Raw genomic sequence first — 288,358 nt, 5'->3', positions numbered from 1 at the left:
TTCTCTACCTGTGGCATGTAACAGTCTAGTGTCCTGTGGGCTGCAATATTTTGGTCTTCTTTTGGTTGTTGGGTTTGTGTACACATGTTGGATAGTGTTGGTGGTCTGCAATATGTAAGATGCTAAACTAGATGATCTACTGGTTCCTTCTGGTCTTAAAGACAGGTTTCAGAATAGCAGCCCTGTTAGTCTGTATTTGCAAAAAGAAAAAGGAGTACTTGTGGCACTTAGAGACTAACAAATTTATTAGAGCATAAGCTTTCATGAGCTACAGCTCACTTCATCGGATGCATATGCACAAGTACTCCTTTTTCTTTTTTCTGGTCTTAAGACTCTGAGTTACTGCTAAAGATTGCTGTGTCTGGGCAAGGAAACTTCAAGGGAGAGCCCAGGACTTCGAGACACCCTGAATATCCTTCCCACCATGGCAAGACTGATTCCTGATTGGAAGAGTGTCTAAGGTACTCCAAAACTTAGATCCACTGAGGAGGTGGGGGGGGTAGTATTGCTGAAGAGTAGGTGGTACAGTAATAGAGGATCCAGATTAGAGACCAGCTGGGGCCAGATCCCACTCTGTTGTTTCTTGTGTGTTAATTTAGTGCACTACTGTGTCATGCATTTTAAAACAGTTAAGCAATGTGAACAGCTCAGACACAAGAAGCAGTAAATGGCAAGAGAGTAGCATGTGCAGCTGTCTGGCCAAGCACTGAGGCACTTAGACCAACCAGAGAATCTGATTTTGATGCAATGGAAGCAGTGTGCCAAAATCCTATCTGAAGGAAAAGGAGACTAACCAAGTTGGCTAAGGGTACGTCTACAGTACGAAATTATTTCGAAATTATTCTATTTGAATTTTTGGAAGTGGTTTTATACATTCGGTCTTGTGTGTCCCCACTAAAGCGTGTGAATTCAGTGGTGTGCGTCCACAGTACCGAGGCTAGCATTGAAAGTCGGAACGGTGCACTCTGGGTAGCTATCCCACAGTTCCTGCAGTCCCCGCCACCCATTGGAATTCTGGTATAACCTCCCAGTGCATGATGGGGCAAAAACATTCTCGCGGGTGTTTGAGTGTAAATTGTAGTTGCTCCTCCCTCCATGAAAGCTAAGGCAGACAATCATTTCACACCTTTTTGGCATGCAGATGCCATACTGCTTTCAGCAGACTGTGCAGTACTGTACACCGCTTCTCTCCTGGTACTATGAATCCACCTCTCCTGGTATTATGAATTTCCTCTCGTCTTTCTATGTAATCTCTATAAGTATCTACTCTTTCTCTTCCTCATTGACCGCTTCCGCTGCCAACTCTGCTCCGCTGCCAACTCTGCTCGGCCATCGTGAACCAAGCAGCACAGCTTCCACCACCAACTCTGCTCTCCCACTCTTGCCGTGCTACCGAGCTTCTCCATGTTGTCTGTCCTGAGCTCCCACCTCCGTGAAAGCTACAGAAGACAATCAACCGAACAGCACTCTTGCACTGCCACTCTACTCTCCTATGTTTTGTGCCCTTTTTCCAGGATTACCTGTGCAGGCGCCATAGCGCGGCAAGCATGGAGTCCACTCAGATCTCTGCTACAGTTTACACCATTGTAAATACCTCGCACATTATCCAGCAGTATGTACAGTACTCGCAAAAGCAGGAGAGGAAGCGACAACAGCGCTATTACTATACTGATGAGGACATGGACACAGACGTTCCTAGAAGCACGTCATGTGGTGATTGGGAGACCTTGCTGGTGTTTGGGCAGGTTCATGCCATGGACCGCCAATTCTGGGCTCGGGAAACAAGCACAGACTGGTGGGACCGCATAGTGTTGCAGGTATGGGATGATTCCCAGTGGCTGCAAAACTTTCGTATGCGTATGGCCACTTTCATGGAACTTTGTGACTTGCTGTCCCTTGCCCTGAAGGGCAAAGACACCAAAATGAGAGCAGCCCTCACAGTTGAAAAGTGAGTGGCCATAGCCCTGTGGAATCTTGCAATGCCTGACAGCTATCGGTCAGTTGGGAAACAGTTTGGGGTGGGCAAATCTACTGTGGGGGCTGCTGTGCTGCAAGTAGCCAACGCAATCATTGACCGGCTGCTATCAAGGGTAGTGACTATGGGAAATGTGCAGACCACTGTGGATGGCTTTAATGCGCTGGGGTTCCCTAACTGTGGCAGGGTGATAGATGGAATGCATATCCCTATCTTGGCCCTGGCACACCGGGGCGGCCAGTACGTAAACCGCAAGGGGTACTTTTCCATGATGCTGCAAGCACTGGTGGATCACAAGGGACGTTTCACCGACATCAACGTGGGATGGCCAGGGAAGATGCATGACGCTTGCATCTTCAGGAACTCTAGTCTGTTTGAACAGCAGTAGGAAAGGACTTACTTCTCGGACCAGAAAATTACTGTTGGGGATGTTGAAATGCCTATAGTTATCCTCGGGGACCCAGCCTACCCCTTAATGCCATGGCTCATGAAGCCGTACACAGGCACCTGGACAGTAGTAAGGAGAAGTTCAACTATAGGCTGAGCAAGTGCAGAATGGTGGTAGAATGTGCTTTTGGATGTTTGAAAGCGCGCACAGTTTACTGACTCGGTTAGATCTCAGCACAACCAATATTCCAATTGTAATTGCTGCTTGTTGTGTGCTCCACAATATCTGTGAGAGTAAGGGGGAGACGTTTATTGCGGGGTGGGAGATTGAGGCAACTCCTCTGACATTCAGTTTCGCACAGCCAGACAACAAGACAATTAGAAGAGCGCAGCAGGGCGTGCTGCGCATCAGAGAAGCTTTGAAAGCCAGTTTCATGACTGGCCAGGGTATGGTGTGACAGTTGTGTTTGTTTCTCTTGACGTTCCCCCCGCCCATATATATATGAAAGGAAATAAAGGCACAATTGTTTAAAAACCGTTCTTTACTATTTGTTGCACAACACATTGAGAGAAATCAGAAGGTAGACCGGAGGGGGGCAGATATTGGGTTTGGGGGGTGGAGGAGGAGGGAAGGACAAGTACAGAAACCAAACCAAAATTTCGGATATGCCAGCTTTCAGCTGCTTGTGCAATCCTCTGGGGTTGAGTGTGTAGCCTCCCTCACTGTATTCTTGGGCATCTGGGTGAGGAGGCTATGGAACTTGGGGAGGAGGGAGGGAGGGCAGTTATACAGGGGCTGCAGCGGCAGTCTGTGGTCTTGCTGCCTTTCCCGCATTAGATCCACTATACAGTGGAGCATGTCAGTTTGCTTCCCCATGAGCTTGAGCACAGCATCCTGCCTGCTCTCATCGCATGTGTCTCTCCGCTCTTCGTGTTCATTTAACGCTTTATGGGACTCTGCAATTGTTTGCCTCCACACATTCAGCTGGGCCCTATCAGTGCGGGAGCACTGCATGAGCTCAGAGAACATGTCGTCCCGAGTTCTTTTTTTCCACCTTCTAATCTGGACCAGCCTCTGGGATGGAGTCGATAGGGGCCACGTTGAAACATTTACACCTGTGGGAGGAGAAAAAGGGAGGGTAGTATTTTAAAAGATACATTTTAGAGAACAAAGGGGACATTCTTTCTCAGTGAAACAGGCAATTCATAGTACACAGAACATGTTCTTTCTGTACAAGGTCGCATTTTGCCTCTTATACTGAAGTGCCTGCCACTTTGGTGTGAGTAAGCCATCACATGTGGCAAGGCAACAGAATTCAGCTTGCAGGCAGCCATGGTAAGCCCTAGGAGCACATGGGGTTCTGCTTCTTCTGCATTCATTTCAATGCTTTCAAACTGCCGGGCCCCCTTTCCCATAGCAAGCAATGCCTGGTGGGTTTGCCATATAAAAGGAGGGCCTGTGGGCTCTCTGGGATGATCGCATCACACAACAACTGTCCCCCACCGCACCCACCATGTAGCTCTGATGAGGCTCTGAGCAGGGATGAGCTCTTTAAACTAAACAGGAACAGCCCAGTGTGGCTGGGTTCCCCTCCACCCCCCACCGTGTGGCTCCGATCAGGCTCTCACTCACCAGAAGTGCCTTCTCTGGCGTCATGCTTTGGGAGCCCGCCTTGGGATGGGGGGAGGCTATTGGCGCCAGTGTTAAGAGCAGTTCATGGCTAGGGGGAAAAATGGATTCCCCACTTGCCGCCTGAGCACTGTCCTCCTCCAATAACTCATCCTCCTCACTCTGTGAAACTCCCCCCTTGCAGGTGTCCATGGACAGTGGTGGGGTTATGGTGGCATCACCCCCCCATAATTGCATGCAGCTCACGGTAGAAACGACATGTGTGGGGCTGTGACTCAGAGCACCCATTCACCTCCCTGGCTTTTTGGTACACTTGCCTGACACTGCTCTGTGTCCCTGGAGTAGCCTCTTTCTGTCATGGCCCTGGAGACTTTAGCATATGTATTTGCATTTCTTTTTTTGGAACATAGTTCTGCCATAACAGATTCGTCTCCCCAGCATACAACGAGATCCAGTACCTCCCGTTTGGACCATGCTGGAGCTGTCTGTGAATCCAGGACTGCGTGGTCTCTTGTGATGGTGGACTCTGCATGGTTGCCTGTGATGGTGTACTGTGCTGATGGTTACCAGTGCTGCTGGTGATCAAACAGGAAATGAAATTCAAAAGTTCCCGGGGCTTTTACTGCGTACCTTGCTAGTGCATTGGAGTTGAGAGTGTTGTCCAGAGTGGTCACAAGGGAGCATTCTGGGATAGCTCCCAGAGGCCAATAATGTCAAATTGTGTCCACAGTACCTGTAACCCAGAACTTTGACCTTGATTTTAGGGCTACTCCACTTGCTGAAGTGGAGTACAGAAATCTGATTAAAGAGCCCTTTATATCAAAAAAACTAGTTTGGTCATGTGGACGGAATTAGTTTTATTTCAAATTAACTGGGCTAATTCTGAAATAACCGCATACCATAGACCAGGCCTAAGTCATCTCTCCTTTCTGTGCTTCAATTTTCTATTTTTAAAGTGGAGGTAATAATGCTTGCAAAGCAAGTTGCAGTTTACAGCGGAAAAGCCCACTGCAAGTGCTAAGTAAGATCTGCAAACACTATCAGTCAGAATTCTAAATACTATAGTCAAATTTTGCCATATTTTTTTATGAAAATGTTTGAGACTTTTTTGTATTTTCTTTATTTCCTAACTCTTGACTAATAATCAAGCATGAGCTCATATTAGACAGCACAGTATACAGGTCAGTAGCTAATGTGTAGTGGGTATGTTGGATATCTCTCTTGTCTTTCTAAGAATGTTTTTGTTTTAAATGCTCTTTGCTGCTGTAATTGTACAGTTCTGGGAACATGTAGTGACAAGGCACGGTACTAAGAAACTTCAACAAGACTTTATTTTTTAAAGTGGAAACCTCTTTTCCAAGCTGCCGCTGCACCCTCAGTAGCTCTCCCTCAGCCTCTTCAACTCCTCCCCCCATCCTTCCTGTTTCCTGTCCTGTCAGACTCCTAACAGCCAGTGCTCCCAATTCTAATAATTACAAGCAACATCTAAGCACCACATTCCCTCCTCTCTTAAGAAACTCTCCCAAATACAATAAACATTGTTGTTCTAACCACAGGAACAAATAGGAAACAAGGCACTATATTGTTGACAGAATTATTACACTAAAAATACTATAGATACTACATAACATAGTCTCTAGTCCAGACAGGTGGTCGCCTGGGTCCGACAGGCCGTCTCTCAAGCCCCAGTTCCAGTGCAATGTCTTGTTGTGTTGATACTATAGTGAAGTCATCCAATACAGACTGGGTGTTGCCATAATCTCCTCTTGGTGCATAGGCAGGTACAAGATAAGAAGCATTCGATACCCGCCCATCAGAAAGTCGATAGGTGTAAGGTCCCTTCTTCTCTATGATTTTAAGAGGAGCTGTGAATTTATGGTCCCCTTTGCGTAAAATTCCAGGTTTTCATATTCTAATGAAGGAACCACACTGAAATTTTGGTTCCTTAGCACCCTGCCGCTTCTCAGTGAAAGTCTTATACTTTGCATGGTTCTGTTCAACTGTTTTTCTCGCATCATCCTTGGTTGGAGTCTCAGGTCATGCCTTTAACAATACAGCAATTTTCAGTTTAGTATTCATCTGTTTCCCATGCAGTAACTTTGCGGGTGATCTTTGTTTTGTGGGATGTCGTGTATCCCGGTATGCTTGCAAGAAATCAGTAGTAAAGGTTATCCAGTCACCCTTCCAGTTTAGCCATTTGTGAACTCTCTTTCAAACTTCTGTTAAACAGTTTGATTTCCCCATTGGCGTGAGGGTAGTATAGGGATGACCTTCTGTGTAAAATGTTCCTCTCTGATAGAAAAGTTTCAAACTCCTGGGAAGTAAATTGACTATCATTATCTGAAACCAGTTCTTTGGGGTTACCTTCCCTGCTAAAAACTGAAGAGAGGAACTTAATTACTGTAGCAAAAGAGATTTGTGAAGTAAACGCTACCTCAGGCCATTTACTGAAGTAGTCTATTAAGGTGATGGCATAATGGCAGTCAATTGGAGCAGTATCAAAGGGTCGTACAATGTCAATTGCCACTTTTTCCCATGCAGATTCAGGAAGAGGAACAGGCTGTAATGGAGGGGTACATGTCACTGCTGTCTTATCATGCATTTGGCAATGACACAGGATTTTATGAGTGCTTCAGTTTGAGAGTCCATCCCTGGCCACCAATGCAGATCCCATAGTTGTTGTTTTGGTTCTGACAATTCCTTGATGAGTATCATGTGCCAGGTGTATGAGTTTTGACTGTAATTCTTCTGGCACAAGTAGCCAGTATGTACCTCGTAGCACACAGCCATCGAGCAAAGAAAGTTCATCCCAAACTCTAAAATAAGGCAGCAAAACTGGGTCAAGGTTTTTAGGGTGACTGGGCCATCTTTTTGTCAGAAATTCCCATAGTTTTTGTTGAATTGGACACGCTGAACAAGCAGCTTGAAATTGTTCTCATGTAACTGCAGTAAGAGCGCTTGTAATAAGCGCAACTACTACATCCTCATCCTCCAGTGGACCATCTGGTGAAGGCAAAGGCAGGTGAGAAAGGCAATCAGCTACCACATTTTGGTTTCCAGGCTTATATTCCAGTTCATAATTGAAAGAGAGTAGTCTTGCAGACCATCTAGCAATATGATATTCTGCTCTTCCCAGTCCTTTTGTGGTGAGTAATGTCGTCAAAGGGATATGGTCTGTGCGCAACTTGAACGTGCAGCCCCATAGGCAAGTTCTCCATTTTTCAGTAGCCCAGACACAAGCAAGTGCTTGTTTTTTGACTGTAGAATATTTTCTTTCAGCAATACTTAGTGTCCTTGAAGCAAATGCAGCAGTCCTCTCTGTGTTTTCTTCATAAAGTTGTGTGAGGACAGCCCCAAGTCCATAATCAGAAGCGTCAGTAGTTACAATTGTGGGCAATGCAGGACTGAATAGTGCAAGTACTGGACTATGTACAATCAAGTCTTTTGCCGTTTTGAAACTAGCTTGTGCATCCGTTGTCCACACTAAGGTTGAATTTCCCCATCATAATTCTCATTATTGTTCAATGACAGAAGCATAATTGGGAATGAATTTTGCATACCAGGAGGTAAAGACCCAAGAATGAATGTAAGGTTTGCAAATCTGTTGGAGGAGGAGCACTTGAAATTGCCAAGATATGAACCGGATCAGGTTTTAGTTCAGCCTGTGAAATTGTATGCCCCAGAAAGGAGAGTTCAGTTTGTCTAAATTTGCATTTGGACCTATTGAGCTTGAAGCCTGCTTTGCTGATGCAGTTTAGTACAGACTGCGGGTTACTGTCATGCTCCACCAAAGTATTTCCAAACACAATAATATCATCCAAATAGCACTGAACTCCATGTTGATTCTTCAAAATCAATGACATCATTTTTGGAAGGCACTTGGGGCTGATGCAAGACCGTATGGAACACGTTTAAAACGGAATAGTCCCTCATATGTAATAAATGCTGTGAGGTCTCTGCTATCTTCATGCAACGTAACCTGGTGGTATGCGCTCTGCAAATCAAGAGTAGAAAACATCTTTGCTCCACGGAGTTCTGCAAATACTTCTTCTATGTGAGGAAGAGGATGGCTGTCAATCACAATAGCTTTATTTGGCTCCCTTAAATCCATACAAAGGTGAATACCTCCACCCTTCTTCTGCGTCACTACTATAAGTGAAACCCATTCCGAGGAGTTAATCTCTTCAATAATGTCCTCTTGAACAAGTTTTCTAAGTTCCTCTGAAACAGCTTTCCTGACTGAAAATGGTAAGTGCCAAAACTTTTGTCGTACAGGCATCACATTATGCCACATTTTAACTTTATGCAGAAACCCATAAGCACAGCCGAGTTTCTCCTCAACCTGGTGTTGGGTCTGAGCGGAAATTGGTGTGTGTACTGCAAGAGTGCTTTGCTGAGGAAGATCAATTCGTCCATTAACTACCCTGAGATTTAAAACAGCCAATAAATCTCTGCCAAGAATAGGAGTGCCTTTGTGGACAATGTAGAACTCTGCAGTTACACAACAATCACCAAAAGTAAATATTGCTGGCAGGCAGCTACATACTGGAATATGGTTTTCCAAATAGCACACCAAGTGAAGCTTGGGTTCAGTAATGACAGGTTTCAGAGTAGCAGCCGTGTTAGTCTGTATTCGCAAAAAGAAAAGGAGTACTTGTGGCACCTTAGAGACTAACAAATTTATTTGAGCATAAGCTTTTGTGAGTTACAGAGCCGTAGCTCACGAAAGCTTATGCTCAAATAAATTTGTTAGTCTCTAAGGTGCCACAAGTACTCCTTTTCTTTTTGGGTTCAGTAAGAGGCACATCTTTAAAGTAATGCAAATAGATGGAATTAGGTAGTATAGATACTGCTGAGCCAGTGTCCAACATTAGCTGAATAGAGTGTGATTTGCCTGAGGGTATGGAGGAAACATTTACCATGCACTTTATTTGTTCTGGAATATGTGAAGTAGTGATTTTGCCCACGCTCAGCACAGTAGCATCTGGTATTGTAACTGCATGCACCTATTGATTGAACTGGCTGCTGTGAAATACTTTAGCAAAATGCCCAATCTTTTTGCAATGATTGTACTGAGCTACTTTTGCTGGACATCCTGTGTAGCTTGCAAGGTGTTGTGGGGATCCACTGCGAAAGCATGCTTTTACTGTATTTTGAATTTGCTCGATTTGGTGGTTTTTCATTAGTTTTCCTCTTGTAATTGTTTGTCTGCAGCGATAGTGAACTTTTCTGCAAAGGAGTCACAGCCTGGACTGTGCCTCCTGTATCCATGCTCATTATTTTGGCTTCAGCTGTAGCTGACTCAATCTAGGTAGCAATGGTTATTGCTTTTTCTAGTGTAAGTTGTGGTTCTGGAAGTAAACATTCTCTTACACAAAGCATGGTTGTTTTCTCAATGAGCTGGTCTCTAATCATCTCATCTGCCGTATTCCCAAAGTCACAAGTTACAATTAGACTCCTCAGGAAAGCAATATACTGCATTATAGTCTCCCCTGGTTTATGCTCACGCTGGCGAAATCTGTAGCAATTAGCTACAACATCCACTTTTGGTACAAAAAAGTTCTTTAATGCAGTGAGTGCAGTCTCATATTTATCATCTGCAAGGGGAAAAGTGTAAAATATATACTGCCCTTCTGCTCCAAGGCATTAAGTACATTAACACTTGTTTAGTTTAAGGATTATTAAATTTAAACACTGATTCTTGTAGCAAGTGGCTTTTCAACATCTTGAGTCTTCCTTAGAGGTGTGCTATACAGTCAATTTATTTCTTAATTAAATTAATGGGCAGGTCAAAATTTTTGAACATAGTTTTTATTGAAAAATGTAGTTTAATCAAAAATGAATTTCTTCAGACAAACTGTTTTCAACAAAAAGATTCCAGTTGACATTGAATACCAAATGTATTTATTTTTGTTCACAAGTTTGGATGAAAACTATCTTGTGAATGCCTTCAACTGGGAAATATACAATATCTCAACCAGCATTAATGGCAAGACAGTTTTCCAAGAATAGAAACTCGTGGGGCCAAATTCTCTGCTAAAGTAAAATAGTACCACTCCAGTGACTTCAATGGTGATGCACTGATTTATACCAGCAGAGAAATTTGCCTTAGGGCTCGGAGACCATCCGAGGAGGGGAGAAAGGAGCAGGAGAGAAAGGAGGAGGTCCATTACATCAGTATCTTCCAATGGTTAGGAGGAAGCAAGGATGGTTGGGTTTTACCACTGACTCGGTCACCAGCCAGCTGTGTGACCATGGCCAACTCACTTTTCTTCTCTTTGTTTGTTTCACTGACTGTGTTTTACGGGGATAATTATATTTATACACCTTTTGTGAGCTGCTTTGAGATGTATGGAAGAAAACTATGTAAGTATTAAATGATTTGATTATACATGCCAGTTTATTTTATTTCCTTGCTAGGGTATTTTTGGCATCCATGAACATGGTATGTCTGAATATAGCCCTAAGGCTGATAGGTATCATGGGGAATATTCCCATGAGATAAATTTCTGGTTTAAAAAAAACAGAAGAAATGTCTTTAAACATAACTGGCACTCTTGAGTCATTGAACTGTGTACAACACTATATCAGTTCAAACTTAGTCATTAATCAACAATGAAGAAATTAGGGGGATTTTTTCAAAAATTCCAAAACACTTAATTTGATTCCTGTATTTCTTTTAATCAAAGATGCATGATCTCCTCATATCTTCCTTCTCTCTGCTCAAAATCTCACTGCTAAAGTTATTTTCCCCTCCAACTGCTTTCTAACCACATAACACCACCTCCTTGAATCATTTCACTAGCTTCCTGTTTTTTACCACATCGAGCTCCTTTCACCCAGTTTCATGACTCTGCATAAGTTCTCTCTGCCTATTCTTGTACTTTTATGTCATCCTCTACCCATCCCCTTTTGTGCATTTACAGCAAGACAACACCACAATATGGCCAGTGCTAGCCAATGCAAATATAGATTCATAGATACTAAGGTCAGAAGGGACCATTCTGATCATCTAGTCCGACCTCCTGCACAGGGCAGGCCACAGAACGTCACCCACCCACTCCTATGAAAAACCTCACCCATGTCTGAGCTATTGAAGTCCTTAAATCATGGTTCAAAACTTCAAGGAGCAGAGAAGCCTCCCTCCAGTCAACCATGCCCCATGCTACAGAGGAAGGCAAAAAAACCTCCAGGGCCTCTCCAATCTGCCCTGGAGGAAAATTCCTTCCCGACCCCAAATATGGCAATCAGCTAAACCCTGAGCACATGGGCAAGATTCACCAGCCAGATACCAAGGAAAGAATTTTCTATAGTAACTCAGATCCCATCCATCTAATATCCCATCTCAGGGGATTTGGCCTATTTACCCTGAATATTTAAAGATCAATTACTTACCAAAATCCCATTATCCCATCATACCATCTCCTCCATAAACTTATCGAGTAGAATCTTAAAACCAGATAGATCTTTTGCCCCCACTGCTTCCCTTGGAAGGTTATTCCAAAACTTCACTCCTCTGATGGTTAAAAACCTTCGTCTGATTTCAAGTCTAAACTTCCTGGTGGCCAGTTTATACCCATTTGTTCTTGTGTCCACATTGGTGCTGAGCTTAAATAATTCCTCTCCCTCTCCTGTATTTATCCCTCTGATATATTTATAGAGAGCAATCCTATCTCCCCTCATCCTTCTTTTAGTTAGGCTAAACAAGCCAAGCTCCTTAAGTCTCCTTTCATAAGACAAGTTTTCCATTCCTCGGATCATCCTAGTAGCCCTTCTCTGTACCTGCTCCAGTTTGAATTCATCCTTTTTAAACATGGGAGACCAGAACTGCACACAGTATTCTAGGTGAGGTCTCACCAGTGCCTTGTATAACGGTACTAAAACCTCTTTATCCCTACTGGAAATGCCTCTCCTGATGCATCCCAAAACCGCATTAGCTTTTTTCACAGCCATATCACATTGGCAGCTCATAGTCATCCTATGATCAACCAATACTCCAAGGTCCTTCTCCTCTTCCGTTACTTCTAATTGATGCGTCCCCAACTTATAACTAAAATTCTTGTTATTAATCCCTAAATGCATAACCTTACACTTCTCATTATTAAATTTCATCTTATTACTATTACTCCAGTTTACAAGGTCATCCAGATCCTCCTGTATAATATCCCGATCCTTCTCCGAATTGGCAATACCTCCCAGCTTTGTATCATCTGCAAACTTTATTAGCACACTCCCATTTTTTGTGCCAAGGTCAGTAATAAAAAGATTAAATAAGATTGGTCCCAAAACCGATCCCTGAGGAACTCCACTGGTAACCTCCCTCCAACCTGACAGTTCACCTTTCAGTAGGACCCGTTGCAGTCTCCCCTTTAACCAATTCCTTATCCACCTTTTGATGTTCATATTGATCCCCATCTTCTCCAATTTAACTAATAATTCCCCATGTGGCACGGTATCAAATGCCTTACTGAAATCTAGGTAAATTAGATCCACTGCATTTCCTTTATCTAAAAAATCTGTTACTTTTTCAAAAAAGGAGATTAGGTTGGTTTGGCACGATCTACCTTTTGTAAAACCATGTTGTATTTTGTCCCATTTACGATTGACTTCAATGTCCTTAACTAATTTCTCCTTCAAAATTTTTTCCAGGACCTTGCATACTACAGATGTCAAACTAACTGGCCTGTAGTTACCCGGATCACTTTTTTTTCCTTTCTTAAAATAGGAACTATATTAGCAATTCTCCAATCATTCGGTACTATTCCTGAGTTTACAGATTCATTAAAAATTCTTGCTAATGGGCTTGCAATTTCAGGTGCCAATTCCTTTAATATTCTTGGATGAAGATTATCTGGGCCCCCCGATTTAGTCCCATTAAGCTGTTTCAGTTTCGCTTCTACCTCTGATATGGTAATATCTACCTCTATATCCTCCTTCCCATTTGTCATGCTACCATTATCCCCAAGATCCTCTTTAGCCTTATTAAAGACTGAGGCAAAGTATTTGTTTAGATATTGGGCCATGCCTAGATTATCTTTAACCTCCGCTCCATCCTCAGTGTTAAGCGGCCCCACTTCTTCCTTCTTAGTTTTCTTCTTATTTATATGGCTATAGAACCTTTTACTATTGGTTTTAATTCCCTTTGCAAGGTCCAACTCTACTTGACTTTTAGCCTCTCTCACTTTATCCCTACATCTTCTGACCTCAATTAGGTAGCTTTCCTTGCTGATCCCTCCCATCTTCCACTCCCTGTATGCTTTCTGCTTCTTCATAATCACCTCTCTCTAAGATGCTTGCTCATCCAGCTTGGTCTACAACTCCTTCCTATGAATTTTTTCCCCTTTCTTGGGATACAGGCTTCCGATAGCTTCTGCAGTTTTGATTTAAAGTAATCCCAGGCCTCCTCTACCTTTAGATCCATAAGTTCTTCAGTCCAATCCACTTCCCTAACTAATTTCCTTAATTTTTGAAAGTCAGCCCTTTTGAAATCAAAAACCCTAGTTGCAGATTTATTTTTGTTAATCCTTCCATTTAGTTTGAACTGAATTAGCTCATGATCACTTGAGCCAAGATTGTCCCCTACAACCATTTCTTCTATGAGGTCCTCGCTACTCACCAAAATTAAATCTAAAATGGCATCCCCTCTAGTCGGTTCAGCAACTACTTGATGAAGGAATCTATCAGCTATCGCATCTAGGAAAATCTGAGCCCTATTATTATTACTAGCACTGGTTCTCCAGTCTATATCTGGGAAGTTAAAGTCTCCCATGATCACGCAGTTTCCATTAGTATTTACTTGATTAAAGACATTAAAAGGGCTCTATCCATATCCAAATTAGATCCCGGAGGTCTATAGCACACCCCAAGCACTATCGTAGGAGAGGCTTTACTAGTTTTCTTCCCCAATGTAATTTTTGCCCAGATGGACTCTGTCTTATCCATTGCATCGCTTCTTATTTCTTTACATTCTACCTCATCATTGATATACAATGCTACTCCACCCCCTTTACCTTTGTTTCTGTCTTTTCTAAACAGCACATACCCTTCAATATCTGTAGTCCAGTCATGACTACTATTCCACCATGTTTCTGTTATCCCTATAATATCTGGTTTCACTTCCTGCACCAGTAGCTCTAGTTCCTCCATTTTGTTACCTAGACTCCTCGCATTAGTGTACAAACATGTTAATTTTTGCTGTTTGGACTCGCTCACATTTTGTACCCTATTAGGCACAGTCATTCTACAGCCAGTATAACCTATTAGACTAGTATCCACACCGCCCTCGCTCCTTATATACATTCTCCTACCCACGGCTGTATCCTTTCTTACTTCATCTTCTTCCCTCTCAATGCTAAAATCTGGCGTGGAGATTTTCTGGACATCTCCCATCCATCTCCCCCCAATTCCTAGTTTAAAGCTCTCTTTATCAGTTGTGCCAGCCTCGATCCTAGAAGTCTATTTCCTTCCCTACTCAGATGAAGTCCATCCTGAGAGAACTGACCTCTGTCCGTGAATGCCTCCCAGTGGCCATACATCCCAAAGCCCTCCTTATAGCACCACTGCCTAAGCCATCTGTTGACATTCATAATCTTATCAGACCTTTGTTGCCCTTCTCTAGGAACAGAAAGGATCCCGCTAAAGATCACCTGAGCCTCAATTTCCTTAAGTGTCTTCCCCAGCCTAGCATAGTCTCCCTTGATACTTTCCAGCGAGAATCTGGCTGTATCATTTGTTCCCACATGAAGGATAATTAGGGGATTCTTTCCCGCTCCCTTTAGGATCCTTTTCAACCTCAGGTCTACATCCCGTATCTTAGCACCCGGAAGACAGCACACCCTTCTAATCTCAGGATCAGCTCTAGTTACAGGCCTGTCTATTCTTCTCAATAAAGAGTCGCCGATCACATAGACCTGCCTTTTCCTGGTGACAGTGCTATTCTCCAGTCTCTCCCCTGTTCCCTCTGGCTGCAAGTTCATCTGCAATATATAATAGATGAGGTGACATTAACAAAATTCCTCCAAACCACCTTGGAGATAGGAATTACAGTAGACCTGGGATCAGATGGAGTTGTACTCAAGGCTACTCCAGGCTGCTGTCCATGCCACAATGTCTACACTGCTATTTTTAGCATGCTAATATGAGCAGAGCTAGCATGTGTCTGTCTATCCAGGCTGGGAAGCACACTCCCAGCTGCTGTGTAGATGTACCCTGTCTATCTTAGAGAAAGCAAACTCCAGAGGTGAATTTCCTCTGGGGAGAATACTCTGCCTAACTCCATCCCCTAACATACAAATCTTGGGACTGCCAAACCAAACTTCCCAGGCATCTCCAAAGTGAGGCACTGAAGAAAAATGGTTGGTCTCTGCAATCCACAGGTTACACACACACACACGTTACTCAATCATTGCTCTTTAGAAATGGAACCATCACTTAAGAGGATACTATTTGAAAGAGAAATTAAAATAGGATGGACAAGCAATTTAAAAGCAACATCTATTAAATACAAACAAATTGATTTGTCAGTTTAGGTCCGATTCTTAATGTTCAGATACACCTGACCAAATTCAGATATTGGACTCCACTGATGAAAATGGAACGTCACCGGCTTTCACCAGGACTAAATTTGGTACTGGAAGTCCTTAGTGTACCTTGCTGCATGTGGGAATAGCACAGATGTCTCTGAGAACTGCAAGCTCTTAAGTAATACAGTTTCTTATATCTACAATTAAATATTTGGAGGAGATTTTGTGCATCTACTATATCATCAGATTGGTTGGGATTTTTTTATTCAGTGTTCTCCTCCTCCTGTACAGGAGTTATATACAATACAATTGCAAAATGCTGTTTTGTTTTGTTTTTTAAATCATAGTTTTTGTTTGCACCACATCTACAAAGCCTTCCTTAGCTTTAGCTGACTAATTTAGCCTATTTAACCTTTGGTTTGGCTCAATTTGATAACTTTACATCATGAGGACAACATCAAGGAAATTAAGTTATTTTGTTATTTCATTTATATAATTGGATTTGTCTGAACTACATCTGAACCTTAATCCAAACTTGAAGTAATAAATGTTTGCAGATTTAGCGGGAGAAAAAATTGTTTCTGGATTTGAGACTAAATTATTTGTGTCAGGACTATGGGACAAAATGGATTGCTGGAAAAGAAAAGGCCATTGACTTAATGGGAGTCACACAGCCACGTCCCTGCATATTTAGGGGGAAGGGCTTCAACCACAAAAGGCTCAAACGCTGCCCCATGACATCCTGCCTAGCAAATGACTTGAACTCTTACTGTGCTGTCCATAGTACAAATCGGGGTGACATTGTCAATAGCCTCACAATAAGCAATGCTTGCAGCATGCAGTTATCTTCATGGTAGTTCCATGCTAGAAGCTGTTGCCTGTGATGGCAGACTTCTGCTACCAGAGCACAGTCTTGCAGCTCATGGGCTACCAGAGCTGTTTGCTCTCAACCCACAGTCCTTTCCAGGTTTAAAGAGGAGAGGCACCTGCCAGTTTTTCCCATGCTCTAGTGCTGCCTTCTTTTTCTCTCTTTCCATACTCCTGAAAGAACAAACCTCCAACTTATTCCCTGGCTCTAAAATGAAAAATAAACATGCCTAGTAGGTTTCAAGTCCAGAATGTATGGATTTAGCACATACTACAGGGCCGCCTGCTGCTGCAGCTTGTCCACTGAGGATACATGGAGGGGCAGAAAGTTTGGTGTACACAGAAGCAAGGTGGGAGTGGAAGTACAGGCTGGCAGACTGGCTTTAGTGTTTACATGAGAGTTCTGGGCTAGAAGCAAACAGCCCATTGCACTAGAAGTAGTGACCTCTGTAATGACTTCCACTCTTGAATTCACTGGGTTATGAGAGAGAAGGATAACAAGACCTTTCAAGGTCGGTATGTTTTATCTTGGACTGTTTTGTTACTCCTTCATTACCAAATCTATTGGCCATTTGTTTAGGAAGTATCTTTGCTTAGGTAACAGAGATGCACTGTGTAATTTTAGGTTTCAGAGTAGCAGCCGTGTTAGTCTGTATTCTCAAAAAGAAAAGGAGTACTTGTGGCACCTTAGAGACTAACAAATTTATTAGAGCATAAGCTTTCGTGAGCTACAGCTCACTTCATCGGATGCATTTGGTGGAAAAAACAGAGTAGAGATTTAAACTGGACAGTCTCTACGTAAAAGAATGAATGGACACAAATCAGACGTCAAGAATTATAACATTCAAAAACCAGTTGGAGAACACTTCAATCTCTCTGGTCACTCGATCACAGACCTAAGAGTGGCTATACTTCAACAAAAAAGCTTCAAAAACAGACTCCAACGAGAGACTGCTGAATTGGAATTAATTTGCAAACTGGATACAATTAACTTAGGCTTGAATAGAGACTGGGAATGGATGAGTCATTACACAAAGTAAAACTATTTCCCCATGGTATTTCTCCCTCCCACCCCACCCCCCACTGTTCCTCTGATATTCTTGTTAACTGCTGGAATTAGCCTACCTGCTTGTCACCATGAAAGGTTTTCCTCCTTCCCCCCCCTGCTGTTGGTGATGGCTTATCTTAAGTGATCACTCTCCTTACAGTGTGTATGATAAACCCATTGTTTCATGTTCTCTGTGTGTGTGTATATAAATCTCTACTCTGTTTTTTCCACCAAATGCATCCGATGAAGTGAGCTGTAGCTCACGAAAGCTTATGCTCTAATAAATTTGTTAGTCTCTAAGGTGCCACAAGTACTCCTTTTCTTTTTGTGTAATTTTAGTTAACAATTAAATAGTATCGTGTGCAGTGCAGTGTCTCCATCCAGGCGGCTAAGTGTTCTCCAAAATTAATTCCCTCCCCCCTGAAATTCTGTCCTTTTTGAGGATAACTCAGCACAAATGCAACAATGTCTGCTGTCTATAAGGTAAAAAAGAAATTTAGGGACATAGGTCAGATCATTGATCCAGGTAGTCCACTATCCTATCTCTAACAGTGACAAATATAAACTGTTTCAGAGGAAGGTGCATGAAACCTGGAACTAGGAAGTTATGGAATAGTCTACATTCCATTCAAGTTTCTCACTAACCCCATTAATTAGAGGTTGGCTTATATCCCATCCAAAATTCTTGGTTTATTTTACACGTCCGTGAGAAAACTCAGGATTGGCTGAAAGTTTGTATTTGCAGACCATACTGCAAAAGACAGTTGAATGAAAAGTTTGCTATACTATATAGCGATAGCAGAATAAACTAATAATTCTTCTTGTTTGTATTCCAGCAATCTGTTGATGTATTCTGTGGTCTTGTTTGTCCATTTTGCTTTTGTTTTGTTTTTACTGTAGACCTACTCTAAGCTGATAGACTGCTGTTCAGTCTCTTTTTCCTGTTGTGCTATATAAGTGGTTTGTTTACACATATTTGTTCGTTTGGTTCCTCGCTCTCCAAACCTATAGCTTAATTATACTGATTTACCATCACCTAGATGCAGAATTTGAATTGAGGGGAACTAGAGAGAATGCTGTCCTTTTTCTTAATATACAGCAGTTGACTGTAAAGTGGACAAATGGACATGAGAATTTGTTTGTTTAAACATGTATCATTCCAGTTGTACCAAAAGAATGTAAATATGAGCCTTTGCAGCTCCCAATGACCCACAAAATGTGAAACCACATGTGACCTGACCATGAGACCATGACACACATTGAGACATGCTCAAACTTGATCAGTTCTGAACACTCTTGAACTTTGGAGATGTTTGGATCTGGATTGGACTTTAAGATGGATCTGAACAAGAACTCAAGATCTGTATGATATGACTCTTGGGAGTGTGGGGTGGGGGATTTTGTCTCCAGATATGAATTTCACACCATGGTTTCCTGCCATACAACATGGACACATCACTTCCCAATTCCACATTCCTGCTCTGCCCTTGTCTCTTCCTCCTCTTGTCCTCATCCTACTCCCCTTCAACTTTCAGTCCATCACATAGAATCATAGAATATCAGGGTTGGAAGGGACCTCAGGAGGTCATCTAGTCCAACCCCCTGCTCAAAGCAGGACCAATCCCCAACTAAATCATCCCAGCCAGGGCTTTGTCAAGCCTGACCTTGAAAACCTCTAAGGAAGGAGATTCCACCACCTCCCTAGGTAACCCATTCCAGTGCTTCACTACCCTCCTAGTGAAAAAGGTTTTCCTAATATCCAACCTAAACCTCCCCCACTGCAACTTGAGACCATTGCTCCTCGTTCTGTCATCTGCTACCACTGAGACCAGTCTAGATCCATCCTCTTTGGAACCCCCTTTCAGGTAGTTGAAAACAGCTATCAAATCCCCCCCTTATTCTTCTCTTCCACAGACTAAACAATCCCAGTCCCCTCAGCCTCTCTTCATAAATCATGTGCTCCAGCCCCCTAATCATTTTTGTTGCCCTCCGCTGGACTCTTTCCAATTTTTCCACATCCTTCTTGTAGCGTGGGGCCCAAAACTGCACACAGTATTCCGATGAGGCCTCACCAATGTTGAATAGAGGGGAACAATCACGTCCCTCAATCTGCTGGTAATACTCCTACTTATACAGCCCAAAATGCCGTTAGCCTTCTTGGCAACAAGGGCACATTGTTGACTCATATCCAGCTTCTCATCCACTGTAACCCCTAGGTCCTTTTCTGCAGAACTGCTGCCTAGCCATTCGGTCCCTAGTCTGTAGCGGTGCATGGGATTCTTCTGTCCTAAGTGCCAGGACTGTGCACTTTTCTCCTTGTTAACCTCATCAGATTTGTTTTGGCCCAATTCTCTAATTTGTCTAGGTCCCTCTGTATCCTATCCCTACCCTCCAGCGTATCTACCTCTCCTCCCCGTTTAGTGTCACCTGCAAACTTGCTGAGGGTGCAATGATCCTCCAGATCATTAATGAAGATATTGAACAAAACTGGCCCCAGGACCAACCCTTGGGGCACTCCACTTGATACCAGCTGCCAATTAGACATGGAGCCATTGATCACTACCCACTGAGCCCCATGATCTAGCCAGCTTTCTGTTCACCTTATAGTCTACTTATCCAGTCCATACTTCTTTAACTTGCTGGCAAGAATACTGTGGGAGACCATGTCAAAAGCTTTGCTAAAGTCAAGGAATAACACATCTATTGCTTTCCCCTCATCCACAGAGCCACTTATCTCATCATAGATGGCAATTAAGTTGGTCAGGCATGACTTGCCCTCTAAAGAAGTTTTCATAACAGTAGGTCTGGCTTTCCCTTATGTCCATTCTACTCTGCCTGTAATGAGGCAGATATGAGGGCAAACTGGTCAGAACACCCATCAGAGCAGAGCTTGTGCTGTGGAAATAGTGCTCCATTGCCATAGATGGGGTAGAGATTTTATATTAGAATCCATTGCTTTTATGAGATTTAGTGTTACAGATGAGTAAGTGAAACCTCACGGTAAGCGTAGCTGGATGAGACACTACCATACTTTGTTATATGCAATTCAACATCCAGTTTGGTGTAATAGTTTTCCTAGCTGCTTCCTGTTGTGATGCCAAAGTGGAAAATGGGGCCCTTAAGGCCTTCTGAGTCTAGTTATATTGTTCTTCAGTGTAGAAAAGCATAAACGTCCAATGTTTTGTCTCTCCACACACACGTACGCAATTGGCATTCTGTAGGGACAGAGAGAACATTGTTCAGCTATTGTAAATTAATATAGACTAAATAAATGGAATTTAATGCTGGATTTTCATGAAGCACAATGACCAAATAGCTGCCTTTCTCACAAATATTGTGGCAATAAGTGAGAAAGCATCTAGTCCCTTTCCCACAGAATTCCCACAAGGAATTGGGAAATGAAGTGGAGATGATTTATTGCTCTTTGTTCTTGTATTCAAAGCATAATCTTGGGGTTGGGGGTGGGAGTCAACAATTGCTCAAAATGCTGAGTGAGCCACTATTTTAGAGATAGTTAACTCAATACACACATTCCATAAGCAGTTGATTGAATGAAAAGCAACACTAAATAACACTCTATCTATAGTACATATTTCATTCTTTGTGCAGACCTGGCCTGAGGCTTCTTTTTAAAAAGCACCAGATGTTTCTTTGAGAAATGTATTTGCCTTTGTGTGATGACAGATGCTCTTTGAAATCACAAAGTATGTAATAGCAGAGTTTGCCATTTGAAATCAGGAAATTCAATTTGTTTTCTCAGAGGCATGACTGAAGGGCAAAATCTAGCAAGGATTGCTATATAAACTAATGCTTTTTAATATTATATACTAGACCTGCCACTCTGATCCTCATCTCCAATGCTGTTCCCAGACACAAATAGGAAAATCAATTTCCAAATGCAAGAGGCCACTGCCAATGGGAACTTTCCTCTGTTCCTGCCTAGTATGTTGTTTTTTCTTAAATGTAAGTTTACCTTTCATATTAGTCACTTCACATGGCCTGGTAGAGCTAGTCCTTTTTTTATAAGCCTATCACGTTGCTCATGGGAAGAAAATACACTCACCATGAGGTAATCTAATTTGACAAACATACTACATTAAATATACTCTTAATATCTTTAGAGTAGTGACTTAAGTTGCTGTACAGCTGAAGACAATATCAAATAAAGGGTATTTGCTTAACTCAGACAGAATGGATTTGTCTTAAATTGTTTGAAAAATCAATCACCATTAGTCTGAACTCAATATGTGAAGTTATAGTTGCCTCTGCCCAGTTAAAGTGCATGATCAGAAACAGGGGTTTTGATTGATTGGGGGGTTGTTGGTAGTTGTGCCAAACTCCTTCCAACAAACAAGGCAAAATGAACCATGTTTCAGCTTCTGTTACAAGCCCAAAACTTGTACCAGCTTCATAGCAAAGCTTGTTGAGGTTCAAAAACTGGCAGATTTTCATGCAAACTGGGCTAATTAGTGGTTTGGGATAGAAACCATGTAAAACTCAGTGGCTTTGGCAGAAGCCTAAGTATAATTCTAGGGGTATGAGCCCTTCAGAGGGGAAACCAGAGTTTTGAAAAATCTAATATACTTTAGAGATGGTAAATATGTCTGAATGTGCAGGATGTAATCTGCTTTTTATTCGATCAATGGAGTTGATTCAGCTGATAGCTATTAACAGATAAATCTACAGATTTTCAAGGACTATATGAAGGTTCTATTTTAATATAGTGAAGGACTTCATGTTCAGTTTGTTTGGAATCAGCACTGAACAAATCTGATCCTTATCTGAAATTTTATCCAAACTTATCTAACCCACTTTTGTTTGGAAATTACTTTCTTGCAAGATCTCTGGCACCTCCTTGTCCTACATAGAAATATCGTGAGAAAGGCATTTCCTGTAGTATTTCAGCATGTCTCCTTCTAGAGTGTCAGAAACAAGTTAGTGCTGAGGGACACACTCATTTAGAACTAGGGTTGTTGTTTTTTTCTGAACTTCTAAACTATTTTTTAAAGGGTTGAAAAGGTTGAGCAAAGTTCCAGCCCAATTCTTTTTATATTCATTACAATTTACAATGTTCAGACCAAGAACTCAGTCTTGGACTTTTCTGTTGGTTTGAATGGACATAGACAAAAAACTGTTAACCTACTTCCCACTTATACCAGTGGAAATATCCCTGCTTTACATTGTTGTGAGGGGAAGCTCTGGCCTAGTCAGCACAAATACAAAAGGCATCATTTTAATCTCACACCTGTAGAGTGGGAGCAATTGCTATTAAGTCCATTGAGTTTACATTAATGCAAAGCTAGTATAAAGGAGCTAGTAGTGAGGCCAATGAGATTGTTTTACCCCAAAACGGTGCTCATTGTGCTGGAAGTTCCTCAACACAATTTCCCAATGATTCTTCTGATGCTTTAAGTAATTTTCAGTAGGTATGCAGAAACATAATGACCATTACTGACAGAGCATACATCTAGCTAGATTGTTTTAGGAAGAGGTTACAGTTTTCTTAGTTCTGCATAAATAGTACACAGAGAACCTGTTGCTGTCACTGCTGAACTCTGTGCAAACTTCAGACCTGCATTACTTCCATTAAGACATCACTGTTTAAACTTTATTTTTACATCATTAATAGTGTTCATAAAACTTTCATTCCCTTCACCACATAGAAATTATCCATTCTACAATTTTAGGTGGCCTGTTGACTACTGACATCTTCCATGTTTTTTTAAAAAAACAGTTGGAGAGATATAAGGATTTTTTTTCCACCCACACACCCAGATACACCCCTTCATTTCTGGCTTTTAGATCACCAGGCCTCTTCTCTCATCGTAGGGGAATTTGTTCCCTCTGTCTAGAAGTGCTGTGCCAAATCACCCCCTTTTGTCTTCCTTCATTTCAAAACACACCGTCTTCCAAAGGACACAGGCAAATCCATTAAAAATGATGAAACATGCTTTTACCATGGTTTAAAAGTGGCACTAAGTCATTGGAAAGACTACTTTAGAAATATTTATTGAGTCTCCACCATGGGTATGCTGTTAAGAGTGACCTGATGGAAGACTGGATAGAAAATGTTAGCTTTGTTGATACATTTTTGCAGGATTGGGGTCTTAGTCACCTGTTTGTTTTCCAGGTGTGCTGAGTTCCCTTCATTTTTCTCTGAGAAACACTAAATGCAAAAAAGGTCAGGTATCTAACTATCTACTTCTCAGTTTAGGCCTCAATTCAGCAAGTACTTAATGTGCCTAATTTTAAGCACCTGGGAGGCAATTTTCAAAGGTACAATGGGGAATTAGGCACCCAATTCCCACTAATTTCTAATATTAGCTAGGTGCTAATTCTTCTTTGTGTCTGAGAATTCCCCTGTAAATATTCCCATTGAAGTCTATAAGGGAAATCTTGACTCCACTGGAGTCAGTGGGAGATCTACCGTTGACTTTGCCTGATATGCGTAGCTTTAAGCACACAAGTAGTCATTTGTTCAAGTATCTTGCTGAACTGGGGCCAGCATAAAGCCCCCACCTCACTCCCAGGCCTTTAGATCATTCTGACACCAAGACAGACTTGTGCAAATAACTGACTTTTCTGGTTTGCTGACCAAACTGAAAATGTTTTTGTTTAAAATTTGTTTCAGATCAACTCAAAACAAATTTTCTTTAATCTTTCTGTGACCCCAAAAAGTTGAAAAATTGTTTTAAACATTCCGGGTTTTAAACCTCATTTGAGGTTTTAAATATTTATTTAACTGAAATGTTGTTTTGAATTGAAACACTTATTTTGAAAATGTCCAAAAAGATTAGGTATTTTTTTCTGAATCTTTTTCTTCTGTCGAAACAATTCAGAGAATTCAACACGAATATGCAAAATGTTTCCGTCCCAAATCTGCATTTATCAGCCACAAAAAAATTTCTTCTGAAAAATTTCACCATTCTCTTCACCTAGGCCTCATGTCTTCATATTGCCAGGTCAGCTTCAATAAATTTTTGTTTTATACTTGGAGCTTTCAAACTGTCTGGTGTCTGTTTTTTATCTTTTGATATTATGTTTAAAAAAAAACAAAAAACTATTGTCTCACAGTAGCCATCATGTAGATGGCTATGAAGCATCAGCATAGAACAGATATGCATAAATTGTTGTCAAATGCTCTTAGTATCTTTTTTAAAAGATAAACACAAACTGTACATAGTATGACTTTGACTTTAATTACATACTTAACAAACATCAAGTAATACAATGCAAATGGATTCTTGTAAAATTCTGAGTTCCTTTCAATGCCAGGTATAGAGGATTCATAGAGAGTGGGTGGTCTAAGCTAATTGTCTCTTGTTCTGCCTAATGTCTTGAAATGTGAATAGATCTGTGTTTACCAATTGAGTCAGTGCGACCATGATATATCATCAAATAATTCACAAGGCAAATTGAGGGTGATATGGGATGTAACATGAATGAACATATTTTTGTGCAAGGCTGACTGATGAATCTAGTGACTACTTATAGTGAGTGCTACACATATTGCTCTTGGGGTGGTCAGAACAGGAAATGCTTTGAGCTACATTCTGAAAAAATAGCCCTTTTGAAACACAGCATGGCAGGCCTGTCTTTGGCAGCATAGCTGCTGAAAGAATTATATTAAATGACTGTTATAGATGACTTGGTGGCCCGGTCCTGATTCCAGATGCTACTCCCGTTGATGTCCTAATTTGAGGAGCATGACATGAGAGATTTAACTGAATGGCAGACTCCTTCAGCAGGTACTCAGAAGGTGTTGTATAGTCTTCTCAATAGCCCACTGTTGTAAACATTATGCAAAAATTTAAGAATGCCAGTTTGGTCTCAGCTCGTGGTGATTTTTAATTTGTGGCATTTATTAGGGCTTACAGACGAATTGGCTTTGTGTTTGGGTTTTTTTATGTTAAAGGTTTTGGGATTTAAAGTAAATGAAAGTAAGAAAATTGCAATTCTACCAAATTCAATGGAGTGTCTTGATTTTGTAGTGTATTTAGAAAATCAGTACTCTTCAGTCATCAAAGGAGAATCAATTCTGACAAAATCTGGGAAAGCGTTGGTATTCAAACAAATGTCTAGATCCAAATTAAACAGTTGTTGTAACTTTTGTAGGCTCACTATTGCCCGTTTATTCAACAGCATTTTTTTTTATATTCTCATTCTAATGTTTGGGAAGACATTGAAAATTAAAATTGGAGTATTTTGCTACTTCTTTCTCTTGTGTCTGAGAATGTCAGACTCAAAACTCTATAGTTGTCCATCATTTATTGTTTTCCATTCTCCTCTGTGGAGTTTTTCAGGCCATCCTTAATGGGGAAACTTGATGTGGGATAGAAATTAGCTGGACTGTAGACAAATTGTAATCTTCATGGAGGCCTTTTCAGTCCAATTTCCCAATACCACTGTCATTCCAGGGTCAACATATGCAGGTGCTGTTGAGCAACAGAACAGTAGTAGCTTATTATTATTATTTTTTAAAAAAAGGTACTGTACAATCTAGATCTAAGGATTTTGCTATCATCAGATCAGAATCAATGCTTTCAGTTAGCAGTCCGCAAGTCAGGCACAGAAAATTCATAGCAGATGTTCTTTTTAAAGGCTTAAATCTCTGGAAGTAGATGTCTTTTGGACATATGATTCCAAAAGATAACCATTAGCTGTTTTTTCAAGTAATTTGTTTGAACAAAGGTACAAGAGTATTATTTCTCCAGACATTCCTCATCTGTTCTTGTACTTGGGTGCACTATTTCTAGACTAGAGGGGAAAGTAACTCTTATTGACAAAACATGGAATCATGTTTAGTCAGAATTGTACAAATTGATCAGGGAGTCATTGAAAAAGAATCTACTTATATAAACTTTATTGCCAGCATTAGCCAAGCCTGTTTTCAGGCACGAATCCCAAAAGGTTACATTTCTCAGTTGTTCTGGAGGAGGTTATCAAGTACTCCGAATGAAGACCTGTTTTCAGTAGCCTCTTCAGTTCTGATGATGTACAGGACTTGGTTTATGAAACTGGTAATGGAACATGGAGTCTTATCTTTGGGCTATAGATCTGAATGCAGTACAGATTAATAGAGACACATAGTCCATTTATCAGACGGTAGAAACTATGTGAAATGATTTTTTGGTGGCCTAAGTGTGCAGAACCTAGAAACCTCCATCAGTTGATAAAGAGAAGTCTTGCTGGCAAGTCTCAGCAGAAGCACCACAGACTGAAAGGGCATGAAGATCTACTGTCACTTGTATAGCTGAGATGAGCAAGGGACAGAGAAGGGATATGGCTGGAGCACACTGTGCTTAGGGCTATTCTCCACTTCCCAGATCTCCCAGAGGGATTCATGGGAAGCTGAATGTAGATTAGAGTAGAGCACCTCTAACTGACATCAAGGATCAGGTAGATTCTAGCTGCCCCAAAACTGGAATCCCAAAGATGGCTTAAAGCCATCATTAATCCTCTCCGCAGGCCTGTTCCAGCACCAAGCCCAAGAACTGAATAAGCAATAATTGAGTGCTATGGCCCAGATTTTTAAAGGGATTTTGCCACTGTTGCGCTCAGTGTCACAACACCTAACTCTCATTTTCAAAAGGAATTTGGGCACCTAGGAGTCTAAATCCCAAATGAGACTTAGGCTCCTAAATCATTTAGGTGTTATGACACTGAGCACAGCAGTGCCTAAACATCTTTAAAAATCTGGGCCTGTGCATTTAATAACTTTTGTAATTGACCATACCAGGCTTTCTTACTGTAGTTTTTTTAATTCATCAGGTATCATTGTGATGCTGATAGCTTGAAGTCTGTAGGGAAGATAAAAGATCAGACATTTTTGGCAACAGGAGTTAATGACTAACCTCTCGGTATTACAACCCAACAAACTATTTTCAGTTTCTCAGATAGAGGCATGATCCTGCAGCCCTTACACTTATGAATAAACCTTATCTGTATATCAATGCATTGTAGGATCAAACTTAGCATCTCCAAGCCAGGCTTGGGTTTTTATACATATTTTTCAGTCTTACAGAATAAAAAATGGATAAAATAAATATGTTTGGTGATCTAAAATTAGCATGAGGTTATAAATCAGCTGGGGCTTTGATCCTCCAAGTTTCACCATTGTTGAGGCCTCTTAATCTTCAGCTGGAAGTGCTCAGTACCTGGCAGTATCAGGCCATGTCAAAGCCACAATCAGCTAGCTGACTCCAAGATATTTTAATGTGTTGGGAAGAGTCTAAGGAACCTTCCTGTTCAACTAAAACCACCAATGGAACAGAATATGAAACACAGTTTCCAGATTGCTGGAAATCCATTTTGTGCTCAAATGTTGGTTGAAAGACTTTTAGTTAACACAAATCAGAAGCAAATCAGCTTTGACTTGTTTTATAGTCAAAAATCTATCTGCCTGATGGAAACTGTGCTTACTCAGGTCCTCAGTTAGTTCCATGAATCAGAAAATAGACTTCACAGCTTTGCTGCTAGTTAGTAAAGCACACGCCATAAAATTTGTTGCATGTTAATGTTCTTTAAAAACCAGAACCTTTCAATGGAAGTTGATGCCTAGCTCTCTGGCTCCTTTGAAAAATCCAGTCACGGTATTTAATACATTAGAAAGCAGTTAGTCGGTAATTGTTACCGGCTAATTACACTAATTTGAAGAGGCAGATGAGTAGAAAACCTCACGACTGGCTAATTACAGTAAATTATGTGTTATATATTCTTAAATGATGGAATAGGATAACCTCAGCAAGAAACTGAAAATGGACAAGAAATCAGTTTTAACTCTGACTTCTGAGAAAACATGTGAACATTAAAAGATCTTTTTATCTTTCATACAGTTCTGCTTCTGTTTTGTTTATGGCAATTCATTCATTCCCAAAGTTCAAGCCAGTCCCAGAACATTTACAGCATGGCCCCTCAGTTCCTTAGTGGTCCTGAGTTTGTCACACTGACCAGAAACATTTAAATATCACATTTATGCTCAAAGTTGGCAAGTGCAGCTTGAAACAATAATGCTCACATGAAACTGACTTCTATCTGGGGAAATGCTTTTTCTCTCTAGAGAAAAATATAATAGATTATAACCCCAAACATCTGAGCCTTGGCAAATGGGTCAGACCCAATCAGAAGATCCTGAAATGACCCTAAAAAAGGTCACCAAGTCTCAGAAAACACAGCTGTGTGTGTGTTTGTGACACACCCTCTGAATATGCTTTAATGTTTTTACTCTAAATGCCTGCTCAGATTTTGTTCTGATTGTTTTTTGGCACTTTCCCTTGGCATGAGACTATAGTCTATGTCTGTAATCAAAGCAGTCATTGTTTTAGTGGAGTCAGTGATTTTAAATCACTCATCCCTTGCATATTTGTTTGTTTCTATCTTTTGCTGATAGCCCACTAAAACCCAGGATGCGTTCTCCTGTGTATTTTCTGCATTTAGGTATTTCTTATGCTCTGCAGTAAGTATATTCTTGCAGGGAAGAGCTCTCCCCAATGTTATCTTTTGAGTAATGGATATGGCATTTTAGGGCACTGTAAGGATCTGCATTATTGTGTAGATTAATTAAGTTTGACCATGGCTGTGCAGTAGTCAATTACTGCGTCTTTTCTATCTTTTTGAATAACATGATGGTCAAGAAACTCTCTGATACTGATGAGGGGATATGATTGTGCTTTATAAATACATCAGGACGGGACACCAGGGAGAGAGAACAATTTAAGCTAAAGGACAATGTTGGCACAAGACCAAGTGGGTATAAACTGACCATAAATGAACTTAAACTGGAAATTAGAAGGTTGCTAACCATCAGAGGAGTAAGGTTCTGGAGCAGTCTCCCAATAGTAATTGTGGGGCTAAACTTATTTAGTGTTATAATAGAGCTTGATAAATTTTTGAGTGAGATTGTATGATGGGGTTGTCTATGGTCGGGGGCTGGATCTCTTCCAGTTCATATTTTATGTTCCTAAAATCTCATACTTCAACCAGTCACCAATAGGGGTCAGATTGGGATTGGATTCCAAACTGCAGGTATTAGCTTGCAGATGGCACCCAACATCTGAACACCACCATAAGTCAGCTCTTTCAATTTGGGGTACCAGTTTGGGTCGATCTCTAGTTCCTTTTCACTCACTCACTTTCAACCAACTCTGGAAGAGTTAGTACCACCATAGACAAAATTCTGAGCTCTTGCTGCTGCTTCCTTTATTCTAGCCACTAGATAATCATGCCTCTAAAAATGCAGTCATTGATCCAGTTTCACTGTGTTAAAACTGAAGTATGCGGTGGTGAGTCAAGCCCTGTGTAATTAGGTTACTTAGAATGTGTGCTCCTCAAAATGCACACGCTCACCTTTCTACTGCTTAAACCCTTGTTCAACCATCAGGTTGATGTCAAGATCATTAACAATTAAGAATATTCCTCTACTCCCACAAGGTCAGCATTTTCCCCATTCCAGGGAATAAAACTCAAGTTGTGGATTTGGATGTGGGTGGAAGCACCAGGTCTCTTGTTGCCACACTGACTCTCACTTGTTGCCACATGGAGGTGCGGTAAACTAAGATGCAAAAGATTTCACAGCTCCAGAGGGGTCCAGCACCACTGAGCAAACAGTGTATATTATTATTTTATTTAAGAAAAATTTCTCCTAGGATATGAGAGAACAGAATTTCTTCCTGCCAGGAAATTGTTTGAAAACATGTTCATCCATCCTGTGGTTCTATAGAATGTTGAAGGGTCTAACAAACAGGGATGGAGAGATGGTGGGGTTAGCACGCCGGAAGTGGGAATATTGCGGGGACTGATGTATGTTTATCACAACATCTCATGGAGGTGAGAGCAGAAGCTGGAAAAGGGGCTAGAGTAGCTGCCAAAGTATCCAGGATCAGGATGCCTGCCAGGGGACCGGTAGGAACAGCTCCCCAGTCCTCTTTCTATATTTTCACTTGGCCCTGTGACTAGCAGCATTGCTCAGGTTTGCCATCCCCTTCTCCCCCCCCCCCCCCCGTCATGATAAGGGAACAGCTGGTCAAATATGAGTGGGTGGTGTTGCGATGAGGAGGGCATGGCACTAGACAGTTGAGGTGAGGGTAGTATGCAGGGACAAGGAAAACCTTTCTCCTGAGAGGAAACACATGCAGCCTGTGTGAGTGCTACAGTGGGGAGGCACCAACGATTATGGGTCAATTAATGAGGAGTGTTAAAGGCAGAAATCCTCTTTTGTTGTAACAAATGTTGTACAATAAACAGAGTTGGATGACTGGTTTGGTGGGTGCAGGTTTGAGGAGTGCACAGTTCAGTGTGGGATGCACTGTATGTAGAAAGACATGGGTCTTGAGGACATACACGCACAGTATCTTGGTATAAAGAATGAGGAGTACTTGTGGCACCTTAGAGACTAACAAATTTATTTGAGCATAAGCTTTCTTGGGCTAAAACCCACTTCATTGGATGCATGCAGTGGAAAATACACGCATAATATTATTATGTATGTAGGAAGATACACACACACACACACACACACACACACATTCTATTATCAGCAGGAGAAAAAGTTTTCTCCCCTACTGTTACTCACACCTTCTTGTCAACTGTTGGAAATGGGCCATCCTGATTATCACTACTAAAGGTTTTTTTTCTCCTGCTGATAATAGCTCACCTTAACTGATCACTCTCATTATAGTGGGTATGGTAACACCCATTTTTTCATGTTCTCTCTGTGTGTGTATATCTATATCTATCTTCCTACTGTATTTTCCACTGCATGCATCCGATGAAGTGGGTTTTAGCCCAAGAAAGCTTATGCTCAAATAAATTTGTTTAGTCTTTAAGGTGCCACAAGTACTCCTCATACTTTTTGCTGCTACAGACTAACATGGCTGCTACTCTGAAACCTATCTTGGTATAGTGCTTAGTACATTTAGGTTTCAGCATGCATCTCAGAACCCCCATTCCCTTTCAAACTGAGCCATCCTTTCATTCTACAACCCACCGGATTTAAGTCTTGTTCTAGTCTACAAACCTATTTATGTAAATGTTTAATTGGGGCTTACAGACTGCAGCACATAAGTCTTTGTATAGCATGCCAGAGTGGTCCTGGAACCAACTCCCTGAAGCTACTTCTTTCTCATGGCATGATAATATACCAGCTCTCCTACTTTATTTCTAATGAACTATTTCTTCCTGGCCTAAAATATATGTTATTTAGGGCTTGATCTGACTCAGTGATGTCAAGGATGGGCTTCCAATTGACTTCAATGAGATCTGGATCAAATCCTGATTCAGCAAGGTTTCTAGGAAAGTGTGTACCTTGAAACATTTGAATAGTCCCATTGATTTCATGTAATGCACTTATTTCACTTGCACAAGTTTTGCTGAATCAGGGCCCTAACAAGATAAGTGTCAGTGCTTTGCTGTACTGGGGCCACTATGGTTAAAGTAAATTCAATTTTGCTTATTTGTCAAATCAATGAATAAAACAGAATTTTCTACAGGCTTAACAGATTATTTTCTAGCAATATTTCATAGTGTTAATGTACCCCCGGTACTTAACAAAATCGGTGAAACCCCGTATGTTCCAGAGAAAAATTCTAAATTCATTTTCTGTAAATAGGAACTCACCTGTACTATTGAGATGTCAGGCGAGAGCCAAAGAGTCCCTTGAGCTCTTGTACGTCCTGTAACGTGATTATTTCACTTGGTGTTTGAATTCTATTGGGTTCAAAATTGATGGACCACATTCTGTCCCCTGCTGAATTCTTCTGGGTTTCCACCAAAACAAGTGAAAACAGAATTCAGACTATATTGTTGTACAGCTGCTTTAGTCTTATTTCCTGTGGTTAAAAGTTACTTACCACTATAGGTAAATGCCTTATATAGGGAAAAGGAATCCAAAAGGTTGGATTGAGTTATCTCTCAAGTCTCATTATTTTAAAGGTGCAGGCAAATATACATTTGTACAAATCGCTCATGATTCCTCCCAATTTGACTGATCAAAATCAAATCTGTTTTTTCTACCAGCCTTTTCTCTCATTTTACATGCATGTAAGTGAATTTGAAGTCTATGGAAATACATGTGTGTCACTGACAGCAGAATGTGGTCTCCTCTCTTTTTCTGCAGCGCCTTCTCTCATAAAAATATTTTTTTCTTTGATGAATTATTTATGTGTGCAGATAAGTTCTTGTCAAACACAAATCTGATCATCAGCATTTGTATTATGAAATAGACTCTGGATCAGTCCGTTTGATATGAGGATTTAAACAGATGTCTCTATAAAACCTGTTTTGTTTTAAGACCAACACAGATGTACAACTATTCATTTTGTTGTTCGAAGTTTTGGTATTGAAATGTTGTTGCCATTTTCCCTTCCACATCTCATAATCTTCATCCTGTACCTCCCTATTAAATATTACTTCCAGCCCATGATACTCAACTTGCTGTTTCAATTTCCTTCATCTAACCTTAGAGGGGCTTCTCTTTCTCACCACGGCTCTCTTTAGAGCCAAATTCATACCTTGTAGTCAGGAAGAAACTCTGACAAAACTCCCCTTGACTTCAAAAGGGTCAGCATTTCACTCTCCATTTTCATTCAGGCAAATTCCCTTTGCTGGTAGATGGCATGTCACCATGTATACTATATGTAACCTTTTACATCAATGGCAGTCTGATGGAGTAAAATCTAAGAGAGGAACTCAAGACTTGTCTCTGATATGCCTCAGGCTCTGATTTTTGGTTAATTGATTGATGGTATGAGTCACAATCAATGTAAATCTTTCTCAAAATAATATATTTCCAAGTACTGCTTGCTGTGCTTCATAATTGTAGACCATTTAATTGGATTATTTTCTTGAGCACAGAGAATGTCTGTAAAATATTGTGTTGCTATGAATTTCATAAAGCAAGGGTAAATCTCTGGCAATCTTCAGCTACTGCTTGTGGAACTTGTACTTCCTGGTGAACCAAGAACAATCCTTGTTATGTCAGAGGAACTGACTTGAGCTGCTAAGTGAGGACATTAATAATTTCCAAGCCAGTAAAGATCATTAGTAACTTTGGTTTCATGAGGATGATTCTTGGATTTTGTGGGTATGAGGAAAGAAAAAAAACACATGTGAACTAAGAACAATTTAAATTTAAATTCACTGCTGGCATCTCTAGTTTGCTCATGTGTTTGGCAAACATGAAATACCTGAAACCTAGCAGCAGCATGGTATTGCACATTTACCATTAAAATTCTTCCAAATTACTAAATGCTGCTTTGAAGTTGTTGGAAAATCAGACCAGTTCCAATGACGAAATGTAATCTTTAGGCTGAATGTATACATGCATAACACCCATTAACAATAAAAGAAGTTACTGAATGGGTACATATTGAGGAGAAAGTAGACCCCTCCAAATACTAGCAATGGAAGTTCTTCAGTTCTCAGTCACTGGTAATTTGACTTTACTAAACCGTTTTTCCCCATCCACAGTAACAGCATATAGGCAATTTCTCAAAAGGTTGGTACCCACAAAGGCATTCTCAACAAGTACTCTGTGCTTTCTCCTGCCAATGTTTGCTTCCCCATTAATCCTAAAACAGAAAGTGAATGGGGTCAGCATTAATTTAATTCCCATAATCTTATCAGGTTCTAAACACAGATAAATAAGCAACTCATTTTGTTTCATTAAGCTAATTCTTCTAATTTAATTTCATATTCAGCTGATGTCTGCTCATACAGAATAAGTGTCCCCATCCACTATGTAGTGATTACACGAAATGCTGAAGGTCACTTAGAGGTAAACTTTGAGTTTTGTACTGGATTTTAGCCACCCTGCCCTATTGGACTTTTGATGAACATTGTACAATCTAAGGTTTCTTTAGATCTAGATGGCCTGTGTGAGTGCCTAGATTTGGTGCATTTCAGGGACAATGTGACTGTGAGGAATTCTACAGCAGTGAAAAGCCATAAGACCCCAAAGTACCAGTAGCCCCCCTCCAGATCTTAAGCTTCAAAAGAAGACATTAAAGCAGAGATTTTGAAATTGTGGGGCACACACCCCTAGGGGGACATGGAAGAATGTTTGGAGAGGGGTCAAGAGGCAACGCCAGATGGCTTTTACCAGCCCTGCATGGTGGGGCCCAGGCCAGCTCCCACAGGGGACAGGGAAGCAATACCACCTCTACCTCCTCACTCACCTCATAGGCAATGAAGCCTGTAGGTCAGTGTCATAGAATCATAGAATCATAGAATATCAGGGTTGGAAGGGACCCCAGAAGGTCATCTAGTCCAACCCCCTGCTCAAAGCAGGACCAAGTCCCAGTTAAATCATCCCAGCTAGGGCTTTGTCAAGCCTGACCTTAAAAACCTCTAAGGAAGGAGATTCTACCACCTCCCTAGGTAACGCATTCCAGTGTTTCACCACCCTCTTAGTGAAAAAGTTTTTCCTAATATCCAATCTAAACCTCCCCCATTGCAACTTGAGACCATTACTCCTCGTTCTGTCATCTGCTACCATTGAGAACAGTCTAGAGCCATCCTCTTTGAAACCCCCTTTCAGGTAGTTGAAAGCAGCTATCAAATCCCCCCTCATTCTTCTCTTCTGCAGACTAAACAATCCCAGCTCCCTCAGCCTCTCCTCATAAGTCATGTGCTCTAGACCCCTAATCATTTTCGTTGCCCTTCGTTGTACTCTTTCCAATTTATCCACATCCTTCCTGTAGTGTGGGGCCCAAAACTGGACACAGTACTCCAGATGAGGCCTCACCAGTGTCGAATAGAGGGGAACGATCACGTCCCTCGATCTGCTCGCTATGCCCCTACTTATACAACCCAAAATGCCATTGGCCTTCTTGGCAACAAGGGCACACTGCTGACTCATATCCAGCTTCTCGTCCACTGTCACCCCTAGGTCCTTTTCCGCAGAACTGCTGCCGAGCCATTCGGTCCCTAGTCTGTAGCGGTGCATTGGATTCTTCCATCCTAAGTGCAGGACCCTGCATTTATCCTTATTGAACCTCATTAGATTTCTTTTGGCCCAATCCTCCAATTTGTCTAGGTCCTTCTGTATCCTATCCCTCCCCTCCAGCGTATCTACCACTCCTCCCAGTTTAGTATCATCCGCAAATTTGCTGAGAGTGCAATCCACACCATCCTCCAGATCATTTATGAAGATATTGAACAAAACGGGCCCCAGGACCGACCCCTGGGGCACTCCACTTGACACCGGCTGCCAACTAGACATGGAGCCATTGATCACTACCCGTTGAGCCCGACAATCTAGCCAGCTTTCTACCCACCTTATAGTGCATTCATCCAGCCCATACTTCCTTAACTTGCTGACAAGAATGCTGTGGGAGACCGTGTCAAAAGCTTTGCTAAAGTCAAGAAACAATACATCCACTGCTTTCCCTTCATCCACAGAACCAGTAATCTCATCATAAAAGGCGATTAGATTAGTCAGGCATGACCTTCCCTTGGTGAATCCATGCTGACTGTTCCTGATCACTTTCCTCTCCTCTAAGTGCTTCAGGATTGATTCTTTGAGGACCTGCTCCATGATTTTTCCAGGGACTGAGGTGAGGCTGACCGGCCTGTAGTTCCCAGGATCCTCCTTCTTCCCTTTTTTAAAGATGGGCACTACATTAGCCTTTTTCCAGTCATCCGGGACTTCCCCCGTTCGCCACGAGTTTTCAAAGATAATGGCCAAGGGCTCTGCAATCACAGCCGCCAATTCCTTCAGCACTCTCGGATGCAATTCGTCCGGCCCCATGGACTTGTGCACGTCCAGCTTTTCTAAATAGTCCCTAACCACCTCTATCTCTACAGAGGGCTGGCCATCTCTTCCCCATTTTGTGTTGCCCAGCACAGCAGTCTGTCAACATCTGCTGTGGCCACGATTTCTGCTCCTGGTAGCTTCTGCAGCCAGTGCTGGCTCCACCCCCAGAGACTGTCGCATGCGCCTTCCCCCACCTTGAAAACCTGAGGGTGAGGGGAAGGTAGAGGTGCAAGTGTTGGCCCTACCCTAGCAGTGTATAGCCTGGCTGCAAGGTAGAAGCAGCCCTCTGCTGAGGAAGCCTTGGCTGTGCCATTGATAAGTATCTGTGCATTTGAAACTTACAGGTGTAGGTGATTTAATTAGTTATGCTAAGGTCTCTGTTAAGTTTATGAGTAGGCTATCATATCAAGCATACTTTCCCATGTGTCTAGTTTTGTCTGGGTTCGGAGAGCGCAACCAAAAATTGTAACTCAAAGGGGTGGCTCAGCTCAAAGTTAAAAAACTGCTGCATTAAAGATTCAATGACACTTTTCACAAGAGCAGGGTGGCTGATTCTGCTAGTGACTGGCCTAAAACTTTAGGCGGAGTGCTGTAACCCTTCTGAGTTGCTCCTTAACAGCACACATGATCATGAAGGGTGCTTTAAAAATTGCCTCTTTGTCTTTTGCTCTGGCTGCTGAGCTGTTCAAAGAGTCCATATTGTGGCTTCAGCTGCCTTGGCACACCCTACTAGAATGAGAAGGACCAAGTACTTCCAATGGATTCTTAAAACTACCACCAAATCCCTATACCTTTAACAGTTGTGAATGGTGTATACAATTAGGATGCCAGTACGCTTATTGTACTCTCTGTCTTCTGCACAGCGTGGTACCTCACTAACAGAACTGTTGTGAATTAATTACAATCTCCTGACCAAGTTCCAATTAAGTAAAAGATTCCATCTATCTTTAAAATTCCCATACTTTTGATTAGGTATTTATCACTTCTTGAGTCATACGGCTGTGTGCTAGTACATAGTAGCCATGGCCCATTGCAGATGTGAGTAGTGACTACTATATATGTAATCCTTTATAAAGTGCTGTGGGATCCTGGTGTTTTGAATGCAATTATAAAGATATCTCTATAATTACATGGGAAGCAAAAAATGTTACTGACAGTTGCCATGCAGTGTTTCAGTTTTGTGTTGCAATGTCTGAAGTTAAATTATTGTACCAGATACGCTGGTGATCAAAGTGAAATCTTCATGGTCTGAAGGATAGGATTAGCACCAAGTTAACAAAAAACATCTCTCAGGCTATCTTAAACCAAGCCAGCTGATACAGCAGCAGGATATGAAATAGACAGACAGATGTCATGGATCTCTGTTATAAAAGCAATTTAATACTTTATTTTTATTTTTTATGGTCCTCTAACAGTTGCCACCCTCTCCCACCCCCACTCCATTCTCTGGCTTCTATGCTGTGCTTTACAGGCATTGCTAACTGTAAAGGAGCAGACCCTCATCTGGTGTCAATTGTCATAGCTCTATTGACTTCAATAGTCCTATGACAATTGGCACCAGATGAGGCTCTTCCCCCTCCCCTCCCAAACAGGGAGAGGACTAACTGTTGTGATGCTACCAGGCATAGACCTCTCTTACTCTCTGTATTTATAATTCTATGGTAATATTGTGCTTGAGTCAATGATTTTTAGTAGTTTTTTTATGTATCTCCCCTTGTCTAGACAGCACAAAATGGAAGGGCTATTTAAACCCGCATGCTTAAGTCAAACTCTCTAGCTATTGAGGGCAGGGGGATGTTTTTCTAAGAGTAGGTAATCCTATAACTACTTACAGCAGGATCTCTTGAATCTCTTCAGAAGCACAGAGTACTCGGCACCATTGGTGATAGGGTACTGGAGTAGATGTACCATTGGTCTGATCCAGTATGGCAATTCTGATGTTTCTAGATATATTTGGAAGATTATCTTGAAAATCAGCCTGTTTGTCTAACCAGGTTCTTATAATGTACCTGTTATGGCAGATGTCACCAGCTGGCACTGTTTATATATAATCATTGGAGATCTGTTTCACAGTATGTAAGCAAATCTTCGGTCTTGAGAAGACATGCCATGTTGTTGCACGAGGTCCTAAGTGGAAGCAGTGGTCTTTTGTGTAGCTGCTGTGTAAGCAGCAGGAGAGATTGTTCTCAGCTTTGAGTTTTAATTAGTCAATTCTTGAGACAGAGTTTCTCTCTGAGAACTGGGTGTGACGGGTTTGGTCACAGAGACCCCCTTGGGACTGTCACCTGGCGTGCTGGAATTACCTCTGAGCCCGTTTTCCACTGCCATCCTGGGACTTCAAAATCCTGCCTTGTTGAGCCAGACACGCAACTCCGCTGCAACACAGACCCAGGGTTTGAACCATACCACCAAAGCTGCAGACTTCAACTAAAACTGCTCAGCAGATTTCCTATCTCAAGCACCAAGACACCTAGCTCCCAATGGGATTCAAACCCCAAATAAATCTGTTTTACTCTGTATAAATTTTATACAGGGTAAACTCATAAATTGTCCACCCTCTACAACACTGATAGAGAGAGAGAGACGCACAGCTGTTTGCCCACTTCCCCCCCCCCCACAGGTATTAATCACTTACTCTGGGTTTAATAATAAACAAAAGTGATGTTATTAAGTATAAAAAGTAGGATTTAAGTGGTTTAAAGAAATAAGAGAGAACAAAGTAAGTTACCAAGCAAAATAAAACAGAACACACAAGTCTAAGGGTATGTCTACACTACCTGCCAGATTGGCAGGCAGCAATAGATCCAGCAGGGGTCGATTATCGCATCTAGTCTAAATGTGATAAATCGACCCCTGAGCACTCACCTGTCAACTGCTGTACTCCAGCGCTGCAAGAAACTCAGGCAAAGTCAACGGGGGAGTGGCAGCCATCAACTCACAGTAATGAAGACACCGTGGTGAGTAGGTCTAAGTACGTCGACTTCAGCTACGTTATTCATGTAGCTGAAGTTGCTTAACTTAGATCAATTCCTCTCCCCCAATGTAGACCAGGGCTAAGCCTAATACATTTATAAAACTGAATACAGATAAATCTCACCCTCAGAGATGTTCCAATAAGCTTCTTTCACAGACTAGACTCCTTACTAGTCTGGGCCTAATCCTTTCCCTGGTAAAGTCCTTGTTCCAGCTCAGGTGGTAACTAGGGGATTTCTCATGAATGGCCTCCTTTGTTCTGTTCCTCCCCTTTTGTAGATTTGACCCAAGGCGGGAATCCTTTGTCTCTCTGGGTTCCCACCCTCCTAAATTGAAAAGCACCAGGTTAAGATGGATTCCAGTATCAGGTGACATGGTCACATGTCGCTGTAAGACCTCATTCTTCATTACCCACTGCTGGCCCCCACATCCACAAGAAGGTTTGCAGGTAAATAAATCATCTACAGCCAATTGTCCTAGTCAATGGGTGCCATCAAGATTCTAAACCACCATTAATGGCCCACACTTTGCATAATTACAATAGAACCTCAGAGTTAACTTCATATTTCTTGTTTTAGATACAAGAATGATACGTACATACAAATAGGATGAACACACTCAGATTATAAGCTTTGTAATGATACCTTACAAGAGACCTGTTGCATAAAGCATATTCCAGTTACATTATATTCACATTCCAAGCATATTTTCATAAAGCATATGACATGCAACATCACACTGGGTATTGGTGCTAGCTTAAGATTCCCAGAAGAAGGGATTTCCTGCATTCTTTTTGACCATCTCTGTTCCAGAACTGGTATTTTATTTACTCAGACTCAAGTTACTCCTGAATATACCCAGACTCCATGGAATCTAACCTGCAAGGCCCGAGATATCTGCCACTATTCTGCAGAGGGATAGGACATTGGTGTCAGAACAAGGAACAGTAGAATCAATCACTATTTACCTGAGCATCTAAGCAGCCCTTACATTTATTTATGCAAATTATCTAATTTTAAAGGAAAGTGCCTTTGATAAGAAAGTAGACCTAATTCACAGGTGATATGTAGTGATAAGTTTCACATTGAGTGGATATAATGAAATTAACAGTCTGTTATGCAGGAGTCTAAGATAGTGTTAATTTCTTTGGCAAGAAGCCAGAAGAAAGTGCAAGTTAAAGTAGTTGTATTTTCGTACATCCTCCTTTTAGTTGCTTTTCCTGTTACACCAAGTAGCTTGGAGAGAGAAGTGTGAGATGCACCAATCTAACTAATTTTAAACTTTAGTGGGACACATTCAGCGGATAACGGTAGGAGCAGAAATTACATATCAGAAATTGGAATTGAGGCTAGTTTGATGTATGCTCAGAGGTTAGAAGAAAGTGTAAATTACACAAACTTGGAGTCCTTCAGACTCACCTAAGAACTTGGCTCAGTCTTCAGAGTGCAAGCACTAAACAAAGAAATCATGAGCTACATACAGTGCTTCCTCGTAATGCAATTACAGTCTCTCAGGCTATGTGGAAATTGTTAGTTTGTAAAGATCAGTCTGCATTTAATTAGGCCAACTTTGCAGGCCTATCTATCTATTAGAGAAAACATTGTTGCCATTGTTTCTAATATAATGTTTTTAATTTACTTAAAGGACAGACAAAGAGTTAAAGCAATTGTTCTCCAAGCAGGGTTTAGATTGAGATGAAAAATAAGTGCTAAATCTGCCAGTGGCTAAGAATGGATTTTCACTAGCCTCTCCCTCCCCCCCCTTTTTTTGGGGGGGGTGCAGGGCCCAAGTTACAACAACAAAAACTAGCAACATAAATAACTTATACTAACGGTATGGGGCACATTCCCATGTGCATGTTATAGCCATTGGGCCCCTTAAAGTTCAGGGCTGTAGTTGCAGGTCACACAACTAAGAGTAAACATGCAACATACTGGAAGCCAGATATAATGCTTCCTGCCTCTGGGGCAGGAGTTGTAGATAAGAGAGACCCAGGGTCAAGGAAGCCCTATTGTGGGCCTCTCCATATTAGCCAGGGAGGGCTATCAAAGGGGAATGGTGTGTTCCCTCCCTTCCCAGCAGGTGGAATCTGGGGAAGCCTCAGGGGATTAGTACCAGGATTTTGAGTTCATTTGCTTTTTGTTTTGACATTCCTGTTTGAAAGAAAAGACAGCCCTGAGGAAAGGGTCTTGGACTGAATGGCTGTTGGGAGCTTTATTCTAACTTCCCCAGCTGGTGAGCTGGAGCACTGACTTTCAAGTTAAAAGAAAAGGAGTACTTGTGGCACCTTAGAGACTAACAAATTTATTTGAGCATAAGCTTTCGTGAGCTACAGCTCACTTCATCGGATGCATCCGATGAAGTGAGCTGTAGCTCACGAAAGCTTATGCTCAAATAAATTTGTTAGTCTCTAAGGTGCCACAAGTACTCCTTTTCTTTTTGCGAATACAGACTAACATGGCTGCTACTCTGAAGACTTTCAAGTTGTGACTTTCCTTGTCTCTTTTTGAGTCACTCAGACTTCCCTTTTATATCACCCTAAGATTTCCTTTTCCCTCTCTCCCTTGCATTATCTTTTTTCCTTATTCTCTCTCTCTTGCTCTCTCCTTTTCTCTCATTGAAAAATAGCATATTCTTTCCTTTCATTTCTCTCTTGTTATTCCTCCCTATATTCCCCCATACTCAATCCTCTCTGATAATCTTTTATCCATTAGCTGTATCCATCCCTTTAAGCCTCTCCTTCTCTTCCACCTTCTCTTCTTTCATGGCTCTTCTGGCCTGAACTCTTGAAATAGGCCTCTAAATCCCAGAGTCCGTCAGGCTGCCTACCTCACCATGTAATCCCTACTTACTGTTTATGATCCATAGGGTTGGGGATCGGGAGAGAGGTTACTTGAATTGCATCAGAATGTCCTTGAGCTTTCTCTGCCTTCAAAAAGAACCACAGCATATTCAATTGTGCTTCTAAGGCCTGATCCAAAGCCCTCTAAAGTCAGTGAGAGCCTTTCCATTGATTTCAATGTGCTTGGATCAGACCCTTAAATCTGGTCGGTTGCAAAGAACATAACTTTTTTTCAAGTTGATCTACAATATTAAAAATCTGTTACTGCATAACAATCTTAAGATTTTGCCATTTAAAAAAGTGTGAACAATATATTGTTCCCATATGTCCTCCAACCTGACTGCATTGTGCAGTAATTAACGCATATTGCCCAACAGCTTGCAAATGGTCTTTCTGAGGATGGAGTCTGTAGCTAAGTATGTTTCATTAAAGCTTCAGAAAAGATAATGTTACTGAAGGGAACCTCTTGAAAGTTGAGTCTTTTGGAAGCTTATTCTATTTGACACTGGTAAAAGGCAAAAGCCCCTACTTAAAATAAAATGACAGCTGTTTATATAAGCAGATCCTAGTTACTTTAATTATTGCTTTTGGCAGGATACTAAAAGCTTAATCTTTCCTAAATCCTACAGTGATGTCTGCTGTCTAGAGGATTCAGTTACCCTGGAAAAAAAAATCAACCACTACCTATATTAAATGCAACTATGCACTGGGGCAATGTTGCCCAAAATAATTTCACTCGGATGAGATGGTAAGATTGTCTCATTTACTAATTCAGCTGCATCCTAGGGAATATGAGGTACATACAAATTTAATTTCTACAGCATAGTGGTTTCTTCTTAAAGGGAATTTAGCTCTTTTAACATCAAGGTATGTATTTATATGTCTTGGTGTATGTCAATTATTTCAGCATCACTTGCTCAGCCAACCTCTTTAGAAGCCAGCTATACAAGAACAAAAATAATATATATTTATAATATGGGCAAAATTAAATGCGTGATTTGATTGGCTAACAGTGAAGTATACCAACATGTATATCGAGGATTTTAGTTCAACTGTATTGCCATGTTATCAGTATCCCCTTGAAGAGGTGACACAGCATAACAATAAGCCACAACAGGCTATGCATTAGTGGCCTTTTAGTTTACATTGTGATTTCATCTTGAGGCTTGAAGCTGCAAGCTTAGGTCTGCTCCAACTCCTGCTGAAGTCTGTAGGCGTCCTTGACTTCAGGTTTGTTAGTTGTTTACCTTGGAGTTGGAAAGTGTGTTAAAAGCACACAAACTTCTCTGGGAATGTCTGCTGGCACTTTTTGGGGGGGGGATGGTTTAAAACTGTCATTTTCCCTTTTATCTCCTCCACCTTTACCTCCAATGCCTTTCATAACCCTCTGCCCAAACAAGGTGCCTTAATATATGTCCTCTCTTGTTCACTCTCCAACACTAATTAAACTAATTAATTGTAAATAGATGGATAATTTGGGTGTTTCAGTGAGGTGGTCTCATTTTGGCGCTGTTGGCACTTGGAATTAGAGTTGGTGGTTAGAATTATTTTTTACCCATAAAAACTTTCAAATCTTTAAAAAAACAAAAGCTTTGAATAATGGAAAATGCTGAAATAAAACAAGTTGAAAATATTGGGGTTTGTTTCAATTAAAAATGTATGAGGTTATTTTGTCTGTCTGTTTGTTTGTTGTTTGTTTGTTTGTTTGCTTTTTGGTCTTTTTGGTCTGATCCTCAAAAATCAAATTGAAATAAAAAAAATGCAATTCACACCAAAATGAAATGAACATGTCTGATTAATTTTGAACTTCCCTCAAAATGGCTTTTTGTTTTATTTTGAAATTTCCAATTAAAATAAAAATGTTGTTAAACCCACAATTTTTTCCAGCAGAAACTTTCACTATTGACAAAGCCCAGTTTTTTTAGTGGGAAATTTTAAGTCAAAAATTATGGTTACATGGCTTGTGCATGGCTATGCTTTGCTCCTTCTGTTGCACCATGCATCCTCACCAGGAGAGTTTGTAATTATTGCACAGTCAGCGTGGGGAATTGTGGGATGGCTTCTGAAAGCCAGTAATAGGTTGACACAGTGTCAGTGCAGACACTGCATTGCTTATGTCGACTAACTCCATTGACCTTGACTCTATGCCACTCGTGGAGGTAGAGTTATTAAGTTGGCATCGTAGGGCAGTTACATAGATGGCAGTGAAATTATGCGTAGACACTTCTGTGACCAGTGTCTAGAATGGACCACACTGAGAAAGCCATACTCAGGGCAGACTGAAAGAAACAGGGCAGATAAACTGGTGATTTATTCTAAATTAGATTCACCAAACCAGTAACAAAAGAGCTTATGTACCACCACATTGGTTAACAAGAAGCTAAAATACAGTCCCCTTTAGGCATTCCAGACCCTGGTTCCAATCCAGACAAACTGATTTTATATGATGAGAGGTTACTGAAAACCCAATTCACCATACATGAGGTTGTACCAATCCCAAAGGATCAGACACTTACCCAAGGTCAATATATATTTCAGGTTTCAGAGTAGCAGCCGTGTTAGTCTGTATTCGCAAAAAGAAAAGGAGTACTTGTGGCACCTTAGAGATTAACAGATTTATTTGAGCATAAGCTTTCGTGAGCTACAGCTCACTTCATCGGATGCATTTGGTGGAAAATACAGAGAGCTGAGATTGATATACACACACAGAGAACATGAAACAATGGGTTTTATCATACATGCTGTAAAGAGTGATCACTAAGTGATCACTCTCCTTACAGTGTGTATGATAAAACCCATTGTTTCATGTTCTCTGTGTGTGTATATCAATCTCCCCTCTGTATTTTTCACCAAATGCATCCAATGAAGTGAGCTGTAGCTCACGAAAGCTTATGCTCAAATAAATCTGTTAATCTCTAAGGTGCCACAAGTACTCCTTTTCATTTTGCGAATATATATTTCAGATCTCACTCAAATATCACACTGTCAGCCAATCCTTATTTTACTAACTAAAGACTTGGTAATAAAAGCAAAGAAGAGTTATTGAATGGTTAAAAATCATATTCATTACAAATGATGGCCGAGTCCTCCGATTAGAACTGTAACATTGATAGTGAATTTGCTGGCTTGCACGAAAGTCTCTGTGGAATCATTCCAACAGGGCAGAATCCAAAGGCAGCTTAGATGTAGGGTCTGTTAGTCTTTCCATGCATTTTCCAGGGTATTCCAAGTTAAATTACGTGGCTATCTCAGTCCCATGGCTTAAAATTTCCCTATTTTGAAGTTTAGAAGACTAGAGATGCAGAACTGGGCCCAAAGATTCTCTTTTAGAGCTGAAACAAGCTGTCAAGTGTTTTGAGCACAGCATGTGACTGTATCCTTCTTTAAGCACACACCAATCCATCACTTTGATGTTAACATTCCATTTCCTATGTATACACACATAATCTAATTACACTGATTTACATAAGGGAACTGCTGGTCATTCATTATAATAGGGATAGGTAAGCTGGAGACAATATAGATAATATTAGTTTCCTGCAGTATTACACATCTTTGATATTAAGATTAACTGAACACTGTTGCGTACATAATATAAAGGCAACCAAGACATGAGGGGTACTTAGCATCTACAAGCTAATTTGGTTACATTGGTAAACTTCTAACAGTATATAGGTACACAGACAAACACATTTAGAATCTCCCTTGATTCCTATTACTACTAATTAATGGGTTAGTTATTGATCGTCTACTTATATCTATTCAAGGGACACCATCATAGGGCCTAATCACATCAGCCACACTATCAGAGGCTCATTCACCTGCACATCTACCATTGTGATATATGCCATCGTGTGCCAGCAATGCTCCTCTGCAATGTACATTGGCCAAACCGGACAGTCTCTGCGTAAAAGAATAAATGGACACAAATCAGACATCAAGAATTATAACATTCAAAAACCAGTTGGAGAACACTTCAATCTCTGTGGTCACTTGATTACAGACCTAAAAGTTGCAATTCATGGCCCTCTGCCTCTTCAAAAATGGATGGGCCTGGCTTGTCCACTTTTTCCAACCCCGTCCCACAGCCAGATCAGCATGAAGCCCTGCATGTGGACTCTCCACCTGCCCATGGTGCAGGGGACCTGAGAGCAGCCCCGACCCGTGTCACCACCCGGTCCAGGGATGGTGGAGATGGAAGGTCTGGGACTCAATGTCAGCTCTCCCTAGCTGCCCCGAGGCTCTCCCCAACCCAGTACCAGCCAGGGCGGAGGCCCTCAGAGCTATAGCCCAACCATGGTAGGAGCTGTGGGGAGCCACAGACCCTCCACCGGCGCTGGGCAGGAGGCCTAGGGGCAGGGACATGGCTGGGGGCTGCTCTTGGTGCCCTCCCCTGTCCAGGGTAGGTGGAGGATCCACCATGGCTCCCCACAGCCGTCTGGCCCTGCGCACCTCTTATCCTGGTCAACCTGCAGCTCCGAGACACACACCTCCCTCCCCCCAGCCAGAGCTGGGTCACGGAGAGCTGCGCAGGTGGCTGTTGGGAGCCTTGGTCCTTCCACCTGCCAGAGGTCCAGGACACACAGACAGAGGGCTGCTTTTGGCCCAACCCCACCCTAGGTGTGTGTGGGGGGGGGGTGCACAGGCTGCTTTTGGCCCAACCCCACCCTAGGTGTGTGTGTGTTGGGGAGGGTTGTGCACAGGCTGCCTGGCCCTGCTCCAGCTTGGCTGGGGGTAGGGCCTCCGGGGGGAGAAGAGGGGCAGGGACTTAGGGGGGGAGGCCCAACTTTTGGGAAGGCTCCGGCACCCCTGTCCTGCTTACAATTGCAATGTCTTCTATTAAGTTGTTATGGGTCACACACAGGTTAGCTGGTTTGCCAGTGTAACAACTTCCATAGTTAGGTTGGTGTAAAGTGCCTTGTGTTGACGTAACTCTGTACTGTAGACCAGATCTATATCTAAACTATAACTGTAAATGAAAACAATGGCAAGATTTGAAACAAACCAACTTGGGTTGTGAGATAAGAAAGCATCACAGCACAAGAAGCATTAAGTTGGGTAAATGTATGGAAGGGCACCTTCATAGGAAAAAATAAGATGTTGCCGGAAGGTGGTAGTGATGCTTTAGTGGATAGGCCTTTTACTGAATCAATGCCAAAGAGCCACTGTGTCCTTGAGGTGTCATCTTTCTGAAAAGGCATAAAACCAATGCCCTGATGACTTGTGATGATCTGCCCCCATGATATGTTTTCCCATAAACAAATAGCAATCATACACATTATTTTTGAGAACTGAAAATAATAAGAAAAAAAAGTAAGATTTCTATGAAAGAGAACACAATGCATATCTCTTCAGAAATATGAACACACAATGGTAGCTGCCTACAACTGGGATCAGGCTTCTAGAAGTTAAAGTGCAGTACACAAAAAACAATATATACACCACACATGATAGATTTGATAAGAGTAGGGATGTCAAACCCACTGTCCTGGCAAAATTCCATCTTGGATTAAAACAGAATGGTGTGTGGCTACTGTTCTACCTCAGAGGTGGTTCTATTTAGGTGGTGGGCATAGTGGTCCCTAAATATATCCCTTATATATTTCACGGGGACGCAGATTTAATGGGGGACTTCTGATGTAGATGCTATAGAAGCTTTAAAATGTATTCCATGCGCTCACCTGAGATACTTCTGAAAAAACAGAATCTAAATACAATTTTAGAAGCCAGATTAGTGTCAGTAGTTAATAGATTCTTTGACTAAATAAAGAGATAAATGGAAAATGAAAATTTTAGAAATAAAAAATAAGATGGATTGAGTTATTTTTAATCAAAACTGACAGTCATTAAAAATTGAATGTTTCTCTCTTCAAAATGTCTTTGGGGCTATTGGAGATAGATCTTTTGACATCTGTAGATGTAGTCATAGCAGTATTTAGAAAAATGCCACTTTCCCCTAAGGTTCAAGACCTAAGCACTTCCTAAAAAGAGAGACATATCTTTCAGCATTGAACTTATAACATTTGCCAGGCTTTAATGCATACCAACACTTGGAGTTTAAAGCATGGCTCTACTATCCAAAGTTACAAAAGGAAAAATGCATTCTGATGATATAACAATACACTATACAGTATAACCCTTAGGCTAGGAGCCCTGCAAACAGCCTGGTTTGTTTTTGGTTTTTTTACCTGAAGTTTTTCCTTTGAAGTTGTTTGAAAGTAGCAAACATTCATGATATAGGGGTAAAGGCAGAGGTTCATAGTTGTTAAAAGGTTCCATCAGTTACATCATGGATAAATTCAACTACTGCAAATATGTAATGTATATTTTGAAATGGAGAGCTATAATCTCCCTGTCAAGTTGAGCTATGCTCAGTGAAAAGACAGTATGTGAGGGGGTATTAAGGTAACTTGTTATGCCATCATTGTGTTTCTCTGGTCCTGGGGCTGCCTGGGTGCTAGTTTGACCCTCAGCAAAACGTAGGCCAGCCTTTAGTCAGTTCTAAGTTGTGCCTAGCTGCCTATGGCCCCAAGACGCTGTTCCCATAGCCAGAGATGTGCCAGGGTACAGAGACAACCTGGACATGCCCGTTTTTTACAAGGGCCTGGTCAGTGTAGCATAGAGATGATAAACTGGCTGTAATCTACCCCAAGGTTTTTCTTGCACAGTCCTCAGGAGGCCAATTAAGACCCTCTTACTACCCCTTTGAGCTGCTAGAATGGAGGCACCATTTTAATCTTCCCAAGCAGTGGTGGATTAATTATTTTGCCACCCCTAGGCCCTGAAATAATTGCCCCCCCCAGCAGCTCCCCACCCCAGTTCACCTCCGCTCTGCCTCTGCCTCCTCCCCTGAGCACGCCGCCAGGTCCTGCTTCTCCCTGCTCCCTGCCAGCGCTTGTGCGCAAAACAGCTTCGCGAAGGAGGGGGGAAGAGGTGCGCTCAGAAGAGGAGGCAGGGCCGGGGCGGGGATTTGGGGAAGGGGACCAATAAGGGTAGGGAGGGGGCGGAGAATGGGGGTGGGGAATGGGTGGAGTTGGGGCAGGGGCGGAGGGCGCGAACCGGCACCCGGGGAAACAGCCTTTGGCTGCTAGTATAAATTTGCCGCCCCTGCAAATTTGCCACCCTAGGCCTAGGCCTTGTTGGCCTAGGTGTTAATATGCCGTTGTTCCCAAGACAGTGTATCTATTGAATGGAGTAATGTCCACAGAAGGCGTCACAAAGTATTACAATGGGATAAACATTCAAGTTGTAATGTCACCTAAGAACTGCAGGAACATAACACCTTTATGTCGCATCACTGATCTTGAATCATTCTGTAAAATGTTCTCTCTTTCAATTAGAATTCTGTAACAAGGAAACTTACTAGCTTATCAAAAATTTTCATCAAAAAAGTTCATTGGCTCTGTTCTTAGGTGTGTTTCTAAGAAAGATAGTTTTGCTCCTTTAACAGTAAAGTGAAATGTAACCATCCAAACAATTATTTTCAACTGGAGACATTCTGAAATCAAGGTTTTAAAAAGCAAAATGCTTTGAAGCCAGAAACATGATTACATCCTAGCCTGGAGTGACACACAATTCTTCAAAAGGCGAGTGTGTTCTCCAGCTCCCCCTGCTGGGCAGCCCACTAGGGACGTGAAGGAAATTAGTAATGAAGAAGAAGGGAAAGAGTTCAGGCTGGTGTCCAAGGTGCCTTCCACAAGTACTCCTGAGACAGGATTGGATCCAATCCTACCATTGGTTATATAGGTGCAACTTCCTATTTCAGCAAGGTGCCAATGAGAGAAGTAGCCAAAGGCAAAAGTGAGCCTATTGTCCAGTGTAAAAATTTTTCTCAAATCTTAGACCAGGGCCTGGTCCCATTGATGTCAGTGGAAGTTTCGCAATTGATTTCAATTTAACTAGTGCTCAGCTTAATGTCATTTATCTGTGCTTAAAACTGTAATAGTACATTTTAGGTAGTAACCTTTTCTTAACATTAAACTTCAGGGAGGTACAAACAGCTTGACTAGGACTGAGGCACGCTGAGTTCTATTTCCAGCTGTCCCAGAGACCACTGGGGCTGATTCTCATTATGCTAAGGTGCCTTTTGGTTGCTCCGGCCATGTAACTGGCTCCTAAAGTAGGTGAAAACAGCCCTTCCCTAGCCAGTGTAAAGTTGACAGAAGGGCTCTATGCCAGCATTGCTCCCAGATCCTAGAGTAGGGATGTAGCTGAAGTGCACTGAACTATGGGTATTCTCTGCTTCTAAAGGCCCATAGGGAAGCAAAGCATGGTAATAGCAGGGCCCTGCATAGCTCCAAAATATGGCAGGAAAAATATGGTTTGAAGCCACTACTTTCCCTTCCCTGTCCTTGTGCCATGTGCAGGAACAGAGTAACTGAGAGAATAAGGCCTACTGTTTGGCATTAGGCAAACAACTTAACCTCTCTTTTTCTCAATTTCCTTATCTGCAAAATGGACATAGCAATCCTATACAATGTGCCTTGAGATCTATAGGTGAAAAACACTATATGTCAATATAGTGTCAAATAAATATGTCAAATAAATCTCCCCACTGTATTTTCCACCGAATGCATCCGATGAAGTGAGCTGTAGCTCACGAAAGCTTATGCTCAAATAAATTTGTTAGTCTCTAAGGTGCCACAAGTACTCCTTTTCTTTTTTACTATATGTCAAGAAGTGCCAAATATGTTATCTTGTATCCTTTGTCCATATGCACCTGGCCAGTTGTGCAATCCACTGCTCTGTCCTCAGATGGAGATTATATTATGCCCTGAAGAATGAAGCCTGATATTCCTATAACTTTTAATCTTTCTCTGGTTAGTCTACATGCAAATGCTTTTATTTTCAAAAGTTGTTTGGCGGTGTTTTTTTTTGTTTGTTTGGTTTTTTACCTACAGTGGAATTTACAATCAATTAACAACAGGAGCTGCAACTTTCTCCTAAGTAGAAAAATTCATGAAATACAAATTCATGTACTGAATTCTAAAAATACATATTAACAATTATACACACCGTATGTTTCTACAATTTTGGCAGGGTAGAAATAAATATCCTCTTGACTTTCAACATATAGCCCAATTCATGTCATATTTATATTATTTCTTTGTATGTTTCAAGCTATTCAAAGCACTATTCAATTATTATTGGTTTTCCCCAATTTCTGTGCACATTTACCTAGTAAATTTTAGAAATTCAGTTGTTCATGATGTAGTGCATGAGGATATAGAATTTCTTTGCATGAAACTGTAAGAAAAATACTGTCTAACTTCAGGTGCCCCAGAAGTAGCCTTTCAATAATCAGTAAGCCTGCAGAGATACATTTGTATGATATATTAGGGAACTTATTAATTCCTGAAATATCAGAGAAGATACAAACAAGATTCCACAACAGTTTTTCCAGTTATTTTTTTCAATTGCTTTTGACACTTGAGACCAAAACAATTTATGAATTACTAGAATATGAATTACTAATATGTTCTTATTCAAAATAAGGCCTGAACAGTTTTGAACCTTACTACACTGTGTCTGCCTCAGCAGTATGACAGAATACCCCCACCTTAGTTGCAGAAGGAAATGGATATGTTGTTTGTTACAAGCTGATGTTTAAGGATAAGATGTTGCATAACTTGAGGGTTGGAGCATGAACCTAGGAGATCTAAGTCCTTTGTTGAAAGTTAAAAATGCGTTAAGTGCTTTCCTGGACTGGGACCAGGCCATTCAGCAGCTTGCAAGACTGAGCACCCAGTGAGAATAGGACCTATAATAGTGACATACACAGAACCCCTTTGACTACTCAGGTGCCATGGAGATTGACATGGAGTAAACCTAAGTAGTTAGATTACTGAGACATTGCTTTTCTTCACCCCCTTTTCTCTCCTTTCCCTACTTTGTCACCAGGATCAAATAAAGGGCAGAGACCCTTGTCTGAGGAAAGCAGTAGAAATCACTGAATGATCCTGCAGGCCAGTACAGAGTGGGGACATTTTCTAAATGGCTTTGAAATCAAAGCAAGACCTATTTTAAAACCATAGACCCAACTGGAGGTTGCCCGGCTTGGTATTTTTCTTCTTCTTCTTCTTCTTCTTTTACTGAACTGGTTTCAACAGTCTTGTTTTTCACAAGATACTGGTATTTAGCTTCTGTGTGGTCAATAGCAGAGTAACAATTGTGGCTTGTCACCGTTTTGTACGGGAATGTGCAGCTGGAAGTGGGCCATAAGTTCCTTTAGCAACAAAGGCTGGATAAATGACACACACTGAGTCACCATTGAATCATTAAGAGATTTCTGTTTATAGATTCTAGAATAATAATAGGCAGGGCCCCAGGTGAGCACTTTAAAGCATTCACAGCATTTGCTGTGGTATTCAAATTGTTATTAGAGCTTTAAACACCATGATCACAAAGACTGGTAGTGAGCAGGGGCGCTGGAACAATTTGTATAGTGGGGGTGTTGAGAGCCATTGAACCAAACTGTACACTCTGTATATGATGGAAACCACTTCAAGCCAGGGGATACTGCAGTCCCCTTAGTTCCAGCACCTATGTTAGTAAGGTTTTTCTATTGCTTGCTCTGAAATATAGGGCTTTAAAGCTTCTATAACACTGACTTCAGTGACAATGTAATAAATGTGAGTAAAACAAAATCAGTCATGTAGATTTATGGTGTTGTTGGTTCTAAGACCATTCTCCATTTTGACCTCCAGTGATGGTAGCAGCATACATCTGTATAACAAAAGCATACTGCTTGTTTCATCGTCTAAGCCTAAGGAACTGCTTTATGATATCTTTAACCCTGGTTAAAAGAGAATGAAAGAGTGCAAAATTAGTTTTGGCTATCGTCCCAGGGCACAAACAAGATTTGGTTTCAGTTAGTATATTGGCTCTTATCTAGGGAAGAACAGTATTGACTTCTGACTTCTTTTGAATCATAGAAGCATATCCACATGTGAAAGATATGTTTGGGTCATTATATACCCTTTCTTTTCTGAATTGAGCTCAGGCATAACAGTTTGCTTCTGACTGAAATTGAATATAGAAGCTTCAAAGCAGGGACAAATTGTTATTAACATATTCTCTTTCTCACAAAAACACACACACTCTGCCCCTTAGCATTCCTCATTACAGAGCAGATTTGATACCCTTCTTCATGGTGACTAACACCTTACTTCACAATTGATTTTAATGAGACTTCTTGAGGTGTAAGACTCCTATTAATAATTAATAGTACATCACAGTCTGGCCCTAAGCCTCCATCTTTACTAGGAAAATTTGGACCCATAAGTTTCCACTGGTGCAGCTCCACCCCTGGACTCAGGCCATCTCTATGCTTGGAATGCTGCAACTGGTGGCCAGCAGCATGTAGAAATGCACAAGAGTGAACTCCAAGAGTACGCAAGGAAGACTGTGATTTGCACCAGTTGAGCTTACCCTGGTTTCAAGCAGACACGTTTTCAGTCTTTGTACCGTGTTTAAAATAGTATGTGTTTTTCTAGACATTTTAATTTCATAAGTACAAAGTTCTGGCTTTTATGGACCAATCCTCTACATCTCTGAATGTAGTCATACTATTTCCTTTATGACATTGTGCAATTTTTTTGGTTGCTTCTGCTTATTTTGTTAAAGAGAAAAATAAAGCGGAATAAAAACCACTACTTTGGAAGTTTAGGATGTTATTCAGAAAATGGAACTTCTTGTTTCTCATAGATGTCAAACTCAGACAGAAGACATAGTTTATTTTAAACTCCCCACATCACAGCAATTGAGAAATGCTTTTCTCTAGTGCATTTTATTCCATCAACAGAGATTGTAATTGAAGGTTATCCTTTTGTTTATGCTCTTGGACCTAAGTACTACATCTAAATCCATAGACTCTTTTTTCCAGCCCGCTGTTTTTATTTTAACCTTGTAATTTTACCTGCTCCATCTCAGTGTTTCATCAGTTGCACGGGGAGGATCATTTGTTAAGGCTTCAGTATTTTTACCATCTGTGTTTGCAGATGGGAGATAACGGATAAACCATTATTTTCTCTGAAAGGAAACTAATTTCTCTTGTACTAGAATTGAAACAGCAACAGATTATAATGAAGGAGATGTTCTCAATGCATGACATTTTATACAGATGTGTCCAGGGTGTTAACCTATTACTGATATTATTTGCTGTACATTATTGGCTTCTTATTTAAAGCAATTGTTTCATGCTGAGGATCCTTCAGTAACATACATGAAAAAACTAATTTATGCTACATAAAATAGCATTTATGGACATGAGGCAGCTAGGTGGTCCACCTAGTTCATCCACCCATCTCTAAAGCTTTTGTCTATGGTAATGTCTTTGTAATGGAGCCTTTTAGGGAGAAGAGGAATTGGGCTGAGAGAGGGGGACTGGGTCTAAGCCACCTCATTCCAACTAGTCCAACCAAACAAATATCTGAGGAACAGGAAGGGTAGTCATGGGGATGAAGGAAATAGTCCCTTGGAAAGTCTCAGGGAGAAGAGATGACACCTATTTCTTTAAGGAGGCTTGTCGTGTAGGGTGGAATGAGGCTCCCTGGTTTCCCAAGTGATCATTCAACCAATCATGACAAAAATTCTGAGTGGAAAGCAGTGCGAAAAGCTCCCTGTTATGACTGTGAGGGGAAAAGGGAAACAGTAGAGAGGGACTGTTTGCCAGTGGATAGTCCACTCCAAGAGGGAAAGAGGTAACCTGGAGTCTCATTCCCATCCCTTAAAGGAACACTCGAAGAAAGGACTTTTGCTATCAAGGTTTTGTGTTTACGGTAATTTTATTTTGGAAAACTTCTGTGGCCATCCCAGGTAAACCTGGATCAGGGAGATTTAAAGGGCCCAGTGGGAGAGAGAGGAAGATTGGCTCAGAATGGCAAGCCTGCCACAATCTTTGTCTTCTAAGTATTTGAGATTTGTTTGTAAATATAGCAGTCGCTTCCACTATTCCTCTTTTTGCTATTTTATTTATTATAGTTTTGATCCATGAAAACAACCCTTTTAGGAGAGCCTTGTAAGCACATGCTTAAATCCCATGGAAGTTTATCAACTGCTTTCCTGAAGTGGGGCCTATATAAGTGCTTGCTTCTTATAATTGAATAGTTTTAGAATTATGGAGATAAATGGCACTTTTTTGTTTTAAAAGATTATGAACCTTTTGGAATATGTAAAAATTGTGCTTATCTTACTACTTTGTCTTACATGGTTGATGTGGTGATTCAACATCACTTTCACAGTGCATGTTGGAATGCCTGAAGGGTGATTCACTGCAGGCCTAGAAGTTGAGACCTCAAAAAGGAACGTGTGGTGGGGGAAAGTTGAGGTGAGCTAATTATATGTTGACTGTCTTTTGTAGACTGGCTCTTTACTGACTTTGGACATCACTTTTTCTAACATTGATGGAGTTTTATTTAATTTTCTTGGGGCTCATTTAAAAAATCCTAGATTTAAACTAGATTGTAGCTTGATTCCAGTAGGCTCAAATGCCACAGGAGTTCTCTTTTTCTTTGGATCATCCAAGTAAAAAGCAGGACCCAGCTGCCTTAGCTTCTTTTTTTAACCACTTTCACGACAGCTGGAATGCAAATATGTTTGGTCAATGCTTTCCTATGCACGTTTGTGTTCAAGTGCCTGGAAGGACAGGAACATAAGTCAAGCCAGGCACTCGAGACAAGCACATTTCCTGGATGCACCTGTTACAGGGTTCAGCAGTGAAGCAGTTAACGCACTTAACATTTATATGGTTATAATTAGCATCTGAAGTTTACTTAATGTCACAGTAGTAGTGCATACATTGTGTCTTTAAAGAAATGTAATGCAGGCTGGTAGCAGATGGAAGAGGCAGGAGGCAAGAACAGGAAGAAGTGACCAGAATGGGAGTTATGGATTTTGGAGAAGACTCATAATCAGAGAAAATTAATTTGTTGGTGTATGGTGCTGATATATAGCCTGAGCCAATGGAATTAACTGTAGTTACAAAATATATGAAATTTAGTTTGCATTAATTCAGTGGAACAAAAATCAGTGAAGTTGTATAGGCCACATTCTGATCTCAGGTATTTCAGTGTAAATTGACATTTATTTAACTGATTTTGGTGGAATCACTACTGATTTGTTCTGGGGTAAGCAAGATCAAATGAAGCAGAGCAGGTTACAGGATCTGGCCTAACATTCATACTCAGATACAGATATTGTACAACTAATTTTAGCTTAAGTCAATTAAGAAACTAACTGAGAATCACACATCATTTTGCATGTGCTAGCCTTTGGATTGTAACTTTCAATCACATCTGCCCCAGGCTGGATTTAAAGCAACAATCTAGAGGGGAAAGTCTGGCTCTCATTACCCTACCCTCTGAGCCGCCCCGGAGAAACAGGTGTCATCTCTTCTCCCTGAGACTTTCCAAGGGACTATTTCCTTCATCCCCATGACTACCCTTCCTGTTCCTCAGATATTTGTTTGGTTGGACTAGTTGGAATGAGGTGGCCTAAATTATGCAAAAGAGAAGATAGGAATTTGAAAGATTTTTATCAAATCAAATTAGTCATTACTTAGTTTTCCCTTTAAATATTTGGCTTAAGTTTTTTCACCTACTAAAATTCTGCCATGATGGCAGGTTACAGAAGTTATTTGAAAATAGGTTAATAAATTATTCATTTCCCTATGAAGAATCGTGCTTTGTGTAACAAACGTACATTGTTTGTTGCATTGTGTTGTCAGTTCTCATTCTTTATCTATTCAAGAAAGAAAACCTCTTCCGAAGGGAACATTCAACCCTAAAACATTGAACAGAAAAGCCTAGCATTTCACAGTAGGAAAATCATTTATTTACATGAAAGAATAGTCCATTAACAGGACTGGCTTTCTCTGTCTGTTTCTGGTTGCTCACATTGAGGCCTATTGTACTATATCTTCAAGAGTGAATTTCACCTTTTTGCTAGAATTTTATTCGAGGACATAAGGTAGGAACATAGTTGTGTTTATTATGATCCACATTACATATTTGTGTTTTAAAAGAGCCTTGAATGTTTTGACTAATTCAGTATTCTAAAGGTAGATTTTTATTTGTATGAGAACAAATTATTCAAAATTTTAACTTTAATTGTGCAAAGAACGTATTCATTCATACACTGACTGATAAACAATCATAGCTGTAAAAAACAAAACAAAAAAACCCTCTGGAATGGGTTTAGTGATTCATGTTCTGGTATATTATAAGGATCAATTTGCAGCTTCTGACATCTCATTAAAAGTTTGCTTTTCAAGTATACCAAAAACTGCACTGCCAACGGGTCTTATTGGTTCAAAAGAAAATCACTCACATTCATACCTTATCAATGCTACCTTAAATATGTGGTGATCCAATCAATGAATGGTTATACTCTATTGGTATCCAGGAGGAAATATAAATAAAGTTCCTGGAAACATTCTAATGCAGCTTTCCTCTAATAATTTGGTCATAGAACTTCACACTTTCAGTCTTTACACATTATGTGGTTATGACGCATCTTGAATGGCAATCTTGATAGCTTCATACATTATTAGAGGATAGTTATGCAGAGAAATCACACCATCCTTCAATTTCTTCACATGATAGAAGATAAAAAAAATTACCAAAAATATGTTCTTTCTAGTTGATCATTTGGCACTGATCAGTGTTAAAGTATTCTCCCTTCAGATTTCCTGTTCAACTCATACATAAATTACATCCTGTCTTATCCCCTCATTTAAAAGTGATCCTTTTGCTGCTGAAGGTAAATCCTACTTCCTGTCCCTTGGATGAGGCATTGTTCAGATGCAGTGGTCCCAGTGGATATGTCTACATTGCAGCTGGAAGCGAACCTCCCAGCCTGGCAAGAGAACAAGAGTGATGTATTTATTTTACAGGTTTATTTTTAGAGCACAAATTGCTGTGCTAATAAAACCTTATCCAGCAAAGCACTTAAGTACATTTTACTTTAAGCATATGACTTAAATGGAACTAGTCACAAGCTTAAAGTTATAAGTGCTTCTTGTATATAAATGATAAGGCCTCTAAAATAATGAACTGATCCAAAGTTATAGCGTTCTATCAACTGTCCTTTAGTTAGGGATAAGGATCAACAGAAAATTAAAAAAAAAAAAGAGACAAACCAGAAACAAAGAATGTTTTGAGGGTGGGACTGGACAAATGTGGGGGGTGGAGGGGAAGGAGTGGGGGAGACAGAAGAAGAGGAAGAGAGCAATTGAATAAAAGAATTGACAGAAAAATAAAGAAAATGACATGAAGATAAAAGGAGAAAATGAAAAAGGAAGATGACAAAGAAGGTCATATAGCTGTAGGGGAAACCAGGCAAGGAAATCAAGAAGAAGTACACAACCTTAATGTTCTTTCATTTTTATTTATTATGTAAAATTTGGATGGGGCAGGGCTGGATATCCAATTAGGGACATTAGGCATGTGCCTAGAGGTGTTGGCATTCTAGGGGCGCCTTACCTCTCTAAAACTGCAACATGAAGATCAGTTGTAGGCGGGGGGGCACTGATGATGCTGTGCCATGGGGCACATAAGGTGTAAATCCGGTCCTGAAACTGGGGCAAGGGGAAAAATCTTAAAGCCAGTTGTATCCTGCTGGGGGATAGGGAGTGGAGCATATCAACCAGTTTTTCCCCTCCAGTTCAAACCCTGTATGAAGTAATGTTCAAGTAAATTAAGGAAGTGTGAACACATGGAATATGATCCAGTTCCCCTTCCTTGACACATTTACCCTATTATTATCAGAGATGACACCAAATGCATCCGATGAAGTGAGCTGTAGCTCACGAAAGCTTATGCTCTAATAAATTTGTTAGTCTCTAAGGTGCCACCGGTACTCCTTTTCTTTTTAAGACAAAGGAGTTTCACAGAAAACAAGTTACAAGCTTTAATAATTTTGTTCTATGGCTTCTTACATATGAATGTTAAAAAGTTTTTTTAAAAACTCAGTAATTCTCCAATCAATTGCGCCTACTGAACCTTTCAAAGCTCACTGAATGAAACAGGAAAAATACTACTTTCTCTCTCTGCTTGATACATTCAGTGAATGCCAAAGTCTTTTGACAGTACCAGTCCCAAGAAATCAGTGGTATGCTTAGATTTCTGAATGCTATTGCTTACCTCTCTATTATTTAGCCATACTTTGTGTTTTAATAGCCACACTCCTTGCTTTCTGGCTTCTATGGCTCATTTTCATTTATGTTCTCTGTATATATACATTTTCCTGTATTTTCCACTCCATGCATCTGATGAAGTGGGTTTTAGCCCACGAAAGCTTTAGCCCAAATAAATTTGTTAGTCTCTAAGGTGCCACAAATACTCCTTGGTTTGTTTTTTGTTTTGTTTTTAAAGAAAATGGTAGTTTTGTTCTTATTTTTCCTTGCTCCCCAAATATTAAAACATGTTGGGTGAACTCCTAGTCTGATTAATTCAAGATTAAATAAACATTTCACCCCTAGATTTTCCAAATTCTCTTGCCTCGAACTATATAGCCTGAAGTATTTTCTCAGTGAATGAGACACCACTCAATAATAACGAAGGATGTTCACTTAGTCACTGTACATCACAACTGAAAATGTACCTGTTCTCTCTCCATAGCCTGAAGAAAATATAATTGCCAAAGCACTTTCTGTAACATTGATCTTCTATTAGTAGTATGTCTTGCAGTCTTTTCATGATTAGTTATTTTAAACCTGTCTAAGGATATTTCACATATTTAGGCAGCTCTAATTTCACTTCCAATAAATAGCATATTGCACTGGAAGCACAGTGGTAGGTATGTAGGGTGAAATCCTGATCCTGTTAAAGTCCATGGCAAAACTCCCATTGGCTTTAACAGGGCCAGGATTTCTCTCTCTCTCTCTCTCTCTCTCTCTCTCACACACACCCACACACCCACACACACACCCTCTCTCTTTCTTTCTCTTTGTAAGAGGGTAGTTGTGGATATGGAGAATTTTTTTTTAAAAAAATTCTGTTCTTCACTTAGCCAATCAGAATGATGCTAGATTCTGATGATTAGCCAATCAGAATAAATCAGATTATAGCTGCCCTGCCCTGATCAGCTGCACCCATGGACCCATTTTCAATATTGTAAATCAGTGTCGGAAGTCAATTGGGAATACTTAACGTGTTAGGTTCACATACATTCTCCAGCTAGCATGAAGGTCATGTCTTAAGAGAAGTTTTCTGTTTGTACAGTAATGCAAGTGCAACAGTTTATATTCCCCATCATCGTGGCAAACCGGCCAGCAGAAATCTGCACTTGTTTTGTGAGGCAAACTTTCCCCGCATTCCAAATTGAGCATTTCTGTTATTTTCAGATACAAACAGATGTGTTCTGTACCTAAGGAAAGCGTTCAAAATATGGAAGTAAAACAGAAGAAGTTGATGTGAAACCACAACAGTACTTGACCTGTCTGCATGCATCAATAATCCAAACTTTAGCTGCTGCTGGCAGAATTCTGTTGAATTTCATTTTATTTGTTTGCTTTGCTTTTTGACCTCAAATATGTAAAAGCAATGAAGGGTATAAATATTAAATTAAAAAAGTGAAGCTAATTGGGTTTTTTATTAAACAAATTCATGTTTGTTATCTTCTGAGTCCTAATTGTTATATGCACTGTAATTCAGCTTTGTTAAAGAAAACCTGGTGTCTTGAGACAAGAAATCTACATATTTAGCCTTCCCAAGTCATCTTGTGTTCTACAGTTCAAATCCTCTAGACTAGAGACAAGTCAGAGTGTTTGGATCCAGAATTGAATTTTTCCAAAATTCAAAGGTGTTTGCATCCATGTTTTTTGGTTTAGGTTCATATCTACTCAGTACCTGCATAAAAATTGTTCTCTTACAACATTCATCAATGTTTCCTTGATTGTCTGTCCTGTTGTGGCTATGCACCGATTCCCTTTACCTGCACATCAAGCTTTCTCAGGTCTACAGAAGAGTTCTGAAGGCAAATTTTCAAATTCAGATGTCCATGAGAGTCAGAATGATATGGTAATAATAAATCAGAATTGCTATTCTGTCTTTAAGGTAGTGCCTGGATGCCCCTGTAATGGAGTCGCTGGGCAGGAGCCATCTCCCAAATAATCCTTTGTCCCCAATCCCCTCTCCCCATGTTTATAATTTAAACTATATGTTGACAGTATCTTTACAAATAATAATAATGAAAAGCTTTGGGTGGTGAGTCAGACTGGGAGAAGGGTAAGAGAGACGGGCAGCAGAAGAAGGCTACGGGAGAAGTGAAAAAGGGCAGCACTGAACAGGTAGTGAGGGGAAGAAGAATCACAGTGGCAAAATTGGTCTGGCGCTTAGCAGGGACTTCCCTGCAAAGCTTCCATGGCCCTCTGTGACTGTCAGTGCTGCAGCTGGGCCCTGGTGAAGGACTCCATGTCCCACCATTAGTTAAAGGTGAAACTGCCTCAGCAATGAGGAAGCCACAGACCTAGAGTGCAGTTCTTGTAAAATGAACCTGAAAAGATTTATACTTTTCAACAGACATCACCAGTGACCTGCATGTTAGCACTCAAAAATGATTTGCTGTACTGAGAAGGAGATCCTGGCAAACCTCTGATAGGAGTAGAGTTCAGGGGCATGGGGGTGGGGGGAAGAAGGGCTTGTAGTACAAGACTTTTGAATTTTCAGGGGGAAAAGAACTCTAGTTGATTTTTTTCTTTAAACAAACAAACAAACTAACAAACAAATCCCTACTTTTTATTTCCATCCTATTCTGGGTCTCTTTATCTCACTCAGAGACATTTGCCGTTCTCTTTCTCACCTACACACCTGTACCTATCCTTTTATTGCTGCCAGGCTTGAGGGGCCAACACACACAGAAAGATCTTGATTGGCCTGAGGAGTTAACCATGGGAGGGTTGAGGGGTCTTCACATAGCACCCCTTTGGCCTGGGGGGGAGATGTCATACACTGAGGCCTGGCCTGGATGTGTGGCAGCTGCTGTAGGGAGAAAGCTTCCACTAAAGGTCTTCATTCTCCCCAATCTCCACAGAAGCGGAGCACCTGCTCAGCAATGTGCCCTGTTACATCCAGCCCTGGTTCCCCAAGGAAGCCAGGACCTTTTGTTCAGAATTTATAGAAGAAAGACATGGAATAGTAAAAGTGTCTTTCCTCTTAAATATAATAAATAAATGGTAATATGTTGCTCATTTGATCCCTTTTTCTTATGTTTTCAGATGATTCTAAGGAACTTTTGTAACTGCCCGTAAGTTGTACTCAGTTCTGTTAAGAATGTACAATACCCTGGTATGAAGGGACTAAGCAAGGCCCTCTATACCACTTATGCTGTGGTGGGATTGCTTGAGGAAAGGGGTGAAAGGTTTTGATTACCCTCAGCATAGGCTACAAGTGGACCAGGGGAGGAGGCCATAGGATTTATGATCACATTGATCTCATGGCCCTTAATTCTCACGTAAGCCCATAGGTAATTGCAATGCGAAGCTGCACTTCAGTCCCTAACCCTGACCTTGGTTCAGGGGATAGATTTTTTTGGCTCCCTAGCATTTCACCCATCTACAGCTCACTTATCTGGACTTTATTTGTGTGAAACAAATTTCACCCTGAAGGAATAAAAATGTTAATGAAAGTCCACAGAAAAGAGTCCCATCCTTGTATTCTGTACTATCACTTAGAAACCTGTTTTTGGCTCCCCGATGCTGAGGCAAGTGATGTTGCAAAGACAGGTAGGGAGATAGAGTTATGAAGGATCTTGATGGTGAGGACAAGAAGCTTGAATGTGATGCCGTGAAACAAGAGGAGATGGTGGAGGAGTTCAAAGAGGGATGTGAATAGAAAGTGGAAATGAGCATAAAAATGCACATTATTGTATATAAAGACTGTAAATCCATAATCAGAGAGTGGTAGTATTAGAACATAAACATGTAAAAGAACAGTTCCATGCCACCAAAAAGACATGCAGTACAATTTTAAATACCATTTTATGAATACATTCAACATACAGTCTAGATTGACTCTTCAAAAAGACAAGTGGTGGTTAACATACTCTTACAGGAAAAACTTCATTTATCTGGTTAACAAGCAGCCTGTAACATTTAGTTTGTCCACAGAGTAACCAAAACTTACTATAGAATTTCTCAAAAACTGTAGTTAGAAAGACAGACTTTACTATCTTTGTTCTTTGTTATTTCTGAACATGCATCATCTTAAACCTTTTGGTTTCCTTGCTAACATGATATGATTCATATCTTGTGGTTAAAAAGTCTGGCTTTTATTTCTGAAATTTCTGCTATGTCTGAAAGAATGATATGTGCTGAAATATAGATAGATTGTGGTGCTCAGCTGAAAAGAAAATACTTTTTTGTGACTACCATTTGGTTATAATAAGAGTCATCTTAAGTCCTGGGACAATTGTATTCACATAATTGCAGTAGAGTATTGGTACATCAAAAACATAATGGCTGTGCAATTGCAAACATTTGATATTTAAAGAGAAAATCAGCACTAATGTGACACATATATATGTGAATAGTTTGTTAATGTAATTTTTAATTAGCGTAAGTACACTTTAAACTTATTGAAAGATTATTTCTTGCACATCAAAAGGGGTAACACTGCATTACACAGAGCAATCACCTCCTGAAATAGCAGTTAAATAGTAATTAAATCATAGTTAAACTAGAAATCAGATACCAAATCTGAATATTTTTCTAATTAGGATGCAATTTGTTGGTTTGTAATGGGAAAGATGTGGCTCAAGGTATTTTGACATAAAATATGGCAGTAAAATTGCTTTTGTAACAAGTTAATACACAGCTGTTTCTAAGCAAGCACAGTTTTTATTCTTAAGGTTTAATCACTATGGAGAAAACATACTATAAACAATACCAGGACCTATATGCATGCTAATAAGCTTACCAGAGATCAGCCAACTCCAACAGGGGCTCTGGATGGTTACTGGTCTTTCAACACCCCCCCCCCCGAGGGTTTTTTTCCTGTGGTCACAAGTTCCTCACAGTCTCAGCTCTGAACAGGCACCCTTATGACTCTGTGGATCACTCAATCAGTTTGAGCCTTTGAAGAGACTGTGAATTGGAAGGCCCGCTGATAGGGGCAAAGGGAGCAATTGCCTAGGGGCCCGGGGCTCCCGACCACTGCTACCGCAGCAGCGATGGTGGAGGCCAGGAGCCCCGGGCCCTTTTAAATCACCTGGGTGGGCTTCAGGGCTCCTAGGCGCATGCGGGGTGGTACCGGCAGCAGCAAAGCCAGCCAGGCGGGAATGTGGAAGCCCTGGCTGTGCCGGAAGAGTGCCCATTGACTGTTCTTTCCGGAATTGCTGTCGGTGGGCCTGTGAATAGGTAATCAGCCAGACTTTTCTGCCCAAAGCAAAGCCTCAAAAATGGGGGTTGGGTCATTTGCATTCCCCTCACCCCAAGTATTTCCTAGGAAATTCACTTGTCTTGTATTGTCCCCAGAAGTCCCTTGCAGTTCCTAACACTTCCTGGAGTTGGCATTAATCATGTCTCATCTAACAGTTACATACAATTCCACAATAAAACATAAACAATTGTATTTTTAATACAATGGACTCCTAAAATACTTAATTCAATAAGGTTTAACTTCTTTCCATAATGATAGTGTCATTTGTCACAAACTGTTTTAACTAACTGTGCCAAGGATGAAAACTAGAAACACATCATGAAAAGTGAATACACAGAGATAATCAGCTTAATCTCAAGACTGTGTAGGTATAGTCATTGGGCCATACAGTACATTTATAGCAAAATTAGTTTGCTACTTCATTTCTAGCATCACTATGATGACACAAGTTAACTGCATGATTATCAGGTGGGAGTATAATAACTGTAATGGGAGTTGCTGTGTAATTACCATTTGATCCAATGGAACTGTTTTTTTGTTGTCTTTATGGGATGCCCTATGCCCTAATCACAGTAGGGGAAGCACTAGGAGTACAGGCTGGCAGTGGAGGCCTGTTTTGTACCACTGAAGTAGTCGCAGTCTCTGAAAATCAGACATGAACATTTCCTTGTGTTGGGTGATTTTAATGTGGCAGAGGAGACGTTTGATTACTGTGAAATAGTTTTTAAATAGTAGTTGCTCTATCCCTTTCATCCAGTGTTTAGAACAGAAAATACAGAAGAGGCAAGCAATAGCATTCTTTATTGAAATGGAAAGCGCTGGAAAGGAGGAGAGAGAGAGAAACCCCAAACCTATCTTTTTTAGAACATTAACACCTTACTACAAATCCTTCTTCTGTTCATGAATAGAACAAGTTGACAGTTAACAAGCTGTTGAGTAGCAATCTCCAAAAATCAAAGACTTTCTGCAGCATGGAACAGACAAAAAATAACCAGTGTGAGCTATCTAAAGGAAGAGATAGTAGTACCAATCAATTATGCGTCAGTGTCCATGCATTATCCACTCCAGGAAAAAAAGTATCCACTCGTAATCTAAGAGACACAAAGGCAAATCCATATGTATACATGCATTTTAAATGGGGCTTTTAGTATTTTTAAAATATGGTTATTTATTTGATCTACAATGTTATTTCACAGTCAAAAAGCTTTTAGTTCAGCTTGTGTTACCAGTGCCCTAATAGCTTCAATTTCAATGATACCTTTCATTTCAAATAATTCATAATGAATAGTGATTGTAATGTTTGTCTCTATTTTTTCTTTGCAATAATCAGTGAGTAGTTCAAGATTTTCTCAAATTTACTTATTCAAATTTGCTGAAAACTTTCTGCCAATAATTCTTGGGATTGCAGATCACTGTGAGCAAACAAATTCCAAGCTGGGTTGGTTAAATCTAAATCTGGAATACATGTGCTGTGCTGTTCATAGAAATGTAGTACTGAAAGGGACATCGAGAGGTCATCTAGTCCAGTCCCCTGCACTCAAGGCAGGACTACATAATACCTAGACCATCCCTGACAGATGTTTTGTGTAACTTGTTCTTAAAAACCTCCAGTGATGGAGATTGCACAATCTCCGAAGGCAATTTGTTCCAATGCTTAACTACGCTAACAAGAAGTTTTTCGTAAAGTCTAACCTAAACCTCCCTTGCTGCAATTTAAGCCCATTACTTCTTGTTCTGTTCTCCTTCCTCCTTGTAACAACCATTTATGTACTTGGAAACTTTTATTGTGTCCTCCCTCAGTCTTCGCTTCTCCAGAATAAACAAACCCATTTTTTCCAATCTTTCCTCAAAGGTCATGTTTTCTAGGCCTTTAATCATTTTTGTTTTTCTCCTCTGGACTTTCTTCAATGAGTCCACATCTTTCCTGAAATGTACACCCAGAACTGGACACAGTAATGCAGTTCAGACTTTATCAGCAGTGAGTAGAGCAAAAGAATTAGTTCTCATGTCCTGCTGACACATCCCAGAATGTTTGCTTCTTTTGCAACATTGTTACACTGTTGACTTACATTTAGCTTGTAAAAAGAAAAGGAGTATTTGTGCACCTTAGAGACTAACAAAGGTCTCTAAGGTGCCACAAGTACTCCTTTTCTTTTTGCGAATACAGACTAACACGGCTGCTACTCTGAAACCTGTCATTTAGCTTGTAATCCACTATGGTCCCCAGACCCCTTTCCTCAGTACTCCTTCCTAGGCAGTCATTTCCCATTTTGTATGTGTGCAATTGATTGTTCCTTCCTAAGTGGAGTACTTTGCATTTTTCCTTATTGAATTTCATCCTATTTACTTCAGACCATTTCTCCATTTTGTCCAGATCAATTTGAATTTTAATTCTAGCCTCCAAAGCACTTAAAACCCCTCCCAGCTTGGTATCGTCCATAAACTTTATAAGGGTACTCCCTATGCCATTAGCTAAATCGTTGATGAAGATTTTGAACAGAACCAGACCTGATGCCTGCGGGACCCCACTCGATATGACCTTCCAACCTGACTGTGAACTACTGATACTAGTCTCTGGGAACAATTTTCCAACCAGTTATACACCCCCCTTATAATAGCTCCATCTAGGTTGTATTTCCTTAGTTTGTTTATGAGACGATCATGTGAGATAGCGTAACACTGACAGACCCTGGTCATCCGTGGGCAGGATTGAACCTGGGACCTCTGTAGCTAAATGCATGAGCCTCTACTGTATGAGCTAAAAGAAATATTACTGTTAGCTCAGGCTATAGCGCAGACTCATTAATCTCTCTCTACGTGGTCTTGGTGCCACTAGCTGGGACAGAGCACCATACCCAGGAAGTGTGTGGGTTACAACAGCATCAAAAGCCTTACTAAAGTCAAGATTTACCACATCTACTGCTACTCCCCTATCCACAAGGCTTGTTACCCTGTTGAAGGAAGCTATTAGGCTGGTTTGACATGATTTGTTTTGACAAATCCATGCTTACTGTTACTTATCACCTTATTATCTTCTAGGTGTTTGCAAACTGATTGCTTATTTGCTGTATTATCTTTCCAGGTACTGAAGTTAAGATGACTGGTCTGTAATTCCCCATAATTCATTGCAACTTTTTGAATCCCATTTCCAGTACTCACATTTTCTAATTCAAAATTTACTTTGTGTGTGAATATCACCCTATACAGAGGGCCAGCACAAGGCTTATACAACACTGAAGTCTCCCATCAGACCTCAAAATAAAGCTTAAGTGGGACTTCAGAGGGGCATAGCTATTGTGCTGACGGTATGCACAGCTGTGAATTTCACTCTCAATGGATATTCTCCAATAGTCACTTAAAATTTACTATTTCCACAAACATTCCTGCTGGTTAATTTGTTTGCTGAAATATTCATGTAAAGTGAACATGAAAGAGAGGAGCAACATAATTAAAATGATTTTGTTTAAACAAATTAAATGAATATTCCTCTAAATCCATTAATGACCTTTGGGGGGAAAAATTAATTGCCCATTGAAAGTTTCTTATCCTACTGATGTAAGTCATTGGCTTGATACCAATATCACGGAGGCCTGATCTACACAACAGAGTTAGGTCAAAGGAAACCAACTTAAGTCAACCTGTTAATGTATGTGTCTAGACTACCGGGTCCTTTACATTGACCTAAGTCACCTCTGATGTAATCTACCTCTGCAAGAGGCATAGCACTTAGTTCGATTTTCATGGGCTGACTGCGAGGTATTGCAGACACAGCGTTGTGTAATTTGACTTAATTGGCCTCCAGGTGATGTCCCACAAAGTTAATCTGTGACCACTCTGGAGATCATTCCAACTGTGCTGCACTGCAGCCAGGTACACAGGAAACAGCCCCTCCCCTGCTAAAGCCCCAGGGACTTTTGAATTTCCATTTCCTGTTCGATCAGCATGGGGAGCATGCCAGCTTGAGCACAGTTGATCCTGGAGACTACACGCCCCAAACGCGCTCCAGCCTAGTCTGCACAGAAATAGTGGATCTCATTGCTGTGTGAGGAGAAGAGTCTGTGCAGGCAGAGCTCCGATCCAGCAGTAGAAATACTGACATCTATGCAAATATCACTCGCTGAATGGGGGAGAAGGGCTACATGAGGGACACACAGCAGTGCCGTGTGAAAATAAAAACTTCGCCAGGTGTACCAGAAGGCAAGGGAGGTGAACAGTCATTCTGGTGCTGAACTCCACACATATCGGTTCTACAATGAGCTGCATGTGATTCTCGGGGATTGTATGGTGGATGAGGAAAAGGAGGAGGAGAATAATGGGAGACAGGCAAGCAGTAGATCCATTCTCCTCGAGAGCCAGGAAATATTTTAAACCCTGGAGCCCTGTGGGTCCCAGGACAGCACGGTGTCTGACCATGATGCTGGGGAAGGCAGCTCTGGTGAGTATACAATTAAAATGAAAGTCCAGTTAAACGTTAGTGGGCACATGCATTCGGTGGTATTACATGTTTGCTGTGAAGAAAAAGCGAGGTGCTCTGGTTCTCTGTTTATAAGAGGCCGCTCCAGCTATGGAGAGATTGGCCCCCGGAAAAGTCTGTTTATGTGGACTGGGATAGCCCAGGAATCCTCCATGGATATCTCTAGGAAACTTTCATGAAGGTACTCTGCAATCTTTTGCAGAAGCTTTCTGGGCAGGGCAGTTTTATTTCTTCCCCCATGGTAGGACATTTTACCACGCAGCTCCTGAATTAATTCTGCTGGCATCATTGCAGTACACAGTATAGCAGCCTAAGGACTGGGTCTATTCACAGATGCTTGCAGCATCTCCTTCCTTTCTGCCTCTGTTACCCTCAGGAAACTGATATCACAGAGGGCAGCCTAGGGGAAATGGGGGAAGTTCTCATTAAAAGTGCTCTTACATGGAAAAAAGGGCATGTAGACCCCCCACACACATGCATTCCAGATTGCCAAACCATGTGGCCACTAATGTTCCTTTACTGTGCTTGGCTTGGGTCGGCAAGTAATTTAAAGTGGCTGATAGGGAACTGGGGTCACACATGAGAGATTCCCCAATTTGGGAGTGAAAACATTCCCCCCTCCCTGTTCGAAACAGCTTCCGATGGTGCTATGGGGAAGGGCCATTGTTCAACTAGCTACCTGTGCTCCCAACATGAGCCTGCCATAAACTTCATTAAAAGTGCGGTCACCCATGTCGGGGGGAGGAGGGTGGGGCTACTCACCATGGCTGGAGCAGCAAAGTGGCACAGAGAACGGTTACGGATTCTGATTATGTTATGGCATGCACCTACTGTAATAAGGGGTTTTTCTTTTTGAAAACGGCCTTGTTATGGTAACATTTTATTCATGTACAATGGCTCCTTTATTGTTTTCCCCGACTGAGCTGGAAATGTATCCTTCGGCGGCTCATCAACACCTGAAAGCAGACTTTCGCTAATTAGGAGGAGGAGAAAGAGAATGTGGGAGGACATGTTCACTGAGATAATGAATGTCTCCGGGACAGCTGACACAGAACTGAGAGCATGGAGCATTTCATTGTCCGAGAAGTTAGACATGGACAAGGAGAGCAGGAAAGCTTCCAATGAGCAAGAGCATGCGGTGCAGGATGAGGTGCTTCGGATTATAAGGGACCAAGCAGACACATTGAGGCATCTGGTTGAACTGCAGGAACAGAAGCAGGAGGGTAGAGTCCCTCTGCAGACCCTGGTGGACAGCCAGCCAGCATCGCCTGGCGCAGAATCACCCGCCCTTAAGCGTTCAATGAGGCATGGGCGAAAAGTCCATTTTCCCTTTCACTTAACTCAAGGGGAGGGTAAAAGGAACAAAGGAGCCCATTCACAGACCTTTGATGGTCTGGAATGCAGTGTTATGTTACACAGCTGAAAACATTTCTCCCATTCCAACTTTACAACCCCTTTTCCCCAAGGTTACCTTTTCTTTCTGCTCTTCCTCTTTACTTATGTTTGTTAAATAAAGTAAATGGATTCAAGAAATAAATGTTCTTTATTGAGTAGAAGCAGTGGGCTTAGATGGAGAGTTGGCTTTACAGGAGCAGTTTTACAAGCCAGGTGAAGGTTTGGGAAAGCACAATGCAGATGAGCATCTCACATTACTGTGATTCATTATTGAAATGGCTTTTCAAAGCGTTGCAGATACTCAGCGCCCCTTGCTGTGCTCTTCTTATTGCCTTGGTGTCTGGCTGCTCAAAAATGACTGACATGTGATCTGTCTCAACTGCCCACCCCTGCGGAAAATTTCCCCCTTTTTCACAGATATTATGGATCACACAGTAGGCAGCTATAACCATGGGATGTTCTCCTCACTAAGATCCAACCTTGTTAGTAGACTTCTCCAGACTTCTTTCAAATGACCAAAGGCTTATTCAACCATCATTCTGCACTTGCTGAGCTTATAATTGAATGGTTCCTTACTGCTGATCAGACGGCCAGTGTATGGCTTCATGAGCCAGGGGAGCTAGGAGTAAGCTGGGTCCCCCAGGGTAATTATAGGCATCTCAACGTCATCAATGTTAATTTTGTGGTCTGGAAAGAAATTCCCGGATTGCAGCTGTGACATTGCACTCCATATGTTTATGGAAATATGCTTATGAGTGTAAATATAATATAATTGAAATATGCTTTACGCAAAAGGTATCTTGTAAGGTATCATTACAAAGCTTATAATCTACTGAGTGTGTTCATCCTATTTGTATGACTGTATCATTCTTGTATCTGAAGCTAGAAATATGAAGTATTACTCTGAAGTTCTATTGTGGATAAATTGGAAAGAGTACAGCGAAGGGCAACAAAAATGATTAGGGGTCTAGAGCACATGACTTATGAGGAGAGGCTGAGGGAGCTGGGATTGTTTAGTCTGCAGAAGAGAAGAATGAGGGGGGATTTGATAGCTGCTTTCAACTACCTGAAAGGGGGTTTCAAAGAGGATGGCTCTAGACTGTTCTCAATGGTAGCAGATGACAGAACGAGGAGTAATGGTCTCAAGTTGCAATGGGGGAGGTTTAGATTGGATATTAGGAAAAACTTTTTCACTAAGAGGGTGGTGAAACACTGGAATGCGTTACCTAGGGAGGTGGTAGAATCTCCTTCCTTAGAGGTTTTTAAGGTCAGGCTTGACAAAGCCCTGGCTGGGATGATTTAACTGGGACTTGGTCCTGCTTTGAGCAGGGGGTTGGACTAGATGACCTTCTGGGGTCCCTTCCAACCCTGATATTCTATGATTCTATGATTCTAACTATGCAAAGTGTGAGCCATTAATGGTGGCTTGGAATCTTGATGGACCATTAACTAGGACAATTGGTGGTAAATGGCTCTCTTTACTTGTAAGCTTTCCTGTATATGTGGGTGCAGTGAGTGATTAATGAAGTCTCACAGGACATGTGAACATGTCACATGATACTGGAATTTATCTTAAACCTGGTGCTTTTCTATTTAGAAGGAAGGGTGGGAACCCAGAGAGGGACAAAGGATTCCCACCTTGTGCCAAAGATATAAAAGGGGGTGGACAGAACAAAGGGGGCTGCCAATCATGAGAAATCCTGTAGTTACCGCCTGAGCTGGAACTAACAAGAACTGTACCTGGGGAAAGGATTGGGCCCAGACTAAGAAGGAGTCTCGTCTGTGAAAGAAACTTATTGGAACATTTCTGTATTCAGTTTCTTAAATGTATTAGGCTTAGACTTACATGTTTTTTTTATTTTGCTTGGTAACTTACTTTGTTCTGTTTGTTATTACTTGAAACCACTTAAATCCTACTTTTTATACTTAATAAAATCACTTTTGTTTATTAATGAGTAAGTGATTAATTCCTGGGGGAGCAAACAGCTGTGCATATCTCTCTATCAGTGTTATAGAGGGCAGACAATTTATGAGTTTACCCTGTGTAAGCTTTATTCAGAGTAAAATGGTTTTATCTGGAATTTGGATCCCATTGGGACCTGGGTGTCTTGGTGCTGGAGAAAGGTGACTTGCTGAGCAGTTTTTAGTTAAAGTCTGCAGCTTTGGGGGCGTGGACCAGGCCTGGGTCTGTGTTGCAGCAGACTAGCGTGTCAGGCTAAACAAGGCAGGGTTCTGGAGTTCCACACTGGCAATGAAAAATGGGCTCAGAGGTTATTCCAGCACGCCAGGTGACAGTCCCAAGGGGGTATCTGTGAGCAAAACCATCACAGAAGCTTTTTGAAGAGACCTGAGTTCCTAAAGATGTGCGTGTCATGAACTTTTCCCGACCATCCTACATTGATGTCGGTGAAACGCCCCCTGTGATCTGCCAGTGCTCGCAACATCACTGAAAAGTATCACTTTCGGTTTATGTACTCTTTGGCAAGGTGGTCTGGTGCCAAGATGGGGATATGTGTGCCATCTATTGCCCCACTGCAATTAGGGAATCCCATCATGGCAAAACCATTCACTATATCCTGCACATTTCCCAGACTCACTACCCTTCGTAGCAGAAGTCGCTTAATGGCCCTGCACGCTTGGAGCAGAGCAGCTCCCGCAATTGATTCACCTACTCCAAATTGATTCCCCACTGACCGGTAACTATCTGGTGTTTCAAGCTTCCAAATAGTGATTGCCACTCAGTTCTCCGCTGTCAGAGCAGCTCTCATTTTTGTGTTGCTGAACTCATAGACTCATATATATTAAGATCAGAAGGGACCATTATGATCATCTAGTCTGACCTCCTGCACAATGCAGGCCACAGAATCTCACCCACCCACTCCTGCAATAAACCTCTCACCTATGTCTGAGCTATTGAAGTCCTCAAATCATGGTTTAAAGATTTCAAGGTGCAGAGAATCCTCCAGCAAGTGACCTGTGCCCCATGCTCCAGAGGAAGGTGAAAACCCCCCAGTGCCTCTTCCAATCTGCCCTTGAGTAAAATTCCTTCCCGACCCCAAATATGGTGATCAGCTGAACCCTGAGCATGTGGGCAAGATTCACCAGCCAGATACCCAGGAAAGAATTCTCTGTAGTAACTCGGATCCCACCCCATCTAACATCCCATCACAGGCCATTGGGACCTATTTACCATGAAGAGTTAAAGATCAATTAATTGCCAAAATCATGTTATCCCATCATACCATCTCCTCCATAAACTTATTGAGTTTAATCTTGAAGCCAGATAGGTCTTTTGCCCCCACTGCTTCCCTTGGAAGGCTATTCCAGAACTTCACTCCTCTGATGGTTAGAAACTGCAGGGTAGGAGAAAGGTCTGCACAAAGTTCATGGAAGGTGGCCTTCCGCATTCGAAAGTTCTGCAGCCACGGCTCATGTCAGGATTCCCTCCCCACTCTGAACTCTCGGGTACAGATGTGGGGACCCACATGAAAGACCCCCTAAGCTTATTTCTACCAGCTTAGGTTAAAAACTTCCCCAAGGCACAAATCCTTCCTTGTCCTTGGATGGGTACTGCTGCCAAGTGAGTTAGACAAAGATTCAGGAAAAGGAACACTTGGAGTTCCTGTTTCTCTAAAATATTCCCCCAAGTCCCTTCACCCCCTTTCCTGGGGAGTCTTGAGAACATTATACCAACCACATAGGTAAACCAGATTCTTAAAAAAACAGAACTTTATTATAAAGAGAAAAAAAAGTAAAAGAAGCACCTCTGTAAAATCAGGATGGAAGATAACTGTACAGGGTAATCAGATTCAAAACAGAGGATTCCCCTCTAGACAAAACTTTAAAGTTACAACAAACAGGGATAAACCTCCCTCTTAGCACAGGGAAAATTCACAAGATAAAACAAAAGATAATCTAACGCCTTTCCTTGCTTTACTTACAATATTTGTAATCTTAGATCTTATTTCAGACAGGGTTTTAAGAGGTGGTTTTTCCTGCCCCTTGTCCCTCTCTGGCTCCAAGAGAACCCACACAAAGAGACAAAGCAAAAACCTTCCCTCATAGATTTGAATGCATCTTCTCCCCTTATTGGTCCTTTTGGTCAGGTGCCAACCAGGTTATTTGAGCTTCTTAACCCTTTACAGTCAGAGGAGGGATTTTATGCTACCCTTTGCTGAATGTTTATGACAGCTCATCATCCCATACCCGCAAAACATGTGGCCCCACTAGTCAGTGCTTGTTTAACGGGACCAGAAATGGTGCTCAGAGTGAAGCTGCTCTGTGACTGCCATCAGTAACTGTGAATTGTTTTTTTCAATGGCTTGCAGCAGGCTGCTTGCAGGACATCGCTATGTTTCATGTGGCAGAGCCTACTTCGGCTCTGGAAATACTGCAGGAGAAGGCACGAGGTGTTTGAGATGCTTACAGCTAGTGAGGACACACTCCATCGACACAATGAGCATGGTGTGGCCATGCACAATCGATTCCAATAATTCGAGGGCTTGAGGTTGAATTAGATAAAGTCAATTTAATTTTGTAGTGTAGACAAGCCCTGAAATAATCAAACTGAGGCTTCATTTAACTGAAACAGCATTGAGGATAAAGATAGATCTATGCATTTTGGGGACTACTGCTTAAATATGAGAGATTTTGTATTTATTTACAGTATTTGTTTTGGAAATTGGGTGTCCTTCAAGAATTTACAAGGAAGAAGCAAAGGAGTGAAAACTGGACAGTTTCTACATAAATAAAGCTGAATGCATAACAGTTTTGGAGGAAAAAACCCTTCACAACTACACAACACATACTACAGCAAAGCATTCAGAACCAGAAATAATAATTTATGTAAGGAGAGAAAAAATGAAATGACAGAATATGGCACAGTATTAAAGACCTTTTAAAGAATGACTATATTTCATTATTAGTGTTATTTACTGAGGTATTGCATAGTATGCAAACTTGCCAATAATAAAATCCAACTCCTTTACTCATTTCTTAAAATTTTAACTTCAATTGCACTTCAAGATGTCTTTGCAGCCTTAAATATTCAAGCTCGTGTTGTGAAATGGTGATAATCTGTACGGTTCTGTTAAATGTGTTCCCTAACCTGGTATGTTTGTTGGTATGGTGGCTATTGATATGTTTGACCTGATCTATAACAAACCAGAGCAGTACAGCACAGTATAGAGGGATTTTTTTGTTCACTTGAAAAACAGTACTGAGAACCCTATTTGACGTGTAGCATGGAGAAGACTGATGCTCTGTATACCTATTCAGGATACAAGACTTCATCACTTTCTACTACCCTCCTCTTCATTTTTGCTCTGTACCTGCTCTTTCATGTTTTTTCTGACTTTTTTCTTTTATGTGCTTGTATCTTGCACTGGCAAACACTTTCCTTTCCAAGAATAATTCAAGAGGATGTTAAATAGCACATATTAAAGTTAGACATTTTTAAATCAGCAGGTCCAGATAACTTGCATCCAAGAGTTTTAAAAGAGCTGGACAAAGAGGTCGCTGGACCATTAATGTTGATTTCTCAATAAGTTTGGAACACGGGAATTTCCAGAAGACTGGAAGAAAGCTAATGTTGTGTCTATATTTAAATAGGGTAATCAGGACAACCCGGGTAAGATCTGACATTGATTCTGAGCAAAATAATGGAACAGCCGATGTGTGAGAATCAATTAATAAAGAAGGAAAGAATAGTAATATCATTCAGTGTTTCCAAAATGGTGGGTTGAACATGCCTTAAAAATTTTCCCCCTACCAGCATTCTCACTTCCTCATGACAGCAGGCATCAGCATGGAGAATGGGATATGAGCAGCAGCAGCAGTGTGGAGCCAGCGACTAGACAGTCAGCAGCCTGGTAGTGATCACAGCCCTGCCCTGGGGATAGAAGGGCTGGCTGAGAACTCCAGGATGGAGCAGGGCTTGCAGAACAAGAGCAAGGAGGCTGGTGGGAGCTGAGCAGGGCGCTTGGGAGCTGAGCTGGGGAGGGGAGAGCAAGGGGCTGGGGAGATGTGGGATCAGGAGGCTGACGGGCTGAAAAGGGAAGAGGAAGGAGGAGGAATGGGGCTGGGGACAAGGACCAGGAAGTCTGGGATGGAGAGGATGGGAGAGGATGGAGAGCTAGGGCTGGAGCGGGAAGGGTCAAGCAGGAATAATGGTGGCTTCCCAAAAATTACAAAATGCAGTGGGGTGAACCACTGATATAGTTCATGCCAATTAACTTGGGTTTATGGAAAATAGATCCTGTCAAACTACTAGAGGTCTTTTTCTGATGAGATTACAGGTTTGATTGGTAAAGGTAATAGTGTTGATGTAATATAATTAGACTTCTATAAGGCATTTGACTTGGTGTCACACGATGTGGCATTCCAATAACTTGAAGACCATTCAAGTTTAAATGTGAACAACAACTAACTTTTATGCTAGGCATTTTATGGGCACCCTCTCTCTAGGACTTTCTCCATGACCTGCTGGGGCTCCTCCTCTTCCCTTTCCAGACTCTGTGTTTCTTAAAGGAGCCATGCCTCATAAGCAGCCATTCCCAAATACTACACTCCCCTCCAACCACTTAACTTCTCCCTCTAAACATTTTTTTTTTGGTATAACCATACAATAGTAAATTACATAATTTAAATTCACAATTCCAGTAATTCCTTTGGATGTTACACTACAACGTTCTTCAGCCAACATGGGGACCTACAGGAGCATAAAGGTAGAACTACTTATTTGGAACTTCAAATGTATAAGTCCAGAAAGACATGATTGGGTTTATTTCTGTTTATTTCTTATGGCTAGTGGACTCCTCTGTGCTAATGCCATGTTTTTTGTTTTGCTTGTAACCTTTAAATTGGACCTCAAGAAGGTTATTCTTGATATTTAAATTTTGTAAGTGGGTTTTTTAAACCTAACAAAAACCTAAATTCCAGATGGATTTTCTTTCTTTTTGTTTTTAATAAAATTTACCTTTTGTTAAGAACAGGATTGGATTTTTGGTGTCCTAAGAGGTTTGTGCATATGTTGTTAAATTAGCTGGGGGAACAGCTGATTTCCTTTCTCAGCTCTTCCCTGGGGGGTTGGGGTGGGTGGGTGAAAGGACTTCAGGGTACCCCACAGGAAGGAATTCCCAAGTGCGCCTTTCTGGTTTCAAAGGGGTTTTTTGCATTTGGGTGGTGGCAGCATCTACCTATCCAAAGTCAGAGAGAAACTGTAACCTTGGGAGTTTAATACAAGCCTGGAGTGGCCAATATTAATTTTTAGAATTCTTGCAGGCCTCACCTTCTGCACTCGAAATGCCAGATTGGGGAATCAACCTTGACATATGTGATTTATAAGTCTACATAAGAATTTTTACATAGCATACTACCTATGATAAAATATTATCTTGCATGTTCCAAACCCACCAAGCAGAAAATCCCCATCTTTTTTCTAGGCAGACATCTCTCTTTGCATTCACTTCTCTCTCCTCTGTCTCCCCCAGGACCATTAATTAATCTCGAGTAAACATCTCGGACCCAAAGAGTGACAACAAACTAGATGCGTGAAAGAAAAATAAAGAATTTATCAGAAAAAAGACTGGTAATCTGTAAACAGGCATTGAGAAAGTTAGAAAAACTAGCCTATATTCAAGCAAATATAATGAATATTTAATAGCCTATAAATCATACATGCACATAGTTTGAAATAACTTGTTCACCAAGTACTCAGAATATTTTGATATATATGTATATCTTCCTTCATTTTTCACAAAGCCCTCTTTTTATCCTTTCGTCAGCACTCACTGACATTTACTGTGAAGATTCCTGAAACTGATGGAGGGAAGCCAACACAAGTTTGTCCTCCTCACGATCCACTCGACCCAAGTCTATAAGACGATCACCTGCAAACTCAATCATGTGAAGCATGGATAGCGCATGGAGCAGAAAGCGGCGTGTGCACTAAAATACATACGTATCAGATCAAAAGAAGAAAGAACACACTAACACTTAAGAAATCAAAGAAAAACGGGCGAAGGCACTATATGACTGAGAGTGCTGGACCGTAAACCAAAGATGGCAGCCTTCCGGCTATTACCAGCCAAGGGGGACGCTATAGATGACATCACTCCTAGGACGAGTCCCATACGAGTATGAGCTTGGCAGGATTGCTTCACAACACTGCCTTCTCCAACCTCACATTTTTCCCCAATTTTATCGGCCGTGAGCTGATTTATTGAAATAAATTATGAAGGCAGTGTCAGAATTTTACCAGTAGCAGCTGGCCAACGAAACGCTGCCTTAGGAGATTGATCGCAGACTTACTTGTAGAAATACTAATTTTACAAGTGCAATTATGTTTTCTCAGCCCTGGTCTCCTGCCCGCCTCTTCACCATGCTGTGGCTTGCCGCTCACTTCCTTACTCCCCCACCAGACCACCAGCAAGAGTTGGTGGCCACATTCTGAGGCCACCAAAAACAATGTTGCGAGAACCCCTGCCCTAAATTGTAGCTTAGTTAGTTTATGTGTTAATCTGGCACTGGTAACATTCTGAGAAGTCTTACTTCTTTAGCTGCATCTTTCTATTTCATTTTGCCCTGTGACTGGTAATATTCTTTCTGACATGCAATGTAAAAAAAAATCTGTTTTTAAATCTTGTAGACATAGGGGAACTCATGGTGAGGAAAGTGATTCATTTAGTTGGTGTGTGTGGGTGTGGGAGTCTATGGATTTAAAAAGCCACAAGGGTCCAGAGAGATAAGGGGGAGAATGAATTGCACTGCAGCAGGAGTTTGTTAGTTTCAAAAGTAGTGCGCCCAGTTTCAGCTCTAGGTAACTCTAGCCAGCTATGCCAGTGAGAACTAGTATTAGAATGACAGCTAGAGGTTTCAGTCTTGGTAGGATTTCCATCAGCTTCTTATCAGATTAACAAATATAGTAACTTCTCCCCTATCAAGTGGTTAAACATTTCTGTGGTGTAAATGTCAAGAAATGCCAGGACAACGACAGCTTTTAGTTCTGAGGTGTGATATTTGTGGATACCCACATGACTCATTCTGTTGAAAATACGAAGAATATAAATTCTAGTGATAAACTGATTGTCTGGATAACAAACCTTAGTGGAAGACTGGGTAGGAACAGTGTATAGGTGTGTAACGATGCTGCCTTTGGTGGGACACTTCTGAGAGTACCAATTCAGGACAAATTTCTTAGAGCAGGGCAGTCACAGCCCAAGGCTGAGGTTCTTTTGCACACCAAGGCAAACCAAACCAGCCAAACAGAGAAGACTTCGGTTTTATCCCACTGACTAACCATAAGTCATATAAGCAATTCCCTTAGATATTCCAGTTTCCCAGTATCACCACCAGTGCCACTCGTTATGAGGATGAATGATTATGAAAACCAATACCCCAGCAAAAGAAAAAGGGTTCTCCTGATCCCAAAGGACCAAGCGCCAGACCCAGGTCAATATACAAATTAGATCTTACCCACAAATCACGCTGTTGCCAATCCCTTAGAATCTAAAGTCTAAAGGTTTATTTCTAGAAAGAAAGAAATATAAACAAGAGCTAAAATCGGTTAAATTGAATCAATTACATACAGTAATGGCAAAGTTCTTGGTTCAGGCTTGTAGAAGTGATGGAATAAACTGCAGGTTCAACTCAAGTCTCTGGAGTATATCCACAGCTGGGATGGGTCATTCAGTCCTTTGTTCAGAGCTTCAGTTTGCAGCAAGGTTCCTCCAGAAGTAAGAAGCAGGATTGAAGACAAAATGGAGATGAGGCAGCTGCCTTTTATAGTCTCTTCCAGGTCGAAGGATGCCTCTTTGTTCTTACTGTGGAAAAGTATAGCAGCAAGATGAGGCTTGGAGTCACATGGGCAAGTCACATGTCCATGCATGACTCAGTTTGCAGGTCGAGTCATTGTTTACATGTTCATTTGAATGTTCCCAGGAAGGCTTAGATGTGAATTGGGGTCTCCCAAAGTCCATTGTCAGTTAAGTGTTTCTTGATTGGGCACTTACTGAGAATAGTCCCTTCTCAAGAAGCTGACCAAATGCGTCACTGAGGCTACTTAGAATCAAAACACACTGATATACAAGTACATCGCCAATATTCATAACTTCAAATATTAACTTCATAATATTCACAACTTCAAAATTGATACACCCATACAAATAGCATAATCATAATCAACAAATCATAACCTTTCCATAGACACCTTACACGACAACCTTTGTACAATATTTGCTGCAAATTTATAACAGTGGTTGCAACAATTATCTATACGGTCCCAGTTTATGTCAATAATGTCACAAGGCATGAAATATTTCCAGGTAAATGCATGCAGTGGTCTGTAAAGCTAACCAGTTCTGTAAAATCAGCAGCTATGTTTTTAAGAATAAATTAGTTTGAAATTAATATTTCTGAAAGGCACTATGTTGACAGCTCTGTGGGATGAATCCTTTAGTTATCTACATGTAGCAGCAATGCAAGCTTTCCCACATTGCATTGTTAATATGCCTGACTCTGATTGTGACAGCTTGGGGGGAGCTGCACCTGTGATCTCTCTCTCTACTGTGGCACTGTTTCCAAGTGACAGGTCCCTCCCAGAGTGGCATTCCATAGTTCACACTACTTGAGATGGGATTACCAGGCTGCCACACCCCCTATTCCTACCACAGTTCCTCCTTACAGTTCCTCACAAGTGCACACTCTCAGGTGACAACTTTTTCTGTTTTCACCTCTCTGCAGGTGGAACCCTGCACTCATAGACTGGATCTTGGGGTGGCAGTGTCCCTGTTTCCAGCTGTGCTAACAGTACAGGCCAAACTGCAGCTGGTACCTGCAAGACTTCTCTTCAAGTGCTTATCCCCAGCAGCTGATAAACATGACTCAGAACAGCTCCTTCCAAATATGCGTATTGTCCATTTGTGCAAAGGTATACAGCAAGCAGGGAGAAAGCCACAACTGGCCTGAACATCTGGGGCTTGCCGGCAGCTCACCACCTCTCTCAAAGCTTAGGTGAGCTCAGCTGCCTAAGGCACATCCTGAAGAGCCCATGCCTGAGTTCTATAGCCTTGCTGCAACTCTGACAGATTCATTGTCTTTCTCCAAGAAGCTGCTGCCATCCGCTCCCTCCTCCTTTTCCTCTAGGCTGGGGGTTTTAGCAGCTTTGTGGCTGGCCTTGGAAAAATAGGTCTGGTGACAGGCAGGTAGGTATTTCCTATTGACTAGTTCACCCATTTTTCTTTTAAGGACCCCCGATGGTCTCTCAGCAGATACCCTATCTCTGTCATTGTTTCATTTCCTGCTTGCTCCACCCTAACAGCCTCTTTTGATTTAACGCCATGCAATCAAACAGAATAATATCAAGCAGGTAAACCGAGGCATGTATATCTCCCTCATTATCCACATGGATGTTGAGGGAAGGGAACATATACCAGTATACAACTGATAGGATAGAACAGTCTTTTGCCTTCTTGCTGAAATAGCAAACAGGAGTGCTGATAAGGCCACATCTGGAGTATTGCGCCAGTTTTGGGACCCCCATTACGGAAAGGATGTGGTCAAATTGGAGATAGTCCAGCAGAGGGCTCTGAAAATGATTAGGGGGCTGGGGCACATGATTTATGAGGAGAGGCTGAGGGAACTTGGATTATTTAGTCTGCAGAAGAGAAGAGGGGGGATTTGATAGCAGCTTTCAACTACCTGAAGGGAGGTTCCAAAGAGGATGGAGCTAGGCTGTTCTCAGTGGTGGTAGATGACAGAACAAGGAGCAATGGTCTCAAGCTGCAGTGGGGAAGGTCTAGGTTAGATATTAGGAAAAACTATTTCACTAGGAGGGTGGTGAAGCACTAGAATGGGTTACCTAGGGAGGTGGAAGAATTTGCATCCTTAGAGGCTTTTAAGGCCTGGCTTGACGAAGCCCTGGCTGGGATGATTTAGTTGGTGTTGGTCCTGCTTAGAGCTGGGGTTGGACTAGATGACCTCCTGAGGTCTCTTCCAATCCTAGCCTTCTATGATTCTATGATTCTAAATTAAGATGGAGAGTTTTAAGATGTCCACACCTGTCAAATAGGAACTAGACTGACCGCAGAAAAGACTTGGTAACAAGTTTTTGTCCCTATGAGCCAATTCTAGATTTGACCCAAAGATGAAAAGGTCTCTTGCTCCTGAGCCATCCAGCCTCCCAAATAGCAGTATTACAGACTTCATCAAACCCTATAGTATCATTCCTGTTGTTTCCCAGTTACTACAGTAAACAATACAATTCAATTTAAGAGTATATGCCAATTGTTGCTCTTCAGAAAACCAAGGAGTGATTTTTCTACAACAGAGAACTTGAGGGCTGAATTAGAGGGACACAGGTCATATATTGTGTTTTGCTGAAGTAATCAGCAATATCAAGGCAACACTGTAGAGAAGATGACAGATCTGGCTTGGGAGGCTAATCTCAGCTCAGTGTTTGTGCAATTATGTACACATTTTAAAATAGACAAAACAGGAAATAAATAATTTCTCAATCATACTGCACAAAATATTTCATTTATCTCATACTGCACATGTGCTTTTTAAGTAACATTAACTTGTTTTAGGGCCAAATGCTGTTTTCCCATGCAAAATAGTTAGGGTAGACAAAAATATGGGGCCACATTGGGGCCAATTCTGGCCCTCCACTCAGGTCCCTAAACATGCATGGCCACTATAAAAGGGGACGCTATAGACTGAGAGAGAATTCCCCCTATGCTGCATCAATGTAGGGCTGATGGAAGTGGCATTATATTGCCATCCCTCACATATAATCCCCAGCTGGAAGGGCTGCCAAGGCAGAATGAGGCAACTGATCACTGCATGCACCTGGTTCTCTTTGGCTGCAAAACAGCTCACTAGTGGCTGGGTGAGTCTGCCATTAGTAAAAGCAGCTCCTGAGTTGGCCTAACTTACGCTATACTCTTGGTGTCAGCCAAATCCAAGCAGCACAAAGTAGCAAAGAAGCACTGTATTGTGAAGTTAATGCTGAAGTTTTACAATCAAGTGGGTTAGAGGGTACGTTGCTCATACTGAAAACTGTGGTTAGAGGATAGGCATAGAGCACACTGTGTCTTTAAGTAGGTGGAGGGAAAAAGAAAGCTGGAGGACTGCCTCTGACATTGGTGCTTTTCAAAGTTTCTGGTGCATGTGTGGCTAATGCCATTTTTGGTAAATAAAAATGGAAATCTTGTCTTATCCTATTGCCATTTTTTTGCAACAAGCCCGGCCCTTTTGAGATCTTGGAATCAAATGGCTGTATTTACTTGTTTTGTTTGATTCCAAATTCCAGACACTTTTAAATTCAATCATTCTGAAATTAATGGGGATGGGTTAACCTCAAATACTTGCATAAGCCCCAAACATTCAAATGCTTATAGAAATATTTGGAGTGTTACCTTCTTTTTGTTATCTTCCATTTTTAGTCCTCTCTTCTGCCCACTAAACCTGATCCTTCTCCCACCACAACTGCTCATTCTTCTGACACATAGTTACATCCTCCTGTATCCCAACTATCTCTCCGGCTTTCTCAGTGTCTTCTCAGTGTCTTGATTCCCGACTCCCGGCTATCACATTAGGAGGAGCTTGAAGGCTTGCCATTCCCTCTGCCAGGCTTGGTTTTGCTGTTCGGTTTAATTGCAGCACTCTCCATGCTGGAGTCTTGCCCCTGAACTAATTGAAAATCCAAGAACTTGAAAAAAGGGTGTAATTTGCCTGCGAGAGATTATCATACTTACCCAAGAGCTAAGATTGATTCCAGCAAAGGAATGAGATAGGGGATAATTATCCATATGACTTCAAAATTTAAAAGCCAAAGGGATGAATTTATTATGTTTGAGATTTGGCCTGAGGTTTGGAATTATTTATTCTGAATTAGCTCTTCATGATTATATTTTCTTGACCTTTACAGTCTGTATAATTTTGTAATTGTAGGCACAACCAAACCCTTTTGGAAGGCCTGTATTTCAAACCAGTTATTTATTTCAGCCTTATAACAAAGCTTATAGTTCTGGTCTGTCATGCCCATTAACCCAGGTGATATCCAGAAATTACAGGAAGTGGTAATGTGAGTGAATTATAAGTACTATAGGAATTATGGACTTGCCAAATATATCACATAGCAACTTCCCCAATAAAGGAAAGTGCCAATATAAATGTTGGATGCTCAACCCTTTGGTGATAGCTGGGCGCATGTGCCAAAGAATGCTATTATGGTCACATACCAGTTGCCCATGATGAACATTCTGGAAGTTTTCATCAGAAGAAAAGTCAGTTGAAGCAATAAGGATGGAGACTTCACGTGGAATGTAAAGGCTTATCTGACGAGAGTATTGAAAGGCTGAGTGCTTAGCTTAGAGGTTCCTTTGTCCCTCCTGGAAGCTAATAGCCGGTCAGGCTGTGGTTCTACACACTGATGCTACGTCACAAAGGGCTGGTCTACGCTACCGCGATAAATTGATCTAAACTATGCTACTTCAGTTATGTGAATAACATAACTGAAGTTGATGTTTCTAGATCCACTTATTGTGCTGTGTTGATGGGAGACGCTCTCCTGCTGACTTATCTTATGCTTCTCGGGGAGGTGGAGTACATAAATCGAAGGAGGAGCATCCTCCCAGCAATTTAGCTTGTTTTCACCAGACCAGCTAAATCCATGCTGCTGCTCCATAGTGTAGCTTTGGATTTAACTCCATAGTGTAGACATGGCCTATATCTCCAATGATGGCGAGTAATAAAAACCTACTTTATAATTTGATAGAGACATGTTTGCAATCACCATTCAATAATTTTAGTTTGGTATTTCTAGATCTATATATGTGTTGGTTCTTATGGCAATTTCATCATTATATTCTCTCGGGCCTGGTTCAATATTCTTTTTGTATTTCTGTACATTTGTATATACCGTACAGTGTATAGTGTTAAACAGTTAATTTGATCCTTTTTATCTGTTTTTCTCTGAACTGCAGAGACTGCTTTTATTTAGAATGCAGTAGTAATATAAAAACAGAAGTAATATGTAATAGAACAGGGGAAAGACCTTCAAAGCCTTCTACTGAATGTTAAAATAAGAACCCGTAAGATGACACTTACTCAAAATGTAAACAATTTACAAAAGGGTGATTTTGGCAGTCGTGAGAATATAATGTGTTCAGCTCTCTGTTGACTAGGTTAATCAAATTGCATTTTGTTGCTGACAAGGGAAAGGCTGGCTAGGGATTAAGTAACTGTGGTTTATTCACAAGTGTCTTTTATCTAACACCAGTGGACAGAGCCATTCACCCTACATTAAAATAATTATTAAGTTCCCTTCAATATCGCAGATCCCAAATTAATGCTTCTGACTGCTGTTGTAAATGGGTCCAATATTTCTAGTAAGTTAGATATGTGACAGAGTTATGTCCATATTCTCTTGGAACTAAATAATATAAATCTTAGTGTATTCATCACTGACAATGTTATCTTGCTTAATTGAGATGCTTTTTTAATCTCAGCTTGATACAAAGTTGGGTTTTAGAAAATTATAATGTTTCTCATCACTGATACTTCTGGCGTCGTCTTTTATCACTTTCTTGTGGCACAATGTGGTTTGCCATTGCTTCCAGGCACATCACAACAATCATATGTTCTAGCTTTTCCATACATTTATCCATACAAAGTCACCTCCAGTCCTGCAAAATTCTAGTTTTAAGTCTGATGCCCAGTTTATTTCAAGTCTTTACCAAAGGTACCACTCTTCTCTACACAGAACGGTGATTCACCAGCTGCCAGATCCAGAGAACACTTCCCAAATGGTTTCTTTTCTCAAAATGACTAACTTCTATACCAAATTCATTCTTAATTTTGTGGAATTCATCACTGCCAATTGTACTTTCTCCTCCAGGCAGTTGTTTCTTGCCAATTGTCCCAGAAGCCAGTGTCATTGCCTTTGAAGAATACTTGGTATATTCTCTGTTTCTCACATATTTCTCCTGGAATATTTATCACTCCTAGCCAAGTTTCAGTATAACTACAGAATTGAGGAACTACAGAATTGTGAGTTTATGCATAGTTGAAGTGGCCACCTCCATAATCTGCCAAGACTATATTGCCAACAGCAGTTGGATTAGGTTGGTAAACTTTATTGGTATGATGGGGCATAAGCTTAAAACCTATAAATAACAAGAGTGCCCACTGCAGGATTCTGTACTGCATGCTGTTAAGGCTCAGGGCTACAGGCTGGCATCTACAGGGCTCAGAAAAAGGCATAGAAGGCATTCTGCTCCTTTGTGCATATGCATTACAATACCATCTTTAACCACATGGTTGCATACCATTTTTGACCCAGGAGAGCTTGCCTCATTTAGAGCACAGAATGGACACATGAATTAAGGTTGTGCAGGGAATTGTAAATCTGGTTATATCGAGTGCTTGACTTTACAACCTAAAACATTCTTTTGACACTCTCCAAGAGCACAATACTGTTCCTTTTAAAATTATAATTTAAGCTGCTCCTTGGAAGTTTTTTGACAGGATGTTACAGGAATGCTGTTCATGCAGCATCTACATGGTCGTCCTGATTCTAACTTGCAGTGATCTCCTTTCTCTTCACACGTATAAAGGCTAATTACAGGCTGAAAAACAGTTGACCTGCATGATCTTGGAACAGGGAGAGAGATAGGGAGTGCGAGGAATCCTCAACTGTAGAAACCAAAGTAGGGAGAGAAATGGCAGAATTCACATATTTAAGACCATAGCATACCACTACCAAAAATTTACTTACAGACACCTACACAAATATATTGAGTCTGATCCTTGCCTAGAATGAGGAGTGCAGAACCACTGATTATCAAATGTAATTTTTTTTTAATAATCAGTTTTCCCTTGCTATACACTGCTTTTTTCTTCTTTATATCAAGTTAATGAAGTTGCACTGTATTTATTTTGCAACAACCCATCATTCTACCATGGTTCAGTTGTGTTTTTATAAACTGCCTGTATAAGAAAGTCATCTGAGAACATGTCACAGCCAGTTACATGGTTTATTGCATAAACAAGATCAGGTGACAACCCTGGGCAGTTTGAAACAGCGTGGTCTATCACAACAGGGGCCCATTTTCAGAGGACGTGTCAGAAGGACTCCTATTACCTTAATGGGATCTGTGTGGCTATATATGAAAATGTATTTCTTGGTTTTACTTCTTAAAATCCTTGTAAGAGGTATATATTCTTTCTTTGGTTTCAGAGTAGCAGCTGTGTTAGTCTGTATTCGCAAAAAGAAAAGGAGTACTTGTGGCACCTTAGAGACTAACAAATTTATTAGAGCATAAGCTTTCGTGAGCTACAGCTCACTTCATCGGATGCATCCGATGAAGTGAGCTGTAGCTCACGAAAGCTTATGCTCTAATAAATTTGTTAGTCTCTAAGGTGCCACAAGTACTCCTTTTCTCTCTGGGGACTGTCCCTTGTCTTGGCAGAGGACTGGACTCTCAGATCTCTAGTCAGTCTTTCTGAGCTCTAACTACTGTGATTAAATAAATTTGCACTGCTTATATGTCAGTTATTCTTCTTAAGGTCTAGCCCAAGAGATGCTGAGGTGGCAATTACAGGTATTGAGCACCTCTCAGTTAAGAGACTGACCATACCCAGTCTTTCCTGTAAATGGAAGAAAGAAGGGGAGAGTTTGGCAAAAAAATAATTTTACTAATTTTGTCCTTGTCTTAGAAAACAGTGATATCTTTTCTAATCCAGAGATAGAGATGACTCTTGTAATGCAGTTGAAAAGGTATGTTTGTAAGAACTCATGGCCTAGAACCCAGATCCCTCAAGTCTGGGGTGGCTGATAGTCTCACAAGGCTACTGGAAGATCATACAGAGGTACAGCAAGGGAGCACTTTAAAGAGTAGGCATCACAGGAAGTATCTCTCATGAGATACAGAGTAACAGTACCCTGCAGCCTTCTGATTGGCCAAGTGCCCATACTTAACCCCAGGTGTTGGTCCAGGAAATTGTCTGGGCAACTTTTCAGACCTTGGCCTGCTCTAATGCTAGACTTTACCTTGTGTCCTGATCTCTGGTCGCTGACCCTGATTCCTGCCTCTTGATTCTAACCTGGTACCGCCCCGATAGTCTTCCACCCGGCCTGACTCTGACCCTGACTTTTGTTTATGGGACCTGCGCTGTGATTCGTCCAACTGTTTCCTGGTGACTCCTGTCCCTGGTGGACAGACCTCAGCCCAGCTGTGACTGCTAGGCCAGACTGCCTATGCCATGGTCCCTTTCAGTATAGTATGTTCATTTTGACAATTCACAAATTAATTGGAACACTATCCAATATATTGCAAACTTTAGATCTAAGTCAAGAAACACTCAAGCATGTTCTTCAGTCCATCCCTGTTCAGGAAAGCATGTTCCTAAGTACCATATTCTTCAACAGGGCCAAAGTATGCACTTAGAGATAAGCGCATGTTTAAGCATCTTTTCTGAATAGGGATGATTTCCTGAATCAAGGCTTTGAGAGGTGGGGTTGTGGAATCTATTGTTATTAAGTGACAATGCTAAGATATTAGAGTTCAAATAACCATTAGATTTATATTTTACTAGAAATGGGCCTAAATCACAAAATTCAGATCCAATTTTCCCCTAAGCATGAGCATGGTTGGAGCCAATGTTTTTGGTTAAGTATATTAGATGTATAGGCCCAGCATTCATTGTTCAGATCTGGATTTGAATTTCTCCAAAGTTTGGGTATGTTTGGATCCAAGGTTTTCATCTGAGCCTTTTCTAGCTGCTATGTCTTGCTGAATGTTGTGTCTGTTTATCATCTTACTGTAACATTATATCTTTTTGGACCATTTTTTTGAGACACCAAGTCAGATGCCTTCAATGAATTTACTGTAACCTGAAAGATTGAACATTTTCTTGGAACTTTTATGAATTAAGAATCTGTAAAATCATAACACAGTAACTACTGGCATTGTTGCTGAAGAAAGAATGGATGTGGATCTGAACTGCTAACTTGGCTTGCCAGTCTTGTCAATGGCCATAAGAGTTATCTTGGATGGACTCTGACAGAGTAGAACAAGGAAGGATGGAAAAAGAAGAAACCTGACAAACTCCCAGAAACAGAGCTTGTTTAATTATTTTTTCTCATTCTTTTCCTTTCATGTTTGTTTGTTTCCCCTGGTTTTGTCATAATAATAATAATAAAAAATAATTGAATACTATCACATTGTTTACACCTTAAAAGGTAGGCTTTATTTTTTTTAATGTAACAGAATTTAATACAAATAAAATAGTATATTTTTTCCACACAGTGTCACTGATGAACACAATAGACAGACTAAGACAGGGTCATGCTAATAACTGAGACCCGGAAATGTCAACTCACGTGCACTAGCACCATATTTTTTCCATTGTACAGACTCGCTGAAATCTGAAAAAAGTAGAGAGACTATAAATGATGGAAAGTAAATTAGACTTTAAATATGTACTTTCACTTCTAATAATCAAACATCTTATTGCTAACACATGTAGCAAATTTTGTTTTTAATGGCTTAATCTTTCTCTTGGAACTGTCCCATTTGGAACATGTTACATAATTTACCTGCACAGGAAAAGAGACTGTTTTTACAATCTATTTAAGATAATTAATCCAAAATTAAGTGAGACTTTGCAAGTTTGTTACTAGAATGCAAGAGGTCATAGAACATTCACTGATTTGTTTAATGTATTCCACTAATGTAAACATTTATTGTTATGATTATATTTGTTTAAAAAATCAGGACTTTCTTTTCAGTTAGATAGTGCACAACTCTAAATTGTTTTAATGCACTGTAGCTTTGATCAACATGTTTATGAATTACCATAGGTAAAGAAATGTAAGTAGAGTCATTCATACCTTATCTTGCTATTTACTGCATAATAGCTGCATATGCTTCTTAAGGCATCATATGCAAACTCATTTTATGAACTCTTTTTGTTTAGAAAGCATGCTTAGCTGTGCAGGCTTCCATTTCACTATTAAATTTTTTCTTATTTGCAACATTTTCTAATACTAATTCTGAATTTTATATTCAGAATGTAAAAAACCCTATAATATTATGATAAAAACCCAAAATATTAAGTCCACTTTTGGGCAGGAGTGTATTACAGTAGCTTTTTGCAAAGGGAGAACTTCACATCTGTGTTTGAAATTGTATTTTAAGTGATTGTAAAGGTTACTGAGACAATTCTTGTTGCCTCTTGGCATACTGGTACCTTTGAAATATACTTAAAGAACAGAAGTTACCACCATCATAAAAATGAGGATATTTACACATCATGGTTTATACGAGGAAGAATTAATCTTCACATTTATAGGACTACGTATAGTAGTTACGCCTAGCCGTGCTATATCAAGCATTCAGCTCATTAAGCCCAAGGGAATTACATATTATGCCAAGGCATTAGATATAGCCAAAGGACAGCAGAGACCCAATAAGCTAAGAGCTTGAAGTGAACATTTTGTTAACTGTAATGGAGCTTAATTAGAGAAAAATGCTTTTTAGGATACTTCTTTTCTTCTTTAAATATTTTTTTAAACATTTTGATGTCTATCTGCTCTTGTACTGGTTTCAGAGTAGCAGCCGTGTTAGTCTGTATTCACAAAAAGAAAAGGAGTACTTGTGGCACCTTAGAGACTAACAAATTTATTAGAGCATAAGCTTTCGAATGCATCCGATGAAGTGAGCTGTAGCTCACGAAAGCTTATGCTCTAATAAATTGGTTAGTCTCTAAGGTGCCACAAGTACTCCTTTTCTTTTTGCTCTTGTATTGTGAGACTTTTCTACCAGTTAAGTCAAAAGTATGAAAGGTGAATAAACTTTCCAGGCCAAGTTGAATATTCAGATACTTCATTTTATACTTAATATTTAGTTTATGGTCTCTACCAGAAATTGTGTTTCCTGGGTTATATGCAAAATGTTTAGTTAAACTGAAGCCATCTGAAATTTAAATGGTTTGGGACAATTGGCTTTAAGGCTATGTATGAATTGCTATATGACAATAACATCTACTCACTGCAGTCTGGCATCCTGCTGTAGCACAAACTATGAACAGAAGCTGGCTCTGATTTCCTAAACATAATCTAAACTTGAAGCAAGTGCAAAACCTACAAGTCTACTGCAGGTCTGCTGCACATTGAGGAGACAACAGACGTGACAATTCCTTACAATGAGTTGTAGAAGCATCACTGAAATAATAAGTAGGCACATGAAACAAACCAATGAATCCCACAGTGGGAGCTAGGTGAATTGGAATCAGCACCTTGAATTCACACAGAACTAGAAGAGCAGTGTGGTCCAGTGGATAGAGCATCACACTAGCTACAGTACATTCACTTTCAGTGTCCTTGCTTTTAAAAAAAGTAGATAAACATTTCATCCCAACCCTCTATGCCATATTTATTCCTCCATAGGGTTTAATATTTCCTGAAAAGAACATTTCTGCCAAGACTAAGGATCATCATAATTACAGCATTACACACCCTCTTTTCTTGTCCACTCTGCCCTTCATGCCTTGTTCTACATGGATCTTCTCTGCAAGATTTTGCAAATAGTGTGCATATACTCATTTTGAGACTAAATTTTACCTTCCTTTCCATTTTAATGGCATCCTGCTATGTATATTAAGTGATCTCTTTCCCCCCTCCTCCTATTTTATGGCCCAATTCTGCTTCTATTAAAGTGAATGACCTGGGTCTCATTGACTTTAATGGTATCAGGATGTTACCTTCAATATTGAGTGGAACATTCCCATCTCATTTTTATCACTTTCCATAATGTTCTAACTGTACAGTAGAATATAGGTTTACATTAATCGTCATTAAGTTAATCATATTCTTTGCTTCATTGGGAGGTTGTTCTAAGGCTTCTTCGGACATCCCCCTCCCAACACTAATATTAGAAGTTAGTTATATTTAATGTTGTCAGTCTTCCTTCTGACTCCTAATTCCTATCATTACTTCGCTATTGTGTATTTTTCACTTTACAATAAAATTGTATAATATTTGTAGTTGTTTGTTATATTTAGCTTTTTATTTCATCTAAAGGACTTTGCAGGGACTTCAGTTGGTAAGGATGCATGTACTTTGTATTAAAATTTGACAGAACATCTTTTAGACATTGTTCTCCAAGTCAAAATCACTTCACCATGAGGTTTGGATGTTTACTTCACAAGATGTTTACCCTGTGTTACTGTATGATGGTATTGTTGGTGATGCAAGCCTCATTATGACTACATTGCATCATTTTTGAAGATATTTTGGGACTGTGGTAAATGTCTTGTGTGCTAGGCTTGTAAGACATGGGACGACCCTGACAGAATTGTAACATCCCTAGGTTTCCATTCACATATGAACACATCTGTTCACTTTCTCTGATGTGTACTCTTCTCTTTCTGCATGTAAGAGCTCACAGAGATGCCTTGGAGCAGATCCTACACTGTGGGAAGCATTGGATCTTACACTCTGATTCAGTGGCAGGTTGGCAGGAAAGAGAGAGGAAAGACTAGTAGTTCAAATGAACACAGGACACTTGAAAGGTATGATGAGAAACCACTGGTGTAAAATCAGCTTCTGGACAAAGCCCATTCAGTATAGACATGCAATGGAAATGTGTGTATTGAAAATATAAGAGGTTTTTAAAAATAAAAATACAGCTGTCATATGATTTGAGCTCACTATCACTAAACTATAAAGCAAACACATCCCCTACTTTCCCTCCTCATCCACACACTAGATTAACTAACCATTGATTAAATTCAGTGAATGTGAACCTAAAACCCATTTAACTTAGGGTACATCTACACTTGCAAAGTTACAATGCGGGCAGTTACAGAGCCGCTCAGAGAGCGCCGAAGGAAAAACGCTGTTGTGTGTTCACACGGACAGCTGCCTGCACAATAGCGTGTTCACTGTTTTGGACTTGTAGACTTGTGGGACTTGTGGCGCTATTCAGAGTGCTGCACTCTGGGCAGCTGTCCCACAGAGCACCTCTTTCTCTTTTGTCGCTAAACTTGCGGGAAGGCAAAAGGGGTTGCAGGGCATCCTGGGTCCTGTCCCAATGCCCCGTGATGCATTGCTTCGCATCCCAGCAATCCCTGAGCTTCTGTTCGTATTTGGCAACATCTTTCAATGGTCTGTGTACTGCGCGCCCTGCCCTGCCTCTTTCGGGCTGCAGGAATGGATACCAAACTGTTGACTAGTATACTGCTCACTCTGATCAACACGTCGTGAGTGGCCGTGGAGTTATTCCTTAAAATACAAAGGCAAGAGGAGTGCGATATTCATCTCACCAAGAATATCTGCTACAATACAAGATTGCTTGTGGCATTCACGGAGGTGCTGACCACAGTGGAACACTACTTTTGGGCTCGGGAAACAAGCACTGAGTGGTGGGATCACATTGTGATGCACGTCTGGGATGACGAGCAGTAGCTGCAGAACTTTCGCATGAAGAAGCTACATTCATGGGACTGTGTGATGAACTCACCCCAGCCCTGCCGCACAAGGACACGAGAATGAGACCTGCCCTGTCACTGGAGAAGCACGAGGCGATTGCACTGTGAAAGCTGGCAACTCCCGACTGCTACCAATCAGTTGCTAACCAGTTCGGAGTGTTGATGGAAGTTGCAGAACCATTAATCGCATCCTGCTCTGAAAGACCGTGACTATGGGTAACATGCGTGACATTGTAGATGGCTTTGCACAAATGGGTTCTCTAACTGCAGAGGGGTGATTGATGGCATGCACATTTCAATTCTGGCACCAGACCACCTAGTCACCGAGTACATTAATCACAAGGAGTATTTCTTAATGGTTCTCCAGGTGCTTGTGGATCACCGTGGGTGTTTCACAGACATGAACACAGGCTGGTCCAGAAAGGTGCACTGGCCTGTTCAAGAAGCTGCAAGCAGGGATTCCCAGACCAGAAGATCACTGTAGAGGAAGTCAAAACGCCCATTGTGATTCTGGGAGACCCCACCTATCCCTTAATGCCATGACTCATGAAGCCATACAGGAGCAACTTGACAGCAGCAAGGAGCAGTTCAACAACAGGCTGAGCAAGGGCAGAATGACTCTGGAGAGTGCATTTGACCATTTAAAAGCCCACTGGCGATGCCTGTATGGGAAGCTGGATGACAATATTCCTATGCTTATAGCCATGTGCTGTACGCTCCATAATATTTGTGAAGGGAAGGTTGAAAGCTTCACTCAGGGCAGAGGTTCAGCACCTGGAGGCTGAGTTTGAACAGCCAGAGACCAGGGCTATTAGAGGGGCACAGCGCAGGGCCATAAGTATCAGGGATGCTTTGAGGCAGCAATCTGAAGCTGAAAGTGACTAATATTTGTTGCTATGTTCAGGACTGCAGTGCTTGTAATGCTAGGAGGTGATTGGTGCACATGATGCAAGAAGGGGCCTTAACATAATTGTATGTTGCTTTGCAGTGCTCTTTTTGCTTTCACTTAATAGAATAAAGATTGCTTTCAAACAAACACAATTCTTTTATTGAAAGAACAATTTATTGAACAACCAGAGGAGAGAATCAAATGAAAAAAATCATCAGCAGGGGGGCGGGGCAGGCGGGAAGAGGTCTCAAGAGGAGGAGGGGTCCTGGGGCAGCTACAGATTTGTGTATGTCCAGGGATCATACCCAACCTTCTCCTTTGGAGTATGATGTAGCGGGTGCTGTACTTCAACAGGGCCAAACTGCAGATGTAAGGGTGTTGAGTGCAGTGGGTAGTGGGTGTCCACACTGCTGGACTGTGAGGAGGGAGGAGTGGAATGCTGCAGGTAGAGAGTGGAGCCAGGAGGTTGATAAGAGTGTGTTGGCAGTGTGTGTGTATGGGGGAGGCGCATGGTAAAGAGTTTTGCGACAGCGGCTGCAGGGGAGGGCGGGCGTGGAGCTGCTCAGTTTGAAGAGCTAGTATCACCTGGAGCGTGTCTGCTTGGTGATCCCTAACTGTTAAGAGCTGCTCTCTGGCTTCTTTCTGGTGTGCCATGTTCTTTCGATCCCTCTTCTCGGTCCCACCACTCCTTCAATTCTTTTTTTTCCACGGTGGAGTGCATCATAACCTCACGGAGAAAGTCCTCCTTAGTTCTTCTTGGCTGCTTTCTAATTCTGCGCAGCTATTCTGCTGCCGATAACAAAGAGGGAGGCTGTGCTCCCAAGGTCATCTCTGTGAAGTTTAAATGCAACATTTTACAGAAGCAGTATTGTTTGCAACACAGACAACACTGTTTCAGTGCTTTAAACCACAGCCAGTACTCACACACCTGTCACTAACTGGCTGATCCCAGACAAGCACACGTGAGCCACAAGACCCCCAAAATGGTGAGTAGCCACAGAGGCAGGATAAATCACTGTTCCTGGACCCTGCTGTACATTGGGCACGACTGTTGGGGAGAGACAGCAGTGTAGGGTGGGCCTGATAATCATTCCTGTCCCCACACTTTCCACAGGAGGTGATCATTATAGAAGATATCTTGCTGCTGAGGGTGAGCAGGGAATCAAGAGAGGGTCTTCTCCAAGCCTGCAGCTTCCACCCTGGCCTGTGTGCAGCACTTTCCCCCAACCTGTCATGGCAAAGTGGTGTGGGAAAGTTACTATTAATGGGACAAGAAACAAAGAAGCTCTGTTGAGGAACCTGCAGCAGCAGATTGCCAAGTATCTCCACTAGAATTTCCTGGAGGTCTCTGAGGGAGATTCCCATGAAGTGAGGGAGTGTATCAACAGCCTGTTCTGCTGCTCAGATTAGGCATGAGGTGGGAGATAAGCCTGCTTTCTGCAACCCTCCTGCCCCCAACAACTCACTTCAGCAATTCCCAAAATCAGATCCACTTACCGGGGCCTCCTCTCCTGTTTGTGCTTCTCCAAGATCCACCTGCTGTGACTGACTAGGCTCCTCCGGGGTAGAAAAGAGCTCCTGACTGCATGCATCTCTGGCCTCCAAGTCATCCTCTGCCTCTTCATCCAAGATTGCCTCCTCTGGGCTCGGTCCACTCTTGACTGGCACATGAGCCAACAAAGTATCCACAGAGTCCTTTGCAGTGAAGGTGGGATCGCCTCCGAGTATCGCATCCAGCTGTTTGTAGAACCGGCAGCTTGTGGGCGCAGCACCGGAGTGGAGGTTTGCCTTCCGTGTTTTGTGATAGGTGTTCTGCAGCTCCTTCATTTTGACCCTGCACTGCAATGTGTCCCTGGGTCATGGCCCCTTTCTATCATGCATTTAGAAATCTGTCCATAGCTATTATAATTCCAATGGCTGGAGCGCAGCTGTGACTATGCTGCCTCCTCTTCCCAAATGCTGATGAGGTCCAGCAGCTTGGCATTGCTCCAAGCAGGGGATCACCTGGTGCGTGGAGCAGGCATGGCCACCTTGAAAGATGCCCTGAGACCACTGCATGCGTTACTGAGCAAACAGGAAGAGGACTTCCAAATTTGCAAAGGAATTTAGGGGGTGGGGCTGACAGTTGGTCACCTGAGGGCAGGGCAGTAGAGTTCAAACTGATGGCCAGAGAGACGAGAACAGGCATTGTGGGACACCTCCCAGAGGCCAATCGCAGCGCTGTAATCACCCTGGTGTCTGCACTGGCACCGCAGCGCTGTAGCCCCGGCGCAGAAAGCTCTACGCCTCTTGGCAGGGTGGCTTTTTTAAAGCGCTGCATCTGCAAAGTTTCTGCGCATGAAGTGGCTTGACCGCGTGTACACCTTGAGAGCTACAGCACTCAAAGCTGCTTTACTCCACAGAAACTTGTCAGTGTAGACGGGGCCTTAGAGAGCTCTTCTCCAGTCAGAGCTTGTACAATATGTTTCTCTATCTGGATTTGATGATTATTTTATTACTGTTGATGTTATTATTATTTGTATTGTGGTAGCAGGAGCCACCTCGGACTAGGTTCCCATTGTGCAAGGCACTGTACAAACACAACAAAAAAGTTGATCCATGTTAAAGCTGGGTGAAATTTTTTGTCTGAAGCTTTTTGGGAGGGAGAGGCAAAAATGCAATTACAGCAACACTGAAACTTTTTGCAAATTCAGGTCAGTTTCACCAATATGTTTATGTCTTTTAAAATATTCTGAAAACTCGAGCCGATTCATTTTGACATTTTTGACATGACATATTTCAAATTGTCAATGTGAAATGACTTTTTGTTTAGAAATTTCCTTCAAATATATTTTTAAATCATTAAAAAGTTCAATGCTCTAAATCTAAATAAAATGTTTAATTTCGAACAAAACTTTCGTTCAACACTGAAACAAAAAAAATCAATTTTTTGATTAACTGAACATTTCAAAAAAATAATTTTTGGTTTGACCCTAAATGCATTTTTTTTTCAATTTTTCAGATTTTCCAGTAAACCAGAAAATATTTAATTTGCACAGCCCTATTCCTTGTCCTAATGAACTTACAGTCTAAGTAACTGATAGCGTCTACACATTTCATGTGCTTTCCCAAGTTCATTAGTCTTGAGTCCTGACCTTTGTTGAGGTTTTCCGTGGCCTGGTGGAACTTTCCCTGACAGTTTCTGAGTGCCTGTGATTTCCACAAGCAGCACTGCTAACAGAGATCTTTAATTAGGCATCTTTGCTGCATGCTTCCTTGTAAGTTACTTAATATTCAGCCTGAAGAGCATGACAGTTTCACTAGTTGAACATATAAGTTGTTTGCATGGTTGAGATTCAGCTTGTAGAGCTTACACAATCTGCTGGCTTTGCCAGTGTATTGTAATATCACATCCATAGCAAATATTTCAGGAAAACAAGTTTTTTAATAAAGAAAGAGGAGTTCTAGTGTGTATTCATGAAATTACCAGCATTTAACATTCCTTCCTTTAGAACTGCTAAATAATGCACAACAAAATGCTGGAAAGAAGGATTTTCAGGTCTTACTCATGCCCACTTCTCATCCGATCTCTCATTCACACAAAACATATCACCCAGTCTCCCTTTCCAACCACATCAGATTTAAATAGCTTGTCCTCCCCTTCAAGGCACTTCATATCTCTGACATTTCCTACTTATCTGATCGTGTTTCCTATTGCATCATTATTTCCCCTTCTGCTCTGCCAGCCTCATCTACAGCTTTTCACGCTTGTCTCTGTACCTTCTTTCATGCCACTCTTTATGTACAGATTGCTCTCCCTGAACTGATCCATAAGGCTGCACTTTTTACTCCTCCCACATGAAACAATGTTAAGCAGGTTCAGGGTTTGGTGTACAGAGAACTTAGACCAGAGCAAACACATTATGATATTCATGCCAAAGATTAGCAATCTATTAATTGAAACACACAAGTGGAAAAGAAACAAAATAAGGCACAAAGCATTGAAACTGGAATTGAGTGATTATGCAAAACAAGCTTAATCAAAACCCTTGGAAGTCTCTTGTTATAGAAGGAATATTGGGTAAAATCTCTTATTCTGACAAACTTATTTTGGGTTGGAAATGATAGCCACTTTCCTGCTTTAGACCAAACAGACAGACAAAGAATGGGGAGAAGAGATAGGATAGTAAAGATGGGGGAAATGCAGCATTTTGTCGATGTTCTCATGATACAGTGTGGCTCGTCAGTCGTGGGTGGATGCTTTAGGCTGGTAGGTCAGCCACAACAGTTACTGCTGGGACCTTGGCTAACCTTCCATTCAGGGATATCATCTGGTTGGTCCTTCTTTGGTCCTTCTAAGGACAGGCTGTCTCATCTCCACCATGCTGGTGCCATACAGTGCAGTTGATTTCTGGATGAGGTGAAAAGTGGAGAGAGATAGGGCAGGAGGAAGATCGTGTAGGGAACGGAAAGGAATACATGAGAGAGGTGAATACCGAGCAGGAGCTGACATTTATCAAGCTGGTGCAGCGGAAGTACCCTAAAAGTGTGTGTGTGTGTGGGAGGGGGGCATAGGCACCCGAAACATGGCCCCTCACCTCTCTGTGCTGCACTGTGCTGTGCAGCCCTCAAGGTCCACCCCCACACCACCCCTTCTCCCCAAGCCCCCGCCCTCACACCACCCATTCCCCTTGAGACCCTGCCTTTGCATTACCCCTTCCCTTGAGGCCCTGCTCCTGTGCATCCTCTCCGTTCGCCCCCCTCCCACATTGCTCGCCCTTACAGCTGGTAAAAAGTGGGGAGCATGGCCTCCTGGCCCTCCCTGTTCTGGCGCCACTGGTCAAGCATTCCCATTGGAGTATCGAAATCTGATGTCACAGAAACCATACTTCCACTGCAGCTGCAGTGAAGGTAAAAAGTTCCCCTTTTCTCCTCCACAGCTTCGTTTCAAGGGCCCCCAGAAGGGCAATGGCTTCTTATTTTGTCTCCAATAAGGCCTAATTTCTGAAGCACCAATTTTGATCCATTGACTTCCAATCCTCTTGTTTACTAGTCCTAATCTTATCAGAGTCTTTAAGTGATGTCAGTAAAACCCATTCTGTTTAAGTTAGTTCAGTCTTTGCCTCCTTCTTATATCTTTTCTTAAATAATTTTATATAACAGGTCATTGTGACAATTATTACAACATCACATCAACTAACTTGTCACAATTAAGTATTTCACTCAGATTACTACTAGAGAACAGTATATAATGGCAATGTGGTGACTGGCAAGAGAAGAGTTTTTGGACATATTTAAAAGTTAGCACTGAAGCATTGAACTAAAATGTTTTGAGATTAACAAATCTTAAAATCTCATTTGATGCAAACTCACATGGATCTGGGGGCTGTTCTTCCGCAAAAGGATTGTCCAGTTCCCAAAACACTGCCTAAAACACTGCAAAACACTTCAGATCACTAGGGCCTGATGAAATGCATCCTAGAATACTCAAGGAGCTGACTGAGGAGATATCTGAGCCATTAGCAATTATCTTTGAGAAGTCATGGAAGACAGGAGACATTCCAGAAGACTGGAAAAGGACAAATATAGTGCCCAGCTATAAAACGGGAAAAAAGGACAACCTGGGGAATTACAGACCAGTCAGCTTAACTTCTGTACCTGGAAAGATAATGGAGCAAATAATTAAGCTATCAATTTACAAACACCTAGAAGATAATAAGGTTATAAATAACATTCAGCATGGATTTGTCAAGAACAAATCATGTCAAACCAACCTGACAGCTTTCTTTGATAGGGTAACAAGCCTTGTGGATAGTGGGGAAGCAGTAGACATAGTATATTTTGATTTTAGTAAGGTTTCTGATACTGGCTTGCATGACCTTCTCATAAACAAACTAGGGAAATACAACCTAGATGGAGCTACTAGAAAGTGGGTGCATAACTGGTTGGAAAATCGTTCCCAGAGATAGTGGGGAAGCAGTAGACATGGTATATTTTGATTTTAGTAAGGCTTCTGATACTGGCTTGCATGACCTTCTCATAAACAAACTAGGGAAATACAACCTAGATGGAGCTACTAGAAAGTGGGCGCATAACTGGTTGGAAAATCGTTCCCAGAGAGTAGTTATTGGTGGCTGACAGTCATGCTGGAAGGGCATAATGTGTGGGGTCCCGCAGGGATCGGTTCTAGGTCCAGTTCTGTTCAATATCTTCATCAGTGATTTAGATAATGGCATACAGAGTACACTTATAAAGTTTGCAGATGATACCAAGCTGGGAGGGTTTGCAAGTGCTTTGGAGGATAGGATTAAAATTCAAAATGCCTGGAAAAATGGTCTGAAGTAAATAGGATGAAATTCAGTAAGGACAACTGCAAAGTACTCCACTTAGGAAGGAACAATCAGTTGCACACATACAAAATGGGAAATGACTGCCTAGGAAGGAGTACTGCGGAAAGAGATCTGGAGGTCATAGTGGATCACAAGCTAAATATGAGTCAACAGTGTAACACAGTTGCAAAAAAAAGCAAACATCATTCTGGGATGTATTAGTAGGAGTATTGTAAGCAAGACATGAGAAGTAATTCTTCTGCTCTACTCCGCATGGATTAGGCCTCAACTGGAGTATTTTGTCCAATTCTGGTCACCATATTTCAGGAAAGATGTGGACAAATTGTAGAAAGTCCAGAGAAGAGCAACAAAAATTATTAAAGGTCTAGAAAGCATGACTTATGAGGGAAGATTGAAAAAACAGGGTTTGTTTAGTCTGGAGAAGAGAAGACTGAGAAGGGACAAGTTTCAAGTACATAAAAGGTTGTTACGAGGAGGAGGGAGAAAAATTCTTGTTCTTAACCTCTGAGGATTGTACAAGAAGCAATGGGCTTAAATTGCAGCAAGGGAGGTTTAGGTTGGACATTAGAAAAACTTCCTAACTGTCAGAGTAGTTAAGCACTGGAATAAATTGCCTAGGGAGGTTGTGGATTTTTCTCCATCATTGGGGATTTTTAAGAGCAGGTTAGACAAATCCCTGTCGGGAATGGTCTAGATAATTAGTCCTGCCACGAGTGCAAGGGACTGGACTTGATGACCTATTGAGGTCCCTTCCAGTTCTATGATTCTATGATTCTAAAACACAACAGTACTATGCTCAGATTGAAGAAAAAAGAAAGCCAGCAGTTGTTTTTGGTTGTGAGTGTTTTCACAAATGTTTATGGGCAGAAATCAGTAAAGGAAGAGACAGCTGATGAAACTGTTTCAGAAACCCTTAAGCAAAGCGCCAACTAATGTAATTAAACTCCAAAAGTACTCATTAAGCACTAGATCCTGCCACCTTTACATTGAGTAGTATCCTACTCCTTGAGTAGTCTCATTAACTTCAGTAGGACTATTGGCAAAGTAAGATACTACTACTCATTGTGAGCAGGAGGAGCAGAATCTGGCCTTAAATAAATTATTTCTGGGAATGAGGGGAATTAGAAGTAAAATACCATAGGTTTCTGCAGAGGGATAATAGCTATGCTTTTTCACCACATGTCACCTATGAAATGATCTGTTACAAGAAAATACATGCGTAGGGCCACCCACTTGACCTAATTATTTTTTTTAAGCAACAAGCTTTAAAAGGAGAGATTTGTTTGCATCTGTGTGCCTCTGTACTTATGTTGGGCTACACAGATTGAAGGGATTGAGAAATACTACTGGACTAAACACAAATAATTTCTATGCTTTTTATAGATGCATGTGATCTAGCTACTCAGAGTGGAATTCTTTTGCATGCAGATCAGGGGGATGTGGTGTGGGTTATAATAAGGAATACAGATCCAAGACCATTTTATCATTTCTCTCATTTTCATATGTGAGTTTTATAAATATTATGCACATGCATCTGTGTGTGTTTCTGTTTGTATGCGTATGTCATGTCCTCAGTGTGGAAGAAATGAAATTGAAGTTGTACAACATACTAAATACTAGTAATACTGCCTGCTCTTAGGATATCTGAATACCAAGGAAGTCAATTAAATGCATACAAGTAATAATATCGTTAATGGCTACAGAAATATTACATTTACTTTTTCTAAAAATTTTGGACATAAATCAGGAATGCATTGGCAATGAGGGGATGTCCATTTGTTGAAAAGTCTGCTGTAAGTCACATTTCTATACAGAATGCTGGTTGACATTAGAAAGAGTTCAGATAATTTTTTCTTTTCCGTTTGAATGTCAGCACGTATTAATCAGTGAAGTATGGCTTGTTACATATACATCATGCAGCTTATACAGATTACAGTCAGCAGTTACAATAAAGCTGGAATGGACCAGAAGAAGTTATATGACTACCATTAATTTAAATAATCAACAGTTTCAGAATCAAGATTAATGTCACTAATCACTTGTGTAAAAAATGTTGTTATTGTAACAACTACTGGTTAGGCCATAGAAGGATATCTGCTAGTCACAGCCAGACCTTTATTTAGGCCAGGGCTATACTAGGAAACTAGGTCTGTATAACAATGTTGCAAAGAGTGTGAAAAATCCACAGCCCAACACGACACAGTTAAACCAAACCAACCCTTGGCGTAGACAGCACTAGGTCAATGGGAGAATTCTCCCTTCAACATAGCTACTGCTTCAGGGGAAGTGGAGTACCTATGCTGATGGGAGAACCTGTCACCTGTCGGCTTTGGTAGTGTCTCCACTGAAATGCGACAGTCGCACAGCTGCAGTGATACACAGTATATGCAGAAAATACCCCACTCTTTTAGTTTGTTCTCAAGTTTCCTTTAAAACGAAGCCATTGTTTTTAGCTGGTTGCAGGGGGATTCACACCTGGGGAGTGGCAGATATTTTTCCATGCGTGCCTTCCCCTGAAGGTTCTACTGAAAGAGGGCAGTTTTTAAGTTTCACCAGATGATTGCCATTAAAGGGCCAATGATGGGTGCTACCAAGGGAGATCGTCCCCTGACCACCAAATTATTGTCCCTCCACCCCCAGCCTTCATTTTTTCTGGACTGCACTGACTGGCTGTGGAGATTGGAACCGCTTGTGTTGCTACTAACCACCCTACTGCAGACTTTCTCTTACTGGGAGTCTCTATCAGGTCCTGTGCAGGCTTTCCTATTTGAATCTAGCTCTGTGAGTGAAATAATAGCCTCCATTAGTCTGTATGCTTCTACTGAAACTATGTTATATTTTCTTTTCTTTAGTGTTTGTTTGGTTTTTCTTCCTTTTCAGCCTCCTAAGGAGACAAATTTCTCTAAATCCTCAACTACTGTCATTCCCCATCCTCTCTTTCCCAATCACCCTTCACTCTGACTCGATGATCACTTCATCTTTCCCCTGTCCTCCATGCTTGTTTTTTTTACGCGATGTCTAACCTATACTCTAAGGTCACAGGATGCAATTCCAAACCTATACTGACTTCCTGCACTGGAAGTTTGTTCTTTCATTCTTTCTTCATCTGTGCTCTGTTCCTGGCTAGGCAGTTCCACTTCTAATCCCTTATCCATCCCCAGGCTTCCACCCTTCTCCATTTGGGTTTCCATCTTTACCTGTCCTTATTTATCTATTTAGACTTTACACACACAAAAACAAAAAAAAAACAGTGCCCAACACAAAGGTATCTATATTGTCATTTGCACCATGCCACTAATACTTCTTGTGACAGAATGGAAATTTTCTGTAACATTTTGTTTGAATACTGTATATGACCCAGTTTCCACTATATGCTGTTTTAACTAGGTGGTAGGAAAAGGTTGTTTACTCTCTGCAGAGATCAGAGATACAGGTGTGACTGATGCCTAGCTGACTGCAGCCTAGGCCCCATGTCCATAGAGCGTCAGAAGGCCACTCCAATTGCCTGGACATTTGGTACCTAGCAACTGATGATACTGGATGGCTCACCCCTCTACAGGAAGCCAGCCATGTTTGCCCATGAAGAAAAAAGGACTGTGGCGCAGCAAGGTGGGGGATTGTTAAGTGTGGGCTGCTGGAAGGTTGAGTCTCTCCTGAACTGGGACAAAAGAGTGGCCAGAGGGCTCTTGGTTGACCAAGGTAGACCACAGTGTAACTTTCTGCTCTCAGTGCTAACCAAGGACTTTTTACGCTCTGTTCCAGACATCTAATAAACCCTACTGCTTTTACAACACTGGCTGAAAGTCACTACAGATGCTGAAGGTAGGGTGCATTGCTCTCTGTGGGTGTACAAGTCTCTCTCAAGTGCCCAACTCAGGAGGACTTGCTGAAGGGAGCTCATAGTGTGAAGCAGGGGTGCTGAAGACACTTAGGTTCAGACCAAGGAGGATGCGAAGCCAAGTGACTAACCCTAGTGAAAGAGTGATACCCTAAGGGCGGCCTGAAACACTAAAGAGTCCTCCCAGGGACTGTCCCAGAGTACCAGACCTGTGGATCCATGACTGTTCCAAATGCTGTTTTCCAATAATTAAGCAGTTGAGACAATCCTAAAATATATGAGTTAAACATATAGCATATTAATCAATTCTGAAATATTAGATCCATTTGTTTTAGTCTAGTATTTGTGTAATACAGATCATGTCCTGACCTGTGTTTAGTTGGTATGAAAATCTTTCTAGTTAAGAGAAAAGATAACACACTTATTTGGGGAATACTGATTGGGAAAGCAGTTCCCTGTGTGGCACAGACATATCAGCTTTTGAGATACATTCTTGAAGAATTGGGTGTGCTGTTGCAGCATTCTAAATCAAAGAGGTTCTGATTATCAGGAAAGTCTTAATGGGTCATATTCCTATGCATGAAGAGAAAAGCGGCCATACAATTTTTAATTTTTAAGTGCTGAAAAAGCTGTTTATCCAGCAACATTAATCTTTCAATCATTTGATCAAAACATTTATCTTGAGAAGTATATCTTGAAGGAATGTGTGATGGGTTCCTGGGTCTTGGTTCAAAGAATCCAGGACACAAGATGACAGGTTTCAGAGTAGCAGCAGTGTTAAATGTTTAGCCAACAAACACAGACACTTTATTGTTGTTACCAATAGCACAGACATAGAGATAATACTACTGTTATACATGAGAGTGTAATCAGTGGTGGATTAGCCACTGGGCCAATGGGGCCCATGCCCAGGGCCTGAGCCAATTGGAAGGCCCCAGAAAAATAGGTGCTCCAGTGCTCCGACCTGCTCCGTCCTCCCAGTGCTCTTGCCGGCGAGCAGGGTTGTGGCACAGGGGCTTGCCTTGCTCCAGCTGCCTGCTTGCCCAGTGCTCCTGCCATGGAGTGGGGTCAGGGCATGGGAGCACTGGGAGGGGACGGGGAGGGGGGCTGCAGGTGGAAGGGATGGGAGGGGCCCCACAAAACCTTAATCCACCCTTGAGTGTAATTTATCCTGGCTTTATGGGGTCCAGCTCTTGGTCACTATTTTCTTCCATCAGGGTCCCACTTTGCCACAGCTACAGCAGATAGGAACTCTTTTCCTTCTGGCAGACTCCCCAGCTTTTTATCAGCCTCTCCCGGACAAGCTTCCATAGCCATATGAAAAGGTCATCTGTCTTTCAGTCAGCTAGTCAAAAGGTAGATCCCTCCCTAAAGGTGCTCCTGGTTTCTCTTTTCCAGTTGCTTTCTCTCCCTCACAGGAGAATCCTAAGAGTGAATCCATAATAAAAGCAGATATGATACATTTAAATGCTGATAAAGTTCCTTACTACTAAGTGTTTTTGAGCAATTTCTCATGATTGTGTTTTTACATGAATTTATGAGCATCCTTGGGAAAAATTATCAGGATTAATATATTGCAGTAACTGAATGACAGTGCCTTTTTGAGAAAAGATGAAAGAGGTCTCAGTCTACGGGTCAAAAGCAGCCACGAAGGTGCCCAACTACTTCCTTGTCTGCGTATGCTGCCAAATTGTCACAAAAGATCACAATAGAAAATAATGCTATATATTGTATATAAGTTATAGACTCGCATAAAGGCAACCATTGGGGCAACATATTCACTTTACCACACTGATACATCCTAAGAAGGGAAAGTTGAAGGTGGGCCTATCTAGTGAGATCTTTGATTATTGAATATATTAACTATTTTGTAAGTCATAATGTTGAGATAGAAGTGATCACAGATCTATGCCCAATTATCTGAAATGAGATTGTCACTTATAGCAGGAATACAGTGGCATCCACCCGAACCGTTAAAATAATCTGTTTTCTTCAGTTTGTCTTTGAACTAAAGATCTTTATGAATATGTTGTCTGTGGCTAAAATTTCAGGACGGAAGATACTGAATTAATAGAGCTCTATCAGCAGCATAAAGAAAAATATGATGAACAGACTCATTATTTCTAGTTCCACATATTTATAAGGCCATTGGGTAAAATGGGCTACAGTGTTGTCAATATAGCTATGACTCCTAGATCTACATCATCTTCTCATTTAGCATGGATAATATTGTCTTCTTGATTTTCTAGTCTAGAAGGAATTAGGAGACCAGATGAAAAATAGGAGGCGCAGACTCAATCTTCAGAAAACAGCATTGACCTTGAATAGAGAGAGGAAGTATGATAATCTCACAGAAGCGGTGATCTCCCTGCTCAGAGTACCTGGCCTCTAGTCAGAGTACCTGGCCTCTGAAAGAGGAGCGTAACCTCAGGGTTCTTTTAGACTCATTCTCAAAGATACCCAGTGACAAAAAAAAAAAAAAAAAGAAAAAAGAAAAAAGAAAAGAAAAGAAAAGAAAACAAACAACCTCCCCCACTTTTTTCCCCATCTTTCTTCCTACGCTATAATTTAATTGTTAGCAAAAACACTGCATGGAGTCTGAGAATGAGGTAGAGTAAGACTGAATGATACAATATAGTAATTAATTACAGAACAGACTGACTCTCTTAACTGTTCATTTCCAGACATTTTAATATTTGAATTTTTTTTAAAAAGAAGTGTAGAAATTGCGTTGGTGTATTAGCTGGATGCTAGCACATTTTCAATCTTAAGTCTCTTTTAGTTATTCCACCCCACACCCCACAATATATAAATACTTTGATTATGGAACAAAAGCTTTAATAAACAGATGGTTCTCACAGTGTGTTTTCAATTTTTCTTTATATATCATATAGAAATTTTTCAACATTTCTTTTCCTTTTTTCGGTCAACTTTAGAGGCCTGGAATGTGATTAGTTCATTATGGAGTTTATGGTCTACTTTACGATATACATTACTATACTTTGGAAATTTCACTACTGGTGAAATTATATGGATTAATAAATGATAGACTGGACTCTTTATTTTATTTTGAATACACAGACTGCTGCGGAAACCTTCAGAAAATGATAGAAAAGGAGACACTAACTTCACTAATTGATTAGTACACGTTAGTCTGGACATTGACTCTGAGATTAAAGATAATTTGAATTAGCAAGCAACAAAATAGTCTGGTTATCTGCTTCACTATATATTAAATCCTCTCTTAAATGTTAGTGTCTAATTTCTACTGTACAGCTAATTCTTGAAATCACGCTTTTCAAATAAACATTGAGAGTCCATATTGAAACCAGTACAACTCATTGTCCAGTGGTGCAAAGAATCAGGAAAACCATTTTAGCTGCAGCTGGGCAGTTGAAAATTCCTCTGCTGTAGAGATATGTGGATTAGAAGGTGGCCAGTGACTGATTACATGGGAGAGAGTCAAAGGACATGATGGGTAATGAACAAACTAACCTCAAACTACACTATCTGAACAGAGAGTGTGGTATTATAAAGATACACCCATCTGGGATAAAAGTATAAACCCATCTGTAATAAAAATTTTGGTATTAATGTTAAGTTTTGTGGATAAGAATTTTGACATGGATGTTTAACCTTATGGTAATGCTACTTTTCAATTAATATCTGTAAACAGGTTTAAAGATTATCACAGCAGAGAAACCATAAAAAAACCTGGTTTGCCGTGTGTGAATGGGGAAACAGAGGCACACTGCCTCATGACCTTAATGGCTGGATGCCAAGAGAACTACAACACAAACCGCCTTTGAGCTAGCCAGTGACTGACTCTCTTGCAGTAAACTAATGGGGGAGGTGTGACGTTCTGTACCTCGTGGGAACACCCTATATCCCCATGTTCATCCTTATAATATGATTGTGTGGGATCTAATGCAAAGTTTGCATGTCAGGTATTTTCAGAAGGCTCATGATGTACTGAGCATTGTTTTTATGGTAATGTTATAGTAATCATTGTCATAGTAATATTATAGGTTGTAATTTCATGTGTGTAGTTATGAGGCTGAAAATGTGTCCTCATGGATTAAAGCAAACCCAGACAAAAGCTCCCCAAGAGCAGAGGGGCAGTTCACATCTCATCAGGGCATGTATGTGACAAACCCAGCCCAGCCTGATAGGAACAAAGGACACTGGCCTAGGCAACAACAAAGGATCTGTTGGACTCTTGAGTGAGTCACCCCCCTTCTTTTGGTCAGTTTGGGACTGAGATGAGGTAATGCTCACCTGACTCTGAGGGGGGGGGCAAAGCCAAGAGGGAAGAAAGAACATAAAAGGGAGAGACGTTTACCATGCTCTTCCTCTCTCTTCCACCTCCATCTACAGGCATCACCACAAGCAACTGAAGTCCTGATCAAAGGGGAGAGCGTGGCTGAAGGGCAACCAGCCAGCCTGTGGTTGCATCTAAGAAGAAGAATCTAAGAATTCTGTGGATGCATCTAAGAAGCATCTAAGTTTGTAAGGGCATTGAAAGCGTTAAGATCATCTTAGAATGCGTTTTGCTTTTATTTGACCAAATCTGACTTGTTATGGTTTGACTTATAATCACTTAAAATCTATCTTTGTAGTTAATAAATCTGTTTGTTTATTCTAACTGAAGCAGTGCATTTGGTTTGAAGCATGTCAGGGACTCCCCTTGGAATAACAAGCCTGGTACATATCAATTTCTTTGTTAAATTGACGAACTCATATAAGCTTGCAGCGTCCAATGGGCATAACTGGACATTGCAAGACGGAGGTTCCTAGGGTTGTGTCTGAGACCGGAGATATTGGCTAGTGTCATTCAATTGCACAATCCAAGCAGCTTACATGCCAGATGCTGTGCATGAACAGCACAGGAGGGGGGTTCTCACAGCAGAGCAGGGTAAGGCTGGCTCCCAGAGTCAAGGATTGGAGTGACCTAGCAGATCACTGGTCCAGATAACACCACAGGGAAACATCACTAAAGGGCAGCTGCATCACCTCCATTTTGTCTTCAATCCTGCTCCCCAACTCTGAAATAACTTCTTTGCAAACTGAAGCTCTGAACAAAGGACTGAATGACCCATCCATGCTTTGGATGTGTTCCAGAGGGACTGTCAAGCTAGCATACTCACCAACATTGCTAAGAACCTGATATATGCTCTGTGAAGTCTTTTATGCATGTATCTGATTGCTTTACCATTGAACAACTCTCTCCTTACTCTTTTCTTTTCTAATAAACCTTTATTTTTAAATACTAAAGGATTGGCTGGCTGCATGCTATTTTGGATAAGATCCAAACTAATATTGTTCTGGTAATGTGGCTGGCCCTTTGGAGTCAGAAGAATATTTTGTATAGTGAGCAGAATTTTTAAATAACTTCTTACTGTATTGGACCTATGTTCTGACTAGGAGCCAGAGAACTGGAATGCAATAGAAGGGGTGTGTGATTCCTTTTTTAGCTTCTTAATAACCAGTGTGGGAAATCAGGAGCATAGTTTGTGATTGATTGGTGAGTCTAACTTCAGTGCTAACCACCACTTTTGGGAGAATCTGCTCTTCCTTTTTCAGCCTGCCCTGACCTTGGCATTTTCAGTGAGGGCTGTTCCAGGCACCCTGGATCACAGTACCCACCATCCATGCCAGAGAGTAGCCCTATTGTATAAGGCACTACATATACACAAAAGAAGGTCCCCACCCCAAAAAGTTTACTATCTAAAAGGTATCTTCTATTCTAGAGTCCCAGTTATCATCTTCAAAAGTTCCAATCACACCTGTCTTTAAACAAAATAGTTATTCAGAACTGAAGGATCCATGGACTTGACTCCATGGTGACTCTGATACCTAAGAATTGTTTTTCTCTGTTCCTAAGCAGGCTGTTTCCTCAATTCATCTTCTTCAAGTCACTCTTTCTTGGCAATCCTCTCAGGTAACACACTGAGTACACTTACCATATTATAAAATACCAATGTTTGTAACTGTTTAGTTAGATTTTAGGGCTGGTCCTTATGGATTACATCTTTATATCTATACAGTATGCAGTGTTGTAGCCATGTTTTCCCCAGGATATCAGACAGACAAGGTAGGTGAGGTAATATCTTTTACTGGACCATCTTCTGTTGGTGAGAGAGACAAGCTTTCAAGCTTATTATTTAAAGCTTGTTTCTCTCACCAACAGAATTTGGTCCAATCAGAGATATTAGCTCATCTGACTTGTGTCTCTATGTCTATATTGTCATTTTCCCCATATTCTCACTTTGGATATTTACTTGTTTGGCTTCATATGAACTCCAGTAGAAAACAGACAATGTTTGTCATTCATACATTACCTGCAGTTTGTGATACTTCAATTAACAAAATTTTACTATAATGGTAATCACGGTCAGGTCAAAATTCATGAACCTATAGCTATAATTAGTTAAATTAGCTCAGGTTTGTTGTTACAGAAATGAAATACCAGCATATTAATTACTTTGTCATTTCTAATTTAGATAATTATTTTTATATAAATAATCTTGCTGTGTGTTATACCCTTGCCTCTTAATGAGAGCAGAAAGGAAACTGCAGCCCACTAGTTGGACATCATAAATGTATGCTTGTGTTAAACTCTCTAAGACACATTTTGTCAAAGTTAGAAGCAGTATTTTTAAAGCACAAAGAAAAAATAATTGCCATTACTGATGTATCTTGTTTTACAGGTTTTTGGTACAGCAGTGCCTGAATCATATGTTGCTCATTATTTATTGATAGGCCTAATGATTTTACTGTTGTGATCAAATGCTTCTGGTTTCCACACACAACTAACAGGTTTCAGAGTAGCAGCCGTGTTAGTCTGTATTCGCAAAAAGAAAAGGAGTACTTGTGGCACCTTAGAGACTAACAAATTTATTTGAGCATAAGCTTTCGTAAGCTACCGATGAGCTACCGATGCATCCGATGAAGTGAGCTGTAGCTCACGAAAGCTTATGCTCAAATAAATTTGTTAGTCTCTAAGGTGCCACAAGTACTCCTTTTCTTAACACACAACTAAGACAGTTTTCTTCCTCCCAATAAGGTGTCTTCAGCCCCCTTGTTCAGGAGTCCTCAGGACAGATCTGTCTTCCTCGCCTTCTAATTGAGTTGCTCATTTTTAAGGTTCCTCTCCAATTGACACATGCTCTGCGCATCTGCAGGGGCGGGGTTATCTGGGCCCAGTATTTAATTCCTTCAGCACTACTGAGGGGTTTATACATCCCGTCGTGCTCTCCCATCCTCTTACCCCATACCTCTCCTCTCCATAAGTATGCTACTTAGGGCTTGTCTTCACTACTGGTGAGATCCATGCTGTTGCATTCGATGCAGCACGGGTCGATTTAGCGGGTCTAGTGAAGACATGCTAAATCGATGGCAGAGCGCTCTCCAGTCAACCCTGGTACTCCAGCTCTCCGAGAAGAGTAAGGGAAGCCAACCTGAGAGCATCTCCCGTTGACGCAGCACAGTGAAGACACCGGGGTAAGTCGACCTAAGCCATATTGACTCCAGCTACATTATTCCTGTAGCTGGAATCACGTAATTTAGGTTGACTTACTGCGGTAATGAAGACAAGCCCTTAGATTTGAAAACAACAGATATTATTTTAAATATTGGCATATGGGAACTGTTTTTCTCCTGTGCCCACAGAAGTGTGATTATCTTAAAAATTAGTGACTATATAACTTACACAAAAGTTGCTTATTTTGCAATCTACCTAATAACTATTATAAGAGATTCTATAAGGGAAATAGTCATAGAGCAACACAGTACAGTGTAGTAGACACATCAGTAAACTTGTTTGTTCCTTCACTTAGAGAAATCTTTCTATCTTTAGATACACATCTTTTTCCTTTTTAATTTTTAAAATTAAAGGTTCTTTCCACATCCTAGATGCCTCAATAAGCTTAGGACTTCTGGGCCTGGTTCTCGGTTACATTAAGGCCCTTTTACAGTGTTTGGGAGCACAAAAAGGAAATAAAAGTGTTTGTAAATGGCTCTTGAGAATTCTCCTTGAAAAAAGGACCTCCCTGGCTAGTGCAGAAGTGGCATAAAGGTTCTGGCCTGGCTCTGCTCCCAGCCCATATCCCTGCTCCTTGAGTTGCGTGTGCGTCAAGGGAGTGACCAGAGCACACTATAGAAATTCTCTGCTTCTCAGGTTCCATGGAAAATAGAACATAAGTCAGATATGTCCCAAGATAGCCCCAGCATACAGGGAGCACAAAGGTGGCTTAAATTCACCTTGGACCTCTTTCCCCTACCCCTTTCCTATGTGCTTAGTTCTCCCCATCATGGCTAAAATGGATTAATTTCTGTAGCTTGCATTATGCTAGGTGGAAGAAACAGATATTTGAATAAAGAAAAGGAGTACTTGTGGCACCTTGGAGACTAACAAATTTATTTGAGCATAAGCTTTCGTGAGCTACAGCTCACTTCATCGGATGCATTCAGTGGAAAATACAGTGGGGAATCAAATAAATTTGTTAGTCTCTAAGGTGCCACAAGTACTCCTTTTCTTTTTGTGAATACAGACTAACACAGCTGCTACTCTGAAACCAGATATTTGAATGTGGCTTGAATAAGTAGGACAAGGGTTACAGATGAGTCAGTTGCAGGTTTGAGTAACATGGAGAATGGTGGTGATAATGATGGTGACAGAGAAAGGACAGTAGACAGGATTTTGGAGGGATGATAAGGAGTTTGACGTTGGACATTTTAAGCTTAAATTGATTGTGAAACACCCAGGCAATGTCAGAGACAGGCTGAGATGCCAGATTGGATGGAAAGAGGCACGAGTATACAGGTAGATTTGAGAGTTGTCTACACCGACATGGCAGCTGATACCATATGAGTACATGAGATCACCCAAAAAGAAAAAAATGAAGAATGATAAAAGTAGGGGTGCAGGGCACAGCTCTGTGATACCGTTACTAACAGTGGGAGAGGAGGATTCACTCAAAGAGGTGAAGAAGGAACGGTCAGATGCAGGTGAACCAGGAGAAAACAGAATTGCAGATAGGGTGGAGGATAACAAGGAGGGGATGATTGACTGTGTCAAAGGTAGCGAAGAGGTCAAGAAGGGTATGGATGGAGTACAGACCTTGAGACCTAGCTGAGAAGCGGTTGTTAGAGACTTTTTGGTGAAAGCAATTTAAATGAAGTGGGTGTAGAAAACAGATTGGAAGAGATCAAGGGAAGAGTTGGAGGAAGGGAGTTCAAAGCAGTGATTGTAACTACAGCTTAACGCTGAAGAGGAGAATGAAGACAAGTGGTAGTTTGAGAGGTAGGTTGTGTCCAGGAATTTATTTTGTGGATGGGGGAGATCACAGCATGCTTGTATTTAGAGGGGAGGGAGTTAGATAATAATGAAAGGCTAAGGAGGGAGAAGGCTCTAAGGGGGATATGGGAGTTTAGTATGCTGAAAGGAATGGGAAGCTCATGACAGATAGAGGGTTTATAGGACAACAACAGGCAAGAAACCTCAGTTTTAGTCACGAGGTGAAAGAGGAAAGGGTATAAGAGGTGGGAGACGAGGAAAGAAGGAGATTATAGTGCATCTCGTTGATCTTTTCATTGAAAAATCTTGGGAAGATCTTGTGTGGAGAGAGACTTGGGTGAATGGTCTGAGGAGGAAGTAGAAGGTGGTAAATAGGAAACAGCTATCATGGACATGGCAGTCAATTTGAGTTGAGAAATAGGTCTGTTTGGCCAGGAATATGACAAAACTAATGGAGAAGAGAACAAATTTATGCTCAGGAAACACTTTTTCTTCTGTTATACTTCATTTAAAGTAAGTTTCTGCAAGCTTTATTTGCCATATATATATTTTTCTAAACATAATTTTATAACTTACTTTGGAACTTGCTGCCTCTTTTTCATTTTATTTTAGCAGTCAAATCAATATAGTGGCTTCACTACATTTTGCCTCAGACGTAGATTGAGAGGTAAACAATTGACCCACCAAAAAAGACTGATAATTGCCTCGTGTGTTTTGTGCTATTTAGATCGCAATTTCATCAGTACAAGGTCTATATCTTCTCCTCTGTTTTGTACAGTACTAAGCATACTGTCAATACGGAACAAATATTGTACCAACAATCAGCTACAGGGAGGCTGTAGGATTACAGAAACTGTACATTTTTGCAGTTATGGAATTCCATGCATTGATTGGTTCTGGCTGTCTGATTAGCATAATCATTGTATCATTATTTCTGAGTAATTACACAGCATATTAATACCTGTACTATAGCTAATTACATCTATCAGCAAATCCAAACACAAGGATTTGCAAAAAGAAAAGGAGTACTTGTGGCACCTTAGAGACTAACAAATTTATTAGAGCATAAGCTTTCGTGAGCTACAGCTCACTTCATCGGATGCATTTGGTGGGAAAAACAGAGGAGAGATTTATATACACACACACAGAGAACATGAAACAATGGGTTTATCATACACACTGTAAGGAGAGGTTTCAGAGTAGCAGCCGTGTTAGTCTGTATTCGCAAAAAGAAAAGGAGTACCCGTGGCACCTTAGAGACTAACAAATTTATTAGAGCATAAGCTTTCGTGAGCTACAGCTCACTTCATCGGATGCATTAATCCGATGAAGTGAGCTGTAGCTCACGAAAGCTTATGCTCTAATAAATTTGTTAGTCTCTAAGGTGCCACGGGTACTCCTTTTCTTACTGTAAGGAGAGTGATCACTTAAGATAAGCCATCACTAGCAGCAGGGGGGTGGGGGGGGGGAAGGAGGAAAACCTTTCATGGTGACAAGCAAGGTAGGCTGAAACAAGGATTTGCATAATCTTGTATTGTTTTTAATAACTATTGAGTGAATATGCAGATGTTGTTACTGGCTGTTTTTGCCCCTTACACTCTGGCTGGCTCTTGTAGTCAGATTTAAGCCATTTATCCAGCACAAAAAAAAAAAAAAAGACATTGCCTCAACTTCTCACTCCTTGCAGCTGAAGTTGAGAACTCCAAGATGAATAGTGCTGGGGAAATCCAAAGGCAAAGAAAATTTCCCTCCAAGCTGCTAAAAGGGAAAACGTGTTTCTCTGACTCATTTTCCTGCTTGGGGCCCAGTCATACTTCCACTGAAACTACTGAGAAATTTGCAGGTGATTTCAATGGGAGCAGGACTGGACTCCTCTTCTCTCTCCCTTCAGGTCAGCAGGGCTTTTGTTTCAGCAAAGACTTGTATATATTTTACTTTACATTGGGAAATTTCTGCCCCTGCCTCAGAGTTCTGACACAAACTGTATTGTTACCTGGGGAGAAGAACCTTGCTGAGCTGTAGCGAATGAAAAGATGAAAATGAGGCGGAGAGAAGAAAAAATGATCAAAGTTAGGGCTCTCAATTAATTGCAGTTAATTCAAGTGATTAACTGAAAAGAAATTAACTTGATTAAAAAATTATTGCAGTTAATCAGTTTTAAACACACTATTAAATAATAATACAATACCAATTGAAATTTATAAATATTTTGGATGCTTTTCTATATTTTCAAATGTTAATTTCAATTACAACATAGAATACAAAGTGTATAGTGCTCACTTTATATTATTTTTATTACAAATATTTGCAAGTAAAAAAAGATAAACAAAAGAAATAGTATTTTTTCAATTCACTTCATACAAGTACTATAGTAATCTAGTAGTAATCTCTTTATCATGAAAGTGGAATTTACAAATGTAGATTTTTTTCTTACATAACTACACTTAAAAACAAAACAATGTAAAACTTTACAGCTTACAAGTCCACTCAGTCCTACTTCTTGTTCAGCCAATCGCTAAGATAAAGAAATTTGTTCAAATTTACAGGAGATAATGCTGCAATTTATGCACTTCTTATTTACAATGTCAGCTGAAAGGGAGAACAGGCATTTGCATGGCACTTTTGTAGCCAGAATTGCAAGGTATTTACATGCCACGTATGCTAAACATTTGTATATCTCTTCATGCTTCAGCCACCATTTCAGAGGACATGCTTCCATGCTGACACTTGTTAAAAAAAATGTGATAATTAAATTTGTGACTGAACTCCTTGGGGCAGGATTGTATATCTCTGTGGTTTTACCCACATTCTGCCATACATTTTGTGCTATGGCAGTCTCTGACGACGACTCAGCATATGTTGTTCAATTTAAGAACACTTTCATTGCAGATGTGACAAAATGCAAAGAAGGTGAATGTGAGATTTCTAAAGATAGGTACAGTACTTGACTCAAGGTTTAAGAATCTGAAGTGCCTTCCAAAATCTGAGAGGGACGAGGTGTGGAACATGCTGTCAGACGTCTTAAAAGAGCAACACACCAATGCAGAAACTACAGAACCCTAACCCCCCAAAAAGGAAAATCAACCTTCTGTTGGTGGAATCTAATTCAGATGATGAAAATGAATGTGCATCAGTCCCACACTGCTTTTACACGTTACTGAACAGAACCTGTCATCAGCATGGAAGCATGTCCTCTGGAATGGTGGCTGAAGCATGAAAGGGAATACGAATGTTTAGCATTTTTGGCATGTAAATACCGTCCATGCTGGATACAAAAGTGCCATGGGAACGCCTGTTCTCATTTTCAAATGACATTATAAATAAGAAGCGGGCAGCATTCTCTCTCATAAATATAAACAAACATGTTTGTCTTAGTGACTGGCTGAAGAAGAAGTAGGAGTGAGTGGACTTGTAGGCTCTAAAGTTTTACATTGTTTTATTTTTGAGTGCAGTTATGTAAAAATAATAGTGCAACTTATAAATGTAGAATTATTTTCACGCTAGAGACTGCACTACAGTACTTGTATGAGGTGAATTGAAAAATACTATTTCTTTTATCTTTTTACAGTGCAAATACTTGTAACAAAATAATAATATAAAGTGAGCACTGTACGCTTTGTATTACTGTGCTGCCATTGAAATTAATCCATTTGAAAATGTAAAAAACATCCAAAATATGTAAATAAATTGCATTCTATTATTAACAGTGAGGCCAAAACGGCAATTAATCATGATATTTTTAATCTCACAATCATGATTTTTTTTTTTTTTTAAATTGGTTGACTGCCCTAGTCAAAATGCACGATGGTGCTGACTGAACAGCGGGACTTAGCAGCACTTTAGCAGCCCATGTCGCTTGTAATTTTGTTTTTCCTTTAAAATGTAGACCGATAACGGCTCTCCCCCTGAGCAAGACCTTAACCATATCCTGGGCTCTTATCTTTCAGACTTTCATAGGTGCAGTCACGGGTTGGTTGTAGGGAAGGGCATGAGCCGCCGCCCTCCTCCTCCTCCCAGGACAGGTCCTGGCCTCACCAGCACCCTACTGCTTCCTCCCCGCGGTGGGCTCACACCTGCTGCCGGCCCCCGAGTTAATGCAGGCGGGGGTGAGGAGCACAGCTCTCCCCTTACAGCCAGGCAGGGCCGGGGCCTGTCTGGACGGGAAATGCCCTGACTGCTGTGCCTTCCCTTGTGCTTCTCATCGACGGCGGGAGCGACTCCGCTGGGCGTCGGGGCCCGCATCTCCCACCTCCCCCGGCTCGGCGGGGCCGGGGTACGTGGGGCTGCCGGCGGGCCTCAGCAGCCTCCGTGCCGGGAGCCTGTCGCCGGGCGTGACTTACCCAACATGGCGGCGCACGCCGCCCCCTCCCGTAGGCAGGCGGCGGAGCCTCCCCCGCGGGGCGGGGAGAGCAGGGGAAGGCGGGCTCTGAGACCGCGGCGGCCGGGGGCGGTGAACTGTGACAGACGTTTGCCCGGCCCGCGGCGGTCGCGCTGGGACAGAGGGATCGTCGCACGTAGCAGCGGCGGCAGCCTCGGGGTGCGCTGGCCAGGCCCCGACCTTCCCAGGCAGGAGAAGCCGCCGCTGCCGGGAGCCGGGCAGCGGGAGCTGGAAAGCCCCGGCTGCCCCAGCCCCTGTCTCCCGGGGCCCAGAGGCGTTGGTGGGTGTCGCCGGCGCTGATCACCTGGGCTCCCCGCCCTCCGTCCCTCGGCCCGGGGAGCCGCGCTGCAGACGGGCAGGGTCGGGCAGCTGCGGGCTGCGGTGCCGAGCGGGCTCGCCGGGGACTCAGGGCGGCAGCAGCAGCCACAGCAAGCGCCGCAGCAAGATGAACCCCAATATCACCTACGCCAATCGCAAGCGGCGGAAACCCGTGCAGAAAATGTAAGAGTCGAGCTGGGGCGCGGGGTGGGGGATGGGAGCGAGCTGCCGGGCCGGCTTCGCTACTGGTCGTTGCGGCGCTGTCAGCGGCTCACCCAAACCGGCCCCCGGCTGCGCTCTGCGCCCCGCCGCCGCCGCCGCCTCCTCTCTCTCTCGCCCCAGCGTCCGCTCTGCAGCGGCTCCCCGCTTCCCCCGCGCCGGGTGGGTGTCTGCAGCCCCCGCCTCTGCTTCCTGCCGCAGCCCCGGGGCTCCGCGCTTCGCTCCACGTGGGCCTCGGCAGCTACGCGTTTGCCTTGTTTGTCCAGGGCGCCGTTTGGGTTTCGCCCGGGGACGCGGCCCCAGAGGCAGGGGGCTGTTAGCCGCAGTGCCTGGTGCCCTTTCGCGGGGGCTTTTCTTGTCCGTCGGCGGCTTTGGGTTGGGACCCCCGGCAACAGCGCTGGGCGTGCGCGCGACTTGTGGGGATCCAGGAGGTCCCTTTTCAGACCCTCCCCCTCCCCCCACAGGGAAGTCTGTAGTTAGCTGCGTTCGGAGTCCTGCTGTGAACAAAAAGAACGAGGAGCACTTGTGGCACCATAGCGACTAACACATTTATTTGGGCACAAGTTTTCGTGGGCTAAAGCCCACTTCATCAGATGCATGCTGTGGAAAATACAGTAGGAAGATGTGTGTGTGTGTGTATATATATATAATCTTCCTCCTGTATTTTCCACTGCATGCATCTGATGAAGTGGGCTTTAGCCCATGAAAGCTTTTGCCCAGATAAATGTGTTAGCCGCGTTACTCTGTATCAACAAAAAGAACGAGGAGGACTTGTGGCACCTTGGCGACTATCACTCTGAAACCTGTTGTTAACAGGCACTGATGACCCAGTTGTATAAGGATGGTGATTAAAAGGCAGAATGAGGGCTTGGAGGCGGAAGACGGCAGGGAGGAAGGAAGGAAGGAAGGAAGAAAGAAGAAATAACTTTAGGTTTTATTGTGGCTGGTTTACTTGATCTAGACTAGGAGGCATTTAAGGTGGCAGTTCCCTAGCGATGGCTACAAAGCCCCCCACCAGTTAAAATAATTGTTAAAAGTAGTTAAATGACAAATGCAGCTTTTTAAATGTCTTGTTGGTCATAGTGCAGTGCTTAGCTGTGCTGCTTAGGACTTGTGGTGGGAGGTCTGTGCAGAAAGGCACATTGTGCTGGGTAAACTGTCCCTGACTGGTTGTTCTCATTTAGATGGGCTTGTAGGTTACTATTCACTCCCTGCAGTAGAGTATTTCACACTCGGTACTGTGATTTTTAATTAATGAAGCACATTTTATTACTTCAACTCTGAATGAAGTCTTACACATCAGATCCTGGACCCCCCTAAAATGTAAGGTTCCTGGAATGGTGTGTCTCAATGTGGATGTCTCTGACAAGGTGCCTAGGGCATTTCAACAAAGGACATGACAGTAGATTATGTATAATCGTATCATCCTGTTCAGGAATATTTAAAAAACAATTTTTCTTAATATTTTTATTATGTCAAAAGTTTGATATTTTATGGTACTTATTCGTTTAACTCCAAACAAACACAAAAGTCAGAAATTACTGCCACATCTTAAAAAGAAAAAAATTACCTCTTAAAATAGGGCCTAATTCTGAAAACCCTTAGTTGCCCCAGTGAAGCTAATTATATTACTCAAGTATAGATAGGATTGGGCCCAAGGCTGTACCTGCTTCACTAAAAGATTACTTTAAACTGAAATGACTTTCAGCCTAGAGGAAATCATTAACTTTTACATTTATCTATTACATAAAGATGCATACATTAGCTACTTTTATAAGTGGTCTTATTAGCTGCTTTTTCCCCTCAGCAGCTTATTTCTTATTGACCCATGGACAAAACAAAATTTTTATTCTTTTTTTAATTGCACTTGTTTTCATGTAACATTACTGGGAAAAAAACTGTATTTAAAAAGTAAAATCATACACTAAGTTTGAAAGAGTTGTTCCTTGTAACATACTAGTAAAAGAGAAAAACATTTTGGGACACTGCGTATAAGCAAGTTCCTTTTTTTTCATCAGCTCCCTGTTTTGGATCAGTTAATTGAATGCATATTCAATCACAGCTGTTGCTATTAAAGCATTTGTACAAATGGGTATTTAGCTTTAAATGAAATTTTACTATGTTTGTGAAGTGAATACATCAGTGAAAAGCAATATATATAGATGATGATTTCTACCAACGCTCTGCAGAAGCTGCAGTAAATGTGAATATAACTTAATATAACTGTGGCTAGCCTCTTCCATGCTAAAATATAGAAGTGTTAAAACAGTTCAAGAATATAAATCTATGTTTTAGAAAGAAATAGTTGCCTTATTTCAAGATATACAAGTATATAGGAAATGCTTATTTTTCCTACAGCTATGCGCAAGTGCAGATAACTTCCCCACTCTGTTTACATACTTTCTTAGACTAATCCTTTTAAAGTACACAAAAATCTTCATTTTAAGGAACTGTTGTATAGCTATTCACTCTTTCTGATCAGAGTAGTCTTAATGCTTTGTTTCCTAATAAATTCTGGTCAGATCTGAAAACTGTTTCTGTTTTTGTACCTTTATATAAAAATGTCTGACTTTCAAGCTGCCTAGTCTTTAATAGTCTTTATTTTAATTTGCCACACTTACCTATTTGAATCTGAATATATATTTTTTTTTATGTATATCAACATCTGGGTGGAAACTAAATTTAAAAGTTTAATATTGGTCTTGAGGTGTCCTTGTCATAAAATAACTTCTCTTTTTAGGACTGAAAGGGAAAAATAAACCTTTCTTAATTTAAGGTAAATATTTTTGTTTTTAATCTAGCTGTAATTTGGGCTTCACCTATAACAGATTTAAAAAAAAAAAAAACCCTCCTTTTAATTATATTATTTGCCACCCAGCTGGATTGACAAATAATTTGTGCAATATTAATTTCTATTTGTTCAGTGTACCATACTTATTTCCTTCTCTTTATGCTTAGTTTTATATTGAGTTTGCATTTATACTCTGATAGCAGTCTTGGGAGACGCATTATCTGCAGTCCTTAGAGTTCTGATTTCCCCAGTTAAAAACCGATCTTAGTTCATACTCTTGGCCAAAGAGAGAGAAAATGCTAGAGTAACAGCAGATTATCAGATCTGACTTTTATTGTAAAACATCTAGCTTGCCTCTGATTCTGCTCAAATTAATATATAGGTCACTTGTGGGATAACTGCCTTGAAGTTAGCTTTTTTCCAGGCAAATTTCAAACCTCTTGAAAAAATAGTTTAAAATAGAAGAGCTGACATACTGTTATGTTTAGTGAAGTAATGTCGGGTTTTTTACTTTTTTTCATAAAGGAAGGGATTAAATTTGTGTTGAATTGTGTATTTGTGCTTCACTTGCCGTATCCAAAATTCTGAGTGGAGCATGAGTGATATATTGTCTGTAATACAGACAACCCATTTGTGTGAACAACTTTTTTTCTCATCTATATAATGATGTAATGTTCACAAGAAAGTCTAAATGGGGAAAAACTCTGATTTTTGTATGGAAAATAACTAATTGAAAATCATGGTAATAATTTGAAGCCAGTTCAGAAAAAAAACACTCCTATTATCTACAGTGCATAGGACAGAAGCCCACAGGAAATCTTGGGCTATTACCCTGACGGTATAAAGTATAAATATAATCCTTTCTGTAGAGAGCTATCCTATCACTTTAATGTGTATCAAAGGAAAAGATACTGACTGCATTTTGGAGAAATACAATAGCTAGTTTAAATGTAGGAATATCTGCGTCTTTTGTTAAAGAAGAAAAATGCATGGTAAACAAAGTGTGATTTCACCACCTACACCCAACTAAATCTTGCTATGTGTTAGGGCACACACAGTTTCTTAGAACCTTTTCTACTTTTATGTTTGTTTTTCCTCCATGTAATTCTTTCTCTTTTATTGATTGAATGATGTGGACTCCCCCCTGTGGTCATTTTCCTATGGGTGTTAACAAAGGTTTACCAAGGCTTGTATCTTTTTTATTTTTCATATATGTTGAATTCAAATTTCCTGGGTTTTATTAATTATTGGAATCTCATTAATACATAACAAGCCATAGAGTTCATTTAATGCCAAACAGGATGGAATGCAAGATCCACAAAAGTTAGATTTGTTGTAAATAGATCATTATGTGCATTTAATGCCCTTCCCCTGATGATATGAATTTATATATATTTAATCCTTATGATGTCTTTAGCTAAAATATTTTGTATTTAATATACTTTAACATTTTTCTTAGTGCTTATTGTGTATTTTATTTGAACAAGTGGGAAAATGGTATGTGGGTGTGGGGGCGCTTTAAGAAGTTTAATTGCCATATATACACAAACTAGAATGCCAGTTAAAGCTAATTACATGTTGGATAATGAAAAATGAACAAGAAATATAAGTGATTGGCTTTGTCCAATGCTTATTTGCATGGATTCTCCATATACAATGTACCCAAAAAATGTTTGCTTTATTTGGTTGTCTGGGTGACCCTTCAGGCTAGCATTAATATACAGTGGTTCAAGAGGCAGTATAGAGATCATTTCCCTGTCATTGCTTTTTCTTCATTTGTAGATAGGTGTTCACTTTCCAGGCTCATTCTGGTACCTTTCTTTCTCTCTCATTGCACTTAATACAAAGAGTTAGTATACAGCAGGTGTGGCCAAACTTACTGGCCCTCCACGTATGACAATCTTCAGAAGTTCGAGAGCCAGAGCATGCCTGCTGGGAGCCCGAAGTTTCAGCCCCACTCCTGCTGAAGCCCTGAGCCCCAGCAGGTGCCCTCCCGCAGGGCTGAAGCTCCGAAACCCTCCTCCCAAATGGACAGAAGCTCCTACCCCACCACCCCACTGCAAGGCAGAGGTCCCGAGCTCTTCCCCCCAGACTGGTAGGTGGAGAATGGGGGGGGGCGGCAGAGGGGGCTTGCAAGCAGCACTTCAATGATAAAAGAGTGGCATGTGGATCGCGAACCACAGTTTGGCCACCCCGGGGATGCAATCTTTCTATTTAGAAAGAATCTACTTTCATTTACAGTTTCAGTACTTTAGATGGATGGTTTGTAGCAGATAGCATTTTAAGATGCTTCATATTTTTAATTTCAGATATATTATGCACTCTGCTTCTTTCAGAGATACATTAAAAAGAAACTGTACATAGCATATTAAGAATGTTTTCTAAATATAGCAAAAGACACTATGTTGGGAAGCAAAGAAAATTCTTTCCTTCGTGCGCAACCATGGTATATGATTTTAAAAGCTATATATTGCAATCTGTTGAACTTGGCACAAAACTTCCATTGTCAGTAGTCTCTCCTCTTGCTCTGTCTGTTGCAGGCAGTCTTTAAATCAAAATGAACTGTTAAGATGAAGCCAACAGAGTGGGTTGGTGTTGAGACATAGCGGAGGACAAAAGGTTACAGCCTTGGTTCTCAAACTTTTGCATTCGTAACCCCTTTCACACAGCAAGCCTTTGAGTGCAACCCTTCTAGCTTATACATTAAAAACACTTAAAAATATATTTAACGCTATTATAAATGCTGGAGTTGAAGTGGAGCTTGTGGTGGAGGCTGACAGCTCACGACCCCCACCCATAATAACCTCTTGATGCACTGAGGGTCCTACCACACCATTGACAGAAGAGTTAGAACAGCCTGATCCTTTAAAGCTACTTGGAAGCTTGGTTCTGTCACCCCCTGAGGGAAAACCACAAAACAGGTTTGTTGCACCATTGAGACAGGTGTATCCCAATTTCAAATCAAAGGGGTCAACAGTCTACAGAGATAACGTCCATCCTATCATTCTTTACTCCGACCCTGCACATCAGAACCAATGTATTACTTTCAGAGAGCAGACGTGTTAATGTTGAATATGGTGGTAGGGAGAATAAAAGAAGTAAATCGTGCTTAGTTTTTAGTTCCTCTGAGTGAAGTTGTATTGTATGAGAATGGTGAACATGCCTCACTTTTGGTAATAGACAGATGTGGTGTGAATAACAATTTTTGGGGGAAAAAAACCATATCTTTGAATATGTGGTTGAGACTATAGGGAGACGACATCCTATTTTAATTTTGAAGGGCTTTTTTGTTTTATTTAAATATAGATTTTTTTCAATGACCTTGCATTTTATGTCCATTTCAATGCTGTTTATTCATGGTCCTTAAGTCTTGCTTGGTTTCATTTCTAAAATAAAATAATGATGTATGTACATGACACATTTCTCACACATCCTGAATTGTCTGAGCTAAATAATAATGCACAGAAATAACGCCTCCATTTTTGTAACATTAAGGATGGGTTGAAAAACATCTGCAGCACATACTACCCCAAGGATTAAGTCTGTCAGCTATATGACAGATGCCTGTGCTGCCAATCTCCTACAAGGCCCTCTCTCTCTCTTTTTTTTTTTGAGGGGTAAAACAGTTGTGCATTATATTCAGGGATCCCTTTTTTCATGACAAAAAAACCCAAATGAACAAAATTCTCAGATTAAAAATCCGTGGTTTTTTTGCTATTTAAAATGAAACACTGAACGTTAGGTTCCCTAGCCACAATATACATAAGTATCCTTTGAATACAGTGTTTTATTGATATACAGTAGAACCCCATTTATTCGAGCCTCCATTATCCAGCTCTTCGGCCCCGGGCTAACAGCAGCTGGGGATCCAGTGGTCAGCCGTGGGCAGCTGAAGCTCCGAGTCCCCCCACCTCGGATAAAATAAGGGATAGAAAGATCTTTGCCAATTCTCCCGATTATCCCAATTTTTGATTATTCAATCTGGCATCGGTCCCAATTAGAACGAATAAACTCATTCCACTGTAAATTTAAAATGCACTCAAAAATAGATCACAAGAGGGGGAGGTTGTGTGCATTCAATAAGTAAAATGTAATTAATGGTTGTTTTTTTCACAAAGTGAAAAAGTAAAGATTCTCTGTAAAAATGCAGTTTCTGCGTTTTTCTGTGTAAAACAGATTTTTAGGATCCCTGTTAATATTCACTTATCTTTAGGTGCTCAGCAACTGATTTTATTAAAAATTGTATTTTAATTTGCTTTTATTTTTAAATCAGGAAGTATACCAGAACTGCTTTGGCCTCATAGTAAAAATTAAGGCTACAGCCCTTTGGTTTTAGAGTGTGTGTGTGTGTGTGTGTGTGTGTGTGTGTGTATTAAAAAAATAAATAGTGTGAACTCGCACATAGTAAGGTATGTGATTAAAGACTCTGCGACATAGAAGAACAGTGAAAATACAGTTCAAATAATACTTTGACAACTCTGTTTTTATTTTGACTTTCTGTGACCGCACTTTAGTCTGTCTCTCAAGTATTGAAATATTGAAAGGTTTCAGTTCAGCTGTAATAGATATTAACTAAACAAGGACCTCTGGCCATTTGCTTTATTCAGATCTACAGTTTTACCTAAACAGTAGAGCAGCAGGACTGGAAGGGCAGTCTACTGTTAAAATAGTTGTAACCATCTTAAAATCTGCCCCCGCTTTCTGGACTGTTTTTGTAAAAAGCACATATACAAGGATTAATTTTGACATAGCATTCAATTTCACTCAGGTAACTTGTTATGCATAGAGTGCTGCACCCTCTATCTAAACCAGGGGTTCGCAAACTTAATTTTGCACTGTGACCCCCTTCTGACAACAAAAATTACGAAATGACCTCGGGAGTGCGGACTGAAGCCTCTGCCCACCTGAACCATGCTGTGGTGCTGCCCCAGCAGGGGGGCTAAAAGTGACAAAGTGCTGTTCACACAGATTTTTTTTTTCAACCCCCCCCCCCGCCGCCAACCCCCCTCCCCCCGAATGACAGAAGTTTTACCAACAAAAGTCCAATGTAGACAAAGCCTGACTACCAGGAATTGGAGGCTACAAACTATTATGTAGGAATAGTAGACCTGGTTGACTGACTTAAAAGTGTACAAGTGTATGAGTGGGGTAGTTCAGTCCTGCTGTAGGTGCAATGATTGTACTTCAAGCAATAGGTTTTTTAATCTGGCTCTGTGTTAAATGATAGTAGTGCACGTTAACAACTCACACTCAGTGAGGTTTAGTTTTACTAATAGGGATTGTTAAGGAAATGTTGCCTGACTTATAGTCTGTTGTTTGGCCAGTATTGAAATCCAAGCTTTTTGTTGTGTAGTCTGTTGTTTGTGGGTTGTTTTTTTTTTTTTTTTTAAAGAATTATGCCAGTTGTCATGATTTGGGAACACAAATGCTTCCCTAGAATAAGTAAACCTTATTTTTGGTTTCTTTTATCTGAACAAAAGCTTTTCAGAATGACTTCTAAACTAATATTATCTGGGGTTGTGGTGAGCTGCAGGTATCTTGACATCGAATGGCCTTAGAGAGATGTCGGGCTCAGAATGGCCCTCAGAAAGTCAAGGCTCATAATTGAGGTAGTTCTAATACTGCCCTTAACCAGATTTATTTCACGGTATATTTTAATTGATGACACACCCATATATGGTGTGGGCTGTTTTTGCTTTGGATATAGTCTCTATGTAATATGACATAATTTTCATAACTGTTTTTATTTTTCCATCACTTCCCTCTTGCCCATTTCTGTACCATTAACCTCCATCAGAACAGTGGGGAAACTGACCCTTTACGTCTGCAACAAATTTAGCTTTAATGGCAGTGAAATTATAAGTGTGATGATGTTGTTGTTATTCCTGGGGCTTTCATTCGGACTGTAGCCCCATCAGATTACAAACTCTGAGTAAGAAAAGGGGGGAGTATTTACACCCCTTCAGTGTATAACGGCAACAAAGCATCATTTTTTATAGTAAGAGTGAACAGTTAAGGAGACAAATTCAAGTTTTCCCCAATTAAGAGGTAGTGGACAAGTGATACGGGTATAAGAAGACATGATCCTTAAAAGAAGATTTGGAAGGTTTAGATTTAAATAAATATTGACAATTTTTTTTCCCATCTATTAAAAAAAAAAACCCCCCTCCCCCCCCCCCCCCCCTCCAGCGGATACTTAGTAGTTGGAACTGGAAGAAAGAGAAGTCTAAAAACACATGATGTATTTCACTATTTGATGTCAGTTCTGTCTGTCATGCATTTAACTGGAAGTAATGAAATCGTTTTACATAGTGGTATCTAAATTTCATTATGGGAAGTTTTTTAAATTTCTAGCCAGTGCAGAATATGAATTTGATTGAATGCAATACTTGGAAATAAATACTGCCAAGACTACTTGGACTAAATGAAGCAAGTAGTCATGAACAGAGTTTGCAGACAGCATATCCCACACAACCAACGTTCATGTAAAGGTAATCTAAGTAGTAGCAAACGGACTTTATGGATTTATTACACAAAAATGAATCAATGATTGATACCTCTGTAATTAGAAAAGGTTTTTTTTTAAGCATACAAGGCATGTGAGGAAAGCTAATCTGTTGAAAGACTCAGAATTTATTTGTTTCTAATGATCAAGCATGATTTCGGGTAAGATTAATGTTCCCTATTCACAGCCTTGCATATAGGAAATTTTGGAGTGAGCACTGGGAATTTATGGTGGATGTTTGTAATCTTGCTTCTAGTTTCCATTAACACTAATATCATTCATAGAATAAAGTTATTGCTTTGTTTTGGATAGTATATTTCACCAATTTGTCATGCCATACTTACTGTAAATGTTGTGATTAGTTAAGAGTTGAAGAGTATTTTAGTGCTCAGTATGTTGTGAACTGTAAGTGGATTTAATGAGTTGATTTACGTATTCCCACCCTCAATCTCATTACAAGCATTCATAGTGACTCCTTCCTCAGGAACTCCCAACATACCTTGGACCTGTCTCTCTCCCAGATTGGAAGATATCTGGGGCAGGGGCCATCTTAATGTTGGTGTCCAGCAAATTGTTAGAACTCTTGCAGTGTTAAGCAGAAAATAAAACTCTGTACAAAAATTAAACATACATTGAGAAATGTTGCACTAAAAGTAAATAAGTGTAAATGTGAGAGTACAATTTTACACAGAATATTAATACCGAAATACCAGTATTAATGTATACTATAAAGTATTTGGCACATTCCGAGTGACATTTGAATTATTTTTTCTGAACAATAGAACAGATTATTATTAAGTATCTCTAAACTTTCAAACACTTTTAACTAAATGCTCTGGTGCGCGAATAGGGCTCTTAGTTGCCCACCTGATGTATGTTTTTCCTAGCTTCAATCTAAGTTAATTTTTGCTGAGGAATGTGCAAGTCCTTTTGGGGAAGCATATTACATGTTAAAATGTAAAAGATTTGTGCTGGTGGGCATCAGTTTAATGGCAAAGCTTTACTACCTTTCTGTTTTAAAAAAATTATAATTATTAAGACAATATGATCATTTTGAGAAAAAATGTACATTTATACTGTGTTTTGTCTTTGCCACAGAGTAAAGCCATCCCCATCTGAAGGAGCCAAGTCCAATCCATCCAAGAGACACAGAGACAGATTGAATGCAGAATTAGATCGCTTGGCTAGCCTCTTGCCTTTCCCACAAGATGTTATCGCCAAACTGGATAAACTGTCTGTGCTTAGGCTTAGCGTGAGTTACCTGAGAGCCAAAAGTTTCTTTGATGGTAAGAGATTAAGATTTAATTTCTCTTGGACTTCTTTTAAAATACTGTTTGATGCTGTATATTACTTTCACCTGTTTTCATATTTAAAATTGTTGAATGTATCTATACTTTAATGACATGTCAAGTTGTGCAGCGAGGTACAGTGTAACTGTACAAAATCAGTTGTCCAGTTTCTTGAGAACGAGTGTATCTATTTACATTTCACTTAACTCATCAGCTTGTGTTTGGAAGCAATATTACCTTTAATGAGTCTTCCAGACCTTTTCCTCACTTAACACTTTTTCAGACGGATTTCCCATCAGTTGGATGTTTTCCTTGATGCTGCAAAGATAATTTTGTTATGAATAAAATGATTGAACCCCTGCAACCCTATCACAGAATTAGCTTCCTCAAGCATGTTAGATGATAAAACAAATTTCTGAAACTGATGGAGGCATATTCTCTCCTGTGCTCAAGCTGTGCTTGGCAAAGGAAAATGGAGGGGAGAGGGAAACATAAGGAACTAGTTAAGGTTCCCTAGTTCTGTGGGCTGGTCTGCACTGACCCTGCCTCTGGTTTGAGTTATAGCATTCTTGGAGCTATTCTGTGTTGGGCCAACAACATACAATTCCCCACACCAGCTGAGAACCGGTGGAACAAAGCTCTGTGCTGCCCCTTCATTCCCTGACCTACCCCCTTGGCTGAAATGGGGTGGTTGGCTTAATGCCAGCTGAGAGCTTCCCCTACTGTGGAAATTCTTATCTGTCCAGTTGTGGCCAGAATCTGGCTCTCTTGCGGCAGTGCAAAAGAACCATTCCTCCCCTCCCCCCCCAAAAATGGTTGATTGTTATATCACTTGCTGTGATGGTATTGAAGTTCTAATTGAATGTAAAATTAAAGTTTATCATCCATATTAATATAGGAATTGAGCTTAAAATGGCGCTAATCTTTTAGTTGAAAGCCTTTTCAGCAAAATTGTGTGACATCATTTTAACCTCTGTCTTTAACACCACACTACAAGTGTAATGTGGTCAGATATGATTGCTCACTACCTTTGCAGTGCTTTTTGTGGTAAATCAGGACAATACAGCATATGACATTTGTTCAGCGCTACAAGTTGTCGAAAAGTTTGGTGGAACAATTTCTTGTCCTATCACGGGGGGCTGGCCCCTTTAAGGGGAAATGGTGCCTCAACCCACCTGTATTAAGATCAGTTCAGCTTTCCAGGTAGGCACGAATGAGGTCATGTGGTTAACTCAGGTGAGGGCTGGGGAGATAAAGGAGGAACAGACAGACTCCAGGAGGAGTCTTTGTGGAAGGGAGCTCAAGTGGAAGTTGGTAGCACTCCAGCTAGGAGGCCCAAGCGTAACAGAAGCCTGGAAAGCTGTAGCTGGCTTGAGGAAGCAGCTGCAGGTGCGTGCTTCAAGGAATGAGACTGACTCTAGTGGAGAGTAAAGGAAGTTGGATTGGGTCCTGGAAGACCAAACTCCTGACTCGGAAGGAGACGCACTGAACTGAGAGACAGAATTGAATTGAACCCAGCTCTGTGAAGGAGGGCTGTGGACTTTTGATTCAAGGAGAGACACACTGAACTGGGGTGGAGGCCTAGACGGTCAGTGTTTTAGGACTAAATAAATTGGAAACCAGAAGGGGAGTGTGTATTACCTTTGGACTGTGGTGGTTAGCTATTGAGGAGCCCTGCGAGAGAAGCGAAACTGAGGCACCATGTGTCTGAAGAAATTGATTTTTTACCCACAAAAGCTTATGCCCAAATAAATTTGTTAGTCTTTAAGGTGCCCCCGTCTCCTTGTTGTTTTTGTGGATACAGACTAATATGGCCACTCCTCGGATACTTGAGGCATTATGCCACCCTTGGCCATGAGAGAGTGCTTGGGGGGCAGCTGGTCTATGACATATCAGAAAATGCTGTTTAGATTAAATAAAGATCTTATAGGACATACCAATTTTCACTGAAACTTTCACAGCAGTTTTTTTTTAAATGCTTCATTTTGATAAGGTAGAAATGCTTTGTTTTGACTTTTGTTATAATTTATAATATAGAAGTTGAAACAAAACACTTCAGCCTCATCAAAACAAAATGTTTCTGAATATTTTTTCACCCAAAATTCCAGGATTTTGGCTTTGTCCTGATTTGGGACAAAACCAGATTTCAGAATTTCCCATTGCAGTTTTTGCAGTTTTCAGCCTGCTCAAGAACATTATGTGGTCTTTCAAGGTCGAGATGAATGCTGAGGTTGCTGCTGTTATTGCCCAGGATTTTTATGAATCCTGCACAGACTTCAGGGTCTTAAGCCAAGTTCACACTGTATAGTAGTATGCCAAAAGCCTCATATTCAGCCCCCTACTTTTGTCTCGTATATGTTGGTTGTATCTGACTAGCTTCGATATAGAAGTAGTTTCCATCCATTTAAGTGATTAATTGGAAATAGTTTTCTTGGCACCAAAAAAAGCCTGCATGCACTTTTGGATGTAACATGTCTATAAATAGATCCAGATTTGTAGCAGGGTTGTATAGCACTGAACAGAAAATCCCATCTTTTGGGATGAAAACCATTTCGCACAACAATATATATTCAGCACATTGTACTACATTTAGAGATGAATAGTTGCAGGTATATGCTTTGTATTTAATCTTGTTGCATAGTAGTGGGCTCTTTAGCAGAGTTTTGATTGATTTGCCTGTCTGTGGTGAATATGAATTGTTTATTTTCAAGCTACAAGAAACATATGCATGTACTGCAAGTTACAGCAGTAACTTTGAATTAGTTTGTTCATATTCGGAACTAGAATTATCTGAGACTTGAAAAATTTGTGCGTGTTGTACAACATTAAGGTGTCCTGAAAGAAGTCTTGAAAAAATTGATAATGGGAGATAAATTTGAAAATAGAGGAATCATTTTTGGATATAGATTGGCTTTATTAAGAACAAATTTAAGGATATCTGACTATACTATAAGGACGGTAACATTGAAAAATGGTATCTTCCATGAAATCCAGGTAACTCCTATTATTTCTTATGCTGGTGATTTACTGTTGCAAAAATTTATTTTTACGCAATCTTACCCCTCTTCCTGCTCACCTTAGCTTAACGTGTGTTTTATCACTGAATATCATGCAGCTTCCCGATAAAGGAGTAGAGTTCACACTATTAGGATTTTAAAGCTTTAAAAGGCTAGTGTGGCTGCTATTTGTTGCATTTGATATGTTTTTAAAAAAGTTTTCAAACTCCTTTCACGTATTGTGAGACAGACTTTAGGTAAACTCCTCTGGCTCAACTAGTTGGGTATTTAACTCATTGTCCTAATTGAGGAGAATGGAGGGGAGGAGGAAGTGTCATCTGAACAGTGTCTGGTCTATTTTCTACTGAAGTGTGTAAATCTCTGCTCATTTGGAATGTTCATGACTATCTCTGGTGACGAAAATAAGTTGTAGTTTCACTTAAATTTCTCTTTGTTAGAGAAGACTATAGAGATATGTACATGGCTAATAATACATTCTTTAATCAATCTGAATAATAAACACTTACTATTTTTTGTTGTTGTTGTTTTTTTTTTTTTTTTTTGCAGAGTCCTACAACAGGGCAATTAGTGTTACTTTTATAACTGATTTCAGAGTAGCAGCCGTGTTAGTCTGTATTCGCAAAAAGAAAAGGAGTACTTGTGGCACCTTAGAGACTAACAAATTTATTAGAGCATAAGCTTTCGTGAGCTACAGCTCACTTCATCGGATGCATTTGGTGGAAAAAACAGAGGAGAGATTTATATACACACACACACAGAGAACATGAAACAATGGGTTTATCATACACACTGTAAGGAGAGTGATCACTTAAGATAAGTCATCACCAACAGCAGGGGGGGGGAAGGAGGAAAACCTCCGATAGCTGTAGCTCACGAAAGCTTATGATCAAATAAATTTGTTAGTCTCTAAGGTGCCACAAGTACTCCTTTTCTTTTTGCGAATACAGACTAACACGGCTGCTACTCTGAAACCTGTTTTAAGAATATTGCTCATCTTTTATGGTGGTTCATCTTAAATTGCGACAAGTGTCTTCATTTATCGCTTCGGGTGGAATTGTGAGCATAGGGCTTTTTGTACCATATTTGTTAAGACTCACTTACCGACTCACTGAATATATCTTTAAGACATTCTAAGAGCATTGTGTGACTGGTAACTCGGAATCTGTCTCAAAATATTTAAAGGTTTACACCTATAGTGTTACTAATAAAAGTGAAGAGTACAAATAAATCTAACTGTCTAAGATTCAGAGAAATGCAATATTAGGAGTAGGGAATAACCCTAATCTTTTCACTGTTTAAAAGACTTTGTGTGTATTAATTATAGAAGTTGCAACTAGGGTGACCCAGGTGTCCCGATTTTATAGGGACAGTCCCGATTTTAGGGACTTTTTCTTATATAGGCACCTATTACCCCCCCCCCCCGTCCCGATTTTTTACATTTGCTATCTGGTCACCCTAGTTGCAACAGAGATTGATCTACCAAAGGAAAAGGTCAAGATTTCTGTACCACATGAGTTTTTTCCTGATGTAAAGTGCAGTTTAAAACAATGGCGCCCTTTATAGTGTCTCATAGAATATGAAGAAGAACCAATCTTTGTGAGTGAGCTGAAATACTTTGTATATAAAACAAACCTGTTAAATGCAAAAGTTAGCATTGTGATTGTCATGTTATTAACACAGCATGCTGAAGTGAAGGGAAACGTTAAATGAATAACAGGATGCAAATAGGGGTGTATGTGAATTCCTGCGGAAAGTAAAATATAAACGTGTAATCATATGATCTTGCTTGAAAGGAAACCCAAGTTTTTTGCTGTAACAATAGATATTTTTTCAAAGAAAACACTTGCATTTTTCCAAGTTTAAATAATCCAGAGTGGATGTCTGTTTTCTGAAGACGGAAGTCTGTGAAAGACGGAACTATTTTTATACTTTTTAAAAAAGTCATCTTAAGTAGAAATAAAGTATAAAATAGAAGATCATCTTATTTAACTTTGACTGTTCAGCCATGGCTTTGAGAAAGATTGGGTACAAGAAGCTTTTAATGTACTTGTTTGCTTCTCGGATATTAAGGAGATGAACTAGTACTTCCATAATTAAAGTTGCGGGAGTCATTCCAATAGTCCTGAAATTAAGAAACCATTGAACTTGGCAGATTTACGTAAAAAGTTACTCTATTACAGAACTAATTGAGAAGATGCACTTAATTTTTACAGTATTATAATTAGAGGGTAGCCTTCCGTGCCTGCCTCAGTGATGATTATTATATTTCATCTAAACAAGTGGCACTGCAGCTTTGTAAATGATAATATAATTAAGTCTGATGATATTCAGCTGTTGATCATATTCACATAACAAGCTGCCAGCAATCTGAATGGAGAACAAGTAACCCACTAGTCATAACCAAAAATATCCAAAGGCAATTGTTGACTGCATTATCTATAATTAAATTCATTATAATGGTGAGACAGTTGCATAATTTGGAACAAGCTGCCTATGTTGCCATCATAATACAAAAGCAATGTGCTATTGGTTGAATTGTAATTTTAGATATGTATATCAAAAGATCTTAGAAACATTTAGCATGTTGCTTATATGACATTTTCCTATAAATTCCTGTGGTTTTTAATAGGCACTCTTTTTTGTTGCTCATTGGACAGTATTCTGCTGTCACTGAAGAAAGTTTCTGTTGAAAATTAGTTTCTTATGCAAGTCATATGCATAAGAATTAGTTTCTTATGCAAGTGATTTTGGCAAGCCCAGCACAACATAAAGTAATTACTTTGTTTTTTTTTCATTAAAGTTGCACTTCCTAATTTTACTCTGAAATGTAATAATTAACACACATTCTTTAGTGTAGGATGACTTCATTGTGCCTCATCAGCAAGAGGGCTTTCAATCTAAGATAAGAGACAATAGAGATGTACAACAGATGGGGACACAAGGTAACAATGAAACTATTAAGAGCATCCTGATGAGCGGCGATCTCACCACTTTAGCTGCTTAACTGGTAGATGTAACACTTTTGTCAAGTGTTAGACTGTATAAAGGGCTGATTTCAATATGATGTCTCGGGTTACAGGGGTCCTAGGGGTCCTTTTGAAAATATATAAAACAATTGGTTCAGGTCTCCACCTTTCCCCCACATTCAGAGGGTTTAAGGCCAGAAAGGTACATAGATCTTGTCTGACCTTATGTATATCACAGGCCATTAAATTTTACAGTTATCCCTGTATTGAGGTTCATAACTTGTGATTGATTAAAGCATAACTTGTACTTGGCTAAAGCATATCTTCCAGAAAGACATCCAGTCTTGATTTTGAGACAGAGGGAGAGAATCCACCACTTCCCTTGTTAGCTTGTTCTTGTGGCTGATCGCTTTAACTGTTTTAAAAATGTGTGCCTTATTTCTAATTTGAATGTATTTGGTTTCAGCTTCTAGCCATTGGTTTTTTGTTATGCCGTTCTATCCTCAATTAAGGAGCCCTTTAGTACCCAGTATTATCTCATGTGAGGGTACTTGCACACTGTAATCAAGCCACCACTCAGTCGTCTCTTTGATAAACAGATTGAGCTTGTTAAATCTGTCACTAAATCATTTTTTCTAGCCCTCAAATATTTTTCGTGGATCTTTTCTGTACCCAATTTTTCAAAATCCTTTTACAATGTGGACACTAGAACTTGGTGCAGTATTCCAGTATTGGTTTCACCAATGCCATATACAGAGGTAAAGTCATCTTGCTGACTACATGAGTTTATACATCAAGGATTGCCTTAGTCCTTTTTGACACAGCATGGCATTAGGAGCTCATGTTAAGTTGCTCGTTTACTATAACCTCTAGGTCCTCTTCAGAGTCGCTGCATTCCAGGATGCAGCCCTGAAGTCTGTAGGCTTGGCTTGCATTCCTTGTTCCTAGATGGATAACTTGGCATTTGTCTGTACTAAAACACATTTTGTATGAATGGGCCCAGGTTATGAAATGATCATATTGCTCAGTATGACTGCCCTGCCCTCATCATTATTTACCTCTCCACCAATCTTTGTGTCATCGACAAATTTTATCAACAGTGTTTTTACATTTACTTCCAGATCATTGATGAAAATGTTGAATAGTATCGGGCTTGGTACCAATCTCTGCAGAACCCCACTAGCTATGCCCCCGATTTGATGATTTCCCACGCTTCTGCACTTCAGGTTCAGGAAATCAAAAGCTAAAACTTTGGCCACCTTTAACAGTGTATCATTTTCGCTCTTACAAGCGCACACAAGTCTTATGGGAACCTGAAACACAACTACTTATATTGGGTTAAAAAATCTGAATTTTAAAATGAAATTAAGCAACACCAAACACTTCTGAGAGCGAGGAGCTTCTCCAGTTCCATTTGTTATTTATTAGTAAGGCTAAGATTTTGTCATGGAATCCATAACTTCCAGAGACCTCCATGACTTCAGCCTGTAGCGGTGTGGAGCTGCGAAGTGCCATGAAGCTTCCAACTGGGACCTGCAGCTGCCCAGCCTCTGGAGCTATGGGGCGACCCCAGAGCCCCAGCAGCAGCCATGGGTGCTGGAGCCTTCTCCCTCCCCATTTTGTCAGGGATATTTTTAGTAAAAATCATGTACAGGTCATGGACGTCCATGAATTTTTCTTTATTGCTCATGATCTGTCTTGACTTTTACTAAAATATCTGAGACAAAATCTTAGCCTTATGTATTAGCTATTTGTTAAGGCACTTACTCAAAGCACACCCATCACAAATCTAAACCACATTTTCAAATATAATTTAACTTTATAGTAGTCAAAGAGGTGCAATATGAACAGTTTCCCTCTAGTCCACCTCTACCAAGTACAGCCTAGCGTACTGGTCAGACTTTCTCAAGCCTACAGCAATCAGCCACCATCCTCTACTGCCAGCTCTTGTCCAGTCTGCAGCTGCCATTTCACCAGGTTGGCTCCAATCCAGATAGCTTTAATATGATGCTGGAGTTGAATAGAACCGCTCTCACCGGAACAAAAGCCTCCAGAAGAAGTGTCTCCTCTATCCGCATTGTGCCTCACTTCCAGATCAGGGTGATCATATTCCCCATTGAGTAATATTCATGAATTCATATATTCATTATATCATGCCACATATATGCAGTTACATAACACTTTTAATACTATTTCTAAGAATGAAACATAAATTCCAAATAAAAGAACTTTAAGCACTTCATAAACTCCTTAGGTAAGTAGTCCCTCGATTTCCTCCTTTTTACCTAGACGGGAGCCAGAGAGTCTAATGAGCAAACTAAGCTGGTAGCGAGTAGGAGGTTCACACTCTGTTTTTTTCCTTCCTCACTGTAGAGGAAGCCCAAAGAGCTGTTCCTAGCAAGCAGTCCTGGGACTTATATTAGCATCTGTTCATCTTCCTTTCTTAGTTACAGCTTTGGATTTTATTTGCAATTCTGAAAATGTTTTAAAAATAAACACTTCATTTACAGACACTGTTCAGGTTGTTAGGCCTAAAGTCCCATGACTGTATTCCCCTTTTTGAAAGTTAATTTCCTGGGTCCATCGATTCAATTTAAAGTTGCATCCTAAATTCAAGTTGATTTGTTTCTTCTTATGAGTTTGACATTTTACTGCCTCTGACATCAGCACTAGCATATACTGATGCCCTCTTAAATCCAACGCTGTAAAAACTAGACCTTCCAATTTGTTCCACAACACTCCTTATGCTCTCCTTTCCTCACTAGTGACAAATTAAGTATTCTCCCTTTCACCTAAGCTTACAACCTGTTTTCTTTCCTCCCTCAAACATCCATCCTCTCTCCAGCTCCGTTGCTTCTTCCAAAGTATCTCTTCAGGCACAAACAGCCTTGTCTGTTTCTAAGTCATCTTCTGTATCAAGTATGTAGTCCCCTTTCTTGCTCCTCACTTCTCATCTTGCCTCAGTCCAATATTACCAAAATGCTGCTACCAAAATCTTCTGCTTCCATGGCATTGATGTTTATAGTAGCACCTAAAAAATACAACCAGGTTAGCTCCCCTTCTGCTTGTTGGTCAAACCATAATTGACAGCCCCTACTCTAAAGACGTGTAAAATCTAAAATGTCATGGTACACAAATATCCTTGGTGAAATCCTGGTCCTATTGAATTCCATGTCAAAGCTCCCCATTGACGTTGTGCCAGGATATCCCACCTTGAACTTTTCGTTGAATACTGTTTTAAAAATAATTCTTTGTAATTCTAAAGATCACTCTTTGCGGAGAGGGAGAGAAGGCAGGAAAAACACTTAATAGTGTTAAAAATGCTAGTATCTTATGTAATTTTAAAGATATAATAAGCAGTTAAGGCTGAAACACCTTTTCATGCTTTGTGTTTCTGTTATGACTCAGCATTTTCCTGTCACATATACTTGTTAACTGAAATGTCTGAGTTTTCCTGTTTAATTTTTATCTATACTCTGGCAAGGAAATAAGATATTTGCTTGTATGGTTGAGCTTTGTAGATGTTTATAACTCTGGCCATTTATAACATAATCTATTTCCCTATGAAACAAAAACTTCAACCCTTAAAACAGTTGCTACTCAGTAAATGTTTTAATGAAGCTGTTATTGGTTAAAAAGTGGTTGCTTTCTGAAAAATTTTAAAAATTTAGAGCAATCGCAGACAAGTACTTCATTAATTAAGATGATCAAAAACATTAATAAACACTTTTAGATCAATTTATTTGTATAGATTTTTAGAAGTATTAGTTTAGCTAAGTAGTAAATAGTTATGGGTTCGTTCATAACACGTATCTTATCAGCAAACCTCAAGGTAAAAGATTTCAGCCATCCAAGACATCTAAAATAGTAAAATAAATAAATAAATAAATTTTAAAAAAATGTTCTTCCAGTATTTCTAGGCTAAATTTTGTTGATTAGCCTGGGTTCATTTGTTTCCTACTGCAGAGATTATAAAAGGAAGTCTTCCTTCCTTGTGAGATGATGGATGTCAGAATAACTGCAACTTTTTTCCACAAGACATTTTGTTCAAAACAAAAATTTACCATTAAGACTAAAATGAGATGAAGCAATCTTTTTAAATTTGGACAAAAAGGGTTATCTGAAACTGCTCTAGGAAATTGCAACTAGCTTACTTTGTAAATTAACAATTTAATCATTTTCAGTCATATTTGCTGGATTCCACCTCTGATTGGGCTAAGAGGTATAGTTCATGTTTCTAAAACTCAAATACCATAAATGACCTTCCTTTCAAAGGTGAGTATTTGTACGCTGTGGTGACTGTATAGATGTTCAGCACTTCTGAAAATCAGACCAGTAATAATTACATATTGAGTTTCTGTAGCCCCTTCAATTCAAGGATTTCAACAGGCTTTACAACAGCAAATGGTTTATGTCTCACAAAACCTTTGTATGCTACAGTAAATATCTTTATTTTACTGGAAAAGAAACTGAGTCACAGAAAGGTAAAATGATTTATTTGTTCAAGGTAATACATGGTATATTGTAATACACATCCTCATTCAATAATGAATTTATATTGCAGCAGCATATAGAAATCCTAGTTTCTTTCCCTTCATGGAAAGCTTTTTTTTAAAACAAAAAAACCCTCAAAGGAATTGAGTAGTTCTGCCTGCCCTAATGTCTATTCTTGTTTGTAGTATTAGTTTATATCTGAAATTTTGTAATAGATTTGAAAAAAAATCTAGTGACTGCAAACTTGATCAGATACCAGATATAAACTAATACTACACTTAGCAGTACTACACACTCATTGATTAAATGATTAAAAAATGAACACTACTGTTACCAAATGGTATCCAAAATATTAGTTTCCTATTTTAATTACAAAAACACTGCAGTATTTTAAATACCATATTGTGATAAATGTTCTCCTTTTAATGGAGACTGTTCCTTAAATAAGCATTAATTGTAGCGTTCGATAGTTATTAATACTAGCTACATAAAAAAACCCCACACTTAAACAAGTGTCCATAATGTTCATTTTAAATGAAAGTCTCCTCTGTGTGCAAGAGTTATGCACCAGTCAAGTTCAATGTAAGCCATATTGCAAGGGCTTCAGTTGTATATGGGCCTTGTGCGGTCCTCAACACACAGGTGATTTTCACAAGTTTTACATTTAAAAAAAATAAATATATTTAAAATACTAATCTGCTTTGACAATCTTTGACTCAAGATTTGCGTCCTTCTAGGAGTGAGTCAAAGGAAAGAGTATTCTGCAGACAAACATATTTATAGCACCTGCTGTAGTTTCAGGTTTTTATAAAGTCCTTTGAATTTTCACAATATTTGCATTAGTAAAGCTTGCAAAATCCCAAAATACACTCCATGGGGAAAAAAAAAAGTCAAAAGTTAATTCTTCAGTCATGTCTTGTCAGTGGTTTTACATGACAGAGGAATTTAATAGCTGCTGCATTTTTTTTTTCTCTCTCTGTAAAAATAAGGTTCTAGTTACTGGTGGTGATATAAAGAAAGTGATTCACTTCCCCTGCCATTTATTATAATATTAGTGCAGCATGTTACTAAAACTTCAGTATGCATTACTCTATAAACCATCAATGACCGTTGCAGTTACTTGTGGTATAAATTATAAATCGGGAGTGGAACTATGAGATTCTAGTTGGATAGATCTGCCCTTTGCCTTACAGACCTGACTCAGTGATATTTAAAATAGAGGAAAAAGATATAGTATGAGAAATGCACTATAAATATGATTATTCAAAATCACTTATCACCAAAAAATTTGTATTATACAAACATAGTAGGAAGCATTTCCTACTGAGGGTGAAACTGGCACAAAATGCCAAACTCATCTACAACCTGGTGGTGCTAAATTCAATTACAAGTGTGGTGTGACTCAAATAATCTCAGCACTGGGGATATGGTCATAACAATTCTTTTCAGTTCTGATGGCAGAAAAAGATTCTCAGGTTTGTAACGATGTGGAAACCCAAGTCTGGTATTCTTGGCCATTCTTCTCCATCTTAACCGATCCAGACAGTCTCGGAACCTTCCATCAGACTCACAATAAATCCAGTGCCTGATTTAAATGTCTGTTTTTTAGGCTAAAAATCTGACTCTGTTGTAGGTAGTTACACAAAAACAAGTATACAACTTTTTACTGAACTGTGTCTTACAAGTGTATTCAGTCTGATTTGTGTATTTTTGTGGTTTAACTAAAAGCAAAACTTTGAAGCACCTTTAACTCACTCTTTCATCCAGGAAAAACTGGATGTCTGCTTTGCAGGTGCCGAATGTTTTTTTTCTTGTAATAAGATTTAAATAGTTTCAGTTCATAATAAGCTGTTATGTTGCATTGCTGTTGAAATTCCTATCTCAGTGATCTAGAAAGAAACACTCATTTAGGAGAAGATTGTGGCTGATTGGACTTCTGAGCACTGTGGTAGACAAGTGGTTTCCTTCTCAGACACTCTCCTTTTGCTTTGTTAAACGAAAGTGTTTGTGAAAGTGTAGATGCAGAAAAATCTCGTAGGAGGGTCTTTTTTGTTTGGTTTTTTTTAGACATTGAATTGGCTTGAGGAGCAAAACAAGGACTTCAAGTCTAATGCTTTGCTTTGCCTACACTTTGCAGCTTTTAGCAAGGTGGCTATGTCGTTACAGCTGTGCCGCTAAAAGGTGCGCAGTGTAGCCACTGTTTGTCAGCTCTCCTGCCGACAAAAACCTTCAACCCCCAATGAGTGGCAGTAGCTTTGCTGGTAAAGCGAGGTTCACACTGGCTCTTTTTGTCTATAAACTTTGTCTGTCTTGGTGTTTTTCTGGTTTTTTTTTTTTTTTTGTTGTTGTTTTTAAACCACCTCGGAATGACAAAACTTTTATCGTTCAGTTGCTAGTATAGACAAAGCCTAAGTGTGGTTGATAAGATGGTATAAATTAAAAAGGGAGATTAAGTTTATTAGGCAGTAGGGAACAATTGGGGAAGAAGGAGCCTACTCAGTCTCCATCAAAACAGAATCAGACTGCTGGAACAAAAAACAAATATATTTTGGGTGAGTGTTTAAACTAAGAGCTGGGGAGACATCCACAGAAGCTGAGAAGTACACAAGTTAGTTTTATTACTAACAACAGATGTAGAGCTTACTGGGAATTTTTTACTGAAATGGTTTGTCAGAAAATACTAACTCATCAAAACATACTCTTTTTGGGAATGTACCAATTTTGACCAAAAAAAAACAAATAAAAATTTAAAAAAAACACCTGTTGGGAAGGGTGTCTTAAGTATAGGATGAATTTTCTAGTCAAAATGATAAATACACATCCACTCCACGTAACACTTCACACACCTTGGTGGCTAAGGCATTCACCTGGGTTGCGGGAGACCCAGGTTCAAGTTCCAGGTCTGAATCGGGTAGAGCAGAAACTTGAACCTGGATCTCCCAACTCCAGATGTATGCTTAGATAGCAGTCTATTAGCTATTCTTGGGACAGGTGTTGTCTCTCTTATTTTGACTAGATATTCCAGGCTGGACAGGAGAAACCATTTCCTGACTAAAAGTTTATCAAAACTAGTACAGTCTAGTGAAAAAGTTTTATATCAAAGAAAAACCATTTAATCGAAAAATTCCCGATCAGTTTTGATTAGATGGAGGTGTTTGGGAGGGGTGAGGGGGAAGCGAGACTGGTAGCTATGCTTATGTTTTCTGACAATTCTCATCATAAGCCCCTTTTTAAAGGGTTTTTGCCCCTTTCTCTGAAACTTCTGGTGCTTGCCACTGATGTAGGCAGGACTGAACTAGATAGATTTCTGCGTGATCTTGGTGCATTGCTCTAGTCTTCACACCTCAGGTTGAAAATGAAAAAGTTTCTTGCCTTTAATTTTCCTCTTGAGCATATGACATCTTAAAAAGGAATCCAACTGTGCTAATCTTGCCCCTCACCACTACAAACACAATAATTTATTACTGGGAAAGGATCATTTGATTAAGGATTATAAATGGACGTAGGGAGGAAAGAAAAAGTGTGCACGGGTGAGGACTGGAACTTTTTATAGGTAATAAATTAACAGGTTTTTTCAAGAATTGACCCATATTTGTTCACAAATAACTTACTTTTCCTCCTTCAAATCTGTCAAATAACCTCTGCAAAGCTTTTCAACAATATCTGTAAGATTCCTGCTCTATCTCCAACTTTTATTAGAATCTGATCTGTTCCTCTAAGCCAGTGGTGGGCAACCTGCTGCCCATGGGCCACACACGGCCCATCAGGATAATCCGCTGGTGGGCCACGAGACAGTGTTTACATTTACCATCCACTGGCATGGCCGCCTGCAGCTCCCAGTGGCCGCATTTCGCCGTTCCTGTTCCAATTTCTTGGAGAAATTCTCAATCTTCATTCCCCTGCTTCTCTAAAGGTTTGTCTGCTGTCTCATTTTTGGTTTACAAGCTCCTTTGGGCTGCTAGCTACAGTAGGTACAGCCGCTTGCAGCTCCCAGTGGCCGCGGTTGACCGTTCCCAGCCAATGGGAGCTGTGGGAAACGGCGCGGGCTGGGCCACTGCTTCCCTCAGCTCCCATTAGCTGGAATGGCGAACCGCGGCCACTGGGAGCTGTGAGCAGCTGTACCTGAAGATGCTCAGGTAACAAAGCATCTTGCAGCCGACTAGGGGCTTACCCTGAACAAGCCATGAACCAAGTTTGGGAACCCCTGCTCTAAGGTCATCTGCTCTGACAAGTGTGGAGAGCTCCCCTTCCAGGTCTTTGGCTTTTTGCTTCCTTACCTATGAGGCAGAAAGTCTTATATCCAATATCCTGTAGTACACATGACTAAGAACATGTGGCTTTTAACTACAGTTCCCAGTTTTAAAGGGTCAAAGGGCTGTAACAGGTATACTGGGACATGCACACGTGCCTGTGGCCCAGCGCCCCATCACAGTAGCATTAGGTGCTAGTAACAGTTCGTGAAAGAAACAAAGCTAACTATGATTGCATTATATGGACCAAACAAGAAGTCTCTGTATTGGGCAGAATGCAAATTATAACATTAATAGTAGTATCTCAAGTTGTGGCAATGCTTCCTTTGCCTTCAAAAGTACACTTTTTATAGCAATAGAGAGATATAGATATTCCTCTGGGAAGATAAACAGCAAAGATGATCACTTACAGTGCTAAAAGTACCTTGTAAAACAGGAGGATTATTCCTCCTTTATTTAGTAAGTTAATGCTTGGCATATCATGTGGCTCATTTGACAGCCTTAATATGTAAGAATGTACCAGTTAGCTGGGGAGCAAAGGTGACCGGGAGAGCCCAATTTGTACCACCATTTGTGATGAAATTATCATTGCAGTCATAAGCCTATTATTGTACAGCCATAATAAAACTTTGATAGGTGCCACTCTTTTTTACCAATAACCATCCAAGTAAATTAAATTCCTCCTCTTGTGGAAATCCATACCTAAATTATAAACTTGCATAGTTTCCAGCAATTCAAGAAAAATAATGAACTTTTATCAAGAAAAACAGAGATAAAACTATCTAATCTACAATGATCACATCTTTCAGTGTACTTTTTCTAAAAGTAACCATTGCCATCTTACCTATATATAACTAAAAGTAATCAGTTCAGTGACTGGTAAGTCTAAAAGATGAAAAAGACATTCAACACAGTGAAGTTATCCAAATGTATAAAGTTGTATCCATAAATGTTGAATGGCAAGATGAACCATGTAACTAATTAGACTTACAAATGAAAACCAGCCAACAAATCTGCCTTTGTATTTTGACACATGACAAATTATTCTTGTAGAAAATTCATAAAGTAATTTAATGTGATTCTGAAAGGTAGATTTTGTTTGGTTGACTGTTTTTCCTTGTTATTACTGAAGTGGTTTAATGAAAATTGTTACATTTGTCCACAGGATCAGTTTTGTTTGAAAGCCTGCTAAGAAAATAAGTTGAATGTCAACACACTGTATATGGTATTTGTGTTTGGTCAGTTGCACTGGTTCCAGAAAGGTACCATGTATGGTTTTTATACCTTTTTTATATAAAGGTTTGGAGTGAAATAAATGGGTGTTCTGGCACCAGGTTCTGAGGGAGAAAAAGCAATCGGGTACATAAATGTAAGAGTAAATTATTACTGAATTTTCCAGACATCCAAGCATATTTTTTGTGATTCCAGACACATCCTCCTCAGCTAAGCTGGGAAGGGATGAGATGGGGAGTGTGTGGGTCCCAGGCTAGGGATGGGGTCATGTGGTGGGGGTAACTCCCCTGGCCCCCAGCTTCTACCCCCCCCCCAAATTTCCCCATCAGTTGCTGTCCCAGCCTGTCATGGTAAGCAGCTGGTGCGCTGGGACACTTTGTTTACTTAGGTTTACGTCTGTGCCTGTGGACTCTCGAGGTAAACAAACTATCTCTTCCCGCCAGCGGCTTATCCTGATGGTCTGGGAGCCAAAGTTTGCTGACCCCTGAATTATAGGATCGGCTTATGAATGGGTCATAAAAAATTTTTCATTTTTACTTATCCACCTGGGGGGGAGGTGTCGGATTATAAACTAACCGGCTTATGATCGATATTTACGGTCTGAAAGAAAAATATACGGTATTTTTCTTCAGCCACAAAATAGAGACAGTGATCGTATGATAGCTAATGTTTTCAACAGGATGAGTTGACAACTCTTTCAGTCGACTAGGGAAAGGTTACGTTTGTAGAAAAACTAGAGTCCATGCAGGGACCTCCCCCTGGTAAGCCTGAGTTACCCAGGGTGGCAACATATTGAAGTACTTTTTCTGGGATACAGCTCCCACAGCCTAGTTTTCTGTTAAAGATATCTGGGACTTCTGTTTTAGCCGCAGAAAAACAGAGCTTTTTGCCTTTGTCTACAACATTACTTTGGCATACACTGCATGCCCTAACACAGATGTAAATAGCAGTACCTCCCATCTAAACTGCTGTTTTTAGCTGTGAAGTGTCCTGTTCTGGGAGCCTTTCACCACTACAGGGACCTGCTGGAGTCTTTCTCCCATTGTGAGGAAAGGCTCTGGCATCTCCTTACTCCCTCCCTCTCTGCGGAGCCTTTTGCTGACATATGTAACTACACCCACAATGTGGATATAGTCTGCTTTTCACTGCGGCATGTAGCTATGGGAATTCTGTGCACTGCCACAAGGGGAGTGCAGTGTAGACATACCCCTTTACTCCTTCCCAGTGGCTATTAGCCTATGACTGAAGCTATAAATATGGTTCTACAAGACTTAATAGTCTTTTAAGTGATTGAACATACTTTTTTTTGCACCTATTATATGGTTTTGGTGGCCATATTTTGTCACAAGAATTAGTTGTAGATAATTGATTTCTGCATTAAAAATCCATTTATGCGGCTCAATTGTGATAGTCTTTCAGAATTTTAGTAGGCTGTCCATATAAGGACTAGTCATGCTTCCATTCGAAGCAAGAAATAGTTTTATTTTACATTAACACAAGGAATATAACATTTTAAAATAGCCCATTCCTTTGAAAAGATGCAAGTTTTTCCTGTTTTTCTGTGTTGATGTCAAGTAAGAGGGACAAATGAATTGACTAAAATGTAAGAAAAGGACTAATATAAAAAGTATAGTATAGTATGTTTGCTAAAATTACTAAAATGTAATAGTGAGAATAGATTTTTATGAAAAATTCTTTACAATGTTTTAGGAACCTTACTGTAGTTTTGTTTCACCATTTATATAGATATTTAGAGGCAAATTAGAAGAATTTTCAGCTGCTAGTATAGTACTGGGTAATTACTTCATCAAATGCAGTATGTCTCCTACAGGTCAAGAGGGCATATCAGTGTAACTTATTAAAATTACATGACTCTTTTCTTATTTGCAAGCTAATGAAATCCAGACTCTCACCTCCCCCTCCCCCCACCACCACCACATACGGCAATAGCTGATCAGTTTTCTTTTCCATTAAATCTGTTCTAGTCAAGTTGTGATACCTGGCAGGCAGGGAGGGGGACCAAGCTAGTTGCTGGCATCCCCTGTAGCTGGTTGAGAGAATAAAATTAACAGTTCCAGAGGTAAAAGACTTGGGGTTTTCTTGATGGGCCTTTGGCTGATGTGATGGGGTAAGCCCTTGTGGCTTTTGTGGGCTGAGGTCAGACCTCGGGGGCAAGAGGGGGCAGGGAGGGAGCATGCTAGGATGCAGAGAGAGTTGAGTCCTAGTGGATAGGTTAAGGAGATCCTGCCTTGCTTTATGGGTTATACGACAAGGAGCCCCGTAACCCTGGTGCAGTTACGGGTTATATGGTATGGAGCCTTATAATCCCCACACTGGAACCAATTAAATGCCTGATATAGGAGAGTATGGGTGATGGGCTTATAGTGCTTCTCGTGCTAAAAGTTTTTAACAGAAGTGATGACTTGCTGCTTAATTCCATGCATGTGTTTTGTCCGCATCAAAAGCTCTTACACTTACTGGACTAACTAGGGAACTCCTGCCATTAACTGGTATAACTTTAGCTGACACACTAACCGTAATGGCAACATCCGGTCTTTAAATTCCTATCAAAAACTTTCTTACAGAAACAGCAGTTTGAGAGCCAGGAATGCAATTAAAAGTTTCTGCCCCTTAACATGGTTTAAGTGCATTAAAAGTACAAACACTGTAAACATTGTAGTGCTCAGGCTCTCAGTTAAGGGTCCACTTTTCTCTGCAAACAAAACTAGATTTATATTTGGAGAATAAACACAGGGTTTTGTAGAAAGGGCTCGTTCCTTCCATGGTCTGATTTGCTCTGCTAGATCAGCATTGCTGTTGACCTCTAGTTCAGCTCTCCCTCAAACCACACTTAGATTTTTACAGTACATATGTCACCATTAGAAAATCTTCATTTGCCAGTACTGTTGTGAGACACTGCAATCGTTTCCTGTTTTAAGCTTGGGGGAAAACTGTAGATGCCAAGTGTGCTAAAAGTTGGGAAATGTTGACTTAATTGTGTCTACTGGTGCTTTAGTCCATCCTGAAGTGTTGTGTCTAATGCACAATGTTCAGTAAGGCTTCGGACTGGGAAACAAGTGTTATTTTATACCCATGAGTAAGTCAGAGAGCAATTTATAATTCTATACAGGAAGTAGTGTTAGGAGCTATTATCTTTAAAAGGTACATCTACATTGTAAAAAAGAAAAACCCCCATGATAGCAGGTCTTTCAGCCTGGGTTGGAGCCTGTGCTCTGAAACGTACCACCACCTTGCAGGACTTCAGAGCCCTTGCTCCAGCCCAGGTAGGAAGGTCTGCACTTCTATATTTAGCCCTGTGTCGTGAGTCTGAGTCAATTGACCCAGACTTCGAGACTTGCTGATGGAGGGTGGTTTGTTTGTTTTTTTGGTTTTGGTTTTTGGCTTTTTCCAGTGTAGATATAGCCGCAGACACTCATTGAAAGAGATTCTTGGACATGGGAGTGAGGGAAGGAAGTAATCCAAATTTTCCTATTATAATATTCACTTTCTGATTTTTCCTATTTGTATGCAATTTTCCTGACTGTCTTGTATGTACTTATGCCGTCTTTTTTCTTTGTACTATAACAAATTTTAGTGTTCTAAGAACACCATTGTTTTTTAATTTTTTTTAATTCATACCTCTAAATGTATTGACAGTCAGTTTGAGAGTACAAAAACCCTAAATGTTAAACCTAATTTCCATTAGCTAATTATAAGTAGTGAATGAATAAGTGTAATTAAACATTCCGGTTGGATTGTTTCACTGTCAATGAAAAAATAGTGGAATAGAATGCATTGTTAATGTTTTTAAAGGTGTTTGTAGGACTATAGAACCAACAAAGTGAAATTGACAGTGAAATATTTAGAAGCATTATGTATAGCCTTATTTGTGCTAGTATTGTTTTAAATAGCAGTTGTGGGTTAAAACTAGGTGTAGTTTCTTTGAAAATGTACCTCTTGCATGTTAACCACATTCCTATTCACTTCTGAAATGGATTTTTATACATTAATTTATGGCTTGTCTACACTTGCAGCACAGTGGTGCAGCTGCAGCGCTTAGTGATGATGCTAGCTGCACCAGCTGGAGAGCTTCTCTTGTTGGCATAGGTACTACACCTCTCCAAGAGGTTGTAACTATGTTGACAGAAGAAGCCCTTCCATCGACATTGTGCTGTCTACACCAGGCGTTCAGTTGGTATAACTGTATCAGTCGGGGTGTTCTACACCCTTGAGCAACATAGTTATACCAATATAAGTTTGCAGTGTAGACAAGAGCTCAGTATCCAGCAGAAATGTTAAATAGACACTTTAAAGAACAGTCATCTAAAGATAACTTTATACATACTTTGTGACAAAGTGCTTGACTACCCCTATTACTTTTATTTTTCTTCTTGGTTGAGTCCCACATATTCTTAGCATTTGGAACGAGTTACTAAAATATATAATTATTGAACAGATCTGTCTGTCCCCTTGAGTGTTGTTAGTTGTGGCAGGTGAAATGAAATCTCATGTTTGGATTGTTTCATTTGCTTTGCTTTTGTGTACTATGAGCAAGATTACAAAAAGAATGGCAGCTCCCTTAAAATTCAAATTGATTTGCAGTTACTCAAATAGTAATCTGAGTGCAGTTGATATGGACATTGACCAGATTTTAAAAGTGAAATATAAAGCAAAGAGGCCAAAATAAAACTTTCTGACTCCAATCCTTAGGAATACAAAATAATGATTTTGATATATAAAATGATGCTTTTGACACAGTGTACTTGTATAAATTCATATATACTACCATATTGATTACAACTAAAACTGCAGTTGAATTTTGACTGTAAACTTAGTTTGTCATCTTTTTTCTCCTATAAAAGCCAAAATCTTTGATGAATGCTGTTCCTCAGATGATGCACATATTGCATATTTACATTCCTAATACGTCATTAATTACATTTCTTTACAAAGTGAGAAAACGGAGAAATCTTCAGTGAGCTTAAACACAAAAAGGAATCTTTCAAGAAGTGGAAACTTGGACAGATGTCTAGGGAGGGATATAAAAATATTGCTCGAGCATGCAGGTGTGAAATCAGGAAGGCCAAATCAAAACTGGAGTTGCAGCTAGCAAGGAATGTGAAAGGTAACAAGGTATACAGGTAAGTTAGCAACAAGAAGGTGGTCAGGGAAAATGTAGGACCCTTATTGAATGGGGGAGGCAACCTAGTGACAGATGTGGAAAAAGCTGAACTACTTTAATGCTTTTTTTTGTCTCGGTCTTCACAGACAAGGTCAGCTCCAGTGCAGCAGTCTGGGGCAGCACAGTATGGGGAGGAGGGGAGCAGCCGTCAGTGGTAAAAGAACATGTTAAGGACTATTTAGAAAAGCTGGAAATGCACAAGTCCATGGGGCCAGATGCAGTACATCTGAGGGTACTGAGGGGGTGTGCTGATGTGATTGCAGAGCCATTGGCCATTATCTTTGAAAACTCAGGGCGATCGGGGGAGGTCCTGGACGACTGGAAAAAGGCAAAAAGTGCCCAACTTTAAAGGAAAGAGAGAATCTGGGGAACTACAGCCTCACCTCAGGCCCTGGAAAGATCATGGAGCAGGTCCTCAAGGAATCAATTTTGAAGCACTTGGAGAAGAGGAAGGTGATCAGGAAGAGTGAGCATGTATTCACCAAGGGCAAGTCATGCCTGACCAACCTGATAGCCTTCTATGCGGAGATAACTGGCTCTGTGGATATGGGGAAAGTGGTGGGTGTGATATATCTTGACTTTAGCAAAGCTTTTGATACAGTCTCCCACAGTATTCTTGCCAGCAAGTTAAAAAAGTATGGATTGGAAGAATGGACTATAAGGTGGCTAGAAAGCTGGCTAGGTCGTCAGGCTCAACGGGTAGTGATCAACGGCTCAGTGTCTAGTTGGCAGCCATTATCAAGCGGAGTGCCCAAGAGGTTGGTCCTGGGGCCGATTTTGTTCAACATCTTCATTAATGATCTGGATGATGGGATGGATTGCACCCTCAGCAAGTTCGCGGATGACACTAAGCAGCAAGGAGAGGTTAGATATGCTGGAGGGTAGGGATAGGATACAGAGGGACCTAGACAAATTAGAGGATTGGTCCAAAAGAAATCTGGTGAGGTTCAACAGGGACAAGTGCAGAGTCCTGCACTTAGGATGGAAGAATTCCATGCACTGAAACGGGCTCAGGACTGACAGGCTAAATGGCGGTTCTTCAGAAAAGGACCTGGGGGATTACAGAAGCTGGATATGAGTCAACAGTGTGTCCTTGTTACCCAGAAGGCTAATGGCATATTGGGCTGCGTTAGTAGGAGCATTGCCAGGAGATCGAGGGAAGTGATTATTCCCCTCTGTTCAGCATTGTTGAGGCCACATCTGGAGTATTGTGACCAGTTTTGGGCCCCTCACTACAGAAAGGATGTTGAGAGAGCTCCGTGGAGGGCAATGAAAGGGCTGGTGCGCATGGCCTATGAGGAGAAGCTGAGGGAAATGGGCTTATTTAGTCTGCAGAAAAGAAGGGCGGGGGGTTTGATAGCAGCCTTCAACTACCTGAAGGGGGGTTTCAAAGAGGATGGAGCTAGGCTGTTCTCAGTTGTGGCAGATGACAGAACAAGGAGCAATAGTCTCAAGTGGCAGTGGGGGAGGTTTAGGTTGGATATTAGGAAAAACTATTTCACTAGGAGGGTGGTGAAGCCCTGGAATGCATTACCTAGGGAAGGGTTGGAATCTCCATCCTTAAAGGTTTTTAAGGCCTGGCTTGACCAAGCCCTGGCTGCGATGATTTAGTTGGTGTTGGCCCTGCTTTGAGCAGAGGTTTGGACTAGATGACCTCCTGAGTTCTCTTCCAACTCGATTCTTCTATGATTCTATGAAAATGGTAAATGTTAAGATCAACTTTCCATGAAGTGACTTGCTAAATTATATATGTTCTGTATTTTAAAAGAAGCTTCCTTAGTCTACAGTCCATAAATATTGTTTTTTAAAAAAGAGAACAAACATGAAAGAAATGCTAAGCTTTCACTAAGATGATAGATGTATAGACCTTTTGTTGTTTTAATCCTTGTCTCTAGGATTTCTGTGTTCTTATGGGTAAATAAATACTTCGTTTTAGAGAAGCTTTTTGGAGTGTTTACCTGCTGATCGCAAACTTGAAAGGCCAGTCTTTGGTAGGCACCAAATCCAGTTTGGCCTGCTAAGGAAACACAGTTGGTAAATAGGAGTTTGGTAACCTAAAATTGAAAAGTGGACTGAATTATGGGGATTCCACTCACAGAGAAGTCTCTTGGAAAGGGTGCCCACAGAGAGCCTGATAGGAGAGGTCAAAGGCACAGCTAGCCGTGGACCCATAACAAATGGTAAATACTTTACATTAAACTTGGAATGCTAGATAAAAGCATCTTAAAGGCAGAGTATTTAGAATCCACACTAATGTGCCAAACGCTATATATTTTGTTGTTGAATTATGCAATCCTTTATTATGCTGTGGCTTGCAGCCACAGCACACTCCCGTATTATAACAGTATTCCCTGTTTTGTGTTTGCTTTTTAGGGATGAGAACCACATTAACTATTTATGTTCATAGTGTATGTGAAACCTTTTAAGAATGCCTTTCATTTTCAAAAAAATCAAAAGCCCCGGAGGGATCATTTATGTTCATACATTTAAGTGAAATGCATTTCTATAATTGTCTCAACTTTTATGATGTCGAACTACTAAAAATGTACTAGGTGGGAAAGGATTACACATCAACTTGGACCAGATTTCTCTTGTTTATTCCTTCGTGTGCACAGAATAACTGTTGGGAGTGTCCACACGTGTAGTTGGAACTTCTGTTGCAGACTGAGTTGGGTGCAACGTTAGATGGCGCTGCTTCTGTGTAACCCGAAATAATTGTATACTTCTGGCTTTAAAGTTAGTGTTTTCAAAACAATTCTCTGTGTAGATTATTTTGAAAACACTTAAACTTTAAAGCCAATGTTGTACATTCACAAATACTTAGGTCTTGTCTACCCTGCAGAATTTAGTTCAAAATAGGTAAGGTGTGAGTTTAAAGTAGACTAGCCATTCTGCCCTAACTTCCCATGCTATTATTCCATACTAAGGCCTGATTTACATTTAAAAAATTAGATTGGCCTAGCTATTTCAATCAGGGATGTGAAAAATTCATATCTTTGAGTACTGAGAATTAAGATTAGGATCATCATCCATAGCGCTACGTATCCATGAGAACGTAAGTGTGTACATGGCCTCAAAACAGTGAATCACGCCTTGGTCGAGAGGTTGGAGGATGGAGGTGATATTGGAGGGAGAAAGACGACTTCAGCGTTATGTGCAAACCGGAGAGCCTCAGGGTGGCCAGGAGCATTGTCTACGATCAGCAACACTTTAAAGTCAAGTCCTTTCTCTTCGAGGTACCGCTTGACCTCCGGAATGAAACACTTCTGGAACCAGTCCAGAAATAATGCTGCCATCACCCAAGCCTTTTTATTTGATTGCCAGAACACAGGCAGGAGATTTTTGTTCTTGCCTTTTAGGGCATGGGGATTTTCAGCCCTGTAGAGCAAGCCCTGCTTTATTAAATGTCCAGCCGCATTGCCACAAAACAACACAGAGACACAGTCTTTAGCTGCTTTGAAGCCAGGGGTTTGTCTTTCTGATTTTGAAGTGTAAGTGCGGTGGGCATTTTTTTTTCCAGAAGAGCCCAGTCTCGTCAGTATTAAGAACTTGTTCCAGAAGATAGCCCCTTTCTTCTGTGATTTTCTTTAATTGTTCGGGATAGGCTTTTGCTGCCTCTTCATTGGCAGATGCAGCTTCACCAGTGGTCTGCACGTTTTTGAGGTTGAAGTGGTTCCTAAAACTGTTAAGCCAACCATGACTGGCTTTGAATTCCTTCTCATCAGAAGGCTGTCCCTCTTAGAGGTTAAGAGCAATGTGTTGCCATCAATAGGCACACGTTTACGGTTCATGTCTTCCAGCCATAAGTTTAATGCCTTTTCAGTCTTCACTAAAGTTTTATCATGCACATGGCTTGTCACCTTAGCAGTTATTGGAACACTTGATGCCACGGCTTGACAAATTTCTCTCTCGTGAATCTTGATGGCACGGATGCTAGATTCGTTGTGGCCATATTTACACGCCACATATTGAGAGACGGTATGTCTGTCTCCAAAGTCCAACGCAGCCAGTTTTTCCTCCAGCATTGGAACAGATCGCTGTTTGTTCGGCTGAGCACCAGATGAAGTAGTTGACTTGTGTTTAGGGGCCATGTTATACGAAAAATACGTACAGTATTTTTAAACACTAGAATCACACTCAACGCAGTGAGATGCTCACACTATGAGAGGCACGTGGGAACTGAGACCGACTGAGGAAACAGCAGATTCACGTCTCCCATCTCATGCTCACTCTGTAGCATATGCTCATTCAGTGGAATAGTGGGTGGAATCGCCGGCACTATTTACAGGTGTCTTTTTGTTGTTCTTTGTTTTTTTCAAAAAAAGAAAAGGAGTACTTGTGGCGCCTTAGAGACTAACAAATTTATTTGAGCATAAGCTTTTGTGAGCTACAGCTCACTTCATCGGATGAAGTGAGCTGTAGCTCACAAAAGTTTATGCTCAAATAAATTTGTTAGTCTCTAAGGTGCCACAAGTACTCCTTTTCTTTTTGCAAATACAGACTAATACGGCTGCTACTCTGAAACCTGTTTGGTTTTTTGTTGTTTTTTTTTGTTTTTGGCCGAGCACGTATAGTTGAATTTGTGTAAGTTAAATGCGCGTATGATGCGACTCACCTGTATAGCAAAATATACTCTTGCTGTGTCCTGCACTCTAGACTCTCAACATTCATAACTGTTGCAGGTTCTCTAGTCTTGGTAGCATTGTATTCTCCTCTTAAGCCACGATCAGTTTGGTACCTAATACAGAAAGATCCTTTTGTAAATATGCTGCTCCTAAACCTAATGCATTGTTCAGCCATAACTGTCATGTCAATATCTTTTTATTTGTAATTGTTTAATTCTGGTGGGAAAGAAGGAAAAGGTTGTTCAGAAAATAGGCCAATTTCTTTTTGAACTCCAATGTTGAAAATGGGGATTAATATTTTTTCTTTAATCAAAATCTTAATCTATTTTTTCAAAATTTTAGAATCTATCACATTTGACTTGGTTGATAGCTATATAGTAATAAATAAATGTCACCTCTTATTTTTTAACTTTGTCCTACAATTATCAGTGTATAGTGTAAAGCTGGAAAACACTGAACTTATTATGAAATAGTTTTCCAACCTCATCTACCACTTATTTAAATTAAAACATGAACATGCATGTTATCAACAAATTGCTCTACTATATTGAAAACGCAAAGATTATTTTTCAATTCTCCCCTCCCCACCCACCCCAAAAAAAGGGCACAGCAAATTTACAGCTGGGTGAATTTGAAGTGCATGAGGGTCAGAAAAGGCCATTTACAGTCTATCTTTTAAGAAATACTCTTTAGTATTCTCAGTTCATGTGTATAAATCAAAGGTACAGATTAACACACAGCTGAAGACAAATACTGAATGATATTCAGTGTATAACAGACCAGAAAATACATCAGAGATAGACGTTTAACTTACAAAAATTACAGTGGCTCTTACCACATATAATTGCATGTATTGTTGACAATTTTGCTTTAGCGCTCTTTGGAAAGAAACTGGCCCATCTAGCTTAGCTTTCTACCAACTACTTGAAATGGTATTCTAAAACGGTAATTCTTTCAAAAGAAAACTACTTGTGTTCATGCTTTCCAATATCTAACAACTTCCTTAGAGGTACAAATGCCAATCATTTCTAGGCATCATGCACAAGCAGATTAAAAATTCTCATAGAAAACGCTGTGGCAGATTTGAGAGACTATATGAGAATCTTTGTGTAGAGTGGTATAGAATGTGTAGTCCTTTAGTCATAACTTAGTGGGTTTCTGTACAATCTGGTGATGTGAAGGTGTGGGTGGCTTCAAGAGGCTCGAGGGTACTGTGTAATGCTATCTGTTTATAATCACACTAATTTATAGAACTCTTTCAAATCCCTATTAAAGAAAAAGAAAAACCCTAATTCAAAAAAAAATCTGCAAGCCCATGCAAGTCAAATATTTTCTTTGTGATGAGAGGTGAGACTAAAACAAAATCCAAATTAACAACAATGCTTATTCTGGGCAATTATCTTGCTTTACTTTGTGTTTGTTCTCCAGGCAGTTAACTTCTCAGGCAGATGCTTTATTTATTTTTGACAGGTTTCAGAGTAGCAGCCATATTAGTCTGTATTTGCAAAAAGAAAAGGAGTACTTCATCAGTTCCGATGAAGTGAGCTGTAGCTCACGAAAGCTTATGCTCAAATAAATTTGTTAGTCTCTAAGGTGCCACAAGTACTCCTTTTCTTTATTTATTTTTGTGTATTGTGTTATGCCAATCAAGTTCCTGTTGCTTATTAAACAGGAACGAATGTTTGGTGGGTGGGTCTCGCAGCTGATTCAGGTGCTATATTAACTAAATACAACATTGCTTAGATTTAGAATGGAAAGTAATAAAAATATTTGGGGATTTGTGTGTAGTTTCTATTCATAAGGTGAACTTCTAGTGGGGAAATAATATGTATTTTTCCTTTTTAGAGCTGAGAAATAAAGCCTTCTGGGGTCTTTAGGGTAGATTTATTTAAATCAAGGCAACTGAAATTGGCAGTTTAACTCTTGAATAATAAAAACCTTAGATTTTAAAGTTTAATCTCTAATTTTAGGTTTTCTAAAGAAAAAATGATCACCTGCTGATGGAGCTCCCAAAATTGTTTGTTTGGTATATTGAAGCTGTAGGCTGCCTGCCTAAAAGGTTAACACTGCTGTCTGCTTACATAATTTGTTTAAGCAGTAAGTTCTTAGTAAATAAGTTTTTTCCAACTTTACAGTCAGAATTGATGAATATTATATTTCTGAATTATTAATCATGGATGTACTCATTAATTTATAGTGTGTATAAGCTGTATTGTTAGAACTAAACAAAAAAAAACCCTCAGCCCAACATATTACAATTTATAGACAAGCTTTGCCACGCTTCTCACCTGGCTTGCCCCTTCATTTTTTCTTTAAAACGTAACTGACTGAACATGGAGGCATTTGCAGATTCAGCACTTAACAGCAGATTGCTTAGAGTGCAGGACTTGCATAAGAAGCTTTCCCTTTGGGAAGAGTGGATTAAGTAGTCAGAGGTTCCAGTTCCCCTTCTTCTTTCTAGGCTTCCTCCTGTAAGTTCAGCCTTAATTCTTGTTCTCGCTCCCCAGTGTGTTTTTTCTTAGGGTAGTTGTATACAGCACCCAACTTCTGCATGTCGCAGGCTGAGCAGTAAATTGTTAGTCCTGCCTTTGTTGTCTGTAGTTCAGTCAAGAAAGTACCCTATTAGGCTTTCCAAGCCCAGCCTTCAGCAAAGCTGCTGCCTTAGACTGTGATGCAGCACATGCTTTTCCTTATCTTATACTCTGAATGTATAAAGATACTGATGTTCATATGTATCTTGTATAATTGATTTTAAAAAAAAAGGAGGAAAAAAGTAACCATTCATAATTCATTGTTCAGTGCAGCTAACCAAATTAACCAAGAGTGCTTAAAAGGTTGTATTCTCTACACATAAATTTTCGGTATAATTTAAAATATTTTCAAATATCTATTTAAGAACTTAGCACCTCACAGTTTTTAATGTATTGATCTCACAACTCCCTGTGTGATAGAGAACTGTTTTTATCTTCATTTTACAAATGGTAAGCTGAGTCACAGAGCAGCTTAAGTCATTTGCCCAGGGTTACCCAGGAAGTTTGTGCTGAAGTAGGAACTCTAAGTCCTAAGCTACTCCCCTAACTACTGGACCATGCTTCCTCTCTATTCTGATAAATATTCTTGACTGTTTCATAACTGGATTCATATACAAGTATTTTATTTACCACTGTGACTGCTGTAATGACACTTGCTCTGGCAACATTTTTTTAATTACTTAAAATTGATTACTTTAAATAAAAATATCTAGGCAATGTCTGATTTTTCTGTTCTATTGTATAAAACATTGCTTATGCTAATGTGGAAATTTGTGGGTTGAACAACAATATTTCTGTTACCTGTTACCTTTTTTCCAGTACCTATATATTTGGTCTGCAGTCATCTATCTTCTGTTCTAATAGTGTCGATCTGAAACTAACAATGTCAGGAGAAGTCTAATTTTTGAGTGGGAGACTGGCAAGTGACTTGGACATATATATGTATGCCTGCAGTGTTGTTGTAGCCGTGTCTGTGCCAGTGCCATTAGAGAAACCAGGTAGGTGAAGTAATATCTTTTATTGGACCAACTTCTGTTGGTGAGAGAGACAAGCTTTTGGCCTTACACAGAGCTCTTCTTCAGGTCTGGGAAACTAACTCAAGCTTTGTATACACTATCACTTACTTCAGTATAATTTACGTCGCTTGGGGTGTGAATAATCCATACCCCTGGGTGACATAAGTTACACCGACCTAAGTGCTGTTGTAGACAGTGTGTTGGTGGGAAAGCTTCTCCTACCGACATAGCTACCGCCTCTCAGGGAGGTGGAGTAATTAAGTCAACAGGAGAGCTCTCTCCTGTTGGCTTAGTGTATTCTCCAGATGCACTGATGGAGCTGCATCACTGTCGTCTTTTAGTGTAGACTAGCCCTCAGTGTCACAGCTAAATACTAGATGGAACATATTGTTTAGCATAAGTAGTTAACCCATTTCAAGGGATCATTCAAGAAGAAGTGGCCTGTTAACACCCTTCCAGTCATAGGAAGGAAAGGGTGGGAGGAGCAGTACAGTAAAAGCTGTGTTATCCAGCACTTTACCACCCGGGAAGCTCTAGAAACTGGCATTTTGGGGTGCCGGATCCGGACAGTGCTCACCTTGGGTAGCTCCCTGAGCTGCCCCCGCCCCACTGCGAGTGCTGGCTCCACAGCTCCCGTTGGCTGGGGACCACAGCAATGGGAGCTTCAGGGTGGCGCTTGCGGGTGGAGGCAGCGCGCGGAGCAGCCTGGCTACACCTCTGTCTAGGAGCAGCAGGGACATGTTGCCACTTTCAGAGAGCCGCCCGAGGTGAGCGCCACCAGTTTTTGGCACCCCAAAACCCCTACCACGCCTCACCCCCCCCCGCCCTGAGCCCCCTCCCACACCCAAACTCCCTCCCAGAGCCCAGACCCCATACCCCCAGTTCCCTCCCTCCATTGGTAAGAATAGTTCTTAGTTAACTGGAATTTTTGACTAACTGGCACTAATTTCCCCAAGATGCCGGATAACAAAGCTGTTACTGTATCTGGGTGGGTGGGTTAGTGGGTTATAGATTTCTGTAATAAATCCAGTGTCAATTCAGTCCATGATTTTTATTGTCTAGCAAAGTTAATGAATTTAAGCTCCCAGGCTTGTCTTTTGAAAGTATTGTGCAGGTTTCCTTTGAGGATGAGGACTAAGCTGTCAGCTATAGAATGATTGCTTTGTGAAAAGTGTTCACCCACAGTTTGTGGTGTTTTTGCCTTTTATCATTTTCCTGTGTGAGTTCATTCAAGAGTGTAGTGATTGTCTGGCTTCACCCATATAGTTTTTATTAGGGCATTTAATGAGCTAGATGAGGTACACCACATGTGATAGGATCTTGGATCCATGGATCTTGAAAGGTGTGTTGATCACTGCAGTGGTGGACATATGTCTGCAGGTTTTGCATCTTTTGTTCTGGCAGGGTCTGGTGTCGCTTTAAGTTGTTGTGTCCTGGTCTATGGGGAACTTGCTTCTGACGATGAATTTGGAGAGGCTGAGGTGTGGTGGGTTTTTTGTTTTTTGGGGTGTTTTTTTTGAAGGCCAGAAAAGGGGGGCTCAAAAGGTTTGTTTGTTCCCCCCCAGGATGGGGTCCCCATCGAGTATGGGTTGTAGTTGTTTGATACCCCATATGGATTCCATTGTGGTGTGGCAGGTGACAACTAGGGGTGTGCAGTCAGAGGGGCTTTTATTTCTGTATTGAAGCAGGTTCTCTCAGGGTATTTGGTTGTCCTGTTCCATGCTGCGATCTACTTTTCTGGTGGAGTGTCCTTGTTTAGTGAAGGCAGTTTTGAGTGTGTTAAAGTGTATATCACAGACTTTCTCCTCGGAGCATATTATGCAGTATCTGAGGGCCCAGCTGGAGATAACAGATTTCTGGGTTTGTTTGGGGTGGTTACTGTATCTATGAAGGTAGGTGTGGTGATCCAGGGGTTGCTTGTGTACGGTTGTCAGTAGGGTTCGGTTGTTGGAGCTGATGGTAGTATCCAGGAAGTTGATGCTGGTACAGGAATATTCCAGAGACACTTTAATGTGTGGGTGATAGTGGTTAAAGTTGTGGTGGAATTCTGCGTGAGTTCAAGTCGTTTGTCCAGAGAATGAAAATATCATTGATATATCTCAGGTATTTCATTGGTTTCATGGTGCTTTTGTCTAGAAATTCTTCTTCAGTGTGGCCCATGAAGAGGTTGGCATATTGGGGAGCCATCCTAGTACCCATGGTTGTTCCCATGGTTTGGACAAGTGTGTGTTTGAATTTAAAATTGTTATGGGTGAGGCTGAAATGGATGAGTCTGGGGATGTGTTTAGGGTGGATATCTGAGGGTTGTCCGTTGTCTTGTAAATATTTGAGGCAGGCAGCTAAGCTGTCATTGTGAAATATGTTAGTATATAGGGAGGTGACATCCATGGGGACAAGGATGATATTCTGAGGGAGCTTGTTAATGTTGTGGAGTTTGTGGAAGAAGTCGGTTGTGTCCTGTAGGAAGCTGGCCCTTTGTGTGGTGAATAGTTTATAGGAGTCTGAATATCAGTAAGAGTACCATGGCCAAATATGATGGGTCTGCCTGAGTTGCCTTGTTTGTGTATCTTGGGAAGCATGTAGAAGGCCTCTGAGTAGCATTCTTTTTGGAGTCAATATTGAACCACTGCTCTAACATTCGTGGTGATTAGGGTCAGCTGCAGATTTTACATGGAGTCTAAAACCTACGTTTTGACCATTGGTAGCTATTATGTCTGTGGCCCTTTTCATGAAAATAAGGGTGTTATAACCCTGCTGTCCTGGCAAAGTTCTGATTCAGAAATTTACTTTATAATCTGCCTGAATAATTTAACCCATTCTTTTATTTGAATAAGGTACACTTTCTGTCCAACCTTGTGTTGTAACATTTGAAACATTTCATCCAAGAATTAGTTGTGCTGCGTTTGTGAGTGAAGATTATTTTTGTCTTTGAGTTGTGTTAATTAAGAAATTTTCCACTACAGGAAAGGGTACCGAGGCAGCTGAAGCATATTAATATGAGAAGTCTGCAGATAGCTTATGTCAGTGGCTCTCAACCTATCCAGACAGCTGTACTCCTTTCAGGAATCTGATATGTCTTGCATACCCCCTAAGTTTTACTTCACTTTAAAATGACTTGCTTACAAAATCAAACATAAAAATATAAAAGTGTCACAGCACGCTTACTGAAAAATTGCTTATTTCTCATTTTTACCATATAATTATTAACTCAATTGGAATATAAATATTGTACTTGCATTCTAGCGTATAGTGAAGTATAGTATAGTGTACTGACTTCACTAGTGCTTTTTATATAGCCTGTTTTAAAACTAGGCAAATATCAGCTAGGTAAATTGATGTGGCCCCAGAAGACCTCTGCATGCCCCCAGTGGCACATGTACCCCTAGTTGAGAACCACTGACTTAGGTTGTTTGAAAGGAGGAGCTTATGCTTCTGGTTTTCCCTCTCTTTCAAAATATACCATCATGTAGTTATGTACTAGCAGACGTATGTATTCTGGTCATTACAGGAAAACATTAACGCATATCGCCCACCTGTTGCTTCTCTACTAGTCTAATGCTAAATGTGTTTTTTGACTGAAATCTCAGCTTTTTAATGAAGATATGGTGTATATTTGAATGCTTTTGATTTACCTGTATAAATAAATGTCTTTTAATATGAGAAAAGAAGTGTTTATAATCTTGTTCAGAGGCAATTGTATCAAAATTTTCCAACATTGTGCCTGTTCTTAAGATGGCGTATATTACAGCATCTTATTGATACGGAAATACATCTTTGAGTAAGCTTTCGATACTAAGATGAAATAAAGAATGAGAATTTGAAAAACAGAGTATAGAAGGGAAGACTGGGAAATAAAAGCAACATTGTAAGATAAGCTTGCTTATTAGCTAATTGATGAGTTAATCAAAACCTTTTAAAAAGGCTTTTCTACTTCTATTAATGCAGTGGTTCTCAAACTTTTGTATTGGTGACCCCTTTCACCTGAGCCTCTTGAGTGCGACCCCCCTAAAAATATATTAAAAAAGTGTTTTTAATTTAAACATCATTATAAATGCTGGAGGCAAGTGGGGTTTGAGGTCGAGGCTGACAGTTCGTGACCCCACAGGTAATAACCTCGTGACCCTCTGAGGGGTCCTGACTCCCAATTTGAGAACCCCTGTATTAATGTTTCCTCATTTATGTTACTAAGCCATATGAAGTAGAATACTTAATAAATGAGGATACTGTACGTAGAATGAAACATGAGTTCTTTGAGTTCTGTTTAGTAAATGTATGTTATTACTGGGATTCTTGTGATCTTGAAATGTAATTTCTGGGAAATTGTGGGCTGTTTTTCGGTCTTAGCCAGTGAAATTCAGTGTGGGGTGGAGTGGGGGTGGGGAAGGAGGTTCCTTCTGCCAAGTTCTTGTCTCGTGTCTTCTGATTTATAAACATACATATTCCTCCCATAGTCTTGGAAACCAAGTAGTAGTGGTTTGAGCTCACAAACACGTAAATTTTGAAAGGGCAAGCGACAGACTTCCTTATGACAAAAATAGTTTTTGTGCTAAATTAATTAAGTCTGTTTGATTTCAGCTAAAGAAAAATATTAATTTTACATTTTCTTTTGACCCAAGGTTATCTTAAAATTAAACCATTAGTAGTATATGACTCTAAAGCACCACAAAAAACTAACTATTAGCAGTCAGCTTTCATGAAAATGTAAGCAGTTTTAAAATATATTTTTATGCCTGGGTCATGAGTCTGTTCTATTTTGTTTATATATACAGTGTGCATATAATGAATTAAGTCAAGGAGTATTTTTTGCTGACTCTGAAGTAATTTAAAGAGTGCCTACTCCTTTTCAATGTTAATTTAAAATATGTACGAAGACATGTTTTTAAAGTTTAAGCACTAGGACCTTGGGGGTTTTCTGTGGCTGTATGTTGAGTAATTTTCAAGACAATACTGACAAAATATTTACTATTTTATTTGTTTTGTAAGTCTGTTTCCATCTGCATTCTCTAAAACATTCAACAATTACTAATAAAACCTTAATATTGGCAGTGCTTTATCCTGACTAAACTGAAAATATGCAAAGCACTTTTTATTTTAGCAACCAAATAGTGCTTTATTTTACTGTTTGTTTTTAGTGACAACCCCTATAATCAAGATTGCAAAATAGTTTCCATTGAAATCCTCTGTGTTCAAACACTTTTAAATATCTGATTCATTCACTTTTAGAGCTAAAATTTTCCTTCTTTGTTCTGAGTTTGAATTTTTTTTGAAAAGTTTGAACAAATTCTCTTTAGTAATTTTTACTATGGAAGAGTGACAAATACATTTTTCCCATTTGCAAAGAGAAAATTGTTTTGTTTTTCTCAGAGTATGTGCTCATAACTGGCTATACTTTTTATTATAATAATAATAAGGCATGGGCATAGTGTTCACTGAGGAGTATGTGTTTTACTCAGTTTTAGAGGAGGCTTTTTAAAAAAAAATGTTTTGGGTGAATGAAAATGCAGGACTGCACATGTATAGCAGACATTTCTGTTTAAACCCTAGTTGCAGCAGCTGAGAAACTATGCTGCTGATTGGGAGAGGGATTAGTTGGAACTGTATACCTATGCACACTAGAATTTTTCGTGAATTCTGTAAGTACGTGCCCAGTGATGCACCCTTTATTCCCCCAAAGTGAATTTCTAGAGCTTTCACATTTGGACCAGTAAAAAGCAAGATAACTTTTTGAAAGTGTCTAGCACATTGTGGGTGGTTCCAGAAATAAATAAATAATGTCCTGCTTTGCCCAGCTGTGACACCCAGTAACTGACTCAGACTGTCATTGTCTTTCATTGATACTAGACTAGCTGGAAGCAAGTTCAGCAGCCTCTATGCCATGCCGCAAGACTCTTAAGACACTGTGTGTGTTTCCCAGCCCACTAACACTGTTGGGCTCCAACCTGTCTTTTCTTACTGATACCCGAAGGTCTCTTATTCTATTTCCCTCCCATCAGAGCACAGCCCATGTAGCTTTGACTGACCTCCTACTGGCCAATGACAAAATTTCAAGACGGAGACCTCTTCTATCCTCCTCCCACCAATCCTTATTTTTAAAACTATGCCTTATACAGTCCATTCCCAGACCAGACAGGCGCATGTCCAGAATCAAAAAGTTATGCCCTAGGTGGTTCGCTGATTGCTTTCTTTACTGATTCCTTTACCTTTAATTGGAAGCCATCATGATGATGATAAAACATGGCTACTGCTACTGAGAAGTTTTCATTGCAATATGCAATGAGTGAAAGTTTTAAACAAACAAAAAATAGTGTGTTGTACTCCACTTTAAGTTTGAGTCAAATAATCAGGGTGAATTTGATTTAAATCACTAGTCTGGAAGACACTATTTAATCATGGTTTTCTACATAAAAGTGCATTCTTATTGGTTGTTATAAGCTTAATACATATTCACAACTCAGAGATAGATATAGATTTCATTTTTAGAACGTACACACTATACACTTTTAAAGTGATTTATTTTGAAAACTTTTCAGACTAGTTTTACAGCTATATCAGAAAATGAATGATTGGTTATTTCATTTACCAAAGGTAATTGAAGCAGATATTTATGAAGTCATTGGGAGGTGAACTATCACCAGTTCAACAGGTTAATCATTAATATTTGGGGGATTTTCTTGCCATGTTGTATTGGGAGGAGAACATCAGCAGACAGACATTGAAATTGTTTTATTTACCTAAACCAACATTATTATGTATGCTGGATTTTTTCTTCAACAGAAAATATATAATTTAACAAAACAAGTATATGAATTTTTGAATTTAAACATTCAAGTTTTTGTAAAATCACATTTGTTTTTGTTAAAATTGTTTAACTAAAGTAGTTACATATTTTTTAAAAAAAACAAAAATTAAATTGACTTTTAGCCAGGTCAGCATGAGAAACTTAAAATATTGGGTTCTGCAGCTAACTCAGTCGTCTTCACCTTCATTTTCCTGTTTGTTCATAATCTGGAAAAGAAAAACAAGCTTTCCTGCTTTTTCTCAATTTGGAATGAATTATTCCAAAGGAAGAAATTATTCTATCTATACTGGCAGAAGAAATTACTGCTGTTAAAAGTGAGATTATCACTTCAACAGTCTGTGAATCCAAGTGCTTTGGTAACTTTCACCAGTTCACTGGTGTGACTTTCTTTAAAACGTCCTCAGCAAACATGTATTTCTTGAATGGTTCTTATTCCCAAACTGGGTCTCTTTTACGGCCTGCTGCCATTATAGGTTTTCCCTTCTAGTGAGAGAATGGTATGGTAGATCTCAAATCAAAGAAGTCTGCACTCAGAAAGACCTCAGACTTCTTTAATATGCTGCTCAACAGTTTCACTATTGTTTCAACTGTCTATCCCTCCCGTCTCAAGTTATCTCCAGACTTCTCCTTGTCCAGATCTATTCCACCCCCAACAATCTTCTATTCATTGTATTTTTTGAAATTTTGCACTTTTAGAGAGAGGTAAGGGACTGACTCTGTGTACACAAATTTGCAGAGGGACAATAGGGTTGAGGTCTGTTGTTTCTCACCTCTATATATTTATTTATTTTTAAATATTTTTGCTGTTAACACAAATCCACAGTTTGAGAACTGCAAAACTAAGCATCTGTGATGGTATCTTCTAGACTGAGCACTGAATCCCATTGGATAGATAGAATGATTAACCTAAATACTATATACAGAAGCCCCTGGAACCCCATAAGATTGGGTCCCTGATCCATGAACTATTGGAACTCATTTACATAACTTTTTTTAAACATTGCATGAATATATTGTCTCATACTATAGAATTAGAATTTATAATTCCTATTCCATTATGAGATATCGTGTATACTAAAGTATTTTCATAAACTCCTTTTGTCTTGCATGGTTGCAGCAGTACAGAGTAATTCAAAATGTTCCATACATCTCTAAGTTAAGGGGCCATAGTTTAGCTTCCACATGCAACCTTAATTTTTACATTTCCTACATTGTTGCATGTTCCTACCTAATACACTGTAGTTCACATTTATTAACAAGGGAGATTGAAAATTATTTTCAATAAAATTGGAGATAGATATTTTAAAAAAATAAACCTAAAGTTAAATCTGAAAATATGACAAACTGTTTAGACCTAAAATTACTATAATGCAGAGTCAGTGTGGCTTTTGTGCTGGCTGTGGATGCACATGATTTTGGCAGTCTGACAAATACAAGAGAAGGCTCATGAACAGAGCCAAGGACTTCCATGTGGTGTTTGTTGACCTGACCAAGGCTTTGACATGGTGAATCACAGGGGCCTGTGGAAACTCCTTCATAAAGTAGAACTTCAAATTACGAACACCTCTGGAATGGAGATGGTTCTTAACTCTGAAATGTTCATAACTCTGAACAAAAGGTTATCGTTCTTTCAAAACTTTACAACCAAACACTGACTTAATACAGCTTTGAAACTGCTATGCAGAGAAAAAATGCTGCTTTTAACCATCTTAATTGAAATGAAACGAGCACAGAAACAGTTTCCTTACCTTGTGAATATTTTTTTAAATTTCTTTTTTTGTTTACCTTTAACACAGTACTATATGGTAATTGCCTTTTTTTTTGGTCTCTGCTGCCTGATTGCATATTTCCAATTCCAAATGAAGTGTGTTGTTGACTGGTCAGTTTGTAACTTTGGTGTTCATAACTTTAAGGTTCTACTGTAATCAAACAGCTATCAAGAGAGCTGTTTGCTGATGACTGTGCCCTCATTGCGTGCACTCTTGAGAATAAAGAGAAAAGGAGTACTTGTGGCACCTTAGAGACTAACAAATTTATTAGAGCATAAGCTTTCGTGAGCTACAGCTCACTTCATTGGATGCATTTGGTGGGGAAAAAAAAAAATTTTTTTTTTTCCCCACCAAATGCATCCGATGAAGTGAGCTGTAGCTCACGAAAGCTTATGCTCTAATAAATTTTAGTCTCTAAGGTGCCACAAGTACTCCTTTTCTTTTTGCGAATACAGACTAACACGGCTGCTACTCTGAAACTCTTGAGAATATTCATCTTATCGTAGATCACTTTACCTGTGCCCCAAAATGTTTGTTTCACAATCAGCCTGAAACAGATGGAGGTGATGTACCAGCCAGAACCAGATCACAAGCATCATGATCCCATTGTCACTCAGCTCTGTCAGGAAATTCTACTATCTGGGTAGCGTGCTTTCCAGCAACACCATGTTATATGTATCATTCAGCAACTGTAAAGGGCAGTTTGGCATTTGGCAGGCTCTGGAGGGCCCCATGAAGTCTGCCTCAGGACTAAGATAAAAGTCTACCACACTGATGTACTCGTCTCACTCCTTTGTGATTGTGAGACATGGATGCTGTGCCAAAGCCACATCAAACAGCTGGAAGTCTTCCACCTTCACTGCCTAAGATCTATCTGCAGTGTCAAGTGCCAGGACAGAACCCCAACACCAAAGTCCTTGAGAGGTGCCAGATACCTAGCATCAAGAGCGTGCTCATCAGAGCTCAACTTTGGTCCACACACAATCCACATGGAGGCTTCCCATATATCAAAAGCGATGTTCTGCAGCCAGATAGACCTGAGCATAGGAACCCACAATAAGTGGCGATCCATCCTCCGATACAAAGACACCTTGAAGGCCAACATCAAAGTGTGCAGGATAGACATTAAAACTGGGGGGATAAGTTGCACAGGATAGCCCCAGTTGGAGAAGTGTGCACCATCAGACTGTGTCCAGTTTTGAGGAGTGGCATGTGAGATCTTTGCTTGAGAAGAGTGTGAGTGCATCATTTGGTCGATGCCTCAGATCCTCCCACTACCAAATGCAGCTGCATTTGCAAATCCTGGATTGGACTTGGTTTCCATGTGAGAAGCCATAAAAACAAATAAACCCAGAACTTAATATACTAGCTGAATGCTCATCTATCAAAGCTATGGGAGAATCCATCACCATCACTATAATCTGTTAAAATAATGTAAATGAAATTAAAAAAATTACAGTACATATTTGATGCTAAAGTTAGGTTCAGAGAGCACATTTTCTTCATTTCAGTTGATTGAACTAGTTCAATGCAATGACTAGTGCAGTCAAATTTAAGGATTTGAGTGAGTTCAAAAAGTAGGAAATTGTTTACTTTTTCCTATCTGAATAGGAATTAGGTGTGAAAGGATGAGATGTGCTAGTTCTAAAATCTTGAAGGACTCTGATCAGAAACAATCATTCAATTCATTAGTTGTAGAGTACTTTTTTATTTAATAAATCAGTTAATATTAAGTGCAAAATGTTTTGATAACCTTATTTTTCTCTCATCTGCACATTTAATAACAAATACCTCTTCTGTGTCACATTAACTAACAATTTTAAAATGCTAATTTGGATTTTTAAGTGGATTCTAATTTCCATATAAATAGTTTGTCACAAATTACAAAGGAAAATTTAAGAAAAGCATCATTCACCATTTTCTAGCATACTACAAAAAGTAAAAAATTAAGACTCTGAATATATATTTTTGCTTAAGTAAATGTGTATTGATACTCTGACAAAGCTCTGTCCTTGCCTCTCTGGGTCCCATGTTTCCTGGCGGATTTCGCTAGCCTCAGAGGCTCAGAGACAAGGGTCACAGTCTTTCTTTCTCTAGAGACAAGGGTCACAGTCTACTGAGCCATTTTCATCATAAGCCAACGAGGGAGGTGAGAAGTTGTCCTTCCTTGCTCAATCTCTGTTGTCTCCCAGTCTCAGTGATTAAACAGGGGCCAAAGGTGGGGGGGGTGAGAGCCCGGGCCCACCCTCTACTTTGGGCTCCAGTCCAGGGACCCTAATAGTATCAGCTATCAGCCCAGTAGCTGACCTTTTAGAAACATGATATGTACGATCTGGGCTACTTCCCCCCCCACAGCAGCCCTCACTTCCTCAAGCTCCACTTCACCCTTACCTCAGGGCCTCCTTCCTTGTACCTGATACGGTGTGTACTACTCAGCCTCTCCAACAGCGCAACTTCTTCCCACAGCCCCTGACATCCACTCCCACCTGACTAACTGGGAGGCTTTTAACTAGTTTCAGCCAGCCCCTGATTGGCTTCAGGTGTCCCAATCAACCTAGCCTTCTCCCTGCCTTCTGGAAAGTTCTTAATTGGCCCTAGGTGTCTTAATTGACCTGAAGCAGCTGCCATTTCACTTATCCTGGTACCAGGGATTTGTTTAGCCTGGAGCTAATATCTTTCCCACTACTCTTCCATAGCCATTTGGCCTTGCCCCGTCACATAACCTTCCCTCCCCCGCTCAACACCATAGAGTTGGGCAACTTGGGATGCCAGGCAGTATGCTCATGACAGACCATCAGCGTTGCCATGGTGGCATCCAGCCCTGTGCTGTATGCGGAACTGGAATGGTTGGAGGGATAAGAACCACCTGGTGACCCTTGCATTCTTTTCCTTATTCCGCTGCATCCACTGGAGGAGTGCATGGTACGTTACAAGAGTAAATCTCTGACCTAAGAGGTAATAACGCAGTGTCTCCATAGTCCATTTGACAGCAAGGCATTCTCTCTCGACTACTGCATATTTCTGTTCTCTTGGGAGAAGCTTTCTGCTTAGGTAGAGGATTGGGTGTTCCTCTTCTCCCACCATTTGCGACAGAACTGCTCCCAACCCCACCTCGGAAGCGTCTGTTTGTAAAACAAATTCTCTGTTAAAGTCCGGGGCTATGAGTACGGGGTCATTACAGAGGGCCGTCTGAAGATCTGTAAATGCCCCCTCTGCTGCGTCGGTCCACTTTATCATGTCTGGACCTCGGGCCTTCACTAAGTCCGTTAAGGGACTCACCCTAGTGGCGAAGTGGGGGAATAAACCATCGGTAGTAGCCTACCACACCTAGGAACGCACGGACCTGCTTCTTTCGGGTCAGCCGGGGCTAGTTTTGAATTGCCTCTAGCTTATTCGTTTGGGGCTTCACTATGCCCCTTCCCACAATATATCCCAGGTACCTAGCCTCTGCTAGCCCTATGGCGCATTTAGCGGGATAAGCAGTGAGACCAGCCCGCCTTAAGGTGCGCAGTACTGCCTCAACTTTCTCCAAGTGGGTTCCCCAGTCTGGCGTATGGATGATGACATCTAGGTATGCAACTGCATAACTAGTATGGGGGCGCAGCAGCTCATCCATGAGGCGCTGGAATGTGGCTGGGGCTCCATGTAGCCCAAAAGGGAGGACGGTGTACCGGAATAGCCCATCCAGGGTGGAGAATGTCTTTTCTTTAGCTTCTTTGGTCAGAGGACTCTGCCAGTACCCTTTTGTCAGATCCAGTGTAGTCAAGAATCGGGCACTACCCAGTCGGTCAACCAGTTCGTCGATGCGTGGTATGGGGTATGCATCAAACTGGGATATTTCATTCAGTTGGCTAAAGTCATTACAGAATCTCATGGTACCGTCAGGTTTAGGCATTAGAACAATTGGACTGGACCACTGACTGTAAGATTCTTCAATAACCCCTAATTCTAACATTTTCTTTACTTTGGCCTTGATTTCCTCTCTCTTGGCTGCTGGGATTCGGTAGGGTCTCAATGTTACCTTGGCTCCAGGGATCTTCTGGATATGGTGATAGGTCTCAGTCGTCCGCCCTGGTTTTGTAGAGAACACATCTTTGTTGCGATTAACCATGTTGGCTGCCTCGATCTTTTGGATCGGCGTCAAGTCGGATGATATCCTCGCTTGCTCGTGTAAGTTATCCTTCTGGGGAAAGGTCTCCTGCATGACTAAGCATGTCTCTCGATCGTGCCAAGGTTTTAGAAGATTGATATGGTAAATTTGCTCCGATTTCCGGCGGCCTGGCTGCCGCACCTTATAGTTCACCTCTCCCACAGCTTCGATTCTTTCATAGGGTCCCTGCCGCTGGGCCTACAGGTTACTTTCTGCTGTGGGCACCAGTATCATCACCCGATCCACTAGTTGGAACCGTCGAAGCTTCGCTTGGTGGTTATAATGGATTTGTTGGGTCTCCTGTGCTCTCTAAGTGTTCCCGTACAATGGGCGTAACTCGGGCTATCAGATCTCTCATCTGCAGTATGTGTTCAACTATGTTCTTTCCGGGATTTGGCTCCTCTTCCCAAGCTTCTCTGGCTATATCCAATATGCCCCAAGAGTGGCACCCATATAGTAGTTCGAATGGAGAGAAACCTGTGGAGGCTTGCAGAACCTTCCGGATGGCGAACATGAGGTAAGGCAATAGGGTATCCCAGTCTTTCCTATCCCGGCTCACCACTTTCCTGATCATGGCCTTGAGGGTCCTATTGAACCTTTCCACAAGGCCATCTGTTTGCGGGTGGTATACAGAGGTCCATAGGGCTTACATGGAGCAATGAACAGAGATCTTTCATCAACTTGGACATGAAAGGTGTCCCTTGATCAGTCAGTATCTCCTTTGGTAGCCCAACCTGGGCAAAGATCTGTAATAGCTCCTTAGCTATTGTCTTGGAAGCTGTGTTGCTCAGGGGAACAGCTTCCGGGTACCAGGTTGCATAGTTCAGTACAACAAACACATGTTGGTGGTCCTGAGCTGCCTTCTCTAAGGGCCCTTCCAGATCCATGGCTATCCTTTCAAAAGGAGCCTCTGTTATTGGAAGAGGTATCAAAGGAGCCCACAAGTGCGGGCGAGGGCTATGTAACTGACACTCTGGACAAGAGGTGCAGTATCGCCGGACATCTTCATGTACTCCTGGCCAGAAGAACCTCCGTAGGATCCGTGCCTGGGTTTTCTCTATCCCTGGGTGTCCTCCAAACAGGTGACTGTGGGTGAGACTCAATATGGCTTTTTGATGTTTTTGTGGCACCAGAAGTTGTTGCATCTCTTGCTCCTGCATTTGCACTACGCGGTACAGGAGATCTTTCTTCACTATAAAGTAAGGTCCAGGACCCCGGACCTTCCCATCCACGAGTATCCCATCAATCTTGGCACCTCTTTCCTGGCATTATATCTGGGGTTCTCTGCCTGGTCCCGCCCAAAAGTCTCTCTCCTGGGACTAACCTGCCCAAGCTCCCAAGGGCCGGCTTCTGCTTCTTCCAATGGCTCGCCGCCATCATGGCTGGGTGCAGCTTCTGGCTCACCTTCTGTGGTGGAAGTTTCTCTGTTGGCTGCTCGCCTCCATCTGCCTACTAGGGAGGTCTTCTGGCCCTGTGTCAGGATCCGGGTTCCCAAGGCCTTCGCGGCCTTCCTCTCCTTTTTTGTGTTCCGGGTCTTTCGGGGGGGCTGAGAACAGATCCTGAGAAATCTCAGCAAACATCGGGGGTTGACATTCCCCTGGTGACGAGTTGCTGTCCTCAGGGTCCCCACCTCCCTCCAGCCTCTTCGGGGGGGGGGGGGGGGAGTAAATTATCAAACCCTGGATAGTCCCTTCCAATGACTATGGATATGGGAGTTTAGGAACTACGCCCACGGTCACTTCAATGGGGTTTCCCTGAACCTCTATATCCACTGGGATGGGGGGTAATGGCTCACGGCTCCATGTACGCACGTCACTGCTACCCATTTGGCTTGTAGCAGCTGACTGTTTTTTTTACCAGCTTACCCGATATGAGGGTGATAGCACTCCCAGAGTCCACAAGCGCTGTAGTCTCTGCTCCATTTATCCTCACTGGCCTGGTGTAATTATGCGGGGCTAATGCGACCCCCGTGTGGTGGATAAGGGAGCATGGGACCTCCCAATCCCCCAAGTTACATTGCATAGGCTCCTTGGTGCTGGGACACTATGCTGCTGTGTGTCCCCACTCCCCACATGCATAACATCTATAATTGCTTTTAATCACTCCCCTATCCCAGGGGTTAGGAGGTTTAGTCCCAGGGCTTCTCCCACTCAGGCCAATCCCTTCCTTCTGGGTTCCCCGCTGGTTTTCGCCCCCCCCTTCCACCTAGGACTCCCCAGAGATTTGGCTGCCCAACATTCCAGGGTTGGGGTCGGGTGCTTGCTTCGAAAGGGGCCTCCCTTGGGTAGTCGGGTCAGTCCTCCGGCTGTCATCCATCTTTCTACCAGTGTTATCTCGTTGTACGTGGACAGATTGTTCTGGCCTACCTATTTGTGGAGATCTGGCGGCAGTCCCCGCATGTAATGGTCTATGACCAGAGTTTCCAAAATCTCCTCCGGCCTGCACACCTTGGGCTGTAACCACTTGCTGCGAGGTGTATGAGGTCAAATAGCTGGGACCTCGGGTGTTTGTTCTCCTGGTATTTCCACTCATGGAACCTCTGGGCCCTTACCACTGCCGTTACCCCTGATCGTGCTAGGATCTCTGCCTTCAGACGGGTATAGTCAGTGGCATCTGTGGCAGGCAAGTCAAAGTAGGTCTTCTGGGCCTCTCCTCACAAAAAAGGAGCGAGAATGCTGGCCCACTGCTCCTGGGGCCATGCCTCACGCTGAGCAGTCCTTTCGAATGAGAGGAGATAAGCCTCTACGTCATCTCCTGACTTCATCTTTGGCAGACAACCAGTGGCCCTCAGGGTTTGCGTCTCGTTGGCCCCCGGGGCCTGGGTGTAGAGGATCTTCAGCTGGTCCACCACCACGCTCTCTCCAGAGAGCATGATCTTGGGTTGCCTGGCTCATCAATAATTGAGCCTCATAGACTCTTGTTGTGCCATTCCCTAAACCCAGGTGGCCTCCTGCTGAGCTGCCGTGGCCTGTACCAGAGCTCTTACCACCTCCTCCATTGTGATACAAAGCAAACAAACAAAAACCAAAACACACAAAAATCCAAACCCCCTGTTCACTTTTTTTATAAAAAAAACAAAAAAACAAAACACCTTTTTCTTCCGCCATGCTGTGAACGAAATCCAACTCCTGACACCAATTGTGACATGGCTCTGTCCTTGCCTCCGTGGGTCCCGCGTTTCCTGGCGGATTTCGCTAGCCTCATAGGCTCGCTATTACTCTTCACGTCACCCTTCTTTCTCTAGAGACAAGGGTCACGGTCTACTGAGCCATTTTCATCATAAGCCAGCGAGGGAGGTGAGGAGAAGTTAACCTTCCTTTCACAGTCTCTGTTGTCTCCCAGTCTCAGTGATTAAACAGGGCAAAGGTGGGGGGGGGGAGCCCGGGCTCCAGCCCTGGGACCCTAATAGTATCAGGTCTGGTAGCTGACCTTTTAGAAACATGACATGTACAATTCCCTGGGCTACTTCCTCCACAGCAGCCCTCACTTCCTCAAGCTCCACTTCACCCTTACCTTAGGGTCTCCTTCCTTGTGCCTGATATGGTGTGTACTACTCAGCCTCTCCAACAGCGCAACTTCTTCCCACCGCTCCTGACATGCACCCCCACCTGACTAACTGGGAGGCTTTTAACTAGTTTCAGCCAGCCCCTGATTGGCTTCAGGTGTCCTAATCAGGGACAAATCAGGTCCTAGCCTTCTCCCTGCCTTCTGGAAAGTTCTTAATTGGCCCCAGGTGTCTTGATTGACCTGGAGCAGCTTCCATTTCACTTAACCTGGTACCAGGGATTTGTTTAGCCTGGAGCGAATCTCTCTCTCTCCCTCCCACTGCTCTCCCACAGCCTTCTAGCTTGGAGGGAGGTGGGAAGTTGCTACTCCTGCTGCTACTAGGCCCTAAGCTCTCCCTGCTGCTCTAGCTGCTCCCCTGGCTGGGCCAGACAACCCCCATTCTCTGCTACTTGGCTGCTGGACCCCCCACTCTTGGGTGCTGCTACTGCTGCAACTGCAGCCCTGGGGTGGGGAGAGGGCTGCTAGCCCACTCCCCAGAGAGGAGGAGTGAGGGACCCCAGCCACTGCTGTTGTGGACACCACCACCAGCACCACCACCTGAGAGGGGTCCATTCTGCCTGCCTGGATGACCACCTGGAGTTCCTGGAGCTGCTGCTGCTGCAGAGGCCGCTGCCTGGAGCTGCTGAAGCCCGAGGAGGAGAAGAAGAGGATCATCTGCCAGTGGGGCAGCACCTAGAGACTTTGCAGACCACCGTAGAGGGGGCCCTAAGACTGAGTAATTTTCAAACTGTGCTCTTGTGGTGGGGGTTTTGACTGTGTTTGTAGGGACACAGGGGGTGTGGTGTGGAGCTGCCCCCCGATCCATCTGTGTGTCCCCCCCAACCCCCACCACTATTACTACCACCACTGCCCCCTCCACCACCCCCACTGGCTGTATACCATCTGCCTCAGCTCCTGCCTCTGGACTCAGCTGCTTGCTTGGCTTGCCACGCCCTATTTCCACCCTTTGGGCCAGAAGCAGCAGCAAGCTAAAAAAGACTTGTGCAAGTGCACATGGGCACATGTGCCCCCCCCGGACTGCCTACCCCCCAGCTTTGCCCTTTACTACCTGCCCCATTTGCCACTTGCTTTGCCTCCTCTTTTGCTCCAGCCCCCCTTACTAGCTTCAGTTTGTTTGCCTGCCCCGCCCATTTCCTTCTGCAGCCTTTGTTTGTTTGCCCCGCCCCAGCCTCTGAAGCTAGCCCCTTGGTTTCCCTGTTCTACCCCCAGACCGCTTAGCCCCTCGCTCCGTGTGCCCATGCCCCCTCCCATGCGCTTGTGCAACTCCCCATTTCAGTTGCAACCCTCTTCACTGCACCTTCAATGTTGTTGAATCCCGCCCCCATAGTGCACCAAGAGGAGCCGGAATTTCCACCTTGTGTCGGTGACTGACCCCTAACCCCTGATTGCCCCCCGTCCAGCCCACTCCTTTTGGCGCCCTCCTCCCCTGCCTGCAGCCTAGCGGGGAGGAGTGGTCGACCTGCTTCCCCTCTCCCCTCCTCCTTTTGGTGTCCCCCTTTCCTCCTTGCTCATGATGGCGGGGGATGAGACGGGTGAGACCTCTCCAGTAGCCCGAGCTCTCCCTCCCCCGCCTACCCCTCCGTCACCCCCCCAGGCTTCTACGTCCGCTGCCAAACCATCTGCCATCGCCCCCGTTGGGGCACCAGCAGCGACGGGCACCGGGGTGACCTCCACTGCTGCCACGTCTATCACCCCCTCAGATTTGCGGGGAGTCCTCCCAGCCGGCGGGAAGGGCCAGGGGAAGAAGAAGGGGAAGGGCCCCGCTAAAAAGACCAGGCCCTCCATGGCAGGGGCTGTCCCCGATGCCCCGGCCCCATCTCCAGCTGAGGCGCCCCTCCCCGCTGTTCCCTCCACCAGCTCTGCAGGTGTCCCTCCCCCGGCCCCCAGAGCATACGCCCAGGTGGCGGCAGCCCCCCCGCCTGCCGCTACATCATTTCTCCAGCCCACCGCCTCCGCTACCATCTATAGCGGCCGGGGCCCCTTTCCCACCATGACAAGGAAGCACGGCGTCCGTTGCCTCCTGGTGCCCGCCTCACCCCACGTGGAAACCTATGTGCGGGCGTTGGCGAGGGTGGTGGGGCCCACGGCCATTGTGGCGGCCTCCAAAATGTATGGCAAGGTCGTCTTCTTCTTAGCATCGGAGGCCGCTGCCCAGGAGGCGGTGGAGAAGGGCCTGGCGGTCGGGGGCGTGTTCGTCCCCTTAGAGCCGCTAGAGGACCTGGGCGTCCGCCTGGTCCTGACCTCCGTCCCTCCCTTTCTCCCCAATGCCGCCCTGTTACCCGCCCTTTCTACCTTGGGGAAGCCCATCTCTGTCATCAGCCCTCTCCCGTTGGGCTGCAAAGACCCCGCCCTCCGTCACGTCCTCTCGTTCCGCCGGCAAGTGCAGCTTCAACTGCTGCCGGCGGCGCGCGACGGAGAGGCACTGGAGGGGTCCTTCCTAGTCCCCTACCAGGGGACGCATTACAGGGTACATTATTCCACGGGGGAGGCCCGGTGCTACCTCTGCCGGGCGATGGGGCACGTCCGGAGGGACTGCCCCCTGGCCCGGGAAGGAGAGGCATCCAGGACACCCGAGCCCCGGCAGGACACCGGCCCCGTCATCGCCGACGCCCCTGGCTGCCCGGCACCCGAAACTGCCCCTCCTCCTTCCCAGTCCACCATTGGTCCCGCTCGGGCCCAAGGGGTACCTCCCCCACTATGCCCAGACGAGCGGGAAAACCCCACCCCCGCTGCTTGCAATCTGGCGGGGCCTGTGGAGGAGGGTGCGGCAGGGACAGCGCCAAGCATGGGAGAGGGCCCGCCCCAAGGGGAATCTTCCCTCCCTTGTGCTGCCCCACCGTTACCCCCTCGAGTCCCTGAGCCATCGCCTCTGCCCCCTGACACAACCCCTGCTAGCCAGCCCCCGGATGATGCCATGGAGGGCTGGGCCCTAGTCCAGGGGAAGCGGGGCAAGCGGAAGGCTCGAGCTCCGCTCCTCCCATGTGACGCGGAGGCCCCCCGGAAGACCAGGAAGGGGGGCACCGATGCCGAGCCTTCCGCTCTACCCACGGGTGTGTTCCACCCACCAGAGCCGGCTGGGGAAGACGTGGCAGCACTGGAAGGCGGTATCTCCCCTCCACGGGAGTCCCTCCCCTCCAAGACCCCCGAGGCACCATCTGAAACCCCAGTGTGCCCCAAAGTAACCATCGCGTCAGGTGCCGGCGGGGAGAATCCTGGGGTAGCGGAAAATAATTTCCCCTCTATATATGAGGAGATCGAGGCCCTGGGTCTGACCCCGGTCACCCAGGGGGAGGACGATCCTATGCCAGCGGGCCTCGATCTGGGCGACTTCTTTCCAGCCCCCCTTTCCCCATACTCCTTCCCCCTAACCGTTGCTTCTGCTCCCACCTCCGAGGAGCCCCTGGACTCCTCCATCAACCCGGCTGCAGAAGGCACCCTGCTGAGAGCCACCGAGCCAGTTGAGGCGACGGCCAGTGCCACGCGGCTGGAACCTGAGCCACCAGGGGCATCCCTCGCTGGTGAGGAACATTCGACCTCCTTTCCGGGAGAGGACCCTACAGAAGAAAGTCCACCTCCTGATGCCGTGGCTGCCAAATCCGCCAGACAGCTTGCGCCCGGCATCGGTGAGAGCCCTCTCCCGACCCAGAATCTCATCTCTACCCCTGCCCCTGCCCTTCTCCCGCCCACCTCCCGAGATATTATTGCCACCCCTGGGACAGTCTCCTTCCCCTTTCCAACAGATGACTCCCAGGGAATGGCCTTTGTGTTTGCCCGTCCCGACCCACCAGGGGCTGCTATCCTCCCTCCGCCGCCCCCTATCGCCCCAGCATTCAGGTCAACCCATCAAGAGCCCCGTCGGGGGTCCGCACCCTGTCTGCCCGTCCCGCTGGGCCAGGGGGCTGTACCAAGGGCCCCATCGGGAAGCAACCAGACCATAACCCCAGCCCCCCATGCGCTGCGAGAGGAGTTGCGGGAGTTCCTAGAAGACGTCCGTGGCTCCCGCAACAAAGTCCAGCTTGCCCTCCAGCGATGGGGGGACTTTAATCAAATCCTCCGGGCCGCAAGGGCCCTCATGGGGGAGGGGAAAAGGACCGGGAGACAGGGCGCCGCGGCCTACCAGCGGGTCCGCCACTTCCGTGACTCCTTACTCACCTACGGGGTGGGTCACGGACTGCTACGCGGCCCGCCGGGAGCCACGAGCATCCCTGCCGGCGAGGATCCCCCCCAGCCCTCCTCATGGCACCCTTTACCATCGCAACATTGAACACCCGTGGCTGTAAGATGGGTCTCCGCAGGTCCCAGGTGCTCTCCTTCCTTCGAGAGGGGAGGTACTCTGTGGTTTTCCTGCAGGAGACCCATACGGATCCGACCGCCGAAGACAGCTGGCGGCTGGATTGGGGGGACAGGGTCTACTTTAGCCACCTCACAGTTCATACGGGTGGAGTGGCGACCCTGTTCTCCCCCGACCTACGGCCCGAGGTGCTGGGGGTCGCCGAGGCTGTGCCGGGTCGCCTGCTGCACCTCCGGGTCCAAATGGAGGGGCTCGTAGTCAACCTCGTCAACATCTATGCCCCAGCAGCGAGCCCGGAGCGGCTGCAATTCTATCAGCAGGCATCCGCCTTCCTCGGCACCTTGGATCCTCAGGAGTGCCTGGTCCTGGGAGGGGACTTTAACATCACCCTTGAGGAACGGGACCGCTCGGGAACCGAGAAGAGCCAGGCCGCCGTGGCCGTCCTCCAGGAGATAGTCGAACACCACTCCCTGGTGGACGTCTGGCGCGACCACCACCCGGATGACGCTTCCACGTTCACCTTTGTCCGGGTGGAGGCCCATCGGTCGCGCCACTCCCGGTTGGACCGCATTTATTTATCACGCTTTCATCTTACACGAGCCCACTCCTCCAGCATCCGGCCGGCCCCATTTTCGGACCATCACATAGCCACCGTGACAGCCTCCCTCTGCGCGGAGAGGCCGGGGCCGGCCTATTGGCATTTTAACAACAGCTTGCTGGAGGATGCGGGCTTCGTGGCGTCCTTCCGGGAGTTCTGGCTGGCCTGGCGAGGGCAGCGGCGTGCCTTTCCCTCGGCACGGCGGTGGTGGGACGTAGGGAAGGTGCGCGCCCGGCTCTTCTGCCGTGACTACACCCGGGGCACCAGCCGACGGAGGGATGCAGCGATAGAGCAGTTGGAACGGGAGGTCTTAGAGCTGGAGAGGCGTCTGGCCGCCAGCCCCGAGGATCCACCCCTCTGCGGAGCGTGCCGGGAGAAGCGGGAGGAGCTCCGGAGCCTCGAGGACCATCGGGCCCGGGGTGCCTTTGTTCGATCCCGCATCCGTCTCCTTCGGGAGATGGATTGCGGCTCCCGCTTCTTCTACGCCCTGGAAAAAAAGAGGGGGGCTAAGAAACATATCATCTGCCTACTGACTGAGGATGGCACCCCCCTCACGGATCCGGTGGAGATGTGCGAGAGGGCGAGAGCCTTCTACGCAAGCCTTTTCTCCCCGGAGCCGACCGATCCTAATGCTTGCAGAGTGCTGTGGGAGGAGCTCCCGACGGTCAGCGTGGGCGACCGAGACCGGCTAGAGCTGCCTCTCACTCTGGCCGAGTTCTCGGAAGCCCTCCGTCGCATGCCCACCAATAAATCTCCGGGCATGGACGGGCTGACCGTGGAGTTCTACCGCGTGTTCTGGGATGTCCTGGGCCCAGACCTAGTCACCGTCTGGGCCGAGTCTTTGCAGAGCGGGGTCCTCCCTCTTTCGTGCAGGCGAGCCGTGCTGGCCTTATTGCCGAAGAAGGGGGACCTCCGCGATTTACGAAATTGGCGTCCCGTCTCGCTCCTCAGCACGGACTACAAAATCGTGGCAAAAGCCATCTCCCTGAGGCTAGGGTCCGTGCTGGCGGACGTGGTCCACCCAGACCAGACCTACACCGTCCCGGGCCGCAGTATCTTCGACAACCTCTATCTGGTCCGGGACCTATTGGAACTTGGGTGTAGGGATGGTCTGTCGTTCGCCCTCCTGTCCTTAGATCAAGAGAAGGCGTTCGACAGGATGGATCACGGGTATCTCCTGAGCACTCTGCAGGCGTTTGGCTTCGGACGCAGGTTTGTGAACTTTCTCCGGGTGCTGTACGCTTCCGCAGAGTGTCTGGTAAGACTCAACTGGACCCTGACCGAACCGGTCAACTTCGGGCGAGGAGTACGGCAGGGGTGCCCCCTCTCAGGCCAGCTCTACGCTCTGGCGATCGAGCCCTTCCTCTGTCTCCTCCGAAGGAGGTTGACAGGGTTGGTGCTGAGGGAGCCGGAGCTGCGGCTGGTCCTGTCGGCGTACGCTGATGACGTGCTCCTCATGGTCCAGGACCCGGGCGACTTGGTGCGAGTGGAGGCTTGCCAGGCCATCTATTCAGCAGCCTCCTCTGCGCGGGTCAACTGGGTCAAGAGCTCTGGCTTGGTGGTAGGGGACTGGCGGCAGGCGAGCCCCCGCCCACCCGCGCTTCAAGCCATCCGGTGGAGCACGGGTCCGCTGCTCTATCTGGGCGTTTACCTTTCTGCCACGCATCCCTCTCCGCCGGAGAACTGGCAGAATTTAGAGGGCGGGGTGATAGAGCGGCTCCGGAAATGGACAGGACTGCTCCGGTGCCTCTCCCTTCGAGGGAGAGCGTTAGTGCTTAATCAACTAGTCCTGTCCATGCTTTGGTACCGGCTCAACACCCTGGTCCCGGCCCCGGCTTTCCTGACCAACCTGCGGACATCGATTCTGGAGTTCTTTTGGTCAGGACTGCACTGGGTCCCTGCAGGGGTTCTCCATCTACCTGTGGAGGAGGGAGGGCAGGGCCTCAAATGTCTGCTTACTCAGGTCCATGTCTTCCGCCTCCAGACCCTGCAGAGGCTCCTTTATGGTGCAGGTAGTCCGGCGTGGAGCATACTGGCGCACGCCTTCCTGCGCCGCTTCCGAGGGCTCCGATACGACCGGCAGCTCCTTTATCTCCATCCGAGAGGTCTTCCGCGAGACCTCTCCGGGCTGCCGGTCTTCTACCAGGACCTCCTCCGGACCTGGAAACTCTTTACAACGAGCAGGTCCGTGGCGGCCACCGAGGGGGCAGATCTCCTCGCGGAGCCCCTGCTACACAACCCCCAGCTCCGTTTGCAGGTGGCGGAGTCCCGCTCGGTGCGCCAGAGGTTGGTCCTGGCAGAGGTCACAAGAATCGGAGACCTCCTGGACTATGACCGGGGAGACTGGCTGGATCCCCTAACCTTCGCTCAGCGCATGGGGCTTTCCAGACCTTGTACTCCCCGATGCATACTTCAGGAGGTGAAGGCCGCTTTGCCGCCCGCTGCTCGGGTTTATCTCGACCGGGTCCTGCACGAGGGCACGCCCCGCCCACCCACTACCCCAGGCCCGCCGGACCTTTTAATTGGACCCCTCCCCCGTGGACCCAACCGATCCCTTCACCCCTTCACTAGAAGCCGGCTGCACGAGATGCAGCCGGTCTGTTTTCAAACCGCGCCAAGAAAACATCTCTACACGCTCGTGTTCCACACCCTTCACGCCCGCACCCTCGTGTCCCGCCCCGATACAAAATGGCGGGACCTCCTGCCACCTTTGGAGGGTGAAGAGCCCCGGTGGGCCAGCCTATATTCCATCTTAGTCCCAAAGCCCGCCGGGGATGTCAGTTGGCGACTCCTTCACGGAGCCGTGAGCACGGGCGTGTACTTGGCGCGGTTCACCACAATCCCAGACACCTGCCCTTTTTGCGGCGTGAGGGATACCCTGGCACATGTCTACCTGGAGTGTGCCAGGCTGCAGCCCCTATTCCGGCTCCTCACCAATATCTTATTACGTTTTTGGTTGCACTTCTCCCCTCACCTTCTCATTTATGCACTCCCTATCCGTGGCCCCACAAAGCCCCGGGATCTCCTGGTCAACCTCCTCCTGGCCCTAGCTAAAATGGCCATCTACAAAACCAGAGTGAGGAGGTTGGCCGATGGAGTCTCCTGTGACTGTGGGGCCTATTTCCGATCCTCGGTCCGTTCACGTATCCGGGCAGAGTTCCTCTGGGCGGCGTCCTCTGACTCCCTTGACGCCTTTGAGGAGCAGTGGGCTCTGTCCGGGGTTCTCTGCTCGGTGTCCCCGTCCGGTTCCCTTCTTTTGACCCTTTGACCGCACTCCTGTCCCTGTTCTTTTATTAGTTGTCCCCCGGAATTATTTGGGTATCTAGGTCCTGTGGATCCCCCTTTTAGGCTGGGGGGGACCCTTTAGCAGTGGACGGGCTTCGCCCGCCCACTTCCCGGATCCCAATAAGACTGCTCTCCCACAGCCTTCTAGCTTGGAGGGAGGTGGGAAGTTGCTACTCCTGCTGCTACTAGGCCCTAAGCTCTCCCTGCTGCTCTAGCTGCTCCCCTGGCTGGGCCAGACAACCCCCATTCTCTGCTACTTGGCTGCTGGACCCCCCACTCTTGGGTGCTGCTACTGCTGCAACTGCAGCCCTGGGGTGGGGAGAGGGCTGCTAGCCCACTCCCCAGAGAGGAGGAGTGAGGGACCCCAGCCACTGCTGTTGTGGACACCACCACCAGCACCACCACCTGAGAGGGGTCCATTCTGCCTGCCTGGATGACCACCTGGAGTTCCTGGAGCTGCTGCTGCTGCAGAGGCCGCTGCCTGGAGCTGCTGAAGCCCGAGGAGGAGAAGAAGAGGATCATCTGCCAGTGGGGCAGCACCTAGAGACTTTGCAGACCACCGTAGAGGGGGCCCTAAGACTGAGTAATTTTCAAACTGTGCTCTTGTGGTGGGGGTTTTGACTGTGTTTGTAGGGACACAGGGGGTGTGGTGTGGAGCTGCCCCCCGATCCATCTGTGTGTCCCCCCCAACCCCCACCACTACTACCACCACCGCTACCCCCTCCACCACCCCCACTGGCTGTATACCATCTGCCTCAGCTCCTGCCTCTGGACTCAGCTGCTTGCTTGGCTTGCCACGCCCTATTTCCACCCTTTGGGCCAGAAGCAGCAGCCAGCTAAAAAAGACTTGTGCAAGTGCACATGGGCACATGTGCCCCCCCCCGGACTGCCTAACCCCCAGCTTTGCCCTTTACTACCTGCCCCATTTGCCACTTGCTTTGCCTCCTCTTTTGCTCCAGCCCCCCTTACTAGCTTCAGTTTGTTTGCCTGCTCCGCCCATTTCCTTCTGCAGCCTTTGTTTGTTTGCCCCGCCCCAGCCTCTGAAGCTAGCCCCTTGGTTTCCCTGTTCTACCCCCAGACCGCTTAGCCCCTCGCTCCGTGTGCCCATGCCCCCTCCCATGCGCTTGTGCAACTCCCCATTTCAGTTGCAACCCTCTTCACTGCACCTTCAATGTTGTTGAATCCCGCCCCCCATAGTGCACCAAGAGGAGCCGGAATTTCCACCTTGTGTCGGTGACTGACCCCTAACCCCTGATTGCCCCCCGTCCAGCCCACCCCTTTTGGCGCCCTCCTCCCCTGCCTGCAGCCTAGCGGGGAGGAGTGGTCGACCTGCTTCCCCTCTCCCCTCCTCCTTTTGGTGTCCCCCTTTCCTCCTTGCTCATGATGGCGGGGGATGAGACGGGTGAGACCCCTCCAGCAGCCCGAGCTCCCCCTCCCCCGCCTACCCCTCCGTCACCCCCCCAAGCTTCTACCTCCGCTGCCAAACCATCTGCCATCACCCCCGCTGGGGCACCAGCAGCGACGGGCACCGGGGTGACCTCCACTGCTGCCACGTCTATCACCCCCTCAGATTTGGGGGGAGTCCTCCCAGCCAGCGGGAAGGGCCAGGGGAAGAAGAAGGGGAAGGGCCCCGCTAAAAAGACCAGGCCCTCCATGGCAGGGGCTGTCCCCGATGCCCCGGCCCCATCTCCAGCTGGGGCGCCCCTCCCTGCTGTTCCCTCCACCAGCTCTGCAGGTGTCCCTCCCCCGGCCCCTAGAGCATACGCCCAGGTGGCGGCAGCCCCCCCGCCTGCCGCTACGTCATTTCTCCAGCCCACCGCCTCCGCTACCATCTATAGCGGCCGGGGCCCCTTTCCCACCATGACCAGGAAGCACGGCGTCCGTTGCCTCCTGGTGCCCGCCTCACCCCACGTGGAGACCTATGTGCGGGCGTTGGCGAGGGTGGTGGGGCCCACGGCCATTGTGGCGGCCTCCAAAATGTATGGCAAGGTCGTCTTCTTCTTAGCATCGGAGGCCGCCGCCCAGGAGGCGGTGGAGAAGGGCCTGGCGGTGGGGGGCGTGTTCGTCCCCTTAGAGCCGCTAGAGGACCTGGGCGTCCGCCTGGTCCTGACCTCCGTCCCTCCCTTTCTGCCCAATGCCGCCCTGTTACCCGCACTTTCTACCTTGGGAAAGCCCATCTCTGTCATCAGCCCTCTCCCGTTGGGCTGCAAAGACCCCGCCCTCCGTCATGTCCTCTCCTTCCGCCGGCAAGTGCAGCTTCAACTGCCGCCGGCGGCGCGCGACAGAGAGGCACTGGAGGGGTCCTTCCTAGTCCCCTACCAGGGGACCCCTTACAGGGTTCATTATTCCACGGGGGAGGCCCGGTGCTACCTCTGCCGGGCGATGGGGCACGTCCGGAGGGACTGCCCCCTGGCCCGGGAAGAAGGGGCATCCAGGACACCCGAGCCCCGGAAGAACATCGGCCCCGTCATCGCCGACGCCCCTGGCTGCCCGGCACCCAAAACCGCCCCTCCTCCTTCCCAGTCCACCATTGCTCCCGCTCGGGCCCAAGGGGTACCTCCCCCACTATGCCCAAACAAGCGGGAGAACCCCGCCCCCACTGCTTGCAATCTGGCGGGGCCTGTGGAGGAGGGTGCGGCAGGGACAGCGCCAAGCATGGGAGAGGGCCCGCCCCAAGGGGAATCTTCCCTCCCTTGTGCTGCCCCACCGTTACCCCCTCGAGTCCCTGAGCCATCGCCTCTGCCCCCTGACACAACCCCTGCTAGCCAGCCCCCGGATGATGCCATGGAGGGCTGGGCCCTAGTCAAGGGGAAGCGGGGCAAGCGGAAGGCTCGAGCTCCGCTCCTCCCATGTGACGCGGAGGCCCCCCGGAAGACCAGGAAGGGGGGCACCGATGCCGAGCCTTCCGCTGTACCCACGGGTGTGTTCCACCCACCAGAGCCGGCTGGGGAAGACGTGGCAGCACTGGAAGACGGTATCTCCCCTCCACGGGAGTCCCTCCCCTCCAAGACCCCCGAGGCACCATCTGAAACCCCAGTGTGCCCCAAAGTAACCATCGCGTCAGGTGCCGGCGGGGAGAATCCTGGGGTAGCGGAAAATAATTTCCCCTCTATATATGAGGAGATCGAGGCCCTGGGTCTGACCCCGGTCACCCAGGGGGAGGACGATCCTATGCCAGCGGGCCTCGATCTGGGCGACTTCTTTCCAGCCCCCCTTTCCCCATACTCCTCCCCCTAACCGTTGCTTCTGCTCCCACCTCCGAGGAGCCCCTGGACTCCTCCATCAACCCGGCTGCAGAAGGCACCCTGCTGAGAGCCACCGAGCCAGTTGAGGCGACGGCCAGTGCCACGCGGCTGGAACCTGAGTCACCAGGGGCATCCCTCGCTGGTGAGGAACATTCGACCTCCTTTCCGGGAGAGGACCCTACAGAAGAAAGTCCACCTCCTGATGCCGTGGCTGCCAAATCCACCAGACAGCTTGCGCCCGGCATCGGTGAGAGCCCTCTCTCGACCCAGACTCTCACCTCTACCCCTGCCCCTGCCCTTCTCCCGCCCACCTCCCGAGATATTATTGCCACCCCTGGGACAGTCTCCTTCCCCTTTCCAACAGATGACTCCCAGGGAATGGCCTTTGTGTTTGCCCGTCCCGACCCACCAGGGGCTGCTATCCTCCCTCCGCCGCCCCCTATCGCCCCAGCATTCAGGTCAACCCATCAAGAGCCCCGTCGGGGGTCCGCACCCTGTCTGCCCGTCCCGCTGGGCCAGGGGGCTGTACCAAGGGCCCCATCGGGAAGCAACCAGACCATAACCCCAGCCCCCCATGCGCTGCGAGAGGAGTTGCGGGAGTTCCTAGAAGACGTCCGTGGCTCCCGCAACAAAGTCCAGCTTGCCCTCCAGCGATGGGGGGACTTTAATCAAATCCTCCGGGCCGCAAGGGCCCTCATGGGGGAGGGGAAAAGGACCGGGAGACAGGGCGCCGCGGCCTACCAGCGGGTCCGCCACTTCCGTGACTCCTTACTCACCTACGGGGTGGGTCACGGACTGCTACGCGGCCCGCCGGGAGCCACGAGCATCCCTGCCAGCGAGGATCCCCCCCAGCCCTCCTCATGGCACCCTTTACCATCGCAACATTGAACACCCGTGGCTGTAAGATGGGTCTCCGCAGGTCCCAGGTGCTCTCCTTCCTTCGAGAGGGGAGGTACTCTGTGGTTTTCCTGCAGGAGACCCATACGGATCCGACCGCCGAAGACAGCTGGCGGCTGGATTGGGGGGACAGGGTCTACTTTAGCCACCTCACAGTTCATACGGGTGGAGTGGCGACCCTGTTCTCCCCCGACCTACGGCCCGAGGTGCTGGGGGTCGCCGAGGCTGTGCCGGGTCGCTTGCTGCACCTCCGGGTCCAAATGGAGGGGCTCGTAGTCAACCTCGTCAACATCTATGCCCCAGCAGCGAGCCCGGAGCGGCTGCAATTCTATCAGCAGGCATCCGCCTTCCTCGGCACCTTGGATCCTCAGGAGTGCCTGGTCCTGGGAGGGGACTTTAACATCACCCTTGAGGAACGAGACCGCTCGGGAACCGAGAAGAGCCAGGCCGCCGTGGCCGTCCTCCAGGAGATAGTCGAACACCACTCCCTGGTGGACGTCTGGCGCGACCACCACCCGGATGACGCTTCCACGTTCACCTTTGTCCGGGTGGAGGCCCATCGGTCGCGCCACTCCCGGTTGGACCGCATTTATTTATCACGCTTTCATCTTACACGAGCCCACTCCTCCAGCATCCGGCCAGCCCCATTTTCTGACCATCACATAGCCACCGTGACAGCCTCCCTCTGCGCGGAGAGGCCGGGGCCGGCCTATTGGCATTTTAACAACAGCTTGCTGGAGGATGCGGGCTTCGTGGCGTCCTTCCGGGAGTTCTGGCTGGCCTGGCGAGGGCAGCGGCGTGCCTTTCCCTCGGCACGGCGGTGGTGGGACGTAGGGAAGGTGCGCGCCCGGCTCTTCTGCCGTGACTACACCCGGGGCACCAGCCGACGGAGGGATGCAGCGATAGAGCAGTTGGAACGGGAGGTCTTAGAGCTGGAGAGGCGTCTGGCCGCCAGCCCCGAGGATCCACCCCTCTGCGGAGCGTGCCGGGAGAAGCGGGAGGAGCTCCGGAGCCTCGAGGACCATCGGGCCCGGGGTGCCTTTGTTCGATCCCGCATCCGTCTCCTTCGGGAGATGGATTGCGGCTCCCGCTTCTTCTACGCCCTGGAAAAAAAGAGGGGGGCTAAGAAACATATCATCTGCCTACTGACTGAGGATGGCACCCCCCTCACGGATCCGGTGGAGATGTGCGAGAGGGCGAGAGCCTTCTACGCAAGCCTTTTCTCCCCGGAGCCGACCGATCCTAACGCTTGCAGAGTGCTGTGGGAGGAGCTCCCGACGGTCAGCGTGGGCGACCGAGACCGGCTAGAGCTGCCTCTCACTCTGGCCGAGTTCTCGGAAGCCCTCCGTCGCATGCCCACCAATAAATCTCCGGGCATGGACGGGCTGACCGTGGAGTTCTACCGCGTGTTCTGGGACGTCCTGGGCCCAGACCTAGTCACCGTCTGGGCCGAGTCTTTGCAGAGCGGGGTCCTCCCTCTTTCGTGCAGGCGAGCCGTGCTCGCCTTATTGCCGAAGAAGGGGGACCTCCGCGATTTACGAAATTGGCGTCCCGTCTCGCTCCTCAGCACGGACTACAAAATCGTGGCAAAAGCCATCTCCCTGAGGCTAGGGTCCGCGCTGGCGGACGTGGTCCACCCAGACCAGACCTACACCGTCCCGGGCCGCAGCATCTTCGACAACCTATATCTGGTCCGGGACCTATTGGAACTTGGGTGTAGGGATGGTCTGTCGTTCGCCCTCCTGTCTTTAGATCAGGAGAAGGCGTTCGACAGGATGGATCACGGGTATCTAATGAGCACTCTGCAGGCATTTGGCTTCGGACCCAGGTTTGTGAACTTTCTCCGGGTGCTGTACGCTTCCGCAGAGTGTCTGGTAAGACTCAACTGGACCCTGACCGAACCGGTCAACTTCGGGCGAGGAGTACGGCAGGGGTGCCCCCTCTCAGGCCAGCTCTACGCTCTGGCGATCGAGCCCTTCCTCTGTCTCCTCCGAAGGAGGTTGACAGGGTTGGTGCTGAGGGAGCCGGAGCTGCGGCTGGTCCTGTCGGCGTACGCTGATGACGTGCTCCTCATGGTCCAGGACCCGGGCGACTTGGTGCGAGTGGAGGCTTGCCAGGCCATCTATTCAGCAGCCTCCTCCGCGCGGGTCAACTGGGTCAAGAGCTCTGGCTTGGTGGTAGGGGACTGGCGGCAGGCGAGCCCCCGCCCACCCGCGCTTCAAGCCATCCGGTGGAGCACGGGTCCGCTGCTCTATCTGGGCGTTTACCTTTCTGCCACGCATCCCTCTCCGCCGGAGAACTGGCAGAATTTAGAGGGCGGGGTGATAGAGCGGCTCCGGAAATGGACAGGATTGCTCCGGTGCCTCTCCCTTCGAGGGAGAGCGTTAGTGCTTAATCAACTAGTCCTGTCCATGCTTTGGTACCGGCTCAACACCCTGGTCCCAGCCCCGGCTTTCCTGACCAACCTGCGGACATCGATTCTGGAGTTCTTTTGGTCAGGACTGCACTGGGTCCCTGCAGGGGTTCTCCATCTACCTGTGGAGGAGGGAGGGCAGGGCCTCAAATGTCTGCTTACTCAGGTCCATGTCTTCCGCCTCCAGACCCTGCAGAGGCTCCTTTATGGTGCAGGTAGTCCGGCGTGGAGCATACTGGCGCACGCCTTCCTGCGCCGCTTCCGAGGGCTCCGATACGACCGGCAGCTCCTTTATCTCCATCCGAGAGGTCTTCCGCGAGACCTCTCCGGGCTGCCGGTCTTCTACCAGGACCTCCTCCGGACCTGGAAACTCTTTACAACGAGCAGGTCCGTGGCGGCCACCGAGGGGGCAGATCTCCTCGCGGAGCCCCTGCTACACAACCCCCAGCTCCATTTGCAGGTGGCGGAGTCCCGCTCGGTGCGCCAGAGGTTGGTCCTGGCAGAGGTCACAAGAGTCGGAGACCTCCTGGACTATGACCGGGGAGACTGGCTGGATCCCCTAACCTTCGCTCAGCGCATGGGGCTTTCCAGACCTTGTACTCCCCGATGCATACTTCAGGAGGTGAAGGCCGCTTTGCCGCCCGCTGCTCGGGTTTATCTCGACCGGGTCCTGCACGAGGGCACGCCCCGCCCACCCACTACCCCAGGCCCGCCGGACCTTTTAATTGGACCCCTCCCCCGTGGACCCAACCGATCCCTTCACCCCTTCACTAGAAGCCGGCTGCACGAGATGCAGCCGGTCTGTTTTCAAACCGCGCCAAGAAAACATCTCTACACGCTCGTGCTCCACACCCTTCACGCCCGCACCCTCGTGTCCCGCCCCGATACAAAATGGCGGGACCTCCTGCCACCTTTGGAGGGTGCAGAGCCCCGGTGGGGCAGCCTATATTCCATCTTAGTCCCAAAGCCCGCCGGGGATGTCAGTTGGCGGCTCCTTCACGGAGCCGTAAGCACGGGCGTGTACTTGGCGCGGTTCACCACAATCCCAGACACCTGCCCCTTTTGCGGCGTGAGGGATACCCTGGCACATGTCTACCTGGAGTGTGCCAGGCTGCAGCCCCTATTCCGGCTCCTCACCAATATCTTATTACGTTTTTGGTTGCACTTCTCCCCTCACCTTCTCATTTATGCACTCCCTATCCGTGGCCCCACAAAGTCCCGGGATCTCCTGGTCAACCTCCTCCTGGCCCTAGCTAAAATGGCCATCTACAAAACCAGAGTGAGGAGGTTGGCCGATGGAGTCTCCTGTGACTGTGGGGCCTATTTCCGATCCTCGGTCCGTTCACGTATCCGGGCAGAGTTCCTCTGGGCGGCGTCCTCTGACTCCCTTGACGCCTTTGAGGAGCAGTGGGCTCTGTCCGGGGTTCTCTGCTCGGTGTCCCCGTCCGGTTCCCTTCTTTTGACCCTTTGACCGCACTCCTGTCCCTGTTATTTTATTAGTTGTCCCCTGGAATTTTTTGGGTATCTAGGTCCTGTGGATCCCCCTTTTAGGCTGGGGGGGACCCTTTAGCAGTGGACGGGCTTCGCCCGCCCACTTCCCGGATCCCAATAAGACTGCTCTCCCACAGCCTTCTAGCTTGGAGGGAGGTGGGAAGTTGCTACTCCTGCTGCTACTAGGCCCTAAGCTCTCCCTGCTGCTCTAGCTGCTCCCCTGGCTGGGCCAGACAACCCCCATTCTCTGCTACTTGGCTGCTGGACCCCCCACTCTTGGGTGCTGCTACTGCTGCAACTGCAGCCCTGGGGTGGGGAGAGGGCTGCTAGCCCACTCCCCAGAGAGGAGGAGTGAGGGACCCCAGCCACTGCTGTTGTGGACACCACCACCAGCACCACCACCTGAGAGGGGTCCATTCTGCCTGCCTGGATGACCACCTGGAGTTCCTGGAGCTGCTGCTGCTGCAGAGGCCGCTGCCTGGAGCTGCTGAAGCCCGAGGAGGAGAAGAAGAGGATCATCTGCCAGTGGGGCAGCACCTAGAGACTTTGCAGACCACCGTAGAGGGGGCCCTAAGACTGAGTAATTTCCAAACTGTGCTCTTGTGGTGGGGGTTTTGACTGTGTTTGTAGGGACACAGGAGGTGTGGCGTGGAGCTGCCCCCCGATCCATCTGTGTGTCCTCCCCAACCCCCACCACTATTACCACCACCGCTGCCCCCTCCACCACCCCCACTGGCTGTATACCATCTGCCTCAGCTCCTGCCTCTGGACTCAGCTGCTTGCTTGGCTTGCCACGCCCTATTTCCACCCTTTGGGCCAGAAGCAGCAGCCAGCTAAAAAAGACTTGTGCAAGTGCACATGAGTGCAAGTGCACATGAGCACATGTGCCCCCCCCAGACTGCCTACCCCCCAGCTTTGCCCTTTACTACCTGCCCCATTTGCCACTTGCTTTGCCTCCTCTTTTGCTCCAGCCCCCCTTACTAGCTTCAGTTTGTTTGCCTGCCCCGCCCATTTCCTTCTGCAGCCTTTGTTTGTTTGCCCCGCCCCAGCCTCTGAAGCTAGCCCCTTGGTTTCCCTGTTCTACCCCCAGACCGCTTAGCCCCTCGCTCCGTGTGCCCATGCCCCCTCCCATGCGCTTGTGCAATTCCCCTTTTTAGTTGCAACCCTCTTCACTGCACCCTCAATGTTGTTGAATCCCCCCCCCGTAGTGCACCAAGAGAAGCCGGAATTTCCACCTTGTGTCGGTGACTGACCCCTAACCCCTGATTGCCCCCCGTCCAGCCCACCCCTTTTGGCGCCCTCCTCCCCTGCCTGCAGCCTAGCGGGGAGGAGTGGTCGACCTGCTTCCCCTCTCCCCTCCTCCTTTTGGTGTCCCCCTTTCCTCCTTGCTCATGATGGCGGGGGATGAGACGGGTGAGACCTCTCCAGTAGCCCGAGCTCTCCCTCCCCCGCCTGCCCCTCTGTCACCCCCCCAAGCTTCTACGTCCGCTGCCAAACCATCTGCCATCGCCCCCGCTGGGGCACCAGCAGCGACGGGCACCGGGGTGACCTCCACTGCTGCCACGTCTATCACCCCCTCATATTTGGGGGGAGTCCTCCCAGCCGGCGGGAAGGGCCAGGGGAAGAAGAAGGGGAAGGGCCCCGCTAAAAAGACCAGGCCCTCCATGGCAGGGGCTGCCCCCGATGCCCCGGCCCCATCTCCAGCTGGGGCGCCCCTCCCCGCTGTTTCCTCCACCAGCTCTGCAGGTGTCCCTCCCCCGGCCCCCAGAGCATACGCCCAGGTGGCGGCAGTCCCCCCGCCTGCCGCTACATCATTTCTCCAGCCCACCGCCTCCGCTACCATCTATAGCGGCCGGGGCCCCTTTCCCACCATGACCAGGAAGCACGGCGTCCGTTGCCTCCTGGTGCCCGCCTCACCCCACGTGGAGACCTATGTGCGGGCGTTGGCGAGGGTGGTGGGGCCCACGGCCATTGTGGCGGCCTCCAAAATGTATGGCAAGGTCGTCTTCTTCTTAGCATCGGAGGCCGCCGCCCAGGAGGCGGTGGAGAAGGGCCTGGCGGTCGGGGGCGTGTTCGTCCCCTTAGAGCCGCTAGAGGACCTGGGCGTCCGCCTGGTCCTGACCTCCGTCCCTCCCTTTCTCCCCAATGCCGCCCTGTTACCCGCCCTTTCTACCTTGGGAAAGCCCATCTCTGTCATCAGCCCTCTCCCGTTGGGCTGCAAAGACCCCGCCCTCCGTCACGTCCTCTCCTTCCGCCGGCAAGTGCAGCTTCAACTGCCGCCGGCGGCGCGCGACGGAGAGGCACTCGGGGTCCTTCCTAGTCCCCTACCAGGGGACCCCTTACAGGGTGCATTATTCCACAGGGGAGGCCCGGTGCTACCTCTGCCGGGCGATGGGGCACGTCCGGAGGGACTGCCCCCTCGCCCGGGAAGGAGGGGCATCCAGGACACCCGAGCCCCGGCAGGACACCGGCCCCGTCATCGCCGACGCCCCTGGCTGCCCGGCACCCGAAACTGCCCCTCCTCCTTCCCAGTCCACCATTGCTCCCGCTCGGGCCCAAGGGGTACCTCCCCCACTATGCCCAAACGAGCGGGAGAACCCCTCCCCCGCTGTTTGCAATCTGGCGAGGCCTGTGGAGGAGGGTGCGGCAGGTACACCGCCCTGCATGGGAGAGGACCCGCCCCAAGGGGAATCTTGTGCTGCCCCACCGTTACCCCTCGAGTCCCTGAGCCATCGCCTCTGCCCCCTGACACAACCCCTGCTAGCCAGCCCCCGGATGATGCCATGGAGGGCTGGGCCCTAGTCCAGGGGAAGCGGGGCAAGCGGAAGGCTCGAGCTCCGCTCCTCCCATCTGACGCGGAGGCCCCCCGGAAGACCAGGAAGGGGGGCACCGATGCCGAGCCTTCTGCTCTACCCACGGGTGTGTTCCACCCACCAGAGCCGGCTGGGGAAGACGTGGCAGCACTGGAAGACGGTATCTCCCCTCCACGGGAGTCCCTCCCCTCCAAGACCCCCGAGGCACCATTTGAAACCCCAGTGTGCCCCGAAGCAACCATCGCGTCAGGTGCCGGCGGGGAGAATCCCGGGGTAGCGGAAAACAATTTCCCCTCTATATATGAGGAGATCGAGGCCCTGGGTCTGACCCCGGTCACCCAAAGGGAGGACGATCCTATGCCAGCGGGCCTCGATCTGGGCGACTTCTTTCCAGCCCCCTTTTCCCCATACTCCCTCCCCGTAACCGTTGCTTCTGCTCCCACCTCCGAGGAGCCCCTGGACTCCTCCATCAACCCGGCTGCAGAGGGCACCCTGCTGAGAGCCACCGAGCCAGTTGAGGCGACGGCCAGTGCCACGCGGCTGGAACCTGAGCCACCAGGGGCATCCCTTGCTAGTGAGGAGCATTCGACCTCCTTTCCGGGAGAGGACCCTACAGAAGAAAGTCCACCTCCTGATGCCGTGGCTGCCAAATCCACCAGAGAGCTTGCGCCCGGCATCAGTGAGAGCCCTCTCCCGACCCAGATTCTCACCTCTACCCCTGCCCCTGCCCTTCTCCCGCCCACCTCCCGAGATATTATTGCCACTCCTGGGACAGTCTCCTTCCCCTTTTCAACAGATGACTCCCAGGGAATGGCCTTTGTGTTTGCCCGTCCCGACCCACCAGGGGCTGCTATTCTCCCTCCGCCACCCCCTATCGCCCCAGCATTCAGGTTAACCCATCAAGAGCCCCGTCGGGGGTCCGCACCCTGTCTGCCCATCTCGCTGGGCCAGGGGGCTGTACCAAGGGCCCCATCGGGGAGCAACCAGACCATAACCCCAGCCCCCCATGCACTGCGAGAGGAGTTGCGGGAGTTCCTAGAAGATGTCCGTGGATCCCGCAACAAAGTCCAGCTTGCCCTCCAGCGATGGGGGGACTTTAATCAAATCCTCCGGGCCGCAAGGGCCCTCATGGGGGAGGGGAAAAGGACCGGGAGACAGGGCGCCGCGGCCTACCAGCGGGTCCGCCACTTCCGTGACTCCTTACTCACCTACGGGGTGGGTCACGGACTGCTGCGCGGCCCGCCGGGAGCCACGAGCATCCCTGCCGGCGAGGATCCCCCCCAGCCCTCCTCATGGCACCCTTTACCATTGCAACATTGAACACTCGTGGCTGTAAGATGGGTCTCCGCAGGTCCCAGGTGCTCTCCTTCCTTCGAGAGGGGAGGTACTCTGTGGTTTTCCTGCAGGAGACCCATACGGATCCGACCACCGAAGACAGCTGGCGGCTGGATTGGGGGGACAGGGTCTACTTTAGCCACCTCACAGTTCATACGGGTGGAGTGGCGACCCTGTTCTCCCCCGACCTACGGCCCGAGGTGCTGGGGGTCGCCGAGGCTGTGCCGGGTCGCCTGCTGCACCTCCGGGTCTAAATGGAGGGGCTCGTAGTCAACCTCGTCAACATCTATGCCCCAGCAGCGAGCCCAGAGCGGCTGCAATTCTATCAGCAGGCATCCGCCTTCCTCGGCACCTTGGATCCTCAGGAGTGCCTGGTCCTGGGAGGGGACTTTAACATCACCCTTGAGGAACAGGACCGCTCGGGAACCGAGCAGAGCCCGGCCGCCGTCGCCGTCAGGAGAGGACTGGCGCGACCACCACCCGGATGACACTTCCACGTTCACCTTTGTCCGGGTGGAGGCCCATCGGTCGCGCCACTCCCGGTTGGACCGCATTTATTTATCACGCTTTCATCTTACACGAGCCCACTCCTCCAGCATCCGGCCAGCCCCATTTTCTGACCATCACATAGCAACCGTGACAGCCTCCCTCTGCGCGGAGAGGCCGGGGCCGGCCTATTGGCATTTTAACAACAGCTTGCTGGAGGATGCGGGCTTCGTGGCGTCCTTCCGGGAGTTCTGGCTGGCCTGGCGAGGGCAGCGGCGTGCCTTTCCCTCGGCACGGCAGTGGTGGGACGTAGGGAAGGTGCGCGCCCGGCTCTTCTGCCATGACTACACCCGGGGCACCAGCCGACGGAGGGATGCAGCGATAGAGCAGTTGGAACGGGAGGTCTTAGAGCTGGAGAGGCGTCTGGCCACCAGCCCCGAGGATCCACCCCTCTGCGGAGCGTGCCGGGAGAAGCGGGAGGAGCTCCGGAGCCTCGAGGACCATCAGGCCCGGGGTGCCTTTGTTCGATCCCGCATCCGTCTCCTTCGGGAGATGGATTGCGGCTCCCGCTTCTTCTATGCCCTGGAAAAAAAGAGGGGGGGCTAAGAAACATATCATCTGCCTACTGGCAGAAGATGGCACCCCCCTCACGGATCCGGCGGAGATGTGCGAGAGGGCGAGAGCCTTCTACGCAAGCCTTTTCTCCCCGGAGCCGACCGATCCTAACGCTTGCAGAGTGCTGTGGGAGGAGCTCCCGACGGTCAGCGTGGGCGACCGAGACCGGCTAGAGCTTCCTCTCGCTCTGGCCGAGTTCTCGGAAGCCCTCCGTCGCATGCCCACCAATAAATCTCCAGGCATGGACGGGCTGACCGTGGAGTTCTACCGCGTGTTCTGGGACGTCCTTGGCCCAGACCTAGTCACCGTCTGGGCCGAGTCTTTGCTCCCTCTTTCATGCAGGCGAGCCGTGCTGGCCTTATTGCCGAAGAAGGGGGACCTCCGCGATTTACGAAATTGGCGTCCTGTTTCACTCCTCAGCACGGACTACAAAGTCAAGGCAAAAGCCATCTCGCTGCGGCTAGGCACCGTGCTGGCAGACGTGGTCCACCCAGACCAGACCTACACCATCCCGGGCCGCAGCATCTTCGACAACCTATATCTGGTCTGGGACCTATTGGAACTTGGGTGTAGGGATGGTCTGTCGTTCGCCCTCCTGTCCTTAGATCAGGAGAAGGCGTTCGACAGGGTGGATCACGGGTATCTTCTGAGCACTCTGCAAGCGTTTGGCTTCGGATCCAGGTTTGTGAGTTTTCTCCGGGTGCTGTACGCCTCCACAGAGTGTTTGGTCAGGCTCAACTGGACCCTGACCGAACCGGTCAGCTTCGGGCGAGGAGTACGGCAGGGGTGCCCCCTCTCAGGCCAGCTGTACGCTCTGGCGATCGAGCCCTTCCTCTGTCTCCTCCGAAGGAGGTTGACAGGGTTGGTGCTGCGGGAGCCGGAGCTGCGGCTGGTCCTGTTGGCATATGCTGATGACGTGCTCCTCATGGTCCAGGACCCGGGCGACTTGTCGCGGGTGGAGGCTTTCCAGACCATCTATTCGGCAGCCTCCTCCGCGCGGGTCAACTGGGTCAAGAGCTCTGGCTTGGTGGTAGGGGGCTGGCGGAAGGCGAGCTCCCTCCCACGCGCGCTTCAGGCATCCGGTGGAGCACGGGTCCGCTGCTCTATCTGGGCGTTTACCTTTCTGCCACGCATCCCTCTCCGCTGGAGAACTGGCAGAATTTAGAGGGCGGGGTGATAGAGCGGCTCCGGAAATGGACAGGACTACTCCGGTGCCTCTCCCTTCGAGGGAGAGCGCTAGTGCTTAATCAACTAGTCCTGTCCATGCTCTGGTACCGGCTCAACACCCTGGTCCCGGCCCCAGGTTTCCTGGCCAACCTCCGGACATCGATTCTGGAGTTCTTTTGGTCAGGACGGCACTGGGTCCCTGCAGGGGTTCTTCATCTACCTGTGGAGGAGGGAGGGCAGGGCCTAAAAATGTCTGCTCACTCAGGTCCATGTCTTCCGCCTCCAGACCCTGCAGAGGCTCCTTTATGGTGCAGGTAGTCCAGCGTGGAGCATACTAGCGCACGCCTTATTGCGCCGCTTCCGAGGGCTCCGATACGACTGGCAGCTCCTTTATCTCCATCCGAGAGACCTCTCTGGGAGGCCGGTCTTCTACCAGGACCTTCTCCGGACCTGAAAACTCTTTACAACGACCAGGTCCGTGGCGGCCACCGAGGGGGCAGATCTCCTCACGGAGCCCCTGCTACACAACCCCCAGCTCCGTGTGCAAGTGGCGGAGTCCCGCTCGGTGTGCCAGAGGTTGATCCTGGCAGAGGTCACAAGATTCGGAGACCTCCTGGACTATGACCAGGGAGATTGGCTGGATCCCCTGACGCTCGCTCCACGCATGGGGCTTTCCAGACCTTGTACTCCCCGGCGCATACTTCAGGAGGTGAAGGCCGCTTTGCCACCCGCTGCTTGGGTTCATCTCGACAGGGTCCTGCACGAGGGCACGCCCCGCCCACCTGTTACCCCATGCCCGCCGGACCTTTTAATTGGACCCCTGCCCCGTGGACCCAACCGACCCCTTCACTAGAAGCCGGCTGCATGAGATGCAGCTGGTCTGCTTTCAAACCGCGCCAAGAAAACATCTCTACACGCTCATGCTCCACACCCTTCACGCCCGTGCCCTCGTGTCCCGCCCCGATACAAAATGGCGGGACCTCCTGCCACCTTTGGAGGGTGAGGAGCCCCGGTGGGCCAACCTATATTCCATCTTAGTCCCAAGGACCGCCGGGGATGTCAGTTGGCGGCTGTGAGCACAGGCGTGTACTTGGCGCGGTTCACTTCAATCCCAGACACCTGCCCCTTTTGCGGCGTGAGGGATACCCTGGAACATGTATACCTGGAGTGTGCCAGGCTGCAGCCCCTATTCCGGCTCCTCACCAATATTTTATTACGTTTTTGGTTTCACTTCTCCCCTCACCTTCTCATTTATGCACTCCCTATCCATGGCCCCACAAAGTCACGGGATCTCCTGGTCAACCTCCTCCTGGCCCTAGATAAAATGGCCATCTACAAAACCAGAGTGAGGAGGTTGGCCGATGGAGTCTCCTGTGACTGTGGGGCCTATTTCCGATCCTCGGTCCATTCACGTATCCGGGCAGAGTTCCTCTAGGCGGCGTCCTCTGACTCCCTTGACGCCTTTGAGGAGCAGTGGGCGCTGTCCGGGATTCTCTGCTCGGTGTCCCTGTCCGGTTCCCTTCGTTTGACCCTTTGACCACACTCCTGTCCCTGTTATTTTATTAGTTGTCCCCTGGAATTTTTTGGGTATGTAGGTCCTGTGGATCCCCCTTTTAGGCTGGGGGGGCATCCTTTAGCAGTGGACGGGCTTCGCCCGCCCACTTCCCGGATCCCAATAAGACTACTCTTCCATAGCCATCTGGCCTTGCCCCATCACAATACATTATATCTTCCTGGTTAGCAAAATGTACCACATGTAGTTGCAGATCAGTGTGATTTTTAACAGGTAACAACCAATGATGATCAACCTTGCTTTAGGAAAATAACTAAAAAGTACAAATGTAAAACAAGATTTAAATCAATGTTTTCTGCTTGCCGATTTAAATCAAGTCAGCCTGGTACTTAATGTTAAATCGATTTTTAGTATATCCTTTACTGGAACACCTTGAAAAAATCAGTTTAAATTTAAAATAAAAAAAACCAACAACTTCAGTTAGCATAAACTGTTTAAAGTATGTTAATGATTTAAGCAGTTGTTTAATATTAACTCAGTGTTCCAAATAGTGTCTTCCTTTAGGTCTTTTGAGATTTATCTAGTTTTGATTGATTAACTTTATTTTGGGTGTTTGTTGGTAGTTACTCAAAGAACCTCCCCTTCTGCAGAGCATTTTAAAAAGTAATTGTTAGTTGAACTGATGACACTATTGAAAGGGTTATAAAACAGACTAAACTGGCTCTAACTATAACTTTGACCTTTTTGACCAAATTGTGAGAGTTGTGCCAAAATTTGATGATAAACAGTTCTGGGAAGCTCTTTAGTATTGAATTCCAGGGCTGCATGAGTGATGCACTGAAGATCTACTTGTGATTGATGTAATACTTGCCTAATACATTTTTAGGCTTGAATAGATCATTTACCTAATAGTAAAATTGCATAGACTCAGACTTAAGCAGAAACTTGTCAATGACTTCTAAAAATGCTCAATTAGGAGTTAGCAACTTAAGACTTTTCTTCCCACCTCAATGCAAGTAGTCAGCCTGCCTCTAGTTGCATCTTCATCTGTAATAATAAGAAAAAGCTCAACTCACAGAAGGGATTTCGTATGATTGTCATTCAGCTTTTCAGCCAATGGTTGTAAGATCAATCTGCATTCACAAAGCTTTTTTGGCTTTGGAAAAGTTTGAGATCAGAGGTCTGTTTAATCCTGACTGATTTCGGTAGACTGAAGGCATCTGTTTTCTTCAGCCACTCAACACTCACAATTCTCTTATTCCTAGAGGTTATTTCTGGTGCCTTGCAAGAACGTATTGAGTATTTAGACTCAAATTTAGGACTAGCCTGAACAAACAATGGCTTGTCTGAGCTACTGCAAAGGTGATGAGATCTGTCCAAGAGGCTGTGATTAGTGATTTGGTGCTAAAGTTCCTCACAAATCCCCTGTCAGGTATGTAGGTAGGTTTTTTTCAGATGGAGAAGTTGAAACCGATTCAGAAACATACCCAGATGCTGAGTCAGGGGCTGAGCTGGGCTTGTAATTTAAGATTCATTTTCATCCAGTCCATCAAACCATGCTGCTTCTCTGATTTCCTGGATCTTCTCCACATAAGTGTGGGCAAAATAAGCAAAATTCCTGTTTTACTAACAAAAAGCCTTGTGGTCATTATTCCAAGGAGGAGTACGTCTTCATACTGTTACTTCCGATTAAAAGTACAGAGCAGGCAATGTTTAAGGTGGTACATCCATCACTGAATTTTGCCATAGTACAACATGTTACAGCACATCTCGGCATTGCTAGACTCTCTTCCAAAGTGGTGCAAGGGACCTGACTCCACACACAGTACAGGGGGAGGTCTTTTCACCATCACATAAGTTTGGACTGCCTTTAAATCTGGTCAGTTTTCGAAGCTTCTGTGACGGATGTAGAGTTGCTTTGTAATCACTTAGGAATAGGGCTCTGCTTGTCTGACAGTGGTAAGGGGTTTATGGTAGGACTACAAGGAGTCGGCATGAACAAGGTAAATATCTTCAGAATGCCACCCATTTATTTATGCACTTGAAGGACAATATTATACTCATTTGCTTTGATATCTGACTTCTAACCTCCTGTTGAGCTCACTGGGCCAATATGTTAAGGGGGAGAATCACAGTTTGTAATCATAGGAGTATCAAAAGCCCAAGAAGCAAGATAAAGGACTGCTGGTGGGGACATGAGACATTCTTGAGGGAGAAGGAGAATGGTGGTTGCGGTTGCTCTAGGGGCCAGGGATCTGAAGAAAATGGATGCCCTAGGGTCTTCAAGGGATGGCAAGCCACTGGGAAGATAGGTATGTGAGGGCTTTCATTGTTTTTAAATACTTTTTCTCTTATGCTTTGCTGTGTTCCTACTGTTAAGATTAAATAATAACTTGCTTTATGAAAGTTTTCAGGTCACTGTATTAACCGTTGGCCACACCTCCCAAAGGGAAGACTTGCAGGTATTGAATCCATTTGGGCCTGGTGAGTTATCAGGATTGGAACACAGAGCTCTGTAGTCTGGGGACCCAGTCTATAAATTGGAGACTCATGGGATTCCATGCTGAGTTAAGTCAGCTCATAGGGCCTAACACTTGAGGACAGGTACTCAGAAATCAGAGAGGGCTCAAAAATGCTCTTTAATTGTGATAGCCCCCATACATGCCTCTCTCTTCTGCATCATAACCAGTGGGTTACAGTTATGATAGCTGAGGCTACTGTTTATGCAGTGTTTTTCTCCGTGGTGTCTGACTTTTGATTCTGTAAGATTCTTTTATCTCAAGCAGTACAAGAATATACCAGGAAGCAAGGCTTCTCAAAGTGGAAATTCCATTGTGAAAATAAAGAGCCAGTTCATTTTTTTCATGGGTACTTCTAGCTATGCATACATCTGATTTTAAAACTAATTTGCCGTTTACCATTTAAGTCCGCATCTACCTACAACACAGTTTTATCTAACTTACTCAATTTCCTCCATATACTTAGAATTAAAGATAAGAGGTTATGGTTGCTAAACATTGGCATTTTAATTACTTCTCCTATAAAGTGTCTGTATTTAACTTGGTCTTCTGTAGACATAGTACAAACTGAATCAAGTTAATATCTTTTACATTTGCTGGTATGAGTGTGAACAGTTCGCATTTCACACTCAAGACAAATGCACACAAAATCATAAAGCTGCTGTGTTTTAGAAAAGCCATAAAAGGTCACTACCTCATTCTGCTACATCTAGGGTTTAGTGTTTATCTGCATTGAAAAATTCCTGGCAATGGTAGGGTGATTTATTATTGGATGATAAATCCAGGATTAAGTGACAACCAGTGAAGTTTGAGATTATAATAGGATATATTTTCTTATATAAAAAGAATCCTGTATGCAGGTATTATAAATTGTATTTACCCACTTGCATAGCTTATGTTTATAGTTTAGCTTCATATGAAAGTAAAAGAGCTTAGCCTGAAGCCCAATTGTTAAAAAGAAAATTTGGATTATTTATTTTTGTGTTATTTGTAAAGTTGTTGAAGGTTTTCATTAAAAGTAAATTGAAGAGAAGCACATTAATTGTGCTCTTGTTTGTTCCTTTTTTAATATGTAAACATTAGTGCATAATTTATTTTTTCTTTTAAATCCATGTAAGAATGATCAGGTTTGATTTCTTTTTTGCTGGAAGATTGGAGTTGGATAGTCAAATTACAATAAGATGAAACACAAACTACAGTCTGTCATTTAATGATTTGGAGATTATAGCACCAGAAGGGATGATTGTGGTCACCTACTCTTGATCTCCTACGTAATAGAGGCCATAGGCCTTCCCTGAATTAATTCCTGTTTGAACTAGACTATGTCTTATAGCAAAACATCCAATCTTGATTTAAAAATTTCCAGTGATGGAGAATCCACCATTACCCTTAATAGATAGTAACCAACCACTGGAATAATCAGTTACAAATTTGCACCTTATTTCAAGTCTGAATTTGTCTAGCTGTAACTTCCAGCTAGTAAATGCAGATGTTCAGATTTGATGATCACTGTGATTCCCTTCGGCCTTGGAATTGATGAATCTAGATCTTGTTATACCTCTGTATGCTACACTGAAGACTCCTTGTTTCTATTCCCCATGTAGGTATTTATAGACTGATCAAGTCACCCCTTAATGGTCTCTCTTGATAAAATTTATTTAGTGAACTCTTTGAGTCTCACTATAAAGCAGTTTTTCCAATCCTTGAATCTTTTCTCTGAACCCTCTTCTGTAGATTTGGGAAGACAACAGTGCATTTGGAAGGTTATCCTCACATATGTGAAAGCTAGAAAGTTGTACCCTGGCCCACAGATCTTAATTAAACATGGCATTCCACTCTCTCCACAGCGTGAATGACACCTGCTATTATGAACTCAGGGAATAAGTTGCAGATGTATAACCTCAATAATAGCAGCAGATATAATTTCCACATGATCATCCATCTGTTATTCCCAGCCTACCAATCTCTCTTTTGTCTTATCCAGATAGAGACTCAGGCAGCTCATAAATAAACATCATTTATGCCCTGATGTCCACCAGGACTGGGGTCCTAGTTTAGGAAAACACTTAAGCATGTGCTTACATATAAACACATGCTTAAATGTATGTTAAATGAAAAATGCTACATATTGCAAAGATGGTGAAAAATAAATGTCTTAAATAACAAAACAGGAAACTGCCATTGTGACAACTAGATTTTGATTTATTAAAAAAAGTTCCATTGACGTGCAGTATAAGTTTCTACTCTGTAAAACCCTTTACAAAACCCGAAAAATCTATGTTGTTTTTCATATTATTACACTTTGTGCCTTTGAGAGGATAGAAACGAGCACAAAGTATTAAAACATAAGAACCTTTCATTGTGTGTATGGTTTTTTGTTTTGTTTTTGTTTTAGCTACAGTTTAGCACTTTCATGGCTTACTAAGACCTTCAAAGAAAAACTGATTTTTATTTTTTGTTTTGTTTCCATAGTTGCATTAAAATCTTCCAACTGTACCAGACCTGAGATAAATGGCATTCAGGACAGCTGCAGAACTACTAAGCCTGGAGAAAGCATACATCAACTAGAAGGAGAACTTTTATTACAGGTATGTTTTACAGTGGATATAATAATTGCTGAAGAAAGGCCTTTTGTTACCTTTAATAAGACAGCAGTTAACTGATGGGGTTTAGGACGAAACTTCTTATAGTCAAATTACTATTATGGGGTTTCTTGAACCTTCCTCTGAGTTATCTGATACTAGCTAATTTAAGAGACAGGCTACTGGACTGGATGAACCACTAGTCTGTTCCAGCATAGCAATGGCTATTTTCCTACTATCACCCAATAGTCTTCCAGTTCTTTCTTACCCCTTCATCTCTAACAGATTATTTAAAACAAGAAAAAGCCTAACAAATATACAAAACCATGCCTTTATTGACAGAGGGTTAAAATGCTAGCCATCTGTAACCCAGCTTGGAGGCTGTTAACTTGAGAATTTATTTAAACATTTCATTACTTTTTTAAAAGCACATTGTAGAGCACTTTTTATATTTTTGATATCTTTATACTCAAGATGTTTGAATTTAGTTTGGCTTCAAACTATTTTGCATGCCATGTTTTATGAACAACTATAGTATTCTAAGTGCCACTGTAATTAGTTTTGATTTGTATTTCTATTGTAAATTCAATTGTTGCTAAATTACTTGTCTTATAATAGAATGAACAGGGAGAAAATACAGTAGGTGTCTTTTTTAAAAACCATCTGGACTGCAGAAACTCAAGAATGGAAACTTTCTATATCAACTCTTAAGGTATTCAAAACCACAGAATACCACACTGATCCAAAACTCTGCTCAGATTTGTGTTGGGTAACGAATAAAGCTAAACTGGTCAGTGTTAAAAACAAAAAAGGAAAAAAAAAGTTCTAACTAATCAAGGAGGCTCATGTGGGCCTATTTAAAGATGCATGGTGGAGAATATGTGAATAATAGCATAAGATACCATTGCTAGTTATTGAATACAATATATAGCAGGGCTTTAATTGTACCTTTAAGTGGCACACATAGGGAATAATAATAGAATCATAGGACTGGAATGGACCTTGAGAGGTCATCTGGTATAGTCCCCTGTACTCATGGCAGGACTAAGTTTTATCTAGACCATTTCTGAAAGGTGTTAGTCTAATCTGCTCTTAAAAATCTCCAGTGGTGGAGATTCCATAACCTCCATAGGAGAGTGCTCTCCAAATTTTACAGGAATGAGGAACTATAAGTAATTTGGTGCAATCAGAATAAGTTCTAGAAGCAAAAAAGAGTTAATGGAGAATCCAGAAAAGATGCTGTGGGTGAGATTCCATGCTGTGCCTCTGTGGGGATGTCAGCAGTGCAATAAAACACCCCTGGCTGGCCCGGATCAGCTAACATAGGCTCATGGGGTCCCAGTGCTCAGGCTTCAGCTGACAGCTAAAAGCTGCCTCCCAAATTCTGGGCTGATCTAGGGGCTTAAGTGGCTGCCAGTGTAACTTATTACCCTGGTGGGTTTGTCTAAACTATGGTAGCCTGTCCCTGGCTGTCTATAGGCAGCTGTACTGCCCAGGGTCTATGCAACATTATGCACTGTGGCTCTGGCTCCACCTCCCCCATCCCCAGCAGACTCCACCAAGTTGAAATCTCACCCACAGAATCCCCCCTACACAATTTGCAAAGTAGCCCTCAGAAGACAGCCTTCAGCTCTCTTCTCAGTTCCAGTGCAAAGGAGTGAGAAAGTAAGGAACAAACATAAGAAATGAGGGGAGAAGGCAAATAATACATTACAGATGCTGTAATGCAAAATCTTTCCTTGTTTAATTCTAAAGGCAAGAAATTGGCCAGTTGGGAAGTGTTAGTTTTCCAAGTTTTTTACTGATATAGAAATCAGCAGGCCCTTATGGGGTATTACGGAATTAGGGTATTACGGAATTAGATAACAAAAGTTGTGAACTATTGACACTTACTGAAAATTCACATATGATTGATGTTACCAGAGGATTGCAGAAGAAGCCATCATGAAACTGGTAAATGAAAATGTCTGTTCCCAGTAGAATAATGGGACAAACATTGTCCTTATATATAGAAGATTATGGGACTACAAATAGAAAGCAGCATGGCTATATAAAGAACAGATCTGACCAGAAAAAGCATTTTCTTTTGTTAAGCAGAAATGCAAAATTATTTATTGAAGGGAATGCAATACATTTAATTAAAGAGAATAGTGCTGAGTAAAGGTTAGAAAAAGAACTGCTACAATTCTCTAGTAAAAAAGAACCAAAAGATCAAACATAGCTCTTATAGAAAGAACTGTCTGTTTCCGTGGGACGACTTCTCAAATTCTTTGAACAACTGGATTAGTACTGAAAGGAATGGGGAAAGGGCTGTGAGAATGTCTTTCTTTGGAGATGCATATGAAACTTTTAGCGCTACGGTTTCATCAGTTTTGGAACAACAACTATATTCAAAGAGTCTAGGAACAGTGTTTTGCTTTTTTTAACTATACGGTTTAGAACAATTTGTATCCATATTTATTTGGCTGTGGGGCTTGGATTGTTTGTCTGATGTAGATGATCCATCTTCAAAGCCAAATTACTGCAATACACAGGGCCGATTTCCCATTAGGAACTGTAGGCAGGCTGAGGGGTGCCTAAAAATTCAAATTTCGTTGCTCCCGAGTCCCGGCAGTGGGCAGGGCCAGCTAAGAGCAAGACAGCTCCACGCAGCTCTGCTGGAGCGCTCCTCTTTCAGCCCAGTGGAAACAGTCACTTCCCAGCGGGACGGATGAGTGCGGCCATGGGGCAGGGCATGGGAGAGTCTCTGGTGGGATTTGTTGGGGGGGGGCTCTGGAGAGTGTAGGGTGGGGGAGGTCTATGTGTGTTGGGGTATTGGGCAGTAGGGGGTATGCGGGGGACACTAGGCAGTGCGGGGGCGGTGGGGTGCCTAAAAGTTACAAGTAGTATCCACACAGCGTTTAGGAGCTCTGAGCTGCTGTGGACGATGGGAGTATCCCACAGCTCCCATCTGCCACTGGATGGCGGGGGCACCCCCCTGCAGCTCCTGGCTGCTTCCTGGAGCTCCAAGCCCCTGCAGACAGGGAGGGAGCTTGGAGCTGTGGCCCCACAGTTGCCCAGCCACCAGGAACGGTGTGAAGACCACAAAGTATCAATCCGGCCCTGGTGATACATGTCATTAGGTCGTACTCTTGCAATGACTGAAAAAGCTTGTTAGCATAAAAAGCAACATCTTGTCTCATTTGGTTCATCCTGTTACCACAGAGCACCAGTCTTCTGGACCCTGTCCTGACTTCCTATGTGGTTCCAAGTGTAGTTCAAAGTATTGGTTAAAACCTATAACAATTTGTGATCTTGGACCCAGCTGTCTAAAACTTGCACTCTCGAGTTGTATAATGAAATATACCATCTGCTGAGCTGCTCTAGGCAGTACTTCATGTGACTAAAATATTTATAGGTGGTGGTATAGACTGAAAGATCCTGTCTTCTCTGGTGGCTTGAAAAAGCCTAAATTTGGCAATACAAGTTCAACTCACATTGTAAAACCTAAAATTTTCGATTCCCTTTTAGTATCAGGGAGTAGGTGGAGGCAGGGGGAAGTGTTGTGAACGAGACTGGGTTTTTTATATACTACTTTGAATTTTGATATTTTTATTTTATTTATAAGAACATAAGATGTCCATACTGGGTCAGACCCTTGGTCCATATAGCCCAGTATTCTGTCTTCCAGCAGTGGCCAATGCAGGATGCGTCAGCAAGAATGAACCAAACAGGGCAATTATCTAGTGATTCATCCATCCCCACTATCATCCAGTCCCAGCTTCTGGCAGTGAAAGGTTTAGCATGGAATTGTGTCCCTGACCTTCTTGGTTTATAGCCATCAATGACTCTTCAATCTCCATGAATGTATCTATTCTTTTTGAACCCATACTTTGGCCTTCACAACATACACTGGCAGGGAGTTCCACCGGCTGACTGCATTGTTTGAAGAAGTACTTCCCTATATTTGTTTTAAACCTGTCACCAATTAATTTTGAGTGATTATGTTAAGGGGTAAAGAGTACTTCCTTACTCACTTTCTCAACACCATTCATCATTTTGTAGACGTGCATTATATCCATCCTTAGTTCTGTCTTTTCTAAGCTGGTCAGTATTTTTAATCTGTCTTCATATGGACGCTGTTCTTCTAATCATTTTTGTTGCTCTTTTCTGTACTTTTCCAATTCTAATGCATATTTTTTGAGATTGAGTGAACAAAACTGTATGCAGTATTCAAGATGTGGGCACACCATGGATTTATATAATGACTTTATATTTTCCTAATGGTTCCCAACATACTGTTAGATTTTTATTTATTTGTTTATTTTTGGTCTGCTGCTGCTGCTGCACATTGAGCAGATTTTTGCAAGAACTATGCAAAATTACTCCAAGATCTTTCTTGAATGGTAACGGCTAATTTAGACCCAATCATTTTGTATGTATAAATGGAGCTATATTTTCTAATGTGCATTACTTTGCACTTATCACCATTACATTTCATTTTTTGGCCTAGTCACCCTGTTTTCTGGGATCCCTTTGTACCTCTCTCCATTGTGGAAAACTGACCATTTATTCCTACCCGTTGTTGCTTATCTTTTAACTAGTTACTGATTCATGAGAAGACCTTCCCTCTTATCCCATGACTGCCTACTTTTTAAAGAGCCTTTGGTGAGGGACCTTGACAATGGCTTTCTGATAGTCCAAGTACACTATGTCCACTGATCACCCTTGTTTACATGTTTTTTGACGCTCAAAGAATTTTAATAGATTGGTGAGGCATGATTTCCCTTTAAAAAAGCCGTGTTGACTCTTCTGTCAACATATCGTGTTAATCTTTGTTTCCGACAATTCTGTTCTTTGCTATAGTTTCAACCAATTTGCCTGGTACAGAAGTTGAAAGGATTGCCTCTGGAGTCTTTTTAAAAAATTGGCGTTGCATTAAATATCCTCCAGTCATCTGGTACAGCGGCTGATTTCAGCGATAAATTACATACTACAGTTAGTAGTTCTGTATTTTTATATTTGTGTTCCTTCAGAACGCTTGGTTGACTGCCATCTCATCCTGTTGGTTTATTATTGCTTAATTTATCAATTTATTCCAAAATATCTTCTATTGACCTCTTAATCTGGGACATTTTCTCAAATTTGTCATCTAAAAGGAATGGTTCAAATGTGGGAATCTCCCTCACATCCTCTGAAGTGAAGACTGAGGCAAAAAATTCACTTAGGTTCTCTGCAACAGCATTGTCTTCTTTCAGTGTTCCTTTAGCACCTTGATTTCAAAGACTAAGAATCATAATGATGTAATAAAAAGTCAAAATCGAAGTCAGTTAATATTTATAAAACTATCCCAACATTCTAATTAAATATCTGTTCACAAAGTAGAAGGGTTTTAATAATGTCCTACAGATAAATTATGAACACACGCTCTCATGCTTTTGAACTTCTACACAATTCATTTCCTAATAACCTAGTCACTGTTTAGCTTGTAGTTGTCCTTGAAAGCCAATAATAATTCAGGTACTTGGATAAAAGAGAATAAATGTACTGCAATCACTATTCAGGTAGCAATAAATTGTCACTGATGTGTGATGATAAATTCCTAAAATAAATATTTTAATGTAAAAGTAAAATATTTAGTTTAACTATGACATTCATTTATTCATATCATCCATAACCCTCAGTCAAAACAAAATCAAATCCAACTACATTGTCTCCACCTGTCACAGGTGCACTCGCTGCTAGTGGCACCTCCTCCTGGGCACTTTGGGGATTAGCTCTGGCTAGGTGTTTTGCCCACCCCTGGTGGTTTCTCCCATAATCCTCTCTGCCTATGGATCACTCTCACTCCAGGAACCACAGCCTCCTCTTTGTGACTTGACCTTCCAGGCACATAGTTTCGCCTTCTAGGGTATGTAGTAATGTCTTTCCAGACAAATCAGACAGGCCACTGTCCTCTGCCTAGTCAGTGCCAAATCCCCAGTGACTGGTAGGGGAACCTGGCCCACTGTGTACTCTGGGTTCCAGCTCAGAGGATCTCCAGTGAGTAACCAATGCCAGCACTGTCCTACCTAGCTGCTTTCCCCCTGATCCTTTCCTGTCTTCCTCCCTCTCCAGGTTTTCCAGCATCCCAACTCCCTCCTCTCAGGGGATGACTGCAGCCTACCTTCCTGCAGCATCCTCTAGTTACAAAAACATCACTTTTTGAGAGAGGTGGTAGAAAGAATTTTGAAAGAATTAGAGAGCTCATCTAATGATCGGTGCACAATTAAGGCTCACTTCATTTGCTGGTGTAATTTTTTTCTACTGAATAGACTGTCTTATACAGCATCACTGTAGTGGCTGACATGACTACCAGGTACAGTAAATATACCCAGATAATGTGATAGTTGAAAATAAACTACTTAACAAGGGTACAGTTTTGTATAGCACCTAGCACAGTGAGGTCCTTATACATGACCAGGGCTCCTGGTTGCTATAATAATAAGGAAAACAATTTCCACACTTTCATATGAATTATCTTCACCAACTTTTTCAATAGGAACATCAAGAATGATGACCCCCAGCATTTTTCCTTTCTTTACCGCTGTTTATGTCTATACTGTCTTAGATATTGTTGTCTTGAAAATAATCCCTAAAAAAATATGAAAGGGAAAGAATCCTAAAACACTGACTATAAATTAATATTGATGAAAACTAATGTCCTCAATGACTAGAAAAGCTAATCAAAATTGAAGGTACTTCAGTATATTATTGTTTTAACTCTAAGCAGATACAGTGAACAAATATGGAAGTATTAAGGCGACCAGTTTACCTTTTAAATGGAGCAAAACACCCATACATAAAGGACTTACTTGTACTAGAGACATCCAGTTGTTAGGTTTAAAATGAAATTCATTTTATTTTATCCAGTTTTTAAAAACAGATAAATGATCTGATTAAACTGTTGTAACCAAACAAGAAATAGAAGAGTTCAAATTTATGTAGGGCACCTATATGTTTACAGAACATTAAGTATTCTTTTTCTAATAAAAGCTTTGGGAAAGTGATTTATTTTGTATTTTATAGAAACTGAAGTTGCCACTTACCTAACATAACTCATTTTTGGCATAGACAGCCATTTCTCTCTGAACTAATCATCAAAACCACTATAAAATATGACAGGTTTCAGAGTAGAGCTGTGTTAGTCTGTATCCGCAAAAAGAAAAGGAGTATGAGCTGTAGCTCACGAAAGCTTAGGATCAAATAAATTTGTTAGTCTCTAAGGTGTGAAAAGTACTCCTTTTCTTTTTACTATAAAATATGTTGCTCCAGACTGGAGAGAGGACCTTCATATTACAATGAGCAAAGAATCTTACTTTGACTTCTGGATGAAAAGGTACAGAAACTAATTTTAGCTGCTGGGCCAGAATTTAATCACTGTACAGTTTACAGCGTTTTTTTAATTTTAGGTGTATTAGTACTGTGTAAATCAAATCAAAAGAGCACCCAAACAAAGGCCATGACAATTTTGCACTGTATTCCCTTTTAATTTATATTATCTTTTAACAAAAACAGGCACTTTACATACATCTTATAGCTGACTAAATGACAGCTATATGAGATCTGAAGACCTCTTGGATTGGCTATACTATTAATTTAACTCTGGATTCTTTTAAACTCGTACTGTCACTTATTCTTCCAGGATTAGAACTGCAATACCCTGTTTATAGGTGGAGGGCACTTCATTTTTGAACAGTTTTTAAACGTGACATTTCTGAATTTTTTTTTTTAATTTTTTTTAAATGTAAGGCGTTCACAGAGAGTCTTCGAAAAGGTAATTTAATGGACTATTTAACCTGACCCTATTAAACCCTGGTAATGGGAAGACCAAATTGAAGTAGTAAATGCACCCTAAAAGGGTGAATTCATGAAATAACAGTTGTGCCGAGGACCACAAAAGGGTAGGGGTGGTGGATAATTCTTTTTGTAGTGAGATTCGTTCTCTTACTTTAGTTTGTAAACATGACAGTATTTTATCATTCATTTACTTCGTGATCCAGAAGTTGTAAATAATAATTTTTCACACTAAACAAAGTTTTGAAATATGCTTATTTGAACACATTGACAAAGTCTAACTGTAAATGCAACTATGGTAATTAAATGGCAAAACATATTTAATTCAGTCCCTTGAGCCAGCCTTTTGTTAAAATCTTGACTGGAATCCATGGTAGTAAATCAGCACCTTTTAGATGAGCTGCCAAGTCACAAATGTTCTGTTTGCTGTCACAACAATTGCTGTGAACCATATTGATTGTGAGCTCAGATAAATTACCCTTTGCGTGACTTTAAATAAGGAGCCACTTTGTCTACTTCTTCATAAAGGGGAAACTCTCTTTAAAAACATTGTTTGCTTGCAGTGTCTGCTAGTACAGAGGTTTTCAGCTGCATATTTTAAATGATCTGCAAAATGCTTTTTTAATCGTATAGGGCTTGATGATTTACTTGCTTCTCCATTTAAGGCCTCTATGCACTATAAGTAAAATAGATTTGGTTCCATTTTGTACTGCACATGGGATTTTATCTGTTAATTGTGTAAAAGGTTTGGGCTATCTAAGCCTTACTAAAGTTTCTTCTGCACCACCCGTTGGTTGGGAGAATTGTGTTGTAACTAGATCTATATTGATTTTATAGTACCACCCATTACCATAAAAAGAAAAGGAGTACTTGTGGCACCTTAGAGACTAATTTCATGAAGTTGACAGATTTCCACTCTATACGGCTAAATTCAGTGCCTTGCATAATGACAGGTTTCAGAGTAGCAGCCAGGTGCCACAAGTACTCCTTTTCTTTTTGAGAATACAGACTAACACGGCTGCTACTCTGAAACCTATCCATTACCATAGTAACTCAACATCTTCAATAAAAAATTGGTAGCAATAGAGAAGTTACTAGTGAACTTCATGGAGTCGCTTTGTGCTTATCCCTTTTGGGGTTAAAACTCCAAGATAATGTGTTTTTTGTTTTGTTTTTATGTATTTATGTCTTTATTTTTAAATCCTCACTCATTGTGGTACTTGTAGTGTGGTGTGGACAAGCCTATAAATAAATAAAAGGTAATTTTTAAAATGTTTATCTGTTATGCACTTAAAATTGAGAATCTGTTATGCAGTCTGAGCTAACCCTGCATTATTGCCTTATTTCTTCTATTATTGGGACTTTATTTAAAAAAAAACACATCAAGAATAAAATTAATCCTTGGTGTAAATAACTTCAGATGACTTACTGTAGTGTTTTCCCTCAGTGGTGTTTCATCAGGAATTAATTAAACTCAATATGTAGAATATATAAGCATAGTATTTCAACTAACCTTTTAGAAATCAATTTACACTCACCATATACCTATTTGGGGTGCATGACTCATTATCAGTACATGATTTGAAGAGAGATGACTGTCTTGTGATTGGTGGTGTAGGGTAGGAGGGATCTATGGACAAAGTTAGAGGTGACCTGATTATCTTAATCCTGCATTTATGGACTTTTGAATATCTGAGGTTTTAAGATGTAACTTAAGTTAATTTCCTGGCTTCCAGGCATTTATTTTCTTTTGAAATTAGAATGGCCTATTAGTTTTCCACTCTGAAGTTATTTGATAAATATTTGCATCCTTAACTACAGTTCATTACTATAGCACCAAGTCCTCTCAGTTTATAAAAACACATCTCTACATTATTATTTTGCTCAATAATAAAAAATGCTAGATAGGAACTAGGTGGTGGTGTTATACGCTTGGAGGAGGATGGCTGTAAAGATACTGCATAAAAAGTCAATATGCAGAAATGTGTACTTATGATTTTTTTATATGAAATCTTTTCTTTCAGATTCAGACTGCATTATACAGAATTGCATAGTTTTGTAAGGTACTGGTAAAATCAGGACTTAATTGTCTAACAGTGTAAGTAGGGAAATTTTTTATTTCTTTTAAAATGATACTTTGTTTTAATGCATTGCAGTTCAAACTAAAGCTGGAGATGAAAAAGCAGCCAGTAGGTTAATAGAAACACTGGAATTTATGGAAACACTACTTAATCTGGAATTCTGTCTTTCGAGCTAACCGATTTGGTGTTTGTTCTTTCCAGGCATTAAATGGCTTTGTGCTGGTTGTTACAGCAGATGCTCTAGTCTTTTATGCCTCTTCAACCATCCAGGACTATCTGGGGTTCCAGCAAGTATGTCCTTTTTCTTTTTTCTTTTTCTTTTTTTTTTTCCTCTCACTACTCCCTTCCCCCGCCCCGACAAGTTTCTATTCATTTCTAGAAGATTTTAATTTCCTATTTAGTCTTCGATAATGTACATGGAAAATCTAAGTTAAATATTTTGAGTTGGATTACTTTGGTACTATACTACTTTAGTATTAGCTGATATATTAGAGAAGTGATCTTGCATCAAGCAAAATATGAATATTTTTCCAACATGTTAAGCAAGTCAGGGAACTTTCACAGTTAAATTGTCTATACGGGAATAAATGTTTGAAGTCATATGAAATGCTGCACAATTTATGGTGCTGAATGGTACGTAATTCACTAGAATGGTAATTTCAGTAGAAACTTTTGTTATAAAATGAACTACATATGCTTTAAGGTTATTTTAATTATGTATTGGGTTAGCTTACTGATTTTTTTTTTAAGTTCCTTTGAGTTTTTGTTTTTCTTTAAGTATAGTACCTTTTTTGTAAACAATTCACTGTGTAAGTGAAGGAACTGAGTTTTTGTTTAGTGATAATATCACTTAATATATAAGCCAAACAAATTATGTTGTGCTGCAGAATAAAAAAAAAATCCTGTTTCGTGGAAAATGATCATACTGATATCTGGAAGGTACAGTTGTACTTAAACTCTTCACCACCTGGGATTAATAAAGATCTCAGTCTTGCCAGGTGCTGGATATACAGGAACTCCTCACTTAAAGTTATCCCACGTTGTTTCATTGTTATGTTGCTGATCAATTAGAGAACATGCTCGTTGGAAGTTGTGCAGTGCTCCTTTCTAAGTTGTTGGGCAGCTGCCTGCTTTGTCCACTACTTGCAGGAAGAGCAGCCCATTGCAGCTGGCTGGTGGATGGTTGGAACCAGGGTGAACCGGCAGCCCCCCATCAGCTCCCTGCTCCCCTAAGTTCCCTGTGCAGCAGCTGCTCAGCAGGCTATCAATTGCGGACAGTTCAGCTGTCCATCCCCCCACTGCCATGTGCTGCTTCCGCCCTCTGCCTTAGAGCTGCTCCTGGAGACTGAGACTCCTGCTTGCTGTGTCGGGGGAGGGAGGGAAGGGAAAAAGAGGGGGGCTAATGTCAGGGTGTGCTCCTCCCCCCTGCTCCTGCACCCCGCTTACCCCATCTTCCATAGAGCAGCAGGGACACATGGACAGAGGGAGCTGCTGCCTTAGGCCTCAGCTGCAGTCAGGTCTCAGCTTGCTGAGCTAGTTAAGAGTGTACTTCTGACCCCACTCTTCATACTTAAAGGGGAAATGCGCATCTCTATCTCTCAAACACGCACAGGGTGTGTGTTACAGGGTGTGTGTTTCTGGCGCTGTTTACCCTCCCTCCTTTCCTGCTGCCTTGTAGAGTGTGAAAGTTAACCCTTGAGGGCTCAGCCAGTTGCTAGTTCATCATTTAGCAGTAAGGCATTTCCTGGGAAATATCCCACCCTCTGACTCCTCCACCTCAACCAAGCTTCGCAATCATCATTACTGTGTACCAGTATTAAATTGTTTGTTTAAAACTTATACTGTGTGTGTGTGTGTGTGTATGTATATATATATATATATATATATATGTATATGTATATGTATGTATACTTTTTTTTTATAAAACATGCATAAATCAAAGAACTAATTAATTTGAGCTAAACTGTTGCTTCTGCCAAAACCATCTTGTATCCCTTATGTTCTTGTTTAGATACTGTGAGCTGATATAATGGTTGGTACCACAGAAAGCAGACATTTTTCTAAGAGAACCTACAGCACAGAAATGTATCTTAATTTACTGATTCTGCTTTTGAAATTTTTCTTAGCTTTAAAAAGTTTTCCTTCAATTCTTTCTCACCCCCTGATGCAGGAAGTTCTTAATTTTTGGCTCATGTCCCATTCTTAAGCACCGTTACTGCAGATAAGACAGTTTAATAATTAAAGATAAAAATGGACCTTAGATAGGGAAAGATTTCAGGCAAACAAAACCAATGTTCATAGTTTATACTTGTCTTTTATTTGTGAGTTTCTTTGGGACCTTGTCTCCTAGCACAACTGTATTGAAGTCCTGATTGGTACTGTGCTTTTTTTGCTCCTATATAAACTGTAGTGTGCTTTAAAAAAAATTCATTTCATCTTAGACTCATAGATATTAAGGTCAGAAAAGACCATTATGATCATCTAGTCTGACCTCCTGCACAATGCAGGCCACAGAATCTCACCCACCCACTCCTGCAGTAAACCTCTCACCTATGTCTGAGCTATTGAAGTCCTCAAATCATGGTTTAAAGACTTCAAGGTGCAGAGAATCCTCCAGCAAGTGATCTGTGCCCCATGCTACAGAGGAAGGCGAAAAACCCCCAGGACCTCTTCCAATCAGCTCTGGAGGAATATTCCTTCCTGACCTCAAATATGGTGGTCAGCTGAAACCCTGAGCATGTAGGCAAGATTCACCAGACAGATACCCAGGAAAGAATACTTTGTACTAACTCAGATCCCACCCCATCTAACATCCCATCACAGGCCATTAGGCCTATTTACCATGAATAGTTAAAGATCAATTAATTTTAAAAATCATGTTATCCCATCATACCATCTCCTCTATAATCTTAGGTCTTTTGCCCCCGCTGCTTCCCTTGGAAGGCTATTCCACAGCTTGACTTCTCTGATGGTTAGAAACGTTTGTCTAATTTCAAATCTAAACTTCATCTCCTATTTTTTAAAAAAGAGAGAGACATATTTACCATTGTCATTTCTGAATATGGCAAAGCGGTTGTTTTTTCTTCTTTTTATATTTTTGTTAGGCTGTCATGGACAATGAAGAGTGAAAAATAAAACCTTGATAAATTAAGATATACTGAGCTTTTGTCAGAAGAAAACCAAAATATAACAAGAAGGAATTCAATTCTAATGGGCAAGACTGGATTCTTTTATGAGCATTTACAAATGATTTAATGAAACTTTTTCCTCTTAAATACAAATTGATATTATTGAACCTCTAGTGAGATGGATTGTAATATCCAGTTCAGCAACCAGTCATGTCATTGAAGTCAATAAGATGACTTTGGTACTGTCATCAGAGACGTCTTACTCTCTCAACTTTTTTCTTTTTGTGTATAGTCTGATATTATACACCAGAGTGTATTTGAATTGATTCATACAGAAGACAGACCTGAGTTTCAGCGTCAGCTTCATTGGGCGTTAAACCCTGCACAACCTTCAGATTCTGCAGAGAGAATACAAGGTGAGAATGCAATCAACTAGCTTACAGTCGCCTTTTATGTATTTGTATTCTGAATCATAAATTCTTATTTCTGATAACCATTTATAGCATTTAACACATGACTTTTGCATAAACAAGATTTTAGTTTCACTTTCAATGAAAATTACAGGTGGAAAACATTGTTTTGAAGTGCAGATCCCAAGCCTTGTGCATCGCATCACTACTCATTAATTTCATATTGGGTGAAATAATGGGATGCCTAGGATGGATACTATGTATCTAAAAGTGCCCAAATGTGATCTCATTTCATAACCTGAAGATACAAACACACACAACAACCAATCAATTTATCTAAAGATCTCTGTCAGGAGGGAGTAAAGGTCTTGATCATCTCTCTTTGAATGAAGTGGTGTCCCTTCTGTGAAATTATGTATTTATTACACATCCTCTCCTGATACTGAGCTTGACATCAAATTTATTAGCTGGGTCAGGACGTCATTGAAATTGTGTGACATATCTTTTTAGTACTTTTGGCCTATCTTCTGTGATGGCTGAATCAGTGCATTTATCACATCTTAGCACTTGAAAAGTGCATTGGTGGCTGTGGAAGAGTGGCCTTTTATTCCCCATTCATATATGAAGTCTCTCCCATGTGCACCCCCTCCTGGGTGGGAGCAGGCAAAAGAACAAAAGGTAACTGAATACACAAGAGGGATGGCCCTTAAGACCAGAGACTATTCTAACTGGCCTCATGGGGTAGGTGCCAATTTGATCCGTTGGATTGGGAAGCAATTAGTGAGTAATATATCTCTTACCTATAGGGACTGAGAGAGCTGCCTTTATGGCTGGCTTCCTGTCATAACAAAGGAACTGAATCCTACCTAGTAAAGCCACCAAACTAGTCAGTATCCAGGTAACCATGTGGTTTCATGGAATCATAGACTATTAGGGTTGGAAGAGACTTCAGGAGGTCATCTAGTCCAACCCCCTGCTCAAAGCAGGACCACCCCCAACTGAATCATGTTTGGAGATACTTTCTTTGGTGCTAACATTTTTACAATTTGCATTATTTGGAAAGCCATCCAAAAGTTGTATTTGAATTATCATATATACTAGCTTCAGTGATACTCTTAGATTGAGCTTTAATAAGGCTTTCGTACTGCTCTTCTTATAGCAATGAAAATGGTATTTGGGTCTTCACCATTGAAACTTTATGACAAAGAGGGCAAAGACCATTATTAGGTTGAAAACATTTTGGATAAGTGTATTTTAGCACTGTAGTTTTATAAATATGTGGGCCAGGTCCCCTCTTCCTATTTATTATTGGATTATTTCTACTTTGAATCCAGCAAACAAGGAAATACCCATATTGTGGTCAATCTACCTACACAAGGAAATTTGATTTAAAATTTTCCAATTTCCCTTTAACTTTCTTCAATTGCAGACAGATGGCATTCTTCAATATTTAATAAGATAAGTGTCCACTAAGCTAGGTAGGAGAAGACCAAATATCCTTGACCTATGGTCTTGGCTCATTTAAAGCTCAGTGTGCTTCACAGTTGTTTGTGTGCCTAGTATAAAGCAGTTAGTTTGTGTTTGAGACTCAACTAGGTTTTTATAGTGTATATACCAGATCTGGATCAATTTACACATCTAGTTGAAAAGATACTACAGTGAACATGTCTTTTGATTTAGTGTTGGAACTTAATTTAGCAAACAGCTGTTGTCAGAAAACATATTTGTATAGAGTGGTTTACTTTAGAGTGAAAAAGCATTCCAAGATTAAAAATGCCTTTTAACAGCGCAGAGCAATTTATAAATAATGTGTGAAAATCATGTGTGAAAAGGTAAGACAATAGCTTAACTCAGCATCAGTTTTCACTTGAATGATGGAAGTAATGCAAGAACAGAGCAGGAATATTAGTGCTATGCAGTACTTTCTAATTTACTTAAAACTTAAACGGTTTTCATACCAGATTACTTGTAAATTGGGAAAATACAACTTTTGGCTCTTTGGTCTTTTTTATTATTATTTAATTCAGATACAAAACAGATGTCACTTTTATGATCACGAGGACCCCGAAATGTTAGTAAAAGCATTTTAATTCACTTCTGATTTTTTAATACCCTCATCTCATATACATATATTTGTCTTGATTTGTACTTTTAGTGACCCACAGGATAAAACTGCTATGGACACTGAACAAACATTTTATCCATTGTGAGGCCTGGTTGGAATTAAGGGCAGAATGGAAAGGAAGAGTTCATTCAACTAGCCATCAATTTACTGGACCTGTAAATCAGAAAATTTAGTTTGTTAGAAACCATTAGTTTTCAGTGTAGTACAAACATTTCACGTTTAAATTGTAAATTTTGCATATAGAGTGGTAATCTGGATTATTAACACGTTTTTATGACTTATAACATTTTCTTCTTATATGGAAAAACTGCAAGCATTCCATGTATGCCATTTTGCTGTTTTTACTTTCCCTTTTTGTTTTGTATTCATAGAGGGAAATAGTAGGTATGACAGTAAGGAAGACAGTATAAAATTGAGTTTTCCATAATGAAATATGTTCGAAATTTCAGATGTAGTTCTCCTGTGGAGGGAGCCTGCTGTGTTAGTACTAAGAGTAAGATTAAGTCCAAAAAATAACAGGACAGCAATTGACTACCCCAGACCATACTATTCAGGTTACGCTAGGTCGATTTCTGTTACAGAATGTTTCGATGAATTACCTGAGTTGTTGCTGTTAATGTTCATATTGCCATTTTTGGCATTCATAGTTAATTATAAGATTTTTTTTTAACACCTTGAAATTAGAGTCCAGATTTCATGACCTTTTAGATCTCTGGATCCAAAAAAGCAGTGCCAATGTGTACGTTTGGGTCTTTTCTATTTCTAAGGAAGTTAGAAGAAATGTTCAGACATTCTTGAGTGCAGCTGTACCATGGATAGTTAAATGTGGATTGCTGAACAGTGTTTCAAGACTGTGTAAAATTACTCCCAAAATAGTGTGTGAAAGAATGGTACTGTAGCTAATGTGCAACTCATTTACTTATGTTTGATATATGAGAAACAACAAATTAGATCTTGCTTGAGATCTGGAATTTAATGTTTGGCTTTTTTTTTTCATGCCATCAAAATCAGTTCCCTCAATTGACTTTGTGTAGTTTTTCATTGATACTGTTAGTTATTGAATTTCTATTAGAGTAAATGCCAGAGCAAATTTTGTGTAGGTTTTACACACCTGATTAGTTTATTTTAATCAAGCTGTTTGCACAACTCCAAAGCTACACTGTATATACTGCATAAGAGATCTTGTAGTTCTTACTGTGGCAGTTTTCTCAATTTCACCTGTACGTGCATATGAATTATTTTGGGGGGGGGGGTTATTGCCTGCAGAGAGTACTTCATTAATTAACATTGAATAGACATAGTATAGTAATTGTAATGTGTAACATCATGCAGATCATATGATCAGTTTGCAGGTTACTGATGCAGTATGTTTTGCATTATGTTTCTTGGATCTTAACAGTTGAAGAATAAATTAATGCCTGAATGTCACTTCAACAGCAAATAGTTATCCTAAATTGCTAACACAGTATCGTTTTACCATCTCAGTTACACATCCTAAAGTTGCACATGCTTCTGATGGGTAAAACAACACACTGATTTCATGATCAGCACTGTACATAACAAATCTTGCTGCTTTTGTTGTTTCTGTATTCTGCACATGCTATTAAGACATCACAATATATGAATGAGACTGTTTCTACAAAAATAAACATTTAACAAGTGGCAGTATGCACAACTGAACAGAGCAGCTGATCTGTGGCACTTTTCCTGTTGGATTTTGTTAGATGCATAGAGAGCTGTGATTTCTTAACGCAATTCTAGGCATCAACAGGAAATGCTGTAGGATTTTCAAAAAGACTCAGTGGAGTTAGATGCCTAATTCTGAAGGAAATTAAATGGGAGTTGACTGCCAGGCTCCCTTTTGAACATCCCACCTGTAAGACAGTGTGGACACTCCCCATGGAGAAATCTAATTTTCCAAGACTGCTTCAAAATCTGAATCATAAACTAAATAAAGGACTACTAAAGAACAACTAGGAGGTCTGTTAGACACAATTCTACAGTATGATAAACAGTTAAACACAATCCTATCAGGAGAACTGATATTTAAACCATTTCTAGTGGTACAGTCAATGTAGGTCTTGAGGATGTTTCCAATTTACATTGTTCATGTTCGGGTCATGACCTGCGATTTTTTTTATGGGGCAGAAGATCATTTGTTTTAGATAGCCTTGACTAGGTGTTTCTCTAAAAATAACCCTTATAAATAATCTTTTCCTGTAGAAGATAATGGCTTTTCACAGCCAGCAGCCTATTATAAGCCAGAACAGCTTCCTCCAGAGAATTCTTCCTTTATGGAAAGAAATTTCGTCTGCAGATTACGGTGCCTCCTGGATAATTCATCTGGGTTCTTGGTGAGTATACAATTATATACAAGTATACAAGGCTTCCACTATTGCCTAAAGTGTATAAAACTAGAGAACGGTAGTAATGGTGCCTAGGAATAAAATAAAAGGTTTTTGGGGGTTTTTTTGTTTGTTTGTTGTTGTTGTTTTTTTTTTACTAGTGATGTTCTGTTTTACACCAGGTTTTCTTTATTTGCTTTTTGAGATGGGTTTATGGGGTAATAGATTTCTAAATGACAGGCATCTAAGTATAGCAGCATAACTCTGTTTAAAAAAAAAATATTAAGGCCCAAAGCATGAATTTGATGGAAGTTAAAATAAGTTTAAAATTTGCCACTTTTCGGAGAAGTGGTTTTGGTTTTTTTTAAATAAATAAAAAAGTTTGACTTGTAAATATCTCTGTCATCTGTGATCACTATATATTTTCCTCATCTGAAGGCCATGAATTTTCAAGGACGATTAAAATTTCTTCATGGACAGAACAAGAAAGGGAAGGATGGCTCTCCTGTCTCTCCTCAGCTGGCTCTATTTGCAGTAGCTACCCCACTGCAGCTTCCATCAATCCTTGAGATACGAACCAAAAACTTCATTTTCAGAACTAAGCACAAACTGGATTTCACACCTATAGGCTGTGATGCAAAGTAGGTACACGGTCATCTACGTAACATGTTACATTTCCCTGTACACTTGCAGCTGAAATAGATCTCTGCACCTTTAAAGTGTTTAAATGGGTACCTTTAGTTGAGCATTGGAGGCGATTGTGTATTCGGGTGGTAAGTAGTATTTTATCATTAGGTTTTTCTCCTCCACTGCTGGAAAATATAAAGCACTTGTAGATAGAAGGGGTACTGTCCTTGGGTATCTGCTTCAGAAACTCTTTGATACCTGTCTTCTGAGAATTATCAAAAACAAAAAATTGCTCTTCAGAAGTATATTTATGAATTAGAGATAAAAGGTAACCCCTGGGAGGGATGATTTAGAATGCTATCCACTGATGAGGATGAAGTTCACCCAGATCAAAGCATCTTTCTCACCACTTCCTCCTCCTCCTCCTCCACTACATCTTTTCAATTCAAACAGATGTAAACTACTATGGAAATGTGATTTGTTGCAAATTAGCTATAAATAAAACTACATTCTACAGAAATTAACCACATGAAATAACTATTTTGCACCAGTGCTTTGGACCAGTTCCCAAACCATTCTTTTTTCTTTATTTAAAAAAAATAAACCCTACTACATTTCTAGATCAAAGTAGCACAACCATGCCCCAAGCATGGCAAAAAGCCCACTAAGTTGATTCCCCTTACAAGATAAAATCCTCTGGCCTTTCCTGAGTTTTTTCCCTTCTCCCTCCCTTTCTGAGGTCAGATTTTCAAGTGTTCTCAGTGCTTTAAATCTTCCCTTCCATTTATGATTGGGTAGCCCTTGTCAGATTCCCCTGAACCCATGCTGCACAATGTACAGCCAGATTATCCTCCACCCTTTCCATCAGTATATGAATGTGTTTTTCCCATGGTCCCCCAACTACTACTAATCCTAATAAAGAAAAGTACATATATGAATAAATAAAAAAAGTAAAATTTTACTAGCCATGAGGTTGCTATCTTCATCTCTTTCTCTTTCCATTTTTGTTTTTGTATTTATTCTATTGTCTTACCTTCCATCTCCCATTTTTCTTTAATTCACAAACCATTTATTCTTTGTCTGTTGTTTCCTTTCCTTTTTATTTATTTATTTATTTTTTGTTATCTACATCTTTCCCTTTTCTTTCTACTGCATCTTCCATTTGTGCCCCAGATGTCTTCCTCCCCAGTCTTCCCTTCCACTGAGCTTTCCACTGTTTAAGGTCTCTGGGAGATACTCCCAGCTCCTTCAAAATTTTTGCCTCTTCCATTCTTCCTCCCCCATTCGTGATAATATTTTGTTGATCCTGCTGTGGCCACAAAGGGCTCTTATAGAATCCTGTTGACTTCTATGGAGCATGGTGCTACTGCCAGTACAACTCTTCTGTGTTCCCTTTAGTACAGTGGCGTTCACATCCACTCCCATATTGAGAAACTCAGGTGAGTGGCAGCTGGCATGAAATGCGGGAGATGGAAGTGGTGTTTAATAACTGGAGGAAGGAGGTGCTTACATCTTTTTGTTTGTTTGTTTGTTTTTGTTTAAGAGAAGTGGGAGGTTAGTGATCGTGGGCTTGTGTGCCGCAGAACTAGAGCACACAGTGCCAGCCTCCTTTTGCTGTATGAGCAACCATCTAATTGCACTATGAGTATCCCCAGACTCTTCAATAACATAAGTGGCATATTCTTGGACACACTTTTGACTAGAATAGATGTAGAAAATTGCCTAGAATACTTCTCTAACTAGCAAGGAAATGTAATACCATATTTAGGCACCTACCAGTAAAACATGGCTTGATTTGCACGCGCACACATAAAAGTGCCAAGCAGACAAGGGGTCCCTTTGCAGAAAGTGGGAGCTACTGCATGCACAGTAATTCTGAAAATTAGCCCACTTTGCTGATACGTAACAAAATACAGAATTAGGAGCCTAACTTTAAACATCTGTTGTTAGAATATCCCAATTCATTTTGAGGAAGCATTTCTGGATTCTGAAGGTAAATAGGTAAATAATAAAGGCCTTATGGCTCATGATGTATTTGCTAAATTTTGTAAGAAGAATCACATTAAAATCTTGTATAAAATCTTTATTGTAAATACTGATGACATACTCTGCTGTAGCAGAAATGTTTAGTCCAGATTGATTAGTTCCTGTGTTCATACTGTACATTGATACACCAGTAGTGCTACAGTTTGTTTTCCTTTTTGTCTTACAGAGGAAAAATTGTGCTGGGATACACTGAAGCAGAGCTGTGTATGAAAGGAACAGGATATCAGTTTATTCATGCAGCTGATATGCTTTATTGTGCTGAGAATCATATCCGAAGTAAGTGTAATTTAGCATCTGTAAGGCAGGCTGCTAAAACAAAGCAAAGATTACATTTATACTAAATGTTATGAAACACAACCAAAATTAATCTACTCTTTATACATGTCCTTCTGCTGCATATAAGAGTTTATACTGGAAGAAGAAATATTTAATATTCCTATCTGGACCCATTTTGGTTAAATATCCTGGTTCCTGTCATGTCCTGCTGTTCACAGTTCTTGTTCCCCACAGCCCAACTGCTGCTATTTCAGCAACTTTTCCTAGGGAGATGGATTTTAAGATAGTTCTCAATTTAGCCTCGTACAGGAAAACTTTCTGTGATCTACAGGCACTGTCTCTTTTACTCTTCTTTGGAGGTAATATTTAATAATTTCCTGCTATCCCCTTACACATCCGTAGTAAATCACCTAGATCCTGCTCTCCATTGATCATTTATAAAGGAAACTGGTTAGCTGTTCCCCCACTCTGTATCTCAAAGGGGTGACCAGTAGGCACACTGTCCTCCCTGACCTGTGAAATCTCACATGTGTAAGTGGACCCCTGTGTCTGTTCAGAGCCCCATTAATAATCTGTCAGATCTGCCCACACAGATCAGCTTGCAGGTTTGGGAGCCTTAAAGAACAATTTGGTGGCACACTCAATCACCCCCACCCAAATCCAATCATGCAATGAATATAAATATTACAAAGGTAGCTTAATTACTTCCAATTTCTGGCTGAGATCAGGATTGAAAATGGTGGCGCCGAAGGGAAATTTATCTCAGACATTTCAGAACCTCAAAAGATTTGGTTTTTAAAATGGGAGAAGGTTCAGGGAAGAGGTAGAATAGTTTTTCCCTATTGGTTTTCCCCACTCTGGTGCTAAGTATATTAAACGCCTCCTCATAAAATAGATTTTTTCTATTAGGGACTCTTACAAACTTTTACTTTTTTATTTTGCAGTTCAGTTTGTATCTAGGAATGAAATTATTTATTGTGTCTAGGAATGCAATTATTTCATCACTGTATGTACTATAAAAGTGACAGTTGGACTGCAAGTTGAAGCAGTGGCAGATAGACTTTTTGCGATAGCATCTGAAAACTACAGTATCTATTTGAAATACTCACTGTTATAATATTTTCATCATATTAGAGATCAACTAAAACAACTAAACATGGCCCAGCCTAGACTCAAAGCAAATGCCCTGTGTCTGGTGGTGGTGGTGGTGATTTTATTTTGTGTTTTTGTATTTGCAGTTGCCTTTCTGCTAAAATAGGGGTTCTCAAACAAGGGCCGCCGCTTATTCAGGAAAAGCTCCCGGCGGGCCGGGCCGGTTTGTTTACCTGCTGTGTCCGCAGGTTCGGCCGATTGTGGCTCCCACTTGCCACGGTTCGCCATTCCAGGCCACTGGTGGCTGCAGGAAGGGCAGCCAGCACGTCCCTCGGCCTGTGCCGCTTCCCGCAACACCCATTGGCCTGGAGCAGCAAACCATGGACGATGGGAGTTGCAATTGGCTGAACCTGCAGACACAGCAGGTAAACAAACCGGCCCGGCCAGCCAGGGGCTTTCCCTGAACAAGCGGTGGCCCTAGTTTGAGAACCACTGTGCTAGAACAGAGTTTAGGATTTTGTCATTTATGTGCTGTTGTATTTAGCAGTCCCTGCTATTGGTGAAATAATGGACCATGGTGCCATTAAATACTGTGGGGGGAGGGGGGTTGTACTGAATTGTTAGTGTCTGGAATGACTCTCAGCAGATCTCCCCTTGGCATTCCAGCCCCCACTTACCACCCAGGCAAACTGGACTTCATGGTGTAAGGTTATTAAAACCAAAACTAACACACACTATGTTTTGGTCACTCACCTCAGGTTACTGGATACTTCAGGTTCTAACCAAAAAACAATGCTGTTAGCCAATCCTTAGTAAACTAACTACAGATTTATTAATTAATAAAATAAATGTTGTTAAAAAGGTTAAAAGCAGATAAAATACATTAAAATTGAATCAGAATATATGAGCCCAGTTGATAGCAGAGATGTAATGTCTGCTAATGGCCGTAAGTCTCTCGGGGCTTTCCCAAAACTAGCTTTTTGGGGATCTCAGTCCAATGGCTCAAAACTTCCCCTGTTGAGAGTTCAGCAGATCAGAGAAGGCAGGAGCATTCCCAGTGCTGCTGCTTATAGCTGCCAACAGCTTGGTGAGTGACACTGATGCAGCATGGGTTTTCGTCTGCTTAGCAAGGATATGTAATGTAGACAGCTCGTGAATCTCCATTGTTAAACAAAGGACCCTTGCTTTGAAGTTAACCTTTTACTTCCCATCCATACACAAATAATCGAGTTACATTGATTTACATAAGGTAATTGCCGGCCACTCATTTTAACAGAGATAGATAATTGAAGACAATGCAGATAATATCATTAATTTCATGCTATATATATATATATATATATATGTATATATATATATATATATATATATATGTATATATATATATATATATATCTCTTTGATCTTAAGGTTGACTGCGTACAGGATACAGACAGACAAAAACAGTCCCATCAACATTTTCCTTGATCTCTTATCAACATAATTGAATGGGCTGGTGTCTGCTAGCCCATTTAACATCGCTTTGATACTAGCACACATTGAATTGACCTGATTATATTGCAGTGCCTCTTGACATGCCTTTAAAGGTTAAACGCAGGTGGACTGGCTAGTTCATTTTAAACTGTGCTGGTTTGTCAGTGCATCCGATGAAGTGAGCTGTAGCTCACGAAAGCTTATGCTCAAATAAATTTATTAGTCTCTAAGGTACCACAAGTACTCCTTTTCTTTTTATGAATATCTTAGAATTCATTGTGATTTTTGTTCTTGTATTTACCCAAAGCCTAGGTAAAGCTTTTTGGCAGGCAGATCATATATTCATTTTGTTTTTATTTTACTTTCTGGGTCCAAATGGGTTTGGTTATTATATGTCAATGGGTTTATGGAGAACATAATTCTGTAATATGGAAACATACTATTAAGTACTTACCTTTATACTGGTAATTGGAAACTTAAATTGCTTTTCAAGTGGAATTATTTTTATAACATGCCAAGTTTTCTTGTTTATTTCTTAATTGGAAAAAAATATTAAGCAGTATATTTGACCTTTTTAATTCTAGTGATAAAAACTGGAGAGAGTGGCATGACAGTGTTTAGACTTCTTACCAAAGAAAATGGATGGGCCTGGATTCAAGCAAATGCACGCCTGATCTACAAAAACGGAAGACCTGATTATGTCATTGCAACACAGAGACCAATTACGTAAGTAATTGTTACAGTATGGCAGCTTAGCTTGAAAACAACCAACCTACCATCTGACATAGATCTTATGAAGATGCAGGGATTTGGGGGTTATGTTTTTGTTTTTGAATGTTCTCTACCTGCTGCAAAGAGCTTTGGGTTTTTTTTTTTTGTTTTTTTTTTAAAGAGTTAAAAATGGCCAGTGTTGCAGTAATTCCATCTGTAAATCCCTCCCTTGATATCTCAAATTGTATATAGCACTGATTATGGCAGATGCCACTGTGTTCCTCTCAGGAAGTAAATTTAATGAAACAAAGGCACAAAATTGTTCCATCCACCCTACTTCTATTTTTCTCCCCTTTTTCTCTTGGAAGAAATCCAACTGCAGGTGCAGAGACATCATATATTACTCATAGGAATTAACTTCAGTAGAGTACCGACTGAATTCCATTCCACTGATTATTTAGCATCATCCATACAAACCCAACAATTACTTGACACTAAGAAATGAAAAATATCGAGAGAATTCAGTGCTGAAAGATCTATGCTCCCAGCAAGGCAAGAATAGTAGAATATGAAGTATGTCATTCAGGTTTATTGAATTGCACACATAATATTGATTAACCTATGTAGAAGTATTACAGTAAATAAACTCCTTCTACAAAGATCTGTTGCTCATTTTAACCCACTAGAGTTAAGTTTTAATAGTCAGATTCCTCCATGACTGGCACTTTTTAAGTGCCTACAAATAGAATAGTTCCCTTTTTAATGCGTCAATTCGAGGAAACAAACTATACTATTTTATTGTAATTACTATAATACTGTAATAAAGTACTGTATTTTTTTTGTCAATTTCAGAAAAGAAGAAGGGGCAGAGCATTTACGGAAGCGAAACATGACAGTGCCTTTTATGTTTACAACTGGTGAGGCTGTGTTGTATGAGGTAACTTTCCCTTTGCCTGGCCTAATGGATCCCTTGCAGACAAAGGTTAAAAGCCCCAAGGGGAAAGGACCTGCTGCCAAAGCTACACTACATAAAGAATATGTTGATCCAAATTCACTTCTGGGTACCATGTTAAGACAAGATGAGTCTGTATATCTCTGTCCTCCTGCTTCAGAGAAACTTTCTTTTGAGAGAAACTTCTTTACGGACACCAGCGATGAATTGGGCAACATTCTTACTAGTGACTGGCAAGATAATCTCTTACCAACTGGAAATAACATCCCGAAACGGGAACAAACTGATTGTCCCCAGGAAAGCAACGTAATGCTTACTGAGGACAGTGCAGGGCTCTTTCAAGATAATAAAAATAATGACTTGTACAACATCATGAGAAGTCTGGGTATTGACTTTGAAGATATAAAATGTATTCAGCAGGATGAGGAATTTTTTAAAGCTGAATTTTCTTCTGTGGATGATATTGGAGACATCGACATAACTGATGAAATCCTGACCTATGTTGAGGATTCTCTAAATAATAAGCCTGACTTCTTGTATTCAGGTTGCCATCAGCAACAGACAACGGTTCAGAACTCTGTCTGTTTGGTACAGCAACATTTGGATAAGCAGCAATTTAATCAGCACCAAAAACAAGTGGCTGAGCAGCAGCAGCAGCAGCAGTTATGTCAGAAGATGAAGTATATGCAAGTCAATGGGATGTTCACAAATTTGAACTCTGGTAGTAGTGTGCCTTTTAGCTGTTCACAGCAGCAGCCAGTGCAATATGTTTGTTCTGACATGCATGGTACTACTCAAGAGTTCGCTTACAAATCAGAAATCAACCCTCCACCTCATGCATGTCGGCAGGAGTTTATGTCTTATAAACAGCCCACAACCCCTGTGCCACAGCTCTCTAGTTTTACCCAAATAGATTTCCCCATAGGACATTTTGACAGATCAATCTATCCTGGTTCTTCAAGCGTGGAGGATTTTCTCAGTTGTTCACAACAAATCCCCGAGAATCAAGAGTGTGGAATAAACTCTCAGCCAGTTATGGTAACTCCTCAAACATGCTATGCAGATGCTGTGTCTATGTACCAGTGTGTTCTAGAAACTCAATCCAACTCTATGGATCAAATGCAATATAATTCTATGATGGAGGGTCAACAACTATTGTTAAATAAGGTATGATAAAGGTCATTGTTAAATTTTCTTCCATGTTCTAATAGTTTTTAGCAGGAAACTAGATGGTTTATGGGATACAGAACCTATTATCAACTAAGTCATTGGATCTGAAACTGATGCAGTTGTAGTAATGAATGAGAGGTACTAACTTCTGTTCATTAGCCTGACATGAGCCATGCTCAGTCCAGGTTCCAGGGGATGTGTCCATATCACAGGAACCTCTACAATTGGTATCTCTCAGACTTATACTTACAAATATCCTCCCTCTCAAACCTAAAATTAGTTCTTCCAGGCCAAGGCTGAGCAGAGTGGCAAAAGCTTGGAGTATGTGTGTATCTATTTTGTAGATAAATAGATTGTTGACTGCACAATTGTCTGGCACATTTAATTGTCAATTCATTACTTTACAATAAGAAAGGTAAACTTTCATTGTTTGGATTCTTAAAATACAAATCTTCTGTTTTAAATCAACAAAATCTCACTGCTTAATTTAATATATTTTAAAGACCACATTAACATACAAATTCTAATTTTACATAACTTGCATGGAATCGTATGAATCCCTGTCCTACATATGTGCAGGTATTGTGAGAGTGGTTTCAAACTGTATGGCAACATGTGTGCACCATTAAGTTGAGAAACTGGTCTATACATATTTTACTCATGAAATACCACAACATTTTTAAGAACTAAGACTTGTAAATATTTTATACTTGTACTTTTGTAAAAATTTAAGTATTTCTTTTGCAGCATTTAGAGCAATGTTAAGAATATGAGAAAAATTAGCACAAACTACATAAATAGGACATACACATAAAAATTAAATTTGGTTAGGCCTTGATTGGTGGGACCAATTACCTTAGTGCAGGAAGTTCAAAGCAGAGCATGGACATAAATTATTTTAAGATACACCTATCTATAAAAACACAATTTTATTTTCTTTAGGAGTATACAATTTTTAGTTTAAAAAACTTACAAAAGAGAAAACTGTTAAAAGGGTTAAAAGGTTATTCAGAAGCGTACCTTAATGCTACAGAAAAGTTTGATCTTTAGGGCACATTCAAGCAAAACCAGGAATGAATACTGATTTAAACTAGGAGTTATGTGCTAATTGTTTTGAATGTGCAGAGTCACTAGCTATATTGCACCTCAGTCAAAGAGGAATAATACGGCAGCAGAAAAAGATCAAAACAATTATTTCCTGTTCCTCAAGTTACTGATTTTAAAATCCAGGTCTTCTCTACCTTTTTTGTTTTGTTTATATGCAGCAGAAAGGAAGAATTATCTGAACGTTGAAAATGGTAGCCATATCCATATTTTGCCAAGGAGAGTGCAAAACAAAATAATATAACATATTAAAATAGTGTAGCCATTCTTCAGACGACATCTTCAGCAAAATTGTTCCTGGGTAGAAATGAGTATATTAGCAGCTTTGGAAGAAAACCTTCCAATTTCAATACAATTATTTGACTGTAATAGCAGCAAAAATACAAAGACATGATTCTTTTTCCAAAGAGTGTGCTTTCTAAGGCCATGATCCTACAAATGCTTGTGCACATACGCGTAGGTATTTGCAGAATTAAAGCATTAACTGGCATTTAACATGCACAGAGCAAGGAAGAAGAATACAATCAGAAAATGTACAGTCTATATTACATCATATCAGAAGTAAAATGAAGAGTAGTTACGTTTAATTCTTTCATTAATTAAATAAAATATAATTATAGAATTATAAAACCTCCTTTCAAATGTAGCATGGTTCTGCAAGATTAATAGCTTTTGCTTGAGAGACCCAAGACTGGAATAGCAGGAAGATACTTTGGCAAAGTTCAGTAAGGAAACTTGCACAACACTTGGCTGCACTATGTCTCACTCTAATCGGTGCTATTAATCCTTCATAGTCCCAGATAATAGTGTTGGAAAGCATCTCCTGCGTCATCCAAGTTAATCCCCTTCCAATAGTACAGGATTGTCATTTACACACATACTCTTGAGCATTGTTATGCTGATGCCTATTTTTAATAACCAATTTAAATTTTCTTTTTTAACTTGTAGGTTGTTAATTTCTCACTATAATATGCATTATTTCCAATTTTTGTTGCTTCATTTTGAAAATTTTTCTCTTCCCGCTCCTCAGCAAAGATATCATGCTAGAGTATTCTAGTGGATTGTCACAGTACTAACAAAATGTACTGTCGTACATAATAGGATATTATAAATAGTTAAAATTAAATCTAGTTGTTAGTCCATGAAAATGGTTAAACCACTAGACTACTGTGTTCTGCTTTTACCTTTTTGTACTAATATTAATGCATCAAAGGGAGATGAGCAACCAGGACAATCTTATGTTAAAATTATATTTATATCATGTCTATATTTACTGTGGCTGTCAGAAGAGTGAATGATTCCAAACAAGTGTGTGAGAGAGAAATTGGTGTATACTTGTAGTAGTAATCACATGAAATAAGTTCTGTTCCAAAACCAGGACTGTAAATAAAATGAATTTGAGACCTGGTTACTGTAGATAGGGAGAAGTTATTAATGGTTACAGTAATAAAACAGGTGGGAAAAAGTGTATGGACAAGCATGTTGTGTCAGTTACCCTTTTCATGATCCTTCTATTCCTAGTTAGTTTCTGTATGACAAGATTTGTAGTTAACCTCAGCAGTCCCTTCTGGACCTTATGTCTACACTGCAATAAAAGCCATGCAGATGCATGGCACAGCTGTGTTTGGCCCAGGTCAGCTGACTCAAGCTTGCAGGGCTATAAAATTGCAGTGGGGAGTGTGTCAGAGCTTGGGTCCCAGCCTGAGCCCACATGTTTACATTGCAATTTTGTACCCCTGCCCCCTGAGCCTCATGAACACGAGTCAGGAACCTGGGGTCTGAGACTCAGTGCCATGTTTTTTTTTTATCGCAGTGTAGACATACCCTGAGCATATCTAGTCTGACCTCCTGCATAACACAGGCCATAGGACTTCTCTGAATTAATTCCTAGTTAAATTAGAGTATGTCTTTTAGAAAAATCTTTAAACTTGATTTTAAAGTTTCTAGGGATTAAGAAGCCACCACAACCTTTTGAAAGTTCTTCCAATGGTTGTAAGACTAGTGTCCTTTTAATAAACAGGGACTACTCCCCCTTACTAATTACTACTATATGCTCAGCAAAGTCTGCCAGATAATGCATATATTACTAAGTGATCTCCCCAAAAAATGGATTTAGTGAAGAACATTGAAATAATCCTTTCCTTGAGGGGGATAGCTAGTGACTTAGTAGATATTTTCCATCTCTGACTTACGATTCTGTGCATATTTCTAAAGAGAATTGATGCATCTGTCTCAGAAGGATTTGTCACCCTCAGATAGAAAATCAGGAAAATCCACAGCTACTGCCTGGAATCAGTAGAAACTCAAGAGTGAAAAGGGCTGTGCACACTTGCATGGCTTGTAGTATCAAGTATGTGCTATTTTAAGGCAGGCCTTAAATAATTTGGGTGCACCTCATGTCCTGTTAAATCAAGGCTACTTTGTAAAGAGTTCATGTAATTTTTAAAGTATTTTGCTTTATTTTCCACTAATATATGGAATATTTGTGCATATAATGATTTTTGTAAATGATAGCATTACATCAGTTGATTAAAATAATCCGGGGGGTGAGGGGGAACGCTTTTGAAGAGAATTGTTGAAATGCAGTATGTCAAGACTGATTTAAAAAAAACATTCAGCACTCTCACCTGATTTTGTTAGATGTGGTGGTGATCATCATCAGTCATTCAAAAAACCCAACTGCATTAAGTGCGGTACATTCCAATTTATAACGGAAGAACCATAAAAGCTGACCGCCACCACCACATTGAAAAATAGGACCTTAGGTGGATTTTGAAAGTGTAACATTCTTGATAAGGAAATTGGTAGTATTGAGATGGAGGGGAAAAAAATCACACTAAAAATCTGACTTTGAGAAACTTTCAAGACCTAGGTATCTGCTCTTTGTCATCGGAGTCTGTGAAAAAACTCCCATTAACTTCAACAAAAGTAGGATTGTGCCCATGATCTTTGTTTATTTAACTTTCCATTTCTCTCACTAGTCCAGTGTGTTCTGTTTGCAGCTTGACCACAGAAATCAGGATTTATTATGATTTTATTATGCAACATGTGTAGTGTTAGTGAGTATTTACTATTAACAAAAAGTTAGAACTGAACAAGTTTCAAGGCATACTGAAAATATTTTATTTTAAAAAATGACAGCAGATTTGCCGTGCAGAACCAAAATATATTTATATGTAGCAACTCCTATTAATATTTTTCTAAAAAAAAGTCCCCCAAACAGTCTTGAGGAAATAGGGAAAAATAAACTTTTAACATCTTAAATATCTATTATTTATAAAATTGAAATACTTGAGTCTTGTGCCATTAAGAATGCTTTACATTCAAAAGCCACTAAGCTTAAAGCTTATGCTCAAATAAATTTGTTAGTCTCTAAGGTGCCACAAGTACTCCTTTTCTTTTTGCAAATGCAGACTAATACGGCTCCTACTCTGAAAACTTTACTACTTCAGAAGTTTGATAATTTAATTCTTCAGAACCAGTTTCAGAATTCCTGGAATGGCCAACTCCTTTTTAATTTTAGATGCCAAAAAAGTTTTCAGAATCCTAAAATATTGTCTGTGATCTTTGTGTAATCTTAATTTTGGGGGAAGAACAAGAGAGGTGGGAGAAAAACATAAGCCCACAAACTCTGTCCTAAGCAAAAGCAGTTCTTGCCCCTGACTAGGGTAATCTTTGAGATGTATGGAAATATGAAAAATGTATTATTGGGAGACTGAGGTTTTTTTTCTTTCCCATAGATAGCTCTCATGGATTCACATGCCCAATTCATAAGGTGATACATAGTTGCTATCAGACACAGTATAGGATTTTTCTGTATACAGTATTAAGCTTTTAATCCTTTATTGGGTATCGCATAAAAACTTTTATTGAAAGGTATGATTGAAATATTTTAGTGAGTTCAACAATAAAGAAATAGCTAGACCATTCCCTTTAGATATCAGACATACCCAGTGTGGTAATGGTTGATTTACTATTTGTATTGCAGCAGTGCCTACAGGCCTCAATCAAGGGTCAAGATCCATCGGTGCTTGAGGTTGTACAGACCTGTAGTAAAGACAGTCCCTGCCTGTAGCTTATAGACTTAAGGCTCGTTGACAGGACCATGAGTTTACCTTCTGTGCTGTGACTTCTGTTTATGTTAAACATGACTGTTTTACTGTGTCTTTGTACTTCCCTCTTTACCCATCCCAGTATGTTGTATCTCTTTATTGGCCCCAGCCATAATGCAAAGGGCTTGTCTACAAGCGTATTTAGTTTGTGGTAAGGTATGAATCTACCCTGCATTAGCCTGCTGTGCTCTAGCTGTTGTGGGTACTGTGCTGATGCACCTTAACTTTTCATTAATGTGCCAATTAGGACTAGTCCTCTCTCAAAGAACTAAGATCTAGTCCTGTCTTAGATCTGAGATAGGCATCAGTCACCTACAGAAACTTAGGCACCTAGGGGACTTTTACAGCAAAAATATAGTCATCATAGAATATCAGGTTTGGAAGGGACCTCAGGAGGTCATCTAGTCCAACCAACCCCCTGCTCAAAGCAGGACCAATCCCCAATTTTTTCCCCAGATCCCTAAATGGCTCCCTCAAGGATTGAACTCACAACCCTGGGTTTAGCAGGCCAATGCCAATGCTCAAACCACTGAGCTATCCCTCCCCCCCCATCAAGTAAGTTTAGACACTTAAATGGTTAGATAGCCACTTAGCATGGGTTTTGTGGATTGCAGTGGTGCCTAAATCTTGGGTTTAGGCACCTGAGTCACTTTGTGGACCTGGAGCTAGGTTAGCTGATTATGACTAGTTTCTGCCCCTATAGAAGAAGCATTTCTTTCACAATTGGAGTGGGGTTTTGAGGAGGGGGGAGTAAACACCACCCGAAGCTTAGCCAGAGAATGCAGAAAGAGTCCCTGTCTATTTTAGGATTAGGAATCTCTAATCTTTCTTGTGCGTTTCACTAAATGCTTTTGAAGTTTTTTAAAGAAAGTAATCCTTTTAATTTTTTTTTTCCAGTTCCAAAATGGTTTCGGTGGAGTAAACTTACATGAAGCATATCCCTCTCAGTTAGATGTCATCAATAACACACAGACTGCTACACACCCTCAGTCGCTTCATCATCCGACAGAATCCAGACCTTTCTCAGATTTGGCATCCAATGGATTTATGTAATTCAGAGCCAATATCCCATCTGTGGTTTTTGATGGATGTCACTTTGGCCTGTGAAGGAGCGCTTGATAAGGCTATGAACACGGGGCTTTAAAGCCCCGAATACATTTTAAGTAGTTGAGGCTGGTTGCACTATATATCAATAGGACATGTAATCCAAAACCTGACTTTTTGGGGTAGAAATAGGAACTATACTTTGACTAAAAGTGTGCATGCGCTGTTGTCAGATTGAAAATGTGGTGTTGCTGCAATATGGATTATGTACTACATACATCACGTTGTAGAACATAAGATAAGGTAAATGGTTTTATTATTTAGAAAATAAATGGGCACTTTGACGACCTTACTTGTAATGACACAAAAGAAGATGTTTTCACGCTTGGATTATTGCCAGATTTTATTTTTTAAAAATTGAAATTTAAAAAGAATGATCTAAATTTAAGAGTGTCAGAAGCACTACTTTTTTACTGCATACTAAGCTTTTTCCTTCAATTAATTGCTTGTTGTTTTAGCTCCTTTTGTTTTAATTTCCAGTTCTAGCACTTTAATAGATGGATTAAAACAAGGATTTGATATGCAATTTGAGGTTTTATATAAACAAATCCATTGCATTCCTCCTCTACTGACAATCTTAAGTGCCTCACAACTTAGCTACCTTATTTCTGAAAGGAAGCTTGTTTTGGAAAATATTCACCATAAATTAGTCATCGACATTGTGTGAACTTTTAAGTAACATACACAGTACTATTGGCTTTCTTTTTTCTATAAAGTTTTTAGCAATTAGACTCAATTCTGAGTCTGCAGAGTTGTAATACTTATCTGGAGATGTAAATGTTTTACATTTAGGTCAAGTAAAGGGTTTTGTTCTGTACTACACATCTGCTTTCTTCAGGTAAAACAGGGTAAAAACAACAGAGATTTTGCATGGGGGAGGATTCCTCAAGATTAGTTTCAGATTTTTAAGGCTGAAAAACATGTGCCTTATCTTGTGTTAAAACACTTGTAATGTTCTTCGGAAATAAAAGTACAAGACTGCTCTATGCAAATACTTTCACTAAAATGGATATTGAAAAGGGTTAACTTTTAAATTATGGGGGAAGAGCTGTCTCAATAGTAAATAGTATTGAAGTTTACTTTTATAAAAAATGTCTTCACTGATAGTCCAAGTTCGACTGGCTGCAGTTTTTAACATTGCAGGGGGGAAGGGAGGGTCTGCTATTATTAAATGTTATCCCTGATAAATTGCACTCTAAAGAAAGTGATCATTTTTTTCGTTTATGAACCCACTTGAAAAGATCTATGTGCAAAATACAAAATTGAAAAAAAAATTAGTTCAAGTTCAGAGAGATTATCCTAGTAATGAAAAGGATTTTTGTATTTTTTGTTTTCAGAAAAGCTAAAAATTTTGCTTTGGGTTTTTTATTTGAGAGAATTGTTAGAATTGTAGACACCAATGTTTGGTGCAAAATAGTAGCATAATGGAAAAATACAGAAACGTGTATATGTTCAAATTATTGCATACTCTTGTGTGCTGTATTCATATATAATAAAATGTCTTTGTAAAATATTTTAAAACAGTTAATTTTAAAGTGTTACATCATATATATAAAGATGAAATGTTTACATTTGTTATGTATAAATATAAATTACAGTGTAGGCAGTTTGTTAAAAAGGAAACAAAAATAAACCACCTTCCTCCTGGTTGGTGTTCTTATTGTTTAATACAATTGGAGTTTTTTAACTTGAGGAGAGAGAATATTTTGCAAAATTGTTGAAAATGTGATGCGGGAGCTTTCATTCCACCGTTTGTGCAATCTGCACTGAAATAACTACAAAGCTAAATATTGTGCATTAGATTTTCATCCCATTTCTTTGATTTCTTCTTTGAAACACATTTCCAAAAGTAAAGCTAATTTCCTTCTATGCTGTATTATGATCTGCTAGACAGAATATCAAATTCAGTTGTAGAATTTCAGATGCATGACTCTGCCAGTTCCTTTAAATAAAGTTACCAAGGGAGAAATATATATCAAGGAAATAATTTGTATTAATACTCTTCCTTATTCAGGAAAGCCCTAAAAAGAAATTGGCTTGGGACATGAAATTAAATTTTTTAAAGTTTCAAACTTCGTGATATCTCACACTGAAAACAAAAAGTTTTGATTTTAATAGCATCTGGATTCACATTTTAACATTTAAATTTTTAATTTAAGGTAAGTTTTAACCAATTTCTTGCGTTTCTAGTTAGTGTATCACTTTTAAGAGTGTGAATTTGACAATCTGTTATATAAATTCTGTAAAATTGAAAGATTCAAAGGGATAATGTACATTTTTACATCAGTATAAATAAAAATGTATCTGATCAGTCTAGCTAAACCAAAATCTTCTTGTTCTATCACTAAGTGCCAAGGAAGCAGCAGTACTAGTGTACTGCCTTATTATAAACATTAGTTTTGTTATATACATAATATCAGGGTTTTTTTCCTGTAGCTATGCCTACAACAAACTCATGATTGACTGTGTATTCGTGAACTATTAATCTACACCAAACTACTTCAAAAGTGCACAGGAATTTTTGAATGTCTTCATTAGCCCTCCAGTTCTGTTATGATATAAGATATAACCCATTGTTAATCAGTATTACTACCCATTTTTTGTACCAGTTTTCTTGGCTTGTTTTGCTTCAAATTCTTATTTCTGATTTGCTATGCCTGCACATGCCATGCAGTACATTTCTTGGCTTAGGGTATGTTTTTTGTAGTGTTCTTACTGACCTTCAGCAATGTGTGTAAAACATAATATATGGTAATAAAATAATCATTTGAATGTAGCTTATGTATATGTTCTTTCACTACAAACAGTTCTTTGTCTATGGCAGAAGCTTTGTGATTGCGGACTTTGGAATTTCCAAAGTGTTAAACACAAGCACATGTAGACAACTTGTTGCTGAATATAAAAACATACATTTGAACTGTAGTTCTGTATCAAAATGACACAGAGAATGGTAACTGGCAGCTTATCAACATTTTAGTCAGCAACAATTAACTCAACAGTTGAGTTGGATTAGACACCACTTGCTAACCAGATAGTCTGATACCAGGAAACCTGAGTTGATAGGCCCAAAATTTGACTTAACACTTTTGTATTAATTTTGTTTTATAGGGCTCCATACTCTGAATGAAAAAGGTATAAACATTTCCTCTGAGGAAAAAAAAATCAGGTTTTTTTGAGTATGTATTAACTGACCAAGTTATTTTAAAGTAAGAGATATGTGCATATGAGGAAAGAGTTTAATAGGAAAACAGTTGCCTTCAAAGAGATTATAAATCAGTGAGAACCTTTTTAATAAATATAAAACAAAAAAACCTTTGATCTTGTGCTCTTTTAATTAAAAAAATACTGAACAAAGTCTGCTATAAAAAGAAAAATGCATTTATTCTTCTTGACTATGCCTTTCTGTAGGTGAGTTAGAGATGGCATGACCGAGTCATGTAGTCATCCTTGCCACCTTTTAGAAAAAGGCATTTCCTTCCTCCACACACAGGGGAGGGCTTAAGTGATACACAAGCCTTGTACTTTCCCTCTTCTGTTCCTCAGTTCATAGAGGAATATGGCCCTTAGCATTAAAGGAAGTTACCAGTAGCTATCAAAAAGATAATATTCTGTCCATGCTCTGTAGTACTACAACTAGTTTAATAGTGAAAGTGATCTCAAATATTCCTGGACTAAGGCTGTCTGACTATTTGGATAGCTGTTGGGCATTTTAAAATGTTAATGAATCTCAGATGTCATTAATTTTAGCACAAATGATTATTCATCCTAACATGTTCCAGTCATTGCTCTCCTTGTGCAAATTAATGATATCTAGTTGACGTGAACAATTAGCAAATAACCCACAGTCTGAGTATTTTAACACAATTTTTGGCTAATAATTTAAAATGAATACACTCAAAGGCCATCCATAAGGTTACTAGATTTTAAGACCAAAAGAATTTCAATAAGTGGTTCTTGCATCAAGCATATAACTTCAGGGTGAGCTAAAATCATTTCTTTTAGAAAGACATCCAACCTTGATTTAAAAAATCCATCTTAGACAAATTCAGGCTAGCAATATTTTCAGTGTCTGGTATCAGAAATCTTCACACTATGTAACTACTTTATAATCTGATACCAAATCAGTTCTGAACCTTTTTTTAAGTAAACCCAATAGATTACGCTTTTTTAGTCTCTTCCTGTAAGGTAGGTTCTGTAAGGTAGTCATTCTTATCTCTTTTCTGAATACTCTCCAATTTGTTAACATCCTTTTTAAAGTGTGGACACAACTGGATACAGTATTGTAGTAATGCTATCAGTGATAATAACACCGTCCTACTTCTGCTTGATATTTCTTTAATTATACATGCACGGATTGTATTTACTTTCTTAGCTATCACATCACACTGTGTTAACTATGTACTCCCTAAGTCCTTCTCTGAGATCCTGACATCCAAAATAGAGCCTCCCTTCCTATAAGTATGACCTTACATTTAATTGTATTACAATCACATGTTCAAGTAAGCCCCAGCTTACCATGTGATTCAGATCACTCTGGAGAACAGCCCTGACCTTATGATTATTTTCCTCTCCCCAAATTTATCAGCAATGCTTTTATATTTTCTTCCAGATCATGGATAGAGATATTCAATACCATTGGGCCAAGAACAGATCACTGTGGAGACCCCACGAAAAGCATCTTCATGAGATGAATATTCCCTTTTGATGATTTGCAATCTTATCAGCTAGATCACTTATGTATTGACTTTATATAGTGCAAAGTCAGATGTCTTACAGAAGTCTATTATGTTAATGCACTTTATCAACCAAACTCATAAACAAAAAAACAGACATGAGTTTCAGAAGACCTATTTTCGATTAAATGATGGCGAGTGGTATCAAATATGCTACCATCCTTTTAATTCTTTACTGATTGTGTCCGTGTTAACCTTGCCATGGTTTTATCTGATATCAATGTCAAGGTAATCAGCCTGTGGTTACCCGAGTCATTCCATTTACCCATTGTTCCAGACACTGCAGGAAGACACACAAGGTGCTAGGCTTCGCTTTATTATGTAACTACTGGGAACTGTTTGGCAATAACTTGTCCAGGTACTGGTCATTTTCCCTCTTGTCATCTAGTCCTCTGCGTGGTGGGTCTCTCTCCATCTAGATGGAGCTAGGCTGTTCTCAGGGGCGGCAGATGACAGAACAAGAAGCAATGATCTCAAGTTGCAGTGGGGGAGGTCTAGGTTGGATATTAGGAAAAACTATTTCACTAGGAGGGTGGTGAAACACTGGAATGGGTTACCTAGGGAGGTGGTAGAATCTCCATCCTTAGAGGTTTTTAAGGGCTGGCTTGATAAAGCCCTGGCTGGGATGATTTAGTTGGTCCTGCTTTGAGCAGGGGGTTGGACTAGATGATCTTCCAACCCTACTCTTCTCTGATCTCTCCTGCTTTGTAGAAAATACTTTTGTTCGCTCAAGTGTAGACTGGAAGCTGGGTCTCCCAAGAGAGCATACTAGCCAGTCAACTATGAAGTTACTCCTCCTTAGTGACCAATTAGTATTTAAGTATTTTATACAAAGTAGAACAGCTTCAGCAGGGGAGATTTGCAAAAGATCCAGCCGACCCTGTCTGAGGTAGTCTAGTAGTTAGGGCACTGGTTTGTGGATACAAGTTCAAGTCCCTGCTTTAAGGCTGGGCAGGAATTTCAACTTCAACCCGTGTCCAAGGTGAGTGTCCTAGCCACTGGGCTATTAGAACACGTACAAAAATTCCCAACCTGCTCTTTACTGGGTGTTTTTTGTTGGAATCCTGAGCCTGTCTGCAAGCTCAGAGCACACCTATGGGATCAGACTCACAGGCAGTGGAATGCCTTGTTTCCCAAGCACTTCAAGCAAAGCACGCTGTTTTAGGCAAAATATAAAACCAGTTTATTAACTACAGAAAAATTGATTTTAAGTGGTTTAAGTGGTAGGCATAAAAGGATCAAGATGGTCACCAAAGAAAATAATAAGCATCTAATCTATATTCTAGAAACTAAACAAAATTTGAACAAAGTAATAGTCTCACCCACTAGATGTTATAGTCCTTAATGCAAAGACTTCCCTCCTGAAGTCTGGACCAGTCTCCTCAGCTGATCATCATCATCATGGTTGTTTCCAACGTAGGTGGTAGAGGAGAAATTCCCCCTTATGCTGCACTGTTTCTTATTTTATACCCTTGGCCCATGTGCCTGGCAGACACTAGCCCAGGCATGTTCTGGTGGGCTTTGCTGAGTTACAGTGAACAAGCAGCCCCGAGTCTCAGTGATGGATCAGTTTCCATTATGTGGGGCTTGCCTACTTGAGTGTCTCAGATGATTAATGGATGGTCAACACCTATCTGGGTAGGGATCCTTGGCATGCCACTAGAAAATTTACAGCATGTTTTAGTAACAACCATAAAGCATAATCTCATAGCTCTATACACACTAATGCTATACATATTTGGACAGAAGAATGGGCTTCAACAGATCATGACCTTTCATAGGATAGCTTACATGGCAGGCTTTGTATGAAATATTACAACCATATATGACTAATGAATATAGGGGTTGCAGGGTGCCATTCTGAGGTACAGCGTCTCACACCTTCCTGGCGACCTTGGGATCCAGATATGAGATGTTCCAAATCCTGATGATATTTAGACGGGGGGGGAACTTCGACTCAGAAATGCTCTTGAACAGGAACCACTTGATCAGCTGGACCCACTTGCCTCTGCAGGGTTATCATCATCCTCACCAGATGAGGCACTCATGCCAGCCTCACCATCACTGCCTAACTACTATAGACAATTCCAGAATCTCCTGAGGAGAATCATGATATGCTCTAGATCCCCCTCAAGGAAGCACAGCCAACCCCTCCTAAGCTACTGAATATCTTGCAGAATGCAGGTCTTTCTTAAGTAAAACCCTTTCCCCCTGTGTTGAGGAAGCTCCCAGATGGAGCAAGGCTTCTAATTCCTGCCTGAGCATCCTCTCATTAAGGCACTTGCAAATCAGTCAGGTCATCTTAGAATAGGTCATCATGGTCTCACACACTCCAGCCACCTGTGCGCTCACTCTGAAAAGAGCAAAGAAAAAATACTTTGTACCAGCTAAAAGGGGAGGAATACATATTCTCCCTCCCTGCTCCAAACTCTTACATGCACGTTGTCACTGAAAGAAACAAGCAGCACTAACCTAGATCTACCCACTGCATAAGAGGCCAATGTCTAGACCTCTTCGGGGAAAAGAGCTTAACTTTGGCAAGTTTACAGTTCTGCTTAGCAAACTACCAGGCTTTGATGGTCACAGATGATGATATTAATTAAGATAGATTTTCTGGAATTCACCAACAGAGCGCTGCAAGAACACAGACGTGAATTCCGAGCAATCATCAAAGAAAGTAAATTGATAGCCGGCTCTGCCTTCCAGGTTTCCATCAGTGGACGCATCAAATACAGCTTTCTGCTCAATGGAAGCATCCATGGTTATGAAGCAGACCTCATTGCTCCAATTCTCTGGATTTCCCAAAGAAATTCAATCCACCATGGAGGATCTGTCTTCTGAGGGAAATAATCTTAATGAGCAAACATGAATTATTACACACCATCAAGCACTCAAGAACACTTCTTTGCTCTCTGGATCTTTATCTCAGCACTTACAGACAATGACTAGCTCCCCAACCATTTTGCTACCAAAGGGCTTGCAGACCTCCTAGGAAATACCAAAGAATGCAGTTCATTAAGCAAAATGTTCTCCCTTCATTCTCTTGTCATCCCCAGTCTCCCTGCAAGATGTCCTTTTGATGGGGCCTTTGAGAGCAGAAAATCAGTGCTCCCGCCAAATCCTAGATTCCTTCACCCCCATTTGTTGGTCACTTAATTCACTCTTCCTCAGTCATATAGGACCAGACAGATGGGTGCTGGAGATAATCACTAGCAGTAACACAAAATAATTCCTGTCTATCCCTCTTCAAAAAACTCTACCCCGTCCCTCTTCGGGATCCTGTTAATGAGAGGATGCTCAGACAGAAATTAGAAGCCTTGCTCCATCTGGGAGCTTCCTCAACACAGGGGGAAAGGCTTTTACTCAAGACATTTCCTCATCCCCAAGAAAGGGGCTGGAGACTTATACTGGATCTCAGTCAAATGAACATCTTCATCCACTACCTGAGGTTCAGAATGATCCCGCTGGCCTGTTTATTCATAGGATTATACAAAGGTGATTGGTTTATAGCTTCTGATATGAAGGTCGCTTTTTTCTACATAGATATCCACCTGCACTCAGGAGGTTCCTATGATTCACCATAGGCCTAGATCACTACCAGTATAGAATGCTCACTTTCAGCCTTTTGACAGTGCCAAGGGTGTTTACAAAGGTATCATCATTCATGGAAACTCACCTGCATCATCAAGATATGTCAGTATTATCATGCCTTGATGACTGCCTGCTCACAGGGAAGTCCTCAAGAACTGCAGATAGCAACCGTATCCCTGCCATGATGGTTAGGACTCCAAGTAAACATAGAAAAGACCACTGATCCAGACTATAGACCAGAGGTGGCCAAACCGTGGCTCGTGAGTCACATGCGGCTCTTTTCCCAATAAAGTGAGGCTCGTGGAACCCCCCAGGCACTCCCACTTCACCCCATTCTCCACCAGCTTGGGACCTCTCCCTTGCAGCAGGGTGGTGGAGTAGGAGCTTCTCACCAGTGGGGACGAAGGTCTCAGGGCTTTTGCCCAGTGGGGTGCACCTCTAAGGGGTTGGGGTTTCAGCAGGAGCAGGGCTGAAGCCCCAAGACCTCACAGGTGCACCCCAGCTCTCAAACTTCTGAAGATTGTCGTATGCAGCTCAGTGGGTCAGTAAGTTTGGCCACCCCTGCTATAGACTTTACTGGAGTGACTCTGGATGCTATCAGAGCCAAAGCATGCATACTTCAAGACATGTTCCAAGCTATGAAGGATCTCATCACTCATCTTTGACTGAGCCCTCAGTTGTCAGTGGGATCTTGCCTTGTCTTTCCAGGCTACATTGTACACTTTGTGCTTTGAGCACTTATGTGATGCCCCTTTGTGAAATTTTGTCTGCATTGTCTGCAGATAGTCTATGTGCCAAGCAAGCACAGTCTGGACAAACAGGTCTGTCTCCACCACAGCATTCTGATTTCATTCAGCTGGTGAGAGAATGTGTGTGTGGGGGGGGCCTTCCTTCTCCCCACCCCTGCACCTACTGTCCATGAAAAAATTGATTACATATGCCTCCCTGCATATCGGGAGCATATCTAGATGAGCACAGAACCCAAGAATATCCAAGTTGCACACAAACCTTCTGAAACTGGGGGCAGTACACGAAGCCTGCAAATGGTCCGTGCCATTTATTCTGATCCTGCACATTCAAATCATGTTGGACAGCATGACAGCAGTTTATTATATCAACAAAGCAAACAGAGAGGGACTTATCTCTGTATAGAAGACGTCAATCTGTAGAATTGGTGCATCTATTGCCAGGTCACCATCTTAGCAGAGCCCCTTCCGGAGTGCACAGTACTCTGGCAGACAGCCCCAACAGAGCTCTCGCCGTAGACCAGGAGTGGAAACTACACAACTCACAAATTCAGATCATCCTTCAACAATGGGGATTTCTGCCATGGGATATCTTTGCATCTCAAGAGAACAAGAAATGACTGGCCTACTCCATGCAACCAGGAGTCAAGGGCCACAAATCCAGAGTGGATAAGATCATAACTGCTGACGTGCATTTCCACCCATTCCCCTCTTACCTGAGTCCTGATAAAGATCAAACAAGACAAAGTGACAATGATCCTAGGGGCTCCATGGTGGCCAAGACAGTTCTGGTTCATCAGCATCTCTCAGTAGTCCTTGTGCCCACACATCCCCATCCAGTTCTTCCCAGACCCAGGAAAGGGCAAGATCCTCCATCCCAACCCAGCATCTTTCCAGCTAACAGCTTGGTGTTTGGATGGCTGATGAATCTAAGAGGTCTTGCACAGAAGCTATGCAATCCATCATTAGCAATAAGAGAAAAGATTTCATAAGAAAATGTGACACAGCAAAATGGAAAAGATTCTGTATCTGGTGTCAGAATCATTGAATGACCCCAAAGAGTTCTGAAATCCCTACTATTCTGGACTACGTCATATCTCTAAAAATGTCAGGGCTATCCTTTAGCTTCTTGCAAGTACACTTGGTAGCTATTAGTGCCTTTCACCCTCTGGTCTTGGCCCATCCTACTACTGTGAGATTTCAGAAGGGATCTGACAGAACCTTACCTCTGATGCTGAAATCTGTGCCATCATGGGATCTCAATCTAGTTCTTTCAGTATTAAAAACCCTCCATTCAGGCCATTAGCCTCATGCTCCTTTGCTCCTCTATCTGTGAAGGTTGCCTTTCTGGTTGTAATCACCTTAGCCAGAAGAGTAAGTCTCATGGTGGACCTTTCCTGTGCAGTCTCCCACAAGGTTAACTTTTCCTTGAGATTACACCCTAAATTTATTCTGAAGGTAATCTCAGAATGCCATTTTAACCAGGTCATCCACCTGCCGGTCTTTTATCTGAAAACCCATGCCAGCAGGACAGACAGAAAACTCCACTCTTTGGATGGCCATTGAACTTCAGCATTCTACTTGCAAAGGACAAAACCCTTCAGGAACTCTCCCAAATTATTTGTCTCTGATGAATGCATAAGAGGAATGACAATCTCTGCACAGAGACTCTCTAAATAGAACTCAGGCTGCATCCTGCTGCAGCCTCTTCCCCACAAGGTGTGAGATCCTACTTGACTAGAGCCCAGGCTATGTTGGTAGCTTCACTCTGTGAAGTTCTCCTTCTGGAGGGCTGTAGAGTAGCAAATTGGGGCTCTGTGGGTACGTTAGCAAGACATGACAGCCTGGTACCAGCTTCTACGGCATACACATCCTTCGGATCAATGGTTCTCCAATCTGTGGCACAGCAGGGCTCCTTTCACCCTCCTGCTCAGCGAACACTGCTTGAGAGTCACCTCAACTGAATACACACCAATCAAACAAGAAAGAAGTTACTTACCAGGTACAGTAACTGGCATTTGAGATGTGTGGTTCCAGTATGTAGTCCATTACCTGCCCTCCTTCCCCTCTGCTTCAGATCCTCACCCTGAAGATTATTTGTGATAGAGAAGAAACTGGAGAAGCAGTCAGTCCATACTGCTCTTTATACCCTTCATTTGGACACCAGGAGGAGGAAGTCTCAGGTGTGGACTAATGGACACTGCTGGTGAAAAATCTTCCAGTTCCAGGTGCATGTGCATTTCAAAAAGAATAAACATGGGACCCCATACTTCAAAGAACTCCAGTTACTGTATAAGATAAGTAACCTCTCCTTTTAAGTGAATAGTCTTCCAGGAGCTTCTTGAAGTAACTTATTTACGAATCTCCAGCTGATAATGAATTTCTCAAGAAAAGCTGGCACCTATATGATCCTTGGACTTACTCTTGGGGGACAGTATTTCTATAAATTGCTTGGATTATCTATGATAAGAAAACAGAATCCACCTATTGATTTGGGATATGAACTATGTCTGCTAACCAGAGAAGAATCCATGGTAAATGGGTTTCGGACATATAAGAGGTATTAATTTCAGTTGTATGAAGTAGTAAGAGAACAGATTTTCACATTAACACTTCCATTACTTGCTATCTATTTTCTTTTATAAAGAAAACTTGAATTTTTTGAATTTTTCCTTCTCTGAGTCAAGGTATCCTTTAATATATAAAAATCGTGTGACAAAGAATAAAATAACCCCCTCGAATTGAAATCATGAGTCAATTAATAATTTGATCTAGCAAAACCTTGCTTCTCCATACTGTATTTTAATAGTATATTTTAGGATAAAATTACTTGGCACTCAACATACTAATTCATGCATAAAATGCCCATGTTAGCAAGCAAATTCCTGGCTAGTTGGTATTATAAACCAAATATGCTCCTTCATTTACAAATAAAATGATTGTGGTTCTGGTGGAGACTATAGCACAGCTGAAAGGTCCCACAACTGCTCTTTACACAACCCAGCATAAATTAATCTTGTTGGTGTTCAAGTGCACATTTTGCCTAGTAGCAGAAGGGGAAACTAGTTGGAAGACTGAGAATGTTGTTGAATGGATCATTTACTTTAGACTTTGGGGGCATGCTCATTTGTAACCACATATCAGTTAGTGGCTTTTTAGATTTTTTTTAATCTGCCTAAATAGAATCATTCATACCAGATGAATGTTAGTATATTTCCATTAAGTTACACTAAAAAGAACTTTTTTTGACCGTGGGGGATAGATTACATCCTTTTCTGATTTTTGTGATTCTCTTAATGGCTCAGAGCCTTGTGTTTTAGGAATACTGGAAGCTAAAAATACACAAGTACTGTGATACTGTGCTTACCAAGCATAGCACTGCTTAAATTCTTTTTGCCATATTATTTCAGGAGAGCATTTGCAGGGTAGCTACATTTGCAGTGCAAATTCCAACAGTGTTTCAAGGCTTTAATCAACAAAATCTGTTAAATCTCTCCTTAACAATCATGAAAATCTAAATTTTTGGTTTCACAATGAAGTATTGAATAGAACTGCTTTATTGGATTAATTTTAATTAGCTGTATCTGTGACTGTCATGCCATTTTATATGCTCCTGGTGGTTGTACTTCAGTTTCAGCCAAATATCAAGGCATTGCTTAATTTGTATTTTAGGGCAGACATCAATCAAAGTTCCCATTTGCCAGCTGCCTCACTTTGATAATTAAAGAATTATCTGAACAACAGTGTAACTGGGGAACCCAGTTACAATGCTCCAACTGTGTTATAACATGGATTTTTTCATTTATGCAGACCAGTCCTAACCTTATTAAGGCAGACATGTTACCTACATCAGAGATGTAAGCCAAAACCAAACCAGTTATAATATGTTGTGATACACCCCTGTTTTAATAAGGTTGCCCAATATTATGATTTCACTGGATTTCTTAACCACATCTACCTGATTTTTAAACTGCCTTTAGACAGATCAAAGAAATTGAAATGTTACTGATGAATTATAAAATCTAGATATGGTAAAAGCCTATTATGTCATCTTGCTGCCAGTGCAGAATTGCTTGTTGTTGTACTAAAGCTTTGTTCAGTAGAAGTTTAACGGTGCCAGGCAATAAGGATTCCACTACTTCACTTGAGAGATCAGTCAACCCCTAAGAGTTCTCACTAGCAGGAAGATTTCCCTACCAGGCTAAGTTTTCCCTTTCTTAATTTTTTCCCATTACCTTTCCTTATATACTGTTCATTACATCAAATGTTTCCTCTTTCTCCTGGATATTTACACCACACAATATTTAACTGTTCTCATGCTCTTTCTACTTGGCTGTTGCTTAGCCAAGCTGGGCATATTTTACTCTAAGATCTTTACTACTAGCATGCTGTGCTCTAATTGCCCTGTGTAGCTGCTGCTTGTGCAAAATGAAAGGTACCAAGGTCGTGTTAGCATAGTTCTCTTTCAAACAGGATCAGTTACCTTTTAGAGTAGCAGCCGTGTTAGTCTGTATTCGCAAAAAGAAAAGGAGTACTTGTGGCACCTTAGAGACTAACAAATTTATTAAAGCATAAGCTTTCGTGAGCTACAGCTCACTTCATCGGATGCATTCATCCGATGAAGTGAGCTGTAGCTCACGAAAGCTTATGCTCTAATAAATTTGTTAGTCTCTAAGTTACCTTTTAGTTCATGCTAGGAACCTCCACATAGAGCAGTGGGAGCAGAACAGTTTAGGGTGCTCTGCAATTCACATCCCCAGAGTCTGCACTGCAGTGCAGCATAGAGAGAGCTTTTATTTTTTCTCATCACGTCTCAACATAATAATCTGTGTGAAGAGCTAAGTTAAAAGTTAATATTCCAAATACCTATTAGGTCAGAAGAGACCATAAAAATGTATTTAATCTTCCTCATAACTAAATCCCTTCTGCCCCTTGCCCACTCCCACCCATGTTTATTGTTGTTCTCTAAAATCCCCCACTTTGGCAAGGTTTTTCTGAAACTGAAAATGATATTTCAGGTACTGTCACTCCAGACAGAGGGTCTAAAGGGAGGTCTACACTTCCACTTAAGTCGATGTAACTTATGACACTCCAGGGTGTGAAAAAAAACACACTTTTGAGTGATTTAAGTTACATCAACTTAAAGTGGTGTCTACACCATGCTATGTCAGCGGGAGATGCTCTCCCATCAACATAGCTTCCACCTGTCATTGAGGTGGAGTACTTATGTCAATGGGAGAGTGCTCTCCTCTCAACATAGCGTGTGGTCATCAGGCGCAGCTGCATCGATGTGGCACAGTAGTAAAGACAAGCCCTAAGTACTCATCACATTATAATAGTATCTGGATGGAGAGAACCACTCCCTAGCTCCCTGTTCCAGGAGACAATTCCTCATGCATGCCAGCATTGTATTCGTCTGGGTTTACTGCATATTGCATTGCAAGCTCATATTTGATTTGTTCTCCAAAGCTTCTCTTTGTCCATTGCTGTCTTAGAGGTGTTTCTTTTTCCAATGATTCCCCTCTGTATTGGAACAGACATAGTAACTGCTAACTGAAAAAGAGACATCTGGCTGTGATTCCTTGAAGGGTATAAATACCAAATAAGAGAGGAATTAGCCTGGGTAATTAGCCTTAGATAATCTGACTGGGAATATTTGGATGAAATTAAGAAAAAGGAGTAGACTAAGTATCAGGAAAATTCCCAACAGTAAAATCTGTTAGGTTGTGAAAGAGTCTGCAAAGGAGCTCTGTCGATTAGGACATTTAAAAATAGACTGAACCATCTTGTACTCTGGGGATGGACTAGATGACCTAATGGGTTTCTCCCATCTTTAATTTATGACCCTATGATACATGTGCTTAGAATCCATGAATGGATCTTTCAGTCTATTGGGAAACACATGTTCATGCAGCTCCTGAGATGTAAGGAGAGGGTGTGTGTGTGAGAGTGAGAGAGAGAGAGAGAGAGAGACTGAAGAATTTGGATCCACCTACCACATTTCATTTTTTGTACATTTTTCAAAAGTCAAACAAAAAAAACTTAAAAGTTCATCAGCCAAATACTCTTTCCAAATCTCCCCAGAAACGTTGGAAGAAGGGAGGGTGTTTACTCCCCAACTGAGATCTACTGTTTGTACTTTCAGGCAGCAGAGCATGTTTGCTGCTATCATGAAGAGGGTCCCATGGCAGAAAACCAGAGACCTTCATTTGCTTTCAATTATATTTCATCTTACAGAATTTAACACACTGCACCATAAATTGTTTGATGCTTCCAAGCATTTCTGGCAATACTTTGTGGAATCCTTTTAGTGTGTTAAAAATAATTACATATTTATAAATTATAGGGTATATTTATTTACCTTCTGGCTTGCAGTCCTCCTCTCCACCCTTACTTGTATTCTTATCCTCGCTGTTGTTCCTTACCCTAAAGGTCCAGTCATAATGGATTTAGTTCAGTCTGCAAAGGAAGAAAATTGGCTTGTCAAAGATAGCAGATGGGTTCAAAACTGGCCTACCTTACCTTGAGACTGTACATGCCTAAGGAAAGAGATCACTTCTCCTCATCCATGTAGAAAAAGTGCAGACAGAGTTTTAAAAAATAACTGTAACAAAGCTCTTCACTGGCACCTAAATAAACTAGTCAGTCGATGGCACTCTGATGTTTCACCTCTGAGCGTCCCTGACTCACTACCATTCCAGGGGCAGTGGTTGGAATGTTTCAGACTGAAGGCATTTATCAAAAAAAAAAAAGCCATTAAGTGAGAAAAGTTCTGTTTTTTAGGTCCTCTTTAAGCCCTGAAAACACTGACTGATCATTTTATTAACTACTTTTCTGCATTAGGCGGGGGCTTTCTTTGGGATCAAAGTGGCTGAGATGGCAAGGCAGGGGTGGGGGACATAACAGATCACCTAAATATCTCCCTGCCTTATTCCACCCTTGTCAGGACATAGTCTCCCCTCCCCCACAATAGAGGTGTCATAAAAATAAAGGGAAGGGTAACCACCTTTCTGTATACAGTGCTATAAAATCCCTCCTGGCCAGAGGCAAAACCTTTCACCTGTAAAGGGTTAAGAAGCTAAGATAATCTCACTTGCACGGGACCAAAATGACCAATGAGGAGACAAGATACTTTCAAAGCTGGAGGGGGTAGGAACAAAGGGTCTGTCTGTCTGCGTGATGCTTTTGCCGGGAACAGATCAGGAATGCAGCCTCAGAACTTCTGTTAGTTAGTAAGTAATCTAGCTAGAAATGCATTAGATTTCCTTTTTTTAATGGCTGGTAAAATAAGCTGTGCTGGATGGAATGTATATTCCTGTTTTTGTGTCTTTTTGTAACTTAAGGTTTTGCCTAGAGGGATTCTCTATGTTTTGAATCTGATTATCCTGTAAGGTATTTACCATCCTGATTTTACAGAGGTGATTCTTTTACCTTTTCTTTAATTAAAATTCTTCTTTTAAGAACCTGATTGATTTTTCATTGTTCTTAAGATCCCAGGGCTTGGGTCTGTGTTCACCTGTATAAATTAGTGAGGATTTTTATCAAGCCTTCCCCAGGAAATGGGATGTAAGGGTTGGGGGGATATTTTGGGGGAAGACGTCTCCAAGTGGGCTCTTTCCCTGTTCTTTGTTTAACATGCTTGGTGGTGGCAGCATAGGGTTCAAGGACAAGGCAAAGTTTGTACCTTGGGGAAGTTTTTAACCTAAGCTGGTAAGAATAAGCTTAGAGGGTCTTTCATGTAGGTCCCCACATCTGTACCCTAGAGTTCAGAGTGGGGGAGGAACCTTGACAAGAGGACACACATATCTTCACAAGTTACACCATGTTGCTTGATTTGTCTAGGAAAGGGGAGTATTTTTGCATTCTGTGTTCTGACAACATTTGGAAGATTCTTTCTTATAGAAGATGGCAGAAGTCTGATCAGTTTGTTTTTCAAATAAAGCAGCCACCTGCAATTACTTTCTCTCCACCATTAATATGGCAGCAGAAATGAACTATCAGTGTTGGTACTCCGTGACTAGAACAGAGATTTCCAACCTTTGCTGTGGCAGAGTGACCCCCTTATGAAGTTTTATTGGTATGTGTTTTATTTATTCCTTTTGCAGAGAGATAAGGTCACAGTCCAACCATTTTAGAGGTTGAAGAGAGACTATTAAAAAGACTTCTCTGTTGCAGAGAGAGAGAGAGAGAGAGAAAAGATCTGTTACCAGATCCAACACTAGATGTAACCCTCTTTTGTATCTTACAAATGAGCAAGATTATGGATTGTGAGAGATGTATAAGATAAAAGGCTGCATTTCACTAACTATGGTAAAAGTGTCAAATAGTTACATAAATAAACTTTTTATTTTGGACTTGTAGATATAACTTCTCCACCCATATGAATGACATAGCAATTTCCTTAATATTTTATATACTTCAAAGGGAAAAAGCAGATGGAGACTGAAAAAGGACAAACCCCCACCATGTTGTGGCTGAAGCAAAAAGTTAAGCATGCTAGTTCCTTTTATGGGAAAATTGGTATAACTCATTTGTGATAAGAAAAGGAGTACTTGTGGCACCTTAGAGATTAACAAATTTATTAGAGCATAAGCTTTCGTGAGCTACAGCTCAAGCTGTAGCTCACGAAAGCTTATGCTCTAATAAATTTGTTAATCTCTAAGGTGCCACAAGTACTCCTTTTCTTTTTGCGAATACAGACTAACACGGCTGCTACTCTGAAACCTGTCATTTGTGATACTACCACTCATAAATCATCCAGTGAATTTTGAGTAAAATTTTAATTTCTTAATGAATTTGCTTCCTCTATGTTAACTGTCCTTCTGTGGTCATCTGCTGCCAACCTTTGAGTAATTAATAATGTTTCACTAGGAAAAATGTTTGCTTGAGAGGGAATATCAAAGTCAATTGTATGAGTATTCACAGAAACCAGATTTTTATGTATATATGTGTAAGTATTCACACCAGAATGGCTAGTAAGGTTGCCCAGTCAGAGAACAGAAATACCATGTGACACACCTGGCCAATCATAACTAAGTAATACAGCATGAATCCTGAATTTTGGTGCTCAGTCGACAGAGTATAAAATCATTAAGATACTCATCTAATAAACTCAAGTAATTTGGATTTTGCTCATGAATATTCTGTTAGTAAAAGCCATGCATTGTGACTTATTCATTCATCTCTACTTGTCACAAATCTTTATTTTAGGCCAATCCCCATATATATCATCCACTCACTAGCGCTGTTAAATATATTAAGGCAATTATAGATTTTCTTTTTTCAAAATGAAAAAAACAGTGAGTCAAGCAATTGTGATGAGTAACTACCATAAATGTATGGTTATGCACATAATTAAAATGCCTACTAGGGAAAATTCACAAATATAAATATGGTGATTCTGTCTTTGTGTACTGGATTCTGTTTAATTGAGTCTGCTGAGAGGAAAAGTGGATGCACTCTCACTGGGAATGAATGAGAACCCCAGCTGGGAAAGGTAATGGCCCAGAGCAAATGGTCAACAAGAGAGAAATAGTTTTCAACTACCTCAAAATGAGGTCATCTGACAGTAACTCAACAATCCAGGTTCAATTCAAGCCAACTAACTCACTCAACCCAATCCCGGAATAGTTAGACAATGCAACCTTGGTCACACCTGCTGCTGGGTAAAAAAACACCTAATAAATCTTTCAACTACTCACCCAGCAGGGGACCAAAATGACACCACAGTGTTGAAGCAGTGATGTCCAGGACAACAGGATATTGATCGCAGGAAGTTCAAGGTACTATGACAGAGCAGGGGAACCTCCCCAAGCATATCTGATCATTGCAGAGACTTATTTCAGCAGGTTCCTGGAGTGTGTTTCTGTGTCCAAAGACACTATCCTTGGAATGGAACGTTGAGCTCCAGAGATGTTTCCACCACGACCCATGGGCATAGACTTTGGACTGGCCCTCTGCTCAGGGGTGCATTTCACTCTAGATAAATACAAATACATATGGAAAAGTTAGACACAGAGCCTGATTCCACAAGGTGTTGAGGCTACTCTCAGGTCCCACAGATGTGAACCCCTCACGGAAGGTACTGAGCACCTAGAAAGAATAGTCCCATACTAATGATCATGGGAAGAAGTGTTCTCTTTCATACAACACTAATCTCCCAGGAAAGCCACCTCTCCCTGACTCTGATAAAACTGTTCCTTTTAAAGGTTTCCTACTGACCCGCTACACATAGTTTTACTGGCAGAGAACATTTTATATTAAAAAATAAATGTGGCTTACCTGAAGCTTTAAACTGACTTTGAAAGGTTTCACTTCAAAGCAGTGTATAATAGCTGCCCCACACCCATGAATAATAACTTTGGTCTTTCCCTGAAAAGCCAGTGGTACAGCATTTTCTCTGGCTCAAAGTCTGACACAAAGGCACAATTCATTAAAGGTTTTAGTGCATTTTTCAAAAAAAATTTTAAAACAAGGTTTGCTTTAAATGCAGATGTGCTATGTGCCAGAAAGCTCATTTATTTTAAGCCTGTATGCTGCAATGACCTGAAAGTTCTAGTGAACTCTAGTGAGTTCTAGTGAAAGTGAAAATTCACTTAATGATTTGCTCATTACAGTGACATCATAGTCCCCAGGCTGGCCATACAGCAGATTTGTTATGCTGACTGGGACATAATAGAGGCTATTGGTGTGTGTAGCAGGAGACTCATCCTTCATGATTAACATAGTCATGGAATAACATTTCCCCTTCCTCTCCCTGGTTTAGGTAAGCAGGTGTCCCTCCCTGCCATGCCCCACCCTCCTCAACTGTTGCTGTGAGAGCTCCCCCTTCCTGTTTCTCATTTTTCTGCGATATGTCACATTTAGTGGAAGTCGGAGTTTGCTATCTGCCACCAGTGCTCAGGCCTCCATCCATCCTGATTCATCGGTCACAGGTTGCCTATATAACGCAGTGGCCTGTGAGGACAGTACAAAAAAAGTGGGCACTTGGGGCCTCTGTAGCAAATAAAGATGGGCATAATATCACATCACGCCATCACTGGAACGGTCCATTGGTTGCATGAAAGTCTTCCTTAAGGCCACCTGACCCCATATTCCAATAGTGTCCATAGATGGACTGGTAAAGTAGGGCTTATCACCTGTGCAATGCAAGAGTTGTACCTTGTTTGCAAAACGGAGGAAATAGTGAGATGTATGTAATATCCACCTGTCAACCTCAACTCCAATACCAGCATAAAAATAAGATCTACTAGAGGGGGGCCAGCTGCTACATATATGTGCTGAGCTAGAACTCACCAGATTACAGGCCTGCAACTCTGAGGAGAAAGAAAAAAAATTTCATGAATGTTTGAAAATATGGGCTGGATCATTGTAATGGGCTATGGTAATAATACTACGGAACCCACATCAGTAGTGAGGGAAAGTAATTATCATCAGATAACTGTTCAGTGACCTCTGTGAAATGGGTTGGGTCTCCATCTAAAACCACATCATGAACACAGCCACCAGAACTTGCAGATGGGAAAAGGCTCAAAGACCTGAACTGGAATGGAGATTGAACTGCCCTCTTCATCTGCTAGTGATGGATTCTTCAGATCAAGTTGCAGTACAATGGCTGGGTAGTGAAGGGGAAAACTTGTACTTCTACTAAATCTGTTCCATGGCTAGAAGACTTAATTCCCATGCTAACAATTCACTACTAATGAACAGCACTAAATTCACATACACATTTGTAATAATTAAATAAAAGCAAATAAATAATATAGAGACGGACTAATTTTTAAAATATATTTGTTACTCATAGTTGAAGCACTTAAACATACTACACACAGACACCCAACTGAGCCAGTCTCCAACACAGAATGTAGCAACTGGCATTCGTTCCCAACTTAAACTGATGCAGAAACCCTTTATTTTATCCGGAATGAGGAGAAGAATCATTTTTACGTTCCTTTTACAGGATGTCTGCAGATCCTAGTATCTAGGACTAATATTTTTGAATGCCTGAAGCTTCCTTATGATTTACAGATTAATGGATGAATCAGCCTTGTCTGTGCCAACCAATCTAATATAAATGTTCACTTTTAGTGTTGTCTCAAGACCCATTCCATCAATAAGACATAAGAAAACATTTAATATAATTACATCTCTCATCCTCAGAGATTTCTAGTTGTAAAAACATTTCTTGTCATGTTACTAAGATTAATTTAGTTGAACATTCATCTCTGGATTTAGATCCAAAACCTCCTTAAGTAAACTCACAACAAATGCTTTCATGTCTCCTCCTTACATTCCAGGTAGGAAACCTTCATTTTTCAAAGTGTTTTCCAATTACTTCTTTTCTTAAAGAAACTCACTTATGCATTTTATGTACCATAAAATGTTCAGCTAACATCGAACAGCTGTTTTAAACATGACCCACCAGAAGCTGATATGATACCAGATACTAGTTAATGATCTACCAGAAGCTGATATAACCAGATACTGGTTAAAACAATCAAATGTATTAGCCAAAAGCTCCATCAAAACTAGGGCTTCTTCAGTAAACAACTTAACATACACAAGATCTAACTTTTTACTTGTATAGCTATTGTGATGTGGTGTTTGGGTGTGACCTTTGCTCAAGGTTTCAACTTGTTCTGGGCTATTTTTTACCATCTTTGTGGCATGTTTGTCTGGCACTATGTCTTGATAATGCTAATGAATGGTTTTATGTCATGAAGTTGGGTTATGCCTATATTAGACATATGGATCAGGTGCTAATAGTTGTTGGCCTAATGATTATCTAGTGTTGGTAGAGGGGATCCTAGCCACATCATCTCTGCATTGACCCCTGACAGGAGAAATAGTTCAAGATTTGAGGTTTTTACTCCAACAGCACTTCAAGGCTTCAGTCCTCCAAATTATTCTGTATAGTGCATTAACTTTAACTCCACAGAGCAACTTCTCTGTTCTCTGTAAGAGCAGTGGAGAATTTACAATAAAAGGTAAGGTTGACCTTGGCAACATTGTCCTATGCTACTTTTCCCCTCTACGTTGGCTGGTGACATAATAAAAATATTCTTCAGCTGTTATAGGATTGTGTGCTATAGTCATTCACTATGTGTACAGTAACATGTATATCAAAGTATCACCATCATTGAGTCTTTTTTACTCTCCCTGAAAATTCCAGCAAGTTATGGTTGCCTCTGTGGCAGAATCTGCTTCTTATTTTGTTTGTAAACCCTTTACACGCTCGACTTACTGTTAAGGTTGGCTTCAGAAGCCCTGTTACAATCAGCAGTCTGACATCTAATTTTACATAAGTCTAAAACCCACAAATACTCACTGTTTAAAGTTCTTGAAAATCCAAAACAATGGTGAATTCTGCTATAATTTACATTCTGTAGGGGAATAGGTTCATGCCCCACAGCTTGAAAAACCTATCTATTCAAGGTCAGTATCTCTTCCTATTACTTTAGGGAATTGTCAATACAATGGAGGGAAATGTTCCAGTCAAATCACTCTGTGGCCATTGCAGATAACCAGCGGTCAGACTACAGGCTAACTTAAATTAAAAATGACTGCAACAGGTCTGAACTATGGTTTCAAAATATGGTTTTAGGATCTTATACCATGCCAATATGAGAGCAGTTGTTCTACTCTTATCGAAAGTTATTTTAAAAATGGCATAGAGTCCAGTAATTTTTATTCTGCATAGAAATGCAATGAAATCAATGTAATCTTCACTGCAGTCATAATGTAAAGCAGATGTTTTTCCAAGCAATGAGTACATTAAAATCCAAACTATAATACATTGTATATAGTGCTTCTAGATTAAAGTTCTTGCATGCCAGATTTGAAGCTTTGATTCTCTCTGATTTTAGCGCTTAGTAGAATTATTTCAGTGATTCTGCCCTTGGGCCAAAATGAATCAGCTTTTATCTAGGATGATCATATACTGGCTAAGCCCTGTAGCTCTTCTTTTAATAAACATGTAACTTTAACCTACCATTACAGATACATACAACATATAACATCAAATGAGTTATTGCACAACACCACAGCCAAAGCAGAGTCCATTATAGTTCATGATGGGGTTCATGTTCAGGGTGATCTAAATAATACTTTTAATGTGTGTTCTTTTCATTTCCCTGCTTGGCTTGGAGTCAGCTTTGTTATAATCAGATTTATTCTTTTACAAACTTAGAGTTTAGCCACAAACACCAAAGGGCATAGTTGCAGACTCTAGCTTTCATTTTAAAAAGAGTAATAGCTTCATATAATAGCATTTTAAAATGTGATTTGATGTTGTTCTCTATTTAAGAATGACCCTTTAATCTCCTCCTCCTCCTTTTCTTCTTCAGCAGTAGCTTTCCAGAAATGCTTGTTTATGTACTTGGCTTAATTTCTTAAACTACTTTATTTTTCAAGGCCTTGCTGGCTTTGCTCGTATTCTGAAAGCCTAAGATGCCTGAATCCTGAACTGAGATTGCCCTATGCACCTTATGAAAACAGGTGAACAGATTGTCTGCTCCAGTGCTTGCCCGTTCCACTGTGGAGGTGTTCAGAGAAGCAGAAACCTCCCCTATGTCTCCTGCCAGGGACCACTTCCAGCATGAAGTCGTCCCCAGTAGGCATAGAGCTGGTTCATATGCTTCCCTCCCCTCAGTCCCCAGTTCAGGGAACATGGCATGGAAAGGGAAGGAAAGCAGCCATGGTATGTTAGGTGCTGACTATCCTCAACTGGTGTAAAATTCCTAGAGAATCATACTCAAGCTGAGCTTGGGCTGGGGTAGAGAAAAATGGAATCTGTAACCAGCTCCCAACAACCTCCCTCCTTTGTTGTGCCACCCTCCCCAGTCATCTTTTCTGACATTTTTCTTCTCCACACACAAGCCCCCTGGAATTTTTGGGTTTAAGAAACCACAAATACTTCTTTATTTGGGGAAATACACACTATATACCTACATAAAAATAAAATTTGAAAGCTTAAACACAGTGTATTAGGAGTATGGCCAACCCCACAGTTCCTACAATTAATTGCATGGCTAGTTGAGTCCCAAGAATACTTATTCACAAGGCAATCCCCAACCACCTATAACCCCACTTACATAACAAGTAAACTCAGTCATGGTCAAGTGGGCATCAGGAGTCAGCTCTCTTTCAACTGGTTGCTACAGTCCACAAAGGAGACCCACTGGTTCAGAGTCATGACCTTCAAATATTCAGTCCAGTTTCACAAAGTCAGCTCCACCAATCCAGTTACCACTATTATAGTCTTGTGGTGATAGCAGCAGCAAGCTTTATGCATGATTTAGAGTGGGAAACCTAGAGCAAAGGAAGAACTCTGGAGAAATCCCTGATCTCTTAGAGAGAGCCTCTCAACTTCCCTTTTTTAAGCTGGGTTTCTTAATCAACCAGAGTCCACTATCTATTAACTTAGGGTATCACTCACTTCTCCTAGGATATATGATTCTTAATTTCTTATTTAGCTTAACAAAGACAAGGTAAAGGGGTGACTGCATGATAGTCTATAAGTAACTACAAGGAGAACAAATATTTAATAATTGGCTCTTCAATCTAGCAGAGAAAAGTATGAGATGATCCAATGACTGGAAGTTGAGGCTAGACAAATTCAGACTGAAAAAAAGGTATATATTTTTAGTGATGTGAGTACTTACCTTTGGAACACCAGTGAATTCTTCATCACTGACAATTTGTAAATTGAGATGTCTAAAAGATCTGCTCTAGGAATTATTTTTTGGGGAAGTTCTATGGCCTGTGTTACACAGGAGGTCAGTCAAGATGATCATAATGGTCCCTTCTGGGTTTTGAATATGTGAATCTATGAATTTCTCCCCATGTTCATAACTCTATATACACGCACCATATAATAGCATTTCCAAAAACAGAACAAAAACTCCCAACAATACAACATAAAACACTGTACAACAATCCATTTGGGCAATATTACAATTAATGTAAATTAAGCCTGCCAGAGCTATTGTTAACTCTTTCTCAGAGAGCTACTTTTCCCCATAAGCCTTCTAGCTCGGAGGCTTACAGGAAGATCAAAGCATAAAAACTTGTCTCTCCGTGAGGGAAGAAAGTGTATCTTTCATTCAAAATTATCATGCTGGCCTTTGCTCTGACTAGACCAAATTCAGAGGTAACTGACATATATGGATCAATAAGGGCGTGTAATTTACAAGCTAAAGTATAGAGGGACTGGCAGAAAAATAACCAACAGGCAGGGGAGAGTCTTCCTACTCCCTACTGACACACACACTAGGAATGGGTTATTACCCCAAAAAGAGAATCAATAAGATCAATATGTGCGTGTAATTTATAAGCTAAAGTATAGAGGGACTGGCAGAAAAATAACCAACAGGCAGGGGAGAGTCGTCCTACTCCCTACTACACACACACTAGGAATTTGGGGTTACTACCCCAAAAAGAGAAAATAATACTTGGCATTTATATCATTACTTTGATCTGTGGATCTTAAAGCACTAATCTTAGAAGAGTTTCAGAGTAGCAGCCATGTTAGTCTGTATTCGCAAAAAGAAAAGGAGTACTTGTGGCACCTTAGAGACTAACAAATTTATTTGAGCATAAACTGTAGCTCACGAAAGCTTATGCTCAAATGAATTTGTTAGTCTCTAAGATGGCACAAGTACTCCTTTTCTTTTTACTCCCTAATGTTTGCTTCCTCTTCTGCATGGTACATTCACTTATCAACATATCATTTACAACCTTTCTATCACCTCTGAATTTCAGCCCATTATCTCTACCAAATTTCATCTAGGATCAGTACAGATTAGGTAAAATAAGGAATATTTCATCTGAAGTAATTTGTTCATTTCAAAGTGAATTTACTGAGTGTGAAATGTCCCCAATTTGATAGTGCTAGAAACATAAAACTTCTCACTACTGAACTCTGCCACAATAAGCTTCCTTATACCACCAGTGCAAAATTAATCCTCAAGGGGTTATTTCTAGGTGTGAGGTAAATATATATGCATGAATGGTGGACCTTGGTCCCCTTGCTGAGACAGCCAACAAAGAGCCTTGTAGTTAGTGAGAGATTTATTTTGTTATGTGGATCTGTCTTGAAACCACTAGCTTGTTTCACTTACTCAGAAAACAGACTTCAAGAGATCATAAAAACCTTTGGTTATTACTGACCTGGGCTGATTCAGACCAGCCACATAGAGATGAGAGATTCCATCTCCCATTACCTGTCCTCCGAACCTTCCAATCTTTCTCAACTGTGGATTTAAAATATGATACTATTTAATCACAAAATTGTTACAGCTCGTTCACCTACCACAATTCATGCAGTAAGAAGTGTCATCAGGTCAACAAGCTGACTGATCTAACTTTTTAACTTCATTTTAACCAGTGTATATTAAATTAGCGCATTGCAGGAGACTCCCAGTTTTGTATAACCCACCATTCAATATTGCCATAGCAATCTATTTTAAAAGTGCTTATTCCTTGTACTGGAGCAACATTTGGTGACTGGCAAGAAGTTGAATCCTTTGATTTTTGCTTCAGTGAGGAGGTGAATAAACATCTGTTTGTAGTAATTCATACCAAGTCAGGTTACAAAAGCCATCACTGTTTTAGTTAGGAAAGTGTCAGGCTCCTAGTGTGGAGATTAATTTTATTATACAAAGAGCAAGGAAAATTCCATTTGTTTTCCAAAGTTTGTCTTGAAAGGGTCTCAGGTTTAATTAAGGGTTTTGTGTTATGCTCTCGGATATGCTACACCGTTACTGGTATGTATACACATTCTTTTCAGACAAGTCAGCAGTGAAAATAGTTAAAGATATTTGTTAGGATATACATATTCAGGCCTGTCTGTAAAGGTCAAACTCTAAGAATTTAGGTGTATTCTTATCATTTAGCTAGTTCTAGAGGTATAAAAGAGAGAATCAAAATCACTGTCTGACTGTATAAAACCTTTTCTCGCTGTGACAGTCTGAGGCCCTGTGCTTAGGCTAAGGCCTTTGGCTAAGCAGCAGAGGCAACCAGAAGCTGGGAAGCGACCGGTCACCTCCTCACATTCCAAACTAGTCACATTGAAATAAGGTGCTATTGGGCTGTTAGGAATACAATCCTGCCCTGAGAGTGCCTATTGCCTCCAGAGAAAGGGAAGTGCCTAGAAGATGTAAAAGGAAACTTAGTTTGATAGCATCCTGTCTGGCAAGAACTCACCTATCAATAGCTGGGATGTGAAATCCTCACTTCTGTATTGTTTTGTCATTATAGTTCCCACTTTGCTATTGTTTGTCTGTATAATCTCTGTCTGGTTCTGTGATTGTTTCCGTCTGCTGTATAATTAATTTTGCTGGGTGTAAACTAATTAAGATGGTGGATATAATTGGTTACATAATCATGTTACAATATGTTAGGATTGGTTAGTTAAATTTCAGTAAAATGACTGGTTAAGGTATAGCTAAGCAGAACTCAAGTTTTACTATATAGTCTGCAGTCAATCAGGAAGCGTGGAGGGGGGGGGAATGGGAATGGGGAAATTGGAATCAAGTTTAGCTAAGGGCAGGGATGGGAACAGGGCCATGGGTAAGGCTCTGTGGTGTCAGAGCTAGGAAGGGGGATACTAAGGAAGGAAACTGGAATCATGCTTGCTGGAAGTTCACCCCAATAAACATCCAATTGTTTGCACCTTTGGACTTCAGGTATTGTTGCTCTCTGTTCATGCGAAAAGGACCAGGGAAGTAAGTGGGTGAAGGAATAAACCCCCTAACAATATTATTGGTGATCAGAATGGTCCCTTCTGACCTTAGTATCTATGAATCTATTAGAATATAGTCTTAATACATTTTTTCTATTAGTCTGATGAGAATGACATAGCCCTTCCATTTCTTCTGGAGATCCTTAAAAGCCTAATGATTTGCCTTCCCTCCTTTCTCCCTATAGCCCCAATAGACTATATATTTTTTAGAAATAGACCATTTTGTATATGGTGGGAACACATCTGTATACGGTTTACAGAAGCTATTCTTTGAGATGATTTCTCATTGACTACAGAAATATAATAGTAATAGCCAGCTCTTCTCCAGTGAAGTCCATCTATAGATCTCTAAGCACTTTAGTGTCATTATTGCTATTTTACAGATGAAGAAACTGAGGCAAACAGAGAGGCAGTGAATTGCCCAAAGTCACCTTGCAGGTCAGTACCAGAGATGGGAACAGGACCCAGGTCAGTGCTTTATGTATGGCCTCTAGGCCACACACATGTAAATGAGGAGTAACTCCACTGAAGTAAACAGAATTACATGGGCAAAAACTCCAAGAAAATCAGGCCAATTCTTCTGAATTTGTCAGCATCATTATTTTATAGCTTGTTCTGAGCCCTGTTTTAATTAGGTTCATTTTAATTTTATTTCTCAGGGTGGTAAATGAATGGCTTGAGGGACAGTCATGTTTCATTAGAAAATATGCTGTGGTTTAGTGGTAAGTTAATTTACTTTTTGTATAAATGTTCTTTTTAGTGTTTTATACTGTTGGCAACTATGTTTCAGAATTACAACACAGCTTAGTCATGGTGGCTTCGATATTCATGAAAAACAATGGTAAATCTGATAAAAACAAAAACCAGATGTTAATTATGAGTGCTTTGAACTATTGCAAAAACATATAATGTTAAATGTGAATGCTCTGTATTGAAAACATTTTACAGTTGGGAACTGGTTAAGATCTACACTAGATTTGTTTACTGTAAATACTGGAAAAAATACATAATGCCATGAAATTACTTGATATAGTGTACAGTGACACAGGTGCTTGTGATCCCCTCAAACCTAAAAACTTTCAGGAGGGAAACACCTCATAGAAAAGCCGCACAGGAGTTTGGAATCTGCAGTTACCATGTGACATCCCTCATTTCTGCTGGGGGCCAGTGGCCCTGGCAAAAGTCTGGGGAGCAGAGCCTGAATTGGTTCTGCAGCCTGGAAATCCTTGTGGAATCATAACTGAAACCCTAAAGCAAAAGATGGCCTTAGTATATTTTTAATGGTGGAGGTATGCATGAGGTTGTCAAGGGAGGGTCCAGCAGGGCATCGCTGGTGTCAGAGAAAGGTAGGGGAAATGGAAAGAATGGGGAGGCAAGAAGAGCTGGGTTTGGAGCAGGTGGTGCCAGAAAATGCAGAAGTGAGATTAGAATTTGTTAGGATTAGAAAAGGATTGGGAATATGGATGGATGGGCGTAGAGCTGGTGTGAGTAAGAAAGGGAGATAGTAAAAGGGATAGGGAGATGGAGCTGATAGGGAATAAGGGAAGGGACCTGACCAGAAGGAGAGGAGAGGGTACAATGAGGCAGTGAATGAGGTATCCCTGGTGGAAAACTAATGGCAGGAAATATCAACTAGCAGTAAACCAACAGTGCAGTTCATCACACAACAGAGTAACTAACTGACTAATAGGCCATTCAGTTAATTGTGCTGTGAATTAACAGTGAATCAGGGCAGAGACAACTTGGTCAGAGCTGGAGGGAAAGAGCTAGACTCCAGATGCTGTGGCTGTCAGAACACAAAAAGAGACCCAGTGTCAAAGATAGCATAATTATTCTAATATGATTGTCAAATTATATCTGACTGGCACTGTACATACTTTTGATATACAGGTTCACTCTCCTCATATCTTCTTGCCTTTGTATCTCATCTTTCTCAATTGTATTCCCCAATGCGACATTCCACTTATAAGAATCATCACAGTAGTTTCCAGTTACACCCACAATATCTATATTGCACTTCAGCTCTACATACAGTGCAACTTAAAGCAGTAACAAACAATTATATTCTGGCAGCCATCCATCCACTAACACTATAATAATTGACTTTTAGAAGGTCTAATTATTCAGCTGTTCTGTGTACAGTAGCTGTAATAGCTTTTTCAGAGTATAACTAAGTCCCTGATTTACCTTGTCACTTTTAATATCAGCTGTTTCATTTCCCTGTGTGTTGCAGTATCTATAGCACTACATTTCACTGTAAATGGTGGAGATTCCATTGTCATTGCAGATGGTGATTTTTCTGCTATATATCTCTGAGTCTACTGGCACCTTCACCTTATACTGCATGTTCCTTGGGGCAGGGACCATCTGCTTGATCTGTATTTGTACAGTGTGTAGCACAATGGGATCCTGATCCATGACTGGGGCTTTTAGACCCTATGGTAACACACATACATAAAATAAATAATAATAAAATAATAACAATAATAATTAAGAATAATAATTAATACAGGCTTTCTGCTTCCTTCTAAACTCACATCCTTTAGGCAGTTGAACTACATGGGATCTGGGAGCATTGTCTTTGACCAGCACTTTAACAAGTTCTTCATGTTTCCTTGTGGTATTCTCACTTGGTTACCAGTATTCAAAGAGAAGAGGAGCATTGTCGTCCTGCCATAATAACTTACCTCTCTCTGTTTTATGAGCTGCCGACTATTGCTTAATAGATATACTGTTCCTTTTGAGAAGCATATTAATTGTAATTAGCAATCTTTGATTTTAGTTGTATTGGGATGTATTTCTGCATATTTCAATATACTTGAGATACAAAGACAAAGGATCCAGGTTGTCTTTATTTTCTTTTTTCTTGAGTGTGTTTTTGACAATTTGAAAAGTTTGTTCTGCTAACATACTTAGCACTTGGGACTTAGACCATATGTAACCAATTAAAATCCAGTGCTTTCAATTATGCACAAATATATTTTGGACCAGTATTTCAAAATACTTTATTAGGCATTCCATGACTTGCAAAGATCACCAGAGTCAAATACATTTTCAGTCAGCCACGACTAGAAATCCAGAATGTGTTGTTTCTAGAATGCTATTAGAATCACTCACTCTGGAACATTGCCTGTTAACTTCTATCATCTCTGTTCACTGCTTTCTCTGTTCTCTACCCTTGTTAAACTATTTTTCTGTGAGAGTTGCAAGGAATTCCCACTAATGATAAAGGGAACTCTGCAAATACACTGGGGCTATGCTAGGCCCAGCAGTTGAGGTCACTGCAGGATCACAGAAAGAAGAAGGCACCTAGTACATGTCACAGTTCAGGACAACTGCACCTGTATTTTTCCTCTGTGGTTCAGCAGGGCACCTGGCACAGCCACCAGCTCCTCAGTTGTTGTCTTTCTGGGTGGAGACCGGTCTCTCCCTTCTGGATATTACCAGGCTGTCTAGTTCCCTGCTTTCACTATGTATTTCCAAGCAGACAGTCTGCCTAAACAGAGCCACTTGCTTTCTTTTTAGAGCCTGACAACAGTGATTGTTACAGATATACATTGTCACACAGTTCTTTCTAAGCAAACCTTCTTTATTCTTAAGGTAAAAAGCATTACAGAGCAAGCACGTGATAAACAATAAAAGAACCTACATGCATGCTAATTAGGGTGACCATATTTCCCTATACGGGACACCTGGTAAAATTACTCATATTCAAGCAAGTTCAATGGCAAACATTTAAATTAAAATCCAGTTGACTGAGTCCCTGTTAAAAAGAAATACTGTATAGTTGCAGAGTAGCAGCCGTGTTAGTCTGTATTCGCAAAAAGAAAAGGAGTACTTGTGGCACCTTAGAGACTAACAAATTTATTAGAGCATAAGCTTTCGTGAGCTACAGCTCACTTCATCGGATGCATTAATCCGATGAAGTGAGCTGTAGCTCACGAAAGCTTATGCTCTAATAAATTTGTTAGTCTCTAAGGTGCCACAAGTACTCCTTTTCTTACTGTGTAGTTGGATTCATTTGATTTACCTTCTTATCTTTAAAGCTTTAGGATTGACGGGAGAGGTGTCACACACCCCTACTCCTCCCCACACATACACATACACGGGGAGAGGTCACACACACACTCCCGTACAGCTTTCTCACATGGGTGTGGGGGGGAACCGACCGACCCAACCCTCCCTGCCCAGTGCTCTCTGCCCTGCAAGCCTGGCTGGGCCCCCAGGACAGATTGGCCTCTCCTGGTACCTGGTGCCACGTCTTCCCAAGACAATACATTGGGGGGGCACACAGGGTCACATGCTCCCCTCCCCCCCAGATTTCTTTCAGGGTTCACACCAGTACGTGGCCAGCAGCAACCTTTCTGCACTATGGGAGCTGCTTCCGGGGAGGAGAAGGTGGAGGAAAGGATGACCTGGCCCTTGACTTTACAGAGCTCGTCTCCCTGCCCCACTTCTCTCTCGCCCCACCCCCCGCACCAGTGGCTGGAAGCAGCTTATCCCTTCCTGCCCACACAGTGTTGAAAGGCTAACACCTCTAGGCTGCTGCTGGCCACCGTGACCCAGTGCCTCCTGTCTCCCAGCTACAGTGTGGGCATCCTTAAGCCCTAAGGATGCATTGTGCACCAGGGCCCAGGGAATCTGATTGCAGGGGCTTCAGGCAACCTGGCCAGAGAGGTGGCTCAGCAGGGAAGGGTGCCTAGGGGATGGAACAGCCCTATGCTTCCTGGGGGCAGGACCCAGGGTAGGGGTGGGGAGGTTGGCACAGATGAAGAGGGTGCTAAGCCCCTGCCCCGGGGGCTGGTGTGGAGCCTGCAGGTTTGGGGGTATGAACAGGCAGGAAATTGGTTTCTCCCCCACCACACACCACTCCAGAGCTGAGCTGTGGGAAAGAGAGGCATCCAGTGCCAGCACAGTGTGGGGCTTTGGCACATGCAGGACTCGGCTTCTCCTGGTCAGCGCCCTGGGCCGGAGGATCTTGGGCTTTCCCTGGGTGTCGGCCCAGCCAGAGGCAGTGGGGGAAGTAAGGCGCCTGCAGGCCAGGCTGCTGGTGAGCTGAGCGCTCCAACCAGGGACTGGTTCTCTGCACAGCGCTGGGAGCAGGATGCGCCCCACCAGTGGGGATATGGAGGAGCAGTGGGGCTAGTGGTGGGGGGGGCAAATCAGGGAGAGGGGAAGCACGTAAAGGGCCGATGAGTGGGCAGCAGATACAACACGTAACTGGCTGCCACAGATTGCACCCAGTTCTGGTTGGAAATGGGATGGGGTGGGGCCCTGCTGGCCGAGAGCCGGCACGCAGTGGGGGCTGTGCTGACAGACTGGCAGGGGGCATGGCCAGCCCTGTGCACTGTATCTTCACCCCTCCACCAGCCTTGCACACCCACCCCCACCATCATCCACTTACCACTGGTGGGTGGGTGGCTGGTGAGCAGAGATCAATCCAGCAGCAAGACCCACCAGTACTGATGGGAGCAGGGAGAGAGAAAATACAGGACAATTTGCCCGTTTTTAAGAAAAAGTTGGGACACCAGCAGGAGGGTTTAAATACGGGACTGTCCCTTTAAAAATGGGATGTCTGGTCACTGTAATGCTAATAAACCTACCAGCTACCATCCCACACTAAGGTGTTGTTGTTTTTTTTGGTTTTTTTTTGAGATTACAAGTTCATCAGAGCTTCAACTCATAACAAGCACACAGTCTTATGAAGCCCCAATAGGCCAAGTCCTTCCAATCCTCCCATAGGATTGAGGCCCTCCATGGACAAGGGGTCCTCTCCCTTTGCTGGATCAGGAAGAAGACCCTGAGTCAGTTTAATATCCAGGCTTTTTATCCAAAGCTCTTCTCTCTTTGTCTGTTCATCTCTGGAGACTCTAGTTTTGAACTAGTGTATATGTATCTCCTAGAGGAAGAGGGACGGGGGAGGAGCTTCACAGGCTGATAACAGAAGAAGTTCATTAGCATGCTCCCCTCCCAACTACAGACTGCACATACAAAGCCACAATAATGCATACACAATTGCATTTTTCATTCGGTGTACCCCAAAGGGCTGAATCCTAATTTAATGAGGTTTAACTTAATTCAATAAAGTTTATCTTAATCCCATTAGATTTGTTAAGGATATTTCAGTCTGTCACAGTATGTTATAAAATGGGGTGCGATCTTTTACTATTTGACTAACCTTGGAACCCCAGCCATGGATCACGACTCAGTTTTGCTCGACACTGTGCAAACACAGACCAAAAAGATGACCCCATGTGAAATTTCTCTCTCTTTCTTATATTTAATATTTTCAGAGAAACAGAACTTTTGGGAGACAACATATTCTTTACAGAAAGTTTATAAAATTCAAATACTGTTCTGGTCTCTTGCCTAAATATCTGATTCATCATTTTGATTTCAAAAGTTTTATAGTCTTAATAGCAATATGGGGCTAGATCCTGAGGATGTGTAAATGGAGCTACTCAATTTACACCCGCTGAAAAGCTTTCCCACAATTTTTAAGACATATTATATAGCTAAAAGGCAAACTATCACATCATTACAAATGCAGACTGGCTGTGGTCCATTATAATAAAATTCCTATGAAAGTATACGTATATGCAAAACTTACTATAGCCAATTTTCAAACCACAATATCTTAGCCGTGTTTATTTTTCAAAACTCCAAAAGCAATAAATTATATTATGCACTGATAATGTGCCAAAATATTTTTAACTAGTCATTTTTGTTAGATAAGCACAAAACCAGCCAAACCGAATAACCATTTTTTACAAAATGTGAATACCTTAGAACAACAAAACTAATTTTTCTGTTACCTTTCAGGTCGAAAAGTTACTTAATTGTAATACAATAAATAAAGTAAGGACTAAAGCCAAAAAAGAAAGCTAATGTTTCACAACTGAGGTACAGTTGTTGTTTTTTTAATCTCAGGGAAAATAATATACACAGCTGCCTAGTCAAGACATGTCAGTGTTTTATTTTTTGTTGTTACAGTGAATGAATGTAATAGGAACGGTGAAAAATCGTACATGGAGAGTCAACTGAAATGAGAGTGTGTGCTTGCTATTAGCCATTTATGGTTTTGAATAGATCATGTGATGTTATTTCAACATAAGTGGAATATATTGTACAAATGTGGGCCTTGGCCTGAACTTTGTAACATGCTCACAGTTAATACCAGGAACAATGAAAAATCCTGTATCAATGCCTAACATTACTCTGTACCTTGGACCACTCAAATATGTGTGTGAGTTTCTGGCCAAGAAAGCGTAGTTGAGTCTTTGTTGCTCCATGGTGGATTAAAGTGTAGCACTACTCAAAAATGGGATGAACATATTAGAGGTGGTCCCCTGGAAACTTGCCTGGTTTTCTGCCAACTCACCCGCTCGGTTTCTAAGGAGCCCACTGAGTGGGCTGACAGGGAGCTGGGAGCCTGGATACCTGGGAGTCCTGACTCCTAAACTCAGAGCCACTCAGCAGCCTGAGCTGCCAGGGCTTCCATGGTCTATGGTTCCAGGGCAATCTGCAAAGTGGATTACCTCACAGTCAGAGGTCCTGGTTCTGGGACAGCCCTCCAGATAGGCTGCAAGGGAGCTGGGATCCTGGAAGCCCTGGGTTACTCCTGGCTCTACTGGGGCTCCCAGAGTTTCCTGGCTCCCCAATTTTTGGATTAGAATTTGAATTTCTGTTTTGCAGAGAATTTGGAAAGTTTTTGTTTACATTCCCAATTGGAATTACTGGTCTGCATCCAGGTCTATTACAAAATTTCTCTTTGTGGGTATTCGGATCCACACCAGAGTGAATAAAGGACCATCATGATCATCTAGTCTGACTTCCTGCATATCACAGGCCACAGACTCTCACCCACCCACTCCTGTAATAGACCCCTAACCTCTGGCTGAGTTACTGAAGTCCTCAAATCATGATTTAAAGTCAAGTTATAAAGAGTCCACCTCTTACTCTAGTTAAAGCCAGCAAATGGCCTGTTCCTTATGCTGCAGAGAAAGGTGGGGAACCCATAGTCTCTGCCAATTTGACTCGGAGAGTGTGGGAGGGGAATTCCTTCCCTACCTCTAATGTGATGATCAGTTAGACCTTGAGCATGTCTGCAAGACCCACTAGCAGGAACCTGGGAAAGAATTCACTGTTGTAACTCAAACCCCTCCCCATCTACTGTCCCATCGCTGGTACTTGGAGATATTTGCTACTAGCAGTTGCAGATGGGTCACATGCCATTGTAGGCAGTCCCATCATACCATCCCCTCCATAAATTTATCAAGCTCCAACTTGAAACCAGTTAGGTTTTTTGCCCCACTTCTCCCCTTGGAAAACTGTTCCAGAACTTCACTTCTCTAATGGTTAGAAATTTTTTGTTTAACTTCAAGCCTAAACTTGCTGATGGCCAGTTTGTATCAATTTGTTCTTGTGGCAATGCTGGTCCTTAACTTAAATAATTCCTTTGCTTCTCTGGTGTTTATCCCATTGATGTGTCTATAGAGAGCAATCATATCTCCCCTCAACCTTCATTTGGTTAGGCTAAACAAGTCAAGCTCCTTAAATTTCCTCTCATAAGGTAGATTCTCCGTTCCTCAGATCATCCTGGTAGCCCTTCTCTGCACCTGTTCCAGTTCAAGAATTCTTTCTTAAAACAGAGAGACCAGAATTGCACATGGTATTTCAGATGGAATCTCATGAGTCCCTGATCTATATATATATAATATATATATTATAATATATATATTACTAGATATAGTAATAATACTTCCCTATCTGTAACGAAAATATCTCACCTGATGTATCCAAGGATTGCCTTAGCCTTTTTCACATCATATTGATGGCTCAAAATCATCCTGTAATCAACCAGGTCTTTCTCCTCCTCAGTCTCTTCCAATTGATGTGTCCCCAGTTTATAGCAAAAATTCTTGTTGTTAGTCCCTAAGTGCATGACCTTTGCATCCAATTTCTGTTACTCCAGTTTTCAAGGTCATCCAGATCGCCTTGTATGATATTCCAATCCCACTCCGTATTGGCAATACCTTCCAACTTTGTGTCATCTGCAAGTTTTATTAGCACACTCTCACTTTTTGTGCCAAAGTCATTAATGAAAATGTTAAATAAAATTGGTCCCAAGATTGATCCCTGAGGAACTCCACTAGTAACCCTCCTCCAATCTGACAGTTCAGCATGACCTGTTGTAGTCTCCCCTTTAACCAGCTCCATGTTCCAATTCTCATATTAATCCCCATCTTCTTCAATGTAACTAATAATTTCCCATATCCAGGTAGATTAGATCTACTGCATTTACTTTGTCTAAAAAAATCAGTTATTTTCTCAAAGAAAGAGATTAGGTTGGTCTGGCATGACCTACCTTTTGTAAAACCATGTATTTTAGCCTAATCACTGTTTACTTCTATGTCCTTTACTTTCTCTTTCAAAATTTGTTCCAAGACTTTGCATTCAATTCAGGTCAAAGTAATGGGCCTATAGTTTCCTGGCTCATTTTTTTCCTTTTTTAAAACTAGGTACTATATTAGCAATTCCTCAGTCATAGAATATAACCCCAAGTTTATGGATTCATTAAAATCCTTGCTATTGGGCTTGCAATTTCCTGAGTCAGTTCCTTTTATATTCATGGATGGAGATTATCCAAAGCCCCTGATTTGGTCCCATTAAGGTGTTTGAATTTGACTTCCACCACAAATGTGATAATTTATAATTCCAGCTTGCCACTACCCCTAAACAACTCATTACCTTTATTAAAAACTGAGGCAAAATATTCATTTAGGTGTTGAACAATGCCTAGTTTATCTTGAATCTCTAGCCTACCCTAAGTGTTTAGTGCTCCCACTTCTCCTTTCCCTGTTTTATTTTTATTTATATGGCTAAAGAAACTTTTACTGTTGGTTTTAATTTCCTTTTCAAGGTCCAACTCTGCTTGGCTTTGGCAGTTCTCACCTTCTCCCTACACTTTTTGACCTCTCAGAGGTAGCTTTCCTTATTGAGCCATGCCACCTTCCATTCCTTGTAGACTTTCTGATTTCTCTTAATCACCTGTTTGAAATGCTTGTTCATCCAGTTTGGCCTGCAACCCTCCACTATGAATTTTTTCCCTTGCTTGGGATGCAGGCTTCAGATAGTTTCTGCAACTTTGACTTAAAGTAATTCCAAGTATCCTGCACATTCAGATCCTTACATTCTTCAGTCCAATCTACTTCCCTAATTCCCTTAATTTTTTAACGTTTTCCCTTTTGAAATCAAGGACCTAGTTGAAGACCTATTTTTTTTGTTTAGCCTGCCATTTAGTTTAAACTGAATTAGTTCATTATCACACAAACCAAGGTTGTCCTCTACAACCAGCTGTTCTATGAGGTCCTCGTTACTTACCAATACTAAATTTAAAATGCATCAGGTTCAGTGACTCTTTGGTGAATAAATCTGTCAGCTATCACGTCCTACCATTATTAGTAGCATTTGTCCTCTAATTTATATCTGGAATAATGAAGTTTCCAATAATCACACAATTCCCAGTAGTATTTATTTCATTAAAATATTAAAGAGGTCTCTATCCATATCCAAATAGGATTCTGGGGGTCTGTAGTAGACCCCAAATGGTATATCAGAGGACCTTCTGTTGAGGCAAATTGATTTTGGCCTTAACAGATTCCATTCCATTACTTCTAATTTCTTTACAGTTTACCTCCTCATTAATATACTAAGCAACTTTACTACCTTTGTCTTTATTTCTATCTTCCTTGAACAGCCCATACCCGTCAACACCTACACTCCAGTTGTGACTACTATTCCATCATGTTTCTGTTATCCCTATAATATCTGGTTTCACTTCCTGCACCAGTAATTTTAGTTCCTCCAAGGCTCCTTGAATTGGCATACAGACATCACAGTTGTTTCTGCTTGTCTTAGCCCAGATTCTTTGCCCAGTTAGGTACATCCATTTTACTGCCAGTATCACCTACCTGACTGTTACTGTAATTGATATTGGCACTGGCTTTCTTCTTGTCCATTCTCCTACCCTCTGTTGTTCCTTTCTCCCTTGCTGTGTCCTCCCTTGCCCGATTTTGCTTCTGCTCAATATTTGGATCAGGTATGGAGATTACGTGAATATCTCTAAATCGTCTCCTCCAAATTTAATCAGTTGTGCCAACCTCCATCTCAGAAGTCTTTTCCCCTCCCTACTCAGATGGAGTCCAGCCCATAAAAACAGTTCTTTGTCCATGAATGCCTCCAAGTGGTCAAACATCCCAAAGCCTTCCTTATAGCACCATTGCCTATGTCATCTGTTGATCATCATAAACTTGTCCTGCTTTTGCTTTCCTCATCTAGGGACGGGTAGATGCCCACTGAAGATCACCTGAGCCTCCATTTCTTTAAGTGTCTTCACCAGCCTGGCATAGTCTCCTTTGAAGTGTTCCAGTGAGAATCTAGCAGTTTCATTTGTTCCCACTTGAAGGACAATCAGTGGATCCTTTCCTGCTTCCATTAGGATCCTCTTCAGCCACAGGTCCTCATCCTATATCTATTATTTTTAGCTCCTGCAAAATATGCTAAAGCAGCTGGATTCTAGACTTTCTTGAGCATCATCAACAGAATTGTTTACCAAGTTCAATATGCTTACCCCAGTCTAACTCCGCTGACTGAGATTCCACAGATGTCATAGAGAGCACATTTGAGGAGAATGGGGTTTCATGGCTGGGGATGAGGTTTGGTTTGCAGAAGCTTTACTGCTGGTGATAATGCACAAGATGAAACCCAGCTTGACTTTCAAATTCCAGATTGACTCTGAGGTTAGCAAAAGCATCTTTTTACTCATGTCTCATAATTTCCATAGCAAACATGCTAATTCTACAACATGGAACCCCATGATGCCATATTTTCGGAGTAGCATCACACTTTAAGGTGAAGGGCCCAAGAAGTATCAAGATTCTGAGGACTCAGTAAATCAACCTCCTGTGAGATCCTCCTGTGATCCTCCTGCTTAATCCAGCATCTCTCCTCCTCATTCCCAAGATCCCATTCCTCTTCACCTCTTCTCGCACTCTTGAGCCCACATTATTGGGAATTTAGATGATGGATGGAAGGAGTCTGGACAATATTTTTCGGTAGTCCACGTTACACCTGTGAAAGATGTGGCAGGAATCAGACTTGTGTACTCAGTCACCATTGCACTCTGCTCACATCTTTTCAGCTACCTTTGTGCTCTTCTTCATGCATCCCCAGTTGGAGAGATACCAAGAGAGCTGGAGGCAGAATGGGGAGCTTTTTCTTGACAGAGCTAACCTTTCATGTTACCCCGATTGACAATCCTGCTTATGGTTTGGGAGCAAGGGGCCAGAATGTTGATGTTATTTGTGAGCCAGTGGCTTTCTACTACTGCCACCTACACATTGTAGGTGTCCATGAGAGAATCACAACTGACATCCAATGTGAACCATTCTTTTCTGCTAGCTAAACACATTCTAATTGCACACATTTAAATGACAATCAAGGCAAAGCCTATGGGAGTTAGATACACAACTCCCATTGCAAGTTGGGTGTTGAACTTCTTGGTTGTCTAACTCTCTCAGACTCCTTTGAAGACTGCAGACATTGTTCATAGTCCAGTTAGCATCATCTCTGTGAACAAAAAAATACAAATACTCATTGCAACTAATTATGCACATAATTCTTGAATTATCTTTCAGTAACATAGTGGAAGGCATTACTGAGCCTGCACAAACTTGAACCAATGTTGCATGATAAATTCACAACTGATCTTTAGCTGTTCATCAAAAGATAGTTTCCAACTACTGTAGCTTCTTAGAAATTGAATCCAGCTATGAGCAGTACTCATTTATTTCCCATAAAGATAGAGTTTACAGGCCAAAATGTTGGTTTTAAAAACAAAACTAAACATGGTTCTAATAAAATTTATGATCTTTTAAAAATTTAAAAATTTAAAAAGCTTGTTTTCAAACTTGTTATTGCAAGTCCCAGAGATAACCAAGCTTTTAAAGTCCTTTCTTCAATTCATAAAACATAGAGAACCTCAAATTAACTATTTATTAACCCCTTTGTTTCTTGGTTTTTAATCCTGTCTTCTCTTTGGATGCAAACACGATTGTGTATGCCATTGCTCTCATGTTCATGCACTCATGGAAAATGGTTCCCATTAGATTTCAGTTATGATCCTGTCATGAACATCTACAAGATCATGTTCAAAATAATGTTTTAGAACACAAGTCTAGACAAGGCTATGTAAACATTAGCATGTGCTAGCTGGGCTTCCCAGTAGGCTACAACTCAACCAGGGAGCAAAAGCCTGCATTGACATGTCTATAGAATTTTAGAACTAACACACATTATATTCTAGTCAAGACAAGCCCATAAGTTCTTTGGAAAATACTTGGCAACCTGTTCAGGACCAGTTGTCTATTGGACTAGAATGAGAGTTTAAATTCTTTCTAAAAACAATGTTGCTAGTTTTATGTTCAGTTATTTTTTGGTATGACACGGTTTGTTCCACAGTTACAGACTTAACTGTAATTTTACAAGATCATTATTAACTATGGGCCAAATACTTTACTGGTGTGAATGGGCATGGCTCCATTGACTCAGTGGAGTTTCATCCACTTAAATGAGAAGATTATCTGATCCCACATAGCACAGAGCCAGCAAGTTTTCTGGTTTTGGCACTGCTGACTTAAGGGGAATAGGTTTAACAGGATGGAGAGTCACTGAAATTCAGCAAACCAGGCAGACAGAGAGCTAAAAAACTACAGTTCATTGGTGATCTTCCTAAAAACACCATCCTAGCCACTATGGATGTAGAAGCCCTCTACACCAACATTCCATACAAAGATGGGCTACAAGCCGTCAGGAACAGTATCCCCGATAATGTCATGGCTAACCTGGTGGCTGAACTTTGTGACTTTGTCCTCACCCATAACTATTTCACATTTGGGGACAATGTATACCTTCAAGTCAGCGGCACTGCGATGGGTACCCGCATGGCCCTACAGTATGCCAACATTTTTATGGCCGACTTAGAACAACGCTTCCTCAGCTCTCGTCTCCTAATGCCCCTACTCTACTTGCGCTACATTGATGACATCTTCATCATCTGGACCCATGGAAAAGAAGCCCTTGAGGAATTCCACCAGGATTTCAACAATTTCCATCCCACCATCAACCTCAGCCTGGACCAGTCCACACAAGAGATCCATTTCCTGGACACTACGGTGCTAATAAGCGATGGTCACATAAACACCACCCTATATCGGAAACCTACTGACCGCTATTCCTACCTACATGCCTCTAGCTTTCATCCAGATCATACCACACAATCCATTGTCTACAGCCAAGCTCTACGATATAACAGCATATGCTCCAACCCCTCAGACAGAGACAAACACCTACAAGATCTCTATCATGCATTCCTACAACTACAATACCCACCTGCTGAAGTGAAGAAACAGATTGACAGAGCCAGAAGAGTACCCAGAAGTCACCTACTACAGGACAGGCCCAACAAAGAAAATAACAGAACGCCACTAGCCATCACCTTCAGCCCCCAACTAAAACCTCTCCAACGCATCATCAAGGATCTACAACCTATCCTGAACCTATCCTATACGACCCATCACTCTCACAGATCTTGGGAGACAGGCCAGTCCTTGCTTACAGACAGCCCCCCAATCTGAAGCAAATACTCACCAGCAACCACACACCACACAACAGAACCAGCAACCCAGGAACCTATCCTTGCAACAAAGCCCGTTGCCAACTCTGTCCACATATCTATTCAGGGGATACCATCATAGGGCCTAATCACATCAGCCACACTATCAGAGGCTCGTTCACCTGCACATCTACCAATGTGATATATGCCATCATGTGCCAGCATCATGTGCCATCATGTACATTGGTCAAACTGGACAGTCGCTACGTAAAAGAATGAATGGACACAAATCAGACGTCAAGAATTATAACATTCAAAAACCAATTGGAGAACACTTCAATCTCTCTGGTCACTCGATTACAGACCTAAAAGTGGCTATCCTTCTAGAAAAAAGCTTCAAAAACAGACTCCAGCGAGAGACTGCTGAATTGGAATTAATTTGCAAACTGGATACAATTAACTTAGGCTTGAATAGAGACTGGGAATGGATGAGTCATTACACAAAGTAAAACTATTTCCCAATGTTTTTTCTCCCCCCCCCCACCCCACCCCCCACTGTTCCTCAGATATTCTTAACTGCTGGAAATAGCCTACCTTGCTTGTCACCATGAAAGCACCCCCCCCCCCCGCTGCTGGTGATGGCTTATCTTAAGTGATCACTCTCCTTACAGTGTGTATGATAAACCCATTGTTTCATGTTCTCTGTGTGTGTATATCAATCTCCCCTCTGTTTTTTCCACCAAATGCATCCGATGAAGTGAGCTGTAGCTCACGAAAGCTTATGCTCTAATAAATTTGTTAGACTCTAAGGTGCCACAAGTACTCCTTTTCTTTTTGCGAATACAGACTAACACGGCTGCTACTCTGAAAAAAAAAGTGGTTCTGTCTGTTAGTCCTTCAATGCAGGGCCATCTGTAACACACAGGAAGAAAGCAGCCAGTCACTGGAGCTGTGGTGTGTCTTGTATGCTAAGGAAGGCGATAAAGCTGATCTGCAGTGGGCTCTGTCTCCCTGAAGTGTCTAGGGGTGAGGATTTCTGAACTACTCTGAACCATGGGCACAGGAAAATCAATGAGAGGATACTGCAAACAGTGCCATCTCCAGACTCAATCAGCAGATAGATAGATAGATAGATAGATAGATAGATAGATAGATAGATAGATAGATAGATAGATAGATAGATACACACACACACACTAACCAACAGAACATAGCCATCCTGACAACAATACAAATAACTATAGACAGTGTACTCCTATTCTTTAGCTTAGCCCTCAGGCTTCAGGTGATAAAACCAGGGGAACACTGGTTTCATGAAGACTCACGTGACAGTGAAAAGCCTGTGCAATGTTCCTTCCTGATAGGGGAACAGAAGTCAGAGTAAGATCATGGTCCCTGCTTATTTATTTACTTTCCTTTATTTGGAGAGTGGGCATGTTGGAAGTAAGGGGGGTTGTGAAAAGCTCCACAGAATCTAGCAGAAGAATGACATCTGCAAGTGAAATGGAAAAACAGCTAACCCCACGTTTAGAAGGATTTTGCCTGGGATATATATAGAGAGAGAGAGAATGTAAAGACATGATGGGCCAGAGGGCTGCTCTCTATTCCTAATATTTCTTAGCTTCTAGATGGTCTAGTGGTTAGAGTTGAGGGTTGGAAAGGCAAGAAATCTGAATTTCATTCCTACCAGGGCCTCTGACTTGATGAGAATTTTGGCTAGTCACTTAAGCTCTTTATATCTCAATTCTTTCATATGTGAAATGGGGATTAATGATTACTCTTCTAAAATGAGCATAATCTTATGCTCAAATAAATTTGGTAGTCTCTAAAGTGCCACAAGTACTCCTTTTCTTTTTGCGAATACAGACTAACACGGCTGCTACTCTGAAACTCTTCTAAGATGAGTACTTTAAGATCCACAGATCAAAGTAATGATATAAATGCCAAGTATTATTTTCTCTTTTTGGGGTAGTAACCCATTCCTAGTGTGTGTGTATTCTATTTTGTCATTCTATATATCTCTGCATGTATATGTGCTAAATGTGTAAGGAAATTTATATACTGTAGATTTGGCGAAGAAAAACAGCTGAAGATGAAAAACTAGCAATTACTTTTTAAATCTTCAGCTTTAAACCACCACTGTTAGACTATTCATCAGGATCAATTAATCAATGAATTTAGCCTGTTTCTTCTTCATAAATTGTCCAGGAACAGATTATGAATTTGTTCATTATTCAAAGTTGTTCAATGATTAGTTTCTAAAATTCCTTGTTTGCGCTATGCATTGTTTATGAAGTGTTTGTAGTGAGCTTTCAGTTGATTTTTCAATATTTGATTGTTCAGTATTGAGTGACTGGTCACTCAAGTCACCTGGTCACTCAAGTCATTGTTTCTGTTTCCTGATTGGATGCGGTAGTGTCTTTAGCAGTGATGAGGGATCAGGGCTGCATTGCACTAAGCACTCTACAAATGGCTAACACTTGAGAGAGTCTATGAGAATGGTACAACACATAGGAAGGCAGATAAACAGGTGTAGGATGGGAAACAGCAAAGACAGGTTTGCTGCAGAAATGAATAATCTGCTATCAAAGTAGTTAAAGCCAGCATCACCCTAATGCCACACTGTTGTGATTTGGTGGCATCACAGATGAGGGAGGTTTTAAGGAAAAATTTAATGCATCTTTAGCAAAGTATGTGAGTATGGCCCAGTCCCGCAAAGCTATTTAAGCATCTAACTCCCTTTGATTTCAATGGGCCCTGGTGTTTAGCCTCTCATACTTAGGTCTCATGCAAGTCAATGAGATTTAAGCATGTGTTTAAAGTGAAGCACGTATGTGTTTTCCTCAATTGGGTCCTAACTAGAATGATGTGGAAGCTTTAGAAGTATTGATAGGGAATTATTCCCAAGTATAAGAGAGATACAAGTGAATGTAAGATATGTTAAAGGGAATCTCCAATTTAGGCCTATTTGTTTTGCCATGCAAATATTTGCAAACAGCAAATTAAAAAACCATCATACACAAGCTAAATCGAAACCTAGTTTCTAATTAAGTGATCTCTTTTGAAATAGGCTTTTACACTACTTGAGAAGTTTCTCATACAGCATACTGTCCCTTTGAGCCATCCCTTTGAGCTTTCCCTTCCCAGGGCTAGCCACCCATTGACAGTGTATAAAGTGCAGGTGTTCTCTGGGGGTAGAAAATCAGTCTTAACCCAGCTTTGATTAAATGTTTGTTATAGTGGAAGCTTCTGCGCAAACTATTATGCTTACATGGAAGCACCATGAAATTGAAAAGGGTTTTGTTTTTTTTATTTTGGCAGCAAATATGTAACACAGTTGTTACCAGCTGATCACTACTTTGCTATTGCTGAAAAGGAACAGAAATAGACGGATGCTTACAAGGAATACATTCCACCAACAACTTACTCAAGGCTCTCAGCATGCTATATACTGGGAATCACAGATTACAGGAGCACAGATCATCAATGCTCCACTTGTATTACATAATAGACTTGTGTTTTGGCCATATCTAAGTATTAAGCATTTTACAATTAACTAAATCAATAACAGAATAAGAACCGACAATTTCTGTGAATGTAAGGCAGATATAAATGAACAGTGCTGCTTTGACCAGATGTTTATAGAACAGCAGCAATGGGCTGCCTGTCCAAGTCTCTGCTGCCTTAAAAAAGCCTCACATCTTGTGAACTTGTGGTGTGTGCTTCAGCGGACTATACTTGAATATCAATCTTTCTAAACAGGAAGAACAGATTCTATAATGGAGCAGATGGTGCAAGTGAGATCCTCTTCATTTTACTACTCCCCACACCTCCCTGCCCCCATAAGAAGCCAAATCTACACCACAGGAGGGGAATCTGTAGTATATGGCACATCTTCATAGAAGAGGACTATAAAGCCCTGTGATGGGGCTGGAATTAAATTAAAAATAGCCTGTAAAGTGAATGTGCTTTTTAAAGTTTTCTTTCAGCGGTTTCATGCAGCTTTTACTTCTTGAAGCAATGTTTGTAATCTGTCACGGATAAACCCCAAGTCATCTGTGCTAGCTGTGTAATAAATGTAAATGTCTGGTAGAATGCAATGTGTTCACAGTGTTTCTTGGTTCTATTCTGTGGCACAAGGGTGGGGTTTGTGTCCTTTCAGTCAGCTGATCAGATTTCATTAGGCTGCAACTGCCAGGTTTAGGTTAGTTGTTTTGGAACATTATTTGGTACCACTTCAGGGAATTTCAGCTTTGAAAAAGTAAGTTGTCTCAGTTTCTGATTAAAAATAAAAATGCTCCCCTTTTCAGTTAACATATAACGGTCATTGACACTTCAGTTCAGTTCAAAAGACAGGAAACTCCAGAGTTCCCATTTCATAAATCTTAGTTTAATCATTACTAGACAGAGTCCTGGCAGAAGATGGCAGCAGCAGAAGACCACCTGAAATTCAGGAGCAGCCAAGTTCTCAAGCTGAAAAATAGCAACTTGACCTTGACATCCACCTCCACTCCAGTCCATCTTGAGTCCAGATGAATCTAGGGTTTCAAGAAAGAGAACTAAAATATACCAGATTTACGGTATAATGTATCGGATTTGTAGTTCACCTATCTATTTTAGTCCTTGTAACATCAGAAAGGAAAACTGATCCTGCCAGAGATAACATTGTTCCATATAAAGCATTACCTAATAAAGAAGACATGTATAAGTCTTAGATGGCACATTCCCAGGGAGCTGTCTTTTGCTTGCAAAGCACCATGCTGTGGTGCTGAAGAAATAAATAATAGCTTTGAGGAGGGGAAGGTGATGCTCTCCAGAATTTCCCTCACCTCTTACCTCACTCAATTGACATATCCTACATCTTGTATATCAATACTATCCACTGATATAATCAAAAAGGGATGCATCTTCAAATATATCTAACGCTCAACCTTCCACACTTTTTGGCAATTTGATTGAGTCACAGATTCCCAGACCAGAAGGGACCCTTATGATCATCTAATCTGACCTTTTGCATCATACAGGCCATAGAAATTCCCAAAAATTATTCCCACAGCAGATCTTTTAGAAAAACAAACAGTCAATCTTCATTTAAAAATTATCAATGATGGCGAATTGGCAAATTGTTCCAAAGGTTAATTACTCTCACCATTAAAATGTATGTCTTAGTTCTAGTCAGAATTTGTCTAGCTTCAACTTCCAGCCATTAGATCATGTCATACTTTTCTCTACTAGATTGAAGAGCCCATTATTAAATATTTGTTCCCCAATGTAGGTACATATAAACTGTTGCCAATTTACCCCTAAATCTTCTCTGTTACAGTAAAAAGAATTGGCTCCTTGAGTCTATTACTATAAGGCATATTTTCTAATCCCTTAATCATTCTGATGGCTCTTCTCTTCATCTGTTGCAATACATTATTACCCTTCTTGGACACTGGAACTGAACACAGTATCCCAGCAGGAGTCACACCAGTGCCATATACAGACGTAAAATAGCTTCTCTGCTCCTATCCACAATTCGCCGTTTATGCATCCCAGGATCATAAGTTCTTTGGGCCACAGAATCACATTAGGAAATCATCATCCTTTATGACCCCTTTATTTCCAACTTCACTGCTTCCCAGGATGGAGTCTGCCATCATGTAAATGTGGTCTACATTCTTTGTTCTCAGATGTATACCTTTACTTTTAGCCATATTAAAATGCATATTATTTACTTGTGCCAGTTTATCAAGTGGTCCAAATCACTCTAAATCAGTAACATGCCCTCTTCATTATTTACAACTCCCCCATTTTTTTGGTCATCTGCAAACTTTATCAGTGATGATTTTATGTTTTCTTCCAGGCCATTGATAAAGATACTAAACAGCAAAGACTCAAGAATTTATCCCTGTGAGGCCCCACTGGAAACAGATCTGCTCTATGACAATTCCCCATTTGCACGTACATTTTCAGACCTACTAGTTTGCCAATTTTTGAAGTATTTCATGCATACCATGTTAATTTTATATTATTCTGGTTTTTTTTAAATCAAAATGTCATGCAGAACTGAGTCACACGCCTTACAGAAGTCTAAATATATTACGCCAACACTATTACCTTTATCAGCCAAACCTATAATCTCATCAAAGAAAGATATCAAGTTAGTTTGACAGGAGCTATATTCAATAAATCCAAGTTGATTTGCATTAATTACATTACCTTTCTTTAGTTCTTTGTTAGAGGCCCATATTAAGTAATCCATCATCTTTCCCAGGATCAATGTCAGTCTGACAGGCCTATAATAGCCTCATTCATCCCATTTACCCTTTTTAAGAATTGGCACAAATTTAGCTTTCTTCCATTCGTCTGGACCTTCCCTAATGCTGCAAGACTTATTAAACATTGACATTAGGTCTAAAGAGTCCCTCAGTCAGTTCTTTTAAAACACTTGGATGCAAGTTATTTGTACCTGCTGATTTAAAAATGTCTGTCTTTAATAGCTTATGTTTAACATTCTCCAGATACTAGAGAAATGGAAAAAGTTTTATCATCACCATATGATAAGACTGTTTTCCCCAAAATACAGAATAGAAATATTTATTGAATACTTCTGCCTTTTTCTGCAGTTTTATTGATAATTCTACCCTTTCTGTCAAGTAATGGACCAGAACCATTGTCGGGATTCTCTTTGTTCCTAATATGTTTTAAAAATTCCTTATTGTCCTTAACTCTGCTGGCCATAGATTTCTTCTTGTGTCCCTTGGCCTCCCTTATCAACATTATATAAGTCTAAACTTCTGATTTATATTCATTACTATCAACTTCCCCTTTCTTCCATTTGTTAAATATTTTTTTCAGCTGCCTTCACTTTCCCACTAAACCAAGTTGTTTTTTCAACCTGCACAGCCTTCTTCCTCATTTGTGGCTTTTGGGGCATCTAGTAAGGTGTTCTTAAATTATTCCCAATTGTCACTCACATTTTTCTCATTAAATCCTTTCTCCCAACTGATTTCGCTCATAATTGTTTTCAGCTTTGTGAAATTGGCCCTATTAAAGCCCCAAGTGTATATATTATTGGTCTGGACTTAATTCTGCTTGCACATTATAAATGTGATAAAGTTACCATTAACTTTTAGTTCTGGGCTCAATTCCTCTTTATCTGTTAGGACAAGGTCCAATACAGAATTTCCCTGTGTTGACTGCAACCCATTTTGAGAGTTAGGACATTGTCATCTATAATATATAGAAATTTCAAGGATGTTTTAGGATGTAGGTGCCTAACTCCCACTGGTTTCAAATGGGAGTTAGGCACTTAAATACCTTTAAGGATCTGGACCTAATTGATTTAGAAACCTAAGTCCCACTTTCAAAAGTGAAATGCATTTGGATCCAATGAGGCTAATGCTATTAAGTGCCTAAATCATTTTTGAAAATAGAACTTAGGCACTTTGGTAAATTAAACCCCTAATGGCATAACAATTATTTCATTTAATTACTCTAGTGTCTCTTTCTTGGGCAAGTTACTATAAAAATGAGAACTTCAGACCCTCTCCAAATATTTAATATCATAAATATTTGTCACTGGGAAATAAGAACATAAGTTCGTATAAATACTTGTCATTGGGAAATCCATACAAGAGACAACATTTATCCTTGGTTTAAGAGGGAGAAGCTTCCATTGAAGTTAATAGAAACTGCATTTGCTACATCAAAGCTGTCCTCAGCCACAGGCAGTAGTCACTCTATTTATGTAGGTTGAAATGCTGCATATAAAAAGATATGTATTTACAATATAACGTATGCTCCTAAATTAGGCTCTAATGCTGGAATTCACCCTGCATGGGTGGACTATTGCACACACAAAGAGTCTTATTGACTTGAGTGGGGCTCCACACAGACCCAACCAGCAGTTAACCATGCACAAAGATCTGGGAGATCTGAGACTAAAACTTTAAAAGGAGAAAGGTGTGTAAACAAAACATTTTCTAGTCTTTAGAATGTTTTTCTCCTATCATTCTACTTTTGAGCTACTGAACCACAAAAGAACGGAAAGGTCCCCATAACCGCAGTTTTACAGGACATTGGCTTTTCCCGTGACAGGTTCCAAAAACAATTGCAAGAAGAAAATGTGAAAAAAATAAAGACTGACTGGGTTTGGAAGTAAAATACAATCAAAATAAAATTGCTAAACCACCTATGGAAACTTCCATTAAAAACAGCTCTAGATATGCTCGAGACTAGCAACTCAACAAAAGAAGCCTTGTTTTTTACTATAAATGAGAGCCCTGTAATGTCAGGATTATCACACAGCAAAGGGCTGTTCAAAAAACACCAGCAAGAGAGAAGATTGAGTGTGGGGATAATGAAGGACAGATGTTGATCAGGCAAGATGCTGAGCTGAAGGTTTTGCTGTACAGAGTTAAGAAATAGGTGTAGTATGTATCATGCTCTACTTGCCAAAAATTATGCAGAAATACTCCACTACTTCATGATGTGCTGCCAACATTTTAACAAGGGGCTCCCTCAAAACAAGTTCTGCCTCAGCTGGTAACAAAACTCTTCTTCGGCAAAAAAAAAATATCTCTCAGTTCTGTGATCTCTCATTCAAAAGCATCTGTCAGTCCCATACGCTTCCCTTCAGCAGTCTTATAGCATGTATGGGAGATGGTCTTCCCTGGTTGGTGAGGTGCTGGGGCAGCAGGTGTCCTTGACTGGCTGGCAAATGAGTGGAGAGAAGTGTTCAGCATATTTTGCCAGTGGTGTAGGTGTTGGAAACAAGTTTCTCTTAGGGGCAGGGTGAGGAGCAGTAATCAACACTCCCAATCCAGGCTCTTCAAACTCTAGGCTGGGCAGACTGGCACCAGTGGGTTACAACAGCTA

At 42.0% G+C, this 288,358-nt stretch overlaps 1 protein-coding gene across 1 annotated transcript; it reads left to right on the top strand.

Annotated features, from left to right (window-relative positions):
• Nucleotides 1–118,560: 118,560 nt before the first annotated feature.
• AHR (aryl hydrocarbon receptor) lies at nucleotides 118,561–239,783 on the top strand. The gene is made up of 11 exons (XM_038389849.2): nucleotides 118,561–118,966; nucleotides 129,397–129,584; nucleotides 204,327–204,442; nucleotides 214,534–214,623; nucleotides 217,753–217,876; nucleotides 222,219–222,349; nucleotides 222,779–222,981; nucleotides 225,180–225,289; nucleotides 228,439–228,580; nucleotides 229,418–230,684; nucleotides 236,801–239,783. Exons 1-11 carry the CDS (start codon nucleotides 118,911–118,913, stop codon nucleotides 236,954–236,956), a joined length of 2,583 nt encoding a protein of 860 aa, XP_038245777.1. The 5' UTR covers nucleotides 118,561–118,910; the 3' UTR covers nucleotides 236,957–239,783.
• The last annotated feature ends 48,575 nt before the right edge of the window (nucleotides 239,784–288,358 follow it).

Source organism: Dermochelys coriacea, chromosome 2 (assembly GCF_009764565.3).
Source record: "Dermochelys coriacea isolate rDerCor1 chromosome 2, rDerCor1.pri.v4, whole genome shotgun sequence".
Taxonomy (NCBI): Eukaryota; Metazoa; Chordata; order Testudines; family Dermochelyidae; genus Dermochelys; species Dermochelys coriacea.
This window is presented reverse-complemented; position numbering and strand designations above follow the sequence as displayed.

Bases quoted from the DNA above. Each gene is read 5' to 3' on its own strand.
- AHR (XM_038389849.2), top strand. From the start codon at position 118,911: ATGAACCCCAATATCACCTACGCCAATCGCAAGCGGCGGAAACCCGTG. The intron at 225,290-228,438 runs GTAAGTGTAATT...TTTTAATTCTAG, and splicing joins TGCTGAGAATCATATCCGAA to TGATAAAAACTGGAGAGAGT. The intron at 230,685-236,800 runs GTATGATAAAGG...TTTTTTTTCCAG, and splicing joins AACAACTATTGTTAAATAAG to TTCCAAAATGGTTTCGGTGG.